Source organism: Alexandromys fortis, unplaced genomic scaffold (genome assembly GCF_014885135.2).
Source record: "Alexandromys fortis isolate MF-2015 unplaced genomic scaffold, M_Fortis_MF-2015_v1.1 scaffold_13, whole genome shotgun sequence".
Lineage (NCBI taxonomy): Eukaryota > Metazoa > Chordata > Mammalia > Rodentia > Cricetidae > Alexandromys > Alexandromys fortis.
Window position 1 is genome coordinate 4,633,349 of NW_026067908.1, and position 258,798 is coordinate 4,892,146.

Below are 258,798 nucleotides of genomic sequence, written 5' to 3' on the forward strand. Positions count from 1 at the left end.
CTCTCGGTCCCCCCCCTTCACACTTCCTCCTCCATATCCCCCTGAATAAACATTCAACCTCACCCTGCATGTCGTGTCTATCCATGTTTCTGTCTTCTGCCCGCCTGCCATGTGTCTCCCTGCCTGGGACCAGCGATTGCTCAGGGACCAGCAGCCGTCTCTGCCTGGGGCCCACTGCCTGCTGCCACATGGCCCGCCACCACTGCTCTGAGACCAGCGGCCATCTCTGCCTGGGACTGGCTGCTCCCAGGGCCCGCTGTCCGCCACCACATTGCCCTCCACCACTGCTCTGGGACCGGCAGCCATTTCTGCCTGGGACTGGCTGCGCCTAGAGCCCGCTGCCTGCCACCACATGGCCCGCCACCACCATTTGGGACCTACAGCATTTCTGCTGCCTACTGCCGCGGAGATCTTGCAGCATTTTTTTTTTTAAAAAAGAACAACAGTGAGCCTCCCGACTAAGGAAGTAACCAAATAGAGTCCAGCTGACAGCTGTTGGGCTGCTAGACCAAGGCTTACAGATGGAGTTGTAGATTCCATAGAGATGACCTCAGCTAGTCCCTCTGACTTAGGGTGGGGACAATAGCTGTGTTGTCTGTCCCGGTCCGGGCTTAGCTGGCTGCTCTTAGGAGTACCTAAGGTCAGTAAAAGGTCCCCAGGAGGGTGGGAGCCCAGAGGCCCACACCTCCCTTTCAGGCCATCTGGTTCACTCCTGAGTGCCCAGGGATTGGGGATCAAGAGATTGAAGTGATTACAAACATTAGCTTATCGAGATGGTAGGGAGCTGGCCTGACTCCCAGCCCGTTTCAACCTGCAGGAGTGGGGGAAGGAAGGCCTTGACCGCCGGGCTCTTGATGAAGAGGAGGGCCACCCAAGCACCTCACCTGGCTTCCACACCAACGTCTAGGTCGGCACTGTGAACCCCATTGCCGAAAAGATAACTGAGCATCTCCTGAGGAGTGCCTGACCCTAGGCGGTGAGTGCCCTGCTCATACAAGAGAAGGCCATTTGGGGCTGGCCTTCCTGTCTCCTCGCCTGCTCCAGCCACTCCCTGCTTCCTCTCCACTGTAACAAGGGCATCCCAGACATCGTGTCCTCGACAGTGGCCATCTCAGCCATCTTCTCTACGAACTACCCTGTGCCTCTCAGTGTGTTGAAGGTTCCCTAAGACCAGACCCTGAGTCTAGCACAGGGTGGCAGTGGAGGAGCAGAAAGTGAGGGAAACAGACTAGGTCTATAATCTTGGCACGTGGGGTCAAGGCAGGAGGATAGAGAGTTTGATACCAGCATAAACTATTTATGGGTTTTCTGGATCCCTCCCAGTGTAGGCCTCAGTCTGGCTTGCTTCTAGGTCCACAGAGCCTGACTAGACCTGAGTGTCGGTTTGCTGACGTGAGATGTTAAACGTGGGGATGCTCTGGACCAGACTGTAAGGATGGTTTGGGGTTCTGGTGACTTTGAGTATCCAATGTAGGTTCCCTGAGAACTGGTCAGCTGAGCTAACTCTGGTCCCCTAGCCAGGCTGAGGCGAGTTCCCCGGCACTGTGTGTTTTGGACGTAGAGGCTCTTGGCACTAGAACTGCAGGGACCAGCGAGGGTGTCAGCAACCATATGGAGTTGAACAACAGTTGCAGACAGCAGACAGGATCTTCAGGCTCTGCTTTCAGCCCTCTCCTTTCTAGTCATTTTTATCAATGGCTTGGCCAAGGCCGCCGACAGCATGTGAATCAGATTTGCAGACGACAACAAGCTGGAAGGAACAGCTGACGTGTTGGATGAAGGACCCCAGCAAGCTAGAATCATGGGCCAAATCTGACGCAATGAAACCGAATGCAGACAAGTCCTGGGCTGCATTTGGCTCGGAGCACCGGACAGCGGGAACCCTGAGGTGGCTGGGAAGAGAGCTGAGCTGCTGTAGTGGCATGGGGAAGGGGATGTTGGCAGTTTGCTTGCTGGTCCCCTGATGAATACCGGGGACTTGGGGCCACTAGCCTGAGGGATCGAGGCTGCCACAGACCTGTCCTGAGGTTGAGTCCCACTGGGAAAGGGACAGGGAGGATGCTGTGTCCCTCAGACAGCAGCAACTGGGGTTGACAGGCAATAAAAGAGACAAACGCTCTAGTGGAAGCAACTGGGATTCTGGGGCAAGAACCCCAGAGCCTGGAGGCCAGCAGACTGGGATTCTGGGGCTGAGAGGGAGCTATAGGTCCTCAGCTCAATGCCTGTAGCAACCTCCGTCAGAGCCGTCCCACCCTGCAGTGAACCTCTCTGGGATACTGAAATCACACAGTGGGTGCTCAGGGGTCCAGCACAACATCCAGGCATACACAGCTCCTGCTACCCGCAGACCTGAGCAACAGGAAGGAACCTGGGTCCCTGAGCTGAGTCCTGGGCTCTGACCTTAGCTGACTTCTCAGACTATAGGCAGTCTACCCTGAGGGTGAGGAGGTATGAGTGTGTGTGCAAGTAGGTAAGTATGTGTGAAGGGGTGCAGGCCATGTGTGAGGGGGTCTCCCATCAGTCTTCCTAACCATGCCCCCCAGCAGATGACAGGCACAGTCTGACAGCAAGTGCCACGTTAGCGCCTGGTTCCACTTCCCAGATGGCTCTGCCACACCCCTTCTCCCCCAGGCAATTCCATCTAGGACTCGGGGCAGGATGCTTTGATGCCAGTTCACTAAAATATGGACCATCTGGTCCCAGCACTCCCTCCAAAGTGCAGAGATCCCCGGAGCCTCTGCTTACACCACTCCGGGGTAGCAGCCACACGGACTGGTTTGTCCTTTAGGAAGTACTTTTCCCAGAGCCAGGATGAAATCTACCTTCAGAGGAGTGGATCACCTTTGGACACAGCTGCTTTTTGCAGCCACAAAGACCAGACCTCTCTGATTCCCAGGTGGGCTCCCGTAGAGCTGTCTCTCTTACGCGGCACAGAAGGCCAAGCATAGGAGGGCACAATCTCCACCATGAGTAGTGACTTCTTAGACACACCTGCCAGGTGGACCAGAATCAGGCTGTGTCTACAAGGACCACTCCCGAGAGAAGGGAAGGCCCTGTGCACTCGGGAGCACATCTCCTAACGTTCCTCCAGTTGGAGTCACAGTGTCTGTCCCCAGGCTCAGGTTGGACCTGTCTGAATGGGGCTCTGCTGGGCACAGAGAGTTTCTGCCAGAGGATGACACGAACTCTTTTGAAACCACCTATCTCCCCAGCCCTGTATATGTGTTACCACACCAACCACGGTGGGCACTTGCTCTGAGTACCTGGGGTCTCGCAAATGAATGAGGGCTTGTGGTCCTCAAGGACCTTGTTTAGTAGATAGCAAGACCCGCAGCGTAACAACACAGATCTCTGGGTCACCACTGTGACCAAGAGAGATCCAAAGCTGTTGGGAGCCCACTAGGGAGCTGGATCCACCTTCCTGGAGATCCTGCCCAAGAGATCCTGGGAAGGTGAGGAGGAAGTAAGAGTGGAAACAGCAAGACCAGGGCATCTGAGACGGACGAAGTCTTTCTGAATCTCCAGGCTGAAGGTCTGCCCTAGCACAGACCCCAGCTGGGCTGTTTCCTCTTTTGATCAGCAAGAAGCTCAGCTAATAAGACAAGAGGGCCAAGAAAGGCTCCCAGCTTCCACTGAAGGAACAGCAGCACCCTTCACAGAAAGGCTAACTTGACTTCAGGGCTGAGTCCAGAAGTTCAGGCCATACCAACTTAGACACTTTGGAGGCTGTGGCCACCTCAGGCCTGCCGTCTGTCCCGCAGAGCCCAGGGAAAGTGCTCTGCATTCTGGCTCCCAAACCAGACTTCAAGACTGCTTGGCCCAGGCCCATCTCCAAGGAGTCAGAACGTGGGTGTGAGGAGTAGCCTGCCAAAGTAGAGTGCCTCAGCCAGGGGGAGAACGGGCGGGGAGACTCCTGACCAAACATGATTTCCTGATTCTGAGAAATATCCGTTGAAAATTCTTACAAGAAACAGGAAGAGAAACGATCCATACGTGGGCATACAAATGCACCCACGCTCGCTACAGACCCACATGAAGCTCCCACACAAGCACACGCACATGACTTCTCTCCGAGGCAGAGCTGACAAAACACTCTGCCGTGCTCAGGCTCGGTGAATCACAAACACATGGCTTCGGCTTCCTTGAATGATGTCTCGTTTGAGAAACTGGAGGAGGGGAGAGGAAGATTTTGGGGAAGAAAAAAAAAAACAAGGGAAGAATTGGAGGCTCTGGCTGGATCCAGATGCTGAGCTAACCACCCCCAGTTTCTGTGCTGCTCTTGTCTGTGGACGTGTGAGAGCAAGGGACCGTTACCATCCCAAGTTTCAGCCCTAGTAGAGCCACAATGGGCCACATACACACACCCATCTGCCTTGGAAGTTTGCACATTTGCTGGGTCTGTTTTATGGCAGAGGCTAGGAATGCTGGAAACAACTTAACTTGAGGTAACTCTAGAGCCCCAGGTGCAGAAATGCCCCAGTGTGTGTCTCGGAGCACCACAGGAACCGGTGACAGGGAAAGGGCCCAGCTGCAGCCCCCAGTGGAAGAGTGGAAGAGCCCCAAGGCACAGGCACAGAGTGGAAACTCCTAGGGTGATTTGTTGAATGAAAACCAAAACAAGCAGGAGGCAGATTTGTTTTCGTGGAAGAAACAGGAAGGTATTCTCCAAGAACTTAAAGGAACAGAAAGCTGTGGGTTTTTTTTTTTCCCCCTTTTCTGTTGGTCTGTGAATTCTAAAGGAAGAGGATATTACAGCAACAAGCATCCTTATTGGGAGAAAGTGGGAAAAGATGGCGCTGGGTCCCAGGGGCGTACGTGAAAGGAACCAGGGATGGGTAGAACTGCAGAGGAGAGCTGAGAACGGCAAACTACATGACGTCCACCTGAGTACCACCCTTGGGTGAGAACCTGACGTAAGTTAAGGATCATGCTGGAGCAGATTCTGCCCACCAGACACCATTGTCATGTGATGCAGAAATTTTCAACTTTGTATGAGGTGCCAACACTCAGTAATAAAGATGGGCTTTTCAGGGGGGGGGCTCCCCTTGTTGCCTGTTTCACTTGGGGAAAAATCTCCCCAGTGGCAGATGTGAGGCAAGAAAGGGCTTGCTGCCCAGGGGAAGGGGGACCCTTCGTGGCTAATGGATGAGCTATAGACTTGTAGAAAGATGCACCATTTTGCAATAGAGGCTCAAGGACCCTCTGCAAGGAAAGACTAAAGCTCTGAACCCTGCTCCTTGTCACTGAAGTTAGTGGCAGTGTACACAAGGGAGCCTACGAAGTCAGCTGGCAGCAAAGGCTCTTGGGAGAACCGGGGAAGGGAAAGGAGACTAAGGCTCAACCGTAGGGTGCTAATCTTAGGACAAGCTGAGGAGCCTGGGAACAAGAAGAGGTGCCATGACGGAATCATGATGAGACCCGAGAGACACGGGTGTGCCACTTGGGAGGTTCAGAACAGTGTGAACGGGCTGTATCGGTGTCTGTGTGCAAAGAGAAGTTCCCAGGGGAGGTACCGTGTGTGTTGTCGGTGCTATGACCCCTGACAGCAGGAGCGGAGGTAGAGGCTTTGTAAATACCTAGGCTTTGGAGACTCTTTAATAAGTTAGCGATAAATATGCAATGCCCATCATGCGCAGGGTTGCGTCTGATCTTACGCCTTCTCCCAGCAGCCCCGTGAACAGGTGATTGTCCCATCTTGCAGATGCTGCCCAGGCTCCCACGCCCACCAGTGGCTCCTGGGGCACAGCCAGGAGCCCCGGGATGGAGGTGCAGAAGCCCTCAAGCCAAGCTCTTCAGCTAACCAGCTGAGGGCTGGACCCCAAGACTATTAGGTTTTAAAGAGAACATCAGAACACTCATGAGGCTTCAAAAGCTCACACTGCCTCTAGTCCCTTGTCAGTTCTGGCGTTTAGTTCAGGCTAAGCCTGGCATCTGACTCACTGTGCCTGCAACCACCTGAATGGTGCCCATACCTGAGTGGTGCGCAGGGCAGGAACGCCAGCTCAGGCTGATGGCTCAGGGGACAGTGGTAAATGGAGCACAGACCACAGTCTTGTGTAAGAATTAAAGAGGGCAGGCTCAGGACTAAGAGGCTTAGAAAATCAGAAAGACATTCTGGAGTTGGGGTGTGGCTCTGTGGTAACAATCTGTTTAGCATTTGTAAGACCCTGGCTTTGAGCTCTAGACCAGGAAAAAAATCAAAAAAGCAATATGTCATCCCCCCCCCCCAAACACAAAGGTTTAATTCTCTGTTGGTGGAAATGTTAGAGCATGTCCATTTCTCGGTGGCACGCTTGCTCTGCACCAGTTCTAACTCTATAATAAACAAAGGAGACATGAACACACGAGCTTTTCTCAAGTTAAGACAGTATTCCAGTCCCAGCCAGGAGGTGGGTTCTGGTCTAGTCGAGAGAGTAAGGAGCTGGAGGGCTGGACAGATAGACACCTGTTGCCGGGATCACAGACTGGGGAAGGGTGCTTACCCCAGGCCGTATGATGGAGCGCAGGACAGATAGACACCTATCCCCGGGATCAGAAATATGCATAAGGCCATGGACTTCCAAATAGGATTCTCTTGACCAAGTGACAAGGGCAGGGTGGGAAATCCAACGTGACTACAGGGTCTGCTGTGTGTGTTGTCTATGTCCTGACCAACCGTTCAGGCAACAAGGACAGTAGAGGCACACACAGCAAAGGGACCCAAAGCCACCCAGAAGGAAGCCTGTCTCATTCCCTAGCTGCTGGGGAACTGTGTTTCCCTGGCCAGCTGTACCTAAGGTCTGCAAGCAACTTGAGTTCAGAGACTAAGTTCTGGGTCTGCAGTACCCTTCAGGGCTGGGCACCCAACAGGCATGCGCAGGACTGCCTAGGGTAGAGCCGCTGAGTCATTAGACAAGTATTCTAAGATTGCAGCCCTTGGGAAGATAAAGGGACAAGCCAACAAGTGAACACACACAGAATAACAAGGAACAGTAAGTGTCCTTGGGGAGGGAGAGCAGAATGGATCTGGCAAGGATGGTGGGGAGGGTTGATTGGAGGGGGTCTATGCTTTAGAGAGACAAAGGAGGACACCAGGTGGAAGGACCAGCGTGTGTAGAGGCCCCAAGCTAGGCAAGGGTCTGGTCTGATCAGGGACCAAAGGCTCACAGGACTGGCAATGATGAGACATGAGATGAGGCTTCCTCAGACTGCTCTGGCCACTGGGTGAGGGAAGAGATGGCTGTGTGGGGACAAGCAGGGAGCCTATGGGTTCAGATGAGGAAGACAGAGCTCTGTGTTTGTATTCTACTTTCTACGGGGGAGATACTCAGCTCAAGCTGGTGTTGGGCAAGGAAAGAGTCATTGTGCTAGGCAGCTGCAGGGGCCATTTACTGACAGCAGAGAGTGGGGGGGGGGGCTCAGTGCTGTGTAAAATCTCTAGTTGGTGACCCTAACTTCAGATTCTGCGGATCATCCATGGCAGAGACATCAGGCAGTTGGTTAACAGCCTGTGGGAACACAGGAGAATCGGGGTTCTCTGTTCTCGGGGGTGCTGAGATTTAGGTGGTTACAGTTTTTTATTTGATGTGTCTCTCCACGCTCATGTATTGAAGGTTTAGTCCCAGTGCAGAGCGTTTGGGGGTGGGGATCTTTGGGAAGGAGGTCAGGAGCTCTGAGCTCACTCACTGATGGGTCCTTAGCTTACTGGGGTGTTGGAACAGGTGGTGTGCTCTTGATGACATTGGGACGCCAGCTCCTCCTCTACTCTCCCTCTGTGCCACAGGCTAAGCAGCTCTTATCTACACATGCTCCCTCCCATGATGCTCTTCTCACCTCGGGCCCAGTGACCATGGACCAAGAACTCTAAAATGGTGAGGGAAAAACCCTTCCTTCCTCAAGTCGATTTTCTTGGGAGTTTTGCTGCAGTGATGACAAAAGCTTGCATGAAAGGATGCGGCAATACTTGGTGTGGGTTGAGGAGTTGGGAAGGCTTCTGAAGAAAGAAGCAGCTGACTGGGGGACTGGCTGGAAGCATTATCTCTACCTCATAAGAACGGGCCAGCGCCCTGTGCCCTCCCTCTCCCCTCTTCCCACCTGGAGACCACCAGTCAGCGCCCTGTGCCCTCCCCTTCCCCCCTCTCACCTGGAGACCACCAGTCAGTGCCCTGTGTCCCCCTCTCCTCCTCCCACCTGGAGACCACCAGTCAGCGCCCTGTGCCCTCCCCCCTCTCACCTGGAGACCACCTGTCAGCGCCCTGTGCCCCCCCTCCCCCCTCTCACCTGGAGACCACCAGTGGCAGGATCAGCATCTTCAGCATCCTCATTAACAGTTCGCCGGGGAACTGGAGGTAACTAATCTCCTGGAAACACAACAAGATCTGGGTCAGATCAGACAGTACAGACTCCAAATTGCTTGCTTCCTCGCCATCTTCAACATATTGTCTGTCCTTTCTGCACACTCCTGTCTAGCACCTGAACATCAGGGACCAATGAGAAGAAACTGGTTTGGAGCCAAACAGCCTGGATCATGGTAAGCTCCTCCTTCATAACCAACCTGATTATGGTTGGTCTTGGCCCTCTGGGTTTCTTTGTCTCCAATAGGAAGATAATTACTTCATGGGGTCATTGGGAGGCTCAATTGAGAGATTGTGTGGGCTCTTAGCATCTCTCCTGAGCACTTAGCACCTCGCATGAGCACCTAGCATCACTGGTGCAGTTTTCCCCATTAGCACCATTTACCCACCATCCATGGTGTAAAGTCGGCTTCATCCACCAGAGAGTAAGGGGCAGGGGGGCAGGGATGCTGTCTCTGCAACCCACACTAGGCCAAGCATCGCTCTGAGGTCCCCAAAATGGATTAAGCCAGGTTCCTGCCCCAGAAAATGTCCCAGTCTAGTTAATGAGGAGATTGACAAATAAACCATGGCCTTCTCATAAGTCAGTAAGATTCCTTCTGCTAGCTTACCCCTGAGAAGTACTGACTTTGGAGACAGAGGTCCCACTCTAGGTAAAGGACCCTCGTTGGGCCGTTCATAGCCACCATCTCCCAGTGCAGATAGCTTGTAACCACCCTGGTAGAAATGAAGATATTCTAAAAAGACACACGTCTCTCCCACCAGGACACTATACCCTAGGGAACTGCAACTTCCCCAAGAGTCTCACGTTGGGAGAAAAAGGTTGAAGTCTAGCGCCAGCCAGAAAAAAAAAAAAAAAAAAAAAAACACACAACTTGTCTCCCTGGAGAGATTTCCTACAATTCTGATTACTTGTCAGACCACCTTGGGAAAGAAAAGGAGCCAAGACAACAATGGGTCAATGATGGTGGGAACACAGCCAGGACCCCTTAGCCCTGGGTACCTCTGGCCCTCTAGTTAATCTTAAATCTTCATGCTGGGACTGTGAAGATGACTCCAGAGGCCTCTGGCCTCTCTGATCCTCTTCCCAATGTGGTCACATGGATTAAACCTTCGTTTTCTGCCTTTGGCTATCACTTGTTCCTTTAATTGATCTATTCAGGGTGAGGCTGAGCCTCGCTCATTAGAGATGCTAGGGCCTGGGATTAACCCCTCCCAACCCTGGCCACAGCTGCCCCCCCCCCCCACCCCGGCAGTTCATAGCAGAGGAACCCAGCTGCAGGACTGTTGTGAACAGTTAAGTGTGCCTTCCAGATGATAGTGGAATTCTGTCCGTTGCTTGTTCTACAAAACAACTTGTGGATTGTCTGAAATTCTAACAGAACTGGAGTGCTGTTTCGACAGCTTGCCTTTGGGTCTTCTGTTTCCGGCAATTCTTAGCTGGGATTCTTATTCCAGAGAGGGAGGATGTGGGTGGCAGAGGCTGAAGGATCTCAGACAACATCCAAGTTACATTTTGGCGCCCGACCCCACCTCAAAAACTAGTGCCAAGTCAGAGTGGTGGCCAACATACCTTTAATCCCAGATTTGAGCACATAGGCAGACAGATCTCTATAAGTTCCAGGCCAAACTGTTCTATATAGTAAGTTCCAGGCCAGCTAGGACTTCATAGTGAGACCTTGTCTCAATGAAAAAAGCAAATAAAAACAAAGCCAGACGTAATGGCTTGTTAGTAGTCTGATGCCTTGAAAAGCCCCAAGGCATAGGATTGTGGTACTAGATAGATCCCATCTAACCCATCCACATCCCAGACAGGATGCAGACTGGACAGAGGAAGTGATGTCCCACCTAGTGACATGCAAGAGAGAGAGCTGGGTTTCCTAGGTCCACTATGCTACCATTTCCAATGTGCCAGAAAAATCCCACAAAAATATACTCATCATGTATCATGTCTGTGTCTTTGTGTGTATGTAGTACTGGAGATTAAACCTGGGCTCTTGCATAGCTGTTTCCTCTATTTATTTTTTTTTCATATTTTTTTTATTGAGAAAAGGAAAAAAAATTTCTGCCTCCTCCCTCCTCTATTTATTTTTGCATTGTGATTGTGTGTGTGTGTGTGTGTGTGTGTGTGTGTGTGTGTATGATGGCATGTATGTGGCAGTCAGTCAGAGGACCACTTGAAGTCACTTCTCTCCTTCCACCATGGGCTCTGGGAATAAAATTCACATGGTTCAGGTTAACACTTTTACCTGCCCAGCCAACTCATAGGCCCAACGTTAACAATATCTTTATTATCAAATGCTATTCGCCGCTGAGCCAAGTGACATCCTTGTAACCACACCTTGTTACTTATACAACTTACATTTTGTCCCTGAAATTAATAATTGACTGTTTTTTATTTGCTTTGTTTTCTTTGAGCTTCTCACTAATTTCTTCCAAATGTTTTTATCTATGAAAACATCAAAGCAAGCATTCCCTACAACAGAAGCCGATCGGCTCCCTTTTATCTCATCTGGACTTCAGGCCCACAGCTTTCCACCTTCCTGTTGTGTGTGTGTGTGTGTGTGTGTGTGTGTGTGTGGTTGGGGGAGAGTCTCATGACCCAGCCGCTGTTGTGGCCTCTTGGTTTTCCTTATGGGATTTACCCTGCAAAGGAGCCAGTGTTTCTGCCCTTATTTTGGTGGAACCATCTCTTATGGCAGCTTCCTCAGAAAAGATGCAGAGAGCAACTTCCGAGTCCTTCAGTTCAATTGCCTGGGTCCTATCCTTCCCTCTAGCAACAATCTGGTTGTATTTGAGATTTTTACTGGAAAACAATGTCCTTTTCTGGTTTTGAATTTATTTTATTAGTAGTGTGTGTGCATGTTGTGCGTGCGCGTGTGTTGTGCATGTGGGGGTACACAGGCCAGTGGACAGCTTTGAAGAGCTGGTTCTCTCTCCCTGCACCTTTATGCGGGTTCCAAGGGTAAAACTTGTTCCCAGGCAGATGCAGCAAGCATCTCTTCTTGCTGAACTGTCGGGCTCACACCTTTAATCCCAGTACTTGGGAGTCACACACCTTTAATCCGAACACTAGGGAGGCATAGACAGGAAGGGATATGGCTGGGTGGAGAGAGGAATATAACTCAGGAGGAGACAGGAGCTCAAGGCATTCAGTCCAGGGATTTGTAGAGACAGGATACTCCAGGTCTGAGGATTTCACAGAGGTAAGAACTAGTGGCCAGCTGCTCTGCTTCTCTGATCTTTCAGCTGATATTTTGATATTGATTCTTGTTTATTAAAATTTCAAATACTCATTTTTATTCTTGATTGATCCCTCTTTTTAGCACCTGTGTTGTTGGCACAAGCCAGGGTCATCTAGGAAGGAAAACCTCAGTTGAGAATGAAGGGCCCTAGGAGGCCGGAGTCTGGCACACATGGGAGCGGCCTTGCCATTCTCTCTCATTCCCTCTGCCTTGCTACAAACTGTTAGATTGCATTCCTGAAGCTAGCCCCGAAGGTCTATTTCGATTCTTGGCCACTTCCTCTTCCTGAGGCTGACCACCAAGGTCCAGCTATCAAAGTATTGAAGTCCAGCAATCAACACCCCCCCCCCTTTGGCCATCCTAATCAACCTGCCCAATCAAAATTAAACACCTCATGCCAACATGGAGGCTCCCCCTTATAAACTGAGATTTTCCCATGTGCCACATCTGTCTCCTCTCTATGCAGAAACAGTCCTTCTGTTTCTGTCCCACTCTGGGACAAACACCCCTTCCTCCCTTTCCCTTATCCCCTTCTCCTTCATCCTCTATCTCCTGTCCTTCTCTCTTATTCCCTGCCCTTTGTACCTCCAGGGCAAATAAATCTCCTTTGTGCTGAGAACTTGGTCTTGGTGTGTCCTGTGGTGACTTGGGTCCTTTCGGAGAAAATGCCTTTCAGAGATTAGCCAAGTCTATGGAGAGATTTTCTTGATGAATGATCGGTACGGGAGGGCAGAGGGCCCAGCCCTGACAGGTGTGGGTGGTGCAACCCCTGGACAGCGGTCCTGGGCTGTATAAGAAAGCTGACTGAGCAGGCCGGTGAGCTGCACTCCTCTTTGGCCTCTGCTTCAGTTCCTGCCTCCAGCTCCTGCCCTGAGCTCCTGCCCTGACTTCCCTTTGTGGTGAACTACAGCTGGGAGCTGAAACAAACCTTTGCCTCTTCAGGTTGCTCTCGGTTGTGGTGTTTATCACAGCAATAGAAACCAAACAAAGACAGCGTCCAATCTGCTGCTGCTATTGTTTGATGTGTGTGCCGCTGGGACTGTAACCTATGACTTTGTGTGCACTAAGCGCAAGCTAATACTACGCTATACTACTACCCCACATCCAGTTTTTAAAAATTGCATTTGTTCATTTACTTGTGTGTACACACGTGCTACACACAGCACGCATACAGAGGTCAAGACAACTTTCAGGGGCTGGTTCTCCCCTTCCTTTGTGTGGGTTCTGGGGATTGAACTCAAGTCCTTGGGCTTGACAGCAAGCTCTATCCCTGCTGAGCCATCTTGACAGCCCCCATTCAGTTTACTATGCTATGATAACTGTTTACTATGATAACTATGCTAGCTCTCATGTCTCCAAAGACCTTAAGAAATGAATTTTCTGAGAAAGGGCCTTACTCTAGCTCTGGCTGGCCTGGAACTTGATGTACAGACGAGGCTGGACTTGAACTCAGAGATTTGCCAGTCTCTGCTTCCCAAGCACTGGGGTAAAAGGTGTGCACCACCACGCCCAGCCCTAAGAAAGGATTTTAAGAGTCTCCAGGGACCCTTTTTCTCGTCATTTGTCTCAGGTTTGGACATGCACAGCTCACCCCACATTTCTGCTCACAGGTAAGTGTGGAGTGGGAAGCTTCTGGGCTTGCCACTCAGGGCAGAGCAATGGGTGTAACCTGCAGGGAGGAGACGAGAGCCTCTTTTCTCCAAGAATTCATGGGTCTTTTGTGAGGCTCCAACAAGAAGCCTGTGCCTAAGTCCGGCTTCTACCTGTACCAGAGTTCTGCTGGGGAGGCTGCACCTAGGATGCCGGTGTCTGTTGCTTCAAGCATGGACCTCCCCACTGCTCCTTTCTAACTTCACACAGGTGGCCTGATGTCCCCGAGGCAAGCTTCTCTGGATGCTGGGCAGGACAGAGTTAGACACAATACAGAGAAGAGTCCTCTGACCATGTGGCTTCGAAGAGCTCTGGCGCTTAAGGGCCTGCTCTCAACTCATGGCTTCATCCCTGCTCTGCCTTCCATATCAGAGCCCTTTGGAGTCTTGTGAGAGAAGTTACTCAGTCTCTGCTCCTATGAGCTAGCATGCCAGCCTCTTGGGCTCCACCCACTTCCCATACTGTCTAACCAGAGTTTTCTTTCTCAATGACTCTCTGTTCTCTTTGGTTTGGATAGTTTATGTCCTTGAAAATATCCCACCAGGACTGACGAGATGGCTCAGTGGGTAAAGGGGCTTGCTGCCAAGCCGACAGTCCTTTAAGTTCCATTCCTGGAGGTGAGAACTGACTCCTACAAGTTGTCCTCTGACTTCCACAAGTGCACTGTGGGGTGTGTGTGTGTGTTTGTGTGTGCACGTGCATGCATGCATGTGGTTGCAAATGCTTCCCTATGCATACACACATACAAACAAAATAAATGCACTTTTAAATGATTTTTAAAATTTCATCAAACTTATAGGAAGGAAAGGAAATGGATATAATTATAAACTCTCACGCCGTAAGTGGAAGTCTCAAAATGTCTCTGCTTTTTAAATGAGTTATTTGCATCCAAAAGTAAAATCACATTAATTTTGTGAGTTTCATTTCACAAATAGAAATTCTATCATTTTCCAAATTTTTTATGATTTCTGCCTCTTGCATAAGTTCAAACAGTTGGAAGGGTTTGCTCTCTGAGTCACAGGCAAAGAGACCAAACAGAAAAACCCTGGCTTTCACAGGACAGTGCTCGAGAGAAGCCACTTGCTGCCAAATAACTGTTCTCCATCCATGCCTCCTTCAGTGTCTGGCAGGTTAGTCCAGACCTGAACGCATCTGCACACCCAAGCAGATGGGGCAGCTCTGACGCAGTAGGCCCTAGAGAATCCAGCTTTTACTAGCCAGCGGTCCAATTTGTTTTCCCAGAATAATCTTCCTGCAGGACATAGATTGTTGCTGCTTCAGAACCTGAGCGCAGATTGAAAAGTGCTGGGGCCACAGGAGAGTGTCAGGGCCACGGGAGAGTGTCAGGGCCACGGGAGAGTGCTGGGGCCACGGGAGAGTGTCAGGGCCACGGGAGAGTGCTGGGGCCATGGGCGGGAGAGTTTATTTCACCACACAGGTGGAAAAGATCCAGCCACTAAGCACGCACATGAGGCAGCTGCTCATGGTGCAGGGTCGGGAAGCAGGGAGGGTGTTCAGTTAGCCTTCTCCTTTTATTTAACCTGCACCCCCACCTGTGGGATGATGCCACCCACATTCGGGGTGGGTCTTCTCTCTTCAGTTAAATGTTTCTGCCAACAGCCTCTGATGCTTCCCAGACGTGTGTTACCATGGTGATTTTAAATCAGAGTGGTCAAGATTAGCTAACCGGCACAGACGGACTTTGCCAGGGAGACAAGAGAGGGGACAAAATGGCGCTCAGTACTTACTGTCTGCCAGGCGCTGTGGATATTCACTCCTTTATATTTAGAAGATACTGATGCTCCCTTTGCCCCACAGATAAGGACAGTGAGGCCAAGAGGAGAGAGGACCTAGCCCAGCCATCGTAGGTGGAATCCACTCCCTTTATTCCATTTCTTAATCTGTTCATCTCCTCGAACACAGGATTTAGCGCCATTCCACTTCCTGGTGCCCCCTTTTCTCAGTCTTTATATTTTGTATTTTTATTTGCTCAGCTTGCTCCTTTTCATTATAAATCTTCATTAGAGTGACCACTCACAACCACACAGCAGTCTGTACTAGGCTGTTCTGAGATTTCCTCTGCCAATGGAACGAATCTACTGCTTTCCTAACCCAAAGTAACAAAGTCAAATTCCTCCAAATAAAAACAGGGTCAGGCCTATCCCAGCAATACCCTAGTCTCTGGTACCAACTGCTGTCTTAGTTAGGGGTTCTGTTGCTGTGAAGAGACACCAGGACCACGGCAACTCTTATAAGGAAGACATTTAACTGGGGCTGGTGTACAGTGCAGAGGGTCAGTCCATTATCATCCTGGTGGGAGCATGGCAGCATGCAGGCAGACAGGGTGCTGGCCACATCTTGATCAGAAGGCAACCGGAAGTGGACTGAAGCACTGGATGTGGTTTGGCATATATGAGACCTCAAAGTCCACCCCCACGGTGACACACTTCCCCCAACAAGGCTACACCTACTCCAACAAAGCCACACCTCCTTATAGTGTGCTCCCTATGAGCTTATGGGGCCAATTACATTCAAACCACAACAAACCCCGTGGCCCCCATAAGATTGTAACAACCTGTGTTTCTAGAGTCAGTACTTTTCCCTAATAGCTTCAGGTGGTGAGCAGGGTTGCTTGGATACCGGGGGTGGGGCATCTTCCCTTCAATGGAAGATGTGAGCCTGAGTCTGGAGCCTGGCTCCAGCTTCAGAGACGGTGTGAGGTATTAGGAGAATGAAGGACCCATGGGGTCTGGGATCCCCAGGAACCCACTGACAGACCTGCCTGAAGACTGACCCCTCAGAGCCCTCCTCAGTGAGCCTCCATGGTGCAGTCATAACCAAAATCTCACTAGGTGGGTCTAGACAAAACTCCTCACCCTCAAGCCCCTCAAGAGCAGATCTGATCCCTCTTTCCCTCTCCTCAGTATCTGATCCCGTGTCTGCACTGAGCAAGGGCCTCACTCCTAATGTCTCCCCTTAGTCGTTTCCTGTGCCCAGGCTGTGAACCCCGAACCCCAGCTGTCCTGTGTGGTGCTCAGGCTTGTCTCTCCGGCAGGAGGTCTGCACGCCTGTCTCCACAGTCCTGAGCTATGTCTTCCATGTTGGAACAGGCATCTGTGGTGTCTTATATAACCTCACAGTGCCGTCAGTCCACAGAAAGATCTTTCCAGATGATGCATTTACACAGTTGCCTATCGGCTTCACCTTCTGCCTCCGGCTTCCCATCGGCCACCCTTCTGAAGTCTCCTCTGCAGGAGCACGGCTCTCACACCTTCCCCTTCGGCCCAGTGTCACTTATCACTCGCTACCATTGCAGCTGCTCCCATCTGACCCGCTATCACCCCTGTTCCGCTCAGCCCAAGGATGTAGAACTGTCCCTTCTCTCTTCTCTCCATGGCTCTGCACAGCTGTCTGAAGCCCGTGTCTGGTGACGGGAACCATCCAGCTCTTGGTCCCTAACTCCAGCCCCTTGCTCTCGCTGTATGTTCCAACCCCCTCCAAAGGCTTGCTGCCTTGCTCCTGTTTCATGCACCCTTGAGCCTTATCCATTGATCCTGCTGTAGGAAACCCATCCTGGATTCCTGGTCGTGGAGGACCTATAGGGGGTGTTCTCTGAAGACCCCTGGTCTCCCCACCCTTGCTCTCAATCCCGTGCTTGCTCAGTGGTGTGTCTTTGCTCCCCCCATGTAGGGCCCTGGTCTCCCTTATTCCTGGGGTACATTGGCGGGGACAGTTTGTTATCAGTTAACTAAGCTTCCTGTGTGTTTCCGTACTATCCCTGCCCCACCTGGTGATTTAGCTACAGGCAATCTTCTCCATTGTTAACTAAGTTTCCTGTGTGTTTATTTCCCACCTCCCTGGGTGGTGAGATCTTTGTGCTGCAGTTAGGTAGAAAAGGGCTTCCCCAAGTCTAAATAAACGGCATTCGCTTGATCTCCTATCGAATGACCCTGGTCTCTGTGTCTCTGTGTTCAATCTCCAGGCCCTTGCCCGGACTCACATTCGGTACAGCTGCGCGCGAACTGTACCGAGGGTGTAACACCAAAACCGGGTGTTACACCCCCCCCCCCCATCACCTTACTATACTGGCTTTGTTGCCATTTTGCCAGCCATTTTACTGATCTCTCACACTAGTGGGTTTTTCTCACGCCCATGATATAGATGGGAACACTGGGGCCCAGAGAGGCAGCCTAGCTCACCTCCGGCACCGACACTGGGAACCCCACCCACCCAGGGGGCCTGACCTGTTGTGAGAGGCGCTGGGTCCTGAGGAAGAAGCCGAGGAGGCAGCCCACGATGACAGACAGCACAGACAGGATGAGAAGCCCGTTGCGCCTACACACCGCCCGTCCTCGAGCCAGGACAGCGCCCAGCGCCATGCTCAGCCCAGCTGGTTGGCAGCATTCCATGCGCTGTAGGATGTGGCCCAGGTCTGGGCTGGGGGCACAAGCCTCTCCGCTCACGGATGAACAGAGTCCTAAGCACCTATCACCAGCCTTGCAGCCATGGTCCGGGCAGCCACCCAGAGGGAAGCCACAATCCTATTACCAGCTGCATCATTAGGAGCCGGGAGCAGATTAGGGCTTGAGAAATTAGAGCAGGCCACATGGTCCGTGTGTCCAGTCCTCAAAGCCAAATACTCCTCTTGAAGAGGGCAGGGGACCGGACACCATGAGAGGAAGCCGAGGTGCATCAGCCCACCTCATTCCAGAAAGATGTGGAAACACAGCGGTGAGGTGCCAGTCACTGCCAACCTCAGTAAGTGTTGGATGGGCATCTGGCGGCTGCCCCAGGACCACCTTGTCGTGTGAGCATGGTGCTGCTGACGCCAGGTCCCCAGAAGCCCGGAGTGCCGTGAATGTTTCTTTGCCAGTGCACATTCAGAGGCATCTGGGGAAGGAGGGTACGCTGTGTGCCAGGCTTGCCCCAGGATGCTACTGCCAGTCATGGGGACTCAACCCCACCACCTTGGCACTGGGTTCCAGTCTCCAGGTCATTGAGAGAGGGACTGAGACTCCGAGAGCCTGAGTCTCTTGGCACTCGGCAGAAGGGAGTCAGGAGGCACGGTGAGGAATTCAGACTTGAGTTCAGTTGCCCTGTCCAGCCTGCTGTTAACAGGAAATGAATACTTTTTCTTTTGGGATGCTTCAAGCCCGGGACACCACCCCACATCTCTCAGGGACTATTATCTACTTACTTATTTATTTTTATACATATACACAATATATCTTGATCATATCTCAATGAAAAAAAATAAAAAGGAGGACATGAAGCTCCTAGGTATGGTGGAGGTGAAGATTTATTGTAAATATGAGATAGAGATCAGCCACAGGCATCTGGAGGAGTCCAGAGTGAACATGGACACAGGAGGAAGGGGAGGGAGAGCAAGAGAGGAGACACCTACCAAGAAGGGCAGCCCTGGCCGAGGGTCTGGTCAAGAGACTGGTGTAGCCAAAATGGTTGAGTTATACAGGAGCCAGAGGAGCTGGGGGAAGGGGCAGCCCAGTTTCTGGGCTGGAGAGTTCAGGGTAGGGAGTGGCACAAGCTAGTCGGAAGGACCCTGTCAGGTAGGACTGGAGGGATGCAGGGATAACCTGATGGGCAGAGTCTGCTTTGGTATGTTAATAGGCATGGCAGCCCTTTGCCCAATATTTTTGTTTGGTTGGTTGGTTTTAGAAACAGAGTTTCTCTGTAGCTTTGGAGCCTGTCCTGAAACTTGCTCTATAGACTAGACTGGCCTCGAACTCACAGAGATCTGCCTGTCTCTGCCTCCTGAGTGCTGGGATTAAAGGCATGTGCCACCACTGTTTGGCAAAATTTCCAGCCCCCTGAACCGTCTGAGACCCAACAACACCCACCCACAACAGCAGCTCCTCCTGGGCCCTCCCCAGCACACGCACCTCCCACCTCAATGTCCTTTTCTCTAATTAACCCAGAGGACAACCTACCAGCTGCCATACTCCAAGAGATTAAGGCTGACAGTGGGAATAAGCATAACGTTTTAGAAGGCAGTTAACAGCAGGCCTGTCTAGCAAAACAATAGCAGGTTCCCACTCCAACAGGGTCTATGACCTCTCCAGCCACAGGCTTTCGACAGGGTTTAAGGCACTAAGGCCTCCTATTTTTAAAGATGGCAAAGACCAAGAGATCTGCATTTGAGACCCAGGTCTGCTACTTGCCAGCTGTGTGATCCTGTGAAACCATCTCATCTCACTCAGCTTCGGTCTCCCCATTCATACAACAGAGATGGTAAGAGAGTCTGGCCAGAGGGAATATGAGCAAGGACAATGGCTGGAACCATGGGCACAGAGCAGCTCAGTGGGAGACTCCTTCCTGCTCTTGCTTGTGGTGGCCTGGCCTTTAAACCAGAGGGGACTAAGCTGCCTGTGTCATTGGGCATCTGTAATCTCATTAGAGCCAGTCAGGCGGCAGCAGGGAGCAGGCTGTGGTAGAGGTGGGGGTGTGACAGGTGTGGGGTATAGAGGGTGACTGCCTCCTCCAGACAGGTGACCAGAGAGGAGATGGCTAGGAACTGCAGGCTGAGGCAAAGGAAGCTGGTCACAGGCCCTGATGCCATGGCAATGAAGGGACAGATTCTGGTCCCTTCTGAATCAACTTGCAACCTCCCCCTCAGTCCTGCCCTTTTCAAAGAGAAGGGAATGAGCACGCATGCACAGAGAAGCCCAAAGACCCTGCTCCTGGCAGTGCCTCCATGGCAACAGAGGAGGTGAGGTGCCCAGCAGTCTGAGAGATTTCTTTCTCTTCCTCTTAAAGCCCAAAGCTCCCTAAGACACCTTCAACTCCAACAAATGTGGCTTTTCCACTTCACCGGGTGGCTAACTGTTGCTTGGAAAATCCTGGGTAGCCTTAGGGCAGGTTCAAACACCATCTATGCCCACCTTAGTTGAGCTACACGGTGGGTGAGGCTTGCTTTCCACTCTGGCTCTAAGACTTTGATTTCCAGAATGTCCCCACAATTGCTGCTGACCCCATTTCTCTACACTCTAAGCTGCCCCCCTACATTCCAGGATTCTTCAGTGCTCACACTGTCTGCAGATGCTCTTGCTATCTCAGGGTACTGAGGACAGAACAGAGCGTCAGACACAATCTGTTCTTGGAGAACCTCCAAGAAAAGGGACGACTTCCCACTGAAATGTGGACAGATAGCAAGCCTTACTACAGACAGCTTTGAATTAAATCTAAAGGCTCCTGTGTTAGAACCCTTTAATAAGATCACTTTGGCCTACAGGATCATTTGTCTTTTACAATATGGCTAAATAGGGAAAAGTGTTTACATAATTATATAAAATAAATAAGTTTAGGAAACTCTGGTAAGAAGAAGTTATTTGGGTTCTTCATTCTTGCCCAGCTTGCTGAAGTTAAAGTCCTAACTGTGGAGCAGGAGGTGTGGCTCCATTGACAGAGCGCCTGCCCAGCATGCATGAGGCCTTGAGGTCCATCCCCTGCCCTGCATAAACCAGGCAGAGTGGTGCACACCTGTAGTCCTAGTACTTAAGAAGTTGAGGCAGGAGGATTAGAAATCTAAGATCACCCCCAGCTACTTATGAAGTCAGAGACCAACCTTGGTTGCATAAGATGCTGTTGAAAAAAAGTCCTAGCTTTATTGGCAAGATTGCTGTGTGAACTTGGGTACATTTTTAACCTCTTGTAAAGTGGGGAGAAGACAATGGTCTCCTGTAGACTTGTGTCTTAGTCTGGGTTCCTATTGCTGGGAAGAGACACCATGAACATGCAGCACTTATAAAGGAAAACATGTATCTGGGGTGGCTTACAGCTCGGAGGTTTAGCCCATCATCATCATTATACATACAAGCAGATGTGGTGCTGGAGAAGGAGCTGAGCGTGGAGAAGGAGCTACATCTTCATCCTGCAGGCAACAGGAAGTGGTCTGAGATACTGGGCATGGCTTGAGCATAGGAGACCTTAAAGTCCGCCTTCACAGTGACACACTTCCTCCAATAAGACCACACCCACTCCAGCAAAGCCACACCTCCTAATAGTGCCACTCCCTATGAGTTTATGGGAGCCAGTTACATTCAAACTACCCCAGCTTGTGATGTGGGCTCCCTGCAATACTGCAGGTCTTGTACTTAGGTCATTGTGCCGCACTCAGGTACTCCTATGCAACCTTGTTTCCATCTGGGGTTCATTCCTGCTAGAGAAAGTCTCCAAAGCTGGTAGTTGGTTTGTTGTGGGGAACCTTGGAGCATTCTGACATTCTGGGGCTCGGGGCACACACATGGGAAGCTGTGGCTTCCGGAGTGGAGCTCACACGCCTCTCTCAGGACATCTGATGCCTTGGGGCTTGTCCGAGTTCACATCTACTGCTGTCCAAAAAAAAAAAAAAAAAAAAAACCATGACCACAAGTAACTTTGGGAAGGAAAGGGTTCATTTGGCTTACACCTCCATCACAGTTCGTCAAGACGGGAATTCAAGTAAGGCAAGAACCTGCGGAGGTATGAGCCCAAGCAGAGGCCGCAGCAGAGGAATCACCACTTATTGGCTCGCTCCTCTGGCGCATGCCCACTTCCTTTCTTATCCCTCTCGGACCTCCTGCTCAGAGGTGGCACCACCCACAGTGGGCTGGACTCTCCCATGTCAATCATTAATACCAAACAATCTGATGGAGGCATTTTCTCAGTTGAGGATGCAGCTTCCCCCATGACTCTAGCTGGTGTCAAGTTGACAAGAACCAAACCAAATCAGAACTAACCAGCACAGGGTCCCTCTTCCCCTTCGCTGCACACACCCTCTTCCTGCCCGGTATATGGAAGGCCTCCTTCCTCAGCCTCTCATATCTTTGCCCATGCTGCTTCCTCTGCCTAGAACGTCCATCACTGTCCCTGCAGTCCCAGGTCACATGCCACTCTTGCTGGACACCCTCTCTTCCCATCCCCAGCTCAGGCCAGTGCCGAGCCCCTGTTCCTTGACAAGTAGCTCCGATGAGGGCAACAATAACCTGCGTTATCCCAGAGTCTGGACCGCCTCCGTGGAGGAGGGAGTCTCGCAGCTACGCACTGTGTCGGCAGTGAGTATCTAGGGGGCGGTAGGCGTTAAGATGTTGAAACAGAGATCATGAGCCAGGCTGGAGCCCTAGGGCCGCACAGCTCTGCCAGGGTATGACCTTGATTGCAGAAGAGTAAAGAGGGGCACAATAGCCTTGCCAAACGGAGGTCCTGTTTGGCTGACCTCAGTAAACCAGAGACGGGTGCGAGGGAAGAGCCTGTTCTGAAACTCAGCACAGAGCTGGAGAGCCAGCAGCTCCAGGGGCTGGAGCCCGACCCCTTCCAGCAGGTGTCAAGATACATTAGCTGAGCTGACCTAACCCTAGTTGGGTTGGGGTGATGACAGCTCTGGGTTTGTTGGCATCTTTCCAGAGACATACCAGAGGCGCCTGCTTCTCCCCAGCTTACCTCTCCAGCTTGCCAGGGGCTGAGCCCTTCCGGGAAGGTTGCTGTGAGCAGCCAATCCCGCCAGCGTGAATTCCTGGTATCCTTCATCTCTGGAGACTTGGCTAACCTCTGTGGAGGGCCCTACCCCCCTCCTTGGCCTCAACAGACAGAGGAAAGTGACTTAGGGGAAGGAGCGTGTCTGCACCTGCCGTCTCCTTCCTGCCCTTCCTGTCTGTCTAGCCGTGACTTAAGGAAGTCAGGCCTGAAACCCACCCAGCAAGGGTTTCATGCTGAGCACTCTGTGCCACTGTGGGCACTCTAACTCCGTCACCTGAACCTACCAGGAAGTGCTGTGCCTCAGGGGAGCCACTGGTTTTTAGCAGAACAGTGAAAACACTGCCCAAATGCTTTTACCTTTCCATGAGACATCCTCCATAGGTGCCCGAGCCTGGCTACTGAGGAGCACGGAAGGACTGAGAGTGGCCAGTGTCCTTGCTTTCCTTTTGTACAACTGGTCACTATGGGGAAGGAACAAGGATAAAATGGACATGAGGTTCTTGGCCAAGTTCTGCAGGATGCTTCTGCCCTGGGTGAGTGCAGGGCAAACTCCCTTTGAAGGAAGCAAGGCTCCTGCAGGCTGTGCATGCCTCCTGCTTGCCCACTGGCAGACATTACATGTCAATAGAATCTTGCTGCACCCCAAGCTCCCCCAGCTCCCTTCCATGGGGCATGACGCACACCATGTGCGGATGGAAAGGCTGAGGCTATGTTGGATGTGTGTGGCAAATATCTCCTCTGCTCACAGGCAGGCTCACTGCCCATCACACACTGCTTATAGAACACAAGATCAAAGGTTAAACTAAGATGCTTTCAGAGATGAAGACAACAGAGCCGTAGCCAAATACCAGGCCCTTCTGCGAGCCGGGCCTCTGCAGCTGCACAAACCCCACAGCGGTGAAACCATTCCTGTTTAAAAGGTGGGGCAGATTGGGGATGGCAAAAGCCATGGTCAAGGTGGAGCCCAGCTCAGAGACCATCTGACCCAAGTGTTGGCTGGATGGAATGCCCTCCCTCTCCAGCCCTTTCTTCTGTGTACCAGAAAACTCATTTGTTCTGTATTTTTGTTGCTTTGGCACGGGGTCCCACTCTATGGTCCAGGCTGGCCTGGAACGTTCAGTGGGCTCAGAGGCGGCCTGTGCCATCGTATCTGGCCCGCTCATTCCTTCTTCACTCAACACCTGCACCATGGGCCGCTATGAGGAGCACAGACCGGGTTTGACTCAGGCTTCTTCATTGTAATTTCTAGAAGGACAGGAACCCTGAGCCTTCCTTCCACCGTGTGAATTCCAGGAATGGAACTCCTCAAGCCTAACAGCACACGCCTGTACTTGCTGTGGCATCTTGCCAGCTATGTATATGTTTTACAAGTTTTAAATTACATTTTAATTAGTGTGTGTGTGTGTGTGTGTGTGTGTGTGTGTGTGAATGCTTGTCTAGTGTGCAAGAACCCCTGAGTGCAATCTCTAAATAAAATCTAGGGATGCCAGCTGCAAGATGTAGGCCTTTTAGGGAGTGGTGGCCCATTTAGTAATCCGGAGGCTGAAGCAATAGGATCACTACAAACTCAAGGCCAACCTCTTGCACACAGCAAGTTCCAGGCCATCCTGGAGTACAGAGTAAGACCCTGTCTCTAAAAAGCAAAACAAGGGCTGGAGAGAAGGCTCAACCTTTAAAGGCGAGGCTCACAACCAAGAAACAAAACAAACAAAGAATGTAAGTCTTGGCCATCTTGTGTGATTATCTCAAACATTTATTTCTTCCCTTCCCAAGTAGCCAGTATCCCAAATTTTGAACATTGCTGTAAACATTTAGATACTAACTTATGTGTGCTGGTCCCTCTAGGCTATCTACAGAGTGAGGAGTTGCCAGGTCACAGGTGACACAGATGTTTGGCATTGCCTGATCATGGTAACTATTTCCAAATCACTTTGCCAATTTGACAGTTTGACGTATTTGTTCACTATGTATGGAAGATCCCATGAAGCCACACACTCACCAACATTCGGCATTAATTAATCATTGACTTTTGCTAGTCAGCACAGTTGTAAAACCATATTCCATGCTGTTCATTTGCATTTCCCTTATTATTAAATTCGAATACATTTTAATATATTACTGGGCCATCTGTGCCTCATGGATGATGAAAATGATATTGATTTCTTCAAACTTTTGTTTTTTTGAGTTTTCGAGACAGGGTTTCTCTGTGTAGCCCTGGCTGTCCTGGAACTTGCTCTGTAGATAAGGCTGGCCTCGAACTCACAGAGAACCATCAGCTTCTGTCTCCCAAGGACTGGGATTAAAGGTGTGCACCACCACAACCCAGCTCTTTTGAATACTTTTGATAATGTCACCTTGTCCTGTTGATACATAATCTGCATATTAACTATCCCTTACCTGTGTTCCTTTGCTTTAGAAGCCTTTAGTGGATATTACAACTTTTAATGAAGTGAACCCATCCAATGACTTGTCTCTTTGTGTCTTTTTTTAAAATTTTCTTTAAAGATTTATTTACTTATGTACACAGTGTTCAGCCTCCATGTATGCCTACAGGCCGGAAGAGGACGCCAGATCTCATTACAGATGGTTGTGAGCCACCATGTGGGTTGCTGGGAATTGAACTCAGGACCTCTGGAAGAGCAGTCAGTGTTCTTAACCTCTGAGCCATCTCTTCAGCCCTGTGTATTTTTTTAAAAAACAAAACAAAACAAAAAAACTCCTGTAGTTTAGTGGAAGAGCTTTGTCTGGCATGCATGAGATTTAGGGTTTGATCTTTAACCTTGAAAACCCGAGAAATAAGATGCCATCTTCCCCAAAACAACAAGGTTTCTCTGCTGGGCGCGTTTCTAAGAATTTTTGTAACTTTACATTTTTGTGTGATCTTTAACCAACCTTGCTTGCTGGGGAAAAGTCTAATACCGTTTTTCTTTGAGGTTACTTAGTTGTCCCAGTCCCACGTATCAAAAATCTATCTTTCACCTTAAACCAAAGTGGCCGCCGGGAAATAAAAACACGTGTGTGTCATTTGGATTTGTCATATTGGGTGGTCGTCTATACTATTGTTAATATTCTGTCTTGATTACTACAGGTTTATGGTCACTTTAAATACTTTATTATTTTAAGATTTATTTTTACTTTTTAATGATATGCGCTTGATGGAAGGGAATATTCTCATGAGTGCAGATCCCCAGGGAGGCCAGAAGGGAATGCTGGCTTCTCTGGAGATGGAGTTACAGGGGGTTGTAAGCCACCCAGTGTAGGTGCTGGGAACTGAACTCAGGTCCTCTGCAAAAGTAGCATGTACTCTTAACTTCGGGGGCATCTCTCTAGACCTTTAGTACTTTAATATATTTATTTTTAGGTGGTTGGAACTAGAGAGAAGGCTCAGTAATTAGAAGCACCGGCTACTCATCCAAAGGACCTAGATTCAATTCCCAGCACCCATATGGTGGCTCACAGTTGTAACTCCAGTTCCAGGAGATCTAACACCCTTTTGGGACTTCCACAGGTACTAGGTATACTTGGGTTCTTGAGATATGGTTCCGTGGTTCCAGAGAACCGGGTTTGATTCCTGGCCTCCACTTGGTGGTTCACCATTGCCTGGGGCTCCAGATTCAGAGGATCTGGTGTTCTCTTTGGTCTCCACAGAAACCAAGCTTGCATGTGATACACAGAAGTACATGTAGTTAAACTAACTATACACATAAAAATAAATAGATTTGAAAAATGCAAACACTTATATATTTTAATACTAACAACAATTTTAATTTTTTTGAGACAGGGTTTCTCTGTGTAGCCCTGGTTGTCCTGGAACTCACTCTGTAAACCATGCTGGCCTTGAACTCAGAGATCCACCTGCCTCTGCCTCCTGAGCGATAGGTTTAAAGGCACGCACCACCTTTCCCAGTTTAATAATTTTTTTAAAGATGTATTCTTCCAGGTGGTGGTGGCGCACACCTTTAATCCATCCCAGTACACAGAGGCCAGAGGCAGGTGGATATTTATGAGTTTGAGTCCAGCCTGGTTGACAGAGTGAGTTCTGGGAGAGCCAAGGCTACCCAGAGAAACTCTGACATGAAACCCCCCCCAAAAAGATGTATTTTACTTTTAATTATGTCTATGTATGCATGTGAGTGTAGTGACTTGAACAAGAGTGTGCCGTGGGATAGTTTGAACGCATGCTGACACTCCTGAGACTGACAATAGAGTTGACTTGAATCAGAGGGCAGAGCTAGCTACTAACTGACCAAAATGAGCCATAGAGGTTCTGGAGAACCGAGAACATATAGAGAGACATAGCAAGTAATAAGGGAGGGACTTGGGAGATTCTGGAAGGAGAATTAAGTTTTTTTTGTTGTTGTTGTTTTGAAAAAAAAAAAAGTTTTCCACACGTTAAGAATGGGGACCGATGTTATGATGCAGGGAGTTAGGGCTCTGTGTGGTTCCACAATGGAAGGTTTGAAAATGGAAAAATTAAACGAGAGGATAATCAACTTAGCTGGGATTGACATTTTGAAGTCTAAAATGATAGTTTGGGGTTGGTAATACAAGATAGGATACATAACAAAGTAGTTTTTCTGAATTTGCCAAATACAAATAGGCTGGACATTGTGAATATAATCCTTACTTGATAATTGTTTTTATCATATATAGTTTTACTATGCTAGAGTTAAAACTTTTCCTTTTTATTTAGACAAAAAAGAGGAAATGTTGGGGGGATATTTGATTATACTCTGAACCTCGAGTCTGCATTTTCATTTATTTAAAAAAATTAATCTTGAGTCAGGAGGCTGAGTTAGCAACTAGTCAACTCAAAGTAATCATAGAACAAAGTTTCCTCCAGCAACTGATGGGAGCAGAGCCCACAGAAAACGTTAGGCGAAGCTCAGGGAGGCACCAAATCCTGGGAGCTGGAGTTCCAGGTGGTGGCGAGCTGCCTGATGTGGGTGCTGGGAATACAGATATCTGGAAGAGCAGTAGACACTCTTAACTCCAGAGTCAATCCATCTTTGATGCTTTTTAAGGCTATTTCCTCTATTGTGTTTGTCAACTCCTCCTTTCTTTGTATCGATCTTCAGTAGAAGTTCCAAAACTTTTTAGAAAAAACAGTTGTCAAGACTGCGATTTTAATTGTAATGGCTTGCGATTTATTTATCCATTTGCACAACTGGACATCTTTCTCAGTGAAGATTTATCTCCTTTTTTATCAATTTAAAAATAGTTTTTTCATTCGGGATGACCCTTCAACATATGTGAAGATGCTTAGCTTCAATTGGAGGTGGTTACATTCCAGCACATTCTGCCTGGACTTTGTAATGAAACAAAGCCTGCTGTGTTGTTGTTAGAGAGATGCTAAGCCCTCTCTGAGCTACAATTGAACAAATTCTATAAAATTAGCAAATTATTCAGTTCTTTGGTAGAACATCCTACTTCCAGGATGATTCTAACTTTTTTGGTTTTTTGAGACAGGGTTTTACTGCCTGGACCCAGACCAGCCTTAAGCTCACAGAGATCTGCTGGCCTCTGTCTTCTGTGCCTGGCTCTTGACCTAACTATTGCAGGCGGGAACAGCACAAGCAGAAGGCTAGGCCCGAATGGAGCAGCGGATGATAGCAGAAGGAAACACCCACATTCAGGAGGAGGGAACGGCTAAATAGCTAAGCAAGAAAATGGTAGAAAAGCCTAGAACAGTGAGCCTCATATCCCCATAGACAGGAAAAGGAAGAGTCACCAGCACAGATTAACCAAGGAGAACATAGCCATAAATGTTTGTGTTACCAATGTTTACAGAAGAGACATGGAAAGTTCCAGAAGAAGGCAATAGAACTAAGTTTATTACACTAGAGAAGCATGGATCAGCGCCATGGGGAAATGCTTGTGGAAACACAAATTGCCAGCTGTCCCTTTACTGCTTCTGACTCAACAGGTGGAGGTGGATGCCTTCATGCACATTTTAGTATATTCCCAGGGGCGCGGGGCAGGCCAAGACTCTAAAGGCTGACCCCGCTGCATTTTCTCTGAGGTGATGTTGGAAATCCCAGGGGCTGGTTGTAATTTGGCCTTGGCATCAGAGGGAATTCAAAGAGACGTATAGCATCCTCCCCACTGGCCACACCCTAGTTCTGTGATCTTTCACGTCAGATCCCAGCTTCCTTGCCTGTGCAGTAGAGATGGACGCCTATCTCTTCGGGCTGCTGGGAGGCCCCAGCTCTGCGCTGACATCATACACAGCACATTCTACTTATTGCTTGGATTTGCAGGGGCTGTTGCATCAGCTGTTTTTATGCTCTCCCCCCCTTTGGTTTATTAAGCAATAGATACAAACATTTGTAAGTCACGGACTGGTGGCCAACACCCTTGTTTTGATTGGCATTCCGAGCAATTTGCAAAAAAAAAAAAAAAAAAAAAAAAAAAAAAAAAAAAAAACCTTAGCTTAGTTGCCAACATTTTAAACCGGGGATCTTACATAAAAACCTGACTTCATTGGAAACAGCTGTGTGATTGTGGGCAGTTGCATGCTTCCAGCATTTACTTCACCGTCACCTGTGTCCTCCTCGCCCCGTCTTCTGGACCCCTGGTTCAGACTTCCAGTTTGTAATCCGTCTTTCCCGGCTTCGTCTCATTTCACCCTTAGCCCTGAGATAACGGTTAACATCCATTGGGAAGACCGTGTGACCTAGGCAGCGTGAGGATAATAGCAACAGTGGTCACACGCACCAGGCTCACTCCAGGGACTTTGCAGGGTTTAATTAATTTAATCTCAAAAACAATTTTACTAGACATTTTTATTATTCCTATTTCACAGATGAGGAAATTGAGGCGCAGAGGAAGACAGTTTGAACAGCTAGAAAGCTCAAAATAAGGAGCCGGTGGAGTGCAACTTGGTGGGAGAATGTGTGTTTAGCATGCACAAGGTCAGGGGTTCAATCCTTAGCAGAAAGAGAGGGGGAGGGCTCTCACAATAGGTGCGAGTCCCGGGAGCCTTAGTCCATACTGGTCCTGCGGTTTCCCTCCCCTATTTCCCTTCTTTCTTTGGAAATGTCATGTTTGTTTTGTTTTGTGTTTGTTTGTTTTTTCAAGATAGGGTTTCTCTGTGTAACAGCTCTGGCTGTCCTGGAACTCACTCTGTAGACCAGGCTGGCCTCGAACTCAGAGATCCCACCTGCCTCTGTGGCCCAAGTGCTGGGATTAAAAGTGTGTGCTAAGGCTGCCTGCGAAATGTCACGTACTTAACAAGTTAAAGCAGTTGAGAGTGGGCAGCTCAAACCACTGCAGCTTAGCAAGAGCTGTAGACAGGAGGGCAGGGAAGGAAGCGGTTCTCAACCTGTGAGTCTTGATACCTTTGGGGGCCACGTATCAGATATTCTAAATATCCTGAAGGTCAGATATTTACGTTATGAATAGTAGTGAAATTATATTATGATGTAGCAATGAAATAATTTCATGGTCGGGGTCACCACAACATGAAGAATGGTATTAAAGGGTTACATACAGCATTAGGGAGGTTGAGAACCACTGGCTAGAGGATTTAAGGAGGTAGGATTCATCTCTGGAGATGGCTGGGAAGCCAGGACAAGCCTGTGACTGGACACTCCTAATAAATCATGCCCAGAATGCTAAAACTGTCACCTGTGTGGTGTAGTGGCCGCTCAGACCGGTCAGGACAGAGCTGGTTTGGTGCGCTGTAGTTGGCACTGTGACCATGCTCTCCTCTTGGGTTACAAACCATCCTCCAATGACGCTGGGCAATGGGTGCTGGAGAGCAGGTCAGTTTCTGGGTCAAGGTCTGTTTGTTCAGGGTCAGACAACACAGCGCTAAGATCATTTCTGTGGCTGAATGAGAGTCCATCCATCTTGATTGAGTGACCAAAGATGAGGGCTAAGGTAGCAAAGAAGTTTTTCTGGAATTCAGTTCTTGTCTAAAAACTAAAGATCCACTCTGCATATGGCCAGACAGTCCTGATTTCCAAACAAAATATGGTGTGTGGTTTAAATCTTCAATCAAAGAACTAGCCAGCCCTCACAATTGCCTTGAAGGTCAAATTCAAAAGCCCACCAGGGCCTTAGTTCTGCCTCAAGTTTTTCTCTAAACACAGCTGTATGGGTTTTTAAAAATTATTTATTTTGTTTACAGTGCTCTGCTTGCATGTATGCCTACAGGTCAGAGGAGGCCACCAGATCTCATCGCAGATGGTTGTGAGCCACCATGTGGTTCCCGAGAATTGAACTCAGGACCTCTGGGAGAGCAGCCACTGCTCTTAACCTCTGAGTCATCTCTCCAGTCCAGCTGGATGGATATTACTCAGAATTCCAGCATCCTGCAGGCTCCCATAGCACCCCTTCTACTGTGAGGACCTGGTTTTACAAACTCCACTTTAAAGAAAGGGCTTCATCTTAAGTCATAATGAGGAGGAGGCATCTCAGCTCCAGAAAAACGCTGCAATAGCAGAATTTGAATGAGTACCCAGAAAATAGCCAATTAAGGAGCTAGGGACCTGGGCCATAATGTTTACTGAGGCCCAGATGTTCCTAGGGGGCACATGTCCTTGAAGATACTTGTCAGTTATTCACGGCTCTTTATTAGTGTTTAATGCCCCGAAACTGACGAATGGTTTCAGACACTACCTTACCCTATGCCCTCCTTACCCAATCCCCAAGACGACAAAACATGAACTCCCCTGATTATGGTATTTCCACTTTAAAAGTTCTCCTCTTCCCCAGACTCGGCGCTGCGCTTCCCTCACCCACCGTGTTGGCATGCTGGAGGTGTGGCCCAAACTCAAGTGTGTATATTAAAAACCCTCTTGTGGGCTGGAGAGATGGCTCAGAGGTTAAGAGCACTGGCTGCTCTTCCAGAGGTCCTGAGTTCAATTCCCAGCAACCACATGGTGGCTCACAACCATCTGTAATGAGATCTGGCGCTCTCTTCTGACATGTGGGTATACATGGAGGCAGAATGTTGTATACATAATAAATGAATAAATATTTAAAAAAAAACCCTCTTGTGCTTTACATTGGAATCTGGTTCCATGGAATTTCTTCATGGGGATCAGTAACTTGGGCATAACACTATTTGATATTTAGCTAGATAAAAATCACTCCAGAACATGCATCTTTCAAAACATCACATCATACATGATATATATCCCAATTATATCAGGCAATTAGAAATATGAATTTGGAGCACTAATAATAAAAACCCAGAGACAGATATTGGGGTTCAACCTGAAGATCAGAAAAGCAAAGCAGCCAAGCCACTAGAGAGTTCTTAGCTCTAAGAAATCCTCAGACTGAAAGAGACCAATCCTGCCTCCACGAATCCTCAGAATGAGACTGTGTGTGAGAGCTGTTTTATAGTCTTCTCTAGTGCTGGAATTAAAGGCGTGCCCCACTACTGCCCAGCTTCTATGGCAAGCTAGTGTGACTACTGGGATTAAAGGTGTGTGTCACCACTGCCTGGTCTGTAAGGCTGACCAGTGGGGCTGTTTTACTCTCTGATCTTGATATAAGCTTCATCTATTAAAATAGAAATGAAATATCACTACATAAATTTTATCCTGGCTGGTCATATCGATCTACCTTTAAATGAATCAACTATGACTTCTGTAGTCCAGGGCCTTTGTCCTAGCTCAATGACAGAGCTGTTGCAGAGGGCCAGTGTTCCTGGAGACAGACTGTGTGGAATACAACCCCTCTTCTACTCCTTGACGGTTCTGTGGCCTCAGGAGAGTTGCATAACCCATTAGTTGTGACCCTTGTGAAGTGACAGTGACCACTCTGATACCTGTGAAGTCCCCATACGTCAGGGACAAGGGCGAGCTTCTCTAAGATGAGGAGGGTGAGGAGGCCTGCTCTGATGAGTGTCACGATGAGATACACAGGAAACTCAAGAGAGGAACAAGGACCCATTTGAAATCCCTTTAATGTTTGTAGCACGAATAATAAAAATCCAGAGTCAGATACTGGGGTTTAGCCCGAAAACCAGGAAAGCAAAGCAGCCAAGCCACTAGAGAAGTCTTACCTCTACCAAGGCTGGGCAACTGCAGACTTAGTAAACTAAGCCTTTCTCTCCTCCCATTTTATATTCCCTCTAAGACAGGCAGGTCTGTGAGCCCCCACACAGATTGGATTCTGTGTTTTGTATTATTTGTTCCGTGCGGCACTTCCTACTCCAGAGGGCAGAGCCTTAATAAACCATAAAATGGGGGCCTATTTATTATGTGGGTCTATGATGGTCTTAGTGCAATTCAAGCACAGGTGTGGTGGTTTGGATGTAACTGGCCCCCATAAGCTCATAGGGAGTGTGGCACCATTAGGAGCTGTGTCTTGGATGGAGTAAGTTGGCCTTGTTGGAGGAAGTGTGTCACTGTGGGGGTGGACTTTGAGGTCGCCTATGCTCAAGATATGCCTAGCATCTCAGTTCACTTCCTGTTGCCTGCAGGTCAAGGTGTAGGACTCCTAGCTCCTTCTCCAGCACCACGTCTGCCTGAAGGCCACCATGTAGCACCATGATGATACTGGACTGAACCTCTGAACATGTAAGCCACCCCAATTAAATGTTTTCCTTTATAAGAGCTGCCATGCTCCTGGTGTCTCTTCACAGCAAAAGAAACCCTAACTAAGACAGCAGGTAAGGAACACTAGAGGGGAAATTGGAGGCTGGAGAGAGGACCAAGGTTGGGATCCCAAAACCCATATGGTGACTCACACGTTCCTGTAATTCCAGTTCCAGAGGCTCCTACGCCCTCTTCTGGCCTCTGTGGGCACTGCATGCACATGGTGTGCAGCTACACTAACGGACAAAAACACCTAAACACATATAAATAAATAAATCTTTTTTAAAAAATCCAAGGGCTAGGGATGTAGCTCAGCTGGTAGAGTGCTCACTTATTGATGCTAAAGTCCTGGGTCTGATCCCCGGCACCACAGGAAAGGGGCTTAGTGGTGCACACCTGCTCTCCCCTCACCTGAGAAAGAGAAGCAGCAAGTCGGGGTTCAAGGGCAACCTTGGCTGTAGAGTGAGTTTGAGGCCATCCTGGGCTACTGGACGCCACGTCTCAAACAAAGCAAAACAAACCTTCAAATCCAGGATTTGTGAGTCTGTCTCACTTGCACGGAAGTCACTTTTCCTCTAAGAAATAACCAGCGGTCTTCTGTCTTTACGATGTCTATAAAGTGTAATAATGAAAAACCAATCAAGCCACCTCAGAATACTTATTATCTCGTTATTCAGTCCGTATTGCAGTTTTGACACTGGGCCACGGTACACGTTGGAGACTCTGGAAGATTTTATAGTAAGAACCCAAGACTAATTGCAATTTTCAAGGATTCCCTTCAGAAATAGTCCCGCTTTTCTAGGGCACGCTCACTGGGATCCAGCAAAGATACTGAAATTTCATGTGCCTGAGCTGGCGCAGCATGGTGGCGTGTGTCTGTGATCCCAGCACGAGGGAGACCGAGAGGGGCTCACTGTGGCCAAGGTGTCTGCGACCAGCCTGAGAAACAAAGGTGGAGCTCAAAGGAGAAAAGGAAATAAAATTTAAACAATAAAAATTTTCTCTCGCTGTTTTCTTCTTCATGCTGGAGATTAGTCAAGAATTGCTAGCTGTATTCCAGAGACAGCTGGGAATAATTAGCCTACAAAGTGTTTGTTAAATTACTATTAATTTTTATTTTCTGTGTATGAGTATTTGCCTGCATGCATGACTGTGCACCATGTGTGTGTGCCTAGTGCCTGTAGAGGTCAGAAGAGGGAGTCAGATCCCCTGGAACTGGAGTTACAGATGGTTGTGAGCCACCATCTGGATGCTAGGGATTGAACCCTGGTCCTCTTCTAGAACAGCCAGTGCTCTTAACCACTGAGAGACCTCTCTAGCCCCACATCACAAAATTTATATAGCAATAAAAAAAATCATAATAAGTTAAATATTTGACTCCTCAGAGGACAGAAATGTTACAACATATTGTTATATTTTCCTCACAAATAGTTCATTAATTCCTTCTAGCTTTTGGGCTTTTTGATTGGTTTGGTTGATGCTAGGAATTGGACCTAGGGCCTTCCTCAAGCTAAACAACTGAAATCCCTGAGCTACTTCCCAGCTGCAGCCCACAAAAAAAAAAAAAAAAGAAAGAAAAGGGCTGGAGAGATGGCTCAGTGGTTAAGAGCGGTGCCTGCTCTTCCAAAGGTCCTGAGTTCAATTCCCGGCAACCACATGGTGGCTCACAACCATCTGTAATGAGGTCTGGTGTCCTCTTCTGGCCTGCAGACATATACACAGACAGAATATTGTATACATAATAAATAAATATTAAAAAAAAAAAGAAAAGAAAAAGAAAAAGAAGAAAAAAGAAAAAAAGAAAAAGAAAAGAAAGAAAGATTAGTTTATTATGTATAAAGTGCTCTTTCTGCAAGTATGCCTGCAAGTCAGAAAAGTGTACCAAATGTCATTACAGATGGTTGTGAGCCACCATGTGGTTGCTGGATGTTGAACTCAGGACCTCTGGAAGAGCAGTCAGTGCTCTTAACCTCTGAGCCATCTCTCCAGCCCTGCTCTTAACTTCTGAGTCATCTCTCCAGCCCCAGACTATTGTTCATAATTGGCAAATAAAAGTCATACGTAGGTATACACGGATGTTTAGTCTTGTTATTATTACTGCTATTGTTAAAGATCCCCATTGCTGTTTTACATAATAAGAGATATAATATTCCATTTCAAGTAAGGACCTTGCGCTAGCTAGTTTTCTGTCATCTGAGCAGAGGGAACCTCAGTGGAAGAAATGCCGCCAGAAGATCCATCTGGATGCAGGCAAGCCTGTAAGGCCTTTTTAAAATTAGCCATTCATGTGAGAGGGCCACCCATCGGCCGTGAGGAACAAGCCAGCAAGCAGCTCTCCTCCATGGCCTCTGCATCAGCGCCTGCCTCCAGGTTCTTGTCTGATTTGAGTCCCTGCCTTGGCTTCCCATGGTGCCTGTGATTCAGGATATGTAAGTCAAATAAACCCTTTTCTCCCCAAGTTGCTTTTGGGCATGGTGTTTCATCCCAGCAATGGAAGCCCTAAGACCCACCATTTTCATATGTCTGAGTTAAAGAAGTTACACGCGCATACACAGGGAGTATATGGTGTGATAACAGCACACCTCATATTTGACAGCGAGCCGAAATCGCTATCACCTTGTGATAGTGTGCGCGGAGCCATTGGGCCCCAGCACAACACGTGACCCTCGTGTTTGTGGTGGTGCGCCCCCTGCTGGTAGTGGAGAGCTCCACCCAGCGGGGTACAGGGATTGATACCAGAGCCGTAGGTGGTTTGGTACCAGCGAACAGGTGCTGCTGTTGCCAGTTTACTTTTGCCCACAGTTCTCTACTATGTCATTATTTCAGAGTGAGCGCGCTCTACTTTCAAGACAATTGGTTGACTGTACAGCAGCATGCCACGTGAGGGCGCCAGCAGCTTCAGGCGTTCTCCTCTAGCCTCGGGTGTCTGCGGCATAGACACCCATCCTTCCAGGCCAGAGAGCTCGGGGGCATCCAGATGCTTCTGGGGCGGCCAGAAGCTGCAAGCCGCCACCATCCGGCCCTAGAGTCTTATTACTTGAAATTCTGTCTGCGCAGCTCAGAAAGCACCCTGTGATGTGATCTCGCATTCCTTAGCAACTCTTTGAAGATAATAACTTCGGAACTCACCAGACTCCTCTGTATGATGGATGTGGAGAAAATGAACTGACTCTCCCTGAGAAGCCACACCCACGTCAGAGTATGACTTCCTGCCCTGAGTCACTCTTTTATTAGACCCTGGGCCTAGATAAAAACCTCGAACCCTGCTCCGAACTGGCTCATCCTGAAATTGTTCTCTGTGGCAAAGCCAAGGCCTTGGCATTGCTTTAGTGGAAGTCTCTGGAAAGGGCGCTACAGGCTGTTTGGGAGTAGGGACAGTGTGGCGCTGTCTCTCTGACTGGTGCCCTGCCTTTGTTGACATAGGACAGTAGAACTGACCTCCAGTCCCTGCCAGCTCCACTGCAGTGGTCTGCCAAGAACAGCCAGGAGTTGGGCACTGGCTGTCAGTGCCCCCCCCCCATCTCCAACTAAAGGCCAGCTGGAGACAGCTAAAGATGTTCCCAAGCAATCACGTAAAAACAGTGTTTCTAGTCTCACAGACTCTCTCTCTCTCTCTCTCTCTCTCTCTCTCTCTCTCACACACACACACACACACACACAGAGTGAGAGAGAGATTCCTGAAGGATGCCAAGACTCAACCATGGAGTCTTTCTTCAGACTATAAAGGTTTCCTGCTCTGACTCACCTTTGAGTTTATGCCAAATATAAGCGATGGCGGGTGACTTCTTCCTTCACTCTAGCAAGTTCTGGATCCATGTGTCCTCCCTTGGGTGGCCTTCACCTATTCCCTGAGACTCCCCGCACTGCTCTGAATGCCCTAAGAGCCCTAGGCTCCCACCTCTCACCTGTACCTACCAGTTGAAGGGCAGTAACAAGGGCAGTATCCTCCACGCAGATGCTACACAAACCCCATTCCAGTTTAAGGAGAAGTGTCCTGCTACAGGTCCAAGCTCATAGGAACGAAGAAACCCAGGACTACCTTTTCACTCTATTCTAGAGCCCAGTTAACGCCAAGTTCTTCGGAATTCTCTGGAAAATGGAGTCTTCGAGGCTGGGGAGGTGGCTCCGTTGGGAAAATGCTCAAGAACATGAGTTCCATATCCAGCTGTCATGTTAAAAAAAAGAATAAAAGAAAAAGCCAGGTTGTTTGTTTCTGTAGTCACAGAGTTGTGGACGTGGAGAATCCCTAGGGCTTGCTGACCACTAGTCTAGCGTCTGTTAGCTCCCGTACAGCGAGAGATCCTGTTCCAAACACTAAGATGGAGGAGCTAGACAGATGGCTCCACTGTTAAGAGCACGGGCTGTACTTCCAGAGGACCCAGATGTGACTCCTCGTGCCTAAGGAATGCAGCTCCCCCCTCTGACCTCCTTGGGCATTGCATACATCTGATGCACAGATACACGAGCGGACAACACACTCGTGCACATAAAAATTTTAATGAAAAAAAATGGTGGAAAAGATTGAGAAAGAACCCCCCAACATCAACATCTGGACTCTACGCTCATGTCACACATGTACGCGCACGCATGCACACACACACACACACACACACACACTGGAGTTTACTAGTGATGTGGACTTTCTGACAGACACAATGTATTCTAATTTCACAAAGACCGTCATAGAAAACCAGAAACAATAGCCAGATGGAATGTAATGGTCCACCCTGTAACCATAGCACAGGGAAAATCAGGAATTTGAGGCCAGCTTGGGCTAAATGGTGAACAAGACCCTGTCGCAAACCAAGTTGTAAGTAAGCTCTTGGGGACAGCGTGAGACACGCAGGCTACGCTGAAGTTGGCTGGCTATGGACAGGGTGGGTGACCACTCCCGGCCTCTGGCTACTATAGAACTAGGAGCACACGGAAGCTTATTTTCTTACTATTTATTGCTCATAAAATTGGTTGCCAACCACCCTCATGCTCCTTGCCTGTCCCTGGATCTCCTGGTTGTTTAGATTATGGGGTAAACAGACTGTGGGTGGATACAGAAAGAGACGGAGGCATCAGAGACAGGGGAAGAGGCCCCCTCGGGAGTCCTTGGGGGGACCCCATCTTCCATCTCCTCCACTCTGTGAGGCACACACGTGCTTTTCAAGGCAGAGAGAAGCCAGTTTTCTGAGCATTGTAGAAAGTTTTCTGCATCCGCCTTTTTAAAAAAAAAATTCCAAACATCCTTTTCAAACTCTGTTTAGTCTTTTTATAGTTGTGTTTGGACAAGATGAACAAATGAAACGTAACATCCAACTTGGGACCTTTGCTTGATCACTGATGTTCTGTCTGGGTAAAATCTCAGAGCACACTTGGCGAGTATTCTGAGAGCCTCAAGATTGCCCTTTCTGTATCCCCACTCTCTCGCCTGCTGCCTCTTCTTGTTCCATCTATGGCAGACTTCTCATGTCCCCAGCCCGCTGTGCCCTTTCTGGAGCCTTCCCCATGCCTGTTGTCTGGTGCGGCCCCTCCTATTAATCCAGCTGGTGAACCCAGCAGTCCGCTAAGATTCGGGCGCACTTGCAATCCAGTATCCAGGAAGTAGGATGTCTTAGTTAGGGTTTTCTGTCAACGTGATAAACACCATGACCCAAAGCAACTTGAGGAGGAAAGGGTTTGTTTCAGCTTACACTTCCAGGTCACACTCCATCTCTGAGGGAAGTTGAGCAGGGCAGGAATGCAGGCTGAAAACTGAAGCAGAGACCGTGGAAAGGGGCTGCTTACGGGCTCGCTCCTCCTGGCTTCCTCAGCCTGCTTCCTTGTACAACCCAGGACCACCTTCCCACGGTGAGTGGGCTGCGCCCTCACCTATCAATCATTACTCATATCAACCAGGAATCAAGAAAGTGTCCCACGGGCTTGCCTGCAGATCAGTATGGTGGGGACATTTTCTCAGCTGAGGGTCTCTTTTCCCAAATAACTAGCCTGTATCAGGTTGACATAAAATTAGCCAGCGTAGGGAGGAAGGGGGGGTGAGTTGTCCAAGGTCATCCTTGGTAGCACGGCAAGTTCAAGGCCAGTCTGGAAAGCAAGAGATCTTGTCTCAACTTCCATCCCCCTGAAAAAAAATACCAACATTGCCACTTTCACTGGGTCTTCATGGACACCTCAGAGAATGAAATATCTGTCTCCTCTGCACCCACACTGCCCTTCACTCCCCACACAGGCAATCACTCTGGGCATTCACTCACTCTGTCTCCACAAAAGACTGCAACTACGTCAGAGCAGGAACCAAGGCTCAAAGTCACTCGCCTGAAGGCCACTATCTCCTGGGATGTTTACGTATTCAGAAGTAGAGACTTAATTTCCTCTGTAAAACAGGAGGAGCGCTGGCGAGAGGCTGGGCGGCTCAATGGCTCAGTGGGAAAAGCACTTGTTGAACAAGATGGAGGACCTGAGTCTGGATCCTAGAACTCGTGTGAAATCCCAATACTGTAGCTCACCTCTGTGACAGAGAGTTAGGAGGAGAGTTGGGAGGTGGACACAGAAGCTCAAAACCTGGAAGGTCAACTTTCTTGGTATATAACACCAAAGTGAACAAGTGCCCCTTTCTCAAAGTGGAGTGGACCCAAGGTAAGTGCACACACACACACACACACACACACACACACACACACCATACAAACACACATACAAAAGTAAATTACGCAGGAAATACTGCTGAGGAGATATGGAGGGATTTAGGGAACTGTGCTGTGCTGGGTGTCAGCAAACTTTCAGTTGGAGTGAACTGGTATGGAGGATTTTAACTACGTTAGAAATCTATCATGATGGTACAGTTCTGTATTCCTAGTGAATGAAATACGTGAGTAAAGAAACCACAATAGCCGCTCCATGGGCTAAAAAGTTAAAGCTGATAACCCGCTAAGGTTGTCTCTTAGGAAAGCAGAGAGAAGCAGAGTTTCCGGAATTGTGAGGGAACTGCTACCTGGGAGCAGGGGACCTGTGAACCAGGATGGAGGACTTTGAAGTGTACAGCAGGTACTTGTTGAGTAGAGACCGAGAGCCTAGAAGCTAGCATAGGCATTGTTATGCTAATAGGCACCACAGGCAAAGTTAATGTCCCTTTCACCAGAGGTGAGAAGGCATCCTTTTAGCAGGTGGAAGCTATTTTCCCAAGTCCCTCTGGAGGTGCTGACTTTTGTCTACATGCCAGGCTTTGGGAAAAGGGATTTTTTGGGACCACGTACAAAGCACTCAGAAGATTGAGGCAGGAGAATTCCAAATTCAAGGACAGCCTGAGTTACTTTGTCAGACCTCGTGGCAAAACTCAGAAGAGGAGTAGGAGGGACAGGAGGGAGAGGAAGAGGAGAAGAAAACGGGGAAGGGGAGGTGAGAAAGGAGGAAAAGAAAATGACAGAGGAGGAAGGGGAGGAGGAGGAAGAGGAGGAGAAGGAGGGTGCTCTCCACTTCTGTGTGAAAGCAGCGATGTCTAAGCACACAGAGCATGTACTTCAGAGAGTGATGTACAGAACAAGTGTCCGCCTTCCTCCCCATGCCAAGCTCTGAGGGAGAAAAGGGGAGCTCTATGCCACTGTCCTGATGGCTCCAGGGTACCGGTTCACCATCCCCTTTTGACCTTCTCCATCCTGCTCCTCACTCCAGGAAACTGACCTATGAACACACCCAGAGGCTGCTTCATCTTCTGCTTTTGGTGGGATGCAGGCCACAAGGGCAAGATTAAAACAAAGAAGAGAGAGGAAAGTGAGGGCCACCTAAGGCTGGGGTATATTCTGAACAAGGTCATGTTATGCCCAAATCCGCGAAGTCCCTGCAAAAGCAAACAAGGAGACCGAGTCCCGTATGTAAAAGCAAAGAGCCTTTATTTTAATCAAGTTTGCAAACTCGGTCTTTCTGCATGTCCCACATATTGGAATAAAGGAAGAGCCCTGAGCTCAGCTAGAGTTGAGTTTTTATAGTAGTAAAGGTGGGGGTGAGGGGCTTCTGAGGTTCAGGACCCCTGATTGGCTGACATTTGTCTAGGGATGTCCTGGTGAGGGTGTGCTGGAAGGTGGTCCTATCTACAGCGGTTGGAACATTAGGCATTTCCTTTGGATGGTCTGTTTTTGGGTGGTGCTCGGGTAATCTCAGTTTGTGGTTCTTCCTGCAACCAGATATTGCTTCAGGGTAAACTACTGAGACTCAGGCCTCTTATTAAATATATCGATGGCCAAGTTCTACTGTGGCAGGTGATAATGGTTGGAAGTAAAGAACTTCCTTTGGGTGACCTGCTCATACTTAGCTTATCATGGCTGGCCCCCACAGTCACACATGCCCTTCCCATGCAAGTAGCTGCTGCAGAGGTGGCGGCAGGCATTGGTAATGACAATGCCTGTGTTACTAGCCAGCTCAGGGACTCCCCATTCACAACTCTGACAGCTTCCCCTTTGTTCAAGGGTCCTCACATACACACTTTGAACACACACCTGTTCCCTGCCCACTCCACCCTCAGCCAAGAAGGCACACGTTAATGTCCTCCTTGAACTTGGTGGGAGGAGTTGGGGGAGGGAGGTAGCCAGAGAATTGATCCTGCTTGTTCTGAGGGGCTTTTCATGAGTTTCTGCCTTACAAGCGTGACTACGGAACTGTGAGAAGAACAGATCGGGTGGGAGATCTATTCCTGGTGGAACAGGGCCGATGGGCCGCTGAAGTCCCCCCCAGTGGCATGTGCGTGTGTGTGTGTGTGCACGCGTGTGTGCGCGTGTGCGTGTGTGTATGTGCGTGTAGTGTGTGCATGCGTGTATGCGCGCACACATGTGTGTGCGCGTGTGCGCGCGCACGTGTATGTGTGTGTGCATGTATGTGTGTGCGCGCGCGTGTATGTGTATGTGTGTGTGTTGATATGTCTAGGTGGAGAGACATGTCTCCCGCAGATGGACTGTGTCACAGCAGGACACAGCTGGATGAACCCTGGCCTGCTCTGATAGTTCATTTATATATCAGCTTGGCTGGGCCACAGTGCTCAGATACTTGATTACGTATCATTCTGGATTCTTCTGCAAAGGTGTTTGGGGTAAGGTTGACCTTTAAATAGGTGGCCTTTGGGAAAAGCAATTCGCCTTCCATAAATCAGCTTGCCTGCCTCCGCTACAGGTTTTGGACTTGCCAGTTCCTTGTGAACATCAGCCTCTCTCTACACACAAGTGCATACTCTCTCTGTTAGTTCTGTTTCTCAGGGGAATCCTGACTAATACAACAGGAGATCAATTAATGATTTGATTAATCACAGTATAGTTAATCAGCCTGTCCTCTGACCCAGGCCCAGTGTAGGGAGTGTCCAGTTAGCACTTGCTCAGCATCCTTGGAACTGTGTGCTCTTACACCCCCCTTTTACGGCAGAGGAATGGGATGCAGAGAACTGAGGACCCGGCAAGGCCACTGCTTAGAAGTGACTGGATTCAGGATTTAAACCCACGCAGTTCCATTCCACGGCCTTTGAGCTTCCTTGCTGAACAAGCAGCTGACCCAGAGTCTCTTTAGAGCAAACAGCCAAGAACAATCCCTCACACAGACAGGAGGAAAGAGCACATTGCTTAGTGTCCCTTCCCTCTGGGAGCATCTCCTGTGGAAATGCATCCGGAAGAATAGCCTTCTGCAAGCTCTTAGCATGTTTTTTGCTTTCTGCTTTAGGAAGCTTGAGGTGTCCAACCTCCCTTCGGCTGTGATGGATGGTACAGCTGCATTGTGAGCACTCAGTAGTCCCACTGCTCCTGGACTGTCTGGATGACATCAACACAAGATACTTAAAGAGAATTTAAATGCGCAAGGGCTAAATAAACTCCCACAAGCACTCACCAAGATTCTGGTGTGTATAAACAGCCGCTTGATGGGATACTGCTGGCAGTCCCTTGCCTGGGATTTCTGTTTACCAGCTAAAGTGGTGCCACCTTGTGGCCAGACTGCAAACACTCTTTGCAAAGGACTTGGCTAACCCCTTTGAAATTGCATCGTAGTTAACTTCCATTTAAAATGGGAAGAGCGATATATTTTAAGGCTGAAGACACACATCAGAATTTATTAGCATTTTATACCGCATAGTTTTCTATTTCAACAATTTAAATTTGAGTCAGTTGCCGATGCACGTGAGGGCCATGATTTGGATGGGTGCCATGCATTGGAGCTCAATGGGACGTTAGGAAGGAGGACCTAGGAGGCTCCCCAAAGGAGCGCCGTGAGATCTGGACTTGGAAATAGTTTTCTAAATGAACACCCAGAATAGGCAGCAGAAGCTGATGTGGTGTCACACACTCGTAATCTCAGCACTCGGGAGTTGAAGTTAGAGGTCATCTTCCACTACGTAAGAAATTTGAGGCCAGCAGGAGCTATGAACTCTGTCCTGAAAAAAAAATGGACAGCAGAGAAAAAGGACAGTCCAGGTTATGACACACAGAGGAAGCAGAAGGTACTTCTGGGAAAAGTGGGTATGGGGATGCCAGGCCCCGAGAGCAGAGTGGGAACGAGGAGAGTCAGGCAGGGCCAGGTCAAGGAGGGCCACTTGTGCCATAGAGAGGACCATAGAATAGAAGGTGCTGAGTGACGGAAGGGCCTGTGTCTAGGATGACTGGGAAGTATGGTATCTGACCCATGGAGAGAAGAAAACACAGGAAATAGGGACACTAGTTAGCAGACTGTTGCAGAAGCAGCTCGTTATTTTTCAGATATTGACTGAGCCCCTGCTCTATTCCAGGTACCGCTCTCGGTATTACAGTCATAGACAGTAAAGCAAAAGACCATGACTCTCAGGGAGTTCATGCTTCAGAGGATGCAGAGGGCAATGGCAACGACAAAGCAAGACCAGAGACCAGAGAACTTCCTATATGGTGATGGGGATGGTGCTGGTGAGAAGGTGAGCAAAGGCCTAAGGAAGCAAGTCCAGGGATCCCAAGTCCTGGCCGGAGGCACGCTGGGCAGAGAGAACAGCAAGGGCAGAGCCCACCTGGTGCCAGGAGGCAAGGAGGCCAGTGTGACTGAAGCAGAATGAAGTCAGGTAAGGTGTGTGTGTGTGTGTGTGTGTGTGTGTGTGTGTGTGTGTGAGAGAGAGAGAGAGAGAGAGAGAGAGAGAGAGAGAGAGAGAGAGAATAGATTGTTAACATTTAGGCTTTGTGGACTTTGTGGTCTCTTGCAATGACCATTTAACTTAGCCATTGTAGCATGAAAACAACCACAGATTATGTAAAAGAATGGGGGGAGGCTGCAGAGATGGCTCAGTGGTTAAGAGGGCTTGCTGCTCTTCTAGAGGACCATTTTCAGCACGCGGGTCAGGTGGCTCACTACCACCAGTAACTCCAGTTCCAGATGATCACACACCTCACTCTGACCTGTGTGAATGTGCACACACACATTTGCACGCACACACAAACTTATAAACACGCACATCCACACACCCATATACACACTCATCATGAAAATAAAATGATCCTCTTTTTGTTTTGGTTTTTTAAAAAAATATTTATATATTTATTATGTATACATTATTCTGTCTGTGTGTATGCCTGCAGGCCAGAAGAGGGCACCAGACCCCATTACAGATGGCTGTGAGCCACAATGTGGTTGCTGGGAATTGAACTCAGGACCTTTGGAAGAGCAGGCAATGCTCTTAACCTCTATAGCCATCTCTCCAGCCCCCCTGTTTTTGTTTTTTTGAGACAGAGTGGGTTTCTCTGCCCAGCTCTTTTCTCTTTTTAAGAGTACGCAGGATGTGCTGGGTGGTAGCACACACCTTTAATCCCAGCAGAGATCTGTGAGTTCGAGGCCAGCCTGTTCTACAGAGTAAGTTCCAGGACAGCCAGGACTGTTAGACAAAGAAACCCTGTCTCAAAAAAGCAAAAAAATAAATAAAATAAAAATTAAGAGTGGGCAGGACTACATTCCAATACAACTTCATATCCAAACAAGGCAAAGGAGCAGAGTGACCTGACAGTCGTAGCTAATCCACAGTGTCCACACCGGAGCCATCTTAAGGATTCAGTGTTGCTGTGAGTGAGCTGGGGAGCCACTGATGGCTCCAAGTAAAGAAGGGACCTGCTCTGACACTTCATTCATCACTTTGGGGGCTGGGTACGGAGAGATGGTTGGAGGGACAAGAAGGGAAGTTGGGAGTCCAGCTCCACTACTTCCTGTCTGAGTGAAGTGGGGAAGTCATTGAGCATCTCAGGGCTTCTATTTTCCTCGTTGTAAACTGAGGAAATAATAATAGCCATATCACAGAGCTGGGGTGAAGAGGAAACGAATTAATATATATAAAACACATGGAAAGGGCCTGGCATACATGATATTACATCATGTCCCCTGCCTTTGTTGATGCACTAACTTAGACAAAGCCATTGTGGTGGCTTGAAGTGGTCAAAGGGATAAAAGGTGACTTGAGGGGCTGGAGAGATGGCCCAGCACTGACTGCTCTTCCAAGGGACCTTGACTTGATTCCCAGCACCCACATGGCAGCTCACAACTGCCTGTGACTCCAGTCTCAGGGGATCCAATGCCCTCTTCTGGACTCTATGGGCACTGTATGCACATGGGGCATAGACATACATGTAGGCAAAACCCGAACACGCATAAAAATAAATAAAGTTGGTGAGAACTCCTTTTTAAAAAGAGACTTAACTCTGGGCATGTTCCCACAGAACAACAAACAGAACTTCCTAAAGTATTGTCTTTGAGATGAAAACAGAAATTCAAGACTCTAATGTTTTTACTTTTTTGCCCGAGTCACTGGAAAAATGGAGTCGCTGTTCTTGTTTTGTTTTTTAATCTGTGGGAAAATCAAGACAGCGAGGTCTTTCAGTCTGGTTCAAAGGAGCACACGCTGGGAGCTCAAGGAAGGGAGACTGAACCAGTAGAGATGACTGTCGTGACATGGCCAGCGAAGGCTGACAACCAGGTCTGTCATCTGAACAATCACTGAAAGGAGGAAGGGGAGGTGTACTCACTGGCACTGGATTTCATAGAGGAAGAACTCATTCCTGGGAGCTGGGCCCCACAAGCTGTTAATCCCAGCTACTTGGGAGGCTAACTAAGGCAGGAGAACCACAAGTGCAAAGCCTGCCTGAGCTACAGACTGAGTTCCAGGCTAACCTAGGAAACTTAGTGAGAACCAGTCTCAAAATTAAAAAAATAAGAGAGAACTTTCCTAGCATGAATTAAGTTGTTGGTTTAATCCCTTTGTACTATGTAATCGGAGCTTTTTCTCCCAATGACCTGGTCCCAAATAACCGACTAGAGACTGAATATGAATTATAAATGCTTGGCCAATAGCTCAGGCTTATTACCAACTAGCTCTTACAATTTAATCCATCCATACCCCAAGGCTCATGCCCTTTACCTTTATCTCATTTTGTATGTCTGACTCATTCTTCATCTGGCTGGTGACTCCACTCATTCTTTCTTCTTCCCATCATTCTCAGTTTGGCTTTCTTGCCTAACTTTATCCTATCCTGTTCAGCTGTTGGCCAGTCAGCCTGTTTATTAAACCAATCACAGCACAAATCTTCACATTGTACAAAGAGATTTTCCACAGTAGTACTGAAAGCAAAATTACCAATGGCTTTTAGCAACACAGAGGACGGGGGGGGGGAGGGGGGGTGCAGGTATGAAAGCTTAGTGGAATCGGGCTGTACAGAGGATGGAAGGGCTGGGGGTATAAAGTATTTGCTTAGCCTGTGTGAGGCTTTGCGCTCAATCCTTAGCACTGGGGTGGGGGAGGGAGAGGAGGTGGTGGAAGCAGAGATTGGCACACATGGAGTAGAGACTTTGAGAATGAGTGGCTGGAAGGGAAAGAGTAACAACAAAGCCACAGCTGGAACAAGGTGTGAGACCCAGAGAGAGCTGCAAGTGATAATGAAGTAAATGATTGCCAAGGGCCTGGCTAAGGCCTTTGAACCTGAGAGGAGATCAGGAGAGTCCAAGGGTGTTGCTAATGCAAAGGCCTCTGAGATTGCTAAGGTCTGTGGAGGGCCGTGTGTCCGGAGTTCCTGCTCTGTGTCACTGAGGGATGCTGGGAGCAGCACCCATTCAATGACACCCGAGGCATGCTGCTATTGCTGCAGACATCCTGCTGCTGCACAGTTGGTTTTACGTCCGCCTGGTATCTGCGGACCATGCCACCTTCCACATTCACGTCTGTGTAACTGGCACAGAGTGAGGGCTTGGGAACACCTGAGGAAGTGAAAGCAGGCGAGCTACAGGAAGGCAGCAATTCCAGTCAGCTCGACAGGACGGCCATCTTTTCCTGTGCCGCGTTACAGAGCACACCCCTCCTGTTCGCCTTTCCCTTCCAGATGGACAGATTGCTAAAACGACTTCAGAACTCAACCATGTTTGACACAGAAGCCCAGGTGGTAGTCCATCAGGATCCAGAACTCAGTGTAACAAGTCTCAAAGGCCACTAGCTGTTTCTAAGTTGCAACGCCTGGGGTCTTCTGGAGGAGGTTGTCCAGAATGGGTCACACATCCATATCTTTACATGGCTGACCCTGGGACCTTACGGAGTTTATTCAGCAGGGTCTCAAAGCTCAGTCCCACCACTCCATGGTCGGTCTACTCCAGCGCTATTCCATTTCCTGTGTTTCAATACGAGGCCAGTTGCTGAAGCACCAGAAAAACAGATTCTACATAGGGGAAAGGGACTTAATACTACTTTCTGATGAAGGAAGCATCCTGGGAGGGTTGCTGCGTTATATGATCCAGTTATATGAATATAGGTACAGTGCTTAGCAAAGCTGGACAGTTGATAGTTTTTAGTTACTTGCCTCTTAATACTGGAAATCACAAAGCGGCCAATATTAGTTGTTAGTATGAGATAGCCTAATTAGAAGGGTAGATATTTCAGTGATTCTCAAATGGTGGTGCCCATGAGTCATACGGGAATCTTGGTCATCTGTGGATTCCGCAACAGTAGATCGGGAGAGAGTGATGCCTGGGGTTTTCTATCTATTTGTGTAAGAATTGATCTTACTCTGTGGCCTTGGCTAGATAAGAACTCACTTGATTGTTTGTGACAGGGTTTCTCTCTGTACCATGTACTCCTGGCTGTCCTGGAACTCACTCTGTAGACCAGGTTGGCCTCGAACTCAGAGATCTGCCTTCCTCTGCCTCCTGAGTATTGGATTAAAGTTGTGTGTCACCACCGCCAGGTCTGGAACTCACTATTTTAACCAGACTGGCCTTGGCCTTGCTCGGACATTTCAGCCTCTACCTCTCAAGTGCTAAGATTGTGTGTGTCCCACTCCCTTCCCAGGTGAAGGTCTGCAGTTCAAGCAAGTTCCCAGGTGACTCCAATCCACCAGTAGCACTGACTACCAAAGGTATGAGTCACAGGACCCTCATATGCTGACACGCCTCCCCACCAGCTGTGAACAAGTCTGTCCTAACTGCAAATGTTCACTAGGTCTCAGAAAGGGCTGGGGATACAGGTGGGGAGGACGAGTGGAAGAGGTTCCATCTACACAGTCAACGGAAAGTCGCTATCCATTCTGGTGCAAACCTTCCAGTGCGGCTGCTTTAATGTCGCCCGTGCTCCTTCCTGTAAACACTCTGCCATGGCTCTGTCCGCAATCCTAATCAACTCATTTCCTGGGCCCCAAAGTGAACATTGGTGGAATCATACTTTGTTTCGTCTTTGGGACCATAGGAAGAGATGGTAGCCATTGTTTGTCTCCCGCTAGGAAGGGAGTTGAGCAACAACATCCTGGTTCTAGATCTACTGCTGAATTGGAATTTCCATGGTGCAGTGTGAGCATCTATGTTCGTAGGCAGCCCAGACAATTCGAGTCCTCTGAAGCTGAGAACCACTGGCCTGGGGCCCGGAATGCTTTCTAACTCTGATCTCTGGATAATTCCAATTTATTCACTAGCTGATGTTTGTTGAGCTTTTACTCCCTGTCATCAACTGACCATGGCGAGGACCAACAAGAGGCACAGCAAAGGCGGGTGGGACATGAAGCAGACATCCCAGGCACGTGTTGCCTGATGCGGGAGCCCAGGATGATTGGTCCAGAGCAGGAAGGAAAGCTGAGCACGGTGGTGTCCTAGTGATCCCAGAGCTGGGGAGGCAGGGATGGGTGGATCCCTGGATTCACCCAAGCTTTTTGCTTGGCAAGCCCCAGGCCAGTGAGAGAGCCTGCCTCAGAAACTCCACAGTGCCTGGCTTCTGAGACAGGATATCTGAGGTGAACCTCTGGCCTCCATGTGCATCCACATACATGTGCAGATACAAACAGAAAAAGAAGAGCAGGAAGGTGTCTCTGTAGGAAGTGAAGGTGGGATGGAGTTAAAGAATCTATTAGCTTAGAACACAGAATAAAAGTGACCCAATGCTCTACACACTGGGATAGTCTTGAGTTCACTCAGGGAGGAGAGCGTATTTGACAGAAGGAAATAAAAATGAGATCATGAAAGGCAGTAAACTTAGATATGGAACCTTGTTTTCCATGTTAGGGTTTTAAGAAAACTAAGTGCTGGCAGGGCATGTGATGATGCAAGCCTTTAATCTCAGTACTCAAGGCCAGCCTGGTCTACATAGCAAGTTCTAGAACATCCAGGACTACATAGAGAGATCCTGTCTCAAAAAACTAAAACAAGCCGGGCGACGGTGGCGCAAGCCTTTAATCCCAGCACTCGGGAGGCAGAGGCAGGCGGATCTCTGTGAGTTCGAGACCAGCCCTGGTCTACAGAGCTAGTGCCAGGACAGGCTCCAAAGCCACAGAGAAACCTTGTCTCGAAAAAAAAAAAAAAAAAACTAAAACAAGTTAAATGCTGACCAATAGCAAGCACAGTAAACACTAGCTAGCCCTCACATTGTCATGATTTCATTATTTTTGTTACTACTGCCAGGTTTGTAATTTAGGACTATTATACAGACAAGATACAGAATGAGCTAGAAGGGGACCCCCGCCCGTGTGTGTGTGTGTGTGTGTGTGTGTGTGTGTGTGCAAGCCATATGTGTTCAGGTACCCAAGGAAGCCAGAAGAAGGTGCACCCAGTCTCCTGAAACTGGTGGCTATGGGTCTCTTAATGTGCTTGCTGGGAATTGAACTCTGATTCTCTGGAAGAGCAGCAAGCTCTCTTAACCTTTGAGCCATCGCTCCAGGCCCTAGGATAGGATTTTGAAGGAAAGACAAGAGCTACACAAGAAAGAAGGGGACAGCAGAAGCGCTCTGGGGCATGAGACAAGTGTGCCTTAAATTACAGAAGGAAGATTAGCTGGGGTACTTCAGGGACAGCCCAGCTGGAGGAATTGAGTGAGGCTCCAAGAGTAGCTGGAGGACAGGGGCCTCCAGCCCTTTCACTATGTAAACAAACCCCAAACCACCCACATCAAGTCTGCTTTACACTTATCTGTCAACACCTCCACCACTCATCTCCAGGTGACACATGGTCGTGTCCCTCCCCCCGCCCCCAGCCATCTGCCTACTCGCTATGCCATAGTGACAACCATGGGGCTCGAGATGTGCTCACTTTTGTTTTGGAAGAGCTCAGTGTATACACAAGTTCAGGAACCCACAGCCAGAGAGTTCAAGCTCGGGCAACACCACGTGGACCTAGTATGAACGAAATATTTTGCCTACCAAATTACATTGGTGAAATAAGTATAGCTATTCGGTAAATCTAGAACCGTGGGGAATGTGTTGATCGTGTTCTTAGAAGACATAAAGGTTTGGAATGTTCTCGGTCTCTGGAGATCAAGCCTTGACCAGTTTAGGTCTGCCAGATGAGAGGTTTCAGTGTTTCTTTTGATCTGGCTCTGATTTCTTTCCACTTCTGTGAAAGGAAAGGATTGCTTCCAAGCTGCCCCATAAGAAGAAGCCAGACTCAGTGTCTAGGGCCGGCTTCCTGCTCGGGTGGGTGGTGCCCACTCGTAGGCGGGCCCACAATGTGCGTGGGCGTGACCATCTTCGCGCCGCCTCCTGTCTGTGCCCGGAAGTGCCCGTGTGGGCAGAGATGAACTAACTGGACGTTAAGTTCGCGACTCTGTGTCCCCGGCCTTGAGGGCAGCGGCCTGCTTGCTTAGGAACTCCCTCAGCCGCCGCGTTCCCGAGCCGCCGTTGCCGCCCGGGACGATGATGCCGCGCCTCCTGCTGCGCGCCTGGCCCCGCGGCCCCGCGCCTGTTCTGGGAGCCCCTAGTCGGGCCCTGAGTGCCAGCTCGGGGCCTGCCGAGTACCTGCAGCACAGCATCGTGCCCACCATGCACTACCAGGATAGCCTGCCCAGGTGAGCCCAGCCTCCTGGCACTTCCGACTTGCACTGAACTCTTCCTCCCCACCGCTTCCTCTCCCCACCCCGCCCCCGCCTCCCCGACCTCCCGCCCATAGGCTGTCATGTTCCCTGGTTTGGAAAGTCGGAGACTTTGAGAATTCCCTGGCTCAGAAGACTCAGAAACCTTAAGGTCCCTTCCGCAATTCTTCCGTCTACAAGTTTCATCTTAGATCCTACAAACTCCAAGGCCATTCATCTTTCAGACAGTTTTCCAGAGCCGCTCACACTTTACCGCCTAACAACTGTGTAGCTAATTCCTAACACTGGTCACCCTCAGGTCAGTTTCCACTATTCGCCTCTTTGCCCCTTGCTGAGACCTCTCTGCCCACTCCTCTCCCAGTACCCTGCGCTGTAAGAGCTCCATCATTGCAAGCACACCTTTATCAATTTCCACTCCCCGTCCTAACTTCTAAGGTCAGCCCTAACCTAGAAACTTTCCATCCCCACGGACCCTTCCTCAGCACCCCTTTGGGCGGTCCCCAATACCTCATCCAGACTGCCTGACCTATCAAAACAGCCCCAATAAGTGTCCCTCTCCCCCATAGTCAGTACTTCCTTAAATCATCTGGTGTCGAGTTTCTTCTTTGATCTCTCAGCTATGATCTGGGTTGTCAGATCGACTCAATAATAGGAATTGCCTTTACTCTCAGCCAAACCTAAACTGTCTTCTCTGCACTCACTGTTTATTTCCCGAACCAAGCGCCAAACCTGTCTCAAAATCGCTTCTCACTGCCCTTCTGGCCCAGCTACCAGGGGTCCTCCTGTCCAGGAGCTGGAGGTCAGGGCTTCCTGCTCCATCCAGGAAAAGACAAGCATTGCCCCACGGTATTATCCCCTGTTGTGGGGTTTGTGATCTCCCCCACACCCAGCAGGTATTTACCCGGGTGCCATCTGCCCACCGCGCTGTCTCAGCAGAGCATGCAATGTGCAACCCTGTATGACAAACTGCAGCGAGGGTATCTGAACTCAGCAGGAGGCTGGGGGGAAGAGAAAGGGTCTTTGCAGTTGTGGGCTGAGGGGTGTGACCTGGCCTCTCCTGACCAGCCTGTGTGCCGCTGCACCAGTATGTAGGGGAAAGGTGAGGACTCGGGAGGGCCAGTTTTCATTGGCTGAGTCAGATAGTTAGACTCTGAGGCTTGAGCCTCACCCAGGTTTAAGATCAGATGGATTGTTGGCAGATTGGAGTTAGAAAACTGTTAGGGATGTTCAAGATAACTTAGTTCCGCCCACAGCAAAAACATCTGTAAGGTCCTGGAAGTGTTACTAGTCAGGTGTAGTGGACAGTGCCTTTAATCCCAGCACTCAGAAGGTGGAGGCCGGCTGAGCTCAAGGCCAGCCTGATCTATGTAGAGAGTTCCAGGACAGAGAGAGATAGTGAGAACCTGTCTTAAAAAAAAAAAAAAAATTAAAAACCCACAAAACCCAAAAGAACACATTATTACTACTCCCCCTCCCTCCCCCGTGGAGCAAGCAGCCAAACTTCCTGGTGCCTCATCGAGAGTGGAGTTAGAGGAGATGCCTTCTGTGTCAGCAAATCTGGGCTAGTAAAATGCCTTCTCTTTGACTGTCACACTTGGCAAGGAACCCTGCCCTTGACCTCTGGTGGAACTTTGTTTCAGATTCCGTAACTGCCACAGTCATCTGTGAGGTGAATGGCAGGTCTTTGGGCTGTTGTTTAGAGGCCCTTGAGATGCGATGCCAGGGATGGGGGTCATTGCCACTCCCCAATCTGTTCCTCTCGTCACTGCTTCCTCTAGCCTCACTCGCCTTGGACTCTTTCTAGTAGGAGCCCTTGATTATCATTTGCTTGGTTTTTTTTCGAGTGTTGTTGGTTTTGTTGTTTCTGTATATACTAAGATGTCTGTAACTTATGGCTCAGTGGATAAGAGTGCATGCTGCTCTCCCAGAGGACCTGAGTTCGACTCCCAGCATCCACATCCAGCAGCTCCCACCTGCCTGTATTAGATCTACAGTTGATTCATAACAAATTTTGTCGCTTTTCTTTTAACCACCTCCAGTGATAGCAGGCGTTCAGCACAAGATGGGCAGAGAGGCAGGAGAGGCAGGGTTTACCTGGCCACTAGGGTAACGGGTAGAAAATAATTTGTGAGCCCCAAAGGCATGTCTTCCAGGCCAGTCTTCTTGACTTCCAGAATAACTTTACTCCTAACTGAGTCTTGAGAACACTGTCCCAGCTATAACTAGGTCCCGTATGCAGGGAAGGCCTTAGAGCTGTGTTCCTGTAGGAAGAATGCCAATGTCCCTGCTCTTGGGAGGCAGACCAGGTTTGAGAGCAGGTGACTCGGTAGCTTACCCATGAAGAAAATCTGCGTAGCATTTTCCCTTCGCCTTTATTAGGGCAAATGACTATTAGATGGGGCTGGGTGGAACAGGACAATACTAAGATAAAATTGCTGCGAGTATCTCTCCAGGCCCTGGCTTTACCTCTTCTGAGGCCTGGTGAATCACCCACAGAAGCCAAAGGAACTGCTGTGTACTGGCAGCCACTGGTGTTTCTTGAGCAGTGTGGAGGAAACCAGGGTGGTACCTAGAGACCAAAGTGTTCTCCATCTTGATCGTGTTACCGGAAGAATGGTTGGTGAACACTCTATAAAAAGAAAATTGTTATAATAAGGGTCTTTGTACATGTTGTGGAAAGTCCAGTTAAACTGGCTCAGGTAACTCGAGATCTATGAGCTCACACAGATTCAAGGATCCACACGGTGCAGTTCCGCCTTCTTGCTGACCTCTCCGTTTGTGTGACTTCATTCTCAAGCAGGTTTCCTCCTCGGGGTTGCAGAGAGGCAGCCAGCACGTGAGCCATAGCTTACACCCAAACCTCTTTCAGGAGGCCATAAATCCACACTCAGGGTGGGTCTTCCACTGCACTTAACCAGACTAAGAAAATTCCTCACAGGCGTGCCTGAAGACCAGCCCAACTCAGTTTCTCATTGAAATTACTCCCTTGTGACTCGAATGTGTCAAGTTGACAATTAAAAACAGTCATTAGGAGCTGGGTGGTGGTGGCGCACGCCTTTAATCCCAGCCCTCTGGAGGCAGGGGCAGTTGGATCACTGTGCATTCGAGGCCAGTCTGGTCTACAAAGCGAGATCCAGAACAACCAGGGATATTACACAGAGAAACCCTATATTGGAAAGAAAAAAAAATGGGTTCTGGGGCTCAAACTCATGTCCTCACGCTTGTTAAGCAAGCAGTTTCTTGACTGAGTCATCTTGCCAGCCCAGAATTCACTGTTCCAAGTATATAATTTTTGGCATATTCACAACCATCACCACTGTTGAATTCATTTCTTCCCCCTTCCCCCTCAAACTCTGCCATTAATTCGACACATCCCACCCTGCCTGACACCCACTGTGTCCCTTGATCGTCCTTCTGGAGGGTGACTTAATGTTCGAAATCGGGATTGTCGACTGTCAACATTCGTACGTTCTCCAGCATGCCATGCTATGTCTAAAGAGAATGAACACAGTTGCCAAGAGCATGCTGCTCTCAGTTTCGCTCTTATTCCTGCCTGGAGGATCTGTAAAGGCTGAAATGGTCCAGTTAGAGTAATAAACGGTTGGGATATATACAGTCCAGAGAAGACGTGAATGCTTAGGGTGAGGGGAGATGGGGGAAGAAAGATAGATGATGTCAAAACCCCTGGGATTAGGGGACAGAGGTTTTTTTTTTTTTTAATATTTATTTATTTATTTATTTATTTATTTATTTATTTACTATGTATACAATATTCTGTCTGTGTGTATGTCTGCAGGCCAGAAGAGGGCACCAGACCTCATTACAGATGGTTGTGAGCCACCATGTGGTTGCCGGGAATTGAACTCAGGACCTTTGGAAGAGCAGGCAATGCTCTTAACCACTGAGCCATCTCTCCAGCCCCATGGGGACAGAGTTTTTAACTGTATCTTCTATATGATAACAATTTCAAGCATCCATTAATGGTCTCACAGTCTGGCGAGGAGAAAAATAAGTAAGAACTGCCACTAAACTAAAAAAAATAAAACTACTTATTTGTGTGTATAAACACAAGTGCACGCCTGTGCTACATGGGCATTCCTGTGCTGTGGTGGTTGTGTGGAGGTCAGAGGACAATTGCAGGTCCCTGAGGATCAAATCCAGCTCATTAGGAGTGGCAGTAGATGCCTTTACTCACTGAGCTCTCTTGCTGGCTCCTGCCACTAAATCTGGTAGAGGTAAACCCAGGAGAGTAGGTTCCTTTTCTGGGAGGAGGCTATTCTTGAGAGACTAACTTTGTTATAATACTGTTTGAAGTGGCATGGTGGCTCACCTCTGCACTTGGGAGACTGAGGCAGGAGGGTTGTCGTGAGTTAAAACAGTGATGAAGCAGATGTGGCCTTTTGTGGACCCTGTGTTGCTACCTTCTGTCAGGCAGATGACCTTCAAGAGTCTAGTTTTCTGCCAGGTGCAGGGATGCACACCTTTAATCTCGGCACTTGGAGGTAGAGGCAGGTGGATCTCTGTGAGTTCTAGGCCGCCTAGGGCTATATGGTGAGATCCTGACTCTGAATAATAAGAAAAGTCAAGCCTTCTCAAACTCCCCAGCCTCTAGAGTGTCAGAAGTTTCTCTTTGTAAGTGACATCACATCGCCTTGTATTGCTGTAACAGCATAAAGCAGACTAAGGCTGGGTGGACTGGAAAGGGTCTTCTCTCTAAGATAGCATTACCAGGTTGGTGACTTCATACTCAAGTACACCATGCTGGCGGCTGGCCTGGCCCTGGCGAGAGTGTTTATTCAGTGCAGAAACCGGCAGATGTTCCAAGTCAGGGTCTATCCCGGGAGCACTCCTGGAGCGAGCCCAAACAAGTCTCTCTTCCTCTAATTTATTTTGCTTAGGACTTTCAGCACAGCAACAAAAAGCTCTTATATTATGCAATTAGTAAGTCAAAATAGTCATTACTCTGAAAATGTCTTTATTGCGCCAAAGAAAGTTCAGTCAGGCCAGAATTGAAAGAATTGATCATTCAGAAGTTTTTATTAAGGGTTGTTTTTAAGAAATCACTGCTGTCTCTGATTTTCCTTAAAAAGAAGGAAAAGCTTTCCTTAATACCTCTGGTGTTAAAGCCTAAGCAATATAAGTAGTACGTTTTGTAGCTATGAGCAGTTGAGGTGGTATTTGGAACTTCCTGTAAAAGTCAGTGCCTGAATGGTTACTTGGAGTATCTAAGTTCATAATGGCTATAATAATTTGTATTCGTTTTTGTTATTAAGTTGTAGGTAAACATGCATTCAAAAATAATTGAATGCAGTGTAATATATCATAAATTGAGCTATGCTTCGTGGACAATGGTTCAGTTTTCCTGAATGACTGATACAGTTCAGTATTTTATATATAAGCATAACTGTTAATCTCATCTTGGTAGAAGTAAAGTAAGCTATTATTGTGTTAATAAAACTATTGAAATGGGGGAGAAGAGGCCATGCTGTCTGCTTTTCATTTCACCATGGACCAGTATCCTCGCCATCATAGCCATGACTGGGGACTGCTAGTGAGTGAGGCAGCAGAGGGCGCCCTTGTTGCTGCTTGAGAACATGGTGATTCCTGATTGGATGCCGGTGCTGGGCATGGCGTAGTGTCAGTTTCTACCTTTCGATGTATGTAGCCTCCATACTGGACTGAGACAGGGATTCTCCGTGTTGCCCTGGCTGTCCTAGAACTCTGTATTTAGTCTAGGCTGGCCTTGAACTCAAAGATCCGCCTGCCTCTGCCTCCCAGGTGCTGGGATTAAAAGCGTGCGCCATCATGCCAGCGTCTTTTCTGTCTTTTACTTCTGTCTTGTGAAATGCACAAGAATGTTTTACAAGTAAAGCTTCTTTTCTTTGCATCCTGGGTAGGGAATGTATGTGCCATCAAAGGATAGGTTTTAGTGCTGTACACACAGTGTTAGCAGTTACTATAGCCATGACCCAGAAACAGGAATGCTTGGGAAGCCTCTTTTCCCCTTTTGCATCTGTTATTATCACTAAAATATTTTACAGTACTTAGAATACACTTGACCGTTGATGCAGCAGTAAACTCCTCAGTTCTGTTATTGCTCGTTTATTTACTGGTTGCTGGGGTCAACTTAGGACCTCATGCTTGCTAGGGAAGTGCTCGACCACTGACCCGTGTCCCAGCCCATCCATCAGTTTTGTCTTCTTACTTACTGGCTTTTCCTTTTTGGTTTTTTGTTTATTTGTTTGTTTGTTTTTAAGGGGAATGAATTTCTTAGTACCTGCTTTACTAGTTGGCTTGTATCACTTCTTGGTGTCTTCCCGTACTGTCAGCCTCACACTGACCTTGCTTTCCCCCCAGGCTGCCCATCCCCAAACTTGAAGACACCATGAGAAGATACCTCAGTGCACAGAAGCCTCTCCTGGATGAAAACCAGTTCAGGTAAACACTGAGAATCCCGGGAACCATTTCTAGCAGGCAGCATTCATGGGAGGCTAGCAAGTAGTGGTCACAGACCAAACTTCAAGGGACCTCTGTGACCTGACAAGACCTCCAGAACCTAGAACCTGGTTTATATATTTGCAAGTTCAGGAACTGGGTCTTCATTCACAAAGGCCTAAGCAAGCTGGGGTGAGAGCCCCTCTAACTAGACTCAGCAGGAGGTGGCTTATAAGATCGAATGGCATGTTTGTGATTTATCTTGGAAGGCATATCTGCCAAGCTGGCTGGTACTGATCATATCCAAAGGGGCCTGTGTGCTGGGGAGGAAGGTCCATAAAAGACTGCATGGTGGACCTGAGCCTGCTTGCTGAAGACGTTTACTGTGCCCCAAGCCTACCCTTTTAGAACCTCAGAATGTGACCTTATATGGAAATCAGTTTGTTGAAGATGTAATTAGTTTAAATGAGTTTCTTCTGGGATTGGGCAAGTCTCTAATCCAACCAGCTGATATCAGAGGTGAACCAGTGACAGCCATGAAGGACTCAAGTAGAGATTGGAGTATTGTGTCCACAAGCCAAGAACAGCAAGGATTGTTCCCAACACCAGAAGTCAAGAGAAGGGCCTGGAACAGATTCTGTTCCGTGGTCTGCAGAGAGAACACCATCTTGTTGACACCTTGGTTTTGTGCTTCCAGCCTCCAGGACTCCCAGAGAATAAAACCCTGGGGTTTTCTGTTTGTTTTTGTTGTTGTTTGATTAAGGGTCTTTGTACAGAGTCCTGGATGTCCTGAACTCACTGTGTAGACCAGGCTGGTCTTGAACTCACAGAGGTCTGCCTGCCTCTGCCTCCAGAGTGCTGGTATCAAAGGCGTGCACCAGCTCCTGTGGTAAAATCCTATTGTTAGAGTGTTCTTAGGAAGCCAGCATGGCATGGACTCTGAAGCGAACCTTAGGCATTGTTAGAATGTGGACTGCAGCAAAGCCTTGTAGCCTAGTGTGATCCGTGCTGTTTCCCACACTGGGAATTTTCTGAGATTACTGGTATGGTCTTTAGAGTCACAGAGCCCTTGACTGCACAGTGAAAGAAACAGATGAATTGTTCATAGTCTAGCCTCTGCTTTGAAATCATCGCCTACTGTTTCTCTTAATGTGGCTTCCAGTTACTGCATCATGTTTTCCTCTACCCTAAGTCCTAAGCTCTATGGCTTTTAAGTCCTCGAGATGGCATCATTATCTCTCTTTTCTGCAGGTAGAAACTGAGACCTGGAGAGATTAGGTAACGTGTCTAAAGTCTCCCAGTTTGAATGTGGTAAAGCTGGGGCTCAAACTTGGCTCCTTCTGACCCCAAAGCTTTTCCCCACGCCACACCACCTCCTCGTGGACAGGTGGCTTTGGGAGGGACATTTTGAAAGGAAACGTATCAGTTCAGGACCCCCAAGGCCAAGCAAGTTCTTACCACCAAGGAGATGTATTTGCCCCAGAAGGACAAAGGGCAGGGAATAAGAGACCAAGACAGGAGGTAGAGGATGAGGGAGAAGGGAAAGGGGACAAGGGAGAGGGGCAGAGGGACAAAGGACTGCCTCTTCATAGAGAGGAGACAGATGTGGCACACAGGAAAATGGCAGTTTATACGGGGAAAAGGGGAAACCCGTGTTAGGATGTGATGTTTAATTTTAACTGGGCATGTTGATTAGGTGAGCCAAAGGAGGCTTTTGATAACTGGACTTGAATACTTTGATAGCTGGACCTTTGTGGTCAGCCTCAGGAGAAGGAAGTGGCTAAATTAGGGAATAGACCTTGGGGTCTAGCTTTAGGAGTGTCATCTAAGGGTTCTCAGCAAGGCAGAGGGAATGAGGGAGAAGGACAAGGCCTGTCAGAGCCACGTGCTGGAGAGGGCTAGTGTTCTTCACTTTTGATCTTCCCGGTTCCCTAGGTGTGTTCACCTTAGGCTGATCTGTGTTCTCCTCAGAAACTTCCTTATCTATTCCCAGGTTCTGGGATATTCTGTTGGGGACTCAGACTGTGAATTCCTGGCCAGGAACCCAAAAATCATGTATTCCCCACTGGTTTTATCTCTTTTTTTGGACATTGCAGGAAAACAGAAGAATTTTGTAAGAGTTTTGAAAACGGCGCTGGGAAGGAACTGCATGAGCATCTGCTTGCCCAGGACAAACAGAATAAGCACACCAGCTACATCTCAGGTGGGTAGGGAGCGGGGTGCCATCGGGCCCCCCCCAGGCATCTTCTCAGCTCCTCCCCTTCCTGAAGTACGTGGAGGAAGGCCCTGTGTGAGGTTAAGATGGTGCTGGCTGGCGTCCATGCTCAAGACCAGCGGCTTGTCTTCGCTCTACAGAGGGTTGAGACAGAACTTAATTGGGTCTTTGCCCTGAAAACGATGAGAGTCAGTCCTGTTGTCGTTAGGGTCATTCTGTTCCTTCCCTGGCCTACCTGTCCCCCAAAGCCTCATCTCAGTAACTCTCTGATGCAAATCATGCTTCAGCCAACCTGCCTGCACCTGGCTCCCAGAACTCCAGCACTCTTCCGCCATGTTGTCATTACATTTTGTTACTGGCAGACACTTCCTTTGTGGTCCAGGCTAGTTTTTTAAACCAAAGTTCTCTTTGTCCTCCATTTAATGTTAGTGGTGTCCACCCCTATTCTTACACGTTTTTAAAATTTAGGTTTTTTTTTTTTAATTAAAAAATGTTTTATTGACTGAATGGTGGTAGTGCATGTCTTGTCTTTAATTCCCGCACTTGGGAGGCAGAGGCAAGTGGGTTTAAGGCGGGTCTGATCTACAGAGCTAGTTCCAGGACACACACACACACACACACACACACACAAAACCAAACCTGTCTCGAGAAAACAAAAAGGAAAAAAAGAAAAGAAAAGAAAAAGATTTTTAATGTTTTTGAGATCCAGGTTGTAATCCTTTTTGTAATCCAAGTTGGCCTCTGCTTTGAGTAGCTGTCATAATGTAGTTTCTTAAAAATTAAACATTTGTTTATTTTTGGCGAGGGTTTGTGTGCCCCAGCATGCATGTGGAGGTGAGAGGGCAAATTCCAGAAGTGAAATCTCTCCTCCTACCATGTGGGCGCCTAGGGCCATTTCGACTGCCAGGCTTGAGAGCAAGCGCTTTACCCACTGAGCCATTTTCTTGGCCCATCGTTTATAATTTATCTAGTACACACATACAGTTTGAAGAACCAAATAGGAGGCTAGAGAGATGGCTTAGCAGTTATGAGCTCTTACTGCTCTTGTACAGGAACTGGGTTTGGTTATGATTATCCATGTGAGGCAGCTCACACCTACTCGTAGCCCTAGTCCCTGGGGACCCATCCCCTTCTTCTGACCTCCTTGGGTTTCTGCACACGTATGGTGCACACATATGAATGCAGACTCATGTGTGTATACAGTTTTTTAAAAAATCAGATTGTGCTGTCAGTCTTGTTGGGATAAGCAGCAGCTGCCTGACTCCCTCTAATTTATTACTTTTCACTTGACTATTGATTTATTGATTGACACAGGATGTAGCCCAAGCTGACCTTGGATTTATGATCCCCTGCTTCTGCCTCCTGAGGACTGGACGGTCAACACATCCAGCTTTAATTCTTCAGATCCTTGTATCTCTACATTATACACTTATATCACTCCCCTTTATTTCATTTTAGGCTGTTTCTTGACATCCCATTAACAAAGGTTAGACTCCAGCAATCATTTACACACGCGGACTCCCTTACCCTCATCTGCACAATATAGTTACAAGTTTGGTCACCTCTGTATCTTTGTTCCTGCTGGCATAATCCTGTACGTGCTGTTGTTGTCTGGGTCATGCGGCCCACTAGGACTGTTTTTCCTTTGCCAACTTCTCATTTCTCTGGTTTATAATGATCTCTGTTGAAATAGGAGTGGCGGGGCTGTGTCCCCAACACCCCGGCCACTTGGCTAGCTCATGCCCGAAATAACAACACACAAACTGTATTCATTTAAGAACTGCTTGGCCCAGGAACTCTAGCCCTTACAGGCTAATTCTCACACCTGGATTAGCCCATTTCTAATAATGCGTGTAAGCACCCCAAGGTGCGCTTACCGGGAAGATTCTAGCCTCCGTCCATCCTGGGAGAGCAGAGTTGTCTGGTCTCACTTTCTTTTCCGCCCAGAATTCTATTCTGTTTCCTCCTCCCATCTATCTTTTAACCTATCAGGGCCAAGGAGTTCCTTTATTGCTTAACCAATGAAATCAACAGATTGATATATGACACTCCCACATCAGATCTCATACTTTAGTTTTCTTTCTTTCCTTTTCCTTTCTTTTTCCCCTTTTTCTTTTTCTTTTTGTTTTGGTTTTTCGAAACAGGGTTTCTCTGTGTAGCCCTAACTGTCCTGGAACTAGCTCTGTAAACCAGGCTAGCCTTGAACTCACAGAGATCTGCCTGCTTCTGCCTCCTGAGAGCTGGGATTAAAGGGTGTTTAGTTTTCTATATGCTTCATTTATCTCTTGACTCCTCCCAAGCTGTCAGACTGTCTTCTGTGTGCATGAGAGCACCCTCACTTTCTATCAACTTTAATCTTCTTATTTTTGTTTTTGTTTTTTGAGACAGGATTTCTCTATGTGTAGTGCTGGCTGTTCTGGAACTTGCTCCTGTAGACCAGGCTAGCCGCCAATTCAAAGAAAACCACCTACTTCTGCCTCCCAAATGCTGGGATTAAAGGCATGCACCAGCCACCTTTGCCCAGCTACTTTAATCTTATTGGAGTCTGTTCCTGGACTTATAGATTGTTCCATCAGATCTGTGAACTCTCGGCCTGTGGTGAAGCTGCTCTCTAAGCCTCTTTTTCATTTTTTATCTTTGTATTTTATCTTTACCATTAGCCGTGCCATCTATGCAGCCTTTTCCTGTGTTGGAACTCTGGTCTCTTGGACCTCATATTTTCCTTTCTTGATTTTTCTTTCACTGTTTTCGGGCACTTTCCTTCTGGGACCAGAACACAGAAGGCAAAGTCTTAGAGCTGCCGGAGTGCTTGACTGATGGACAAGCTTTGGCTGGGCTGGAAATGACGGAATTTTGAAAGCTGTTTTCCACTATCTTTTAGCTTCCATTGTTGCTGTTAATGAGTCTGATGCTATTCAGAGCTTGAGCTTTTGGCTGTTTTTCTTCTGTATCTCTGGAAGCTCCTAGAATTTTTTTTGTCCCCAGAGTTCTGAAATTTCACATAATGTATTTGTTGTATGTCTGTTCCTACTCATTTGTGCTGTGTCACTGACTGAAACCTATTATGGAAATTCAAGTTCTTCTACTTTGGGATAGTGTGTTGTTTTCTATATTTTATTTTTTCTCTTCTATTTAAAACCTCTTTTGTTTTTTTTTTTCTCTTTCTGTGCTGATTTGGAGGTACATGTTCTGAGCCTGGTTCTCTCCTTTTCTTATTTCGCTAATATTTTTCACCTCTTATTCTTTTGTTCTACTGTCTTACAAGTTTATTTTATCTTCCAACTTTTCTGTTGAATTTCTATTTCTTCTCTCCCCTTCACTTCTCGCCTCAGCTCCACCAATTCTTTTTGGTTAATATTTAAAAAAAAAACATTTTAATAGTTACCGTGTGTGTGTGCATGTGTGTGTGTGTGTGCGTGTGTGTGTGTGCACATCCAGATGCCATAGGAGTTGGTGCTCTCCTACAACATGGGTCCATGCAGGTCATCAGGTATGGCAGCAGGTGGTCTTACCAAGTCCTTGGTGAAGATTTCTGTTTTAAAGTTTATTTTTATATATTTTTTTAAAGTTTTCTACCCTTATAATCTCTTTCCTCCAAGTTCATTTCCCCTTTTGCTTGCCTCTTTCTTTAGATGCTGCATCACCTTTCCTTGTCTCACAGATGAGTGAGCTGTTATCTGGGGGAGGGTGGGGCTGCTCAGTTTAGACTGTACTGTTTGTGGTTCAGCTGATGTCTTGGGTGCCTCTAGTGGTCATGCCTGACTAGATTCCCCAGGGAATCTGTGAGCTCAGTTTTGTGTCTCCCAGCTTATCTGTATGGAGAGAGCAAAGTCTGTATTTTGCAAGAGTGAGGCGGGAATCACCACGTAGTTGGCAGAGATATAAGGACAGCATTTCAGCCAGGTCCTCCGGAAGGCCTGCTGTGTAAACTGGATGGTTTCTTGTCTTGCCAGTGTGAGATTGACTTTCTTACATCTGTTTGGGGCATTTCCAGATGTCTAGACATCCTTTCAGCCTGGCTTTCCTCATTCTCTTGACCTTAATGTTGGCTTGTTTGAGTTTTTGTAATACTAACTACCCAGAAGGCTGAAGAACTGCAAATTTGAGTCAGCCATGGCAAGAGTGAGACCCTGTCTAGGTCCATAAAAAAGATACACACAGAATAACAGTTGTTTTTTTGTGGGTTTTTTGTTTGTTTGTTTTGTTTTAAACAGGGTTTCTTTGTTTAACCCTGACTATCCTGGGAAACTAGCTCTGTAGACCAGGCTGGCCTTGAACTTGAAGGGATTTGAAGAGATTCACCTGCCTCTGCCTCCCCTGTGCTAGGATTAAAGGTATGTCCACCACTGCCCAGCTAACATTTGCTTTTGAGGGTGTGGGAATTGGAGCTCTTACATAGGCCCGTGGGTATTCCTCAAAAAAGCCAGGCATGGTGGCACACACCTTTAATCCTAGCACTTGGGAGGTAAAGGCAGGTGGATCTCTGTAAATTCAAGGCCAGCCTGGTCTACATAGTGAATTCCAGAACAGCTAGAGCTATGTAGAGAGACCCTATCTCAAAAAAATTAAAAGTAAAATAAAATAAGAAATTAAAAAGGCTTAGCAGAGCCTAACCTAGCTTATATATCCTTAAAAGAAATGAGAGCAGGGTGCTGAAGAGATGGCTCAGTAGCTAAGAGCACTGGTTGCTCTCCCAGAGGACCCAGGTTCCATTCCCAGCACCCACATGGCAGCTCACTACTGTCTGTTACTTCAGTTCCAGGGGATCTGATACCTTCACACCAATGCACATAAAATAAAATTAAATAAATTATTAAAAAAGAAATGAGAACATATGTCCCCACAAAACTTGATTATAAAAGTTCGTAGGAGCCGGGCGGTGGTGGCGCACGCCTTTAATCCCAGTACTCGGGAGGCAGAGGCAGGTGGATCTCTGGGAGTTCGAGGCCAGCCTGGTCTACAAGAGCTAGTTCCGGGACAGGCACCAAAGCTACAGAGAAACCCTGTCTCGAAAAACAAAACAAAACAAAACAAAAAGTTCGTAGGAATAGCATGCTTAACTACATGGTGAAAAGCATCCAGATGTCCATTAACTGATGAATGGATAAGCAAAAGATGCCATAGCCATATGATGGAGCGTTACTCAGTAGTAAAGGTGCCATAGCCATATGATGGAGCATTACTCAGTAGTAAAAGGAGAAAAACTGATGCAGCTACAGCCTGGGTGAGCCTCAGACCATTATGGAGAGTGACAGAATCCGGAAGCCTAAGACCTTGTGTTGTTCGATCCTACTAATCTTTCACACCTTATTGTGCAACCAAATGCAATCGCCTGCTTGAAGTTGGTTTGTTTCCTCTACCTGAGCTGGAATTCTTTTCTTTCTTAAATTTTACTCTTGGGGGTTGCCTTAGCCTTTTATGTTTTCTCTTTTTTCAGGCCCCTGGTTTGATATGTATTTAACTGCTCGAGACTCCGTTGTTTTAAACTTTAATCCATTTATGGCCTTCAATCCGGACCCGAAATCTGAGTATAACGACCAGCTCACCCGGGCAACCAACATGACTGTGTCCGCTGTCCGGTTTCTGAAGACACTTCGGGCTGGCCTTCTAGAGCCAGAAGTATTCCACTTGAACCCTGCCAAAAGTGACACCGATACCTTCAAAAGACTCATACGTTTTGTTCCTTCCTCTCTGTCCTGGTATGGAGCCTATCTGGTCAATGCGTATCCCTTGGATATGTCCCAGTATTTTCGGCTTTTCAATTCAACTCGTTTACCCAAACCCAGCCGTGATGAACTCTTTACTGATGCAAAGGCCAGACACCTCCTGGTCCTAAGAAAAGGAAACTTCTATGTCTTTGATGTCCTCGATCAAGATGGGAACATTGTGAGCCCCTCAGAAATTCAGGCACATCTAAAATACATTCTCTCAGACAACAGCCCTGTGCCCGAGTTCCCCCTGGCATATCTGACGAGTGAGAACCGAGATGTCTGGGCAGAGCTCAGACAGAAGCTGGTACATGGTGGCAACGAGGAAACTCTGAAGAAAGTGGACTCTGCTGTGTTCTGCCTCTGCCTAGATGACTTCCCGGTGAAGGACGTTACCCATTTGTCTCACACCATGCTGCATGGTGATGGCACAAACCGCTGGTTTGATAAGTCCTTTAACCTCATCGTAGCCAAGGATGGCACTGCCGCCATCAACTTTGAGCATGCGTGGGGGGATGGTGTAGCGGTGCTTCGGTTTTTCAACGAAGTGTTCAAAGACAGCACTCAGACCCCTGCCATCACCCCCCGGAGCCAGCCAGCCGCCACCAACTCCTCTGTGTCTGTGCAGAAACTCAGCTTTAAGCTGAGCGATGCTGTGAAGGCTGGCATCACCACCGCCAAGGAAAAGTTTGATGCCACCATGAAAACCCTCACCATTGACTCCATTCAGTTTCATAGGGGTGGCAAGGAATTCTTGAAGAAACAGAAGCTGAGCCCTGACGCGGTGGCCCAGTTGGCCTTCCAGATGGCTTTCCTGCGACAGTATGGCCAGACAGTGGCTACCTATGAGTCCTGTAGCACCGCAGCCTTCAAGCACGGCCGCACCGAGACCATCCGCCCAGCCTCCGTCTTCACAAAGAGGTGCTCCGAAGCGTTTGTCAAGCAGCCCTCCAAGCATAGTGTGGGTGAGCTTCAGCACATGGTGGCAGAGTGCTCCAAATACCACGGCCAGCTGACCAAGGAAGCAGCCATGGGTGAGGCATGGGCAGGGAGCACACTGGGTCTTGTTGCCTTCTGCGAGCCTCGCTAATATTCCACCCGCAGCTGATCGCTACCCATCACTTGGTTCAGTCCACTTCTCAGCTCCCAAAATGTGTTTGGTTTGTTTGTTTTCCTACCCTAGATAGGTCTGAACAGCCAGAGCAGCCACTAGGGATCAGAATCTGCTTCTGAGCAGCTATGGAGAACTTTCTCCCCATTTCAGGTCACTTTCAGCTGTTGTTCTCCTGCCCCTTCCTGGTCATGGATGCATTTTTGGCAATTTAGGGTTTCTAAGTCTGCCCTTTTTCTTCCCCTCAGCTGCAGTGTTGGCTCTGTAAATAGGTCATCTTAGAAGCTCATCACATTTTTTTTTTTGAAGATTTATTTATTATGTATACAACATTCTGCCTCCATGTATGCCCGCATGCCAGAAGAGGGCGCCAGATCTCATTACAGATGGTTGTGAGCCACCATGTGGTTGCTGGGAATTGAACTCAGGACCTCTGGAAGAGCAGCTGGTGCTCGTAGCCACTGAGCCACCTCTCCAGGTCCACTCATCACAGTTTTAAGGTCAAGAATTCAGGTCCTGGAGAGGATCTCATAGCCTAGTCCTGTTCTGTAGCCCTTAACAGAGCCCTGAGACTAAGAGGCACCCAAGACATCTAGTTATTCCTTCTCCGTTTTGAAGTCAGGAAGCTAAGCCATTGGCCCAGTGTTATACAAGGCTGAGATCAAAACCCCGGCTAGATGCTTTTTCCACTTTGTTCCTCCCAGTTAGTCTTTTACACGGGAACTTTGAGTTTTACCCCAGTTTTCTTCCCCCCCGACCCTGTGTACCTGTGTGCATGTGTGTTGTTGAAGAACAAACCCAGTGTGTGTGTGTGTGTGTGTGTGTGTATGTGTTTGTGTATTGTGTATGTGGGTGTGTATGTGGGTGTGTTGTGTATGTGCGTGTATATAGGTGTATTGTGTGTGTGTGTGTGTGTAGCGGACCACGCCTGTCTATGCTCTATGCTCTACCATACAGTTCGTAAACGAGGCAAGGGACTGGAGATTGAAACACACAAAGACTCACAGAGAGAGACACGTGTCATCCTCGAAACAGGAATGCCCCCTTTGTTGTGTACCAGAGCCGCTTATATAGGGATCCTTAACTGACAGCCACAGCCTAGCCAAACCCACCAGAAACCACTCTCCTGCCATCAGGAACTTCTGAGGGTCTCGTGCTCAGAGCAGCTGCAAGCATTATACATTGTTTACCAGAAATTCAGGATCTGGGGGTTCATAGCTCCCAACATGGGTGTATTTTGTGTGTGTGTGTGTGTTGTTGTTGTTGTTGAGGAATGAACCTAGGGCCTTACCCATTGAGCTTTGTTTCGGTTGTGAATTCCGTTGTTCTCTTCACGTCTCTCCTACCATCTTGACTCTGATTGGCTGATTCAGTCTTTTTATTAGATTTATTACTTTATATGTGTGAGTGTTTTACTTGAATGTATGCATGTGCACCATGCACATTCCTGATGTCTGTGGAGGTCAGAAGAGAGAGTTACAGGCAGTTAAGAGCCACCATGTGCATTCTGAGATTTGAACCTGGGTCCTCTGCAAAAACAACAAATTCTCAACTGGGACAACGCTCCAGCCCTTGTTTGTTTGTTTTTTGAGACAGGGCCTCTCTATGTAGTCCTGGCTGTCCTGGAACTTACTATGTATAACAGGCTGGCCTTGAACTCACAGAGATCTTCCTGCCTCTATCTCCTGAATGTTGGGATATTAAAGGTGCGTGTCACCATGCATGGCCTTTTGTTTGTTTTTAAAACATGGTTTTTGCATTGTTGTCCATACCACCCTTGAACTTGCAATTCTCCTACGTCAGCTTCCCAGGTTCTGGGATTCCAGGCGTGTAACAAATCAGTGTTTTAGCATCATGCTTTCACTTAGGCTCGTGTTTAGCCTGTCTATTGACAGCTGAGAATATAGTTTTTAGGCATTCTGGAGTGACCTGCCCTATGCTGAGCTAGAGGCATGTGTGCAGGGGTAGAAAAGAGCCTTGTCCCACTTTTGTGTGAAAATGGTTCCTGCCGTGGTGGGGGCTTTGCTTCTGTCCTCTTCACTGGGGAGAGTCTAAGGCTTTGGCTTTCCATTTTGTCTCCGATAGGCCAGGGCTTTGACCGACACTTGTTTGCTCTACGGTATCTGGCAACAGCCAGAGGGATCACCTTACCCGATTTGTACCTGGATCCTGCATACGGGCAGATAAACCACAACATCCTGTCCACGAGCACTCTGAACAGCCCAGCAGTGAGCATTGGTGGCTTCGCCCCTGTGGTCCCTGATGGCTTTGGCATCGCATATCTTGTTCATGATGACTGGATGGGCTGCAATGTCTCCTCTTACTCAGGACGCAATGCCCGGGAGTTCCTCCACTGTGTCCAGAAGTGCTTAGAAGACGTGTTCGACACCTTAGAAGGCAAGGCCATCAAAACTTAGCTTCTCGGTGGGTGAAAAGCCTCCATTCTTCCTCATCATGAACATGGGTGTCCATGTAGCCGGTAGGTACTATTTTGTGTCTAACAAAGTCAGTACCAAGGTGCTTAAACAGTCAGTGCTGCAGGTATGTGCTGGAAGATTCCAGCTGAAGATCATGAGAGATTATTGCCACTTAAAGCCCTTTGTTCAGGAGACAAGGTTTGGAAAACTAACTCATGTGTATTTATTGTTTAAACAGAAATAAAATTCAGTTGTTGCTTGGAGATACGATTCCATTTTTTCTCCCCTACCTTGTTTCCTAATTCCTCAAAGAACTTTGCAGCAGCATGATCAGTGGCCCGGGGACCCCAGCCTTGGGGTGGCATGGGTCCTGTTTGTCTGGAAGCTTGCTCCAGTCTCTGGGGTGCAGTCTGTTTGAACGCACTGCTTCCTAAGGCGTGGACTAACCTGCTGCTCCTGGCAGGCCAGCTGCAATAGCTCTTTGCATGACTTAGAAGACTACTTGATTTTATTCCTTTCTAGCCAAGTGAGACATTCCAGTTTTTTTTTAATTATTTTTATTTGTTTTAATTGAGTGTCTGCGTGTGGCTATGTGCACGTGAGTGTGTGCTCACAGAGGCAGAGGCGCCAGACCCCTTGAGCCTGGAGTTACAGGTGATAACGAACTGTCTGATGGGTGCTAGGAACTGAACTTGGGTCCTCTGGAAGAACAGCACGTGTTCTTAACCTCAGAGCCATCTCTTTATCCCAGGAATTCCCGTTCCAATAGGCATGTGTTTCACTGGCGGGAGCCTGTGTGCTAATTTAGGTAGCAATACATGTATATATTTTGTAGTAGAGAACCTATCCACTTAGGGGAATGAGCACTACTTTTTTCACTCCCATTTGTTAGGATGCTGCTGTACCATGAAGGGAAAATTTGCCATGTGTGTGTATGTATGTCTTTTGTCTGTATATAATCTTACTGTCTCCAGTGGCATCCTACTGAGTTCTTGGTACAGCAGATATTGGAATTCTGATGCACGTCCCTTAGGAATCACTTCTTATTCATTCCCTCATTTACTCTTCTTTCTAGTTTCCACGGTGAGATGTTCATGTCAGGATTAGCTATACCTTGGGTGAAGTTCCTGGCACGTGGGTGCTCTGCATGGTCTGCTGGGATGTTTGCCCATTCTTACCTGTTTTCTGGGGAGCTTCTGATTGCATTTGAATACCTAGTTTCCTGTAGCATTGCTGGTTAAGACTGAATCATGGAAGGCTGAAAATTATACTTAACGCTTAGGTTCAGGGGGATGGCATTGCAGCACCCCTTGGTGCATGCTGATAGCAGTGCCCAGTGTCCTTGTCACTCTCCTGAGCCTTTCTTCTTGTCTTAGACTCAGAATAAAATGGCGGCTTGGGTGATGTAGTTGTAGTTCTTGTCATTGTGATAAAAAGCAACTTGAGCAAAGATTTGTTTTGGCCCTTGGTTTGGGAGGATATGGTCCATCCTGGTGAGGGCAGCTGCTGGTGATGTGGTCGCAGGGGGATGGGCCGGAAGTTGAGACTGAGCTGTATAGGCCAGGGAAGACTGGGGTAGAGTGGGGTGGTGCTCTGATCTCTGTCAGGTAGAGCTTTCCAGCTGTGGCCAGTTAGGGGAGAAGTGCCCATTCCTGTAAATAACCCCTCACCTATGTGCTATAAGGAAGCCCAATAAACTCATTCGTTCCTCACAATGCATTTGGGTGGAATTGTGCTTCAGTTTGTCACTGGGACCTTGGGAGAAGCGGTTAGGTAGGGTGGCTTACAGTTCCCTGGGAGTGCATTTTAGCAACACTTGGCATAGTCAGCAGGATACAGCAACATGGGTGATTTGGGGAAGAGCAATGGTGTCCCTGATCTGAGGAGGAGACCAGCAGATGAAGTGGAGTTGTGTGATTGGGGTGGGATTATATGCTAGTTTGTTTAATTGGCCACCATAACTCACAGAGAATGGCACTATTGGGAGGTATGGCCTTGTTAAAGGAAGTGTGTCACTATGGGGGCAGGCTTCTAGGTCTCTTGCTTAACTTCATTCTGTGTCACAGTCCACTTCCTGTTCCCTTCCGATCAAGAACTAGTCACCATCATGTCTGCCTGCACGTTGCCATGCATGATAATAATGCCATGATGATAATGGACTGAACCTCTAAACTGTAAGCCACCACCTCAATTAAATGTTTTTATATGTAAGAGTTGCTGTGGCCATGGTGTCTCTTCACAGTAATAAAAACCCTCACTAAAACAGGGTATTTTGTGGAGGACTTTTTGACACGGTGGTATTTTCCTACAGGGCTTTGTGGGAAGAGTGGTCCAGGCATGGGCAGTGCAAAAATTAGCAAGATATGTAACTAAGGTGTGGCCAGCAGGGCAGGAGTGGTCAGTGCAGGAAATCCCAGGGTGTCAGGCTTCCTCCAGGCAGTATGGAGTGCTGTGACTGCCTGCTGGGCAGGGTCTTGGCTGGATGTATGGAGATGTTTGAGACCTGCCAAAGGTCTGCAACAAGCATTGCAAGCCCTGGGAGTAGCACACCAGGGATGGAGGTATCAGCAAGCAGTTGCTGTGGTAATAAAAGATCCATGCAAGGCAGGACCAGGACAGTCCAGAGGGAGACTGGGGATGTGGGGGCATGGTGACAGTAAGAAAGGGACATGAGTCTCATGGCTTTGGCATTAGCATTTCTGACTCAGCAGGAATATTGGATAAAACAGATAGGAAAATGGAGGCGTTGATTGAATGTTTTCTATGACTAAGGAGCCAAAAGAGGAAGAGGGCTAGTAAACAGAGCCCCTCCTGGAACCCCCAAACCTGGACCCCTGGGGGAATATGGTCACAATAAGGAGGAAGTGACCCATTAGCAACTGAAGATACTCCATAAGTCTGACCTTTGAGAAGGGAAAATCTTGTTATCGAGCATGCAGACAGGGGTCTAAACAGTGTTCTGGTGTAAAAGACCGTGATAATCAAAGGCTGTTCCACACTGGAACTGCTAGAATAGCTTTAAACAGGCAATGAAAGAATCTCCGGCAGCCTGGCTTGTGAGGCTGTGACATGGGAGCCGATGGAGATCAGTCCGAGTGCTGCAGAAGCAGAGAAACTGAGCACTAGAAGCACATGTCAGTCCTGAGACAAGCTGCATGCCTGAGGCAGTACGAGGGACTCGGTCTCCATGGATATCAAGGGCCAGAGGACAACAGAGGAAAGCCAGGCTTTATTGAGGGAACCAGGTATGAGGCAAACAGTGTATGATGCCCATTTGACCGGTGGATGTGCTGGTTTTGATGCCCCTTCCCCTCACCTCCCTAGTGTCTCTCCCCTGGTTAAATCCCTACTTTTTGCACACGTGCATCTCACAGGGTGACCTCCAGACCCTAGTGAGTGTTGTGTGGAAACCTCATTAGGCTGCTTAGCGTCCCGGTCTTTTACACACAGCACGCATTACCTAGTCTGTTCCCACTCTGTGGTTTGAATGAGAAATATCCTCCTTTAGTCTCTGGCATTTGAATATTTGGTCCCTGTCTTAGTTAGGGCTACTATTGCTGTGAAGAGATACCATGACCATGGCAATTCTTATAAAGAAAACTTTTAAATGGGGTGGCTTGCTTACAGTTTCAGAGGTTCAGTCCATTATCATCATGACAGGCGGTGTGCAGGCAGATGTGTTGCTGGAGCTGAGAGTGCTATGTCTTGACCAGAAGGCAGCAGGAAGTCTACCGATAACACTGGGTAATATCCTAAGCATATGAAACCTCAAGGCCTGCCCCCACAGTGACACACTTTCTCCAAAAGGCCATACCCACTCCAACAAAGCCACATCTAATAGTACATCTAATAATGAGATTACGGGCCCCATAATCTCATAGGGCCCATTACATTCAAACTAAAACATTCCACTCTCTGGCCCCCATAAGCTTATAACAATATCATAATGCAAAATTTATTTAGTCCAACTCCAAAAGTCCCAATAGTCTATCACAGTCTGAACATTGTTCTAAAGTTCAAAGTCACTTCTGAGATTCATGCAGTCTCTTAATTGTAATCTCCTATAAAAAGCAGATCACGCACTTCCAACATACAATAGCACAGGATTTACATTACCATTCCAAAATGTAGGGACAGGAGCATAGCAAGGAAATACTGGACCAAAAGCAAGACCAAAAACCAGCTGGGCAAACTCCGAACTGCATCCCCATGTCTGCTGTCAAAACGCTCTCCAGATCTTCAGCTCCATTCCGCTTTGTTGACTGCAGCACACGTCTTTCTCTTGTTCCGGTTCCACTCCCTGTTAGCAGCTCTCCTTGGCAGGTATCCCAGGACTCTGGCATCTCTAACATTTGGGTTCTCCAAGACAGTCCAGGCTTCAACTTCACAGCTTCACACATGGCCTCTCTACTAGACCTCCATTCAGGGACACCCCTGACACATGCCTGGCCTCAGCAGCCTTATTCCATATCTCCTTTCTTCTACCCTTAACTCTAAACCCAGAATCAAGTGGCCAAAGCTAAATTCTGCTGCTTGCTGGAATTGAAACATGCCCCCCCCCCCCCCCCCCCCCCCCCCCCCCCCCCCCCCCCCCCCCCCCCCCCCCGCATACACCTTCACCAGCTTTTTGTCTTTCACTGACTAAGCTTGGCTGTGCTTGGACTTGCTCTGTAGACCAGGCTAGCCTCAAACTCAGAGATCCACCTGCCTCTGCCTCTGAAGTGCTGGAATTAAAAGCATGTCCCTCCCCACTTGGATCTAAGTTTTTCTTTAGTTTCTTTCTACGTGTTGGAAACTTAGCTGGGTGGGATCTTGCCCTTTAATCCATTTATTAATCTGTTTATCTCCTTGGACATAGGATTTAGCTCCATTCCACTTCCTGGTGCTCTTTTTCTCCTCAAAATTTACTTTTTGTGATTACCCTGCCCAGTTTTCTTCTTTTCATTATAAATCTTCATTAGCGTTACCACTAATATCCACATGACAGAGTCTGTATACTAGGCTGTTTTGAGATTTCTTCTGCCAACAAATTAATCCAAAGCTCTCCACTTTAGCCTCAGACAAACTCTTTGGAAAAGGTCAAAGGGCAGCCACTTTCTTTACCAGAATATCACATGAATGACCTCTAGGCAACATACTCAAATTCTTTCCCTCTGAAACCTCGAGTGAGCCCTCCGTAGTTCAAGTAACTCTTAGCACTGCTGTCTTCCATGCTCCTACTAGTATGTGTACGGCTCTTTAAGTAGTGTTTAAAGCATTCCACTGCTTTCCAAACCCAAAGTACCATAGTCTAAATTCCTCCAAACAAACACGTAGGCCTATCACAGCAATACCCCAGTCCCTGGTACCAGCTGCTGTCAGCATCCAATTGGTAGCGCTGTTTGGGGACATTTAGGAGGTGTGGCCTTGCTGAGGACTGGCTTTGAGGGGAAAAGGATTTTCTCTCTTTGCTCCATGCTTCCAGTCCAAGATGTGAGTTCTCAGTATCCAATTCCTGCCACTCATTGCTATGCTTCCTGCCCGGTTGGACTCTCATCCCTCTGGAGTCGCCATAAAGTCTACTGCAAGTTGCTTTGGTCATGGTGTTTTAGCACAGCAAAGAAAAGTAACTAATAGAACTCCCTGGTCTCATCACTGTTGTACTTGATTGTGGCTGAGATCACTTCTGATTCCCAGGCATTTTGATTCACTGGAGGCCACAGATCTATCCTAAATGAAATATTGTGAATAATTCCTAACTGGCTCTAAATTTAATCCGCATCCATGGCTTTCTCCTTGTGTTAGATTTTCTTTCTGCTCCGAACCATTCTCCCTAACTGGAAGGTAGTGGGCAGAATCTGCTCTTGTCACCTTTCTTTAAGGAACACAGGCTGAGTTCCCTTTCCGCTGTTTCCCACTTTAGAGAGTAGCAAGAGGCAGCTGCTAGGAAAAAGGTTTTATCTTTACATCTGAAAACAGCCAGATTCTTCTAGCATGTCAGAAGCAGTTGGTGGCGGGCATAAGTTTATTCTTGATGCCAAGAAGGGCTGACAGGTCTGAGTCAGGCTGGCTCCATCTGGAGGCTGCAGGGCACTGACAGCTGGGGCCCTGGGCTGGTTCCAAGTGGGTATTGGGTCACTAGAGAATAGAGTAGCCTGTTTGCTTTCTTCTTCTCCTCTTCCCCTCCCCCTCTTTATTTTTATTTTTTTAGACAAGAGTTTCTCTGTGTAGCCTTGGCTGTCCTGGAACTCACTCTGTAGACTAGGCTGGCCTTGAACTCAGAGGTTCACCTGCGTGTGCCTCCTGAGTGCTGGGAATATGGGCATGAGCCCTACCGCCAGGCACTCCTGTCTGCACACTAATCATATCACTACTGTTTCCTGTTGTTTCCATGTACTGAGGCTGACCCCATGCTAAGCATGCGGTCAGCATTGGGTCCATGTTTGCAGCAGCCCCACAACACCTCCTACTGTGATGATGCAGCCCATTCCTCTGGGAATGCTTCTGCTAGACAATCTCAGGCTCTAACCTGGGAGAGGCACGTCTGGTGGGCATGCAGTGAAGCCGGGAAACTTGTGTTTTCAGTAATTTTCTCAGTGGGGAAGACTGGTTGAAGAGACACTGCAGCTAACGGCTTATGTTCCCCACCCTGCACACACACACACACACACACACACACACACACACACACGTTCCCAAATGTGTAAGCTCCGGTGTAACATCCATTCTAAGCATTAGAGAAGCCCTTGGGGAACAATGCCAAGGGGATATGTAGATGCACAAAAGGTGAAACAAACAACAATAACAACAATCCAGTGCCAAGAGCCCTGCAGCTTTCTGGAGGGCTGGACTGAAAGCCACCCACCTTCCCTCATCCCCAGGGACCCACCAGGATACCACCTGGACCCATCCTGGCTCACCCACTGGCGCCTGGCTTACTGAAGAACTCAGACTGTGTATGATGACTGCCACGGTCAGCCAAGCACAGCCCCGGGTGTTTCTCCTCACTCAGAGAAGCAGAAGAGGCTGCTGTACACAAAGCAGGCAGCCCAACACGCCACAACCTTCACACTGTCACAAAAAACCATGTTTAAAGATGGCACTTAATGAGCGGGATAATTTAAGGGCAGACTGAGCACTTTTAGCAGTGGGATGGCTCGGTAGATAAAGATGCTTGTCACTAACCTGATTTTGACTCCCAGGAGCCCACATGGTAGAAAGAAAACACATGATTACAAACATCCTTTGTCCTCTGTACATGCATCATGGTACACATGTGCCCTCCTGTACACAAACTTTAAAATGGACTAGTAAGGTGGTGGTTCCGTGGGTAACGGCACTTGTAAAGCTGATGACCTGAACTGGATCACTGGAACCCACGGTGGAACCAGAGAACCGACTCCTGCCACCTCCACAGTCTGCTCGCGCCTTCATCGCCTCAGACTTGGGAAACTGCCTTTTATTTACAGCTAGTACAGTGAGCAGGCCTGGTAACAAGTGGGACTCAGACACGCCATTTGGGCTAATCTCATCAAGTAACACACTCCACAGCAGAAACTGTCATTTTTCACATGAAGACAATAAGGTCCTGAGATGGGAGGCACTTGCCCAGGATTCGCAGTGAAGCAATGCTGAGGCCAGTGACCACTCCCCCACCCCCCTCGGCATCAGACACTATAGCTGACAAGCCTCAGGAGGAAGACCTCTGCAGGGGGAGTGAAGCAGGGCTCAGCCTCGCGTCACTGAACATTTGTCCCTGCACACACTGAGCTAACAATTAACATGTTCATTTGCAACACCATCTGCCAACTTTTTTATGTCAATGGGTCTGTTTGACCTGTTTATCGATCCATTTGGCTACCATAGAGCTAATACCATACAAGCTTAACTGCCACTGCTCTGTACACTGTGCCATGTGGGACATAAGCCTGTGAATCGGGGATTTCAGAACTGACTCAAGTTCCACTAAATAGTAACTGCAATTTCATTTAAATTTATACATATAAATTTTTTGAAAATGAGTGTCTGAACATCAAATCTTCCTGTCATCATAACTTAGGTCTTTACTGTCTTTCAGTGACGCCTAATGCTATTCTCCATTGTTATAAATTCCTTTAAGATTAAATCCTAGCGACTGTGAGGAAGGAGTGTATTTTCTTGCTGTTACATTTCTTTGTGGTACTGGAGAGTGCACCCAGGGAGTGATGCATGCTGTGCAAGTACTCTGTCCCCAAAGACAGCCTACCCTAGGCTGCTACTAGAAACGGCATCTTTTCTTAAACTATGTTTTGCTTAGTGTATTGAAATGCCTTTTATTTTTTGCATAGATCTTAAATCTAGCACCTGTCAACTCTTTTGAACTTTTTACTAAGTTCTTTGCTCTTTCATCACTCTGGTGGGGCCCAGCACGTGGAAGGGAGGCAGTGACAGGGGGAGTCCTCACTCCACCCTGACCCAAGGGGAGCACTTGAGTGTCTCATCAGTTACTGAACACAACACTTGCTCTTGGTGTTCTCCTGAGTTTTAGTTGGTTAAGAGTCTCTTTGTTGCTGTTTCTGTTAAAAGAGTATCGAATGATACCTGTTTGGCACAATCTGTTTCATTTTTCCTTTACTTCTTAATGACTACTTGGGTTCCCTCACCTTCTAGAACCAAGAGATCCCTTTAATATTTAATGTTATGAACTTAATATAGAGACGACAAACAAGAAAGGCTTTTCCCAGTCCAGGGCTACAGCTTGCTTCTAGGGTAGCCTATGACTTGGGGGAGGATGGAAGCCCTGCTCTGTCAGGGGCAGAAGTGCTCAGAAAAAGAAAACTCAGGGGCTTAGTAAATACAACATAGTTGCCAGACTTGAAAGGAAGCAGGGTCGGCCCCTCCCTACCATGCCCAGATACAGCCAGTTTTGCCAGCTCCCTTTGTTAGACCCTCTCAGCCAGCCTGGGGATGGCATGCCTTTTTCTACTCCCAGAAGTGGAAGAACATGGACTAGAGAGATGAGATGGCTTAGCAGCTAAGAGCACACACCGCTCTTGCACAAGACCCGAGTTTGGTGCCTACAACCCACATTGGGTGGGTCACAACATCCTCTTCTGGTCTCTCAAGACATCTGCACTCACACCCACACACCTACATATAAATACAAACAAGTATACAAAATTAAAAGATAAAATCTTTGTTTCTGCTCCAGTAGAATACTGGAAAAATACAGTCTGTGTAACAGGTTTTCCAAATGGTGGGTTCCCACCTATGAAAGCACAATATCCTCATGGCCTAGTACTACACTGACCAACTCTGCTGTGTGGGGAATCTTTGGTTCCAGGAGACTCAGCAGGCCATGAAGCTGTCTTCACTCCGAAGAGTTGTCTGGAAGCAAAATATACAGATATGGGCCATGGGGATAAGCCAGGACCAGCAAGAGGTGCTTCAGGGATCACAGAAGCTGATTCCACATGAGGAAGAACTTCCAGGTTGACTCTGACAGGAAGTGCTCTATCACAGCAAATGAAGAGGCTAGCCACCAGCCAGGAATGTGGAGTGGAAGGATACTTGCCTGGAGTGAGGTCTGGGGTGAAGTGAGCTGCTAACAGATGCCTGGTTTTACTGGAGAGCCATGGAGATCAGGGTGTGTTTTAGTTTGGGGCTGCTGGGCTCACATCATCATTCCATAGGCTTCTCTGCCCTTGGTGCCACTTGGCCTTCAAGCCTTTGATCTTGTAGGTGGACCTGCCTATTTCCCAAGAGCTGCCTTTATAAGCTGCGTGCTCCTGTGTATTTTGCAAACTGGCTCAGGTGCAGAGAAGGCATGAGAAAGCAGAGACCTCCAGAGTCCATTCGTATTTGTGAAGGGAGTATTGCACACACTACCTTCACACACCAGTGGGGCTTTATTGGTGGGACTCAGAACCGTGACAAACCCCAGCATGCAGACTGTGAGGGCTGGTACAGGTGCTAGGAGATTGCGATGAGAAGCCTCCGTGGGATTTGTTGCTCAGGGCCCTTTTCTCCTCTCAGTTCTTCCGGGCAAGTTTGTAGGAACATAATTCAGCACTTCACAAACTGATGGGTGACCTCAAAGATCCCCACAGACTCCTGAGCCTTCTCGTCATAGTCTGTCCAGTCCTGGGAAATAAAGCAGCATTAGCCTCTCAAGGCAGAACGGACAGTGTGGACAATGAAGACCCAGGGTTCCAAAGCCCAATGCAGGCTCTGACTCAGCAGGTCACGACCACAGGAAACCCTTGACAGAACAGACAACTCAGGCCTGAACTCCACCTTACAGTCCTATACCAGGCAAGTTTTCATGTTACTTCCTCAAACCTAAGTTCAGTCCTTGAATTATTTATTTTTTCAAGACAAGTTTTCTTGTGATACGTGGCTGTCCTGGAACTTGCTCTGCAGACCAGGCTGGCCTCAAACTCCTCTGTAGACCAGGATGGCCTCAACTCAGAGATCCACCTGCCTCTGCCTCCCAAGTGCCTGGATTAAAGGTTTGTGTTACCATCACCAGGGTTTTGAGTTCTGCCCTTTATTTAAAAAGGGAGAGAAGAGACTTGAGAGTGAATGTTGAAAGAACGAAATGGAACATGGAAACATGCTTAGCACAGAAACCAGCATGGGGCAGGGGCCACAGAATGCTACCTACTGCAGTTACAAGGAGGCATGCTAATAGAACTGGTGTCCTTCCTTCACAGCTGGGACAAAAGACTTGTCTATCTGCAGGGCTGAAACAATACTATAGGTGATTACCACAAGTGCTTCAACTACTGCTCCCAGGGAGACGGGTTAGCCTCCTATGAGCATCTGTCCCAGGTTTTCACCAACGGGTAAAGTAAATACCTCTGTCTATGTGTTTAAGAGCAGCGTATTTCCTACGTAGCTCATGGCCACCAGCACTGTAACTCAAGCCTGAATGAAGCTTATCTACTGTGCACGTTCCATGTCAGGCACGTTCAGCCTTCTCGCATGTACACACACGGGACTGCACTCCAGCACTGTACGTAGAGCCATTTAAATAGCAGGTTCACTAACAAGAAGCACCCAAATTCAGAGCCAGCTCTCCACTGAGAATCCCCGTTTACCAAAAAAATAATTCCTACCAGGTACCATATAGCACCTTGCCAGATCCCCAAGTCTCACCTTCTCTTGCAGATTGATGTCACTGAAGACTGTCCCTGACTCCACACCTTCAGCAGCAAACCCGGCCTGCAAGGGACAGGAAAGGAGAGTGAGGCTGGGGAAAGACAGCGCCTGTGAAGACTAGCCCAGGGCTGGGCTTGCTAGCCACAGCCTTCACCATGAAAGCAACTGCAGCATAAGCAGCGGCTCCTGACAAACCCGAGCTTCCCTGCCAGTGACTCGCACTCCACAGTGTATCTAAGTTACAGCCCTGGCCTATAAAACTGCCTTGGCTTCCTTCTGTTGCTGCAATACCATCATGATCCAAAGGCAGCTTGGGGAGGAAGGGTTTACTGCTGTAGCCCATGGCCCAGGGAAGCCGAGGCAGGACCCTGGAGACAGGAACCAGCAGAGGCCATCCAGGAAGACTGCTTCTGGCCCACTTGCCTACTTTCCTTTCTCTTCTCTCCCCCCCCCCCTTTCCCTTCATTCTTTCTTTTTTGAGACAGGTCTCACTATAGAGCTCTGGTTGACCTGGAACTTACTATGAAAACCAGGCTGGTTTTGAGCATCTGCCTCTACCCTGCAAGTGCTGGGACTAAAGGCGTGTGGCCTCAGCTATCTTCCTTATATATCCCGGGCTCTCCTCAATAGGCAATCAGGACAGTTCTTCAGTTGAGGCTCCCTATTCTGGTGATTCTGGTTTGTGTTAACAAAAACTAGCCCAGAACAAAGGCAAGAGTGGGGTAAATTTTCCATCACCTCTGTCTGTTAAAGGACCTGGGTACACATTCCACTCTTCTCTGACTGAACCTTCGTTTTTAGTTTTTGTTTTGTTTGATTTTTCTGAGATAGGATCTTCTCTACACAGCTCTGGCTGTCCTAGGACTCCCTATGTAGACCAGGTTGTAAGAGTCAGACAGACCTGGGTTCAGTTTACAGCCCTCTGCTTACTAACTGTAGGACCCTGGCAAACCGCACTGTGGTAGTTTGAATGTATTTGGCCCCCATAAACTCATAGGGAATGGCACTATTAGGAGGTGTGGCTTTGCTGGAATAAGTATGGTCTTGCTAGAGGAAGAGTGTCACTGTGGGGACAGACTTTGAGGTTTCTTATGCTTAGGATACCACGCAGTGTCCTCTGCCTACAAAATGTAGGGCTCTCAGCCCCTCTAGCACATCTGCCTGCAGGTCGCCATGCTCTCCGCCATGATGATAATGGACTGAACCTCTGAAACCTAAACCAGCCCCAATGAAATGTTTCCTTTATAAGAGCTGCTGTGGTCATAGTGTCTCTTCCCAGCAATAAAACCCTAACTAAGACATGCACAGTCTCTGACATCCCCTTGTATGGAATTAGGATGAATCACTCCCTAGGGTTACAGTAAGGATGAAATGAAGTAACATGTAAAGGAAACAGGCATGGAGCACAGCATACAGCAGGCATTTAATAAGTGACAATTACTATTCATAGAATTCCTGACTTGTGTTATAGCTCAGTGCTAACACTGAAGGGAAGAGCAAGATGGAGAATTCCTATTTCACAGTTTCTGTAAGAAGCAAAGTTCTGTTACTACATTCCCTCCCCCGAAAGTCCTCTTAAAAATACAAACCTGGGGCTGGAAGTCAATTGGTTCAAGGCCACGACACTCAAACTCTACTATTGTCTTGAACTTCTCATTGTCTTCAGCCTAGAAAGGAAGCATATTGAGGATGCAGGCCCAATGGGTCCCCAGGAGACCCATGCCCTCTGTCCTTTCTGCTATGTAGATCCTTACTGGACCCATGAGCCCAGAACAGGACCCAGAACAACTTAGCCCTTTTTAAAAGAAGCCTGACTTGGACACCGCTCCCAGGAGGACCTTCTGTAGGCGCAGTTTCTGTAGAAGAGTAAGGGTCCTTGGGTCGGCCTTCCTGCATGTCTACAGAGCTGAGGAAAACCTACATGTTCATTGTGAGATCTGAATCACATAGGAAGAGCCGATCACAGTTCCATGAATGGTAAATGATCAGCACCCAGAAGACAGTAAGAATGTCATGTTCCAAGGCTCCAGACCATCCGTATGGTCCCAGTAGGCATACCATGGCCTTTTGCTAACCATCTACTATGCCATGAGGACAAGGGCTGGGCGACTGAAGAGGGTGCCTCTTAGGAGGTGGGTGGCCAAGAAACCCATGCCTACTTCACCCATGGGCTCAGTGACTACCCAGGACCATGCCCAAATTTTCAATCCACTGTACTTCAGGAAAACACTGCAATACCACGCAGTGTATGGTGGGCAAAAGATGGACCGAGCCAACAAACAACTAAGTACATTAAAGAGCATGCTCCCTGCAAGAAGGCATGGTGGCAAGTGCCTGTCATCTCAGCATTCAGGAGGCTGAAACAGGAGTAGGCTGAGGTTGAGCCAAGCCTGAACTACCTAGTGAGACCTAGTCTCAAATAACAACAACATCAAAAGTGTTAAGTACATGGGACAATGTCCAGTGGTTTGGCCACTCTGATGCAGCTACTCTTGAATCCACTCCTCCTAACCACCAGTTCAGATTTAATTCGACCACCCCTGTCACTACAGCAGGGAACTTACATTGTAAGACTTGATGGTGCTGCTCAAAATTTCTGAAATACAAAAAGGAAAAGTTGACTTGACTCTATACTCACGCTCCACTCAAGGAAAAAGAGCGAGCTGCCCAGGGTTTAGCACTTCAGCCCTGTGTCTGCTTCCAGTCAGCCTGGAAGAATCTGGCCATCATTGCCTAACCTACCAATGGAGTTTTCCCGTGCACACAGTTTGCACTTCTGGACCATGGAGGCACTGCCACGGCCACCTTTCAACGCCACACTGTCCTAACAAGAAACAAACATAACCTCTAGTTACGTACCAGCTAGATGCAACGGTCCCAGAGATCGCATCCCTGTTATCCAGTGGAAGAGACCAAGACCCACAGAAGCGAGTCACTTGCTGACAGATGTCAAAGAGAGTTGGGGTAGCTCAGTGGTAGAGCATGTTTAGGATGTGCAGAGTCCTGGAGTCAATTCCTCAGCACACCTGGGGTGGGGTGGGGCAGCACCCTAAGGAGTCTTTTTGTGATTGAGAAAAAAAGGTCCCCCTTGATTTTGAACTTTGCCTCATATTCCAAAGATGCCTGTTGTTCCCAGTGCTGACCACAATGGTGCTTGCTCTCGGAAGTCACCAAACCAACCCAACCAAACAACCCCAACTCTGCCCAGGAGTATGCGCAGTAGGGACTATTACCATCAGTCGGATGTATTGCCACTTCTCTGAAATCTCACCGCAGTTGCCACATTTCATCTTGGGGCAGAAAAAGAATATTAGTTGAGCAGTTGGCGCAGTAACAAAGACACCTCAGGAAGGGCGAGTGCAGTATAGTGTGAAGCGGGCTCATAGCCTACCACAGCTTCTATCTATCTGTTTTAGCTAGGCTCTCGCTATGTAGCCCAAACTGTTTTTGACCCTGAGATCTTCCTGCCTCTGCTTTTGGAGTACTGGGATTCCGAGTGCGTGCCACTATGTCTAACGTAGCCTATTTTCTAGGCGAGTCTTAGCGCATCCTACAACCAACCCCAAGGAGGACACGAGCAGACTTATCTCCAGTCAAGGAACAAGTTGTTTCTGATGCCATCATCCCTACCCTCTTCTAAAATACCTATCATTTGGCTGGGAAATCCAAGTCACAGAGCCCCGAGCAACTGTGCCTAGCTAGGAGCTTTGCATTTAGGGTCCTAAGAGTGCTGGGGTAAAGCTTTCAGCATTTTGTTTTTTCTTTTCTGTCTTCTTTCTTATTCTATTATTCCTTCAAATCAAAGAAGTTCAATTTCCAACTGAGCCCTGGAACTCATGCTCTAAAACATTTGGAAACAGGAACTGTGGATGCAGAAGTCGAGCACTTGTCTAGTACCGAGGGGATTAAATGGTAATAAAAGGATCAGTAATGACTTCCTGAAAGGCAAGGCTTTGGATGGGTATGTGAGTCACTGGGATAGGCTAGGAAAATAAAGCAGAATCTGGAACGTGAAAAGCCTCACAGTTTGGACCTCTATAGAGCACACCGACAGGGCACCTAGTACTGTGTGAGACAAAGGGTGGTCAACTTTCACAGTAAGATGAGCCAGAAAATAAAACAAGTTGAGTTTTATTCACCTTATTAAGTAATCACAAGATCCCCTCAAATAACATTTTGTTCAGTGTCTGTTTACACATCAAGAGCTGGGGAGACTACACATTGGAAGAATGCTAACGTACGGCCCTAGATTCGGATATATGCCCAGGACTGCAGAGGGGGAAAAAGACCAAGCCCCACCGTGGGAGGAGGTCGCCCATCTGTAATCCCAGTACACGGAAGGGAAGGGCAAAATCAGTTATCCTCCGCTACTTAAAGAGCAGACTAGATTATATGAGACTAATATAATCAATAAAAATAAAATCTAAAATTCCAGCCTGAAAACCCCACTTATATGCCTGATTAACTACCTCGGGACCCAGCACAAGAGAAACGCTCCCACTTCTATACTGAGATCACGGCTTGGCCTGAGCCCTAAGACGTCCACTGCCTCCCGATGCTCCTCCCTTTCCTAGGAGGGATCCGCCTTCCGCCTCACCTTCAGATACCACCGGAAGTCCTCACCCACTGGCCGAAGGTTGGTGACGTTCTCCAGCGTGGCTTTGAGCTGCAGCGCGATTTTCTAAGGAGAGGGCGGGCCAGGCTGAATGCACAGCCGCGCGTGCATAGCCGCGTGCCCCGCCCCACCCCGCCCCGCCCCTCCCAGCTCAAGCCCGGGGGCTTCAACGCGAGTTCACTCCTTTCACCCCATCCTGGTAGAGCTCGCGACTGTCGGGTCCTCGCCGCCTTCACCCCACCTCTGGCTCGGCTACCGGACGCTCCGGTGGCGAGTCCCCTCCCCTTACCCCCATTGCTGCCTGGTCCACGTTATGCCGCTGCGGCCTCTGCTTTCCGGCCCGTCGTAAAAGGCTGGCACCGCCGCGCAGCCTCAGTGCGGGTGGGCGGGAATCGGGGCGTTGTGGAGCCGTGTAATCCGCCGGGGAGAGCTTTTCTCTGTGGGTGCGCTGGGACCCGTGGAGTCGCTAATGCCAGAGATAGTTCCTGCTTCTCAATTTGTGCCACCACCAAGCAGGCAGGGCATTCTGGCTCGAGACCTCTGCTAGACCGCTCTAGCCCCTCAGTTTTCTTTCCGCTTCCTTACTACCTTGTGGTCCTGACTCGTCTTAGGTTGCAGCCTCCCGGACTTGGCGTAGTGGCCCACCGCTAAACTGCTCACTCGGTCTACATGCCGGACCTGATGCTGCGATCTTTCCCACAGGGCTACACTGTGTCGACGTCCTTGTGGTCAGTGTCTGAAAACAGCTGGTTCACCCCTACGGTCTTACTCTATCATATCTTTTTTTTAATATTTATTTATTTATTGTGTATACAATATTCTGTGTATGCCTGCAGGCCAGAAGAGGGCACCAGACCTCATTACAGATGGTTGTGAGCCACCACGTGGTTGCTGGGAATTGAACTCAGGACCTTTGGAAGAGCAGGCAATGCTCTTAACCGCTGAGCCATCTCTCCAGCCCTCTATCATATCTTTTTACCGACACTGCAGGAGCCCGTTGGCATCAACATTCGAAAATGTCATCCACTTGAAACTTTTATAACCTCGTCTTTTTAATTTTATGTGTTTGCGTGTTTTGCCGTTTTGTGCATGTGTGCACCACATATGCATGCGGCTCCCGCCGAGACCCGAAGAAGGCACCGGATCCCCCAGTAACGGTTGACTGTGAGCCACCATATGGATGCTAGGAACTGGATTGGGGTACTCTGCAACAAGTACTCTAAATCGTCGAGCCATCTCCCCATTTGTGTCATAAAAAAAAAAAAGCTTTTTCATCTCAATAGTCTGGCATCCTGCCTTGTCAGATACAAATGATATTCCTAGCTTGAAGCAGCAGAGTGAATCATGGACTCTAAGAACGCTTTTGGGACATTGTCTAAGGTGGGGATGTCTCTAAGGATGGATGTGTATTTAGGTCCATCATGTCCCTTCTCTCCTGGTGCAATCTACCCAGCTACTGGCCTAAAGTCATGAAGTTTATGTAACAGCAAGAGAAAACTATCAATCCACATGCTGAAGTTTTCCTTCACATTGAAATACAGAATCTGTTTAAAAAAAAGAAAAAACAGAAAGCCTCACCACAATGCAGTTTCATGCCCAAGAAGCTAACACTACCCGGCTGTGAAATGTAGCCTAGTGGTGGAACACTTGCTTAGTATGTATAAAACCCAGTCTTACACGCACTATACGTAAACCCAATAGCCAATGTTTATTTCTTTAGTGGTGTCAACTTTAGATTTTATCATGACCCAGTTAGGGTCAAACATTGTATTATTTTGTCTGCTTTAGTGGAGATAAAATCCAAGACGTCATGAATGGTAAGCAGGCACTTTTCTAGTTGATTTGTCTTGTAAATATCTAGGTTCCTTTTCCCTTGGACACTGGGTGTGATGGCACCAGCCTGCAACCCCAGTACTTGGGAGGCTGATCCCAAGTTCTAAGCTATCCTGGGCAGCAAAAACGAAGGGAGGCTCTCTGTTAAAACAAAATTGTCCCGGAATGTTGAAATAAGAGCGGCGGCGGGGCTGTGTCCCCAACACCCCGGCCGCTTGGCTAGCTCATGCCCGAAATAACAACACACAAACTGTATTCATTTAAGAACTGCTTGGCCCATGAACTCTAGCCCTTACAGGCTAATTCTCGCACCTGGACTAGCCCATTTCTAATGATGTGTGTAAGCACCCCAAGGTGCGCTTACCGGGAAGAGTCTAGCCTCCGTCCATCCTGGTGTCTCTGCTTCATGCGTCTGCCTCAGAGCGCATAGCTATCGTGTCTATCCGGCAGAGCTGAGCATGGCGTCTCTCCGGGAGCAGAGCAGAGTCTGACCTCACTTCCTCTTCCGCCCAGCATCCTATTCTGTTTATTCTGCCCACCTATGTTCTAAGCTATGAGGCCAAGCAGTTGGTTTATTATTACTTAACCAATGAAATCAACAGATTGATATATGACACTCCCACATCACCGGAATCTCCTTTCAATATTGCTGAGATTCCCAACTCTTGTATTAAAAAAAAAAAATATTTAGTATATGTGTGTACACCAGCATGCGCCCGTGCCACAGCACAGGTGTAAAAATTTAGAGTCATTTCTTGCCTTCCACCTTGTTGAGGCAGGGTCCCTGTTTCTGCGGCTGGGTGCTTGCTTAGTCCAGGCTGGCTGGCCCATGCGGGTCTCAGGGATGGAGATGGTGGTTGTCATGTCAGGCTTATGCAGCTAAAGCTTCACTGCCAGAACCATCTCCCTGGCCTCATTGAATGTTTGTATTTTACATGAGAAATAATTCACACATTAGGTGTTCAGAAAAGTAACAAAAAGTAGATGTTATCACATTTATTAAAGACCATCATTTATTGTTTATAAAAATTGCCCCCATATACAGAAAAAAATTCCTAATTATGGTAACTAAAAATTCCCACCCCCTCATGTCCACAATATCCAATCTAGATTGGTTTAATCTTGAAATGTAATCCAATAAGGCTGAAGACTAAACACTTCAGGTCCTGTACAAGATAATAAAACACTCGTAAGCCTTCTGGATCCCTAAAATACAAAAGAAAATAAAGATGTTTAAGAAGCAGAGGAAAATTGGCAAATAAAATAACCCTGATTACCACAAAAATGCTCCTTATGAAGGTATTTACAGTAGTAAAACCCTGAGGAAGCACATGTCCACTAAGAAGGAAAGGGTCACTTATTAAAATGGAGTAAGTGTGCTGTTTTTACTGTGAAAAACATAAAACCAAGGAGGAAACCATGATTTCTAAAACAGATTCTGTCTTATGCTTTTTAAAAGTTGGAAATCTAGGTCAGTGGTGGAGCAAGGCTCTAACCACGTTCAATTCCCAGTACCGCAAACAAACAGCCACCCCTCCCGATTCTTTGTAACAAATAGATCCCACTCCATGTTATCATTCACACCACGGGCAACATGAATCTTAAAATTTAGATACGAGACTAAGACAGGGTAGTCTGAACAGTCAACACTGAGAAACTACATTTGTTTGGCCTTAATTTTCTCTTCTGGTTGCTACTATGCTTTCCTCAGTGTCACGGAAAAGCAGTAACTGAATGAACCACCACAAGTAAAAGAAGCAGCCTTTGAAAACACAATTGGCCTGAATCCATAAGCTATGCATTTTTGGGTTCAGCCATGAATGAAGACAGTCAGGTTCATGAAGTTCCCAACTATCATATACATGTTCAGATGGTTTTCATTGCTGTTATTTCCTAAATGATATAACAGATATTCACACAGAATTTGGTTTTATAAAGATGATTTAAAGTATATGAGAAGTACACAGGCTCTGTGAAAATATGACACTATTTTAACTAAGGGAATTGAGCATTCAAGATTCTGGTACCAAAATTCCTGGAACCAACCCTCCACGAGACTGAAAGACAAGTGTAACCTGAAGCCTATGAATGAGGAGGACCATGCTGACTTCTGTCTTGTGTCTGCACCACATCCTTCTATGCTGGCCCCATTTGACTGACATTTTCTGTCCTTCCTTTCTGTTTTTGTTTTTTGAGACAGGGTTTCTCTGTAGCTTTGGAGCCTGTCCTGGAACTAGCTCTTGTAGACCAAGCTGGTCTCGAACTCAGAGAGATCCACCTGCCTCTGCCTCCCAAGTGCTGGGATTAAGGCATGTGCCACCACTGCCCAGCTGACATTTTCTTTTTACTCTCTAACAACAGACACTACTGGATATAAATGTCATATATACTTACTTAGACTGGTTGACATCAATAAGGGAACCAATTTTTGATGTTGTAAAAGAAATGTGTTCATCGCCAATGACAATTTCAAGCTCCTAGAAACATTAAAAAACAAAACAAAAACAAAGACAGCACTGGGTCATTAATCAAGCACACAGGACAAGGCTCATTCAAACTCTGATCTTCATGCCTGCATCCACCAAGCCACCTCTCCAGCCTTTTTCTTCTTTTAAAATAATATTTACTTATTGGTGTGTATGTGATGTATGCATGTAGGTACAAATCTCGGGGCACATTCTAGAGGTCAGAGGACAGCTTATAGGAGTTTCTCCTTACACCTTTATGTGGGTTATGGAGAATGAACTCGTGCTGCCAAGTGTGGCAACAAGAGCCGTTACCCACTGGTCTATCTTGAGACTCCCTACTTTATTAAAAGAAGCACAAGTTATACCTGTATCCCACTCTATTCTTTGGCATCCCCTAAAACTGGTGTGTATTCCTGCCGCTTGCTTTTCCAGATTTAGCAGCATACTTTTAAAATAAATGGCCATACCTGATGTATGTGTGTGTGTGTGTGTATATATATATATGTATATGTATATATATATTACACGTGTTTTTTCTAGGATTTATCCATGTTGATCTACTCAACAATTTAAATGCACTGAATATGCCGTTTCCTTACTGAAGCAGACTTAAGTTCCCAAGTTTTGTTACTAGTCATGATGTGGAAAGAACGTTCTAGGTCTTGGGGCTGAGGTCACAGTAAATATCTGTGCTAGTACTGGAGTTGGGTCCCCAGCTCCACCAAAACTAAGTATTTTCCGCTCTGCCAGTTCCTATCCAAATGGTTTCCTAATATGGCCACACTGGTACTTTTTTCCTGCCATAGGTGTATGAATTCTTTCTATATTTTTGAAGACCTGGGTGAAGCTTTAGAAAACGTGATGTCCTAATTTTTACAGGTTACAAATGCACCTGTAAGTCTGTTCAATATCTGAGTTCAATGTTTGAGTCTATAGACTGTCTATTTATATCCGTTGTAACATTTTCCTCCCACGTCGGGTTATCTTTTTATTGCCTTATAGTTCTTTATATATTCTGTAGAGACACTCCTTGTTAGATATATTTTCCAAGAATCTTCATCCAGTCTGTGGCTCTTTTCAACTTATTTAGATGTCTTCGGTAAAACAAGTTTTAAGTTTATTCAAGTCAAATTTACAAATCTTTTCCTTTAAGAAGAGAAAGTTGTCTTTATTTTTTGAGATGGGTCTCACTATGTAACTTTGGCTGGTCTAGAACTCACAGAGGCCTGCCAGCCTGTTTCCCACGCGCTGAGACTAGAGACATACGCCAACATGCTCAGCACAATTTACATTGTCAAAGAACCCCCTGGCTGTAGGGTAGAAACACAGAAACCAGAAGAACGGAGTAGAGTAGTAGCAGTTGAGGTAGAATTATCTTTTATTTTTTAGTTATTAAAAAAGTAACAGCGCTGGGCAGCTGGTTAAGAGCACTAGTTGCTCTTCCAGAGGACCTGGGTTCCATTCCCAGCACCCACATGGGACTACCAGTTCTCTCTCCTGCCCCAGTGTCCCACAGAGCAGCAGTCTGCATCTCCTTTGTGAGAAGTACAATCAGTAGAGCACTCACCTGCCGGCCTACTCGGTCAGGAGGGGGCCACAGAGCATCATCTTCCTTGGTGATTTCACTGTCATCAATGATTCTCTTCAATTCCTCCATCACACTTTTATGTACATAAGCCTAAAATCAGGTTTAAAATGCGTTAACGGAACACAGAGCTTACTGAGAAATGAGTATGCCTAAATTCTGGCCATTATCTCTGACAAGCAAGAATACTTAGAACGAGCCTCAGATTTAATATCTGGGCTTTAATTTCATGTATATAAATATGGCAGACTACACAGTCCCATGGGCATTTATATTCAGGGTCTAAAGAACATACATATATGTCAGGTAGTATGCGCATGCCTTATTTCCAGGGTAGGCAGAGGCAGGCGAATATCTGAGTTTGAGGCTCGCTTGGTGTATAGAGGGAGTTCCAGGACAGTCAGGGCTACACAGAGAAATCTCTATCTAAAAACAAACAAACAAAACACCCAAAACAAAATAGTAATAAAAAAAAAAAAAACAAAAAACAAAAAAGAGAACCAGACAACAGCAAACCAAAGAGAAAAGAAAAAGAACCGAGCACGTGTTCCCACTCTTCATTTGTCATCACTACCAGAGAGCACAAACACCGCAGAACAAAAGGCTCGCGCAGTGAAGGAGAGCATCGTACCTCCTTTCTGATCATGACATCATTCTTGTAATTGCTGTTGTTGGCATATCGCAGTTTTCCTGTGGGGGCAAAAAAAAAAAAAAATGAATGCAATGTACAACAAAACATGATCAAAGAAAGCACCAGGAGCCTACTAATGATATTAACTTTGCCTACATTATACCCAAGTTCAACCCCCTTCACAGTTGTCTCTTCAGTATTCCACTGTAAACTACCAACCCACTGACGGTGCACCTGACACTCAACTAGAGTTCAGGCAAAAGCTACTAGGATGTGGCAAAAGAACACAGGCAGGCAGGCTCTTTAACTACTCTGGCAAATAGCTTTTTGCAGGTCAAGGACCTCAGCTGTAAACAGGAATTGTAATTGTTAACTTACCCGCACAGAGAACACGGTGAGGCTCAACTGGGTTGCGAAGCATTTTGAAAACTGTAGAAAGCTAGATACACAAATACACACACATACACACCCATGCGGTCTCGTGACACTGCTCAATTTCTGCATACTTTTAAACTGAGCACATATGGTTCCTAAGGCCCCTTGTGCATGTGTACAACCATCAGGCCAGTTTGGGCATGTAGTGGAGATGAAGAATATTAAAAACAACAAAATCACCCAAGCACACACCTTTAATCCCAGAACTCAGGAGGCAGAGGCTGGTGAATCTCTGTGAGTTTGAGACTAATCTGGTTTGCGTGGCAATTTTGGAACAGGCAAGGCTACACAGTAAAACCCTGTCTCCAAAAAAAAAAAAAAAAAAAAAAAGCAAAAGAACCACAATGTATTGTTGTAGAAAAAAATCAGGAAACTGGGGAGAAGAAGCATCTAGTTTAGGCTGAAGGTCTGAACAGGTTTCATGCATAAAATGACTTTGGGTGGGTGGGATATGGGAAGAATGTACAATAAGGTGTAGGTGTCGGTTAAGGGACCAAGAAAAGACAAGATGGTGTCCTGAACAGAATTCACATCAAAGAGACTGAAAATTAAAAAGTGCTTGGGATGTTGCAGGCAGAAACAAAGCAGGGTTTTGATGAGTATGTGTAGGGCTTAGGTTGGCAAGCAGGCAGGAACTCAGTGTGGCCGTATGCCACGATAAGGGCTTTGAATTTACCAGGAAGGAAGAGAGCAGCTATTGACAGTGTCCGAGACCTACAATAATCTAATTACACCGGCCTGCTGCTACATTTTCTTGTCCATCTTACAGAGAATGAAAAGGAAAAGATTTGAGTAGAATTGTCCTTGCCGCCTCACCACACTGCAACCTTCCCAAATGTTACCAATCAGATACGTTCTAATTGTCACCAACAGTATCCTAAATCTTCTCCACATCTACAGCCCTAGTTGTCCGAGTCCTGATCACCATCTCTTATGACCCGACAACCACCATCACTCTAGCCTACTCTGTGCCCAAGAGCTAGGATCCTTTTTGAAGAACAGATCACACCTTTTCTCTTAAAAGTTTCAAGTTGTTTCCTGCTGCACCTATTCATGCCATGGCCTTTAAACACCTACATAGCAAAGCTCCTACCTAACACCGTCTCCTGCTGATGCGTGAGCAATAAAAACTCATAGAGAGATATTAGGGTTCAACCTGAAGGTCAGAAAAGCAAAACAGCTAGCCACCGGCTCTTTCCTCTACCTCAAGTGATCCTGCCTCCAAGAATCTCAGAATGAGACTGAGAGCAGTCTCCGCGCCCCCATCCCCTTTTTTTTTGAGACAGGGAACCTTAGTAGCTATGGAGCCAGTCCTGGAACTCGCTCTGTAGACTGGGCTGGCCTCGAACTCACATAGATCCACCTGCCTCTGCCTCCTGAGTGCTGAGATTAAAGGCGAGCGCCACCACTGCCTGGCTTCCTCCTGTTTTATAATCCTTTCTAGGGCTGGAATTAAAGGCAAGTACCGCCCAGTTTCCACGGCCCAGTAGTGTGGCTACTGGGATTAAAGGTGCTACCACTGCCTGATCTGTAAAGCTGACCAGAGGGGCTGTTTTACTCTCTGATCTTCAGACAAGCTTTATTTATTAAAAAATGAAATGCCACTAAATTCTACTATTTCCCCTAGAATTCGCTATTATCCTTCAGTTATCACAATGGACCCCTAAAACATGCCTGGCTCTTTGCTGTCCTATGGCCTTTTCACTTGATACTCCTAGAGAATGCTTTTCTTCATGAGCGTCACGAATCGATCCCTTTCAATTATGGCTCAATTCAAATACCCACTCTTCAGAGTGCCCTCTAAAAGCGACACTATTTTTTTTCCTTTCTTTTCTCTTCTCTCTCACTTTTTCTTCCTTTCTTTTGGCTTTTCGAGACAGGGTTTCTCTATGTAACAGTCCTAACTGGAACTAGCTCTTGTAGACCAGGCTGGCCTTGAACTCACAGAGATCTGCCTGCCTCTGCCTCCCGAGTGCTGGGATTAGGCGTGTGCTACCACTGCCCAGTTCGACCCTATTTCCTGATCACTTCTCACTATAGAAAATAACTGTTTATAGTTTCTCCCAGTACTAAAGCACATTTTCCACGAAAGGGGAAATTTATCTTCGTTGCTTTATCCCCAGAGTGGAACACAGCCCGGTGTAAGATGGACATTCAATCAATGTTGGTTGAAATGTAAGCAATCCGGCTTTTTAAAAAGTTACTAAGGAGAAGCTCCAGTGTATGGACAGAAAGAACCAGTGAAGCCGAAAAAAGAATGCGCCTTTCACAACCCAACAGTACCGGTCTCAGCCCCTTCCTTCACTTCGCCACATTCGCGAGCCCGGCTTCTGCGCCCTCCCCCAGGTCCCGTCCCTCTCCCGGCAGGCGCGGGGTCGCTCTTACCATCAGGTCGGAATTCAAACTCCAGAAACTCATGACCGAACTTGCCTTTGTGACCCACGTAGTAACGCAGGTAAAAGTCACTCTCCATAGTTCACAAGGGAAATCAAAACCGAACTTTAGGAACAGATCACACTACTTTTATCGGCGCCCTGTTGGCGCTCGGAAATGACGTCAAGCCACCGCGACGCGAACAGTTTTTCGCTCTCGGGAGGCGGGAACGAGATTGCCACGCCCCCTCGTCCTGAGGCGAGATCAAGATGACCGCTTCCCCTGGCCGGAAGTCCAGTGTTCTGCTAGGGGCTGGGCTTCCGTGAGGGCGTGTTCCTTCACGAGTGTGTCAGGAGACTTTTACCTGTAGGGAGGGTTTAGACCCAACACTCCGACAAAAGTGAGTCGAACGGGGCTATTCACACTCTGAACCTCCGTAAAATGGGACAAAATGGTTCCCCCGCCATTGAGCTCGCTGCGCCCTTCCCCGCCCCCAGTGTCTAAGTCAGGAGTAGACTTTGAGGGCGAGAGTAGTAGCGAATAGCGATGGTCTAGTACTCAAAAGCTTAATTCAGAGGGGCACGAGTTTGAGACTAGGGTCTGCATACTAAGACCCTGTTTTGAAAAAGTTTTACTTTTGTTTTTGTTAATTGTCTTTTGAGACAGGGTTTCTCTCTTTTACGGCTCTGGCTGTCCTGGACCTCGCACTGTAGACCAGGCTGAACTTGAACGCACAGAGATCCACCTGCCTCTGCCTCCCACGTGCTGAGATTAAAGGCGTGCGTCACCACTGCTTGGCTTACTTAACTGTCTTTTAAGAAAACTGTTTTCAATGATTCCTTCCCCAAACCACAACGTTGCCTGCACCTAATTGCCTGCACTGCCGACGTTCCTTTCTGCCATTTATTTTACATACAGGCAGGGTACTGCTACATGGTCAGGACTGAGCTGAGACTTGTAACCCTCCTACCTTAGCTTCCAGAGTGTCACCGCTCACGCACAAGTTCACAAGTTGCCTTTCATCTCCTGTCTTCCAGGCTAACGTCTAGGATAGGTGTTGTGGGTGGATGTTAAAATGGATGTCGGATTCCTGCTCTTAGTAGCCTGACCCAGCAGTGATACTCAGCCCAGGTTGCGTACTGATGGACTCCCACATTGACGCCTCCAAAAATACCCAGGCCAGAACTAACTAGGCATGGTGGCCCACGCCTTTAGTCCCAGCACTTCAGAGGGTAGAGTGGGGCAGATCTCTGTGAGTTTAAACCCAGCCTGGTCTACACAGTAGTTCCAAGCCAGCCAGGACTACAAAGTGACACCCTCTCATAAAACAAAACAAAAAAAGTAGGTGAGTCGAACATGGGAACCACTACCCAAGAGGTCATTTTTAAGAATGAAAGTTGACCTCTGGGGCCGGGCGGTGGTGGCACACGCCTTTAATCCCAGCACTTGGGAGGCAGAGGCAGGCGGATCTCTGTGAGTTCGAGACCAGCCTGGTCTACAAGAGCTAGTTCCAGGACAGGCTCCAAAACCACAGAGAAACCCTGTCTCAAAAACCAAAAAAAAAAAAAAAGTTGACCTCTGTAAAAGTTTTCTGACAGAGAATTTTAAGGTTGAATAGGTCAGAAACAATAAAAGCTCTAATTATAGAAGATTGACACACATCTTTACCAAATAAACTATTTCACCATTCCCTCACATACCACTGTTTTAGTTTTTGAGACAGGGTCTCACGATATAGCCCTGGCTGGCCTGGAAGTCACTGTGTAGGCGAGACTGGGCTTGAGCACAGATATTCACCCACCTTTGCCTCTGAAGTATTGGTATTAGAGACAGGTGCCATTTTGGCTGTCATGTAAGCTAGACTGGAAAACTGAAAGTTGATAGGCAGTTGTTAAAGTATCCACGAGGGTAGTAATGCGATGATGACCCCCGTGCAGGTAATAACAATGCAGATTGAAAAGTGAGTGGATTTGAAGTGAAATACCATAATGCAAAGGGTAGGCAAAGGGGACTAAGTTGTGGCCAAAGCTGTAAGGAGAAAACCAGAAATAGGGCGGTGTTCACACTAAAATAAGAGCATTCCAGGAAGCATGGCCTAGTGTTAAATACTGCTCTTAGGTCAAGGAAGAAAAGGACTGGAGGTGTCTCCAAGATTTCAAATAAGGGAGGCCCTAGATGACCTTGGTAAAAGTCACCTCAATGGCAGGAGAATAAGTGGCAGCTCAGAAATATTGGGCAGCAGGTAGGGAAAAATAACAATGGCGATGTGGAGTTATCTAACCCAAACCAACGTGAGGTTGCTTCCTGGAGGAGATAAACCTGTTTTAGTACTTAATAACAAGTAGGAAATCCTAGGCAGAGACCGCTACACATGCTATTGTTCTTTAGGACTACTAAAAAGTCCTGTACGTTACCCATTTCTTTATAAAATAGGAGTGGATAATACTGAAGATATTATTTTACAGGGTTATTGCTAAGATTGGGGTGATTTGTGTAAACCATTTGGTATACATTACGTGATAGCCCACACCTCCCCCCCATTAAAGCACCACAATGAAACGAAACAGATTTTTTTTAAAAAATGAATTTAATCTCTAGAAACAATGTGTTGATTTTACAAATGTCCACATTTGGTTTTCAGTTCACCAAGATGATGTCAGTACAGCTAGTGAAATGGAGCACACCTCCTTCAGCCTCTCGGCCTCTAGAAGAAGCTAGATTGCCAAGGGTCTGCGTACAGAAGCTAACGGAACTCAGAATGACACGACAAGAGCAGAAATGGTTAGTGCGACCCAGCATTTTACATGCCCTACTATTATACCAAATGTGGCGATGTGGAGGGTTTGAGTTTGCAAACCAGTACTCTACCCTTCACGTTCACAGCTTGTATAGAACAAAATGCCATTTTAAAAGTTGGTGGTTTGTACAGTCTTCTCTTGTAGTTTTTGTAAAAAAAAAAAAAAAGTATCAAAAACCTTGTCTTTAAATATATATGTATATATAGTTATACAGGTAGCTTTTTAAAAATTAGTTTTGACAGCACAAAAGGTTTGCAAATGCAGTTCTTAAGACCGTGCACATGGTGCACAGTTTGAGTGACGCTTCCTCTAATTAACTGAAAGGCTGGAGCTTTCATTTCCTCCACCTTCTAAATTCTTCATATCCTGCAAACTCCCAAATACCCTAAAAATACCGTGTAAGGAGACTCTGACACTCTATCTTCATGCATTTATGGAGAAGAAAACTACGTCTTTAGAAGCTGCTAACTTACTGATGTTCTGTGATATGGGGAGTGTGTGGTGGGATGGGAGTGGTCTTTGCATTCCTGTGGGATTAGATCTCTTTTCTCGTGCTCCCAGGAGCGCCTCACTACTGTGACTGGGGGATATTCTTTCCAGATTCTGTATCTCTATTATCTTGTCTTCTTCCTCACAACTGAGAAAAATCTAAAATGTGCTCGACAACATGGCATGCTTCTGCTGAAAATCCCACTGTTAAGACATTAGTTTTCACTGACCATTTCAAGAATCTCCACTCAAATAAATAAAAAGCAGTCAGCATTCCCTGTGGCCACTGAGAAGCCTGAGGTGGAAAAATGTCATGCCTTCAAAGTGCTGGCAGTAAGTTTCCCATGATCCCTCGTACACAGTAAACAACGAAAGAAAGGTCTGCTTCATTAAATCAGAGTTACTTTATAAAGTGCTCATGCTGAACTTGTCTTTCCAAGCAGTTCCACTTCTCGTCACCTCTCCTTGAGCTCCGTAGTCCAGGTATAATGGACCACAAGCTGTCCCTAAAGCCCGGCTGCGGACCCCTGCCTCAGTCTCAGCTCTGTTTCTGCGACCAGAAGCAGCCTCAACACTGCTCTTTAGTTAAGACTTGGCTTTGGGCCGCTTCTGTGAAGACCTGGTTTTTCATCTTTTCAGGCAAAATGACGCATCTTTTTTGTTATGCCCTGGCAGTATTCTAAGTGAAGTCTACTTTTTTTTTTTTTTGTATCCATATGTATCTTCCACTGCAGTGAGCTCTGAAAGGGTGAAAGACATTTTAATTGACCTTTGATGTTTGCAATGCCTAGCACACACATAGCACCTAGCAGGTAGTTTAGAGAGTAAGTATGTTGTGAACACATGAGAATAACTGAAGGGCTCAACAGTATTAACTGCCATCAGTTTAAATCCCATCTCATCATTTTTACTCCTTGAAGTCAGAAGCCATTTCAGTCTCTCTGTGTGTACATACACACACATTCTGAAGAGTAAACCAAGTTTTAGTTTCTTGTTTCAGAAAGGCCATTTCTGGTAGGCCTGTCTCAATCCATTGGACAGATAGTCATGGGAGAGGGAGCAGGTTTGATAGCTTGTTTCAGGCAGCCCAGAGTTGTCTTTGGAGAAGGGAGAACAAAAGGACTGGCCTGGTTTGTTGAGTGATTCATCACTGAGCATCCTTCTGGCTGTTACTGTCTGTGGCCACAGATGCACAGTGGCAAAAGGCAACATAGAATTTGAAAAATACCTCAGAATGGGGCTCAAAGTCTTCAATGATAGGAGGAAGTGGATCTCCTCAGACTGCTGCTGATCTGCTGCTGTCCATGTACTTGTCTGTTTGTTGTAGGTTGCATCTATAGCCTCTGCTTTCAGACTGTGGTTGAAGCATATTCAGGGAAGATGGTATTTATGAGTTGTGAATTTAATCATCGTTTGGAAATCCTAGTCGGTGTGTTTCAACCTTATTTTGAAGTCAAGGGTCTGACTGAAAATTAGGAAACTATGTATTAACTACTGTTAGTTACTTCAGTTCTTTTGGAAGCAGATTTTTAAAAGAACTGCTTGTTTTATGTAAAATTTTGATGCTTTCACTTTCACCATTTTTCTTCAGTTAAAATTGACTTTCCTTTCCGTCCTTGAATGAATATAATGAGTAAGCTCCATAGGAGTTGGCCACCTGCTTGTGAGACTGTTTGCAATGGGTCCGAGGTCAGCTGCATTTATCCAATGACTGTCTCAGGACCATCAACACGTGTATACCAGAAAGATGTCGTCAGACATAACAGCCATACTTAGAACACAGCAACTTTTTTTTTTAAAGGTTAAAAAACATACAAGTGACATAAAGTAAGCTCCTAGGAACAGGATGGCAGAACTTCAGATGATCTGCCTGAAATTCAGAGGCTGTCAAGTTCGTGAGACATTCAAGCCGGAGGGTGAGAACAGGAGACATTTTAACTGTCAAGTTCCAGGCATGTCAAGGGTGGATACATATCCTCTGCTCCCACCTAAGCCATACTTCCATGTTGCACTTGCCCTGGTCATTTAGCTGGAGTGAACTGGCAGAACAGCAGAATCACGGAAAGACCATACTTTGGAAGAGAGAGCTAGTGGGGACTGAATTCCTTTTGGGATTATGGGCTTATGTTTTCAACAGTGGATCCCACAGACAGAAAATGGCATTTCTCTCCACCCCATCCCCAAGGCTCAGAAAAAGTAAAGGTGGTGTTCACAATGAAGAAAGATCTATATAAATACCCAGAGTTTTCCTTTTATTTATAAAGCAGTAAAACAAATCCTTGTGTGGACACATGCCGAATATGCTATAATATCTCCCATGGTATTTCCTCCCCCCAAATATAACTTTGGATGTGGTCACATTTTTGGACTTAGTTTTATCCATGTGAACATTTGACGGTAAGAAACATGTTTATTATTTTAAAATATTTCCCCTACTTAAGAAAATGGTAGAAAGTAAGGGGATGGAGAAATAGTGATGTAATCAAACCTATTCCAAAACCTTTGTCCTCATCCACAGCAACTCAGAGGTTCAGTGCCTGAGCCAGTTCTTACAGTCAACTTTGGAATCCTAGAAATGTCTTCACTTAGCTCTAGAGCAGTGGTTCTCAATCTTCCTAATGCTGCGACCCTTGAATACAGTTCCTCACTTAGTGGTGACCCACAGCTATAAAATTATTTTTGTTGTTACTTCATACCTGTAATTTTGCTACTGTTATGAATCGTAATGTAAATATCTGTGTTTTCCAGTAGTCTTAGGTGACCCTGTGAGAGGGCCATTTGACCCACAAAGGGGCCGTGACCCATGGGTTGAGAACTGCTGCTCTAGAGGCTCAGCCTTCAGGAGCTTCAGATGAAAGTCAGCCCGAGTCCCCACCGAGAGCTGAACTTTAAGAGGACTCGCTGAGCTCTGCTATTGTGAGCTCATGAGGGCTTCTGGCACTGTGTATCAGTGGCATCTATATCAGAAAGCCTAGGTGGGTGTCATGGCAGCCATGGACGAGCTCAAAAGCTTCTTACTGGCTCACCAAAGCCTCGGGAGTAGCCAGAGGTGAAAAGATCTACCTTTCCCGCCATATGTCTGTGTGAACTGTGGCATCTATTTTCTGAATGAAGTTTCTGACGGTGTCTCTGAAAACTAGATACCCCTCTCGTGGACTGTTTTAAAACAACTTTGTTTTATGTATCTGAACAACAGTCATAAGTGTGCCTCTTCTCTACAGATTTTTTCTTCCTCTCATACAAACATACACACATAAACACAGAGTCTGTGCAGTGGGCCAGTCATACCAAAAATAAATACTTTCACTTCTCTAAATTATTTATAGAGCTAACCTTACTTTTGAAATATGTTAATAAATAATCTAAATGAGGAAGGGAGTTGAAGTGTTCTTTTTATACTTATGTTGATGGATAGCCACAAAGCATAATTTTATTTACAAAAAAAACCCCAAGTCCCTCAAACCTAAAAAAGCCCTCAAATCAAACATCCTCTGTAAATATAGTATTCAAATGATGAGTAAAGTTTGTACCATTGGCCCCCGTTTGGTTATATACATCATGTTAGTCACTCAGCAGTAGCTGTCCCATGAATTCCTCATGGGTAGTGCAACCAGTTAAAAAGTGTATAAAACATTATACATATAAAAACTTTCACATCCTTTGGATGTCTGCAGTTCATCATAACTTTGTGGTTACCTTTTCGCAACATAAATTTAAAAAAAGTTACACGCACACATTCATACACACTCACACAGACCCATATATAGAAATAGCATTCATCCAGTCACACACCATCCATCCAAAGAGAGTAGTGCATAGGACTGAACTCCATGAGGCACGAAGTGGGTGGTCCCATCCTCAGGGCAGTCCATCATCTTCAAGACTTAATGCCACTCGCTGGGGAAATAGAGCAAGAAATCATCATTAGATCTATAAGAGGCAATCTTTACTGAATATCAACAAAAGTATCAGACACAGTATTACTTTATAGAGATTAAATCACATAATTTTCAACTGCCAATGACAAGATTTATCATACTTATTTCAGAGATGAGAAAACTGAGGCTCAATTATACCACTCTGGATCACACAGAAAATGGCTAAAGTTTGATCGCATGTCTGTGCAGCTCTAGAAGTATAGCTTTCCCCCATCATTTTGTTCTCTCCTTCCAGAAAGAAGGGCAGCAAAGATTTAAACTTAGGTTCCTTATAGTATTTTAAATTGGGTGAACTTAAGAGGGTTAACTGTCAAATGTTAAATCATGGTCAGTTAGCCACCTGTCTCCAAATTACAAATCACAATGAAGTGGGTACCATGTTGCACCCCTCTTACGTGATAAAAGAACATTGGAAAGCAATATAAGTAATGATATCTAGTTCCCAGTCCTTGTTTCCAGTTATTGGATGTTCAGTTCTCTTCTGCCTTAAATGGCTCTGACCAATGGCTCTGTTCTCTTCGGGGTTAAAATTCTTTCCTATACTGATGTAAAAGCTGTTGATTTATATCTCCTAATGATCACACAGTTCTGTATTAGTCTCAGAGTTCTGGACAGGAAAGTTCCTAAACTTATTTTTAAGTAAGTGAATCCCTTTTCTCTCTTTCTGCTTTCTTTGTAGGACACACATCTAACATTCTGTATCATGCTCACAGAGCCTTGACTGCCACTTTTCCCATTTCCTGGGCACCTCCTTGGATAGATCCCAGTTTCGTTGCTTTTCTCAAGCTATTTGGGGATTGCCTTCCTTCACTTATCTAAGCCTTAGTTTCATTAACAACTGTTAGTGAGGTTAGAATCTACTTCACAGGGTTGGTGAGAAACCAGATGAGATAACATTTTTAGGGTTTTTACATGCTACCTAGCAAGTATGACATCTGAAGTAGTCTAGTCAAACCTACCAGCGTAAAATAAGCATTTTCTATTTTTGAATATGCCACATATGAAGAAAAGAAAAAAAAAGAAACCCCATTGCCTTTCAAGTTAATTTTTGGTTCTATTTAATTTCTCCATGCATACTTGGTCATGCTTTAACTAACAGTGATATTGTCAAGCCGCCCTCTTTATTCTTGCCCACCTTATCTCTCGGCCAAAGGCAGCCCTGGTAGTGATGGCAGAGATATAGGAGAAAAGGGCAGAAGAAGACAGGTGTTGGAGAATTCTTATTTTCAGAGCTTCAAGGACATGTAACCAGTGACAGAGTGGAAAGAACATGGGCCTCTGTGCACACTGCCTGGAATTTAATCTTGGTTCTGCCACTTTCTGACCATGATCTCAGGGAAGTTATTAAAATTCTATGTTTCTCAGTTTTCTCAACTGCAAAAAAGGTAACTGAAGATTAAATGAGAAAAAGACGTGTGAAACACTGAGAGCAGTGTGTGACACATAGGAGATGCTTGCTCAATCCCACTTTGCTTACTACATTTCTCTGTTTCTTTGTGACTGGCAATTTAGTGTAGGTTGATTGTAATTTGCAAAGTGCTTTTAACTTTATAGTCTCAGGAGGCAGAGAGAGTGGCTTGTCCCTCTCATTACACTAGGAAAGGTAAGTAGACAAGACCCAGGGCTATGACACAGTGGGACTGAGAGTCATCGTCTCTGTGCCTTCTCCGAGCTCTAAAAACCTGCTTGTCTGCACTGTTCTCAGTTATGGAGCCTTAAGGTCACCTGTTAACCCTCACAGCACCGATCAACTCTGTTTCATACATCCCTCCTTTACAGTTTGCTCCAACAGCAGTTTGTCTACCACACATTCAGTACATTCCACATGCCATTTCTTCTGTCTATGGCAAGCCCATTCTTCCTCTGCCCCCATATCAAGCTTACAGCTGTAACCTTTCAAAACCAAAAAGCCTTCCAGGATTTGCTGTCTGCCTAGGTTTAAGGCCCTCACTCACCAGCCCCTCAGGCTCAGAGTGGCACTGCCCTACCTTGGACTTGACGACAGGCAGCTCGGAAAGAGGGTTCTTCGGGAGTTGGTGCAGCTGTGACCTTGGTTCCCCCGGCAAGACAAAAAGCTCCTTGAGGGCAGGGGCTGGGTCTTCCAGGTCTCTGGTCTCCCCAAGACAGGGCTCTGCCCACAGTGGGCGATCAAAGCTGCTGATTGCCTGACAGGGGGATGGACTGGATGACCTTTGAGGTCATACTCAGCCCCCTGACTCTGCTGTATAACAATGACACCTGTTCTAACCACTCCATAATCCTTGTTCCCCAACAGGCCATGCTCTTTTGTGCCTCTCAGCCTTTGTACATATTTCTGTCTGGAATGTCATTTCCATTCTTCCTTACCAAAAACTACTATTTTTAAAGATAGTTCATCTGTTGCTGTGAGTCATTATGTATCCCTGTTCCCCAGACAGAATTAGCAGCTCCCTGTCTGTGCTTCCATACCATCCATTCATTCAGTATTTGTTAAAAAGCCATCAGGGCTATGCTAAGCTCAGGAAAACAGACTGACCACATTAGACCTGCCCTCAGAGACCTCAGGGTCTAGGTTAACCACTAAGCAAAAGATAGGTGGATTGTGGATGGAGAGGCCCAGCCAGGAGAGTGTAGGAAAAAAAGCAAGCCTAGTAAGGCTTCCTAGAAGGGTAGATTTTTCAAGTTTCACTCATGACACTTAGCATCTCTAACTCTCCCACTAGCTACTTGAGAAGTAATGCAGTTCTTTATTAATTCTGAATATTTGATATCTAATGTGGTGTTTGGTATTTAGCTGGCATTCAGAGTTTGTTGGAATTCATATATGTATAGATTAAATAGCCAGTTACCCTTCTGCAGAAAGATATTTGGCATCTTAACTGCCATGAAGAGCCTCTAGGTAAATGGTGGTCCTGATATTCTCATACCCCCATCACCTGCTTTAGTATGTCTGTGTTCTCCCAGAGCCAGAATGGTGCTGATATGTGGCAGGTTCTTGATAAGGTTAAAGGAAGGAAGGCGGCAGGCAAGCAGGCAGGCAAGGAGGGAAGGATAGGGTGAGAGGACAGAAGGGAGGGAAGGAGCTCTCCTACTGAGGAATACTTACTGCAGGATAGACATGGCCAATCTGAGCAGTCCTCCCTATATGAAGCTCGTCTTCATCTTCTTCTTCTGTTGTCTTCCTGTATACTGGGTTGTCAAAGTTCATGCTCTTGGTGTTCTTCCGCTTCCAGTTTCTCCAGATCAGATACCCACTTGTACACAGCAGGGCTATCACCACTGGAAGGAAGGATACATCACATTAAACAACTGGGATCTCTGGCCCAGCATCAAAACAGATTTTGCCACCTATCCAACTTTGCTGTCCTTTGCTCCCCAGCACTGTTTCTTTATGCTCATTTTCTCCTGCTTGAAAGTCCTCTCGAGAACCAATGTTTTCCTTTATTAATTCTTCGTCTTTTGAGATCCAGCTCAAATGAAGTCTTTCCCAACTGCTCTCTGGAAAGACTCTGCTGTTCCCTTAGGTGTGTTCTTATTTTTAAACATCTGTTCTCCCAACTGGAATGAGCCTTTGAGGGCTGGGCTAACTTTAAAAAAAAACTTATTTTTAAAATCATTTTATTTCTGTGTATGTATGTGTGTCTGTGAGAGTGTATACATGTGCACACGTGTGTGCAGGTAACTGTGAAGACCAGGAAAAGACTTCTGATCTCCTGGAATTGGTGTTACAGTTGGTTGTGAGCTCTATGACATGGATGGTAGGAAATAAACTCCATTCTTTCACAAGAGCAGTAAGCACTCCTAACACGGAGCCATCTCTCCAGCCTAGGCTGTGCTTTTTTTTTTCTCTCTCTGTACCATGTCTAGCACTGAGACGGTTCTCAGTGACACATGCTAAATGGCTGAGAAATATTTGCTTACACCTGTACCCTATGCTGCTGCTTCTCTGGAACTCTTAAGAAAGTCACTCTCCCTCAAAAATTGCATGTCTTCCCAAAGCTAAGGCTCCATCAGATGAAGAGTGTCTCTAGAAGGGGATAAAGAAGGACAACATACGTTTGAGATGAAGGCTTTAGAGCTAGGTAAAAATACTAAGCACTTAGTCCTTGTTGGACAGATGGGGAAGTCAAGTCCCATCACCATAGAGAACAAAGAAAGGAAAGGGCATCGTATAGGTTCAGGGCCAAGGCCTAGGAAGGAACCCGTGCTCGATTCCAGCTTGAGGGACAGGTCCTTCTAGAACTGGAGGGAGTGCAATCAGACTTAGATCAAGATGATGGGAATGAGCAAGAACTCAATGCCATGTGGGAACTGCAGAGGTAACCCAGGGTGGCCTACAGGAAGGGAGCTTCCAAGACTGTGCCCACCAAAGTAAGTAGTGGTTCTGAGCTTATCAGTGGAAACTATTTAGGATGCTGTAGAGGAGTTTCTGTTTGAGTAAGAATACTATAATTAAAGATAGCAATGAGGAAAATTTAGAATGTTAAGAGAAGCTGGCAAAAAGACTATTAGAAATAATGTACTTCATCAAGAATCAATATTTAAAAATCAATAGTTTTCTTTTTAATAAACAGCAACACATTAGAATGCCAAGTGTGGTAGCTGACATCTATAACTCTAGCACTCAGGAGACTGAGACAGGAAAATTATCATGAATTTGAGGACAGTCTGGACTACATAGTGAGCTCAGGGAAGTTTGTCTTACAGAGTCTCTGAAACTCTATGTCAAAAAAAAAAAACCCACCCACCTACCCACACAAACAAACAAGCAAACAAAATTTCCCTAAATAAGTAACCAATTAGAAAATGTCATGGAACAGCTGTACAGTGGTGGCGCACGCCTTTAATCCCAGCACTTGGGAGGCAGGGACAGGTGGATCTTAGTGAGTTTGAGGCCAGCCTGGTCTGCAGAGTGAATTCCAGGACAGCCAGGGCTACACAGAGAAACCCTGTCTCAAACAAACAAACACACAAACAAACAAAACAAAACACAACAAAAACCAAAAAAAGTCTTGGAAATAATAAGTACATTCATAATGAATGGCCCAGTAAAAGTTGCAAAATACCTGAAATCACCTAACAAGAAGCAAGCAAATGTGATATGATCTATCAAGTTCTGCTAAAGGACATAAGCGAAGGCTTAAATAGAGATGTCAGGTCCTAGATGGGAAAATTTGATACAGAAAAAATGTAAATTATCCTTATATAAATGTATATATCCAAAGCATGTTCAATGAAAATCTATCATAAATTTTACAAAATGGCACAATTATTCTAAAGAATAATCTAGAAGAGAAGCCAGATAAAAGCATTTAAGAAGATGTTTACAAGAATCATATTTCATAATGTGTTGCTAGTCTATGGCACTAGACAGATAATAAGTGAAGGGACTACACAGGCTAGCACGTATAGGCATGAGTTTACAATAAAGATGATCACTATGTCAGAAGGAAATAATGGATCCCTAAATAGAATGGTTTTGGAGAATCTATACACATATATTAAAAAATAGTCATGAATTAGAACTGGTATATCAATTAGAAAAGAAAACAGAGTTAAATCTCTACCTCATGCCATATTCTAAAATAATAAATATCCAATCCCTGAAAAAGAATTTAAATTAGAAGAAGAAAATATTAGGAGACATTTTAAAAATTCAGAATTAAGTGGGTCTTTCTAAGCAAGACAGAAAATCCAGAACTCACAAAAGATTAACAGATCTGACATTTTAAAAATATAAAAATTTATGAATGATAAAAGATACTATGAGCTAATTTAAAATAAACTATCAGATTGGGATAAAATATTTGTTTATATATCGTTATGTTTTAATATTTATTATGTATTTCTACAAATAAAATAACAAAAATAATGAGACTGAGTGGGCAATTTAAACAGAATAAAATGTAAATAAATGGCCAGGAAGCTTATGAAAACCTTCTTGTAGAAATAATACTCATCTTTGCCCTTCAGATTAGTAAACATTTAATATTGATTCTTTCAGGAGGGTTATAGCAACCAGAAAGCACACATAGATGGCAGGAACAGGGTCACTCAAAACAAACTAGAATGTAGTCTCTCCACCATCTTCTGTATTGAACCCTAACTCTTCCATGCCTTGCCCACTCCTGGCTTTCCTCATGCTGTCTGTAGTTTGGGCTGCTCTTGATTCTTCATTTGGCCAGCCCAGCTCAAGGATTATTTCTAGTGGGAAACTTTGCCTGTCCTCTTCCCTTTGAGACCAAGAGCTTCCTTGGCATTCCCACCCAACTCAGTTAACAGCTTTACTGTTAATGATTTGTGTCCCTTGGATAAGAATGCTGCTTTTAACATAACACTTATTTATTTGGGGGTGGGGTGGGCAGTGCATGCTACAAGGGAGGGTATGTGGAGATCAGAGGACAAACTACAGGAACTGACTTTTTCCGCCATGTGACTTCCAGGGATAGAACTCGGGAAGTCAAAGCTTTGGTGGCAAGTGCTTTCCCCACTGAGTCTCCTTGCTAGATCACTGACTCACAGGGCAGGACCAAGTCCTTTCACTGCTTTGACTTTCCTTAGTAGAGTTTGCCACATCGTCGCTGTTTGATAAATGTTTATTGAAAATCAAAGAGAAAGAAAACAAGACAGGATTATTTATTCAAGAAAAATCAATGGGCTGGAGAGATGGCTCAGAGGTTAAGAGCACTGGCTGCTCTTCCAGAGGTCCTGAGTTCAATTCCCAGCAACCACATGGTGGCTCACAACCATCTGTACTGAGATCTGGCGCCCTCTTCTGGCGTGCGGGCATACATGGAGGCAGAATGTTGTATACATAATAAATAAATAAATAAATCTTTAAAAAAAAAAAAAAAGAAAAGGCAAGCAGTTTGGCTTATCAGTTAGCAGACATATAATTCCCTGTCATGTACCAGCCATTGCTAGGAGCTTGGGAGAGTGGTGAGCAAGAGACACCAGCTTGGGTCCCAGGGAGTATTCATTAGGTCTTCACACGGTGCGAGTGTGAAGGAAGGGCAGGGAGATGCACCTGGATGTTCACATAGGGCCAGAAACTGGAGAGCACTGTGTGCTGTGCAAGAACCCAAACGGAACCAGGCAGTACGCAACATTCTTTATCCCTCCACATTAGACAAGGCTTTCCCAAAGCTTGGGAAGAATCCTTTTACCGCCATTGATTGGGGCCACACTCACCTATGGGCACGATAATCCCAATGACAGCAGCAGTGACTGTTGATCCCATCTGACTGCCTTCATTCCCATCTGTAAAACACCAGCATTTAAAGAATGATGCTCTATCACTGTGAATCTCAGCCCTCACTAGCCTCAAGCTGTAAGAACCTCCAACCTCTGTTTGTTCTCACTCTAAAATGATCCCAGCTATTATGTAAGAATCCAGTCTTACTAAATTTCATCAAAATTCCTGAGGAAAATTCAACAGAGGTTATTTCTATTTTATACAATGGCAAACTAAGTTTTGATAAATGCAGAGTAGGACTTGAACTCTGGACTCACACCCCACGCCCTATACTCTTTCCATAGCATCAGGATGGTAGGAAGCTGGGAGCTGTGCGTGGCAGGTGATTGCTTAGATCTCCTTGTTGCTGACAGGATCAGCTGTCTTTTTCAAACAAAATCCAATATATTATCTCCACTCTTTTTGGTGGTCTGCCTGTTATATGGATTACCAGCTTGTTTTCCTAAGAGGTTAAAATAAGATACACTAGAATGTAGTAGAGTGTAATCAGAAGCACAGGCTTCCTGGGTGCAGATTCTATGGCTCTTACTCATTACCTGTGTAACACTGTGAAAGTTAATATAATATTAGACACATATGTGCATTATATTTCTTTATGTTAAAATACATAATACATGTGAGGATTAAATGAGATAATTTATGTAGGTACTTAGCACAATCTAGCTGGCCTTGCCTAATTCAAGAGGGTAGTGAGAGGGTAGGAGTTGTTATAAGGTATGCTAGCCAGGCATGGTGGTACATGCATATAACCCACCACCCAGGATGGTGAGGAAAGAAGACCTCAAGTTCAGACTAGCCTGGGCTACATAGTAAGACCTCCTCTCTCAGTAAAGGGTTCTTGTTGTTATTGCTGTTAAGGCATATAAAAGCACATTCTTAAACCAAAGAGTGCTTGGAAAATATACTGTATTTTAAATACATTTCCTTTGCTAACTCACGGCCATCTTCCCTGTGACATCTGTACCGCACTGGCCCTGGGATCCCAGGAGAGCCCTCTGAGATGTGAAGAGGAACATCTAGCCACATTTGCTCCACATCAGGTGTGAGTGCTTCCTGGCAATGTTTCCAAACTCATCCCCTCAATCTCTTTCTCCAAGTCACCTCTGGCAAATCTGACTGATCAGAGAGCTGTGCTGCTGGCACACTAAGTGGAGGGGCTGCACTTGATAGGTGCTTGCTATATGAGAATGAAGATCTGGATTCTGCTCCCCAGTACGTGGAAAGCCAGGCACAGCAGCGTGTGCCCACAGTGCCAGCACTGAGAAGGCAGAGACGGGAGGAAACCTGAAGCTTGCTGCCAGCCAGTTTAGCTCAGCCAGTGAGCTCCAGGTTGACTGCCTCAAGAATGAAGATGGAGAACTACTGAGAAGACTCTGGAGGTTGACCTACGGCCTCTACATGTACCACACATGCACACACGGGTGGGGTGGGAAGAAGCCCTGTGATGTGCTAGAACTTCCTGGGGCCTATGAGGACTGCTTAGAGCTCTGCCCTAGATGAGAGGAAATGGAATTCCATCTCCTCTGCAAACTCCAGGGTGAGTACTCTATTCTTAAGAATCCAGCTTCTGCTGGCAAAACATACCACAACCAGGTTGCCTGGTTTCTGGGCCAGCATGTATGGAAAAAAAAATGTGAGGGATGTTTTAGCCGTTAAAATGAACTCCCCTTAGAAATTAGGTATTTTCTGGTTAATGAGATAGAGCAGTTCCAACAGAGACAACAACTGCTTCCAATGATTTAAGGAGTGGTGAGCTTAATTATTTTATCCAGGGCTTGGAAACAGGCACAAACAGATCATAGTTATGGATGTTACTGTCTGGGCAGCTCACCACGACTACTGGGAACTCAGATTAGAGCTTTCCAAACTTGATGACTCTCACCTCAGGAACTCACAAAACTGACATACACCTAGCCAGCAGGCACTTCCATTGGTAATGCCTCTTTTGCCCCACCCCCTCTTGAGGCTGGGTCTTACCATGTTGCCTTGGCTGGCCTGCAACTCTCTATGTAGAACAGGCTGGCCTAAAACTCATAGAGATGTATCTGCCTCTGCCTCCTGTGTGCTAAAATTAAAGATACGCACTACCATACCAGGCTCCTTTGCCTTTCCTGACCATCTTGAGAAGCGAGTGGAGGGTAGCTTATTATTTGCTCCTTTTAGGGGGAGACTCTGAGGCTCAGAGATGGAATTAATAGTCTGCCTCCAGGCCCTTGAAAAGTTATGGATACCCAAGTTTCCTCAGTCCCAGAATAGCCCTTTCTCGTCATTGCTTCCTCCTAAGAGGCGGACATTACTTAGTTCTGGTAAGATCTCCCTTCCCAGCCACCCCCAATCTTCATCTTGGCTTCCATAGGACTCCCCCAAGTCATGAAAAAATGGAGAGGTGATTTCCTTACAGTGCTGGGAGTGGTTGCTGGTTGCAGGGCTTAGGGTAGATAGGCTGATGCTGGGAGCCTTGGGAACACTAACTGAGTTTGGGACAGCAGCTGTCCGGCTTGGTGTCTCCGTACTGTGGTTCTGGTAGGTAGGGTCTTGGATGGTTGTCCCAGGTGCTCTGGTAGTGGTGGGTACTGTCCTTGTCATGGCAGAGGCTAACGTTGTAGTTGAGGTAGTCTGAGGTGCTGGAGGGGAAAGACCAGGGAGATTACTTAGTCAGAGCAGTTCGTTGCTTTAGTGCCTAAATTATTGCTGCTGTGCATTACATGGAGGGACTCATCCTCTGGGTTTAGCTCAGATACCACTTCTGTGAAACTTTCCCTCATCCCCCTGAATGGGCCATGATCTTCTCTTTAGCTGAATCCTGAATCCTAGCACTTCACTTTGATTTGATGAGTCAGTGAAACAGTGCTGCAGAAGTAAGTGTGGAAGAGGCCTCTGCAAAAGACTAGAGGGAGCAGAAATCATACAACTCTACAAGTATTTTATCTAATATATAATTATATCATTAGTGTTAATTCTTCGCATTAAACAATTAAACCTGAACATTATAAATGATGCAACAGACTTAATGTTCAAGCCAAAGGCCTTGGCTGTACATGCAGATGGGAAATCAACCCTGTTTATGAGGATGAAGTGGTATCCCATCATTAGTTACAAGGGCTTCTGTGCAATGTGCTGGTCTAGCTTAGAAACAGTCAGTGGAGATGGGGAGATGGAAGGCTCTTAACTCAAGGTTTTCTTTAGTTTATATTTATGGGTATTTTGCTTGTGCACCATGTGCTTGCCTGGTGCCCTAAGAGGCCAGAAGAAGGCATCAGGATTGGATCCCCTGAAACTGGAGTTAAGGATGGACATGAGCCACCATATGGATGTTAGGAACTGAACCACGGTCCTCTGCAAGAGCAACAAGTGTTCACAACCACTGAGCCATCTCCAGCCTCATTAACTTGATGTTTTCAAGGGATTCCAGAAACTTCCTGAAAGTTGAATTTAAAATACTTTATGTATATGTGCATTTTTCTGGGAGATGGGAGAACCTTAGAAGACTCCCAGGGACTCATGCATTCAAGGAAGTTTAAAAAAGAGGAATATGCAAATGTGACAAGCAGACAGGGCAGACAGAGGAGAACCAGGAGCACACTGTGTCCTAGAAGCCAAGGGCAATGTCTGTCACTAACCTCGGTAGCATCTCTTCATGTCTGGGCCCAGCCACATTGTGTCAGGACAGGCACATGTGTACTTGGGGGAGTGGCTGGAGATCTGAGGAGCAGGAAGGCACAGGTATTCACACCCGCCGTTGGGCTGGGCGCTCAGTTCACAGGCATCTGCAGCTGATGGCAGGGGAGGGGCAGATAGACAAAATGTTGGGACACTGACAGGCCATGCCAGGTCCTCTTGTCTTCCAATAATGAGATCCCACCACTGGACTTGCTCTCTCCTTTTATATGGGCACCCACCAGCACGGTACTTGGTACTTTATTCCTACTCTCATTCAGTTCTTACAGTTCTGACAGATGAGCCCATGCTCAGAGAACAAATGTACAAATTACAACTCAAGGAATTTGGGAGGCAGACTTTAAGTTGCGGTATACTGATTCCCAAACTAAAGCCACCCCACCCTTACTGTTTTTGTCTTGATTTTTACTCCTTTAAGTTTCATGTCATATCTTTCTTCTTTAAATTCCTAGAACTAGAATCAGGCACCACAGTTATTTCCTTGCTCTTCTTTGCTGTCCTTCTCACCCCGGCAGCCAGTACCTGTTCCAGTTAGTAGTGATTGAGGAGGAGACAACCTAGCAGTAAGATGACTACATCTGTTCCCAGTGAGCCACCTGCCTTGCTGTAAGGCCTCAAGACACATTATTTTATATTGCTGAAAAATGGGTGCGAGAAGTAACAAGAAGCTATATGTCCCAACAGAAGGAACTTTGCAATTAGGTGATCTGAGTGTACATTTTTGTTCTTCTACCTGCTAACATTGTTTTATTTCTCTAAGCTTCAGTTTCTTCAATAATTGAATGAGGAAAAATAATAAGCACCTGTTATAGCATTAGCAAAACTAGGAAACTTATGTGTTCATTTCTTCCTAGCCTTGCTTCACACAGAAGCTGAAGCAAAATGAGGCAAAATGCTTTACAAGAGGAATTATTGTATTCCTGGAGAGGCTGGGTCATGGCATGAACAGGAGGAAGCAGCCTGCCAAGTGGCAGGAGAGGACACAGGCAAGGCACCCAAGGGCCAGGGAAGACTTACCTGTTGGCTGCTTCAGCTCATGGGAGATTACAATGTCATGTGGGTTATTGAGGTTCTCAGCCAGGATGGAGATTTCTAAGCCATTGAGCCGGTTTGCACTGAAAATGGCCTCATTCTCCAGATCTGTCCAGAATACCCTGTCCTGTGGAATACAGATGTAAAGGGTGGGGAGCCCAGGATCCTAACTCATGATCCCAGTCTTAGGACCTAGCCCCAAATCAGTGATGGGAAGAACTGACCTGACAGCTTCCCAGAGAGACCTACCCTGCCCACAGGTTCTCAGAGGACTCTGCCTCTGATGATTACACAAACTCACCTAGCTTCCTTCTATCTTAGAGGATATTTGACCAGAGGACCAAACCTACCTATAGCTACCTATAGCTGAGCTAGGCTTACTTCCTGGAGTCAAAAGAAAGCCAAGGTTGGATCTCTATAGCTAGTACCATTCCTGTGGCTTGGAATTAAGATCAGAAGGAATGCGTAAGTTCCTGAGGGCCAGCTGCTATTGAGCCTTCTGGGAGGATACACACAAGTTTATATGGTTAGTCCATAGACGCTTGGATATGCATCTGTAGGCAAATTCACAATTATAGGTGCAACCATGCATCTTGTCCATAGATCCAGATACACCCCACGGGTCTATCTGTCCTCACAAAGACATACTCATGAAGTTCCTCTATTGGTGTGCATACACATAAAACTACACACACAGGAACATACACTTTTACTTTGGTGTATTTATGCAGATACATGCACATACACATTCTTTATACACATGCATGTCCAGTACACTTGAACTGAAGCAGGGGCTGCATTTGGAGGAGATACTTTGCCCACGAGTTCAAGCAGTACAGAATGGAGCTGCTCGAAGAAAATACTGCCATTGCCTCCCAACTCTGCCTTCCCTCGATGGCAGGGTTAGTTTTTGGGAAGAGCTGGAAGAGTGTAAGAAATTCTGGTAGGTTCTGGCTTCCTTATTTCCCAAGAAGAAAGGAAGTCAGGGTTAGGGCAGATGGGCTTCTTGATCCTCTCTTCTTGAGAGCTTGGATAGTGTCTGATTTACTTCTATAACCCCATGATTCAGCAAAGGTCAGCACAGAAATGAGCTGACCTGCATAGATCTGTCAGGACGTGACCTATATGAAATGATTCTAAGGAAACACATATTCCTTTCCCCTTCCTCCTTTTGTTAGGAGCCTTCTTCATAGGAGATATAGTGCTAGGTGCTAAGGACGTGGAGAAGAAGCATCTGTACTGAATAATTTACCTGTGACATTCTCTGAACGAGGCTCTTGGGGAGAGAGAACACAGGAAAGACTGCCAGGCAGGGTTGGCTGCAGAGCCTCTGTGTAGGTGGCTCTCAGAATATATACAAATGTGTCAGTTGGCTTCCCTGTTCTTTTGTTTCCCTTTGGACAAATCTCAGGGAAGCATCCTATTTGAACAAGCCTTTTCTAGGTTTCATATTCCCAGCAGGGTCATACCCACCCTCTTAGGGCTCACCTCAAATACAGCTATCCCAAAAGGGTGACTCAGGAAGTCAGGGGAGAAAATCAGCATCTTTCTGTTGCCTCCATTGAAGTCAATGCTGGACAGCTGGTGCAGCTTGGAGTCCACCCAGTACAAACGCTGGCTCAGCAAGTCTTGGGGAGGAGGGATCAGGTCAGACACCAGTTACTACAGCTGCATCTCTGCCCCACTGAACTCTTCTCTACCCACATTCCCAGCCCTCACACTGAACTTAGCCTGAGGGAACAAAGACACCTGGCCTCCATGTTGGGACAGAAAGAAGACTCATGGGACCCCTATCAGTTGTCAGGATCAGTTCTAGTACAGGCTCCCAACTCAGGTAGCTAGGCAGGGCTCACCCAGGGTGATTCCATTGGGCCATTCAATATTGTCTGAAACCAGTGTTTGCCGGTATGCACCGTTGAGCCCAGATTTCTCAATCTTTGCTTGGAATCCCCAGTCAGACCAGTACATGAACCTGAAAGATAGAAGAGCCCACATTTAGCTTCTTGTTTGGGACAGTTGGGGTGGTCTGAGTCACAAAGGATAGGTGATCCACTGAAGAGTTGGGGGTTATATTTAATGGGAAACCTCCGAAATCCTTTGGAACTATCTCTGTTAGAACTAACAGGCACTTTAATCTTCATCTCGTGAGAGCCTGGGGAAGCTCGGCTCACCTCTAATCTACCCAGTCTCAGCTGCATAGCCTGTATGCCCAGCTCTGGAGCACCTGTGTGGGCAGGGTCCCTGCAAACCTCTCCTGATTTACAGAGAAGAGAGTAAACGACCATCCTAACTCAGGTCCCTGCTCTTAGACCCTTGTTCCTACTAGAGACCATAGCAGCCCACTGGTACAGATTCACCCTTTCATGAGACTGCTTTCAGTAGCTGACCTCAATTTAAGAGGGTTTCTTCTTCCTTCTTAGCAACCAAGGACAAGGACAAGGAACACTTCCACTGGGGAAGGAACAAGTATTGTTTTGCTCAGGATTCCTAAGCCCCCACCCAGGTGTGGCCAGAATAAAGCAGCCTAGGTGGTAAGGAGCCCACATATTGAGCAACAAGGGTGGGGAGAGGTGAGAAGTTAGGAACAGATCAACCCCAGTGACTTTAGTCTTAAATCACACTGATTGTGCTGAATGCATGGTTATGTAACTCTGCCATAGGGAGACAGATTCGGGATTTTTGAGGGAAAATCCCACTGTATAATGGGTAGGTGGTATCTCACAATGAAATAGACTTCATGAAGAGTAATAAGTTTTCTGTTCCTGAAGAAGGTTAAGCAGCTGCCAGATACCCACCAACAAAAGCCTGCAGGGCCTCTACCCCAGGAGCTACTCTCAAGAATCTCTAGACCTGTAGTGCTCCAGGATGTGCCATTTCAGTGAATAAGCCAAGAGTCTAGGGAGCCGTCTGGTGACTAATGGCCAATGCCTGAGCTGGAGACAAGTGGGATGAGGGCCATTTGGACTTCTTTCCCTGTGTCTCTGACAGGCTTCTTGAGCCCTTGACAGTTCTTAGACACATGAGAACAATACGTATGCTGGTGAAATGGAAAGTCTTAGTGAGGATACTCACCCTCGCAGGGGGTCAACGGCGATGGCTCGGGGCTCACTGAGTTCACGACTGAAGAGGGTGCATCGGCGGCGGCCATCAAGGGTGGCCACTGAGATGGTCTTGTTTCCTGAGTCTGTCCAGTAGATGTGCTTATGGACCCAGTCCACCGCCAAGCCCTCTGGAGAGTGCAGCTGCTCATCAATGAGGACCACCTGCTCGTCCGGGATACTGGCCTTGTCCATGGGGGCGCTTAGGAGAAAGCAGGGCTGGCCATGGGCAGATGCTCCACCCATGGGCCCATGTGGAGCTGCCTTTGCAACCCTCCCCATTTTGTCTTCTCTCTGTGCCATGCAGTGGGTTTTAGAGGAACCTGGCTAAGCTCTACTCAACACACTCTTTGAGCCACCGGGAAAGGGCACAGGCCGAACCAGCTAGTTTCTGGCCTGGTGGAGCTCAGTTAATGGGGGAAGAAGCATGCAGGCAGATGCAATGCAGTGTGGAAGCTACAGCAGTGGGGAAATGGAGACTGCATCTTCCTGCAGAGTGGGAGAAGCCTGTGGTTGAGTTCTGAAGGACTAGATTACCAGGGGCACAAAAGATGAAGCAGGACACAAAGGGACCAGTGTATACAAGTATAGAAGCAAGCATGTTCTGGAATGATGCAGTGTTTGGTGTGGTGAAGCTGGCTTATGGGATGTAAAAGTGGAAGTAAGTGCAGGCAAGAATCACATTCTCATAGCTGAGTGTACTGCTAATTAGATTTTATACTGGAGCAAGAGTGAGACAGGTAACTGAATGAGTTGAAGGACATAGCTAGGAATGTCAGCTCACTGTGGCACCTGTGGAATGGACAGGTTTGAAAGGAAAGGAATGAAGGAAGGGAAAGAGATGGGGGGGTTATGACATGCAGAGGTGAGATAAAGAGGATCTGCAGGAAGTTGTGTGGTGCAGAGAGAACTGACTGCACAAATGCACAGGGGCACCAGTAGCAGCACTTTGCTTCCCAAATGCTGTGCCTACAGGTCGTCGTTCCCTCCGTCACCCCCATCATTTCTCTCCATGTTATCACTGCCATCTGTCCACTGCCATCCATAATTCTGACATTCTCTTCAAGTCAGACCGAAAAGCACTCTTAGATGGCCCATAGACACCTTTACTCAATGCGTTCCAAACTGCTCACCCCCATTCCTGTTCCTCCTCAGACTGTCCAACCCCCAATCTCTGATCTCCTGTATGCCCCCAATAAAAGAGCAGCACAGCTGATAAAAACCCCAAGCCAGATTCCTGAGACTCCCCAGATGAGCTCGTGAGTTAGTCTGAGTAATGCCTCATTCAGCCCCAGACCCAGTCTCTCATCAAATCCTGCTTGCCAGTCACATTTGTTGGCTAGGCTCTAGCTGCTTCTCTGTGTGTAAGGCATGAACTCAGTCTGTGTATGTGTGCTGTGGGAGGCAGGAATCTAGCTGTCAGTTCGTTACACTTGGCAGTTTGTTTCTGTCTTCTCATCTACTCACCCACCCACCCATCCTATCCTTCTTCGATGACTCAGTGTCTACCCAATGCCTGGTTATTATCAGTCCTGCCAAGTAGATCTCAAAAGTTAAAAAAGGGGGCATAAATTGTCCAAAGGGGCCCAGATATGCAAAGAGATACGGAATCTGAGACAGATCTAAGAGAGAACTTTCTCAAGTGTCCAATGATTTTTCCTAAGTGCCAGAGCCCACTCCTGAAGTCACAGCCAGTGATCGGAGTACCCCAGTGACAAATGAGGTACTATCACCCAGGAAGTTTTCCCAGCTACCAAATTGGGTCAAAGGTTTTTTTTCTACTTTCGTCTCATGACTGCAAAAAGGTGGCTCGCTAGTTATATGTGGGATCCTCCCAGCAGAGATCAGATCTTAGTCATCTTGAATCCCCGGGGTCCACAATATAGATCTAAGCCAGATTTGTAGTTCTCCATGGAGAGCATTTTCCCTTTTCCTCTGTACTTCACTGTTAGGCCACCAGGGGTCAGACACAGTCTAGGATGTGGGCTCAAAGTCCTGGTACTTCTACTGCCACTGTGATTCTGTATCCCTTCTCAAGGCCAACTCTGTCTTGAGAGGCAGAGGCCATGCTTCCTCTTCTGTGTAAACAGCCCCTCCCTCAAGTCTCTTATGGCTTAGCTGCAGGGGGCATGCCACTTACCTGTAGATCTTGCGGTAGGAAAGGTCACACCAGTATATTCGATTGGTAGCTACTTCCACGTCCAGTGACACGACATTCTTGAGCATGGGGATGAGACGCGAGTAGTCCCGCTTCACCAGGTCTATTCTTCGTACCTCATGTCGGTTGGTGAAGATTAGGGATGGGCTCTTGCCAACTGCCATGCAAGGAAGCAGTGTCAATGGAGGAAGCAGGGAGTCCATAGAGACCAAGTTTCTGCCACTAGTTTGCTGGATGAGGCCTCGTTTTCCTATGAAGTAGGGATGATGGTCCTACCTCACAGGCTAGAAGGGCAGATGAAATAATGAGTACCAACACACAGCAGAAGCCCTCTTCTCCATTAGATACAAACTCCCAAGTCCATGACTCCTAATGTCCTCAGGCCTGCACAGAGGCCTTTTGCAGTATAGCCCCACAGTCTGTCTAGCTTATTAGCTTTTCTCCCATTCTAGATTCCAGCTAAACTACCCGCATTCTGCTTTTCCCCAGCCCTTTCACTGCCCCAGGCCCTTTTCAAGTCTTTCCCTTGTTCCAGAGTGTGTTTCTTTGCAGCAATCACTACTGTTTCTGCTTGGGGCTCCGCTTGTCATCCTGCAAGAATGACCCACCTGAGCAAATAAAATAAAATAAAGGTCCTAGAAAGATAGCCCAGCGGGCTGGGTTAAGTTTGTTGAGCCATCTACAGAGACAGGATATGTGGCATCTGACAAGATCACACACATGCATTGTACAGAACACATAACTGGTCATGTATATATCAAACCTATTTTTAGATTCTAGAGTTAAGACTTAGAAGATCATGTGGGACCTAGATATTCGTGACTTCCACCTGGAAGGTTGCTGTCCCAGAGGTCTTCAAGGACCTTGCACTGCCCACCTCAGCTGGTTTTGAGATGTATCAGGCAATTCTCAGGAACGGTTGTCATGTTTCCCGGTACACATTTCTGTCAGCCACCTGGTCCCTGTCCTGTGCATTTGTGCCAGGCTTATGGGGACAGGATGGGCCCAGTATAGAGCCATGTGGCTGAGGCTGTATCGTGTACACACAAATACACAGTGTGAGGATGGAAACTATTTCAAGGCGGAAGGGTACAAGGAAAGTGGTGATACAGTCGGCAGGGAAAATGGGGCTGAAAGTACAGGAAGTACCAGATGGAAAGCTAAGTTCTAGGCCTGCTCTGTCCCCAGTGAACCAGAACTTCTCTCGCTCCAAGTAACAGTCATGACTTTACCTCTCTGAAGTGACCAGCTGGGTTAGAGGGCGGCTTGTGAATTGTGATGAGAACTGTGTCAGCAATAGGGACCTGTGTGTTTATGATCTGAGCATTTTTTTAAAAATATAATTGCACCCTAGCTATTCACATGTATGGATCTGGTATGTATATCTAGTATGCTATTTCTACTGTACTTATATGGACCACATTATTCATCATGTCCCATATAGAAGACAAGACAGATTACATGTGATGTATTATGATGTGGGTGGTATATTTTAGGATTTATGGATCTGATGTCAAGGATTGTAGCTGTGTTATAATTTATGTGTTCTATTAAGTATTTATGTGAAACTCCAGACTTCTACTGAACTGTCTGCGTAATGCGTCCATGTGGAGAGCTACAGTTTCCTTACACTCCACATGTCCAATGCAGTCTACATTCTTTCCAAACCTGCCTTTCACCCTTTCTCATATGCTGAAATAGCAATTCATTTTTTGTTTTTAAGTTATTTGTCCCTGCAATCTTCTGGCTCATTTTTCTCTAACATCCCACTGTAATTTATAAGCAAATCCAGCTAGCTGGCCTTCAAAATATACACACATCTGTTCCTTTCTCAATATTCCCGCAGCAGCCATCCTGCTCCACGCCTTCCTCCTGGAGCACTGCGGTAACATGTGGCTTTTCTCTGGCCTTCTGCAGGCTGTTCTCAGCAATGAAGCCAGAGGAGTTTCCACGTTACATTTCCCTTCCACTCAGAACCCTCTGAGGGCTTCCCTCAGACTCAGGAGTCTTTACAACCATCTGGAAGGCTTTGGAGAATGCCCTGTCACCTCTGACTTTACCTTTCATGAGTCTCCTTCCAACTGCACCAGCTTCCTGGCTGCTCCTTCAATGTTCAGTCACACTCCTTCCCTCAGGCTTTGGCACTTTCTTTCCCTTCAGCCTGGAATGCCATTCCTGCAGCTAACTACTGGGCTCATCCTTTCGCCTCCTTTAGGTCCTCACGCAAATGCCCTTTTTATTTAGTGAGGGCTTCCCTGACTATTGTTTAAAACCATAATCCACCACTCTCCGAGACTTTTCCATCATTTCCTTCTTTGTTTCCCCTTAGCCCTTACTTGCCACCTGCCATACACTGTGTTTTATTTAACCATCTTATGTTTTGTCTGTCTTACTCATTAACGCGTGTTTTATGCTGACTGAATCTCTAGTGCCTACAGCGATGCTATTGCACTTAATATAAAGAATTAAATAATTACTTCAGTTGACTGAATAGATCAATATATATATATCTACACAAGTCACGCACTTCATATGAGCTGTGTATGCCAGTTGTGTGGTCCACACTTGTGCCTACACATTGTGCTGTACAAATGGAGTCCCCCAGGCTATCAATGGATGGCTCTAACCATGCCTGTGTGTGTTAGCGTTCAGTGCATTGTACGTGTGATGTTCACTTGCATTTTGAGCACTGTGGGAGTATGTGTTTAACCACTCCTCACATAGGTGGCAGGGTGCTTCATAGACCCTCCAGAGTTGTTCCCTCTTCCTTTGGAAGTCCGTACCTACAGCTTTGCAGTTCTTGGTCAGTGCATCCATCTCATAGCCAGGGTGGCATTCACACTTAAAGTAGCCCTTGTAATTCACACAGATTTGGCTGCAGGCATCTGGGTCCTGGCATTCATCAATGTCTGTGGGAAAGACCAGAAGTCAGAACCGGCAGGAGGATCTGTATCTGCTTGGGCAGATGGGGGAAGGCTCACCGCCACAAGTCTTCTTGTCCAAGAGCTGGAAGCCTGTTGGGCATGTGCACTCAAAGCCAATCTTGAGGTCAGTGCAGATATGGGAACAGCCGCCATTATTGTGCAGACACTCGTTCAGCCCTGGGGAGGGACACAAGCTGCTGAACTCTGACAGGCAGGGAAATGGCGCAGAGCAAAGCAAAGCCTTGGGGCAGCAGACTCCCACAGAACCAGGAAAACAGAAAGCTGCACGGAACCTTTACCTCTTTGGCCAGGTGACTGGGAAGGAGGAGGATCAGATGGCAGGTCTCTGACTAGACAAGACAGGGTCAGTGGAACAAGGTGCACACAGGTCTTGTCCTCCCAGGCCAGAGCTCCATCCACTGCCACACTAGAGGTAGCTAGGCCTTTCCTGGAGCTCTGGGGTCTTTCACAAACACTTTTTAAAAACAGGTCCTTCTAACCTTTAAGCTTAAAGCTTACATGTGTAATGTTCGCCCCTTGAGAGACCTTAGGGATGCTTTCTGAAGGCCTCTGCACATCCCCGCTCAGCTTAAGAGCCTGCTTCACTCCAAGGCAGGTGGTGCCCCTCTGGAATGGTGCTGCCCTTAAACCTTTTCCTCACAGGAGCTGCCTCCTGTAACTCTCTCCTCCTCCCAGCCGTGCACCGTGGGGTTGGCTGCCGTGCAGGGGTCCCTCAGATCTCTGCCAAGTGCTGGCTTCTGGTCCCCTACCATATGCATACTTTCTCAAGGCAGGGCCCAGAGTTAGTCTGCCGGCCAGGAGGAATAATGCAGAATGCCCTTACTCGCTACAGCTGAGTCTTAGGCCAGACTTTCTTTCACACGTGCCTGTGGACGAATCAGGATTCTCCTACCAGAATTTACACAATGGAGCGTTTTCAACTCCTCTTTGACCTGACCATTCATCTACCCTGCCACAAGCCTAGACCAGGATTACCACGTGCTGAAAACAGCGAAGGATGTCAAGAGGTCACCTGGATCTGGTTCCCTCATTCTCCACTCCCTCACCACCTTCTGGAGCGTTCTAGGGGTTCAAGGTTTACCAAGTTCTCACAGCATCTCCTGGGCTTAGAATCACAGAAAGTTAATTCCACAAGCCAGGGGAGAGTGCCACACCACCCTTCTGCCCACCAGGTTCATGCACTGTCATTCCAGCCAAGCGAAGCAGCGCTGAGTGGAGCCAGCTGTGGCCATGCATACAGCTGGATTGAGCTGCCCACCCCAGGCCATGCACAGCTGTGGGTGTCCCCACCTCCAGCTGGAGCCATGCTTAGGGAATGTCCCCATTACCCCTGGGCCTCCTCCTGTTTCCCTGGAATGTTGATGCAACTGAAAGAACAAGACCACAGCAATCCCATGACTTTGGGGGACTGGAAGTGGCTCTGTCAGGCCCATCCCTGGGAAGCCCCAGGCTTCTGGAGGTGTCTGAGCCACAGGAGCTTCAGAGTAGTCGCTGGGAGATCTCCTGCTGGGAATCATTCTGTCTGTCACCTGTCTTGAGCTTTCCTATTCCACGAGCTCCATCCATCCGTTTGTTCTCCCATTCACACGCTGCCTTAGTCATACACCCACCCACCCACTTCCTTCCTCTTTCTGTAGGTGGTAGCAACTCCACAGTTGTGCTTACTGGACACTTAGCCAAATGGAATGAATTTATAGGGAGGTGCTGCTCAGGAAGAGCTCGAAATGACTGTGACTTTTTGATGAAAGAAGGTACAGAGTACCCCAAGGCTAACAAAGGTTGAGAGAGGAGAAAAGCTAGGAGGCTCCAATTAGTTTATCCCTGACCACCTTCTTTAGCAGGCCTGAAGAGAGACTCTGTTCCTCTAATTCTGTGTAGCCTGTAGGTAGAGCTAGGAGAGGAAGGAAGAGGGAGAGTGTTCTAGAGGCCTGAATAGCATTTGACATCACCTTCCCTGGCACAGTACACACTTGCATGCACACACCTTCATGCATACACACACATACCCATACTAGCTTATGCAGAGGCACAGACAGGTCTGCAGGCTCCGCAGACATGGGAATGCAGGCAGAGATGCAAGAATGCAATAGTTCAGAAACGTGGGTACAGACACTGTTCTCTTCACCAGCATGGACAAAAAGAACACACAGACACAAACGAGCACATATTTCTCATGAGCATGTCATGCAGAAGAGAGTTTGGTAGGTTAGCAGTCCCTGGGTAACTGCAGCTCCAAGTGTGGGGAAGCTAAGTTCAGCTAGTTGCTCCTGTTTCCCTGTCCCCCTTTCCACAAGGCCCTTCTGGATCTTTTCCAGGCAGGGCCCGAGGGCAGTAGAGTGTGGGTCTCCTGCAAGCCCAGGTGGAGGCTCAGCAAGCTTTGCTTAGCTACTCTTCCTTGCAGTCGGCCTGGTTTCATTTGAAATTTTCAGAGCAAAGAGGCTGCTCCTGGGGAGCTCTGGGGCATGACGTTCCTCTGAGTACCCAGTAGGGGAGGTGTTGGGCAGTCTTCCTGGAGAGAGGACAAGGAGGGGCTAGACTCTGTTTTCAGGGCCTCCTTTGTCCGGTTCTCTGGAATTCGGTCCTGACATAAGCAGAGGTGACTCACATCTCTTCTGCGCTTGCTAGTCACCAGCTAGCCAGCCCTCCCTCTCCCTCCAGCTTAAACTGTACATCATCCCTTGCCCTCACCCTTGCCCAGGTTCCAGCTTCTCAGAGTTCAGAATGGTGACACTGCCTGCTGCTGGGAGGACCCTGCTCCTATCCAGGCCTGGGCTGGCAGTGATGCTGGCTGGGATATACTTCTAACGGGCTTCCTTGCTTCTTCCAACCTTTGACTCTGCAAGGCGTCCTACCAAGGGCTGGAAGAGCTCAAGGACCCAGGCCATGGCTAGATCAGCAGGGCAGGGACATGGAGGAAGAGAGAAACTTGAGAAGGCACACACTCAGTTTGTATAGTTTGTGAATGGCAGAAGCGAAGAGGTCAGTTTTAGAAGCAGTCTAACCTTTGAGCATCTAGACTTCAAGGGAAAGGCCCTTAGAGCTTTGCAGCACGAGATCCTCATGGCAAATGGCCTGATGTGAGGCGACAGGATAGACAGCACTTGGTCTAGAGGGTCAGAAGAGGTACTAGGGCCTCTATCCTGGACGCCAGGAGGGAGCACAGTGAGAGCATTAGTCCAGCTGTTAGGTGTAGAGAGGTAGCATACCACACTCTTTCTGAGGCTCATCCGACCAGTCCCGGCAGTCCCTCTGACCATCACACACTTTCCCGCCGTCCACGCACTCTCCACTCTTACACTGAAATCTGCGGGGACCCTCACAGGTTGACTCTGTCGGGCCAGACAAGAGAGTGGACAGTGCCTGTGAGACAGTGGGTGGGAGGGCAAGGCCGGGCAGGGTCAGCCAAGGCCCACAGAAAATGAACAGAGTTCAATCACCAGCCCTAACTCTCTTAGGGGACCTTAGGACAGACAGTGGAACCAGGGCCTATAAGAGGCTCTTCCCACAGGACAGACCCTCATTCACCCACACAGGGGTCTTTGTCTGTTGGAGTATTAGGCTCCTGGGAAAGACCGTGCAGCAGCTCCAGAAGGACTTAGTCTGGGCTGACCATCTCCCAGGGGGAGCATTGGCCCACATTGCCTTGCTGCCCTCTAATTATTCCCCATGGCTAGTGGGTAGGACCTCTATTTTGTCAGGACAAGTGGTGACCAGCAGAGCCACCTGAGAATGAGAGGGACTCTTTGGAGGACAGGATTCAGTGTCCGCTCAGTCTGAGAGCTAGTAAGGCAAGCCTCGGGTGCAGACAAATAGCGGGGAGGCTAGATTCCCTGCGGTAATTCTCATGTCCCCTTAGCCCTCTTTCAGCTTTTACAAAGTCCTTAATTAAAAGTTCACTTCTTGGGCTGGCGATGGCTCAGCGGTTAAGAGCACTGGCTGCTCTTCCAGGGGTCCTGAGTTCAATTCCCAGCAAACACATTGTGGCTCACAACCATCTATAGTAGGATCTGATGCCCTTTTCTGGCATAAAGGTGTATGTGACGATAGAGCACTCATATACATAATAAATCTTAAAAAAAAAAAAAGAGTCCAGTTCCTGTGCCCCAGAACCCCATGGGAAGAAATTACAGAAGATAATGGGCAAGTGACCGATGTTGAAGGGGTAAATACATCTCAGAGACCAAGGAAAGAACACCCCCATTTCGGCTCTCTCCAGGCCAGGGAGGGCCACAGGGCCTTTCCTCAGGCTGAGCTTCCATCCTCAAGAGGGTGGCAACCTTCTTGAGCAACGCACCCTGCAGGCAGCCGGCTTCATCACTCCCGTCTGGGCAGTCGTGTTCCTGGTTGCAACGCTTGATCGCGAGGACACAAGTCCCATCCCCACACTGGAACTCATTCTCATTGCAGGGTCCAGGTGGTGCTGAAACAGGGCAAGAGGAGGTCAGGACCAGGGTGGCGCTAGGAAAGCTGTCCCCACAACCTCATGCCACATCCACCCCATTAAGAATGGAACAGCGACCGAGCTCAGGAGGCCTCGGAGGACACAAAAGCTGTCCCCACAACCTCATGCCACATCCACCCCATTAAGAATGGAACAGCGACCGAGCTCAGGAGGCCTCGGAGGACACTTAGTCAAAGCATCTCTAGTGTACACATGGGGAGACTGAAGCTCAGAGAGGGGGAAGGCCTTGCCAAAGGTCACACAGCATTCCAGTTTCCTGTTTCCCTGTCCACCACCACCTCAGCACAGACGTGTGGTTTCCATTGAGTCCTGGCGCTCATGACTTAGTGATTTGGTTCACTCAGTCAACCTTTCCTGAACCTGGCACTGTGCTGGGTGTTGGTGGGGAGCCCGGAGTCTAAGAGCCCCTTTCCAGAAGCTCAGGTGCAGAGATGAGAAATGCACAGAAGAAAATGCCACAGTGTGAGTTGTGCCTGCAGGAGAGGGCAGCAGGGGTCTGCCAAAGTCCTGGAAGGGACCCACTTAGCTGGGACAGTCAGCAGAATCTGACGGGCCCAGCATGTAGGCACTCCTAGGACAGATGTCTCTGGGCAGCAACAGGTGCACATAGCAGAGACAAGAGGTGCCTGGCTTCTGGGGTCAGATCTGAGCTCCATTCCTTAGCAGCCATGTGACCTCCCGCAAGTCACTTCATTCTCCCAGTGTAAGTCTCTGTTAAAGCAGGGTATGTACTCCCGGTAGGAGGGCCATATCAGCAGGCTCTGGGTGGGACTGGGAGCGTAGAGGGGGCTTACAGCAGTCGGCCTCGTCAGACTTGTCCTTGCAGTCGCGGTCGCCATCGCAGCGCCAGCCCAGGTGTATGCACTCGCCACTGCGGCAGGTGAACTGGGCCGTGGGGGCGCAGGCTGCAGGCGTGGCTGTGGTCTCCTGGCCCGCTCGCCCGCAAAGCTCGGCAGCCTCATCCGAGCGGTCATCGCAGTCAAACTGGCCATCGCAGACCCAGCGCTCAGGGATGCAGGTACCAGCTCCTCCACATCGGAATTCGCGGGGCGGGCAGGCCGGGTCCGAGCAGCCGCGCTCATCACTGCCATCACCGCAGTCATCATCGCCATCACACACGAACACAGAGGCCAGGCAGGAACGGTTGCTGCACTGGAACTCATGCGGGGCGCACACTGCGCAGGACAGAGAGCTGGTCCAGATCCCATCCCCCATGACCCAGCCCAGCTCCTGCTACTGGCTACTGAGGTTACAGGGTGTTCTGACCCTCGCCTATAGGCTGGAGTAGGTCCTGTTGCCGACTTGAAGGGGGAGCACGGCATGAGAGACCGCCACTTGAAAGCAGGGGCCTCAGTCATGCTAACTGACCTTGAACCACACTTGCCTTCCCTGAACTTCGGCAAATATACAGAATTTCTGCCCTGTAACCAGCAGCATGGTGGGGCTGCGAGAGGCTCTAACGCAGCAGAGCCCTATTGTCCTGCAGGATAGGAAATCATCTGTAACATGACTGACACCAGATGAGAGGAGGGCAAGGGTTTGCCTACTGTGGCAGAGTTGGATACATAGCTTGCCGAGACTACAAAGTCTCCAGCCTGGCATCTACTACCCTGGTCCCTGCTCCTCACTCATGACCACACCCAACTATGGCCACCTGGATGATTTACTAGGCCGGGAGCACACAGTTCCCCTCCACGGTTTTGTTAAAGTTGCGCCATCTCCTGGGAACCCACTGCTGCCCACTGTTCCTTTTAGTTATCAGTCAGCCTTCTTCCTGTGCCCGGGTCCAAATTCCATCGTCACCCAACCCAGGCTGCTTGTTTCCTTGCTTAGGAAATCCCCTTCTGCCCCAGCCTGTCTAGTGCTGTTCACAGCCACCCCACGTCGGGGTTCCAGGTCCTTCACACCCCATTATTCTAAGGACTGGCATAGCCCCTTAGATGTGGCAGGATGTGGGTGTGGACCAAGTCATTAAAGAACAGGTCCTGCCCTATTGGGGTTCTGGGCGTCCTCTCTCTGGTAGGCTAGCCTGGAGTCCACAGGAAGGGCCTTGGGGCCCAGCCAGCCCAGGTGCTAGTTTACAGCTAAGAGAACTGAGGCTCAGAGAGGGGAGCACCTCGCTCAGGGGCGCCCAGAACTCAGGTTTGGGGCATTTTCTTCCTACTCTGACCTCTCCCAGCTTTCCTGTTGCTTGTTTTCCCTCACTTTCTGGAGTGTCAGCTGTTTTCAAGAACCCATTCCCTCCTCCTTCAAGCCTCCTCCCCTTTTTCACGTCGTCAACCTTTGGCCTCAGGACTCAGGTGGGTCAGAAATGCTGTGGCTATTACATCGTGGTGGCAGTTCCATATCTCTCCATATGGGGGCGCCCAGGGTCCGTGTTTCTATTTTTTCAGTGCCAAGATGTCAATTTTCATTTACTGAACATAAAATAAAGTGATGTCTTCGGTGTTACAATGTAGGCAGACCTTGTCATGTTCTCCTGACAGCTCTACTAAGTTTCCGACAGCTGCATTTTCCCCCTTCTGGGTTTTTGGGATGTGGGGGCATCAGAGGGAAAAGCATGTGTTCTCTGGTGCCACATTCCCCAAGATCCTGCTGCTGATATCCTCCTGCCTGTCTAGACACTTTACATACCCAGGGAGAGAAGAGTCTGTCTCCTGAGAGTCCTGACAGGAAGTGCTTCTTAACACTGGATTCTCAACAAGGTTCTGAAGCTGACCTTCACTGGAAAATCCCACTAAGGCCCAGGGACCCCACTCCCTACATTCAGAGAACTGGCGAAGGGAAGGTTCCTTTTCTGCCCAGGCCACAGAGAGCCTGATAATCCTTTCTAATACCTTCAGCTCCTGTAATTAACAGGAGATGTCCCTGTCCCAACATGTCCTGGTCAGGTACTCGCCCCCCCCCCCACTCCTTGCAATAGTGGCTGCTAGTTTTATACTGGAAGCATCATTTGATTATAAGGATGGGGGTGATGAGAGGAAAGGGTGACTGGCATGGGTGGGAAGTTCTCACAAAACTACCACAGCTGAAGCCAGTGCCAGCACTTGCCAGGACCCCTGCCCTCTCCATACATTTCTTCGGACCCCTCAGCCCTCACATTTGGAATCTCAGAAGCCTCAGGAGGAAATGGCCTTGCTCCTGGACCAGGAGGGATGGCCAGGAGAGACTGGGTGGGGTGAGGAGATGCTCTGAGAGGCAGTGGTGGACAAGTGCCTGACATGCACGCTCCTGAATTCCAGCCCAGGCCAGTCTGTAGTCCCCAGGGGAAGATTACAGGATCGCCTTATCGTCCCCTTCAGAACCTTACTCCAGACCTGGCACATAGCAGGTACCCAGGATAACCAGGACCATGCCCCCCACCCCCAAACCTTGCTGGCCTGCTCTCTGAGAAGGAGATAATCCTGTGTTTGAAGTTCAGCCACGTGGAACGGTCCCAATGACCACGTCCATCTGTCCCTGCTGAGGCTGATGGGAGTATCTTCTCTGTATGTGATATGTACCCCAGTCTGAAACTCGAGCAGCAGTCATCCTTTACACCCTAGGCATCTGTCAGCACACGCCCCATTCCCAGTGCTGCCAGTGCCCTGGCACCAGACTCCACCTTCAAACAGCCCAGCCTTTCGTTCCCCTGCTCTTGCTTGGAGATCAGTTGACTTGTAGAATGGATGAGCAGATGTCAGACATGGCAGAAAGCTGTGTGTTAGACCTGACTTTGAATCTCAGTTCCAACCCTCAGTCTTGGGCACGTTTCCTCCCTGTCTGAGCCTCAGTTTCCTCACCCATGAAATGGGGATGGTAATGGCTCTTCATGAGGTGGTTGAGAGGATGACAGAGGAACATGTCTAGGGGCCCAGCCGTTTCTAACGTTCTCATTGTTATTCTTTCCTCCCCGCCTATCAGACCCCATAGAGAAACAGGCCCCTTCCAAGAAGGGGTCCCCCACTGCTGAGGGTGCCCGACTGCTTGGCAGACAACGGGGTTCTGGACTCACAGGTAGGACAGCCAGCTTCGTCCGCTCCGCCCTCACAGTCCTTCTCTCCGTCGCAACGCCACGAGGCAGGCACACACTTGTGGCTGCTGGGTCCACAGCTCAGCTTCTCATCAGGACACTCTTCTCTGGCTGCAGAGACAGACATCCGGTGTTCATGGCTTAGTTAAGGGATACAGCACCAACCAGTCCTGCTGCTTGGTGTAAGTCCCTAGCAGTCCACTAGGGCCATCCTGCCCCGTGTCTTTTCATTGGAAGCCAATCTTCTCTAAAGGCGTCCTAAGTCCTAAATCTGACCCCCACCCCACACTGCCTCACCTAACACTCTCTCATGCTCTCCTAGCCTAAGACATTCAAGTCTTTTTTTTTTTCTTTTTACTCTTTTGGTTTTTCAGGATAGGGTTTCTCTGTGTAACAGCTCTGGCTGTCCTGGAACTCACTTTGTAGACCAGGCTGGCCTCGAACTCACAGAGATCCACCTGCCTCTGCCTCCCAAGTGCTGGGGTTAAAGGCATGCACCACCAGTGCCCAGCTTCAAGTCTTTCTTGATCCAAGGGCCCTACCCATTTTCCCTTTAAGATCTCACAATATGGAGCTGCTACACCCTTTCTGTGTTCCCACTGTGTGCCTTTGGGTAAGGTATGCCTAACAGACCTCAGTGTACCTTCCAGACCAGCAGCTCCGTGATTTGAACCCATGGGTTTGGAGGGCTCACCAAAACCCTAGCAGCAACAATCTTGTCTCTGTAAGACGGTGCCGAGCCCACAACTGAGAACAACCTCCACGTGCAGGGCCCAGCGGGACTGCACAGCTATAATTACTGCAGCTGCAATCAGAGGCTGACTCAATCAGGGGCCTAGAGCCCCAGGGTTGATTCTCAATTTGGAAGAATGAGAACCCTATTCAGGACCGGTGGGCAGCTCTTACTCTGAGCTCTCCCTGCTCCACATGACAGCTGGGGCAGATGAATCTTCGACCTTTCTGGTTGGCTCCCTGCTGCCTTCTCCAGGGCGCAGGCGTCCCAGCTTCAGGTCTCTGGATTGTGCCGGGCACAGTGCTAGACATTTCCATTTCATCTTCATAATAACCCAGCAGGGTGAGGGTTATGTTTTGGCCCCCAGCGTGAAAAGTGAGGATGTGGGCTATGAAGGCTGGCTGCCTGGGTTTGAATCATGGCTCAGTCATTCACTGGCCACGTGACCTTGGCCTAAACTATTTCTCTTTGTTTCAACCAAGTGTAGATGATGCTATGACCCACTGCATAGGATGGTTGTAATGACCAGATTAATGTCTGTAAAATGTTTAGAAGTGCATCCATCCTAGGCTCAGTCCATGTTCCCCATTATTATCATCTACACATACTGGATGAGACTCAGTCTTGTTTATCCATTCAGTGGGTAAGATTGAGCACTGCTGAGTAAGCCCTGAGTGTCTGTCTCTGTCTCTCTGTCTGTCTCCATCTCTCTCTCTCTCTCTCTCTCTCTCTCTCTCTCTCTCTCTCTCTCTCTCTCACACACACACACACACACACACACACGAGTGACATGAAGATATGGCAGCTGTGTCTGATATCAGCGCTGGAAACTGTTCTGTACGTTCAGAAGAATGGTAACTCATGTCTCACTCTGATCTGTTTCCTCTCATCTCATTTCTGTGGCTGGTGGTGAGAGGCCACAGAGATGAATAAAAGTGGGCCAAGAAAAGGCGCAGGAAAGTGGGTTGGGGCAGGTGTCTAAATCAAGGTCCCCAGATGATACATACTATGTATTGGGGAAGAGCGCCTTCAGTCCCATGTGGACCACAAATGTGGGCAGGTTTGGAATACTTGCCATGAATAAGGCAGTCCAATGGGAACATGGAATTCATATATTCACTCTACATGAAATAACTGTCAGGTAGGGCTTTGGAAAGCACCAACATTCAGTGAGCTCTTAAAATTCCACTTGACGGTGGGGGAGTGGGGGCTGGAGAGATGGCTCAGTGGTTAAAAACACTGGCTGCTCCTCCAGAGGTCCTGAGTTCAATTCCCAGCAACCACATGGTGGCTCACAACCATCTATAGTGGGATCTGATGCCCTCTTCCGGCCTGCAGAAATGCAGACTGAGGACTCATACCTAAAAGAATACATACATACATACATACATACATACATACATACATACATACATGAAATGGCCACTTTTGCTGGGTGGTGGAGCACACACCTTCATTCCCGGCACTTGGGAGGCAGAGGTAGGCGGCTCTGTGAGTTGGAGGTCAGCTTGGTCTACAGAGTCAGTTCTAGCACAGCCAGGACTACCCAGAGAAAAACCCTGTCTCCAACCCCCTGCCCCAAAAGGCCACTTTGGGTTATCATCTGGAGTGACAAAGGGGGATGGGCATCTGGAGATGGCTCTTCTGTCACCAACACTGGAGAACCCTGAGCGCTTCTTGATACTTTAGACCATGAAGCAGCTGGAGCTGACCAGCTGTCTCCCAGAACGTACTCTAACCAAGAGGCCTCGAGTCATATTGGCTGATCTAGATGTCGAAAGCCAAGGAATTTGCATTTTTAAATTTTTTAATATTTAATTTTTAAATTTTTTATATATTTCTTCGTGTGAATGTGTGTCTGCTACGTGTGTGGAGGTGCTGGTGGGAGGAGGACCCAAACTCAGGCCTTCTGGAAAAGTAGAACACACTCTTAATGGCTGAGCCATGCTCTAGGACCTGGAACCTGCATTTAGTAAGTTCTCTTAACCCAAGCACTTCTAGGTAAGAGCCCGAGCTAAAAATCTTCACATGGAGGATATGGCACACCTCATCTCTTTGTAATACCATGGCATCCTAGCAGTGATATAGGTGTCCAAATGTTTGCAAACCCCTGAGAGAGCAGCGGAGTGGAAGGATGAGGCAACCACTAAGCACTAACCCAGAGCAAGTGCTCAGAGAACTAGGCCTCACAGAGTTGAAAGGGCCACAGTTACAAGCACCTAAGTGGGTCAGACTATGCCAGGCCGAGGAGTTGGTTCCCCACTCCACTTCACCTTTAGGAGACAATTAAGTCATGTGCCCTCACCAGTGGGGTGAGTGCCCTCTTATAGAAATGGATACAAACAAAATGTGGTATATATACACAATGGGATTTTTTTTTCAGCCATAAAGAACAAAGTTACGCCATTTGTAGGAAAGGGAATGCAATTGGAGATAATCACATTAAGCAAATTAAGCTAGACTCAGAAAGACAAATATTGCATGTCTTCTCATTTGTGGTTCTAATTTTATATGAATATATAAAATTAAGTGTGTGTATATGACATTAAAATAGAAGCAAAATTATCTAGAGGAATGAAGGAGCTAACAGGAGAGGGGAGGGAGGAAGAATATGCTTAACACGGTATTTGTATGACACTGTCCTTATGGAACACAGTACCATGTACATGAACATATACAATGAAAATTATATATAACATAAATGCTCGAGGTAGCCTCCATGCCCTCTGTTGCGAAGGTCTGGGTGAGAAGGCAGCTCTGTGAGGAGTGGACCTCACTAGACCCTGTACATGTAATGGAACTGTAAGCACTAGGTTTCTGTTATGTACAGCTTAGCCAGGCCAGTCTGTGGCATTTAGCCAGAACCAACCAAGATGCCCAGCATGCCCCTCACCCTAATCCTGGAAGGAAGAAGGCTGTGAGCAGTCCTAAAGTTCAGAGACATCAAGTAGCTCACCCAAAGTGTACAGCACATTAAAGACAGAATCTGGGTTCCTCTGACAAAAGCCCTGTCCTTCCATCAAACCATGCATGGCAGAGACACAGCCCCAAATTCTCTTTCCCCATGCCTAGGTGACTGAAACAGCCTTTGGCCAGATGCGCCACCTTCGGAGGCCTGGTCCTGCAGCAGGCAGCCGATTGAACTTTTAATGAATATTTATACAGTTAACAGCATAACCTTTCAACAAGGACAATGATTAAACAATCTGTCTGCTTCCTTTCTTTATAATTAATAAGGCATTTGCTGTATCCCTAAATAGACAGTTCTAATTACAGGCTCTCAAGGACCCAGCAGTGCCTACTACTGGTTCCTTCACCCCTAGAGTGCCAAGGCTCTTTGGAATGCCAGGACAAGAGGCCAAGAAGACCAAGTTGACAAGTGTCTCCTGGAGTGGTATTCCAGGGCCCAGAGAGAGGTAGGTGTGTCAAATGCCTGTCTCTCCTGAAACCACACTGCCTGTGCCTCTCTTGTGGTACAGCTCTTCCCCAAAGCTGGGGCTCCAGGCTCCAGGTCAGGCCTCTCCACTGCGCAGCTGCAGGGACTGTTGATGGGCATCTCCCAGGCAGAGAGGAAAGCCTGGAGAGTGTAAGTTGCAGGCTGAGAAACTTATGGAGAGAGACGAGCTGGACCTCCATCCCAGGTCCATGCTGTACAGCCACTGCACAGGAGGACACCGCTGCTTTCCCAGCATGGCTGGAGAGATCAGTGAGATGCTCAGCTAGCCTTTCCTTGCTCAGCTAGGCTGAGCGACATGGCCATCTGATGGCTACTCCTAGGATCCTTGAAGCCAAGACCATAGGCAAGTTGGTATAGGTGAAGGAACCTTAGTTTTAGAGTCAATAAAGCTAGGTCCAAATCTCATTTACTAACACTAGAGTTCTTAGGCAAGGCATTTAACTTCTATGCTCCCTGGGTCTCCTCTGCTGCAATTGGGGTTTGTATGAGGCAGTGTGGAAGTGCCTGTTCTCAAAAGCCTGGAATACACTGGAGCTCAGGACACAATTGCTCTTATCTTATTTCATGCGATGAAAATGTAAATGACCTGTGGGGAGGCTGGTATCACCCCACGGGAGTGCACAGGAGTTCCCACCCCCGTACAGCCTTTCTCTCTGGGACAGATGCTCCCAAGGGGCACTTTTGGCTTGCTGTGCAAGTGTCCCAGGCAGAAGCAATAATCATCACTGCACTGCCCCCTCACAACACTGGTGAGGGGCTTAAAACTCCACCCTGAAGCAACTGAAGGCATTTATTAATTTCCTGAGAATCCTGTCCCAGAAATCCAAATCCACAGGTACTTTTGCCAACTCACAAGCTAATACATAAAGAAACAAGGAAAATGTTTGTTGATAGTACGTAGTGGCTACTCACTGGTCTGTAGTTTTAGAGACTTGAGTTTTAGGGACAAATGGGGATTACCTGCTCCAAGTGGACCATAGCAACCACCAGTGTCACTTGACTGGGCCCCTGCATTAGGAAGCACCCTGTCATCCTGAAGGAGCAGAGTTACACTAGGCTCCTTCACACAGCATCAGGCAAAATGGGTGATCTCAGATCTCCAGGCCTGTACTCCCTCATCTATAAGAAGCAGGTGAGCAGTAAGGGCCCCTTCTAGCTGCTAAGATGCAAGGGGAAAATTCACATGCAGCATGCAACACCCAGATCTGTAGCTCATTCCCCTGAACCACTCTCTCCTCTCCCTGCCTGCCTGCACCCTCCCCACAGATGCCTGAAGGTGGGTCAGAGACTGCTCCAATCAAGAGAGCTATAATTAGAGCCCAAATGATACTTTCATTAGGCAAATGTTCTGGGCTTTCCCATTGTGACTCTGGCTGTATCTGATGAGTACCGATCCCAGGTCCCTCTGCTTCTCACATCCCCAGCCCATAGTATTTTAATAGCACAAAGTTAGTGTCCTGATATCCTAATAAACTGTAATGTTGGGGGCAGAGATGCTGCAGTCCATGAACAATAAAAAACAACACTGGCACTTACTCCAATTCTTGTATTTTCTCAGCGGAGTCATACACCCATTATAAGGTAAATATCACCATATCATTTTACAAAAGGAGAAACTGAGGCTCAGGAAGACTGGACAACTTATATGAGGTTTCAAGGCAAAGACCTGACCCAGCTGATTCAGATCTCAAACCTACTACACTCTTCTATCTATAATCTTTCTGTTAGGGGTGAGGAGTAAGGCTCTATCCTGGGAGCTGGCATAGTCCCAGAAACCTGGTAGGCTATGGAGGTTGCTATGGCAACACCAATTAAATGGACAACGGGTTGGCTGCTGGGTTTTCATTCAGTTGGGAAGCTGTGAGTAAGCCTGCTACCAGTCCTGCCGCCCCAAATTCTGCCTGGTCTTCAAGGTCTTCTCTGGCTGACTCTTCCAGGCAGCCCTCCCTAGTGGCAGAACCTGTGGCCATTGCTTCTGACCAATGCAGTGCTTCAGGGAATAGGGATCCTAGACTTTGCACCCCCCTGGACAAGGGCAGAAAGTGGGTCTTGGACTACTAAGAATTTAGGAATCTTAAAAAAGGGAACATCTATGGGATTCTAGATTGGGACCCATACTGGAGGGCATGCAGCAGAGACAGGTTCTCACAGCAATTGCCTGGGTAATCCGCAGAGAGCTGGGCCTCTTCAATCCCGGCTGCTGCTCCCATGAATCTCAGAAAGCCTGAAAATCCTGTCTTTTGTCACTGGAGAGGTGCTTGCCACAAATAGGCTATTTGTGTGTCTGTGAGGTGGGTCTATCAAGTTTTCGGGCTCTAGCTGTTCAGCTGTTAAATATAAGGAGGCCTAGGAATCAAGATAAGTGGGCAGTGTGGGTCCAGCACAGACCACGAGGTAGGAAGGCAGTGAGCACTGGCGTTTTGGGGAAGACAGAAATAGGCAGGATGGGAGAGAGAGTAGCAGGAGGGAGGCTGGAGGCAGGAAGCATGAGCAGGAAGGGAGGGAGCCCAGGAGAGGGAGGGGGATAGGTGAGTAGGCCCCAAGAGGGCAAGGAGGAAGCAATATCACGAGACGGAGATGTGGAGAGAAGGGGAGCAAGACAGCCCTCCTCCCCAATAATGTCCGCAAAGCCCCTACCCACGCCCGGGGCGAGGCAAAACAGGCTGACCGTTAGGGTAGGAGCTGCAAACCACCCCTAGAAACTCTCTAAGAGACACAGGACTCTGTCCCTTCTCAGCTGAGCAGCCATGGCCAACTGGCCACACCCGGTCCGGTCTGGGGAATCCACCACCCTCTCTCTAGGCTGGCATGAGGATGACAGTCACAGGCAAGTGTGGTAAGGCTTTGTTCCTTGGCAGGGTGGGAGAAAGCACTGGGCTTCCCTCTGCCCGCACGCCTCCAGGACAGCATGGAGTGGCATTTGGTATGGTAAGGAAAGGATGGGGCCTGCAGTAAAACTGGGGAGGGCTTGGCAGCTGCCTAGGAAATGAGGGGCCCTTTGTCTGGGGTTGGGGGTCTCTCTTGCTCTCCCTTTCTCTTTCTGTCTTGGAAACTGGTAGCTCTGTTGCTAGGAGACAAGGAAACCCAGCTATCATTAGCGGCAGCCTTAGATAGGACTCTGGCCTCCATTGTCCCTGTCTTTACCTCTGGGGCAAATGTTAGCCCCAGAGAGGGGCTCCTGGATCCCCCACCCCCTAGTCCCACCATCTCCACGTGCTTCCCCCAGCCTTTTGTCTCAGGCTCGCGCTACAGAAGCTCTGCCTCTGGACCGCTAGGTCCGCCCCCTCCCCCTTCTCATCTCCTTTTTAATTTAACAAATGTCAGGGAATGACCTGCCAGGTCTAAGTTTGCTTTGAGGATTAGAGCCTAGAAAAGAAATCCCGAGAGACAAAGCAGTCCTGGAGCCCTGCTTCCTTCTGCCACCATCTAGCTAACCATGAAGAACAGGCCTCCTGTACTCAGCTCACCCAACACAGAGGGAAGAGCTGGGCCCTGAAGTCCTGGCTGGGTGGCCATGGACAAATCACGCCAACTCTCTGAGCTTCAGCATGCCCCTTTTGAAAATGCAGAAAGTAGTAGTTCCTGCCTCTAGAGGCTGCTCAGAAGATAAAAGGACGGCGGCGTACAAAGGGCTTAGCGAGGTGTGGCACACAGTAAATGATTAACAAGCACCAGCTGCCCTTAGTGCCACTGGAATTACAATTGAGATCCTCAAGAATGAGAGCAGGCGGCCCGGAAGATGAGCCAGGGCTGCTTCGGAGCAGCATTTGGGGCTGATTCTAACTCCTGGTGCCGCAGGAATAGTCAAACCTACGAGGGTGCTAGAAGAGAGGCGGGGCACAGGCGACGGGGAGCAGCTAAACACTTGCCTGCTTACCAGGAGCCTCCACTCCCCAGAGGGCCCGGCACAGAGTATCCTCTGACCGTCTCCCGTGAGCCCAACAACTTGCCAGCATGAAAATGCTGGTGAGGAAACTGAGGTCCAGGGCAGGACTCACCACAAGTGGCCTTGGATTCATCAGACCCATCAGGACACTCCTCTTCCCCATCGCACTTCCAGCGCTCCGGGATGCAGTGGCCGTTGTCACAGGTAAAGTCGCTGTCTGCACAGGTCCTCTTGGCTGTGGGACGAAGATACGAAAGAGCATAAGGGTCTGCTGAGCATATAGAATGCTTCTCTAAGACAGAATCAGGTGGCAAATGGGTAGCTGGCTGTGCTCAGCCTAAAAGGTACACCCCAAACCCCCCACAGGGTCCGTAAGTAGGGAGCTCAAGTCCAGCAAGGCTGGCACCACCGCTTCCCGCCACCCCACTTCTCAACTCCTCCCTGTAGGCAGTTCACCTGCCTAGCCCACCACATAACCAGGCCCCTTGGAAAAGCACCAGGGAGCCCATGATCATGAACTCTAAAAGTCAGAGACTTTTGTCTTCACCTGCCTATACCACCACATAACCAGGCCCCTTGGAAAAGCGCCAGGGAGCTCATGATCATGAACCCTAAAAGTCAGACTTGTCAACATCGCCTGCTTTCAGCTTCTAGGCTTGGGTTGGGGGTCCAGGAGTGGTGTCAGGAAAGGAGCGCTCTGCACAGGGGCCAGCAGGCCTGAGTTTGTGTCTTGGCTATTCTGCTTTGCCATGTACTCTCAAGTCAGATACTTTCCCTTCTCTGCCTTTGGCTTCTTTGTAAGGAAAGGGAAGGGGATTCCATAAGACACAATCTTTATTTATTTTTTTTACTTTTACACGCAATAGTGTTTTGTTTGCATGTCTGTGTGAGGGTGTCAGATACCCTGGAACTGGAGTTACAGACAGTTGTGAACTGCCATGTGGGCGCTGGGAATTGTACTTGGGTCCTCTGGAAGAGCAGCCATTGCTCTTAGCTGCTGAGCCATCTCTCCAGCCTTCAAGATACAATCTTTTGCACATAGTAGGTAGTCACAGGTCAAGAGGTCCTAGAACTGGCAGGGATAGTGTCCTTATGGAGCCTGGGAGTCCTCTTCCTGAATGACAGTGGCACTAAATATGATGTTAGGGCCATCTAGACACTGCCCCTTTCTAGGGGCTAAGTTTTCCTCCTTTTTCTTCCCTCTCCAACTTCTCAGTCGGCCCCACCCTGATTACTGCTGGTCCCTACACAATATTAATACCACGCACTCTGCTCAGGCTGTCATTTGAAAACCTTCTCTCTAAGTGGTCCTCTATAGCTTGCTAAGCTTGGTGCAGATAGTAGTTGTTTGGGGCTCTTGGCTGCACAGGCTCAGTCCTGCACCTCAGTTTTGCTATTGTGAGCAGAGCCCCGGCAGAAAGAGGTGGGTGAACAGGGCTGTGTTTCCATACAATTTTGTTTTCAAAGTCCAGCCACAGGCTGCTTTTGGCCTGTGCCCTTAAATCTGATGCCCTCTGCTCTGTGTCCTCGCTGATTCTGTGGTCTGGTGTGGCTTGCTTTTCTCCTGCCCCTCCACAACAGGTACCATGTCAGATTCCACATAGGACCCAACTCAGGGTAGACCCCAGGAGGACACCAAGCCCATGTCTGGCCTCTCTACTGTTACACATCCAGGGCAGGGCTCCTTCCCCTTGGGATGCACTTTCCATGACCTAAGTATTTTTTGTTTTGGTTTGGTTTTGGTTTGGTTTTCCCATCTTGTGATCCTCCAGTTGCCTAGCAGGGTTTTGGGGGAAGTGACTGGTTTCTTTGGCTCCACACTCCATGTCTGCTTTGCTTTTCCATGGCATCCCTTATGGTGCATCTGTATTCTGAAGAATTTTCTTCATGTCTTCTTAAGATAGATGCCTCTTTTTTATTTTTCCAGTTCTCTCAGTCTCTGCTGGATGTTTTACTCAGGACACCCTAGGACAAACAGCCTGATATTTCCCCACTTGACATAAGCAGAGTCCCAAGGAAAGCTATTAAGTTATATGCCCGAGATCACATGCTAAGTGAGAGCAGATCTGAACCTGTCAAGTCAAAAACCTGCTCTTTAAACCAGCAGAATCCCTAAACGGTGGTGCAGTGTGTCAGAAAAGCCCCCAAATAAGTTGAGGAGACAGTGACAGACCCAGTATCCAATAAGCCTCTGCCCTGGGAATACAGAGAACAGGACAGCAAGTCCAAGATGCTCAAATAAGGGGGCAAGCCTGGGACTTTGCCTGCCAAGGAGTGAGACAACTCGCACGAGGTGATGCAGGGACTCAGCCAGCCAGATAACATCCCAGCATTCTTTCTGGACATTCTGGGAACGTAGGGGAGAGCTTGGTCTCTCCCTGTATGCTAAGACGTGACAGACATTGGGCATGGAAGCCATAGCAGTCAAGTGTTAGAAATGACAGTTTCAGGGCCGGCCGGCCCATGGCAGACTTAGGGACAGACTGTTCCAGTATCCTGGTCATTTTCACCCCAAGTCCTAGGAACCCCTCACAGCTATCCTGGCGGCTGCGATTAATCCTTTCACAGAGGAAACTGAGGCTCAGAGGAGAGTGGGTAGGCGGCGGAAGAAGGGCTGCAGGGGTCTGTGTGGCGGCTGCCAAAGGCAAGTAAATCCCTTTCCACTTTTTCCTGAGACAGATGCCCCTCAAGCCTCGGGGACCTTGTGGCAAGGCAACCAAGCAGCACAGAGGCTCTTTCCCCACAGGTACATATACCCTTGCCATGTGCCCAAAAGTGTACAGCAGAAACCTGGCCTACGGTGACCTAGGCTTGGGTAATGGACTACCCTGGAGAAACTGAGGCGGCATGATCACTTTCAGGTTTGAGACTAGACTAAACCACCTTTGAAGGCGCTGTTTTAGACCTCTGAAATCACATAGAAGGATCTGGCACAGGAGCTTAAGATGAATCCTGGCATGTCCACCTCTTCACTAGGGGACTGGGAGCAAGTTCCTTCTGTCTCTAAGTCAGTAGGGAGGTGGCTATCTTGTGTAGCACTGCCCCAGGACAAAAGGCAAAAAGAGCTCAGAGAATAAGCTCAGCATCCTCAGGTCTCTCCAGTGTAACCAGGCTAGTCCAGCCCTGCCACAGAAGAGGCCAAGCAGTCGGTCAGGACCATCATTGCAGGCCATGCCAGATCCTACTCTCCTGGCCTTGGCTTTGGTTCCCAGGGCAATTCCCCAGCTGGGCTCCAGGCTGTGGTTCGCTGTTTCCAGGGATTTATGTCCCTCTGTGCCAGTCTGCCCCTTGTACAATGCCCACCTCTGTGAGCCCCTGTACTCCACACTGCAGGAGTGATACATAGTCATCCAGGGTCTGCGACATCATAATCTGGTGCCATGGCAACAGATGGACTGCTACAAAGGACTTGGGATTCCACAGGGTGGCGAGGAGGGGCCTACCCCAGGGAAGAACAGAGGACAGTGGGAAATTCAGGACAAAGGAAGTGGGAGCCACTGCTATTTATAATAACACGAGCAAAGGAAAGCATCAGACAGTTCATGGTCAAAGGGACTCTTCTGCCATCTGTGGCTGTGTGACCTTATTCAAGATATACTACTTCTCTGAGCCCCACAAAACACAGGGTTGCTATGAGGGACAAATGGGTTGGGGTGGCGCTAGGGATCTGAGCACTGAGACACAAAGGGAGACATGGTTGAGGAGGGTAAAGTCACAGCCCCGGCCCCAGCTAAATGGTCTGTGATGCTGGGTTGTCAGTCAACACATATGGGTGTGCTCCTCCTCAGGAGATGGAGGCGTGGTGCTGATTGGTCCTTCAGCAGCTCTCAGCTCCTGGATGATCTTGGCAATTATAATGATCCCTCATCACTCCCACTTACCACCCCCAGAGGCATCCTTCCCCAGACAATGCATAGCCTCAAACTGAGGATCCCACCCACGCACTCCTGCGCAGAGATGTAACTTCCGATACTCCAGCTGCTCATCACGGCCAAGGGAATGTCCCACCAAGCCAGAGTTCCCAGAGGAGTGACAGCTCAGGATCACAGCATGTAGCTGTGGGAGGCTACACTGGAGCCCAGGTATTGATATCCGGGCCAACTGTGCAGCCAGGAAGCCTGAGAGACCTTCCTAGGCCACTGGAGGAAGACTGTGCCCAAGGAAGGAGGTGCCTATTGAGGATGGGGGTGGTGGTGAAGGGTGTTCTGGGAAGAGCTAACAGGCCTGGACTGGAGGAAACAGCACAGTCTGTAAGGGACTGGGGTGAGAGCGTGGGGTGGGGGGCAGCAAGTATCACGGAGCCTGTGAGTTCTACCAGGCTAGCAGCCAACTTGCTCTGCCTGGCATCAAAACTGCCCTTTGGAGGCTCAGTTTGACCTTGCTTGAGCTCACCCAGGGACCCACTCAGTGCCTGGCTAAGCACAGAACTGCTTATCCAGCAGCCAGGGAGACCCATGGCTCTGTTTGCTTTGCGATTCTGTAAGGCTATGCAGCATGGACCAATGGCCCCTAGCAGAGGAAGAGAGTCAGGACACAGGCAAAGAGCCTGGCGGCCATCTGCTCATGCCTTCCCCACGGAGAAGCCCCCACAAAAGTCTGCAGCAGACACCTGATGGGCTGTTTCTTCCAGTACCTCCCATTTGGTTTAATGAAGAGATTTCCCCCTTCTGGATGCTATGTCTATTAATGTGGCAAGAAAAGAAAGTCCAGTGAGCCATATCTGGGAAACGCTATGTGATCCGAGCTCTTGATCTCCGCACCAAGAGAGAACAGGACTCAGTCATCTCACTGCGGGCCTCTCCTACTAGACCATGGATAATAGACGTTCAAAGAGCAGCCCAGGTGAGCTCAAGGGTTCTCACTGGGGAAACGTAAGTGCTCAAATCAGGGACTGAGTCCAGCCACCTGGGCCAGGGAGGTGGGAGACATCAGAGCTGCTGATTCTGTCTTCCCTCTGAGCTTCAGAGAGAGGCAGAGCAGAGCCCAATAAGAAAGGTGGAGTCTAGCTCAACACTGCCGTGGAGTGACCTGGATGGGTCCCTACCCATGGAAGGAAGAAGAAGCCTAAGACTTAGGGCTTCCACCTCAGAACCTGCCTCGGGGACTCAGCTGCTTCCACTTCCTCTCTCAGGCCTAGGCCAGCACCGGGTGGCCTGGCTCTGCCTGCAGCCAGCCCTAAGGCAGCTGGGCCACTTGTACCCTGTTCGGAGAGATGAAAGGGCTGCTCCCCACACAGTTACCCTTCTGCAGAGCTTGCCAGGCCCTGGGGTTGCCAAGGCGACTGCTGCCAGCAGAATGAAGATCCGGGGTGGGGGCAGGGGGCGTGCCAGCCCGCCCCTGGCCTACTAACCTGGCAGGCAGATTTAAATGACAGCCCAGGAAGCTACTATTAAACTGTCACCCCAGTCAACAGGACGACAGACCAAGAGTGTTCTCTGGATGGAGCAACAACACAGCAGGAGCGAGAGGGGGAGGAGACAGTGGCCCGGAGCAGCCTGCACCCCCTTCCAGGAGGCCCTGGCCTGCAGGCTTGTCCACTCACTGCCAGAAACAACCTCTCAGGCTACGGTGGGTCCTGGCATGGAGCTGCCACACAGTGCAAGCCCTGGCAAATGTTATTCTTCACACTTAAGCAGAAAAACCCTTTTCCCAAGTGAAACTCCAACACAGAAAATTGATGAAAATGGAGCTGCCATGTGGAAACAGGGCAAGAAGTGAGGAATCCCACCTGCTGTCTCCACAACAGTCCTACAGAAACCTCAGGAAACTCTGGGCTGGGGAGCTACTTTGTGGTCCAGCAGCCCTGTGTTCAGACCCTTACCCCTCCTCAGGCATGTGATGTTCCCATAAGCCCTGAGTCTAAAGATCCCATGAGTCTGACATTTAAAACAGCTTCCCTGTGTCTCAGGCACTAACTCTCTAAAGATTCCTGGTCTTCATGCTTCATACCCTAAGCTCCTAGGACCAACAGTCACTGCCCGTCAGAGACATCAGAAAACAGAGGATGGCATCACCTACATCCCTGTTTCCCTGGATCCAGGCAGCCACGTTCTGACAACCTACAACTTCAGGCTCTCTGTGGTACTGCAGACTTCCAGAGTCCTGACACGCATCAAGCGTGGCATGTAGGCTCAAGCCCTTGGCTCTATGCTGCCTAGCTGGCTGCAAGACTTAAAACACTACTGTCCATCAGCAGGTGACATTCAAGACATCTGAGCCCTTTCTCCTCCCACCTGGGGAGAATGAGGAAGACCCCAGAGTTGCTGAGGAGGCCAGAGACAAGTACAGAGATCCTCTCATGGTGGGGATCACTTATGTGAAGTCCTCTTTGCTGTTAAGTTGGTAAAAGTGTCCCTGAAGTTTTCCCAGTTGTCTCCTCTCCTGCCCCGTCCACTACAGGTTACACATTCTACCCGGAGTCAGACACAATGCCCCCAAACACCGAGGCAATAAAATGAGGTAGGGTGGGGCCAGGGGATCAGAGGGAGAGATCATGTGGGAGATACCTGCAGAGATACTCTCATGGAGGTCGTGGAACCAGGCCTGGAATGTCAGGATCACCTGGTGATCCATGGCTGTGGCAGACATTAATGTTACTATGTGAGCATCTGGTACCACTGTCTCCTAATGAAGAAATAGATCTTCCTGCCGTCTTCTGCTGGGGACCTTAGAGGAAGGAACCATCTATCACAGGAGATGGGAGAGAGTTCCAGAGAAAGACTTGAACAAAACATCACAGCAGGGTTGAGTCAAGACATGAGCCCGTACCTCTCTCCCTGATACAGGCTCTCTCCTTAGTATCCTCAGCCTAGAAACTCCCTCAGAGAGACTCTAGCCCCACATCCCTAACTAGCAAGGTGGCTCTTCCACTCTGGGTCTTAGTGTCCTCATCTGGATCAGCCTTTCAGGGCTCTGTCCAGCTGATGTTCTGATGAGTGACTTCAAGACACATAGAGGTTATGATCTTTGGTGTGCTCCAAGGCCCTCCAAAGGGTCACTCAGGGCTTCCCACAGCCAGCTCCTCTTTTCAGATCCATCACATCCCTGTTGCTCTCAGACACTTGGCCTGGCTGTCACCAAGGGAGGTCCAAGCTCCCTCTGGAGTATGTGGGACTCCCAGTCGCCACAGGAAAGATGAGCAGCGCTGAGGGATAGATAACAAAGGCATCTTCCTGTCTCAGTGATTTGTAGAAGCGGGCAGCATTGGGCCAGTGACAGCTGGGGGTGGGGGAAGGGTTCGCAGGAGAGAAGTGGATAGGATGGGATCAGCAGGGGTCTTGGGCTGGTGCCTGCCAAGGACCCAAACCCAATGTCTGCATCCTGCTTGGAGGCACAGGTGTACACCTCAGGAACACCATCTCCTAAGGAGCAGATCAGCCGCATCCTGGAATGTGGACTTGGCACTAGGATTCTAGGTCCCAGAGAAACAGAGGAAAACTCAAGGCATCCTCAAAGTAGAAGCTTCCAGAGAGCAGGCAAGGTTGGGAAATCCTTTTAGACCAGGGATTCCAGCCCAGGGTCTTGTCTGGCTCCAACTTCACCATCCCCACTGGGGCAGAGGATACCTGACTTGTCTCAGCCTCTTCTGGCCAGGAACCTTCCTACCTAAGCCCAGATAAGTCACCTGAAGCCTCTAAGAGGTCTGTGGTTGTGTCTGCACACACACACACACACACACACACACACACACACACACACACGGTCCCTCACATTTGGATACCTGTTCTTCCTGCCATAAGCCTCCTAGTAGGAGAAGGGGTAGCTCTTCTGTAGTTCAAAGGTTCTAGATTGCATTCTAGCCTTACTCTGACAATCTGACAATCTGCTGAGGGACCCTGAGCAGGCTTCTTTAGTGTCTAGGCCCTACCAGTTGCCAAGGGAAAGCCCAGAGTTCCCAGAGCAGAACTCGGCAGCCAGTGCCAAGGAAGCCAGGCTACAGGCGCCCAAGGATCCCCAATGCAAAGGAGTGAGGGATGGAGTGACTCACCTCTTCCACAGGAGGTCATCCCTAGGCAGTGGCTGCTGCCGCCCTGGAAGAGGCTCTGGCTGAGCAGAAGAATACCATTAGGCCATTAGGCCGGTAGGTGGAAGCATTCCTGGGAGCCCAGAGGACCATTCAACAGCAACACGTGTTCCTGGGGAATCTGCTTCCTCGAGCTGGGCCTGCTGCCTCCGTGAGTGTACCTCTATGCGGGGCTCTCATTCTAGTTAGAAAGCATGGGAGAGACAGGATCCAGGAGCCTGTCACCCCCAGATCACACTAGCCATGTAAGGAACCTCTGTTCATCTGTGCGTCCAGTTTATGGTACGGCTCTGAGAAATTGTTGGGCCCTGTGGCAGGGATGCCTGCTGGCTTTGTGTGTGTGTGTGTGTGTGTGTGTGTGTGTGTGCACGTCACCAGGCGTGTATGGAGATCTGAGGACAACTTGCATGAGTCCATTCTTTCCATGGGTCCTGGGGATTGAACTCAGATCATTAGACTAGATGGCAAAGTACTCTTGCTGAGTCTTCTTGCTGGTTCTACTGGCTTATATTCTACTGAGGATAGGGTTAAATTAACCCTGGGTATCTCTAGTCCCAGCCTGCAGGATGCTGGCTGTGCTCTGGAGCCTTTGCTGTCTTCGTGCCTTGATCTCCCCATCAGTGGTGTGATGCACTGGACAAAACGAGCTTCATGCTCCTTAACATTTAGATGTGTTCCCCACTGCCAGGCCCAGGGCAAGGCAGGCAGAGAGAAGAAACCGTGGCTTGGTACCCAGGGCCTCACTGTCTACACTGCTTTGGCTCAAGATATCAGGAGGCAGGTAGAAACCAAGGCCAAGGTTCCTCCTAATCAGAAAGACTTTCTTCCCCTGTCCTGCCGACTCTTATCTTCCTCAGAGGATGGTCAAGGGACTGTTCAGGGGCTGAAGGCTCAGATGGACAGACACATATGTAGCTCAGGTCCCACGAGGTGCTAGATGGAGACCAGGCCACATGAGACGCTTTAGTGGAACTTGGGCCTTGGAGGCTACCTGGCTCAATCCTCAGCTTTGTGAACATGAAAATGATGCCAGAGACACTGGGGACAACCTGAGGTGACACTCAGGTGACACCCCCAGCACAAACTTAGCAAAGCAATTTCTCTTTCACAAGCCCCGACAGGACAGAACTAACTGCGGCTGAAGAGAGAGGGGCGAGTGTGGGAGAGGGCCCAGCTGATACAGGACCTGACTTTGTACCCCTTGCACCCATATTTAAAACAGAGTCAGAACTCTTGGAGAGGGTGAGGTAGAATCCCGGAGCTCACTGGCCAGCCAGTCTAGCCAAATAGTGAACTCTGGGTTCAGTGCCATCGGGTGAGAGACGCTTTGCACTGCACCTGCGCACTCCCTCTCTGTCTTTCTCTCTGTCTCTGTCTCTCTGTCTCTCTCTCTCTGTCTCTCTCTGTCTCTCTCTCTCTCTGTCTCTCTCTCTCTCTCTCTCACACACACACACACACACACACACACACACACACACACNTCTCTCTCTCTCTCTCTCTCACACACACACACACACACACACACACACACACACACACACACGAGCCACATAGCCACAGATCTAGCTCTCCATATCCCAAGGCACAAAAGTACTACAAAACACACAAAATTACACTACTCGGCCCACTGAGCCAGAATATGGGTACTGGCCACAGAAAGTTTCCAGTGTGGCCATCGGAGACACTCACTGGCAAACTGCAAAACCCCAGAACCCCTTGTCATGGGATCTAACACAGGTGCCAGGAGCAGCAGGCATAGCCGCCCCTCCCCCACCACAGGCACAGGAATCCCCCCACTGACATATGGCCAATCTGTGCAGGCCAGAGGCTGAATGCTGTCCCTCCTGAACAGGGAGGGACTAAGTTCTCAACAGGAGACCCCTACTTTGTACAAATGGATTCTTCACCCTCCTTGTTCTTTGGCTCTGGTCAGAAAGATTCTCAGGGAAGTGGCAAGGAGCCAAGAGCTGCCATGAAATGACTTTAACCAGCAGACAGGCCGGTAATAGGTTTCGGTGGGAAAAAGGCAGGAGCGGGCGATTCATTCCAACTTGCTATGCGATAAAGAAAATTAAGGCATAATACTGAGGAGGCAGCGGCTCTGTTAACCTGTGTGGAATACCAATTACTTCAAGCGACTCAAATTTGTTAGAAATAAAAGAAAACCCTGAACGAATGTGGTTGTGGCCTAAGGCTCATCTGGATTAGGCTGTTTGTTTGCCCTGGAACCCTAATGATGGGAATGAGGGAAAATTCCCCGTTACCTGGGAGACCGCTATGCCAAAACAGGGTAGGGGGGAAGGCAGGCCCATGCGCAGCCACTGGTCTGCTTTGACAAGTGGTAATGATAGGAGGAATCCCCAGGTTCCCTCCAGGAGAGCTGGGTGCAGAGACTGCCATGGCCTCCCTTTGTCCTGTCCTCTATGGTACTCACTTTCCCGGGTGAAGCATCCGGGACGACCAGCTTCATTCAAATCCTGTGTCAACAGAAGAGTCTCAGATCTCTACTGCTGGAAGTCAAAGAATCAGGACGGAGGGAACGAGGGACACTTGCTATGAGCCAGACATCGGCCAGGTACTGATGAACCCCACAGTTAGGGAAGACTTTGAGGGGGGCGCCTGTCCAGCCAGAGGGCAAGCAGCAGAGGTAAAGTTAGTGACCAGGGGCTGCTACAGCACAGGGCTCAGCAAGTGCTGAGCAAGACACAGGCTCGGTCGGAATAGAGCCAGATGCCCAGCACAGTCTCCCTACTCACAGACCTTTGGCCCACACATCGGCTCTGCTACCCATTCTTAGTGATCCTTATGCAAGGTTAAGATACCAACTGCCTCGGGCCAGCATGTTCCCCAGGAAAATAGCCCATTGTGGCTCGCATGGAAGTGAAGCAGCCTACTCTGCAAGCATTGCCTGCTTCAGAACAAGTTCATTCCCCTTGGTCTTACTCTTCAGTTCCTCCTGGCACAGAAGTCTGAGAGTCTAGTCTATTGCCTGCGGTGGTTAACCTCCTGCTAGGAGCAAGTTAAAGGACCCAGGGCTTAAATCCTGTCTCTGTCCCTTACTGGCTGTGTGACCTCATGCAGGTATATATGAATTAGATGAGGAACATGGGCTGAGACTTGGTCCTGACAATGGAGTGGTGACCACCTCATTGCTCCTTAAGGTGTACAGAGCCTATTACATATAGTTCCTCACTTAGTTTGGTGCTGAGAATTGAACCTAAGGCCTCTTGCATGCTAGGTAAGTACTCTACCACTAAGTGACAACTTTCTTCTTTTTTTTCTTTCTTTCTTTTTTTGAGACAGGGTAGCAGGTCACTTTGTTGCTCAGACTGGCCTTAACTTAACCTCTACAACCATGATGGGCTTATGCAGTGCTGGGGATTGAACCGGGGGCCTGTGTGCGCTAGGCAAACACTCTTCTGACTGGGCCACCTCTCCAGGCCTTACTTAATTCTTACAACTATCACACAGCGAATGAGTGGGCCTACTAGATCCGGTGTTGTCCAGCAGTTCAAAGTGCCTCCTTTATGGAATAAGAACACAGGAGCTGCAGTGGGCGTTCTGAACATGACCCTGGTCAGTTCTGAGAAGTAGAGCGGTACTCTTTCAGGAACCTCTCCAAGCCATCATGAAAATCTGACAGGATAAAAGATGCCTAAGGCACACATTTCTGGCCAGGGCAATAGCCTATTAGAGCGGAAAAAGCACCACACAGGGAGCCCAGGGCAGTCCTGTCCCTCCGTCCTGGCTCTGTGCACGGACAGGCCTGACTTGCCCCATCTGTCAAACAAAGCACAAGAAGGATTCCTGCCCCCTTCCCGATGCCAGTGTATACCTGCCAACCCTATCTCCATCCTGCCTTCTGCCCAAACAGTCTGTGACCACCACCTCTGCCAGGAAGACCCAAGCGGCCCACTGGGCAAACAGCCTGGCCTGTTTCACTCTGTCCACAAGCCAGGCCTGAGGCTAGACCACACACAGGGAGGTATGTTAAAAATGGATATGCAGGTCCTCAGGCATGGCACACAGCACACAAACATGCATGTACAGAGATAACTCAGCTACATGTGTATTCATATGTGCCCCAAATACCAAACACACTGAGACGCACATGCCACACTGGGCACATGCTGCAGCACACGCCACATACCCACACACACACACACAGGTGGCTTCCTGTGATGCTCACACACTGCAGAAAATACGCCGAGATTTGCCTGCCTCTCCTGTGACAGCCAGATGGTAGGATTCTCCCACTGGGCTACCATTTAATGCTCTAATTAATTAAAAAAAAAATCTAGGTACCCAAGGCCTGGATTTGTTCCAAATGTCTCAGGCATGGTCCAGCCAGAGGCCAAGGAAGATAGCAGGACTTAGGGGGAGGGGGCACACTGTACCTAGCAGAGGCCCCACCCCTCACCTTGCTAACAAGAGGGCAGGGGCCGCCTGCCCCTGCAACTCAGGACAGGGAAGGACTCCATTGTGGTTTCCCCGTACATGACATTCCTGTTTTTGCAGGAGTAGGCGCAGGGGGCGGGGGAGCAGGACCCTCAGACTGCACTAGAATGTGAAGGTGTTTGCCGACACTGAGGTGAACTGGAAGCTCATAGGCAGATCCAAAGCTGTCTTTGCTGAGTCCTCTTGTGTAGAAGACACTGACGGGAATGTGTTTGCTCCTCAGTAGTCTGCTGTGGACAGGGCTGAGGCTGAGCTGAGGGACCCCTAAGCCCCCTGCCCTGAGCTGCTATACTCCAGTGTAGCAGTAGGCTGGAAGCAGTCTGCTAGCCTAGATCTTCCAGGGGGCCAACCCCTCACCCTCTACCCCTACCACTGCCCAGGCCATGAGGATGGGGGCGGGTGCACACAAGGGAGACCTGAGCATCCTTCGCCCTCCAGGCCTTTCCCAATATGGTCTTTGCTTCTGAGCGTTTGGGAAACGCTTAGTAAATTTACCGCCTCACTTATGAGTAATCTGCCGTCACGAGCTCCGCATAAGCGTGGGGCTGAATTAACAAGCCTTAATTAACGTTAATGTTGTGACACATCTCAACCTGAGTGGGGAAACCCCCCATATCCTGTACCCAAGCCCCTGCCTGCATGCTCCTGTTCATGTGGGAGGTGAGAGACTCAGTAGGGGCTCTTGGGGATCCTGAGGGACAAAATGGGGACTATTGCTAACACAGGATTAGGGAGGGGGATAGGTTGGGGTCTTGAAGAGGGGGGCGTTAGGATGCCAGAAGCCTCAAATATCCATTTCCAATAGAGGCTCACACTGCCCTCTGAGAGCTCAGAATCCCCTAACTCATCATGTCATGTGCCGTGGTAAGTTTCCCCACCTTTTTTTTTTTTTTTTTTTTTTTTTTTTTTTTTTTTTTTTTTTTTTTTTTTTTTTTTGCCTCACAGAGTAAGGCCACTAAGTAACCACGGCCCACTGTGCCCACCAGTTCTCTGAAGTGGGGACCACCAAGCCCCTACTGTGCAGACAGAACACCTTGACACTACGAGGGAAGGTGACCCGCCCAGCTCTCACGCTCCGTGACTGTAGTAGCGTGGGTCACAGTGTGGTGGAGGGAGGGATCCCTGCCGTCCATTACACTCACTGAAAAGAGCCCCTTGAGGAATCCAAAGAGCTGAATATTAAGGGGAAACGTTAGGCACTAGAGCTACCCTGGGTTACCCCGGGCCTGGCCACAGTGTCTGTGGAGTGACTGAAAATGACATGCGAAGGGAGAAGGAGCTCTTGACAGTGAGTGGGGGTATCCAACCAGAGTGGGCCAGGATCCTGTCTTCCAGCCACTGAGGCTTAACTAGGCTGTCTCACCACCCCAGGTACCCAACCAGAGTCAGGCTCTGGGGAAGGGACCGCAGTGGTGGGAATCCCTTGCTCAAGACTGACATCATCTTCCATTCCTTCTGGCTGTCCTCAGGACACCAGCAGAGACCTGGCATGAGGGAGACACACTGTAATTTATCATTAATGACTCATTATTAATATTAATGAGAAGATGCCCATGCCCACGAAAGAGGCCCAGGGCCTTAGCACTGTACACATCTTGGGTTACCTGTAGTTTAAGGGCCTTGTACTCCATCCCAAGTTGGATCCCACTTTGGCTCCAGAGACAGGAGGAGTCCTGGTCTTCGGTCAGCCAGAACTTGATGCCAAACACCTGCCTGGGAACGGGCTGGGGCTTGAACAGACTCTACCTCCACAAGAGCACCGGGAGGCCATCGGCCCTCAACAAGCCCCAGCGTACCTCACCCTGCTGGGGAGCGACCCCCCCCATGCACACCCTAGGAAGCCACTCATCACTTCTCACCTCCCGCATCTCCTCTGTGAAGAAGGAGTAAAGGCAGAGCGAGCTCCACAAGACACGCGCGAGGACGGAACGCAGGGTGAGGGCGCAGTAGAGACCTCTGCCAGCAACTGGGGACCCAACCCTGCCAGGGGTCACTAAGAAACTGGGCGGGCTCGAGGGAGTCTTTAGATTCACGGAAATGCTCTAAGTAAGCAAGATCAGCAAAGGCCCCTGTGGACCCTGTGAAAAGCTGGGACCCCTGAGGCCTCAGGACAAACAGGAGGAACTTTGAGAGCTGAGAACTGCATTATCATCTCAGGAGCTATGCAGGCCAAGAATCCATCCATCTATCCATCCACCCACCCACCTACACATCCAACCAGTATGTGTACACTGGACCCTTTGTGGCCACTGGGGGTTGGGAGAGAGGGGAGAGCCATTCTTGCCTGGTGAAACCAACCTAAAGAAACAAGATACCCCAAAGGGATCAGATCAATCCTAGGTCAGGACTGTCCACTCTTTGCGGAGCCTACAAGAAATGCAAGGGGCCTCCAGCCATGAAGGCAGCTCAAGGAAACCCACCACAGTGCACACCAGTGTTAAGCTCTGGCCCAGAAGGCACCCTGCTTGAGCCCCCAATGCTCTCTGTGATCCCCAAGTCCTTCCTTAACCAGAGCTCAGTCCCTGTCCCCAAGAGTCCCTGCCCATCCCCAACACCCAGTGAAAGGGAGCAGCATCTGTCCTTGGTGTGCAGGGGCCAGGGCACAGCCAGCCAGGCAGGTGGCAGGCTCACCCCTTGCCCGCTCTCCTGTCCCACAACATCCATGTGGAACCCACCCCCAAGTTCCTGGGGAACAGGCTCCGAGGAGGCCAGGCAGCCAGACCACCAGCTGCTTCCCTCCCTACACAAACCATGGACACAAAGCACCCTCCCCCAGCTCTGCCCGCCTGCGGTGACAGCCTCTTGGCACCAACTCTCCCCTCCCTCCATCTGTCAGGAATCAGTGCAGACAAACTGTGAGAACCAAAGAGGAAGTAGCAACGCTGCATGGACCCCCTCCCCTCGCCCTGCCTTCCTAGCACTCCCGTCCCCTCTCCACCCCTCCCATGTGTCCCCCCTCCTCCTCCATCTGTCCCCATGGTCCCTACAGTTGAGGACACTGACAGTGGGCATACAGAGAGGACGAGGACTGGTTACCCAGCAACACCTCTTACAGCCACCATGACGTCTTCCTTTCTCCCCAACCATCAAAGGATGATGGGATTGAGAACTCAGTGTTCCCATCTGTGTGATGGGTATAGTAATTTCTTTCCAGACCACCTCCCAAGGGCTACCATGAGCTTCAAGACCACATGGAAAGCCTTGGTCCGCCGTGAAGCCTCACAAGAGACAGATAGCCAGTGTCTTTAACATTTTCTAGGGTTTCAGTGCCTTCCTCAGAGAGTTATGAGGTCACAGCAGGACTTAGATGGATAAATGTCCTGCAGAGTACCATAGCAACAGGATCACAGAGGAGCCATAATTGTGACAGGTGAGCAGGGCAAGGGTGGGAAACCAAAAAGCCATCATATACTGTGCTGGAGGCAGATTCGTGGCCAGTGTCCTGTACTCAGAGCACTCCGGATGCTTTGCTGGAGGCAGATCCATGGCCAGCGTCCTGTGCTCCTTAGAGCACCCAGGATGCTGTGCTGGAGGCAGATCCGTGGCCAGTGTCCTGTACTCAGAGCACCCGGGATGCTGTGCTGGAGGCAGATCCGTGGCCAGTGTCCTGTGCTCAGAGCACCTGGGATGCTCAGCCCTGGCTCTGGTTCTCTCTGCATCCTCCGAAATGTGGAGTAGACACCAGCATTTTTGTTTCCAAGGGAAGCCATGCCCTGCTGGCTCCCCAAGTATCTGGGGAAGTCCTGCTGCAGGGACTTCCATAAGGGGTGGGGGAGCAGCAGTCTGGGCTTGTGGGGTGCTGGTTCAGCGTCCAGGGAACTGAGGGCTTCCTGAGATGTGAGACTTTTATTTTTAATCCTGGGACGGCTCTGAATGGACCAGAACAAGTGAGTCATCCTCATGCGGGGTGGCACTTGGCAGTGACAGGCAATAAGCAAACAGAACTGTCACTGGAAAAGCAAGCCCCCTGCTGGTCCCACCTGTGAAAGTCCCTGTGGAGGGGAAGCTCTGGTTTGACCCCAGCCACTACAGGTGGAATGTCATGCCCCCCCCCCTTCATAGTGGCAGAAGCTAAGGCTCACTGAAAACACAGAAATGGGCCAGTGATCCCGGGGTAGGGCCCAAGGCACATAACCAACCTAGGGGGTCATTGGAGGGAGGAAACCAGTCTCCTCCATGCTCCCCTGGGACTCTCAGAAATCCTACGCCCAACCGCAGGCGCCAAGGGAGCTGGCATGCTGCGAGAGGTAGAAGGCACACCAGGCCCAGGGTCACCCTCCAGTTCCTACCTTTCCCTGAGAATGTGCAGCCTGTGGTCCCCACACTGAGGTCAGAGACAGAGACCCCCAAGGAGGATGGGCCTCCCTGTACTGGGGCCACGGCAGGGCAGAGGAAGGAATGCAGAGCAGCCCGGAGTGAGGCTGGAACAGCCTCTGTAGCAGAGGTTTCTAAACCAGCTGGAACCAGAAGGCAGGCCAGCTGGACCTCCTGAGGAGGTGTCATAAAAAACTCTGTCTTGACACAGTGGGCAGTCAGGAGTCCCCTGTCCCCGGTGTTAGACGCTGGATGCTGAGAGATCCCTATACATGTCGCCCAGAGGCTGCTTCACTACCCAAGGGCAGCTTGCTCATGCAGTGCCTAGGGACTTTCATGGGACATCTCTATAAGGCCAGACACAGAGGTCTCCAGTGGTGCACAGAAGGGAACAATTTAAGCCTCTCCCTTCAGCCTTCCCCATCCCCAAAGGTAGAATGGTGGGGCACGGCAGGGGACAGAGGATGGAGCTGAGGCAGCCCTTCAGCCCTATCTGTCACAGGACTGTGTCCTCTCTAAAGGGCCCAGTGTCCTTCCCTTCCTGGGCACATCTAGGGGCAGGACCAGATATGTAATGTCCTCTGCACACCACACCACCGGTCCCTGAGGCTCTGCGCTCATTTCTTGACAAGGTTCCTGGAAGGACTCTAATTAAACTGGGCCAGTAAGTTCCAGCCCGGGGCCACAGGATGAGGAGCACTAAAGAATCGTTCTGGGGGCTCCCTGACTCCTCCCACCCCATTAGACAGTCAGGGACAGGATGAAGACAGGGTTAGAGGATGTTAAGGATCGTTCCTGTCCCTACTGCTTCTGTAAAACCCCACTGTCACCTGGAGGTAGCTTGTGATGGCTCAGTACACAGAGAGGTCAGGTAACCTGCCCAGAGTTGCTCAGCTCCAAAGTGCTGAGGGTTGGACTTGGACTCGCTGGTCACATCTGGGCTCCCAACTAGCCATGAGCTAAGCAGAGATGGCTAGGCAGGCCTGGGAAGGAGCTGAGGCTGAAGTTCAAATGCTGCCCACAGTGGCTCAAATACTGCTCTATAAAACCCTCCCCAGGGTAAAGCCACAGCTTTACCCAGGTCCTGCAAAGTCACAACAAAGTGTAGCTTTCTGGGGGGAGGGGGAGGTAGCAAGAAAGAGAGCATGCTCAGCACAGAACTGTGGGGGCAGGAAAGACCCCAGGCCAGGGAAAGGGAAGGAAAGGCAAGCCCTGCACTGACGGTATAGAAATAAGACTGACTTACAGTACACACTGTTTCTGGTGCGTTCCATGAGATAGGAATTACTTAATCCTATTACTGGGCAGTCTGGGGTTCACGTTGAAGGGACTTACCCCAGGCTGAGGCTGGGACTCGCTGACCCTGTACAAGGGACGATGGCATTAGTACCAGTTTGCACAGTCACTACCAGTGGAGAACGCAGGCGAGGCAGGCGGCAGGAGGAGACACACGGCCTTTCACAGGCGGCCAATATAAAGTCTGCTCTGGCTAGCTCACAAGCACTAAAAAGCCACCCACGGCAACTCAGCAAAAGTAAACAGGCATAAAAAGCTCCAAGTATGATGGAGGAGATGGCTCAGTAGGTAAGACCATTTCCTGTGCAAGCATGAAGACCTGGTTGAAACCCAACGCCCTTGTAAAAGCTGGCCATGGCAGCACATTCCTTTTAACCCCAGCCTCAGGGGCAGAGACAGACAGATCCAGGAGCTAGCCAGCCAGCCTAACTGAAACAGTGAATGTCATGTTCACTGAGAGAACCAGGCTCAAGGCAAGAAGAGCAACAGAGGAAGACAACCAATATCCACCTTTGGCCTCTGCATGAACACCCCCTCACCTCCACTCCCACCTGTCACACACACACAACATATACTCACACACCACACATACACACATGCACACACACACCACACACACGCTACACTTTTGAACATGATTTCCTCTTTTTGTGTATAGTTCAGACCATGTCCCTTGGGGTTAGGGCCCATACTGTTGGCCCTCATTGCTCCTGCTTCAGCCTCTGGACCTGGGCCTTCCGAAGCTCCTTGGAGCCCTCACACGCAGGACCTAACCACGATGAACTCCAGCTTCTATGAACACCCTGAATTTCGGGGGGGGCGGGGGGAGGATAACAGAATCCTAGAGAATTCGGGCTGAGAAGAGCCTAGAGGTCCCCACTTCCAAAGAATAGAGATACCCCTCCTGCAAAAGGTTCAATGACCTGCCAAATGGCCACTTGGCAAGATGGGCCTGCAGCCTGGCCCCCAGCTATTGATAACTGCCTCGGTCCTCAGGGAGAGCCAGATAGCGCATCGCAGGCTGGGAATAGAGGCTGCTGGCACCTCTCCAGTGACAAACAAATCCCAGCCACAACAGCCTGGAGAGGCTTTCTTGGCTGAGGTAGGAAGAAGAGTATCGCCTTGGTTTGTCCGGAACGGTCACGTCCCTCTGGATTACTCCTGCCCTCAGGCACACACTGTAGGCCATGGCCAAAAGAAGGGACTTTTTTTAAACTAATTTTTTAATACATTATATTTTGATCCTATTCTTTCCCCTCCCCCAAATCCTCCCAGATCCTCTCCGTCTCCCTACTTACCCAACTTCATGTTCTCTCTCTCTCTCTCTCTCTCTCTCTCTCTCTCTCTCTCTCTCTCTCTCTCGGAAACAGACAAACAACAAAAAACTGGGCTTTAAGGGCAATGGGCAGCAGATGGCAGATCAAGGTCTAGGAAGGGGATGGAGGAGGGCTGGCTCGAATGCCTTTGGATTCAGGCCATCAGGAAAGCCCACGCTGCCTCCAGCTATTCAGCCAGGCGGCTTAACCTGGGCCTGGTGGGACCTTCCTGCCTCTCATCAGCTGCCGTGTCCCTCATGTCACCCTGGACCCACTGGGAACCAAGGTTCCTGGTGAGCCAGCTCCTGGGGCCACCTAGAAGCAGCTGCCCTGGGCCCCACTGCAGTCAGGATGGGGAGTCCAGGCAAAGGACCTCCGCCTCTTCTGCAGCTCTCCCAGCAGCGCCCTCTTGCTGTGCCCTTGGCGGAGGACAGTCCTGATAGTGAGTTCCCTGGGAATCAGGCTTAGGAAGGGGCTGGGAATGTTCACCCGCTGGTCTTCGCACCTCCATGCTGTGGCTGCTTCAGGACGGTTTGAGGGGCTGCTAAGCCTCATCGGTTTTTTTTTCCCTCCACCACCGTACTTCATCCAACCCAACCAGGATCTTATGCAGGAGGGAACACGATCTAAGGAGCCTGGACCTTTGGGCTGAGTTTCGGATCCTCTGCTCGGATACTCTCTCTACAGGCTTAGGCCAAAATATAGTTCAGGGTAGTCTCCCATCCCCCAGGATAGCTCCAGTCCTGAGCCCAGACCCAGGCAGGAGCTTGATGCTCAGAGGATCCAGCAGTGCAAATAAAGCAAGAACCAGTGAGTGAGGAGGGAAAAGAAGTTCAAACAGGGAAGCTGCCCGCCTAAGTCGCACAGTCAGAATTTGGGACAGGCAGAATAATCACCGCAATGCTAATGCATCAAGAAAAAATGAAGCGATAGTTTGGTTCCATTGTGGGTTTTTGATGGGTAAGTGTCCTTGGGCCAGAGCATAGTTGTCCTTTATTTCTGCTCTGCGTAGCCTAGATATGGCTACTTTGTCTGTGTCACAAAGCTGGGACACGGTGGCTCTGCGCTTAGGATATAGAGAGGTCCTTTGGGCTGGACTCTGGGCCATTAGGGCACGCATGGGTGTTGCTAAGATGGGAAGGTACATGATAAAAAACACTCCCGCTAGCCAAGTCCTTCCCAAGACTTCATCTTCTTTGTTTGTTTCAGTTTTACGTATCTTGTTTTGCTTTTTTGTTTTTTAGCTAGAGTCTAGCTGTAAAGACCAGACTGACCTGAAAATCAAGATATTCTTGCCTCAGCCTCCCAAGTGCTGGAGTTACAGACAGCTCTATCTACAGAAGAACAGGTCACCACATTAAGGACCACCCTCACAATACAATCCAGTCCATTAAAACAATGTGCATTTACGCTATACTACTGGCATGGAAGGCTATATGTTATGAGGAGAAAACAACCTGAAAAATAAGACCTCATTTTTGTTTTAAAAAATACTTTCATATAATCAGAAAAAAGCTATTTCCATGAGGAAAGATAAATATATAAATATAACCAACTTAAGTGTTACTTCTAGAATTTACAGTAACAGACCAAGTCCTGTGGAGCTCCTGTGTTTGAAATCCCTGCCATCGTCTGCCTCCCAGGTGCACATCTGTGGGGCCACACTGGGTGTGACGAGCCGGTGGCAGGGGGCCGACACAGCATTGGGGATGGAGGCCAGTACCCCGTGTAGGGTGGTGCTACAGGGTCACTCCTGTGGACTTCGCAGGTGCACTGTCCCAGGAAGGCTTTGGCCTGTTTGTCCTGCTATGTTCTAGAAGGCAGTGTTTGGGGCTACAGACATGGCTCAGCAGTTAAGAGCGTGTGTTATTCTTGCAAAGGACCCAGGTTTGATTCCCAGCAGCCACATGATGGCTCACAACCATCCATAACTCCAATTCCAAGGGATATGACGCCCTCTTCTGACTCCCACAGGTACCAGGCACACACGTGGTACACACACACACACACACACACACACACACACACACACACACACAGAGGCAACAAGCCATACATGTAAAATAAATAAATCCAGAAGGTTATAGGTAAAGGCAGTTGGGTCATGGAAACTGGGTGAATGGTGCTGGGTGACTAAGTCATCAGAACATTCAAGAAGCCTGATGGGACCCCAGAGTCCCTACTCCCAAGGTGCCTGGGCCCAGATCTCCCAGCTGTGGGTCCTGGACTGGCCCCCAATGAACAGAGACCAGACCAGCATGGTGGTGAGAAGCATGGAGTTGGTGCTTAGCAGGTTTCCCCTGAAGCCCTCAAATGTCTTGGGCCATTCCAGTCCCAGAGTGGGTGCCATAGCAGCTTGTACCAGGAGGGAGAGCTTAGGGGCTGGTGATTAGAACAGGTGCTACCAGGGGGCCTAGCTAACGGCCAAGGGCATCCCAGGGCTAGTATTGCTCTGGAGGGAGCCAGCAGAGACTATGACAGTGACTGGCAGAGATGTCTAAAATGCTCAGAAAGGGAGGCTATGGCACACCGGTAAGTCAGACACACTGTGTGACTGATGTGTGTGAAAAGATCTCTCTTCCTTTCAGCTGCAACAGACCCTGCAGCCAGGAGCAAGTCATACCCCTGACCAGTCAGGTGGCTTAGGGCATGCGACTTTGGCTCTTGGCTTTTTCTTTCTTCCTTTCTTTCTTCCTTTCTTTCTTCCTTCCTTTCTTTCTTTCTTTTGTTTTGTTTTATTTTTTGAGACAGGGTTCAACTGTAGCTTTGGAGCCTGTCCTGGAACTAGCTCTTGTAGACCAGGCTGGCCTCGAACTTACAGAGATCCGCCTGCCTCTGCCTCCGGAGTGCTGGGATTAAAGGCCTGCGCCACCACCACCCGGCTTTGGCTTTCTCTTCTATGACACACAATCATCACACTGCCAGGACTTGGCTAGAAGTCTTGAGTAAGAACCCGCAGAGAGAGCACTCAGAAAACCATGCACACAGAACGATCACTTTACTACGCTTGCCAGACGTCCTGAGAGGCCTGGCAGGGCCCAGCCAGGGCAGCATATCCCTGCAGTCTCCTGTACCAGAACCCAAAGCTCTGAGGTATAGCAGCCATGTGTCTGCCCCTCAGCCTTTCCCCAGCTCAGCAAGGACAGAAAGGTGCGGCAGGTGGGTGTTTAAGAGTGGGAGGGGGGCATGTGCTGTGCTTCCCCTGGTCCCACTCCAGAGCTGAGCACCGTATTTCTAGGAATGGACCCCTAATGACACCGGGGTCTGGAAGCCAGGAGTGTAGGTAAAGCAGTGACAGTGGGCTGATGCTCCCTTTGGTCACCATCAACAGAGCACTCAGGTCCTCCTTTCTCAATGGCACAGCTAACAGAAGCCCATGAGGCTGGGGGAGGGGCCTGTGCTGTGACTCCATGGGGTCTCCAGAGAAGGTTCCTCCCAGTCTCACTTCCCAGAACAAAAACTTGTATCCTAGGGAGACACTACTGGGAAATGTACCCTTCGACCCCATCAGGGTGGACAGAGCGGAGGCAGAGGCTGGTTTGCACTTGTAGTCACAGCGCCCAGAAAGTTGAGGCAGGAGGATTACTGTGAGTTCCAAAGCAGCCTGGTCTACAGAGTGAGACCGTGTCTCAAGGGAGAAAGATATAAAAAGGAGGACTAGAAGGGGAGGGAGGGCGAGCGGAGGATGAGGAGGAGCCAAGGCGGTAGCTTTTAGATGGCAGAGCTCCAATCCAGAAGCATCAGGCCCTGCAGCACACAGGCCACGCCATTTCTCTCTTGAGTCTCGTGTACTTTTAAAATGGGGGTAGGAAGAAAACAGACCACAAGAGCTGAAGAAAACAAGCTGCTCAACACGGTCTCGAGCCTGGAGCTATTAGCCCGTCTCTGTTGTCGGAGCTCTCCAAAGGGAAGTGTCTATTCTGGAGTCCCTGGGGCCCAACAAGACCCTGGCGGAGCAAGGCAGAACCTGAGACTAAAGGGGGTTCTGGGTAAAGAAAGGTCCCTGGGAAAAGTGAGGGCCTAGCCTGACTTTCTGAAACACTGAGGGCCTTAGGGACAGGACCATTCGCCCTGGGCCAGGAGAGTGCACCCGACAACACCTTGCAGGATGGTTGTTTCATTCTGGGTCTCTCTTCCTCAGTCCCAGGGGTTCCATGGCTTCACCTGCGATCTCATTCCCCAAGGAGGAGAGCTTTCAAGTCAGCCGCCTGTAGGCAGTGAGGGAGTAAGAAGCCACCAGCCATGGGCCAGCTGCAGCCTCAGGAACTGAGGGGACTCTAAACCAGGTGGACCCATCGAAGGCCCAAGGGAGAGCCTTCAGCAGCACTCCCAAGGCCTACTGGGATAGTCCAGTGGCCCAGACCTGGGCATACAGCAGGGCAGGCTTGGGGCCTGCTGGCAGTTCCAGCAGTGGTAGCGGACACAGTTAGGAGGGAGAGAGACAGGAGGCTGGTCACGCAGGACTGCCCTTCCCAGTCCCAGACTACTTTCAGAGAGCAGCCGGGTCTCTCTAGATGCTTTCTGCCACCTCCAGGTCATCTTGGAGCCACCTCCCCTGTGGTTGGACATCTCCTGCCTGAAGTCACACCCACTGCTGGAAGCCATACCCTCTGCTGTAGCCTTCGGAACTTTGTGCCCTGGAGCAGGGCTTGGATGGCCTGCTGTGAGCAGGCTTGGGGGTTCTCTGCAGTTTCTCCCACCATGCTGCCCACTGCTTCTCAACCACCTCCTGCTCACCAAGCACATTATTCTCACCGAACCCCACCTCTCTGGAAAGGAGGGACTATTGTCACCAGGGCCATTCAACCAGTAGGGGACAGCTGGGGTTAAGGCTATATGATCCAGGGCGACACAGAGTTGGGATTTCAGCTTTTTTTTCCCCTCAAAGTCCCTTATCTCAGCCTGAGTGACTGGCAGAGAAAGCTTCTTCAAGGAGGTGACCCTTTCCCTGAACTCTCTAAGATAACAAAAAGCACAGGGCATGTGAGGGAACAGGGTCCTGGAAGGCAAATAGCACACACAGAGGCCTGGAGGTGAGAAGCAGAAGGAAGGTGACTGAGCTGCGACGGTGGCCAGGTTCAGAGGAAGAGGCAGGAAGAGGCTGGAGGGCAGTGGGCACAGGGCCTGACAAGGAAGGCCAACAAAGAGGCCACTGTGCTAGCTTCATCCTCAGGGTGCTGAGTGGGAGAACAGCTTGGTCAGACGAGGAAACCAAGGTTCAGATAAGAACAGATCTCTGTCAATAAGATGGTCCATCCAAAGGGGGGGATGAAGTGGGGCCTGGTGTCTCACCTCGGCTGCACCCTGCAGGCCCTATGTGGGCTTCATGACAGGCCAAGACCTGTAGCCAAGCTCTCATTGTTCCTGAGACCACCGCCAAGCAAGCTCTGGGATTCCTGTAGCCTGGCCCGGACCAATGAGTGGGCTGAAGCCTGGCAGGCTGGGCTGTACCTGCTCTTCACTGACTAGGATGGGTGGATGGATGATGGCAGCTAGCTAGGACAAGGGGAAGGCAGGTGGGTATGGAAAGGGTGCATCCCAATCTCCCACAAAGCCTTCCAGGAGCCCGGACAGTCAGGATGAGAAACGGAGGCCTGGCGAGGCCGTGCAGGCTGGGTGGGCTCCATGGTTGCATGCCTAAACGTACGGCAAAGCAATTTCACCTAAACACAAGCATTCCTTACCCCTCCGAGCGTCTACAAGGTAGGGATGACTCAGAAGCCTCCCAGGGTCAAGCATCTCACAGACTGGAGGAGCACCAGAAGATGCACACAGCCTCGGTGGCAAATTCTTGGCAAGTACGAATAGGTGTTGTGTTTGAAGGTCTGGGAGCAAAGGCCTGGCCAGAGATCAGAATCTCCACCTCTGCTCCCAGACACCAGGAAGCAACAGGAAACCTAGACCTACGTGAGTCCGCAGTTGCGAGTCCCACCCAACTTCCCCTGGCTGGAGCCCTAGGGCGGCAGACCTTTCCTCTGCTTTGATGGCACTTTGGGAACTGAAGCCCCAGCAAGCTTCCCTTCCCTGGCCCACCAGCTGTGGGCCAAGAGCCTGCCCTGCAGATAAGCATCAAGACTAAGAAGACCTCAGTGTGAGTTCCAGAGCCAAGGACAAGCTGCATGTCTTAAGAGTCAGGTCACCTCTTTAAGCACAGGTGACGTCTATAGCATGCATGGGATCTGTGCCACCTTTTATGTGTGTTTGTTTGTGGAGACTGGATCTCACTATGTAGACCAGGCTGGTCTTGAACCCAGAAATCCGCCTGCCTCTGCCTCCCAAGTGCTGGGACTAAAAGCACGAACCACCATGACCAGCCAGCCCTGGGCCACTTATTTTAAGATGACAAGTCCTTCTTGTAGAGCTGAGCTCAGAAGTAGCCTTCTAAAGGAAGCTGTCTCTGCTCCCTCCTTCCCTCTGCCCCTGGTACTATGAGCTATACCAGAAGTTTGGATTCATTGTGCCTACACTGCCCATGTTTACAAATGATAACCACTGCCCTCACCCTATTTTGAAGCCTAGAAGGGTACAGGAGGCTGAGCAACTAGAGTCCTTGTGGATAGAGAGGGCAGAGAGGGAGGTATCAAGGATGGAGTGAGTCTGGGCCAGTATCCTGGAATAGGGTATCCTCAGTGTGTGTGTGTGTGTGTGTGTGTGTGTGTGTGTGTGTGTGTGTATGGTGTGCGTGTGTGAGTCCTGGAGCTGGAGTTGGTGTGTGTGTGTGTGCCCTGGAGCTGGAGTTGTTGAGACACAGGTGTAGATGCTAGGAACGAACTCTGGTCCTCTGCGAGATCACTAAGTATCTTACTATTAGACGGTTTCTCCAGCTCTGTGGGGAAGAATTTCTAAATACCTTCCTCTCCCCTTCTTGCCAGCCCCATGAGACTCCCCATGTTCTAACGCAGGACGGAGAGACAGGTTTCCTGGTGGGCACACGAGAAAGCAAGCTCGGTAAAGTCAAGCTGTGTGCCACCAATATCTGCTGCTACTAGAAGCCATCACACTTTCCAGTCCACACCACTGGCGTCAGGGACTTCTGCCCGCTGACTGCCTAGGACTCCACCTCACCCATCTCAAACCAAAGCAGCTTCCAGCCAGCGTCAGCGCTCTCTTGTCCTGTCTCAGATTACCAGCCGCCCCTGTTCATCATTGCCCACATCCTTATGAGAAGTAACAGACCCTACTGTCCACATCACACTCTCCACCACAGCAACTCAGGCCCCGAGCCAACAGGCTGGGCAGGCAGAGCTCTTGATCAAATTCTGCCACACTATGCTGTGTGACCTTGGGCAAATCACTCCGTCTCTCTGAGCCAGTACCTCTGTCTATAAAATGAGATGACAAGGAAAGCTCCACAAGTCTAGTGATTTAAAGAGCCAAGGGGACAAGATACAAGGTTTCCATTTCTGTGCCCTGTCCTCTGTGCGCCCTGCTAAGAGAACCAGAACAACTCCCAGGCATGACAGTCCCTCTAACATTTTTAGGCTAAGACTCTGGTAAAAGATGCTTAAATTCAGGGTTCTGCTTGGCAACTCAGTAGCCATGGAGCAGGTAACTCAACCCCAGGAACCTGTTTTCATCTATAACATAAACCACTATGAAGTATTAGCACCCCACGGGCTGCAGCACTTGGGGGTCTCATTGATGTCAGCGGCATTGCTAGTACTAGTCCTCAAAACGGTCCTAAGACATTGCTAAGGCAGCAGTTACAGGTCATATGAGAAACTGAGGCAGCCAGGCTCCATACGCCCAAGTCATAGGCTAGTCCAGAGCGGGCTGTCAGGCTGACTGGCGATCAAAAGAACTCCAAGAGGGGCCAGTGATAAAAATATGACTAGGCAGGTGAAGGCATTCACTGGCAGCCTGAGGAGGTTGAATTTGAGGGAGGGAACCCACAAAGTAGGAGAGCATCGACTCCCACAAACTGTACTCTTATCTTCACATACATGCTTTTTTTGCATGCAACCCATCCCCCCAAAAATGTTAAATAAGAAAACACCTCAAGGCCTCAATAGACTGCTTCCAAGTGGGAGTGTCGGTCAGCATAGCTTTCCGGAGTGCTGGGCGTGTGCCACCTGGTGCCGTCCCAGCTCTGACACTGTGTGTGCTCCTACGGTATGTGTGTGGGGGGGGGGCTGACCTGATCCCGTGTGCCCAACACAGGCAGACACACAGCAGGTCTCAGTAATGTCAACTGAAAGGCCTCTTAGGTATATGTGGCTAGAAGAGTCTGGTCTCGGTACCAGGAACTCCATTCCTTTACCGCAGCAAATGCCTGCTAATTCGGTTGCGGCCCCACAGCCACCTGAATACACGCCCACGCAAGAAGGAACTTCCATCAGTTGCTCTGGGTGTGCACTGGCCACGCTCAGCAAAAGCAGCGGGGCTCGCGCAGGGCCAGCCTACCCTGCCATTGCTCAGGTCGCTTCCAGGAAACACACTCTTCCTCCTGGGCCCCTCCTTGCTGGTGGCCCCATGACTCACAGCCAGCCTGGGCTGGCAGGAGAACGCTGTCTGAAGGGTGACTCGACAGAAAGGCAACGGTTGTGACCAGGACCGGAGCCTACCACGAGGAGGATGCGCGCGCGGGGGTGCGGCCAGGGCAGGGCCTAGAGCCGAGCCCCGTACAGCACACCGCCGTCCCCACGATTGGCCGTTCCGGCCACAGGCCTATGGGGTGGTCCTTGCGCAGCCAATCAGGGGCCCCGGGGAGCCCATTCATTCATAAAACCGAGCAGGGAAGGAACCCCTCGCGGCCCGAACTGCGTGGAACTTTGAAATGAGCGCGCCCAGTTGGACCCAGGTTGAGGTTCCGATCCTTGTAGGTTAGCGGTGTGCAGGGGCTGCGCTGCCGCGTCCCCGCCCACAGTACCGGGCCCGTAACCCCAGCACACGGCGCTGAGCTCCACCCTAAGCAGGACACGCCTGCCACCAGGCTCCTGCCGACAGCTAAGAACCATCCGGCCCACAACAAGGCCGTGAGGCTGGGGCAGGTGGCCCCGTGACGGATGCAGCCACGTGCGCAGCGGAGCATGGCGGCCCCCACGGTTCCCCTCCCCCGATCGCCGTCACTCACGGCAGTCGTCCTCGTCGCTGTTGTCTGAACAGTCGTTGTCTTCATCGCATCTCCACACCGAGGGGATGCAGCGCTCATTCCGACACCTAAACTGGTCCTCTTCGCACTCCTTGACCGGCCCTGTGGGGGAGGGGGTTGTGAGCCAGATCATCCACTCCCCACCGCGCAGCCCCGGTCCAGCAGGTATAGGAAACGGAGATATCGGTGAACTCCGAGGCTCCAAGCACCTTAATCCGGAGGGAGGACAGGATGCCACGGGTTCCTCCACTGTAGGGCCGACCGATGGCACAGCGAGACTCGACCCATGCTTACAGCCCGTGGATATACTCTGCATTCAGACACACTCATCCTCACACATAGCGCAAGTCAGATCCATGCAGACCCAGCTTATGAGGAGCCCCGCACACCGGCGACACACGCACCGGGCGCACGGGATCAGTCCCCTAGCAACCTGTCACTCTCCTCGGCCCGCAGGGGTCCCTGGAAACGCTTTGTAAGGAAAGGCTGTGTGGTTGCTTCGCTCATCATCGTGGCGGAGCGCGCGTGTCAAATGAACCAAACCGCTTACCCGAGACGCTGAACGACTACCCCCCGCAAAGTTCACGGGCGAGGGGGACCCCAGGGCCCATCCCCCAAGAGGATGCTCGGAACGGGGGCAGAGCTTCCGTACCCAGAGCGGCGAGATGAGGTCCAGGGCAAATCCAGGGAGCTGGAGCCCCCGGAGCCTCTCTCGCCGGGCCTCGCCGCACAGCGCCCCCTCCCCCTGGCCGCGCTTTGTTGCCGGCTCAGAGCCGGCCGGGAAGAGCCGTACGCACCTTGGCCGCCGGGCAGCGGATCCGCTGCGGAGAGATGCTGGAGCTGCAACAGCAGCAGCAGCAACAGCCACAGCGCCAGCGGCCGGAGCGCGCCCAGCTCTGGGCGGCCCATGGCGGGCCCGGGGCTCCGGCCGCCGTGCCCCGCGATCCCCGCGCCGCCGCCGCTCCTCAGCCCGCCAAGTGCTTGCCGCGGCGCCGGAGCTGCCGCTGTCTTCGCCGCCACCACCACCGCTGCCGCCCGCCCCGGCTCCCCGGCTGCATTTCAAGCAGGTTCGGTGACGCTTGGCGGCGGGGCGGGCTCAGGCTGGGCGCGCGGCCCCGGCCCTGGGCGGCCGCCGCCGGCGCGCGCGCTCCCTCCCGCCGTCTTCTCCGCCCCACGCTCCGCCTGCTGCCGCCTCTTCTCCTCCCCCGCCTGTCCTTGGTCCCCCGTCCCCCTCCCCTCCAGGCGAGAGCCCCACGACCCTGCTCTAGGTGCGCTCCTGTTGCGGGCGCTGCAGATACAAGGACGGGCCAGGCTAGGCCCTTGGCCCCCTGGTTTCCCCGCGGAGGTGGCAAGCGGGTGATAGAAGTAGGGATGTGAAGGAGAGCTGGGGCTCCAGGGAAGGTGATGTTCCAGACGCACAGGCCAGTGGAGTGAACCCACGGAGCGGGGGTGGGGGGAGGAGAGACTGAAAGCATTGGCAGGGAGAAGCTAGGGGTGCCAGGCAGGACCTGTCATGGCTTCAGATCTGACGAGCGGTTGCTTTCCCTGGCCGTGTGCATCCGTGACTGTAACACACTGTGTGATCCTGGGCGGAAGTCTTGGGTCTGACGCCCAGACTGTTATCCACAATCAGCCTTCTCCACGGGCCCAGGCAGAGAAGCAGGTCAGGGGCCTTGCTGGCAAGGCGAGGTAACCCTGTGGAGCCCCAGAGGCTGTGTCATCCCTGCCACCAGAGGCCGCACAACATCTAGATCCTCTGTTTGGGCCCCACTAGCCTCTGCACAAAGAAGGTTCTACAGCCCCACCTCCCCTACAGAGCAGCGCTTAGACTAGATTTCAGCCACCTGCTGGCGAGCCTGGCCCAACCTTCAGAGAGTAAGATTCTTTGAGGGTGTCAAGGCCCAGTGTTAAATCGGCCCCCTCTCTTTTGAAGAAAAGGGTAGAAGCTGCGATGACTGGACCAGGAAGGCACGGAGTCAGCAGACTTCTTAGTTTTATGTCTTCCCAGCCCATGACAATGGCTATAGCCACTCCACCAGAAAAGAACAGAGACCTTGGGAGACCATAAGGTGCTCCTGCCATCGTCCCTTGATCATGTTCAGCCCCCATTCTGGATCTGGAAATTCCGGCCACAGTAAGGTTCCTTCTGTTGACTTCATCAACAGAAGATAAGAAAATGTAACAACTGTAAGTTTGAGGCCAACCTGGTCTGCAGAGTGAGTTCCAGGGGACAGGCTCCAAAGCAATACAGGGAAACCCTGTCTCAAAAAAAAAAAAAACCGACAAAAAAGAAAAGAAAAGAAAAAAGAAAGAAGAGAGAGAGAGAGAGAGAGAGAGAGAGAGAGAGAGAGAGAATGTAACAAAACTTATGTAGCATGTACAGTGTGTCAGGCTCTGGCCAAGGCTCAAGGCTGCAGAATGGTCCTTCCCCACCCTCCCCACCCTCCTCACCCTCCCTACCCTCCTGATGCTTACATATTAATCAGAAGAGAGAAATGCAGAGGCAAAAAATGGATTATTTCGGATCATCACAATTGCTATGAAATTATAAGCAGTGAGAACACGGAGGTAATTTCGAGAAGGCAATCACTTGAGAGGAGGTGACATTTCCCTGACAGCAAGGAGCCTGACCACACGAAGGCCAAGCAAAGGCCATTCCTGGCAGAGAGAAGAGCAAAGGAGCAACGTCACGCTAAGCTGGCACCTAGTGACGGAGGGGCAAGTGCAGCAGGAGAGGCTGTGGGGGAGGCAGCAAGGCCCAGTCACAGGGTGGCTTTGGCCGAGTTTGGATTTTGTCCCAAGCACAATACTACCATCTGTTAGGATGGAGCCCCTCCTGCAGCCCCAGATCCACCCACCCAGCCTTACCTCCCTTTTACCCTGCCCTTGGGAAAGTCAGTCCCATCACTGGGCTCAGTCTCCCGGGTGAGAGGACAGGAAGCTGCTGAGATTGTTGCGTGCGATAAAGGTCAGAGGCAGCAGGTAAATAGGCTGAGAGTGCTGTCCTTGGGTCTGACTGCCGGGCCTGAGCCTGCCCCTTTTCTCCCTGACCCTCTCTGACCATATGAACTTAGGCTCCTCCATGTCTGTGGTTCAGACTCCACACGTACAAGATGGGGCAGGGGCAGTACCCACCGCACAGGGTGCTGTGAGATTTCCATTAGATGCGGTTGTGCAAGAGCCGGGTACAGAACACAGCAGATGCCAAATGCACTTTAGTCAATATTACGATTATTCAAACGCCTTCCTCAAAAACCTCTGATTGCTCCCCAAGCCTCGAAGAATATAAATGGCCCAGCCTGGAGCTATAGCTCAGTTGGTAGGGGCCTATAATTTGAGCCACTTGGGAGGCTGAGGCAGAAGAAACTCAAGTTCAAGGCCTATCTGGGTACAGAGTTCAGGGTCAGTCCTGGAGGCCTCCACAGCAGGCCTCCTGAGTAGCCAGAGGCCGGATTCCTGCTCTACACACCTTCCTATTCTTCCCTCTGCCCCCGAGAGCTCAGCTTCAGGCCTTTTCCACTTTGTACCCTCTGCCTGGAACATTCACCTGTGCTGGTACTGTCCGTCCTCAGGCCTCTGCTCTCTTAGCCTCCTCTGGGGAAAGCTTTTGTTCTCTCTACAGATATCCTCTGCTCCCCTTGTGCAGAGACCTCAGATCAGCAGGGGTTCCCAGTGCCTGCTTTGCCAGCCCTGGTGGCTTGCTCAAGGGGTGGTGTGGCCCCAGACATCTGCCTCAGGACCAGAAAGCATGCTGCACACAAAGTAACAGGCTTCCCTCTGGTATTTTCCCACATGCTTATTTTTGGTCGATCCTGCCCACCCTCTGCTGGTCTCCCCGTCTCCGTGGTCTGGGCCCCACTTGTACCTTTTCAACTCCAGCAACCCCCCTTTCACTTTCATATCATATATTCTGATATTTCTTCACCCACTCCCTTAACCTCCCCTCTTCCCCTTCACTGGCCCCTTTCCAGGTCCTGACCTGAACCCAAATTCACATGTGCATAGGTACTCATATATTCAAATCAGAAGCCAGGATCCACGTGTGAGAACGCAGGAGGTGTTCGTCTTTCTGGGGTACCCCACTTAATGCCTCCCAGCCTCATTCTTCTCCCAGAAAAAAAAAGCATAATTTTATTTTCCTTGTGTGTGTGTGTGTGTGTGTATGCACACGCACATGTGTGCAGATGCATGTGGAGGCCAGAGGACTCCTCCCACAGACGTTCTTCAGATGCCATGTACATTGACATAGGTCTCTTCCCAGCTAGGAACTTGCTAATCAGGCCGACTAGCCAGCGAGCCCTAGAGAGCCTCCATTTCAGCTGATTCAAGCATTTGGGAATACAAGCCCCTGACACCATACCTGACTGCTTGTGTATGGGTTCTGGGATCAAACTCGGGCCTTGTGTTTGCAAGGCAAGCACTTTATCAGCTGAACTAGTTGCTCAGACCCATAATTTCACTTTTCTATGCAGCTGAATAAAATTCCATGTGTATATCTGTCATATTTTCAAACTATCAATCAACAAATGAGCCACTGAACTGAACAGATAGTTTTCAAAGGAAGAAGTATAAATATTCAATCAATATTTTAAGGCACATTCAACATTTTGAGCCACCAGGGAAATGTGAACTAAAACTACTTTGAGATTCTCACCGTCGTCAGAGTGGCCGTCATCAAGAAAACAAATGGCAGCCAAGCTGATGAGGGTCTGGGGAAAAGGAGCTCTTACTCACTGCTGGTGAGAATGAAAATCTGTGTGCAGCGTCCTCAAAGAACTAGAAGACTAGATCTATCCTGGCTTAACTTTATCACGCTCGTGAACATAACACGACTCTGCCCACGGCAGAGATGCCTGCACAGATGAGTGGGAGACATAACTGTGCTCACAAACACGGTGTCTTTTCTGACCTCAGTGTGGATGCCACACCATCACTGCTGGGACACACAGGTCAGCCTATTCATGTGGGAGGGAACACAGGCATTTGACCACCAGGAGGCAAAGAGCCCAGGGAATGTCCTTCAGGCAGGCTCCTAGGGTTTGTGGGCTCAGGTTAACATACCTGAAGCTCTTCAGAGGACGTCAGCACACGCACACAGGGCGTGAGTGATTGCTCTCATTACTGCTGTGGTCACGCTCCTGCCACACACAGAGTAAGCAACTGGGAAGGACCCTGAGCAACCACCATTTACGTAATCGCCGTTGACTGCAGGACCTCTGGAGAAGGCAAGACTCTCGGCAGCTGAGAGATGACCGTGGTTCAAGAGTTGCCGAAGAGGAGGACAAACCTAGCTTCCATTTTTTGCTCCTCAGCCAAGCGCTGTCAGGAGACAGCTGGGGACACCACTCCTCCACCATTGCCTTCTGTCAATACTGGGGAGATCCCCCTCTTTCTCCAGATTTGCAGTCCCTGGCCCTAGCCCCTGGCAGTTGGATTAGGTGAGCGTTTCCTCTGTCTTCTGTCATACCCTTCCCAATTAAATGAAATTTCCCTTTTCCAGGAGTCTCTTCAACTATCCTCCTCCTACGTCATCTCTCGGGATCTGAGGTATGTTGCTCCAGAAACACTCTTTCCAGGAGTACCAAAATCAATGTATAGCCAGGCAAAGTGGCACGATCCCAGAACTTGGGAAGCTGGGCCAAAGAAGAGCGAGTTCTAGGCCAGCCCGGAGTACACACAGAGAACCTGTCTCAAAAGGAGAAAAGACAACCATGTGAAATGACTCCATATTTACATATAACCTAAGTACATCTTCAGCACTCGGCTAGGCCACCTACAGCATGTTTAGAACACCCAACACAGTGTGAACGCTCCGTAGGTGTTCTGTTGTATTGTTCAGGAGCACCAACAAGGGGAATATCTGTATGTGTTCAGTAGATACACTGTTTTTATACAGTGTCTTGCTGTCTATGGTCGATTGACTCCAAGGACTGAAACTCATGCATACAAAGCACTACTGTATCTTCCTTAAATCCTCTCACTTAGTAAACTTGGCTGGTAACTAAACTCAGGTTCTCTGAAAGAGCAGCCAAAGCTCAAAACCTCTGAGCCATCTCTCCAGCCCTTAATCCAAGTTGTATTTGCATGCAGTCACTGGGTTCCCACTTCCTTTTCCTATTGGCTACTGTTATATTAACTTTGGGCTGAATCGCTCAGTAGGTCTCTACATCGTTAAGTAGCACAACTCTTTCTGTTGCTTTTATTTTCAATTCAATTATTTATTTTGCGTGTGTGTGTATGTGTGTGTGTGTGTGCGTGCACATGTGTGCCAAGGTGTGCATGTGGATGCCATAGGACCCCTTGTGGGAGCTGATTTTCTCCTCCCACCATGTGGGTCTCAGAAATCAAGCTCACGGTGTCAGGCTTGGCAGCAAACACCCTTACCAAGGTCATCTCACTGGCGAGGAAGCAGGCAGCCTGGGCACGTTCATTTTTCTCAGTCTTGATTGTGGATCGAGGCTTTGATTGCCCACAATGGCGACTGTTACATGGAATTTTAAGTTCCCTTCTCTCCTCTGAGTCACTTTGGGTGCTTAGAGCTGTGGTTCCAGATCTTTCTAATGCTACAACCCTTTAGTACAGTTCCTTATTTGGTGGGGACCCTCACCCATAAGATTATTTTCATTGCTACTACATAACTGTAATTTTGATAAATGTGAACATCTGTGTTTTCCAATGGTCTTAGCTGACCCCTGTGAAAGCTCAGCCTGTAGGTTGAGAACCGCTGGGGTAGATAGTTTTATCACAGCAACAGAAATGAAACTAGAACAACAGCCTTAAATGTGCTCACAAGGTTGTGAAACCATCACCGTCACCCACACCCATCAAACAGTAGCTCCCATCCCATCCCCACCCCAACTCCTGGCAATCATCACCCCATTTCCTGTTTCAGTCAGTTCTGCTATTCAAGGAAGTAGAACGCACACGTTATTCTTCATTTGGGGCCCGGCCGTTTCACTTACCTTGTGTCTTCAAGGTTCATCCGTGTCACAGCGTGTTCCAGGATTCCTGATATTCCATGTATGTTCCGCATTCATCCAGCCATGTGGCCTTGCACTGGTTCTGTGTGTCCACCGTAAGCGACGCTACAGTGCACACATGCACACGTACCTGCTTTCGGTGCTTTGGAATATGTGCAGACACGGGCTGCTGAACCTGTGATTGTGTGATTGCTGTGACTGTGGTTATTTCTGAGGAGCCACTGTGCTGTTTCCACGGCAGCCCTTCCGCTTCCCGTTCCCGTCCTCAGTGTACGTGGCTTTCCAGCTTTCCCATCTCAGCCAAAAGTTGCCAGTTTATGGATTTTTGTTATTTGTTTTGTTGAGTTTTGATGTACTAGCTATCCTAATGAGCATGAAGTTATTCTTTTAATTGTAGCTGGAATTTGCATTGCTAATGATCAGTGATAATGAGCATCTTTTCATGTGCTTATTGCCCATTTGTTTATCTTGTTTACATAAATTCAAGTCATTTGCCCAATTTTAAATCAAGATGGGGTGGTTTTAGTGGTTGCTACTACGGTGGGAATTCCTGGATTTCTTCGTTTTTCCTTAAATATTGATTTTATAGTTATTTGTGTATGGTGTGTCTGTGTCTGTGTCTGTGTAGGGATAGATGCATGTGAGTGCAGGTGCCCTTGGAATCCATAAGAGGGCGTTGGAGCTACCGGAACTAGAGTTACAGGCAGTTCTGGGTTGCCCAACATAAGTGCCCAGAATGAAACTCAGGTTCTCTGCTCCTGTAGTAAGCACACGCTCTTACCCGCCGAACCATCTCTCCAGCCCTGATTTCTGTATTTCTTCTGTCAGCCCCTCGTCAGTTCTGCAGTTGCAAATGCTGTCTCCCTTCTGTAGATCGCCTTTGTCCCTCTGCTGATGGTCCTTTGCTAAACATTATTTTTAAATTTTGTTGTGACCCAATTTATTTACTTTTTCTTTTGTTGTCTATGCTTTCGTTGTTTCATTTTGCAAAGCCTTTTATGTGATCATAAACAAATAAATAACATGCATGGTGCACCATGATTAATATTTTTCTCACACAGCTTGTGTTTAACTTGGAATTAGTAATTGATACTTTTGCTTTAGTATTTTATTTCTTGCTCAGTTTTGTGTTCAACCCTTACCCCTCTCCATTTTCCCTCATTTGTATAAATCTCCATACAGTCACACACAGTAAGTATCCCAGAAGCTTACTCCCCTGCATGAAGTTCCTGCTGGACACAAGTGTTCCTTCCTGGGTTGGTCTTGGGGTTGTACTCTCATGTCCCATGGGAGTTTCCCTTCAAGGTCATCTGGGGGCTTTTCTGATTTCTCTTCTGGGTGTGATCCCTCATTTCCTCCTTCCCAAGTCTTCTCTTGTGTAGTTCTACCTTTCTTGGGGGGTCACACCCCTCAATCTTCCAGAGGGAAATGGCCTGTGTCCTCTTATAAAACTCATGAGTGGAGATCACACGTGTACCCCTTTACATCTGGACAACATCTTCATCTTTCTCCTCCTTCCTTTAAATGTACATGAGTGTGTGCCACGCATGTTCAGGTGCCCCGGAGGCTATAAGGTGTCAGATGCCCTGGGAGCTGGAGTTATAGGTATGTGAACCATCAACATGGGTGCTAGGAACTAGACTTGGGTCCTCTCAAAGGGCAGCAAGTGCTCTCTGCTGATGAGCCATTCCTCCAGCTCCAAACATTCTTTTTTCTCTTTAAGATTTATTGACTTGTTATGTATACAGTGTTCTGCCTGCAGGCCTGAAGAGGGCACCAGCTCTCATTATAGATGGCTGTGAGCCACCATGTGGTTGCTGGGAATTAAGCTCAGAACCTCTGAAAGAGCAACCAGTGCTCTTAACCTCGGAGCCATCTCTCCAGCCCCCTCCAAACATTCTTACATACTCTTAATGCAATGTTAGCTGCTACAACTACTTTGGAATATTGTGATTTCATTACTAACTGCAAGGCTTAGAGGGAAAAGAAGAGCAGTTTATTAGTCCATGGTTAAAATTCTGCTAAGGTAACCACCCTGAAACCCCAGGGCAGTGATGAGAAAGGTTTGCTTTTGGCTTGCACAAATAAAGTGCAGGTCAATGCGTCTCCTGAGCACGTCAACGCATATTGCAATTTCCTTCTCTTCCTGGAGGGCAGGGGACAGGGTCAGGGGCTTCTACAGCCCAAGCTGGCGCTGAACCAGCAGTGGAGCTACCTCAGCTTCCCATGATGCCCAGTGTAAGTTCCTTCCATTTTATAAGACCGCTGTCTTTGACTAACAGTCATGTGGGAGGCAGGGACGTGTCACTCTAGAGGGAGTGGAGAAGGTTGAACCTGGGACATCGGGCGTCACTTCCTTTTACGCACCGCCATCAGAGCCAGCTGCATGATGTCCTAGTCCATTTTCTGACCCTGTAACAGAACGTCTGAGGCTGGGTAGTTTATAAAGAAAGGAGGTTTGCTCGTCACAGTGCTGGAGGCTGAGAAGCCCAAGATTTCGTGGCTGAAACTGGGAATGTTGTTGTGACATGCATCGCAGAGGGTGACGTGTGAGTGAGAGAGGTAAGTGGGTGTGTGGGAAAAAAAGGGGGCACAAAAGAGTTGACCCAATTTATAACAACCGGCTTTTGTGAGCACTAATCCATCCTTGCGGGAACTAATCCAAGCCTGCAAAGAAAATATTAACCCCCCTTAAAGGTCTGCCTCCCAACACAACTACCTCAGCAACTGGGTCACCAGGCAATTCCTTTCATCTCTCTGGACCTCCATTTTCCCACCCTTAAAATGGGTGGAATGATCCCTGCTTGTCAGAGGGACCCCAAGAGGGTCCCATGCGATAATGAGCCTGAAGAGGGGTGACTGTGGACTCTGGGTCCAGGCCATCAGGTCTGTGAGCAGAGGCCCTTGGGCTCCTGCTAGTGAAAGCAGGTCTCCTTAGCTAAGAGCAAAGATGATAGACACACAGCCTGGGTCAGGAACTGGGTAAGAGGGGATCTTGAGCAAGGGGAGAGACGAAATCACTACAGGATACCCTCCTTCTCTGGAAGATCCTAACATAACGAGTGTCATGTGTCTTTTCTTCAGAGGGAGGGAGCAGCCTGGCTTCCTAGGCCCTGCTCTCCCGGCCTTCTGTAAGAAAAGCAGGAATCCTTCTTAAAGGTCTCCTTCTACCTCCTCCGCAACCAAACTTCAGTGTGAGTTTTGGTGGGAGCAACAACTAGAAGGAAGTCTTGTCCTGGGGAGGTGGAAGGCCTGACACACAGGGACCACTGCAGAAAAGATCCTGAAGATGGAAAGGCACATTACAGACACATCATACATGTCCCCAAATGAGGCCCGGCCGCGTGGGAGGTGAGAGGAGAGGGCAGATGTGGCTATGGCTCCTGTGAGGCCCCAGGAAGTAAGAAGGAAGCTCTGGGCTCTAGCAGGGATGGAGAGTAGAAGGCAGACAGGACCCCCAGCATGTCCTGGTCCAGCTCAGCCTCCTGTTTCTAAGGAGACAGATGGCCCAGCTCCTGTGCTGTCCTGCTGCCGACTCTTTCTCAGAGGTCACAACCTGAGTGCCTAGCCAGACCCAAGCAGACACGAGGTTGGAGATGGAGGAGGGATTTTCTGGGAAGCCACCTGGGACAGGAATCCCCATGCCGGGCATCTTCATGGCTCATCTGCTCCCTGCATGATACCGCTGGGGCATTGCACTGTGGGGCTTAGGGTTCAGCACATCTGTGCTGTGCCCCTGGGGCAGTAGGTTGAGCAAGGACTCAGGATCCAGGATTGGATTGAATTAAACTCTATCACACAGATGTTCGAGACCTCAGGCAAGACCCCTCACCTCTCTGTAACTCGTTTTCCCAACTCCTAACAGGGTCCAAAAACAGTGGCACCGGCGCCTGCTGATAGTGTTGATTAAGTGAGCTAATATGTTCAAGATGCTTAGGTCAGCACTTGGTACAGTAACTGTGAGAGCATCTGCTACTGGTTTGTTATTTATTATCTAATTATATTCTCACAACCGCCGCATGTGGCTCACTTAATGCATTCATTTCAAGAGCACAGGCTTTGGGCTCACCCATACCTGGATCTACAGCCTGAGTCTGAATACACACACACACACACACACACACACACACACACTCACGCTGTGTGGCCTGGGGAGAATTCCTGTCCCTTGCTGAGTTTGATCTCAGGTCTGAGAAATGAAGGTGTCAGGAATGGACGGAATTTGTGGAAAGGCCCTCGGCCCCATTCCTTGTGCCCAATGGAGAGTACCCATGAGTCACAACAGCACAGCAGAGGCTCGGTCAGGGTCTCAGAGCCAACTAATGGGTCCGTCAGCTGTCTGTCCCCACCCTGGCTTCCCCACCTGTAGAGCCCTGAACTGGCAAGGTTGCTGAGTAGGCCCCCAGGACAGAGGACATAAGCAAGCGGCCCGCAGAATGACAGAGGCATGCAAATTGGAGTGACATTTCCATGACCAAGTCTGGTCAGGGATTCTCCCTGGAGCCAGTCCCTTCTCTGAGTCCTCCCTGAAGTTTCCCCAGTGTGGCACGTGTTTGCGCTCTGCTCAGTGTCTATGACCCTAGGCCTGTCTCTCAGTCCCTCTCAGATGACCCCGGTGTCATCTGACCACCAGGTGAGCTCAGCTGGTGGGAGCACCTGCCAGGGCTATGACCTCGCACCCACTGCTGAGTGACTGCTGTGTGAGGCTCTTCCGCACTTTCCCTAGTTAAGTCAACCACCTCCTCAGCCACGTAAAGATGGAGAAAGGTCCCTAGGGACAAATGAGACAATGGAAAGATCAGGGCCAGCCACCTGTTAAATACTACATAAGCCTTTGCAGTGCGTTCACAAAGCACCAAGACCCCTCATGGTCCTTGCACTAACTCTTATTATTATTTTTTTTAATATTTATTTATTTATTATATTATGTGAATAGCATTCCTTCTACGTGTGCCTGTAAGCCAGAAGGGGGCGCCAGGTCTCATTATAAATGGCTGCAAGCCACCATGTGGTTGCTGGGAATTGAACTCAGGACCTCTGGAAGAGCAGTCAGTGCTCTTAACCTCTGAGCCATCTCTCCAGCCCCAACTCTTATTATTTTTACCATAACCATCCATCTGCTTGTCAGCCCAGGCCCCGTCAATGACCAAAGACCCTGAAGCAGGAGGCTGGGGCTCTTAGCTTGACTGTGGGTAAGGAACCCACTGGGTGCCAGGGGCTACCCAGCCTGCATGGTGAATGTTCCCCTGGCAGGAATGGAAAACAATGAAATTAGATCTAGTTTTTTAAAAAAAAAGTTGGCGGTCTGGATTTTTGTATGAAATCTGACCAGTTCTTCCTTTGGTTGGTCTGCAGCCAATGCGATTCAAACAACCTGACTCTTGTGCTGGTCTCATCCTGGCTCAAGCTGGTCAGTGGCACCCAAGAACGGCACGAGACCCAAGAGCTGGCACATTGACTGTCTGTGGGGTTGGGATTGCTTCCTTAGGCACACAGACTCAAAGGCGTCACAAAGCTCTGCAGTGGTGCTAGGATTCAGGAAGCTGGTCCTCACTCTGCTCCAGCAGCCTCATAAACGAGGTGCCCCGCCCACACTTCCTGCTCGCACACCTGGGCTGACTTTCCTAGGGCAGGATGAGGACAGCCTTGGGGAACTGCAGGAATTCTTGCTTTCCTGTGCAGCGCTGATCACCGGGTGTCTGCTCAGCACCGGCCTGATGATTTCGCTACCAGGGCAGGGCTGGTCTGTTTCTCTGAACCTCAGCTTTTCCAACTGTGTTTCAGGGCTGATGGTCACCCACCTGTTACCCCAACCTTCAAGAGTAAAGTGGCAGCCTGTGTTTCTGCAAGGGCAGGCTTAGACACAAACCTAGGTTCTGCTCCTAGAAACAGTCTGGGCCAAGTGTGCTCCAAGTCTGTCCCTCAGCTAGGACCTTCCTGCAAAACGAGACAGGGAAGACGTCCAGGTTTGGAATGGCCAATGCAAAGGCCTGTGTCTGCAACAGCCCCCACAGCCTCCAGCCCCGCCTCGGAGGCTGATCCCCAGAATCTCCCTACTTCGATGCCCCAGCCCTGTCACCTGAGATAGGTTTTGGTGACTTGAGGCCTTGTTGAAAACAGCTGTGGCTCTCCCCAGAGATACCCACCCTTTGTGTTAGAACGGCAATTCTCAACCTATGGGCTGGGACCCCTATGAGGTTTCCCATCAGCTACTCTGCCTATCAGATATTTACATCATGATTCATAACAGTAGCAAAACTACAGTTATGAAGTAGCAACAAAATAATTTTATGGTTGGGGGTCACCACAGCACGAGGAACTGTATTAAGGGGTCACGGCATCAGGAAGGGTGAGGACCGCTGCCTTAGAGCCTTTTTGCACTGTCTGGTGCTGGACCCAGCAGGGGTGCACAGGAGACTGAGAAGGTTTGCGCGGACAAGCATCTTATCTTCATGGTGATATATTCATTTTAAGATGAATTTATTAGCACACCAAACCTGGTATTACTGCCAAGGACTCTTGGGGGAAAGGCTTTGTTTACTTCAATTCGAAATTGAACGGGCTCACACTCACAGGCGATGTCAGTAATTGGAGAAGGCTGTCAGCTCCTCTATATAATCAAGACACTTAGAGCATAACATGGTTGGAGACATAAAATTGTCCAGTGTGGGGGGAAGGAAGGGCCTCATGCAAGTTGGTAAGCACCGTGCTGCCGGGCCATGCCATACTCCTGTCTTTAAAAACAGCCCCTCCTTTGTTCTCTTCGTGGAAACAGAGCACAGCAGCTGGAAGCGCACACTTTGGAGCCCTCTACTTTGCTCTAGCTCCTGCCTGTGGCTTTGAACCACTTCCTCAACATGCCTTATGTCTACCTCTGAACAGAAGACAATGGCAGAACTCACTACCTCACCTGCCAGAGGCTGCGATGGGCAGGAAGTGTTGGAATGACAGCTGCCCTGGCAGAAGTTGAGCGCACGATAGCTGTACTAGGGGTTGGTGTCTTCTTAGAAATCTGTCAGGGTCACAGGGCAGCAGCAGGTGGCCATCCATGGTGAAGGGGTCCATCTCTTGGCTCCCCTTTTAAATATTTTGTTATCATTATTACTATTGTGTACGGTGTATGTGTACCTATATCAGTGTGTGCTCATATGTGTTTGTATGTGTTCACATGTAACATATTCATGTGCATATAGAGGCCATCAGTGGATGGGTTCCTTTATCGACCTCCACCTTATTTTTTGAGACAGGGTCTCTTGTTGAATCAGGTGCTCATGGATTTGGCAAGATCAGTTGGGTAGTGAATTCCAGGGACCCTCCTGTCTCTACATCCTCGTTACAATGTGTGTAGCTTGTTGTTGTTTGAGATAGGGTCTAACTAAGTACCTTGGCTGGCCTGGAACTCACTGTAGACCAGGCTGGCCTTGAACCCACAGAGATCTATCTGTCTCTGCCTCCCCAGTGCTGGGATTAAAGGTGTGTGCCACCACACTTGGCTCTATGCCCAGCTTTTTAACATAGGTGCTGATTATCTGAACTTAGGTCCTCATGCCTGCACGGTAAGCATTTTAGCTACTGAGCATGTGCTAGACCCCTCCACTCCGCTTTGCCTATGCACATATATTTATGTGGTCACCATACACACACACACACACACATACACACACACGCACACACGCACATACACACACAAGCACACAAACCTATTCTGTGCTGACCACATTATGGTAAATCAGATTTATCACTCCTGGTATTGAGCTGTTAACTTTTTATTTCAGTGTAAAACATTTAATATCATCACTTTGTTTTCCATGTTCATTTTTAAGATTAAAGTCTATTTGAGGTGAGTCATGATGGCTTCCCAAGTGTAGAAATAACGAGCCATCTTTTTAGAATAAAATTGAGGAAGCAAGTCTAAATGGGAAGGAGTGAGGGGGGTGAATATGGCCAAAATATATCCTATGAAATTCTCAAAGACAATAAAATATCGTATTAGGCAGAAGCAAGTTCTTCTCTGAATTATCATATTGCTGTAAACCTCAGACAATTCTAAAGTAGAAAGTTTATTTTAAAAATGCAGGCCCAGGGTTTTTTTTTTTTTTTTTTTTTTTAAGGAGCTTTTATAAAATAGCAAGTTGACTAAAGGAAAGTATTACACAAAAGTCAGCTCTGGAGATGAGCCCAGCAGGCAGATGGGTGGGAATTCCGTGTTGCTGGGTCAGCTTCTTCCCAGTGCTGACCAGGGATTCAGAGAACACCTCAGCAGGCTGGAGGGGAGGAGGGATTGTAGGTATCAGGCCCACAGCTCTTTGCAGCCTCCTCTAACCTCCACAGCCTCTCCCAGCCTCCCTGGCCTCCTCCTCCCCATCCCCAGCCTCCCTGGCCTCCTCCAGCCCCCTTCACAGCCTCTCCAGCCTAGGCTTCCCAGTACCTAGCCTTCTATAACCTTCACAGCCTCCCCTAACCATCTGTACATACTCCTCTAGCCCCACAGGCCCCAGCCCCACTTCTCCAGCCTCCAGTAGCCTCACATCCCTCCTAAGGGCAGGTGTGTCTGCAGGGGAAACGAAAGGGGGCCCAGGCTGGGCGGCTGGTTGCTGTAGAAGCTCAGCAGATTGGTGCAAAGAACCTGGAAGCCAGAGGCTCTTGCACAAAAATACACAACCATGTGCCTCCCCAACCCCACCCCACCCCCACAGTGCCTACCTCTCCTCCTGAGTCTCCGTTTCCCCATCTGTCCTCTGCCTCCATTCAGTGCAGAGAATCGAAAGAGATCAAGCAGGGCACCTAGCTTTCTGGTCAAACCTCTCTTCTACCCTTTCTAAGAGAGGGCAAAGCCATTCCCACCTCCTACTGCCTGGGGTGGGTACCTAGCTCTGCTGCCCTGACTCAGCCACTACGAGGGTAGTGATGACCCCAGCACCCTTTTGGCCTTGTCACAACTTGTTTTCTGAAAGCAGTTATCCTGTCTGGTGTGCTGGGCCCCTTAGGCCTGCCATTCTGTCCCACCTCTGTCAGAAGAAATGGACAGGAGCCTGGGGTCTGGGGAGCAACTAGTCGGAGGCCACGCCACTTAGTGGCTGGTCAGTGGCCATGATGGAGGGGGGCCTAATTGGCCAGGACATGGAGCAGGAGGCCTTTTCTCTGGAAACGGCCTGTTTTTCCAGGCCCGAGGAGCCTCCTGGGAGGCGGGAGAATCGTGGTCAAGGCCTCTGCTTGTCTAATTTTCTAGCCTAATTAAACACCTGCAAATCTATTTGCTACCTAAGCTACAGGAGGAGCCCTAAGGGAGCACCGGAGGGGAAAAAATAACCCAATCATTCAGATCCAAGAAATAAACAGCCCTGCATGAATGCTGGCCAATCATTTCAACGTCCTGTAATTTCAGCTTCCATTCACCTCTTCCCCGCCCATTCTTGCTGTTTGACAGATAGTTGATGCCTCTTGTTCTCAAAGACAGAGACTACAAAAGCCCCTTCAGACCCTCCTGCCTCCCAAGGCTTCCCTCAGCCCGAGAGTAAATGCCTGATGCCAACTCTAATCTATGCTGGCCGGCTGTGTGGCCTTGGGTGCCTGCCTAGCCTCTCTGTGTCAGGCCTTTCTCTCCTAAGTAAAGGAACACGGACCTCCGCTCCTCATCCCACCAGTGCAGAAATGACAGAGCACCCTCCCCGGCAGGCTCCAGCCACATGGAGCTTCCTGTCGCACCCTGATTGTAGCTTTTGCTGTATGATAAAGGCAGTTGGTTTAAGACAATAAGCATTGACAAGCCAGCAGGCATTCTGATCTCACTGGGTCTGTTGCAGCTGAGTCAAGACTTCCCTTCGGTGACAGATGGATTACAAAACTGGCTCCAGCCCCCACCCCCAGCCTGCCCCTTGCAATGTGGCTCCCCAGCCCCCCTCCTCAGGAGGGGGCCGTTTCTACCCGTTCATCTGGGCTGACCATGCAGAATGAGGCCCCACTTCAGAGGCCTTGCATGCAGCTGCTTGCAGTCTGGGGCACTGTGCGGCGGCTGGGAATGACCTGGGCCAGGCTGTTGGAGGCTGGAAACCCTGTGGCGAGAAGCCCAGCTGTCCTTGATGGCCGAGGCAGCCAGCTCTGCACCTGCCCACGAGGGAAGGCTTTCCTGGGACACTAACTAAGACAGTCCCTGGTAGACCACGATGGTTGATCTCTCTGCAACGGCTTTACCAGCTGTCTCAGGTGCAGGAGCAAACCCCACCGAGGTCAGAACTGCCTTTCCTTCTGTCCTACACAACACGGCTTGGAACTGTGTAGGACAGAAGGCTGCCCAAACTCTCAGAGGCATGTGGTTAAGTATCACTGCTCTCTGCAGCCTGCCGCGACTCCCCTGGATCTAATTTGTTGGTGGAAAGGAGTCTTTTGTACCAAGAAGCACACGAGCTCTGGCCTGGCCTGTTCCAAGGTCCCACCATATGCATTTTGGGCAAGTCACTGTTTTCTCTTGGACATTCACAGTGATGCTATCTGCCATTCTCTGAGGCTGTGAGGAGAGAGTAGCTGGTCAGGGCCAGGAAACGGTCACCACACGAAAGCTGCACAAGTATTCTCCATGCTTGCTGTCCTCCTTCCTGCATCCCTACCCCAGGCCGAGTCCTCCCTTGCATACACCCCACTGTGCTCTGGGACCCCACTCCTGTATCCCCTATGCCTCACTGGGTCCTCCCTCCCTTTCCTGAACCCCCCTTATACCTCCCTCCCCCTGCTGCAGCCGCCTGCCCACTGGTCTCCTGTCCTAGGGCTTCTCTGAAACCTGTGTAAATGCAGAGCATGTGTATCAGCCAGTTGTGTCCCAGCACTCGGAAGGTAGGGACAGGAGATCCTTCATCAAGCTGACTAGCTAGACTAACCAACTCAGGGAGCTCTGAGTTCAAGGGAGAGACCCTGGCAAATATATAAGGTGGAGACTGGTGTCAATCTCTGGCCTCCACATGTATGTGAACACACATACATCCTTATACCCATATATTCACACTCATGCAAGCAGGCAGATCTCTGTGAGGCCAGCCTGGTCTACAAAGCAAGTTCCAGGATAGGCTCTACAGCTACACAGAGAAACCCTGTCTCAAAAAACCCAACATCCCTCGTCACTCCTCAGATATAATTTGTAGGATCTTTCTCATTGTTATTTGGGTTTGGAGGCAAGGCATCCTCTTGTAGCCCGGGCTAGTCTCGAACACATGGTCCTCCCACCTCAGCTTCCCCAGTGCTGGAATCACAGATGCACACAACAACTCGATAATCTGTAGCTGCTTGAGCACCTTTCTAGGGACAGACAGTGTATGAACGCGCAAGCGCTCTTGTGAAGCTCTGCCCTGTTTCATTCCATTACTTTTTACTGACCCCATAAATGGTCGACCTATTTACTGGGCTCAGTGTGACATTCCAACACACCCTGGCTTTTTTGCAACTGGAAGCACGTTTTGGATTTTGTGCTTAATATCTTTTGGCAATCATTTGAAATAAGTAACAATTCTAGTCTTCTCAGCACATACTCTGCCCTAAGCTAAACGCTTGAAGAGTGTTTGTTGCTTATTTAATCCTCAGTCTTGGTGCTGGAGAGGTGGCTTAGCAGTTAAGAGCACTGGCTGCTCTCCCAGAGGTCCATTCTCAGTACCCACGTGGCTGTCCACAACCCTCTGGAACTCCAATTCCAGGGGCTCTGATGTCCTCTTCTGGTCTCCTCAGGCACTGCACACACGTGGCATATATACACGAAGGCAAAACATCCATTAACATAAAACAAAACAAAGCAAAACCAAACCTCTAGGCTGGGTGGTTGTGGGGTGGTACATGGCTTTAATTCCAGCACTCAGGAGGCAGAGGTAGGTGAATCTCTGTGAGTTCAAGGCCAGCCTGGTCTACATGTCGAGTTCTAGGACAGGCAAGGCTCTGTAAAGAGACCCAGTCTAAAGAAGGAGGAGGAGGAGGAGGAGGAGGAGGAGGAGGAGGAGGAGGGGAGGAAGAGGAGGAAGAGAAGGAGGAGGAGGGGAGGAGGAGTTAGTCCTCAGTCAGTCTCGAGGCTGGTGGCATTACTATAACTATTGCTGTTGCTTTTGCTGTTATTACAATTACAATATAATTAGGGAGATGTGACAATGGAAGAAATTAAGCCAAGGACCACCACAAAGGCCACAGTCAGCACAGGACTCGGGTATCTGACTCCGGAGTGTTCTAAGAGTTCTCAGGGATCCCACTGAACCACTTGGGTGCACTTCCGGCAATCTCGAGGAATCCCATTATTCTTAGATGGGACCATTCATTTAACCAGCTTCCTCTTGACAGCCATTATCTGCCACCTCGAGCAAGGCTATGCTGGGTACCTCTGTCGTTTGTCTTTCTGGACATGTGTAAGTGTATCTGTTGAATTAATTCGTAGAAACTGAATGCCTGGGTCACAGGGTGGGGGCAATTTTATATTTGATAGATACGGCTGGATTGTCTTCCAAGAGTCCATCAATTTATATTCCCATCAACAAGGCAGGAGAGAGAGCATTCTGCCTTGCCTGGCACGGGAGATGACCAAGTGCTGAGATCAAAGCCATCTAATCAGAGGACAGTAACGTGTTCTTGTTGGCCTTTCTCTTTCTGCAATTGAGCATGGACATCTTTCTGTGTGTTTACAAGCCATTTGCATGTATTTTCTGTAAGCCATCTGTCCACATCCTGGGCCCACTCTTCCTTTGGGTTACTAATCTTGAAAAAAAAAAGCCATGTCTTTGTACATATTAATTTGTTCCCTTTCCTTTATTAATTCAGCCCCCACCCCCTCAGCACATGACATGTGGTTGATTTTAGTGTACATATATTCTTCTTTTGTGGCTCCTGGTTTGAACCATTTTTAAAATGATTATGTGTATGTACAGTGTGAGGGAGCGTGCACACGCCATAGCATTCACGTGTGAGGGAGCGTGCACACGCCATAGCATTCACGTGTGAGGGAGCGTGCACACGCCATAGCATTCACGTGTGAGGGAGCGTGCACACGCCATGGCATTCACGTGTGAGGGAGCGTGCACACGCCATGGCATTCATGTGAAGGCCAGAGGATAACTTTACCAAGTTGCTTCTCTTTTTACACTCTTACTTGGGTCCTGGAATGGCATTTAGGTTGGCAGCCATCTTGCCAGCTGGGTTTAAATTATTTTGAGGAAGGCCTTTCTGTCCCAAATTTAGAACAGCAAAATTAATTATCCACACTTGTCTCAGCACCGGAGGGACTTCATTTAGCATTTTAAATTCTTGGTCTGCCCAAAATTAATGTTGGTGCAAAAAGTGCCATCCATGTGCCTGTGTGTACAAATGTATACTTGCTTGTGATAGGGTGTGTCAGTGTGTGTGAAGCTACAGGACAACTTTGTGGAATTGGTTCTCTCCTTCCACCTTTCCGTGAGATTTTGGGATCGACTCAGGTCGTCAAATTGGCACTGGCTGAAGCCAGGCACCTTTACCCACTAAGCCAACTCACCGATCCTCAATTTGCCTTTGCCAGTCATCTCAATATCGTTATTAAATAGCCCACTAAGTTACTCATTCGCAATAAAAATCATTGTCATCTGTGTTTCTGTCTAATTCCGAATTCATAATTTTAGACATCATTCCAGGTATTCTTTTTCTATTTATTTTTATTTATTTATATTAATGTATATACTAAATGCATATATTTCTAAGTGTTCGGTGCAGTAAGTTGGGCAATTGTATGTTCCTGAAGCTGCTAAACGCAGCACACAGAACCTTTTCATCACTCCTCCCCAGCCGTCTCTAACTCTACCATATCACAGCAGCGGCCTTGAGGGTTTTTCCCCTCACATACTTGTTTTTGCTCTTCTAATAAAGCTCTGCCCAGGTCATTATGTGTATCAAGAGTTTATTCTTGTCGACGACTGTGAGTTCAACCGTAAGAACAGTCCGCAATTTGCCTAGCCCATCTTCTGTCTGTAGACACTCTGTTTCTGTTTAGCAATGAATAAAACAGTTATCAGCATTCATATACAAATCCTCCCACAGATGTTCGTTTCTTCTTTTCTCAAGGGTGAAATTGCTAGTCTAGGGGTCAGAGGACGTCAGTTGGATAAGAGATTATCAGAACTGGGGATATGGAACAGTGGCAGAGCACCTGCCTAATGTATCCTAAGGCCCCGAGTCCAATTCCATGCGCCAGAGACAGACAAAATCAAGAGTATTAGACTATAAAAAAAAACAAAAACAATAGCCAGGCATGGTGGCACACACCTTTAACCCAGCACTAGGGAGGCAGAGGTGGATCTCTCTGAGTCTGAGGCCAGCCTGATTCACAAATCAAGTTCCAGGACAGCCAGGGCTACACAGAGAGACCCTGTCTCAAAAACGAAACAAAACAAAACCAGAAAACAGTTATATGGATTTCTAGTCCTCTAAAGTTTTTGTAAGAAATTCAGTTGCACGTATGCCTTCCTAATATTTGGTACTTTCTTTTTCTTTTCTAAAGACGGGGTCTCTCTACAGTGTTTCTGGCTGTCCTGGAACTCACTATGTAGGCCAGGCTCAACCTCAAGAGATCCTCCTGCCCTGGCCACCCAAGCACTGAGATAAAGGCATATGCCACCACACCCAGGCTATATTTGGCATTTTCAGTCCTGTCAGTTCTAATTGTTCTCATAGATGTGGCTTCATGATGATGAGATGGTGGCCTAACAGGTGTGGGGACCTACTCTATGGCTCTTTGGGTGTCTGTACACTTCCTCAGGCGAGTGTCTGTTCAAAACTGTGACCTGTTTTAAGTTAGATGATCTTTCTAGAAAATGACAGGATTGCAGGCGTTCTTATGTTCTCAGATACTATTTACATGATTTGCAAGTATTTCCTACTAATCTGGAGTCTGCCTATTAATTTTCTCAATGAGGTATTAAAAAAAACATAACTCTCATTTGTATAATGCCAATAAAAATAATAGATAGCGCTATCAAGTGCTTCTCCTACACGAGCAGTCACTGCTGCGGTCTTCTGCTCCTTTGCCCCGGCAGCTTTTCTTGGAAGAGGTGCGAATGTTAGCCAGGCACACCGCACACTCCTGTAACCCAGCACTGGGGACGTAGAGGAGGAAGGATGAGTAGTTCATTGTCATCCTGAGCTACATAGACACTGCTAGGCCAACCTGGGCCACATGAGACTATGTTTTTAAAAAAGGAAGAAGGTGAAGCATTTTTTAAAAGGTGTGTCTTCTGTATTCTTTGACAATTTCACACACACACACACAAATAAATTAGTATCTGAGTAAACGTTGGGAATGTCTGTGATGGTCCATTGTGCAGTCATTTGGAAAACCACACTTGTTTTATCCTTTCATTATTCTGCTCCTGCCACAGACCCACTAAACCCCCCAAACAAAACTTGGTTCCTCTGTTACTAGAGTCTATAATTTTTGGATAATTCAAACAAGTTCCCCCAGACATCTCTTCTATCTGATCAGCAATCTGGGTAGGCTTCATCACATGGCTTTCTGTATCTTCGGGGGGGGAGGGGGCAGGCCAGGAACTCACAAGATGCCTGAAAGAATTTAGGAGTTGAAGCGGAAGCAAGCTGAAAACTATCAAAGCCATTACCCTGGCCATTTCTGCTCTGAGCAGGAGGCTGAACTCAATAAACTCCAAAGTGCCTTCAATTTCTCAGACCAAACTTTACGTCTGGCTTGGGAAGGTTGTTTGGTGTGTGAATAGCTGTTTAAATTGGTGTGTCTCTGGGGAGCCAACCCATCACCAGAGGACCTCAGCCGACAGCCTTCTCTTTCACGCTTATTTCACGTGCAAAAGAGCCTTACCTCCGAGTCCCCAAAATGTTGTGTTGGACGTGACTATCCCAAGTCAAGCAGTGAGCGTCTTGGGGGTTCAGCTGTACCCCTTGTAAAGATAATCCTGTCTGTTTACATCCCCCCACAGGAGATTGGAATGGGTCACAAGGTCCTCACCTGAATTTCCAGACAGTCCCTAGCACTGTCCAGCTCTGCCTTAACCGCACACAGTCTGGGGCAGGGACAGGGAGCTAGAATATATAAGCCAAGGAAGGCTAGAGGGAGATATGATCTGTGTATGCAAGCATCACGGAATAGCTCTCACGACTGCTGTGAAGACTTCTGGTGTGGCCATTTTGGGGGAGGAACACCCACAGCCCTGTGAGTAACCCCTTCCCTGTGCTCTGGCAGTAAATCCAGTGGTCTCACTGCTCCCCAGAGAGAACTCACGTAGATTTGTGCCTCGGCTTGTCATTGGGACCTTAGATGGAGGGTAGACATTTTTTTATGCCCATCCTTAGGAAAAGAGTTGTTTGTTTGTTTTGTTTTTGTTTTATTTTGTTTTTCGAGACAGATTTTCTCTGTAGCTTTAGAGCCTATCCTGGACCTCACTCTCTAGACCAGGCTGGCCTCGAACTCACAGAGATCCACCTGCCTCTGCCTCCTGAGTGCTGGGATTAAAGGCGTGAACCACTACTGCTCAATGGGAAGAGTTTTAACCACATATTTTTTTATAAACACTTTATGATTGTAGATTTTCATTTAGGTTCATAATCTCTACCAATTCAACGTCTATGTGGAATGAGGTAAGGGCTAGTTAGCTAATAGTTTCAAAGTGTATGTCTAAAATGATCACGCCCAATGAGAGGTCTTGGGAATTCATTTAGTCGTGTGTGGGTTTTCTGGTTAGAATCTGTTCTTCGCCTTTGTTTGTTACACTTTCCTAGATACCACATTGTCTAGCCCGTCAGTGGCAGTTCCCCAAGCTTGTTCTTCAAGAAGATGGTTTTAGCTACCACATACTCTCAAGTTCCCATAAATCATAGAGGTTTTATTTTCATTTTTATTTTTGTCTTTGAGACAGTCTCCTCATGTAGCCCAGGCTGGTCTTGAACTCAGTCCTCCTACCTCTTGTCTGAATCTTCAGAAAAGCCTACTGGGATTGATTTCTTGTAAATTTACATTTATTTATTTATTTAGTGTGTACGTATGGAGGGACACGCACCAAGGCATGGGTGTCGACATCAGAAGTCAACCTGAGGATATGAGTTCTTTCCTTCCACCACGGGGGGGGGGGGGGGGGGGGATTCCAGTGATCAAATGCAGGTGCTCAGGCTTGGCTGGGGCTGTGTTGGAGCTGCTCTAGGCCGTTTGAGAGGCACAGAAGTCCTGACGGTACCATCTTTCAACACGCTGTGCATGGCTACATTGCATAGATCGTTAACTTCCCGCTAGCCATATTTTGTAGTTTTTAGATATACATGAACCATCTTAGATGTATTTAGGTGTTCCATGTTTTCTGATAACCGTGATATTTTAAATTTGCATTTTCAAATTTGTTTTTCTAGCACAGCAAAGCACAATGGGCTTTTATGAACTCACCCCATACTGTGTAACTAAATTTACTCACTAATTCCAGTAAATACTTTGTAGATTCTGCAGAGCTCTCTACACAAACAGGATATCATTGGTAAATTTCAGAATTTTAACTTGTTTTTCTCTGTGTTTATATGATCTCTCTTGCTTTCTGATATTGCACTAGAACTTCTGTTTCAATATACAGAAGAAACGGCGAGAGCAGGCATCCTCGCCTGGCTGTTGGACTGTGTAGAACGACGTTGGCTACAGGCCGTTTGCAGATGTCCGCTACTACTCTGAGAAAGGAGCCATCTACACTTAGTTTTCATGACAGTTTTATCATGAATGTATTTTTAATTTTCTCAGATGATTTTTTCTGCATCTATGAAAGCAATTGTAGGTTTTCTTCTTGGTTTATAGTAGGGAATTACATTAGTTACTGAATGTGAAGCAAACCGTGTGCTTCTGAAGCAATCTCAGTTGACTCTGATGTGCTGTGTTGTCACAGACTGGCCCGAGGATCCCCAAACTCCGGGATTGCCGACGGGTCAGTGTGCCCACCAGGCATGTACATGGGTAGTAGGATCTGACCTTATGTTCTTGCGTTACCCACTGAGGCATCTCCCCAGCCCTCCCCTGGATAGAGAGTGTTTTCCATCAGAACGAAAGAACCTGTTGGTTTTCTCACGACAGAAAGAGTGCTTCAGCTCCTTGCCTTTGATTTGCAGCATACAGATTGGCCACACTCCCCAGGCTGCCTTAGTCATATGAGAGGATTCTAGCCAAGGGAAGGTGGGTGGAAGAGATGTGTTTTGCTTCTAGGTGCAAAGATGCTTAGACCTCAACTAATGGGAGGCACAACTTAGCCTCTACCATGCTCTGGTTTAAAACCTTTCATGCTACATTTGTTTGTGTGAGTACATATGAGTGTGTAGAGGTCAGGGGTCCTCTTTCAGGAGTTGTTTCTGTTCTTCGGCCATGTGAATGGCGGGGATCAAACACAGGTTGTCAGGCTTGGCAGCATGTGCCTTTAACCGATGAGTCATCTTACAAACCCCGGCTGTAGTTTAAAAAAGAAGTCTAGAGTTTATAGCTGTTCCTCCTCCTCTTCTTGGCATATGGTTTGTTTGCTTGTGTGTGCCATGCTGCCGATGTGGAGGCCAGAGGAAGTGGTTTGATGTCTTCCTCCACAGTCCTGTGCCTTGATCCCTTCACACGGGGGTTCTCACTGAACACTGAGGGGAGTTTCTCCTGCCTCTTCCTACCTTCTGCCCTCGGCAGAGTTGTGGTTACAGGCACATGAATGCGTGCATCCACGCATGTAGAGCCGTGCCACACGTTCACAGGTGTGCTGGGTGATTCAGGTGAGTGTTGGGATCTGAACTCAAATCATCCAGCTTACACATTAACTGCTCTTTTCTTTTTTTTTTTTTTTAATATTTGTTTATTTATTTTGTATACAATATTCTGTCTGCATGTATGCCTGCAGGCCAGAAGAGGGCACCAGACCTCATTACAGATGGTTGTGAGCCACCATGTGGTTGCTGGGAATTGAACTCAGGATCTTTGGAAGAGCAGGCGATGCTCTTAACCACTGAGCCATCTCTCCAGCCCCTTAACTGCTCTTTCCACTGGATCACTGCTCTCTCTCTCTCTCTCTCTCTCTCTCTCTCTCTCTCTCTCTCTCTCTCCTCTCTCTCTTCCTCCCTCCTTCCCTCTCTCCCTCTGACTCTCCTGCCTCTACTTCCCAAGAGCTAGACCTATAGATACGCACCATCATGCCAGCTCTAATTAGCCTATTACATTGATTGTGTGTATGTGGACATTCATACACACACCGTGGTGCATGTATGCAGGTTAGAAGATAACTCTGGGGAGTAGATGCTCTCCTTTCTATCATGTGACTCCCAGGTATTGAACTCAGTGACGGGGCTCGGTGCGAGCACTTTTACTTTGGGAGGCATCTCACTACCAGCCTTCTAATCTGTTCTAAACAGGACTCCTGTGATTTTTGTTTTGCTCTGAGTCCTCCTGCAAATCATGCAGGACTTGTCCACGGTGAGGTGGTCACACACAAGTGCTGGGGAGCCAGCATCCCACGGGACAGGCTTAGGGAGCCAGGTTTATCTTGGCACAGTGTAGCCCTAGGTGGGTCCCTTCTCCCTCAAAGGGCGTGTTTTCACTTTGATCAGTGGAGGGGCAGTTAGGTGGAATGGGGGGGTCGATTCTTTGTTCCCCTTCCTCCCTCCTCAGATTTCTGACCTTCCCTGGAGCTGACCTAGTAGAATCCCATGATAAGTGTGGCCAGTATGGTCAGGCTGCCTCTGCACATGCCTGTCCATGTTGTCCTGAGCCTGCATCCTGCTGAGGACCTGCTCGGTGCCTTACCCTGCACAGATTTCCCACAGAAAGGAAGCGCTTTAAAGGCTCTAGGCCGGTGGTTCTCAACCTTCCTAATGCTGCGACCCCCAAACCATACCATCATTTCATTGCTCCTTCATGACTGTAATTTTGCTGCTGTTATGAATCACAATGTAAATATCTGATAGACACAACCCACAGGTTGAGAACTACTTATCTAAGCTCTAGGTCAGTCCCAACACCACCAGAGGGCTTTAGGGCTGTTAGCAAGTGACTGCTTCCTGAAGTAGACCCTCAAGAATTCTTAGCAGTCATACAGACCCTCTCCTCTGCTTGGGATCGCCTCACCAAGGGAAACTCCACCCATCTGGCTCTGGAGCCAGAAATCTGGTTTACAGCTAGGATTGGCCTTTGGGAAGGAAAACACTGGGGGGGGGGGTATTGGCTGCCTAGTGCCTTCCCCACTGGGATGTGGGGTGATTGGTCCTTCTGAGTGGGTCCAGGGCTTGACTTATCCCCGTCTCTAGGACTAGGGATGGTGACAGTTACGGCTAGCCTGAGAGCCTCACAGCCAGATTGTCTGTTGGCTTTCCTCGGCCTGTCAGGTGTGTGTAAGCACTTCTTTTGTCCTTCTCCTCCATGTCAACATTGGCCACACCACCAGCCCTTTCAATGCAACCTCCAAAGTAGCGCCCTGCCCTGACTCCCTGTTTGTTACAGGACACTGAAGTCTCTCACCTGGTTTTCTGGTTTCCCAGCTCGTATCTTTCCCACAGCTACAGAGCTGCCTTTAAATGCAGATCTTCAGGGCATCATGAATATTTAAAACAGTTCAACACAAAAGCAATACTTGCTTATTGTGCAAAATGTCAAAAGCTGTAAAGGGAAAAGTGGAAATCACTGTCTTCCTCGCTCCCATCTTAGAGCCGTGTGGGTGATGGCTTCTGTGGGTCCTGCCACACGCCTTCTGTGCATGCGTGTGGATTCGAGTGTATGTCCCAGCCATATCAAGAAGTCCATCAGTGCTTCGGACCCTTCTTTCAGAAGCTCAGCTGTCCATATTTTTATAGCCTTGTCTCTCATTCTGTTTGTGTTTTTCGAGACAGGGTTTCTCTGTGTAGCTCTGACTATTCAACTCACTATGTAGACCAGGCTGGCCTTGAACTCACAGAGATTTGTCTGTCTCTGCTTCCCAAGTGCTGGGGTTAAAGGCGTATACCACCACTGCCCAGCTTGTCTCCCATCCTAATTAGCATATATCGTTGTTACGGAATAATGGAGTCTGTGATGGCCTTTTCATATCCACACACAATGTGCTTCAATCACATTTGTTCTCCTGTGCGCCCTCATATGCTCTTCCCCTTGCCCACTGGTTTCTTTCTCCCCCAAATAATTCGCCTTATACTTCACACCTTTTAAAAAACAAGCTCTAAATTTTGCATCTAAAAAAATATGTGAGCCGGGTAGTGATGGCGGCACCTCATGCCTTTAGTCCCAGCACTTGGGATTGGGATGCAGAGGCAGGCCTGGTCTACAGAGCAAGTTCCAGGACAGCCAGGGTTACATAGAGAAACCCTATCTTGAAACACACACACATAAACATGCACACACACACACACACACACACACACACACACACACACACACACACTGGGGGCACAGGTGTAACATTTTCTTTATCTGTTCATCCACTGGTGGGCCCCTAGGCTGGTCCCATGACTTTGACACTGGAGAGTGCCGCGCTAACCACAGATGAGCAGGCATCTCTAAGTTATGCTAAGTTGACGTCCCTCAGATTTAGTCCCAGGAGTGGGATGACTCCTTAGCTCTTTGTGATGTGAATCTGCTACCGTTTTCTACCCCACTGTCCTACCAACAGCAATGCTTGGTCAATTCACACTTCTGGTGACGTCTCACGGGGTCACCAAAGGCTTCCTGGCTGGGGTGTCCCTGAAGCCTTGAGTGGAAACTTCTGCAGGAGTGCCTTGCTGGGTCAAAGGACACATGCATTTAACATCTGACAGATGGGTCAGATTGTTCCTCTCTATATGGTTCCGCATCTCCACCAGAGGAAACAAGGTTGTCTGTCCCTGCTTATTGGCACTGGGTTTTAGAAAACAAGACCCGTCCTGCATATTTCTGTTCGAAGAGTGTCCACATTGTGTCCTGTCCTCAAGTGCCCACTGCTTGATGGGTGAGATGCGAGAGAGTGTGACCTCAGAGAAGCTCCACACATGCCATCCCAACCACTGGATCAAGATCAGTGACAGGGCACCCTTGATACAAAAAGGGTGGCAACCACTGAAAGCCATAAGTGACTTCTGCCTGGTGGTGGTGGCACACACATTTAGCCCCAGCACTCAGGCGGCAGAGGCCAGAGAATCTCTATGAGTTTGAGGCCAGCCTGGTCTAAAGTGTGAAATTTAGGCCAGCTGGGACTACACAGCTAGGCCCTGTCTAAAAATAAATAATAATAGTAAAAATAATTTTTAAAAAAAAATCTCTTTGCGTCTGTGGTCTCCTTCCTGACATGGCTCGTGAGACAGCAAGGAACTTCCCAGTGAACGAACATTCAACAGACACAGTGGTGGGGGGGGGGTGTCTCTCACCTATCAAGGTCACCCAAGATGATCCAGAGGTTGTCACAACCAGAGAGCCGCCTAAGGTAAGGCTGTGGCTCCACAGAGCGTAGCATCCCTGACTGAATACCAGAGGAAGGGCATCAGGCTACAAACTAACACAGTCTGAATAAAGCATTGACTTCAGTCAATAATGTGTCAACACTGGTTCAGTAGTTGTAGCAAATGTCCCCATGCCAAGGTCAGATGGAGAAGGGAAGCCGGAGGGTGAGGGCGGGACACAGACTTCCTGAGCTGTTCCATCAGTTTGTCCCACTTTACAGTGGGGTGAGAGAAATACAGCTGATAGAAGTCCTGCATCGTGCAATGTTGCCTTTGGAGACAGGAGTGTAACCCCTGCTAATGCTGTGTCCCACTATCAGCCCAGAGACGATGAAGGGGAAACTCCTGGTGCCGTGTGATGGGCAGTGGGGCCAGCACTTTTTGGGTATTATGTTTTAGCATCTGCTCGCATCCACAAACACCCACTTGGGTCCCCTGTGTCTGTCCAGTATGGTATTCATCTGCAGCCTGGTATTTCCTAAGTTACAAGAGCTGCTCAGTGCCTACCATAACACAGACGTCTTAGGAGATTTGGCACGAGCAGTTCTCTGTATATTGATGACTTTATCAAGGCATGGCCCTATTTTAAGTTGAAAACCATCTCCACTACCTTCTTGAATTTTCTGGAAATTTAAAACAGCTCTGAGGTATAAGGCAAACAAACAAACCAAACAACTACAACAAAAACAGAAACAGCAGTCAAACAAATGAGAGACCAACCGTCTTTCCAAGGAAGGTAGGGTTTCTAGGTTCTGGAGACCTGGACATGGACGTGAGGTTTTGGTGAAACCATCCAACCCCCATAGCGCTCAATTCACCTGGCTGGCAAGGTCCTCCACGCTCGCCGTCCAGGCTGTTGCTTTCTGTGGGCTGAGCCTTGTCATCTTTGGGGTGGGACCAGAGTATTGACGGCAGGGTGATCTGTTCATGTGGACCATCTTGGGGGGGCTGTGTGGCTGGAATGTCAGGGGGCCTGCCCCAGGTGGGGCTGTCTGGAGCAGACTTTGGATGGAGAGTCCGTATGAAAGATCCTGCCTGGGGGGAAGATGGGAGGTGGGGAGGAAGCAGAATGAGCAGAGGGAAGCTGGGAAACAGCAGGTCTGGCAGCTTGTCTGTTATCCCATGTTGGATAAAGCAGCTTGGACCTTTACTCCAGGCTGTGATCAGCCTCTTGGGAGCTGGGATAAGAATACTTCTGCTCCTAGGTCAGTGGGTTCCACGCGAAGCCTTGGGCCATCCGCACAGCCCCATTAGCCAGCATGGGTTATCTTCACTTCACAGGACAGGTGGGGAGACTGGCGTTTAGATCGGCACACAGCTTCCCAGGTCCATCTGCTACAGATGGCAGAGACAGGACTTAAACTCAGGTGTGCTAAATGCCAGTGTGTGTCCTTGATAAGCTGGTCTTGGCTCACACCCAGCTCCAAGCATTGCCCTAGGCCCTCCCTGTTCACCTGCCTCCCAGCCCCTCCCCTTATCAGTTCCCTTTAGGACCCCAACAGGGCCGCCTGGCCTCCCTTATCCCCCACCATGCTCCAGGCTCTGGGAATTGTTCCCAATTCTCCAAACACTGTTTTATCCATACCTGCCCCATGTCCAGGTGTTCCCAAGCCTGGAATGCCTTGCCTTGTTATTTATTAATAATAACTAGATTAGACATGTGTCTAAAATTGTTGTGTTGGCTAGTTCTATGTGAGCTTGACACGAGTCAGAATCATTTGGGAAGAGGTATCCACGGTTGAGAAAATGTTGCCACCAACTGTCCTGTGGGCAAGCCTGTGGTACATTTTCTTGACTGATGATTGATGGAGGAGGGCCCAGCTCACTGTAGGTGGTGCTACCCCTGGGCTGGTGATCCTGGGGTGCATAAGAAAACAGTCTGGCCAGCAGGTGGTGGCACATGTCCTTAATTCCAACACTGAGGAGGCAGAGGCAGATGACTCTCTGTGAGTTAGAGGCCAGCCTGGTCTACAGAGCAAGTTACAGGACAGCCAGAGAAATTATGTCTCTAAAAAAAAGTTTAAAAAAAAAAGAAAAGAAAAGAAAATATTCTGAGCAAGTCAGCAGGAGCAAGCAAGTAAGCAGCACTCCTCCATGGCCTCTGCATCAGCTCCTGCCTCCAGGTTCCTGCCCTCACTTCCCTCAGCGATAGACTGCTCTATGGAACTGTAAGCAAAAGTAAACCCTTTCCTCCCCAAGACACTTTTGGTCAGTGTTTATTACAGCACTAGAAACCCTGACTCAGACACTGGCATAGCGCTTCATTCATATGGGGCCCCTATACACAGTCACCTGCATACTTTAACTCACTTGTAGGTTATCACTCAGCCAGCACAAGGCAATGTAAACAATTGTTATATGGAGTAGTGGTGAAGGGGAAATCTATATATGTTCAGTAGATGTATTTTTTTTTTCTTTTCCTGAATGTTTTGGTGTCACAGACTGCGGGCTAACACTCTTTTCTTCCCAGGCGCTTTTTGTTCTCAGTTTCTCTTCTATAAATGAACTAGCATAGCCATTCCACAAAGCAGACGGCATGAGAATTAAATGAGCCTGACGTCTCTGGGCCCCGCTCAGCACAGGTTTGTGGGTTCATTGCTCCCTTCTTCTGGTCTTTCAGTGGGAAGCCAGGGGGTTCCCACCAAGGGCTCCCCATGCAGCTGCAGGCACCATCCTTCCCCTTTCTGATGCTCACAGGCTTCTGGGGAAATGGAGGCCAGGTAGGTGGTGCAGACTTGCCTTGCCTGGGGACAGAGGCTGCCACCGCCACTCAGTCTGTTCAGAATCCAAACCTGTGCCCAGTGGCCTCTCTTCCTCCTTCCAATGTCCCCCACACAGCCTTGTCCTGGAGTTCGGCTTATCCTAACCTGTTTTGTGATATAGAGCAAAGCTCCCCAGTCCAGGAAACCTGGGAACCTCCAGTCTCTGCAACCTTGGTTAGAACTCCCAGCAATGGATCTAAAAGGTGACCAGGTCAGCTCTGATCTCCTGAAGCCTTGGAAAACAACCCCTACTCTGATACAAGAGAAGCTGCAGAGTTCTGAATGCAAAATAAAACCTTATCCCAGTCAGTCACAGTGGGCTGAGCCTACATCCTCATCTCTTCCCTGGGACATTACCTGCCCCCACAGGCTGGCACATGGACTAAATGAGACCCTGGTACCCCATAAGTGTTAGTCATGTCCCATGGGGTGGGGAGGTGCAGAGCAGGGCCTCTGATCATCACTGGCAGTGGGACAACTAAGGAGTAGGCAAAAGAGTTTCTGGAGACAGAATGTGCCCCCCAGCTTCACGCCTGGCTCCTTTATGTCCTCAGCTTGCTCGATACCCAATACTAGGACTCTCTCCCTTAAGACCTGTGGGTCCCATGCTCACTTCCTATCTAGCCAGGTGACAGCTCCCAGGCTGTGGTGAGGTGGACACAGCCTCACTGTTGGCAGATGCTTTATGTTAGACCTCCATATTAGGAGGGGTGACAGCCCCAATAGGGCTGGCGCCCATCCGGGCCACGTGACTGTTACCCAGAAACCAGACCTTTACCTGTTTGGCTTAGGCCATTTGCTCTGCGTCATCTCCCAAATATTCACATTTGAAGGAGGCATAGAGCCCGCCAAATTAGGTACCCACTTGTTTTGGGCAGAAATATAAGGCTCAGGTGCCCATTCCCGGGCTAACAATCCTTCCTCCCACTACCATTCCTGTCCAAGGTCACTGGGCCCTGCCCACCCTCCCAGTTGATGACTATTCTGTTACTTAACACAGGGACACAAAAGGAGCCTTGGTGGCAGAGAATGTTGCAGCTGCTGGTGATTGCGGAGGCAGGAACACAATCTTGCAAACAGGGCCGTGTTCTCCTGTGAGGGAAATGGCCCTCAGTAGCGTTTACTGGGTGGGGACTGAGGTTATTGAACCTCAGATGGGCGTGCCAAGGTTCCTGCCTTTCCAGGGACCTGAGGACCCACGTGGCCTCAGAGCCATGGGTCGTGCTATGACCAGGGTTTGCCGAAAGCAGGGCTGGCAGGAGCTGGTGCGAACTCACTGGCCCTTAGAGACACCTCACCTCCACCTCCGCTGCCACACAGAAGTCCCCTGGCCCCCAGAACACACAGCTTTTCCCTTCCTGTGCCCTTAGTGTTTCTTCAGGAAGCAGCAACACCCTTCCCATGGTCTTTCATTCTGTACAGAGGTGCCCCAACTCTCCACCAGCCCAACCTCCCCCCCCATAGGGGCCCCTGCCCTGATGTTTAGGAAAGTGATTATTGGCTAAGCTTAATAGGTTCCTGGGGGTGGGGTCCCTGCTGTTCACTATGGCCCTGCCTGGCCTCCCTGAGTGAGATCTTCAAGCCCTGGCAGTGGACACGGGCCATGTCACCTGGTGAAACTCATACAGATCTGCCTCCACATCCTGCTGAGGCCTGTGGGGAAGAGATTGGGAGGGGACACCTCGGCAGGTGCAGAAACCCCAGCTCCCCCTCCTCCCACCATGGCTATTAGCCTGGGGTTTCATCTTGGCCTCCCAGTAAGCCACTTCAATAATTTATATGGATGTTATCACAAACCCACTTCTGGCATGATGGGAAGTGTGAGGGAGAAGGAGCCACGACCAGAATGCCAAGTAGGGTGGGCAGCCTCACCTGACTGGGGAGGGGGTGGGCTGGGCCTCCAGGCCCTCGCCTGTCAGTCTCTTATGCTGTGGCTCACTTATAAAACTGGCAAAGGATTCCTGCCCTGGCACCCAGGCCCAGGCATGGTAGCAGCAGGATCTGTACTCTTAGATGCAGCCCAAGTTCTGCCCAGGGCTGGCATAGAGAGCCTGCCAGGTCTATTTCAGGTCCCTCCTCCCTTCCTCCCTCCTGCCCTCCCTCCCTCCCCTCCTCCCTCCCTTCTTCCCTTCCTCCCTTTCTTCCATCCTCCCTTCCCTTCATAATTCGGGGCATGTGTGCCACATTTCGGGTCTAGCAGGGAGGCAAACGGCCCTGCCCTCACAGGGTTTGTAGTTTTGAATGGATCATCAATAATAACTTAGGAAGTAATAGGATTTATTGAGAAACTCAAAGAGGGGAGTTGACATAGAATGAGCTGAGATGGGGCTGCCACCTCAGCTGAGGGCCAGAAGAGAAGGGATATTTAGGGATGGAAGGAGGAGGGGTCAAAGAGGCAGGTGGTGGCAGAATACTTCGTGTGATTCCTATATACTGTGGTGGCAGATCATTTGGAAGGTCTGAGTGGAAAGGTGGCCGCCATCTTCACGTGTTGAGGAAGGGAATCTGGGACAGTATGCATGAATGGGCCCGACACGAGGATAGACAGCTGCCGTTGTCACACTGTGACGAGCGCCGTTGGGCTAAATCTTTGCCTAGCCTCCTCTACTATTTTCACAGCGTATGCTCCCCCGGAAGTGGTGATGATTAAGAGTCTTAGGATTTTCTGCAGCTCATAGTGTCGCAGAGACAGCGGGAGAGGGCAGGGGCAGCACGTTCTTCAGCCAGAAAGCCGTGGTGCCCAGGGTGAGAGAAGGCGCCCTTCAGGCAGACACGTGAGTCTGCGTCCCTGCTCGGGGCAGAACCTTTTTTCCAAAAGTCTTAGCGTGTGTTTGTGCGTATATACGTGCCTGTGGACATAATCACAGTGCACACGCAGAGGTCAGAAGACCGCTTTCGAGAGCTGCCGTTTGACCAGCACTGTGGGTTTCAGGGGCTGAACCGAGGCCTTCGATGTCGCGCCCCAAACATCCTTATCTGCAGAGTCACCTTGACAGCACAGGGGTCTTCATTCTTCCCTGGGGCCTGGGAATGGGCTGCTCTAGAGGGTCTCATTTTGGGATGACAGCCCTGTATTGATGTCCCTGAGGGATTGGGCTCCTTTTTCATCACCCTTGGCCCTATACCATCCCTTAGTCATGCCCACTCTTCATTCCCATTTTTCCTCCAAACTCTTGTCAGTCAGGACCTGGAACCCTAGACAGGCGAGGGACTAGATACCAGCTTGGGGTGAGGTGGTCCTCTTCCACTAGAAACAGTCTTTCCCCCTCAGGCAAAGGGCAAGGCAGATGCGCTTGCCCCAGGAGGCTCTTCTTCCTACTCCCTTCCCTGTGTCTGAAGCCAGGCAGGGAGTGGGTTCTGAGACTTGGGACGAGAGAAGGCTGCACGGGTGCAGAGTCCTAGCAGCCTCAGAGCTGGGCCAGGGCATGTTATCCACATCCAGACCTAGGTCCAGAATGAATGGCCAAGGACTGTAGTCGGGCTCTTGGCTCCTTAGTTAAGTCTGCGAGTCTGTTTGCCCAGCTCTAAAATGGGAATAACGGTCAGACCTCCCTCGCAGAACTGAGATAAGAATAGCTAACTAATAACAGCACACAGTTATTACAAACAGCTAACAGTTTAAATCGCATGTCCTGGGTACTAGGAGTAATCTCTACAAAATGCACAGCACAGCGCTGGTATTCAGAAGGGGCTTAATAAAGTCAGGTGTATAAATGAACACAAATGAGGACAAGTGGCCCAGGCCTTGGGCTCCCATGGCAGTATGTGCCGAGGCCTGTCGGATGCGGAATATCAAGGGTACCGCCTGGGGCTGCTGTAATATGTATCATTGCTGTTTCAACCTGTCCCCCGTAGTGATTTGCTTACCACAGACAACTGACCACAGCTTCTGAAGGTAGTCAGGCCTCAAGCTTGCCGCCCGGGTGCAGCCAAGAGGGAAGGCCGCTCACTGACAGCCCTGCACACACTCTGATCAAATATTTAGGTCCTCAGGGTCTGCCTGCAATATTAATGAAGTGGTCCGGGTTGGAGTCAGTTGAGTGCTGGGGCCTCAATAATGAACAAGAACCTCACCTACCGGAGAAACACGGGGTATTCTAGCCATGAGCAGGACAAAGGCACCACAGAAAAAAATAGAGAAGTCCCCAGCAGCCCCTATTCTTTAATCTAACATATGTTCACCTCGGAGTCACAGTATGGAGTTGGTGACAGGCATCAGGAGAGTTTACTTTTTCTTGATTAGTTTATTCTGACACAGGGACCGTGTAACCCAGGCTAGCCTGGAACTCACTACCTAGCCATGAATGGCCTTGAACTCCTGATCCTTTTGGTTTCTTTTTCTTGAGTGCTTAAATTACAGGCTTTGCAAGTAGTGATGCTATACCCAGCTGTATTATTAGATAAACCTTTGATTTTTTTTTTTTTTTGTGGTCCTGGTCAGTGATCCCTGGGCCTGAGTATGCCGGGCAAGCCCCTTTCAATGAGCTACATTCCAAGCCCTTAGGAGACATGTTTTAAAAATCCACATGACTGCATCCCTGGGATATTCATTTCTAGAAATGTGGATGAAGGAAATAATCAGAACATGGGGAGAAAATCTTGTATTTAAGAGTATTAATTATTCATAGTAATAAGCTGGAAATATCCCAAGTTCTAAACAGTAAGAGATTGGTTCGGGAAATAATAGTATATCATCTTGGCAAATGTTACATAGTCATTAAAAATGCTGTTTACAGACAGGTATATGGTATTATAACACGAGCAAATGAAAAGAACCCAACAAAAGGTCATGTCCAGTACCAGACCATTATTAAAATCATTGTTTATATTTCATTTCTCAGGCTTTAGTCTCCTTGTCTGAAAAATAACCACCTTTTGTCAGTTATGAAAAGGAGTGAGGGGAGCGTGGGAGAGCTGGCTCGGATGTTGAGAGTTAGTAAATGGGTGTTGGGCTCAGAGAGGAGACAGCTACTGGGGTCAGGCCGGGGTTTAGGTTTTACCCCAGTGAGCTGACAGTCATGCAGAGTCCTGAGCCTAAATGTTTTTTGTTTTTATTTTTGTTTGATTTTAGAGACAGGGTCATTTGTAGCTCTGTTTGCCTTGGAACTTAATATGTAGACCAGGCTGGCCTTGAACTTGTGGCCATCTCCCGCCTCTGCTTCTGGAGTGCTGGGATTATAGGTGTTGCCACCAGGCTCATTTTTGGGTTTTTAATTTTGTTTTGTATATATCCAAGGTTTGAGCAGGTTCATTGCAGCTGCTCAGCTGAGAAGAAGCAGGTTGGGGATGGGGAACAAGGAGGAGGAAGAGAGGCTCAGGCCTGGCTGGGAGATGGGTAAGATACTGAAGATTTGATGGACGGATGTGATGGGAGAGAAAGATCCAAGGCTTCAGGTCTCAGCAACTGGAAAAAAAAAACCTGTCCCTGCTGATGGACTAGGAGATGAGGAAGGAAATGAGTCTATTTAAAAATAAAACAGGCTTAGGGAGAGAGACTCGTTTGATCTTCAAGGCTCCAGAGGCAACAGGAGCCTGTAGAGGAGTGGTCCAGAGAGAGGCGGGGAGGCGGGGAGTGGGGAGGGAGGGTAGCTGGTCTGGTGAATAATGGAGGAGGCTGAGCTTTGATGGTGAGCAAGTGGAGCTGGGCTGGGCCACCCAGGATCCCCCAGGGATGACCACCCCTTACCCCAACGCCCTTTACCCTTAACGGCATCCTCTCTCAGCAGGAGTGAGCGGTGACAGTGGAGACCCAGGGCCTCTCCTACAGGGATCCAGCCAGGCAAGACTTCTCACCCGGCTTTCCTCCCAGGTGGCCCTGGGTTTCCGCCCTCACACATTTGGAGACAGAAAGAACACACTAGACAGGAAGAAGGGAGCCCTACCATGGTGGATTAGCCTTATTCTTGTCCATGTTACCACTCCCCATTGTTGCTTGGGACCCAGGATTCCCAAGGCTCCAGGGAGATTTCGAAAGGTCTCCTTCGCCTGTCACGGAGGCCCAGGGAAACCAGGCCAGGAAACAGCTGAGCGAGGCACGGGCTTCTGTCTTTGCTTTTCGATGCTAACTCTCCAATCTCATTCACACTCCATCCCCCTCCCACCTGTCCACCTGTCTGTGGAAGACCCACATCACTGTTTGTCTGCTCACGCGTATTCTACCCCCACCTCACTGGGCACTGGCCAGAACCTGGGCACTGGCTACCTCTTAGCCTTGGTTCTGGTTTGTACTTCTTGCCTGCTGCACAGCTCAGCTCCTTCTGCAAAATGGAGGTGTGTGAGCAGACCTACCTCACAGTGGGTGTCATGAGCCCTGTAGGCCTTCAGCAGCCCATACCAGACTCTGACACTTTCCTGACTGCCTCTAGACCAGGAGAGTCTGCATTCTCTGCAGCATCCTGTACCTCTCCCTGCCTGTCACTAAACTTGCCCCCCCTGCTGTGCTGGCTCTGGAGCTTACACTTCACTGCCCTTCTGGAAGGGAGGGGAGTAGTCCCCGTGAGGAGAAAGGAACAATGAACACAGGCTCCTGGTGGACACTGAGGTGCAGTTCCCAGACAAGGGAGGTGGCGGGAATCTCTATTAAGGCCTGTTCTTGGGAGGGGAAAGGCTTTGTTAGCTGTAGAGCTCCCTGTTGGGGCAAGCTTTGCTTCCATTGTTAAGGACTGTTTATTTAATCCTAGGGTCTGCACCACCAGGTGGGAGATGCCACCATGGTTTCTTTTAGAGAACAGGAAACCAATGTTGCAACTAGCAATGGGTGGCTGGCACCTGGCTCCTTCAAGGCCCCTTCCCAGCCCCCTTCTGTAACTCTGATGTCATCTCTCCCCTCTGAGGCTTGGGTTTCTGTGGTTCCATGCTGCTGTGGTACCTCAGAACCTCTCCCGCCCCTGCCAAGATTGCACCTCTCAGACACCAGACAGCACCAATCTAAAGGCAACAACTCCCTGTGAACTGCCTGGACTCATGAAAAGCAATTTAGCGTGTGTCAAATGGCTGCAGGAGAAGGAGGAAAGCTGCCCCCTACGCTGCCGTGGGAAGCTGACTGAGATGCCCCATGGCCAAACACAGTAACTGGCAACCTTAGATAAAAGCTTTCCTTTGCCAAGTGCCCATGTTCCCGGTGCCCATGGCTCAGCTGAGCTAAGGGTTCACAACCCTGAACACTCTGCCTGTGTGAGTGGACCCAGAAGCTTCTCGTCACTGGTGCAGACCAAGTATTCTTCTCCCATGTGCCTTTGCTGTCACGGCCCAGCCTGGTAGGGCTTCTGACTTTCCCAGGCGATACAACCCCAGTGCCACACCTTGCTGTACCCAACTGAAAGCCTAGCATGGTAACCTTGAGTTCCAAAGTAAAGGTTTCAGCCCGGACATGGGAGAAAGAAAGCAGGGTACAGAGCTAGGTAAAGCCAACTGGGAAATCTAAACAGTTTAGGAAAGGACTTTACAGAGGCTTTCTAATGCATTTGGGTAGTGGGTTACATAAGAAAGCAGGATTGCTACTTTTCAGGTTGGTATTACGGAGGTCAAATTTGGCCGTGTCTGAGTCCATGCTGTGATGTTTCTGGTTCCAGAAATAGAACCCATTCAAACATCTCTGTGCCTCTCTGAATACCTACCCTCCATCGTCCATTAAAATAGTCTACCTGTCTGCCTCAGGTAGGTTTCTGTTGCTGTGACAGACACCATGACTGCAGCAACTTGGGGACAAAAGGGTTTGTCTGGTTTTCTTACGACTCTCACATCACACTCTATCACTGAGGGAAGTCAGGGCAGGGCCTGGAGGCAGGAACTGAAGCCCAAGTCCCAGAGGAACACTGCTTACTGGCTTGCTCCCCGTGGCTTGCTTAACTTGTTTTCTTATATGGCTCAGGACCACCTGCCAGTGAACTGGGTCCTCCCACATCGGTCATGAATCAAGAAGATGAGCTGTAGACTTGCCTACAGGCCATCGGGTAGAAACATTTTCTCAACTGAGGTTCCTCTTCCCAGATAACTATCTGTGTCAAGTTGACAAAAAACTCAACCAGTTCACCATCTACATCTACTCACTCATACATCCATCCATTCACCTGCCCATAACCCATCCATCCATCCATCCATCCGTCCATCCGTCCATCCATCCATCTGTCCATCCGTCTGTCCATCCATCCATCCATCCATCCATCCATCCATCCATCCATCCATCCACCCATCCATCCATGTATACGTCACCTACTCACTCAGAATCCTACCATTCAATACATTGATTTTATACTTTGTACACTGTCCATCTGGGAACTGTGTGAACTTGGCTTAACGGTAAGTTAAAACCCCAGGTAACTTAAACAGACCCCAGGAGACAAGCTCATTATCATAGTTCCAGATACAAACCTTGTCAATGACATTCGTAGTGAAAACATCATCTGGGTACCATGAGCTATGCACATCCCATGAGAGCCCCGTGAAGTAGGTTTCATAAGCACAGGAGGGTGCCAAGGGGGACAGCAGTTAAATTTCTCATCCGGATTCCCAACCACACTCATAAGTATGGGGTTAGGCTTCAAATCCAAATTCATGTGACTCCAAAGCCTCTGTCTAACTCCTAAGGGCTCACATGTGGATGGGCTTATGAGAGACAGCGTGGGTATGGATACGAGTGTTTGTCCTTCATATATGAGCCACATGTCCAGTGTCCTCGTGCCTTACTGTGGTTCACACAGTAAGGTCATAGGGTAGAGCCCTGGGCTACCCTTGTCTGCAAGCACCCATGGCAACAAGGCATGCTTTTGGAAAGGTTTTTGGCATGTCGCAGTGTGAAGTAGCTCCTTGGGCAGCTGGATTTAGTGGGGTTGGAGCCAGCAGGCACAGAGAACTGGAGACAGTGGTAGCAGTGGGGTTGGAGCGAGGCAGGCATGGGGTACTAGAGACAGCAGTGAACAGAGTAAATCACCAGGCACAAATGCATAGGTTTATCTACTACACCCATAATTCTTACTCTGCTCTGGTATGATCAGAAATGAAATACATCCAAGCTGGACCTGTTCCCACGTGTGGGCCTGGCATCTTCCGGCTTATTTATCCTTCCTAATCCTCTGGGCAATTTATGAAGCCTGCCAAAAAGCCACATGCCACAAGCCTTATGGATCTCTCCAGCAGAGGGCTGTCTCTCCTCCCCTGCCATCAGCAAGAGTTGATTTGTTGGTGGTGCCCAGAGACAGGCTGGAGCTGCACACAATCGTCTCTGAATTGACTCCGCTGAGCCCAACAGCAATGAATAGGGAGGTAAGTCACCAGATGCTCTTCAGCACCCCTGCGCTCCCCAGCCAGGTTGGGACTGGCACACACCCCAGCTGCAGCTGCATCTCATGCCCATGCTTCCTAAACTGCAGATTCAATCAACCGGCGATGGGGAGAAAATTGCATTTGTATTAAACATATACAGATATATTTTGATTACCTAAACAGTACATTGTGACAGTCATTTACATAGTATTTACATCACATTAAGTACTGTAAGTTACCTAAAGACATGTTCAAGCATGCAGGAGGTTGTGTGTAGGTTATAGGCAAATATTGCATCATTCCGCATAGGGGACTCAAGCATCTGCAGATTTTGGCATCTGGAAACCAAGAAGCGGACAAACTGACATCGATTCAAAGGTTCCCAGGGAAAGATAAGACACCTGTGTGATTCTTAATGTCTGCCATGGTCATGTCAAGGGAGGAGAGACAATAATACAGCGTGTATTTGTCACCTGTGACAGAGGTCTCTGAGCCCCCCCCCCCCCCGTGGCCTTTGTGTGCCCCGTCTGTGTAATAAGGTGATGCTGTTCCACTATTTTTGGACTTGGGGGTTAGATCAGGACAGAGACTTCCTCTGTGCTCCTGGCACAGCTTGTGCCACTGTTTAGGCTGGGGGTATTTTAAGGACTGGCACCTGACTTATCGCTGGGTTCCTGGCAGCCCCCACAGGCCTTGGTACAGAGTGAATATTTGTGAATGAATGGTAGCTATGTGGGAAATGAATTAATGAAAAAAAATTTCAGCCTCATGAGGTGTCGGGGAAAATCAACTCACCGTTTTCAGAGGTCCTGGGAATGGGGACGGGAAGTGGAACGTGAACAATAAGATATCCAGTGTTGGGGCGCTGGGCAGAGGGGTGAGGACGCAGCCGGGATGCGGAGGGAGTGTTTACCTTATCTGGGAGATAAAGGAGGTCAGGCCTCCAGAGAAGGCCACTAGCCAGCCAGTAGAGACAGCCTCCTGACCTGCGTCTCAGGGCACTGAGAGCAGGACTTAGGCCTGGTAGTTTGGGTTTTGTTTGACAAAACATGACTGCCCTGTTTCTTCCTCTGAGAGTGGGTGTCACATGTCCTCCTGCCACAGCTCGCATTCGGAACCACAGCCGGCAGAGAGAGGGAAATGCTAGGGAGATCCGAACAGCTTCCCCAACAGCTTCCGTGCTCAGTACATGAGCACATGCATCTACATTAATACATGCAACGCTGCAAAAATGAGACTCTGCACAGCACGCTGTGCCCTGAGTTTGTTACTCAGCGGTGTGTTGAAATGTATTCATCCGTGTCATTGTTTTAAATGTGACGAAACTTCAGCTCAGACACGTTGGGTCATTTGCCCACCCATCCACCCCTCCTAGACTCTCTCCCTCCCTTCCCTACTTTTTCCTTCTCAGAGGACAGGACTCACTGGAAACACAGGAACAAAGAACTGAAAACCTTGCCATAGGGCATGCATATGGATGACTTTCTGTGTGGTTTTTGCTGGACTCCGCACGAAAAGAACTGTCTGCGTGAACCAGGTAGTGCTGTATGCTGATCCGCACAGGTCTGCGGCCCTTTCTTCTGACAAGCCCAAGCCTTAATTGAAAGTGCAGCAGTGCGTTCCTGTGAGCTGGAAGCTGGCGGGTGTGAAGCAGAGGGGCTGTTGACGGAGAAAGACTACGTCCCAGCTGGCCGTCCCAGCACACCCACAGACTTTGAGAAACAGGGGTCTACTGTTTGCACCCCAAGGTACCCAGTTCTGTGCCAGTGACTGACTGATATACCAGTGTGCATTGCTAAGCCACTCAGCCTCCCTGGGCCTCAGTTTCCTCATCTGGAAAGTAGAAACAATAACAACTTGCCTTTGCTGGATGGTGGTGGCGTGTGCCTTTAATCCCAGCACTCAGGAGGCGGAGACAGGTGGATCTCTGTGAGTTTGAGGCCAACCTGGTCTACAGAGAGAACTCCAGGACAGCTAGGGCTACACAGAAGAATCCTGTCTTGGGGGGAAAGGGGCAAAACAAAACAAGCAAAAACCCTGCCGACAGGGCTCTTGCACGTATCCAGAGGTGGGGAGAGCTGAGAGCAGGATTCAGATTAGCTTCCTAATGCACAGCCTTCAATGAACTGACATTTTCCACACTGCATGACCCACCAACGGGCCTTGAAATTGACTTCGTATGTCACCATTAGCATTTCATTTTGATAGACTAGGCTAAGGGAGAAACTTACTGCCATATGTCACAACTGGGAAGGGTAAATAATGCTTTATAGCACTGTTCTCTCAGTGTGTGTGTGTGTGTGTGTGTGTGTGTGTGTGTGTGTGTGTAAAACATATTTTCTAGTGTCACAGACAAAAAAATATGTGAAGGCATCTGACCCAAGTGTAGCAGCTGCCAAACTCTTACTGAGTACCCATGTATGTGCATAACAGACAGTAAGCACTCAAGAAATAGAGTCATGGTTAATACCACTGTGTTGTGATGTCTCTAGCAGTTCCTAGTTTTCACTTCATTTATGTAGTAGGGAGAGGGCGCTTGTTTGTTTCCCGGCCGCCCAGACCCCAGAAATAATTACACAGAAACTATTAATTAAATCACTGCTTGGCGCATTAGCTCTAGCTTCTTATTGGCTAACTCTTACATATTAATTTATTCCATTTCTATTAATTTGTGTATCACCATGTAGCTGTGGCTTACCAGCTAAAGTTCCAGCATCTGTCTCAGCAGGGCTACACGGCTTCTCTCTGACTCTGCCTTTCTTTCTCCCAGCATTCAGTTTAGTTTTCCCTGCCTACCTAAGTTCTGCTCTGCTATAGGTCCAAAGCACTTTCTTTATTTGTTAATGGTAATCACAGCACACAGAGGGAAATCCCACATCACATTTACTCATTCATTTCCTTATTCAACTACTTAGTAGACATTTGTTGAGTATGGAAGGATAGGAACATGAAGGCCACCAGAGTGTAGACCATCTCTTTGCAGAGTTGTTAGTTATATAGTACTGGAGACTGAGCCCAAGGCCTTCTGTATGCTAGGCTGTTTTCTCAGCCCTCTAAAAAGTTTTCATTTTGACACAGGATCCCCCTAAGTAACCCAGTCTGGCTGTGACCTCACTGTGTATCCTAGCCTGACCTAAACTTGCCATGCAGGTCAGGTAGGCCTTGAACATGTGATCCTCCTGCCCCAGCTGCTGTAGCTGGGTTTACAGGTCTGCACCACCCTACCCTGCTTTGAGGATAGTTTCTGACTCCATAAGAATGTCCTAGTGAGGGGTTAAGAGTTCACATCTGGGCCTGGTAGCCTGAGTCTGAATCTCCTGTTTGCCAGCTGTGTGACCTTGGACCAGTTACTTACCAGTGTATGCTTCCTCCATAAAGCAGGGGTAGGGGTCACACAGAGTATCCGGGAGGCAGAATTTTACAACAGGGAGGTGCATGAACTGTTCCCACTTGCTTTCAAAATTCAAATGTGTGACCGAAGGGAACCTGGGAGACTTGTAGATGGCAGGGGAGAGGGGACACTTTGTGCTGAGCTTGTTGAATAGACTGACTCTTGGCCAGTAAATAAAGCCTTGAATACTTAGGAATGGTAGCCAAGACAGAAGGAGTAGTTTCTCTGTCCTTTGTCCTGTGGTTTCACAAAGAGGGAACCAGGTTCTAGGGTGACCAGGGACTTGGACTTCTGACTTTCCTACTGCGCCGGGGAGACATGAGGAACCAGGCAGCATTTTGGGGGGAGATGGGCGTGCCTCTCCCCTTAGTGCTTGCTCTATGGAGGTCAGTAGCCTGCACCATGCCTAACTGGGCTTGGGAACACTTGAGGCAAGGCATTCGCTTGACTGGCACTTTTTGGAATGACGAATGTGCTTGTTTAGATTTGAATGAGGCCGAATCAGCAGATACAGCGTCTCACTGGAAACTGAAGGGGTGGAAAACTCGCCTTTTCTTCCTTGGAAAAAAAAGCATGATTTTTTTTCCAATTGCAATTAAATAGCCCTTTGGGCTGATTTTGCTTCTCTCCTGCTGACATTGAACAATGCCAGACGAAAACAGCAGCTCTGTCTGCTCTCCTTGAGATGGGCCTGCAGGGCTGGGGAAGCCGCCACCGCCACTGCAGTCTCTCAGGAAGACAGCTGACTGATGCCACAACTCAGGCCGTGAAGGCTGCTGACACCAGCTTGGGCTGTGGCTTCCCAGACTCTGTGGACAAGGCTCTCAGGCAATTGAGAACTCCTGCTTAAAGACCCCATGAACCATCCCTACCCATGGAACCTCGAAATAGCTCTACCCTCTTAGATCCTCACTGGGGGCTTTAAGGTTTTGAGAACAGATTGTGGCAAACAACCTTTATGGGGTCCTTCGAGCCTAGTGGGGGTCAACTGACATGAGAGCTTGCTTTGCACCTTAATCCTCGCCCATCAGTTCCAGAGTGAGACAGGAGGCCAGGCCTCCCACTTTGGAAACAAATTAAATGATCGCCTCTCTCTTCCTCTTCTTCCTCCTTCCTCCTCCTCCTTCTTCTTCTCTTCCTCCCTCCCTCCCTCCCTCCCTCCCTCCCTCCCTCCCTCCCTCCCTCCCTCCCTCCCTCCCTCCTTCTTTCACTTTTGAAGCAGGGTTTCTCTGTGTAACCCTGGCTGACTGGAACTTACTGTACAGACCAGGCTGGCCTTTAACTCATCGATCCACCTGTATCTGCCTCCCAAGTGCCAGAATTAAAAATGTGTGCCACCACACCGGACTCTCTCTGCTTGATCTCAGGGACATGGGTTCAGCCCAGAACTACACTGGTTAGAATGCAGGCTCGGAATGATCCAGTCAGAGGTGGTGGGTGGGGGTTCCTGGATCTTCTGTCTACTGGCTGTTAGTCTTGCCTTTCCCAGCCTCCGTTTCTTTGTCTAGAAAGAGAGTTAGTTTAGGAAAGTATTTAGCAATGCCTGGATGAGACAAGGCTCGATGAGGCTGAGCTGTTATTAATATTTTCGATGGAGATGACCACAGGGTCCTGCAGATGGAGGAGGACGGAGGAGGTGGAATGCTGAGTGCCAGGCAGGGGCATCATACGCAGACTGATGAACAGTGTGGCTGATCCTCACTGGCCTGGCCAGCCTTGGCTCAAACTGCTCTCCTTACCGTAAGCCTTCTTATGCTTCAGTTCATTAAATCTGTTTTTGTTACTGCTCACCAAGGCGCTGACCCATACAAGCTGGAATCAATCCACAGAATGGCTTAGAGGAAGCTTGAGAATTGAGCTGTGTCGTCAGGGCTGCCGTGGATTAAGACCGCAATATCCGCTATCTGCCCGATCCTCCCCGTTCCGCCCCCAGAAGGCACAGAGCACCCTCTGTCTCCCACGGGCTCAGTGAGGACTGGTGAGTGGCAGGTCACTAGCACAGCAGAACGGTACAAACCCCGACTCCATCGCTTCCCTTGCACAAAGCATCTCCTACGCTCTCGTCTCCGGATCATCACTGGGAGAGTTGGAAGACTAACACCCAGAGAATTCCCTAAGGGAATTCTGCACATACCACACTGATGGTGTTGGTTGGTAGTACAATGGCAGAGCTCACTGAAGAATTGTATGGGTCTTTTGGGGTAGAAAAAGGGCTCTGGGCTTAGGGGGTTGGTGTGGGTGTGGGAGCAGCGGATACCTGTGATGGGGAGGGGGCTCCACTCGACTCCCTTCAGAATAGAAAGGTCACACCTGGATGGCTCAGGGGTCAGTCATGTCCAGGACTGGCATTGTCCTTGGTGCTCAGCAATTCTTGGGCTGTCCCAGCCCCCTTGATCCCTTGGTTTTCTTGTACACAGAAGGGTAGAAGGGCATTTATTAGTTCAAGAAGTCAAAGAAGAGCTGATATCTACAAGAAGTGGGCAATTGGAACCCCAGCAATGACACTGACTTGTTGTGTGGCCTTGGCCATAACAATTCTCTGTCTGTTCCTCATGGGGCTTCTGTGAGGAGTAAGCATTTAGCACCGAGTTTTAATAAACAATAGCAACTAGCATTATGCCATGGCTCAGTTTGCCTTCGAGCCTCTCCTAGCTGGCATCCTTCGCCTTCTCCCGCAGTTGCCACAGCACCCGTGGGAAGGAAGTCCTTCTAGAGCAGGGGTCAAGCAATAGCCCTGCACTGGGCTCAGTGAGAGGCTTCAGCATCCACAGCAAGACACAACCTGAGGCCCAAGGACGTCCTGGTGCCCAGACAATGGGCTCCTAAAGTGGGAAGACGGTTAATATTTTGGCATAGCGCCTCATTCAGAAAGTGGATGAGTTTAATTATAGGAAAATGTAGAATAATGTGTTCCTTTCATCCCCAAGACTGTGGCTTCCAGACACCTGCTCCATTCAGGAAAAAAAAAAAGGTTTAAATTGAAAAAAACACGTTTTCTATAGTCCTTAATCACCGCCTCATTGAAGCTTACAGTACAGAATGTCTCCCGTGAGGAAGTGCATCAGGGTGGCAGGCATGGTCTGAGGCGGGAGGTGGAGCTCCTGGGGTGACAAGGACCCCTCTCTGACTGGGTTGGACTGTGGATTGTCCAGACATAAGAAAAGGTCAATGAAACTTGGGTCACGGTCTTGAAAATAGCCACAACACTTACAGCGACGTGAGAAATGCTTGTGTTAACCTGCTGAGAGAGGCTGGTGAGAGGCTTGGTGGGTTGTCGGAATCTATCCAAGCAGCTACAAAGACACACTGGAGACTAACTGAGAAATAAAACACATTTATTGCCTATAGTCCTGAACGCTGGGATGTCCAGGATCGAGGCACCAGCAGAATTTGAAGGGCCTTCTCGAGGCTTGCTCTTGTTTTGTCCTCCCTGGAAGAAGGGGTCAAAGGGCACTAGCCCCTTGCGTGAGGGTGGCACTCTCATGGCTTTGCATACCTTTTCCATGTCACCACCCTGAGAATTGGTTCTGAGCTATGATTGAGGGAGATGCCAGTATTAGACATGGCAGGAGACAAAGAAGGACAATTAGGAATGAACAGGAAGCAGTTCCTGAAAGTCCTGAATGGCAAAGACTGAAGGAGAAGGAAGCCTGGGCTTGGGGACAAAGCGTCAGAACCACCAGGAGGTCAGAGCCCAGTGCTCCCCTCCCCCAAGGCAGAGGGCACAAAGAGCAGATGCGTGCAAAGACACCTGCTTCCAGTTTGCAAATGTGTGTTTTCACGCCTGGTGTCCTGGCTTCTGTCCAGCGGCCACTGGCAGTGTGTCTGAAGGTCGGAGAGACCCAGACTGGAGCAGACAGTGTGGAGGTTAGCAGAGGGAGCGTCAGGGAAGCCCCCGGAGCAGAGACACCGCTGAAGAGATGGAGAGAGAGCAGACAGAGGGCTCAGGCTGGGGCCCGGTGCTGAGCGGGCACCTTTAGCAAAGGCTTTAAAAGGAAAGGGAAGTAGAGCCACCTGTTTCCCTGCCAGCTCCTTGCTGGCTGTGACTTGAGACGGCATAAGGCAGAGAAAGGAGTGGGGGAGGATGCTAGCCCCCCAAACTGGAGAAGACAGGCCTCACAGAGGTGCCAGACAAAGGAGCCGGTTCTAAGTGCCCAGCAGCCTGGTCTCCTAATGGCCCAATCTGCTTTTTGTTTTTGTTTTTGAGACTTGGATCAAGCTCCCATCTAAGTCCGCCAGCCTTCCTGTATTCCCCTTTCTCCTTCACTCACACTGCAGCTTGGGGAGGTGGCGTCTGAGGATGTCCTAGGACTGAGAGAGCCACGGTCCTTGCCCTTACAATGTTGACCAGCTGCTGGTCACTGTGCTCATAAGTGACTACCAGTGACTGTAGTGGGGTTCTCTGGAACAGCCCAAACCCCTTGGTTTTCAGTCCTCAGGCTTTCTTCCCACTCCACATGACTGGGCCTGGGCTCCAGATTCTCCCCTCCTGTGTCCAGCCGTGTCTCCATTCGTAAGGCTGCTGGATACGCCTTCCACTGACCACCCGCCACCTCCTCAGGCCAAGGGCCTTGGGTCCCATGCACACAGCAGTTCATGGGTGCTTCTCAGCCTCTGCCTCTGAGAGCAGTGTCCTGGTGCCTTGGTGCTGTACTCTGCACCCTTCTGTCTTCCTCTCTCACAGATCCAGTCCATCAGGGATCCCACTGAGGGCGTGTGCTAAACTCTTCTCAGAGCTGCCCGATACTTGTCCAACCTCAGGTCCTCTGAAAGGTTTCATTAGAGACGAGAGATTTTTAGCTGTAGGCGGCAAGCCTAATGCAAATTAGGCCAGTGGTACTCCCACTTCCTAGTGCTGTGACCCTTTAAAACTGTCCCCCATGTCGTGGTGACACCAGTATAAAATTATTTCCATTCCTGCTTCATAACTGTAATTTTACTACTGCTATGAATTGTAATGTAAATATCTCTGTTTTCCGATGGTCTTAGGTGACCCCTGTAAAAGGGTCATTTGATTCCCCACAAGGGGTTGTGACCCACAGGTTGAGAACAGCTGAAACAGGCTGAAGAAAAAGATTGAGTATATATGCTCATATGACTAAAGGGTTCAGGGTTCAACTGTCGTGGCTGGACCCAGGAGACGGAACCCTGTCGAGAGGGCTCAGGCCCCTGCTTTTCTGTCTGTTGGCAGTCAGTACAGTGGGCTTCAAGTTTTTCACATCAAGGCCAGCAGGAAGCTCAGTCTGTCTCCCCTGCCAGTGAAGCCAGTGCCATGGACTGTGACTGGCATGCGTGGCTGTCCCTAGTCACCAAGGCACAGATGTGTGTGTGGTTCCAGCCGGAGGTCTGGATGAAGCAAGCATGTGCCCCACTGCTTAGCATCACCTTGACCACATGACCTGTGGGCAGGGACAGAGGTTCCCTCCAGGACATCTCTGCCTCTTTCCAAGTGGGCAAGCTGTCCCAGGCTGATGCCAGAAGAAATGGCCAAACTTGCCTGGGACAAGAAAGAACTAGAAATGGACAGGAAGCCGCTGTGGAATATTAATTAATTACGTAAGGATGCGTTGCATTTGTTTAACTATGGAAAGATGCTGTGTTACGTGGTCTGCCTGAGGCACCTGATTGGTCTAATAAAAGAATAAATGGCCAATAGTGAGGGAGGAGAGTAAGGAGGAGGAGGAATTTAGGCTCGAGGAGAAAGAAAAGTACAGGACAGGAAGATGCTAGGGGCCAGGCAGCCAGACACGGAGGAAGCAGCAAAGTAGAACACACAGAATGAAAGAAAGATAAAGAGCCCCAATGCAAAACGTAGACGAATACAAACAGGTCTAAGTTAAAGGTTCTCATGTTTCACATCCGCTCCCACGCAGACCCCTGAGAGTGAGGGCTCTCCTGAGAGAATGGATTGGACAAATCCACCCTGGTGGATGATTAAAGGGGTTACCCGGAAAGCCCTTTGAATCAACACCCCCTCACCTCAACCCCAAGGGCCTCTGATAGATTCTTTGATAAGTGGATTGATTACTTGTTTATCTTGCCAAAATTCTATTCTGCTAGGGACTTTCAATGCTGTTTCTGAAGGGTCAGGCCTGCTCAAGGGTATCAGGTGGAGAAACGCTTGTCCAAACGCGACGTGTGGAAAACATCTGGCCATCTAGTCTTTAAGGAGAGGAGGAAGATCAGGACGCGGGGTTGAAGGTATGTGTGGAGGACTCAATTCCTGGGTGATACCCCTGGTGGAGGCCTGGGAAGTTACTGTCCTGGAGTGCCCCCTGCTGGCCTCAGTGACAAAAAGCATCTCCGGGGCTCAGGCCTCTGCTGGGTGGACAGAGCCTGAGGGGGCTTTGCTCTGCAGCCCTTTGGTCTTCCAGGTCTGCCAAGCTATCATCCTGGGCACAGGCAGGTGGCATCCCCGAAGAGAGACCAGGCTCTACAGCCTCTGCTCACAGAAGTTTGTAAAATGATGTTTTTTTTTTTTTCCTTTGTCAGCAGGCAGTGTGGAGAGGATGTGCCAAGCCTTGGCCTACCGGGAAATGCCTGGACCTCTCTGGACGTATCCTCGCCTTTTCCCCAGATTTTATTTGCCTGCCTGTAAGACGGGCTGAATCTGCCAACATCACGGCACCGCCTAAGTGTGCTCCTCCAGTTGGATGTCGTCTGCAGCACATGTGATTTTGTTCCTCGAGTGCTCACAAGTGTCCTGTCTCAGCTGTACACAGACTAACCAGGAGTGTGGCTCGGTGACAGACGACATGCTTAGCGTTCACCAATTCCCGAGTTCCTGTGGGCACTCTGTCCCGTGGCTCAGACAGAAAGGTTACTTGAACACTGGGGAGGAAGGGAAAGGGTCAGACATGACATGCTCTCCTAGCTGAGCCCTGGCTGTGGGGGTGGGGGATTCAAAGCTAGTAATTGTGTGGCCCAGTGGCAGCAATCCCTGAGGTGCTCCAGACTTTTCTCTCTGACACACTCTGGGCTTTCGAAGTAGATTTCTGGAGGGGTTTTTCTGTCCCCAAATCCTGAGGACCACTACAAGCCAGTAGCCCTCCTCAACTACTTCTCTGCCCCCTACTTCCCATGAGCACAACCCCTTGACCTCTAATTTTGCAGAAGCTGGCTGCAGAGAAACCCAGTCCTGATCATGGCTGGCTGCAGAGAAACCCAGTCCTGATCACCGCTGCTGCAGAGAAACCCACTCCCGGTCACAGCTGGCTCTGCCTTGCCCCTCTTTGGAGACCTTCAGCCCTCCCTTGTCATTACCTGAGTTGGGCCCAGGACCCCCACACGTACCGTGTCCCCGACTGCTCCTCTGGCTGCCATGGCTCACACTCCATCTTGTGGAGTAGCAAAAAATAATGCGACGTAAATGTGAGGCGACGTATGTGCCTCGCACGTCTATTAATAGTAGCCTTGTTTTTATTTTATATTCTGAGACAGTCTCAGACTCCCAGGCTGAAATTATCCTCTCAACTTCACTATCCGAATAGCTGGGACCATGGGCACACGCCACAGCATCTGTCTTTATATTTTAAAGTCCAGTGAAATTAATTCGATACCATTTTATATTTTGCCCGGCGTTTTCAAAATGCTGCCAGTTCAGCATGCACTCCCTCAGAACCAGAATTATCAAGCTACCCTAACAACCTAACATTCTTTTGCTACGGCAAGGCTGTGGAATCCCCGGCGTGTACAGTACATTTTCTTCAGACTGGCCGCATTCTGCGTGATCACAGCACACGTTAGTGGCCATCTTGTCAGGCAGCAGAGCTCTAGAACCTTCTTCAGCTGCTTCAGCTACTCTAGTTCCCCTCCCACTGAGAGGCTTAGGGTGCTGGCTGCTTGCTGTGTGTGTTTCTGAGAAATCCATGAAGGCAGATGCAGTCCCCTGCCCATCTGAGGACCTGGGCCTGGCCTGGGAAAGTCGTCTCAGGTGCGTGATGAGTTTTGTAAAGCTACATTGATTTGGTTTGTTTGTTTGGCTTTTATTTTTCGACAGGCTCTCACAATGTATCCCTGGCTGGACTGGAACTCGCTATGTAGAACAGGGTAGCCCTGAACTCGGAGATTCTTCTGCTTCCCCAGTGCTGGGCACATGGATTTGATTTTAAGGTATTAACACCCATCAGCAGCCCCACCCCCTCTCTTGCTTTTGACATGATGGTGACAGAAAAGAGTGGTTGCTTTTTAAGGCAAAATTAGAAGGTGGCAGCCCTATGCACTCGAGATGCAAAAATATGAGCCAACCTGACATATGAAACTCCAGGGCCCTAGTGCCCACCATCAAGGTTCTTCTTAAATGAAAATCGGGTGGCTTGGAGATGCTCTCTGCCTTGGGAGAGTCCAAACCCACATCCCGTGAGCTGTGAAGACCCAAGGGGACCCTTACTTAGCCACTGTCACAGACATTTCTCTCTAAGAAGAGCAAACCACATGTCCTTCCTGCTGCCCTTAAATTCTTCCCTAAAGCCCAGCTGTCTTCTGCCTCTTATTTCCAGCATTCCTGACCTGTCACCGGCAGATGCTCCACCCTTTCTCAACTCAGCAGGAAGGTCACCTCTGGCAGGAAGCCTCTCTGACTTCTGTCAGGGCTCTGTAGTCTTTGATTCCACCCCATCCTTTCTGAGGTGTGTGCAGTTGGCTCTGCCCGTCCCACCTACCGTGAACCCCTCCAGTGAAAGGTTCTGTCCCCACTGTCTCACCAGGGCTTGGCACCAGAAAGGGATCGTGGGAGCTAGGGTAGAGGAAGCCAATAGGCCTCAGGTACCCTGTCTGGAGGGTGTCTGCAGGGCAGCCTGACATTCGTGTCCTCTGTGGGGGCAGAACCAGGCAGAGCAGTGCCAAGTTCTGGGCCTCCCTACGGACTCTACAGGGACCCTGACAATATAACCATTAAGTCAGGGAGTGAGATTCAGACACACAGAGCGTGTGACTATCATTCCTCTTTCCCCACAGTGATTTCTAAGCAGCTATACTGAGGCATAGCTCACACACAAGAAAACTGATCTCTTCAGTGCGGTTTGAGAAGCACAACAGGGTCACCTCCCACCCCACAAAACGTATAGCGTTTCCACCACCCGCAATCCCCCCCCCCAGGGCCTTCTATACTCAGTCCCGTTCCCACTTTGGCTCTGACCATGTTGGTCTCTCTGCCTTGCAGTTTCCCGCTTTCCACCATGGGGGTTGGTGGTTTCTTTCCTGAGCCCTTACAGTTGGGATGGTCCTTCTCTGATCAGGTCGCTGTCTCTGTGTGCCAAAAGTGCTGTGGAGGAAATTTTTCCTGGCCAGATTCCCAGATCTGAGCAGGCACCTTTCCCACCCATAGTCTCCTGAAGGGTGCATTCATTGGCTGTCCCTTGTAGACCTGTCCCCTAGGGCATGTGGTACCTACTTCTGGGCCAGGGATGACTCAGTGGGTCAGAGCTCATGCTGTGCAACCATCAGGACCTGAGTGCGGATCTCCAGTTCCCACGTGTGCTGTAACCCCGGTGCTGCAGGAGCAGAGACAGGAAGGTTTCTGGAGCTTTCTGGCCACAGCCTCACTTAAAAACATCAAGTTCCAGTCAGGTTCAGTGACTCCCGTCTCAAGGAAATGAGATGGAGAGTGACAGAGGATACCCAGAGTCCTCCTCTGGCTCTGCATGTTTGAGCACGGGTTCATGCACCTCACACACGTACAGAAAACACATATGCGTGCACATGCATGAGCTTCATGGGTTCCCTGAGCTAGGCCTGCTCATCTTGTGGGCCAGTGGACAAAGTAAGCAGGCTGTCAGCTGGGCCTCTGCACCAGGGGCTCCTGCTTGCCCAGACGGGAGGGAGACCTATGAGATGACAACAGGACAAAGATGATGGTGATGGGGGCCTGTCTCACCGCGCACCTGGCCACCGGTGGGCTCCAGAGTGAACTGGAGCTTTCTGCAAAACATTGCATGTCAGAGCTGCACTGTCTCTGGGGGCTCCTCACCCCACTGTGCCTGCACCACCTCTGGGGGCTTCTCACCCCTCTGTGCCTGCACAGCCTCTGGGGTTCCTCACCCCCTGTGCCTGCCTGTGGAATGGTTTGTCTTCAAGAAGGAAGTGAGGCCTCTGTGATCAAAGGAACCCTGTTCTGTGTTCTAAAAGTTAAACACTCAAGGGACAAAAGACGGTCCTGAATGCTTTGCCCCCCTCAGAGGCTCTCTGCTTTTGTCCTGGGTCAACACTCAGGCTTCCTTCCTTCTCAGATGTATTTCTGAATTTCCTTTTAAATGCCCTTCAGGTAATAGTATGTTTATTTTCAAGATAGGAATTCCGTGTGTTTTTCTTTCTTTTTTGATTTAACTATGGAATGTTTCCCATGTCTGTCTGCTGTCCTCTGCCGAGGCCATGCTAATCTCTGTATTGTTCTGACTTGGTGTGTGTGCAGCCAAGGCTTCCAGTACAGCTTTTCACATGGGTAAAGCCCATTTGCTTGGAGTAAAGGCCTCCCTCCCTTGGGAATCCCAAAGCAGTCTCTGCAAAGCTGGTGAGAGTGGGCTCCTGGGTGAGACCCTGTTAAATGGATGTGCTGAAGATGGGAGCAGAGAGCTCTCCGTGCCCGTGAATGCCACGGCTGTGCCTGTGCACAGGAGTCTTTCATCTCAGGATCCCTGTGTCTGGGGACTCTGTGGCAGGCCGGGGGCCAGCAGGTAGGAGAGAGAATCTTTCTTCGTTGGCACTGTCTGGGAATGCCTTTCAGGTGTTTATTTCCTCTCGCCCTGCGTCACGTCACTTCACACAAGACGAGCCCAAAGCTGGAACACAAGCCATCCTGAGAAACAGATAAGACTGAGATGGAAGGGCTTGGGAGAACCTTGGGCTCCAGAATCCTTGATCACTGCGGGAACCCACGTGGGAATGAACGGTGGTATTGTAAGACCCAGTGTTAACCTGTAAGCCCCGCCCAGGCGTCTTCCTGGACTGCTGGGAGTTGCAGTTCTCGGAGAATAACAGCTAAGCCCCAACACCTGTCTGGGGCCACTCTGTCCCACTGGCTGGGAATTCCAGGAAGTGGACTTGGCCAGAGTCCATCTACCTGAGCGGTATTTAATATTTGATAACAGCTTGCTTCAACTGGGAATGGTGGCGCATGCCTATAATCCCAGCACTTGGGAGGCAGAGGCAGATGAATCTCTGAGTTCGAGGCCAGCTTGGTCTACAGAGTGAGTTCCAGAACAAGCCAGGGCTGTTGTATAGAGAAACCCTATCTTGAAAACAAAACAAAACAAAACGCAAACAAACAAAAAGCTTGCTTCAAATTTGGCTCATATGATGGAACCGGTTTTTCTCCAGCAAACCTCAAGACTACCAGCGTCTCACCATTTGGCCTTATAGTGTCCACTTGATGCTTTTATACCATGGTTAATTTTCTTTTTCTTTTTTTTTTTAAATATGATCATCTTTACACTTTTTTTTAAATTTATTATGTATACAATTTCTGTCTACATGTATGCCTACAGGCCAGAAGAGGGCACCAGACCTCATTACAGATGGTTGTGAGCCACCATGTGGTTGCTGGGAATTGAACTCAGGACCTTTGGAAGAGCAGACAGTGCTCTTAACCGCTGAGCCATCTCTCCAGCCCCATGGTTAATTTTCTTAATCATGTTAGTGGGTTCTAATCCAGAAACTTTTCTATATGGTGTCTGTGTGCACGCGCACACAACGCACACGCGTACACACACAAGTGCTTTGATGGTAAGCATCATTTGAGAATCAACAGCTACCATCAAGAGAGTAATTCCCAAATCTTCCTCCTACCCCTTGTTAATTGCTCTTGTGGCCATGTGGCATTGCCTCCTCCAGGGCACCAGAGCTTTCTGTCACTATAGACGAGCACTGTTGTTGCCAAAGTCCAGGGAGACTGGTTTCTTATAACACCGAGGGAAGAGTGAAAACCAGGCAAGATGGCCATCCACAAGCCTAGGAGAGAGGCCTCTGGGGAAGCCACCCTGCCCTGAGGCTGTGAGGAAATGTATTTGCTGCTCAAGAAGCCTCCTGGGATATTGTATTTGCTATGGCCACCCATGCCCCAGTGTCCCCAGGCCTGCAGGGGAAGGTCATCTACAACCTCTGGCCTTCCTCTTTGGACTGACCTCACGCTGTCGCTGTCGTAGGCTGCCTCAGGACTGACAGCAGCAGGCATGTACGTACACACTGGGCTTAGGGTTCCTCCAGCACTGACAGGCCAGAGTTCTGAGTAGAACTCTTCACCCAAGAGACACTGTCTGAGGGACCCCTGAATGTGCCGCTCTGTTGGGCTACCTTTCTGCCCTCAGTCCCGGGTGCTGCCATCCAGGTCCCTCTGTGGCTCCCTAGGCTCAGTGTGGGACATGCCTGGGTGCCCACCTGAGATGCAGTGTAAGCTGGGTCTGCACCGAGGCTGTAACATTGGGTGCTGATCTGCCGCTCCCATTCCTGGTCGATGGCTTCTGTGCTTCAACTCTGCCATGAGGAGAGCTCACCTTCCAGGGCTGCCTGCTGCTGCTGCTGCTGCTGCTGCTGCGTGAGGCTATACATTCAAGGGCCGGGCAGAGCAGAGACAGTCAGCTTTCTTCTCTTCCCTGTTTTACCACATAAAACTAAACCTCAGAGACAGCGCAGGATCTGCCCCAGGTCACCCAGCTGTACAGAAGTCAGAATGAATCCAGAGCGTGAGGTTTCTGGGGCAGGGCAAATCCTGAGCTTGTCCCGACAGATACTTTGTGAGTTCTACAGCCAGTGAAGTCCCTGGCTTTTCTGCCTAAGAGCTGGAAGAACATTTGGAGCAGTCTGTGGTTCTTTTTGTTTTCCCCAAAGTCACAAGTACTTCAGTAGCTTATTTATGAGAGCAAAATCTAGTTCACATCATTGTTATTAAAACTGTGATTTAACAAAAAGCTTTTATTACAGAAATAAATTTCACTAATAACCGCTCAGCCAGACGCTCGCCAATTAAAAATAACTCTGTGTGGTGAAGAGAACGCCATTTCACGCCGCACTCTGTCGTTCTTGCTCCTCCTCCCGCCCGTGCTCAACAGTATTGTCACGGGATTTCATTGGCATTGGCATTAGTCTCTTTAATCCTGATCTGGGTTTCAAATAATTGGCCAATTCCATATTTTTAGCTCAGGACCAGTTCTGTCAGGTAGATGTGTGTCTTTCAGTCCTCAACAATCACCTCGGCCAGGATCCGGCCACTCGGATGCGTCTGCTCAATGCAGTTGGTGTATTTGATCTTGTCACTGTTTAAGATGAAAGCGCACAGCGAGAGAACCTCATCGAGGGTACTAGCCATGGCAGGCCGCCATGACCAAACACCACAAAGACGGAGTCGCCGAACAATAGACCTGTGTCTTCGCACTGTTCTGAAGGCTGGATGCCCAGGACCAGCGTGGTTGGGCTCTGGTAAGGGACCTGGTGAGGGACCTCTCTTAGGCTGTCGATGGCTGACTCCTCAATATATCCTTACTGGCAGAGAGGGGGAGGAAATGGGGGGAGAAAAAAAGAGAGAGACAGAGACAGAGAGAGACAGAGAGAGGAAACTGAGACTCTTTAGTTGGTTGCTTTTGGTTTTTTGAGACAGATTCTCATTAGGTAGCCCAGACTAGAACTCCCAATCTTCCTGCCTCAGCCTCTGAAGCACCAGATGACAGCTGTGCACCATCACTTTCTTCTTAGAAGAGGGAACCTCGCAGTTCCAGCCCTCACGGCTTCATCTAAGTACCCCCAGAAGCCCCATCTCCCAACACCTTCAGATTGGAGTTAGCGCTTCAGCAGTGGGTCGGGAGACAGTTCAAGCCCCTCAGTACCCGCAGCCTAAACTTTCTGCCTGGCTATTCGCCTAGTGCTTGAGTATAAACTTGCAATTGGGGCCGTATTCATAGGGCCTGTTTATTCTTTTGGGTCTACTATGGAAAAGGAAGGAGCTGTTTTCAAGTCCCATTAGTGAACAATGCATGGAATAGCTGTTGTCAAAGCTCTTTGTAGCTACAGGGGACCCTATAGTGGCAGTAGGAGCTCCCTGGGGCCTCTGAAATTGCCCCTCATTATTGCCGTATTAGTTCCTCCTTGCAGCTCCCAGGTGAAAGAGCTTTTTAAAAAGTGAAGAAATTAGTCAAATGCCTTTGGTTGTAAGTGTGGATAATACACGCCCCACAGACTCTTTTGTGGGATTTTTCTATACATATTGACACAGCTAATCTTCGCTTCTCTGGCATGCACATAAATATTACGCAAGATGACTGGCATATGGTACTGTTATGTGTCTTTTAAAAAAAATATCCAGCCAAATCCAGTATTTCCCATGTGGCACCTGATACGCTGTGGGCGTGAGGTATTCATAGAGCGATAATAATATTTGGAATCTGTAATGTCTAAGGCTCCGTCTTTCCTGCAGATTTCATCGAGAAGGCTGCATTTTGCAGACCTAAGCTCTTGCCAGCCAGGCTGTAGTCTGGGTTCCTAAGTGCTATCAGCTTCCCAAAATGGCTGTGCTAAGTTTTACTGCCTCCGAGCCCTGTAGAGGGAAAGCCACCTTTCTCAGTCAGTGGGAATCTCCCTTCGGCGAGGACTCCTGCATCACCTGGCTGTCTAACCTTGGTCTTTTGCCCTGAAATAGAATTAGGATTTTAATGTGTGTTTTTTTTTTTCCTTAACGGTCTTGGGAGACCTGCAGGCTCTCTGTGGTAATTCAGTCTCACTGTAGAGCAGCAGTCTTAGGGAGTTTCCTGAACCAGGAATGAACTTAGTTTCCATTTTGAACAAACCCTTCACCCTCCATGTGCTGGATAAGCTTTATGTCAGCTTGACACAAGCTCGGGTTATCTGATAGGAGGAAGCCTCAATAGAGAAAATGTCTCCATAAGATCTTAATTGGTGATTAATGTGGGCTGCTGGACTTGAACAAGCCACGGTGAGCAAGCCAGTAAACAGCCCCCCTTCATAGCCTCTGCATCAGCTCCTGCCTCCTGGTTCCTGCCCTGTTTGAGATCCTGTCCTGACTTCCTTCAGTGATGTGGACATGCAAGCTGAATAAACCCTTTCCTCCCCAGCCTGTTTTGGGGGTCATGGAGTTTTATCATAGCAATAGAAACCTTAACTAAGACACTCCACACACAATCTTTTTTTTATTTATTTTTATTTTTATTTTTTTTGCCAGCGAGGATAGGGGAGGAACTGGGAACTTGGGGATTTTCTGTGTCCACTGCAGTGCATGGTCTGCTCTTGGTTTATTTCTGTAGCGAGTGCAATAGCTGATCTTCTTGGATTCAGTCCTATCCTGTTTCAATTAGTTCATGCCACCAAGAGGCCCTCTGTATATAGCTCCATGTTCAAAGGTCTACTCTGCACAGTTTTTATCAGACTCCCAGAAGGTGGCCACAATCACTCTATTTTACACACAGGGAACCAAGGGCCTAGCAAGGTCTGTTGTCTTATCCAAAGACCCATAACATCTAAGTGATCAAGTCAGGGTTAGAACCTGCAGCCATCTGACCCTGTATCCCAGGCTCCTGCCCTCAGCACTGGCGAGGAGAAGACGGAAGTAGAGACTAGTTCTTCCATACAAGCAGGAAGTGCCCTTCTGAGGCTGGGCTGGAATATGGAATATGGGCAGGTACACATTGCAGCCCTCTTTGATCATGTGCCAAACCTGGGACCAAATGGTCTTGGGAGAACATTCTGGCTGTGCAGATATGTGGGCAAATAGCAGCACCATGTGATGCCAACTGGGCAGAAGGGCAACGAGAGGCTGTAATCTCAACTCTAGAGACGGAGCGTAGCTGCTCCCTGGGGAGGGGAGGAGGCACAGGAGCTGGAAGCACAGAAGATGGAGAAGCTTTGGGCAGCTGGGAGGCAGCCAGGGCTTCCAGGCTGAGAGATCCTCATGTTTAGGAGAGGGCTCAAGGAAGCCCGGTGGCCAGTGTGGGATGGCAGACCGCAAAGCTCATGGAGGTACAGCTAAAGTCTGGGTAGAGCCGGCCTAGGAAACTAGGGAATCCTGAGGGGAGTCTGGTCCAAGACTGAGAACCAGTTCAAGGTAGAGGAAAGCCCTGGGGAGGAGGCCCAGTAAGGCCACATGTTTATAGGGGCTGGTGCAGGAATCTTGTCTGCCAGCGCCTGTGGTCTGATCAAGGATGGTTCAACCATGGGGACAAAAGAGAACAGGAAGCCTTGGAGGGAGGGAGAGGAAGATGACAAGCCAGATCAGGAGGGTGGCAAGGCTGGAGGTACAGGGCCTGGACCCTGTGGTCCCATCTGCCTGGAAGGATGGATGATGAGGATGTGGCTGCAGCTGATCTAAAGGACGTGGGGCGGAGGGCAGGTATATGGGTCAGTCTCATCAAATTGGGGTTAAAGTCCCAGGGCTTTGCAGAGAGCAATGGGGGTAAAGGGAGGCCAGGGGAGCATGGGGGAGGGGTCCAACAGTGGTGTGGACTCAATAGGGCTAAGAGGTGGGCAAAGGCTGTTGCCCTGTCCTGTCCTGCACTGAGCTGGTAGATATTTGAGGAGGTGGGGGTGGGGGACAGATGTGCTCAGCAGCCTGGTCTGGATGAGGAAAGTGGGTGGAACACATTCGCAGGCCATGAACTCAGGCAGGGCTTAAGAAGGTCACACGTGCGGCTCGTGATCGTCCAGTCCCCTAACAGTTACTCAGCAACCTATCCCCAAGCTTCCTGGCCTTCTCAGCTACCAGGCAGCCCCAAGTGACCTGCTTTTAAAGGACGAACCCCCGTGGGAGCCTGTTCTCTGTGTGTTTGCCAGGCGCAAGGCCGCCCGAGCATTTTCTCAGCGAGGCGGCTGTGCTGGTGGCATCAGGAGGAGACCTGGGATGACAGGGTTCCCAGACGCCCACACCGGCACTCGTGCAGGTTGGTGGCAGTGGGGAGGGAGGGGACGAGTGCTGGCCCTGGAGTCTGGGAATGTCATCCACAGCCCTAGGCTTCGCTTTGTTTTGTCTTCAACTTGACCTAAGTTAGAGCCCTCTGGTAAGAGGGAACATCAATTGACTACCTCCATTAGACTGCCCTTCGGGCAAGCCTGTGGGGCATTTTCTTGATTGGGGGCGGGGACCCAGGCCATTGTGGGCAGTGCCAACCCCAGGCAGGTGGTCCTGAGTTGTATAAGGAAACAGGCTGAGCAAGCCATGGGAAGCAAGCCAGTAAGCAGCGTTCCTCCATGCTTTCTGTTTCAGTTCTTGCCTCCAGGGTCCTGCCTTGAGTTCCTGCCCTGGCTTCCCTCCATGGTGGACTAAGATAATGTAAGTCAAGCAAACCCTCTCCTCCCGCAAGCTGCTTTTGGTCATGCTGTTTAGCACAGCGGCAGAGAGTAAGGTAAGGTAAGGTAGGACCCCATCTGTGGTCACAGGCCGCACATAGTCCCTTCTTTGACATCACCAGAGTCACTCGGAAAGGGACATCACCAAGGAGAGGTCCTAAGAGAAGGTCCCTCAAGGGTGGGTGGGTTCAGCATCTCGCCAGTCAAGTAGAGTCTATACATAAGCGTCATGAGTCTGGAGTTCACGGAATGAAGTGGGAAAGTCTTCCTCCTTGGGGGGGTCTCTGGATCCGATCTTCACTAGTCTCCCAAATGCCCCATGGCCTTTTAGATATAGTCACAAAGAGAACCCAGGTGCTGGTGTGAGCCATTCCTGCATTTAAAGTAAGCACTGTGGGGCTGGCCAGACGGCTCCTTGAGTAAAGGCAGGAAACCTGATGATCTCCAGGAACCACGCGATGGAAGGAGAGAACTGACTCCCACAAGTTACCTGCTGACCTCTGTGTGTGTGCTGTGGCATACTCACACACACATGATAAATAAGTAAAATGTAGCCAGGCATTGGCGGCGCACACCTTTGATCCCAGCACTCGGGAGAGAGAGGCAGGAGGATCTCTGAGTTCGAGGCCAGCCTGGTCTACAAAAGCTAGTTCTAGGACAGTCACCAAAGCTACAGAGAGAAACCCTGTCTCAAAACAAACAAAACAAAACAAAAATAAGTAAAATGTAATTTAAAAATATTTTAGTGCTGGAGAGATGCCTCATCAGCATCTTGCAGAGGACCTGAGTTCAGTTCACAGTACCCATGCTGGGGGACACACCACCCCCTGTAACTCCAGCTCCAGGAGATCAATGCCTCTGGGTATTGAAGAACCAGCCTGTCTCCATCTTAGGCTTAAAAGCCATCTTATAGTAAAGACAAACTAGTCTCATTCGTGCTTATGTTTCTCTGTTTCTCAAGGCCTGGGCTGTGCCCCACCTGTAACCGTAACTACAAATGATGCTGCTCTGCCTGTTCCAGGAACAGCAATCATGTCTTTGTTTCTAAGAGTTGTTTAGGGGGCTGGAGAGATGGCTTCAGTGGTTAAGGGTACTGGCTGCTCTTCCAGAGGACCCGGGTTCAATTCTCCGCACCTGGTGGCAGCTCACAACTGTCTGTAACTCCAATTCCAAAGGATCCAACACCTTCACACAGGCATACATGCCATGTGCACAGGCAAAACACCAATGCAAGTAAAATAAAAATAGTGTTGGAAAATTTTGAAAAGTTGTTCATAACCATCTTTCAACTCTTCCTTTGTTTCAAAGGTTGTTATGACTACATTATTACCACCTTGTAATCACGTCTTTGTTTAAGGAGGTCGTTAGGACCAACTTACTATGCTTATGTTTTGTTCCTGCAGCCCCAAGTATCCCTCCCATTCGGAAGTCGCCTACCCCTGAGCTATGAAAATCCTGTCTTTCTCAAGTCCAGTGCTGACCTCTTGAACCCCACCTTAGGGGGAGGCAACCCATGTACACAAATACAAAAGCTTGCTTTAACTAATTTGGCTATGATGATTTGGGTGGGTGGTTTCTCTCCCCTCAAATCTTTGGAATTAACATTACATTAATGTTATGTGTGCACTCATAGGCACACATCCACACATGTATACTTAATCTTAAAATGAAGTAGATTTTAACCTTTTTTAAAAAGTGAATGTCATCATCCCACCCTACCAGGAGGACAGAAGCCTGAAGGGACAGGAAAGCCTTCCCTGAAGGCTGGCCTGAAATCTGAATCTGAAACAGTCTGGCCCTGGATCCATGGCGCCAAGCAGGGAGCCCTGGATCCTTCAAAAAACCCCAGCCAGACACAAAACTACCCCTACTGCTACTATTGGGGGGTGTGGAGGTTCAGTGGATACACTAGTTGCAGAATTAGGCTCTGCCATAAAGCATGTTAGGTGTTCTTGTGATTGAACTTACCTACTCTGAAAGGATTTGCTGTATGAGATGCACCCCTGCTTCTCAGGCAGGAACTGAGAGGTTTTCAGAGACCTGAACTCATGGGGTATAGACCCTAGAAAGGTGTGCCCCCCCCCAAACAGCACAGGTCCAGCATTTTAGCTGCTAATAGACTCTTCCTTCCTTCCCGCAGTAAAGAAACAGTCCCGATAGGAGCCCAGCTTCGGGCAGCATCTCTCTCCCGGGAGTCCTGGTGGAGGGAGCCCTCATGTCTGGGAGGAAAGGCAGACTTCACAGTGGGGTTGCCTCCCCTCTGCCCGCCAGCCTGTGCAGCGGGCATTCGTGGCCATCTGTGTCAGTGGCTTCGCCTCTCTCCTAATCCAGCCTGGCAGGTGCTTTGGCTGAGGGGCAGCAGGACACAGGTCGGGAGGAAATGCCAGTCGCTTTCTGTGGCGGGAGATGTTTGCATGTGATGTATGTGACCTGGCAGGCAGGCTGCAGGAAAGGACCAAGCTGCTGGGGACGGATTCAGTCACTCTAACTTAGGAAAAGGTGTTTTGAGGTTTGGATTCAGTCGCTCTGACTTAGGAAAAGGTGTTTTGAGGTTTTCTGTTCCTTTTTACATCACTCCTGAAGTCTTAAGACTTCTCATTCCAAACAGGTTTATTTTCAAAACATTGCCCATGGCTGTTGTGATTCTCATTCAGAGTTGAGTTTTGAGGGTTTGCCAGGTACTGCCTGGGAGACTTTAGTCTGCCGGAGAAGTAACACGCCCCATACCGGGCATTGTGTCTTTAGAAGGATGAGTTCAATTCACAGCTATGCCTGCTGCAATTATGGATAATTATCATGGCATGCTGAGAAATTTCCATGGGGTCTGAGCTAAGCAGAAGACAGCTAGCATACTTGGTTCCCTCCTGCTTCGGAGACTCCCAATCTAAATCGGCTCGCTTAGATTTCAGAGGTGGGTGGGACAGGAAGAATTTGCTCATGCTGTGCGTGCGTGCGTGCGTGCGTGTGTGTGTGTGTGTGTGCGCGCGCGTGCTTGTATGCACTTCACTAAAACTAATTTGAAATGAAAAAAACCACTTTGCAACAGGGTAAATAGAAACGTGTACCCAGGAATTCCGAAGGAGGTGAGGAGTAGAGCGAACGGTTTTAAAAGGGACCTCAATTTAGGTTTCGTTATACTATGTTCACATAAACAACGCTGCCCTTGCCGGGGAGAAGGGCCATCTCTGGATCCTACTCTTTAGTTTGGCAAGTATTGATTATGTTCCCATGTATTAAGTTCCAGACATACCTGTCTTCATCTTAAAATTGTTAGTACATTTATTTATTGTATGTGTCAGTCACAGAGAAACCTGGGGAGGTTGGGTTTTTCCTCCTACCATGTGGGTCCCGGGGATCTCAAGTCCTCACACTCAGTGGAGACACCTTTACCCCCTGAGCCAACTCCTCAGTGTCCCACCCCCACCTTTCTTTAATTTTTAAATATTTCTTTTATGTATATGGCTTTTCTTCCTGTATGTATATATGTCCACCATGTTCATACCTCATGCTCACATAGGTCAGGAGAAGGCACTGGATTCACAGATGGTTGTGAGCTACCTTGTGGCTGCTGGGACTCGAACCCAGACCCTCTGCAAGAGCAGTAAGTGCTCTAAACCAGGGACCATGACAAAGACAGCACTTAACATATAGGTAGGGAACTTTTCATGTGCATGTTCTTGGTGAATGGCTGATGTGGGAGGGGCATTCTCTGTGGGCAGTGTGACCCCTGGGCCGGTGGTCCAGGGCTATGTGAGAAAACAAGCTGGGCAAGCCAGTGAGCAGCGCTCACCTGTGGCTTCTGCTTCTGTCCTTGCCTCTGGGTTTGCCTTAGTGTCCCTGGATGATGGACAGTCAGCTGTAAGATGAAACCAACCATTTTCCTTCCCAATCGGCTTCCATCAGTGTTTTATCCTGGCAACCGGAACCAAACTACTAGGATATTGTCTGTGTGTTTCCATGTGAGCCGCCTACTTCGGAAGACAGGGTAAAATCAGGGAGGGCCTGCAGAAACAGAACGAGAGGAGTTGACAGGGAATAGGAGCCGCCAGGAACACGCTTGGGGCAAGGCCCATGGCTCAGGAATCAAACCCAAGTAGGCGCCTGACAAGGGAAGAGGTTCCAGGTAGGCGCACAGACGCAGTGACTGGAGGTGAGAACTGTTGATGGGAGGTGAGATCTCCATGCAGCGCCCAGCACTCTGCAGGCACCGGCCTCGCTCCTGTGTGAGCCTCCCTAGTGAAGTTTGACTCTTCCTAGCTGTGTGACCTCAGCTTTGCTGCTCAGTTTTCTTTGTGGCTCCGTTTCTGATGTATAGCCTTGCTGTGATAAGTCAAGCCATGAGATGAGGGGCTTCCAGGCTTGCTGAGAGGACTTGAGTTGACTCACTGAAGCGCCTGGCACGGCACTTGGTGTTGGGGTCCTGTCTTGCGGCACAGTGGGTACTTTCTAGCTCAAATCTCATCCACCTTTGTCGGTCACAGTGGGAGACAAGGCAGAAAGGAGGCTTGTGATTTAAACCCTGGGAATGAGACCTGGGCTGAGCTCACCTCTAGAGCTGACTCCAAAGCTGCCGGCCTACCTCACCAGGACCAAGTGTCTGAGCCGAGCTCGGGCTTGGGGCCTCCAGACTGTCCCTGTGGTGACTTCCCATAACTCATTGCGTCTCCTCCTTGAATCCCACTCACCCTGTAAATTCCGTTCCTCCTGCATTCACCAATGCCTCACTGCTGGGTGAGAGCTGATCCGCACAGAACCAGGCTTTGATGCTCTTGTCAAAGTCCGTTGTCCCGATAGACCAAAGAAAGAGGAAACACTCAGGTCTGCCATAAGACAGAGGAGAACCTCAGAGCTGCCCAGAAAGATTCCCTAAAAGGGGCCATGTCTCCCAACCAGAAGCATGGGGTAGATTCCTGGAGGGCAAGACCTGAAGAAGCCATGTACAAGGTAGCTTTGAACCGGGAGATGGCAGGGGCAGTGAGGCGAGGGGCAGGGAAGGTGAACAAACATTTACCCAGAAACTTCAGTCTTAATCCGTTTTCTGCCAAGCGCTTGCCTTGTAGCGGGATGTGTTTATTAGCTTGTTGCAAATTACATGGTAAACAGTGATCTCCCCCGGTTGAGGAAGTTACCGAGTCCCTTTGTTAGATTAATAAGATTACAAAATCTGGGCAGACTTTCAAGTGTTTATCTTCAGAGAGGGTAGGAGCAGCAAGAGGCCCCACGGGATTCCTGATCTCTCTTCTCTTTAGCGTGCACAAGAAAGAAAAGGAATTCCGATCCCTGGCCTCAGACAGATTCCAGTCGTGATTCGTGTCCCTGGCTTCCTAATCAATCTTATGTTTATGGTTGCAGCCACGTGGTCTTCTCAACCTTGTGCCAGATTATAAATGATTTTGACAGCTACCTTCGCTACGGCTGGCTTCCTGCGCGACTCCGCAGCGTGTGGCCGAATGTCTGTCCTTTGGCTTGGACCTGGAGTCACTTCATTCAGACTTACCGAATGACATCCTGTAACCCAAAACACATCTTCTTGTTGGCTCAGTTATGTTATGTTTTAAACAGTGTCTCCCTGGCAAATACAAGCCACTTTCATGTTGTCCTGGCAAGATAGCGTGGCCCCAGGTGCCGCTGAACCGGCTCTACTCACAACTGGGGGAGGGGTGGTAGCAGCAGGCTGGACTAGGGACCTGGGACCTAAGGGACAGTGTGAGGTGTGGGAAAAGATTGGGAAGTGACCAAAGCCATTGGTCAGGAGGGCCCAGAGCAGGGCTCATGTTCTAAGGTTAAGGCACTTGGTTTTGTCTGAGTGGTTCCCATGTGGTTGGGGGTGGACACTGTCGCGCCTTAGGGTACTCTGGATCAGTGGAGGAAGAAGCTGGAAGCAAGTTGACTGGTCACAAGTTACGATAGTTATCTGGTCAAGCCATAGGTGATTGAACATGAGTCATGAGTCATAGAATAGAAATCTTTTTTTGGTTTTGTTTTGTTTGTTTTTGACACAGGGTTTCTCCTAGAACTTGCTTTGTAGACCAGGCTGGCCTTGAACTCATGAGATTCTCTTGCCTCTGCCTCCTGAGTGATGGGATTAAAGGTGTGCAACACAACACCCTGCTTGGAAGAGAAATCTTAAAAGAAACTCCCTAGTTGTATACAAATACCACAGCCTCTCTCCCAGGGCTGGAATAGCTCTGTACACATTTCTACACCATTTTGCCAAACTTCCAAGTGGTATTAGCCTCGTTCCTCACAGGCTGCTGGACAGTGTGCTGTTTCTGGGCGTCCTTCTTTCTGTGTCTACCCAAACAGGAGTTCCCTGGAACTACCTTTCAAACAAACGCTTGGCATGGATCTTGTTCTGCCTCATCTTGTTCTGCCTCTGGAGCAACTGAGACTAACTCAAAACTGTGACCCTGTGTCTTTCTTCATGGCTTTTTAATGTCACAAATATGATATAATAGCTTGTACCTCAGCAACACTTTAATGCTTCTTACATATGACCCTTCAATTTTTATTTGTTTTATAAATAGAAAAAATCTAATATGCACAATACATTGTGTGTGCCTGTGTGCACGTGTCCCTAAGTAACCCAGCACCAGCTCCAATGAGAATAAAACATATAGAAACATGAAAAAAAAAAGAAAGAAACTCCCTGCCCTCTATTTTTAGGCCAAAGAAATTTCTCAACTGGAAGAACTTCTCAGCCTTGGCTGCTCAGGCCCCCAGTCCTTCTTGCTCATTGTCTCCTCCGTCTCCTAGGCTCCTTTCCACACACCTACCCACCTATCGGGATTACATCTGCCCAGTTTCCAAACCTTTGCGAGCATCCAAGCATCTCTCCAGGGCTGCCAGTGTGGTAGACTGCCCGGCCACACCTGTGCGCGCCTTCCACTACAGCAGCAGCAGCGCCAGGCTGTGCATCTGCCTCTTCTGGTAGACACTGAACTCCTAGATAACTGAGAATATTTTCATCTTTGTGTTCCTGCGCCGAAGGCAATCCCCAACACACAGCAAGCTGGAAGTCAAGTGAATGAATGCACACATGAATAAATGCATGCACGGACCAACGAAGGCACGCATGAATGAGTGCGTGAACAAATGTCCTTGTGAAGATGCTCGTTCCCTCTTTTCCAGCCACCGAGGGCATGGCAGCTTTATACTCGTTATCCTGGCTTTCAGATTGTGAACGCTGTCCTGAGAATGCTTTTAAAGGAAGCTTCGTTTTTGGAAAATTAATGAGCATCTCATTTGGCAAGGTGGCAAGTTTGAAACACCCCAAATGAGCAAAAAAATATTTGAGAGTAAGGGAAAGGAAAGAATAGGAAAAGGCATGTGGTCTGGGGCTTGCAGCGGCTGGTCTCTTGAGTATAATTGTGGACAAAAATAATTCCAAGCCTGGGAGACCAGGGGCCCTGTCACAAATGACCTTGGAATACATTTTTATTTCACCTCCTCTCGTGAGAGGAGCCAATGGGGAAAGGCTTTGGAATTGGTAAGGAACAGCAGGAAAGAGACATACTATTATTCTGCCTGGATGATAAAATATTGCCTTGAGAATTCAGAGCTAGCTCCACCTGCGCTATTCTAATATGACGTGTGTTCCTTTCACGAAGTAAGGACTACATTAATTAGGAAACATTTTCCGAAATGCAAAATTAAGTCTCTGAGTAAGCACAATTCTTTGCAGGAAGTGGGAAGCACATGAGTCAAGCAGCCCCTACCCTCAGATGTGAAGCCATCTGTGATTTCAGAACAAGCGGTTTTGCTAGCTGGAGGTGGCACGCTGTTGTGAAATGCTAAATTAAATACCACGACACATTATTATGGCTTCAAAAAGTAGTTACAGGCTTCAATAAGCACACTTTTATCACAAGAACACACAACCTAAAGCCAAAATAGTTCAGTTTAGCTTGCCAAAAACCTGCTCACCCCATACATTGTTAGAAAGAGCAGTAGGGAAAGGCATCCGGAATTTGCTGCCATTTCACTCGATGGTAGCCAACATCCCCTATCTTCTTTGGCAAGGAGGCCATTTTTTCTATGCTGTATTTTGCACACAGAAATCTGCATACAGCGATTTGCATACCAAAACCACATTTGTAAAAGAAACGGTTTGCAGGAAGCCAGAGGGAGATGGGGTTGCCACCATTGACTTCTGTGCCCAGTAACCCCGGGTAGCTTGCTTTTCATTCTCTTCTAGGCTGAATCCCTACAAAGGGTTATGTACTTTATGAGGCATTAGAAATCAAGGCAAAAGTATCCTGTGTATTTCCGCACACCTCCCTTACAGTAACAACGCAGGGGAACTGTCCCTGCCAGCAGTCTGACCATTGCTTACTTGTGTGCTTATTTGTGGTAGCTCTAAGCACCACAATACATTGAGATTTTATCATATGTTATATTTTAGTCTGCCTTCAGGACAGCTGTTGTAGTATCCTGTTTTACATAGGGGTAGACTGAGGCATTGTGAAATAAGGTACCTTGCCAAAGCCATACACGCCAGGAATAGTACAGCCAGGTTTGGAGGTCTGGTCTGAGTGCTCAGGCCCTTGTGGCCACACTTATCTCCGCTGTCAACCGTTGCTCCCCAGCCGCACTTTAGCTGGTTCTACCAGTCTGAAGTGGGGTTCCATGCTGGGAGAAGGGTGCCGCTTTGCTTTCCCAGCAGGGTTTTTTTTTTTTTTTTTCTGATCAGAGCCTGAAATTATAATTCCCAGACCCCAAGGCTCAGTGAGGGTGGCTCCTAAGTGAACGCAGGGACACACTGGGGTAAATGGACCAGTGACTTAGGATGCTGACAACAGTGTCAAGGGGCCGGGATTGCTGACTGCGCAGAGGCCGCACTTGGCCCTTGAGATGTCATGGAGGTCTTCTGTGCCGTGCATGTGCATGTGCTCCGTGCCAGCCCAGCTGTGTACTTGGAAACATAGTGTGGTCTGTGCATGCTTCATTAAAATGCTCCTTACAGAGACCGTGTCGGTAGCAAGTCAGACGCTCTGTGCTCTTCGTAAGGGACAGTGTCAGCAGTGGCCCTTTAAACTGGCTGGAATGAAAAGGCCATGGATGCCTAAAAAAAAAAAAAACAAAACAGGATTATAAACTTTTGCTTTTAAAAAGATGTCCTTTTGCTCTTGTGCTTTTTTTCTCTCAGTCTCCATTTTCAGGCATAAAACTGAAGTATTCCTTCCATCGTATCCATGTTTAATCAGGTCAGCACTGTCGGAGGGCTGCTGGTGCCGAGACCTTCCAACGTACTAGCTGCGGTTAGAGATCCGTCTTCCTGATGCCTTCGGCGTTAAAAGTTCCATCCGATGTACTCTGGAACGGTGCAGTCTGTTGGCAAGTTCCAGCCTGGACAAGGTAGCAAAGCGGTCCCCTCAGGAGAAGCTTGGGCGTGACTTCGCAACGTGACCTTGGTTAATCTCGTGACCTCAGTTCCCTCCTCTGTCAAGTAAGGTAGCGTCACAGCTGACTCTGGTTGCCTGCCCAGTGACCATTTCTCTCTCGTTCCTTGTTAAGAACGATGATAAACAGAATCCTAGTGTTGTTCAGGTTGGCAGATGGGTGTCACACTGAGCTAGGGACTGACTCCTACAGGTGGTGGTGACGCTACAGGAAGTCATATGACAATGGTTTCTTATTGTTCATAGTACAAAAAAAATCCAGTCCTAATTTAGATGGACACCAACCTCACGTGATGATGGTTAAACTATACTAAAGAACTGGTCAAAAAAATGTCTAGCATAGCAAATAGCTGCAATAAATATCTGTAACGACATTCATCAGACATAGGCAGTGATTTAAAAAGAAATTTCAAAACAGAACATGGGACCTAGTTTTAACTAGACTAATGGGACCTAGTTTTAATGACACGAAAGCTTTCTATTCTTAGTGGAGGGGAAAGACACTGTGGCAGAGACCGTTACTACAGAGACATATCCTCCTTTGTGGGAAGACGTAAAACTGCAGCCAGGACACAAGGTGCCAAAGACGAGAAGACTATAGTCCTCTGCCATGTTTACACCCACACTCTCGCCAGTCACATGACCACCATCAACAGCCTCCCACCCACCTCTCATCCTTCACACGACCACCACCAACAGCCTCTCACCCACCAACAGCCTCCACCCTCTCACCCTTCACATGACCACCCTGATTTATAGTTTGACAATCACCTGTGTGTACTATCAGCCTGCTGAGGTGCAGAGTCGGCCACCCAGAAATTAAGACTATAGGAACAGGGTTGTGATTGATAGCTCATGCCTTCAATCCCAGAACCCAGGAAACTGAGGCAGAAGGATTTCTGTGAGTTTGAAGTCAACCTTGGCTACACAGTAAGTTTCAGAGCAGCCTGGTAATTCACAAGACTCTGGATACATATGAAACACTGATGTTTTGTTTTCAAGGCAGTGTTTCTCTGTGTAACTCCTTCTGTAGACCAGGATGGCCTCAAACTCACAGAGATCCACCTGCCTCTGCTTCCCGAGTGCAGGGATTAAAGGCGTGCGCCACTACTGCCCATCAAAACTCTGAGTTTTTACAACAGTCCACTCAGACACAAAGCAGAACACTGTAAGGTATCATGAGCTTTGCACTGCAGGGACAATGCCATAGAGTCAGTACTTCAGCCGCTCTCTGCAGCTGTGATGAAAGACCATGGCCAACAGCAACCCGTGGGAAAAGGGTTTCTGTTGCCCTTGGGTTCCAGAGGGAGAGTCCATAGTGGCAGAGGAGGCATGGCAGCTGGAAGCTGAGACCACAAACATTGAACAGAAGGGAACCAGAAGTGGGGCAAGGCTGTAACCCTCAAAGCCCACCCCCAGTGACATACTTTCTCCCACAAGATTGCATCTCCTGAATTTTGTAATCCCCCAAACATGTTCCAAATGGAGATTAGATGTTCAAATGCTTGAGTATATGGGAGACATTCCTTATTTACACTTCCACAGCAGATTCTCAACAAATCATCTTAATGTAAACCGGACTTTTGTCTTCACTTTAGTGATGAGGCCAGTGACAAACCACTCTGAGTGCCAAGCGCATGAGCACACTCAATGTCTATGTCCACTCACGTCTAGGGGCAGACAGATTAGGGTTAGGGTTAGCACATTCTGCTGCAGGAAAGCCTTGCATCTCCATGGCTACAGGTCTATATGCTGAGCACTGGCTCTTGTGATAGCCTTGGGCCTTACCTATCTCTGAGTTAAGAGCCATAGTTAGCACATCTATTATTTAAAAAGAAGCGATACAAATGAACCAAGCACTGTGATAACAAACAAGGAGAACTTCTGGCTACCTTGTAGTCAACTGAGCACACCACCAACTCTTAACACTTGGGTTAACTCATATCTTTCTGTATTCTATCAGCACTCCTGCTTTGTTTCAAATCCATCTGCTTCTCTTTCCTCTTTTACAAAAAAGGGCGAAATTAGTGGCAGCTTAAATTCCCACTGTGAAGTGATCCTCCAAACTGACGATCTCTGCACAGTAGAGACATGACACCCTTCCTTCCCGAGAGACAATTCCCACCCCTTACTGCATGTGCATTTTAAAGCTGATTGTGTGGCATTTGGTGCCACTCCGTCGCAGTCAGCAGTTAGCTTTGTGCAGCTGTGGGCTTAACTTGATTGAGGAACAGAGGTGAGAGTTGCAGTAGATTTCGCTACACCCACAACAGTTTGCATCATCAATTCCAGAACACTCTCATCCTCCCACCCCAAGAAACCCTGTGCCTACTGGCTGTCACCCTCTGTCCCTTCCTCCCTGCCTCCATTCCTCCCTCCCTCCTTCCCTCCGTCCCTCCCTCCCTCCCACTCCTACCCCTCACGCCTGCTTCCCGAGCCATGTATTTTCCGTCTCCATGGCTTTCCCTGGTCACATTTGCCTTAAAAGGAATCCAGCAACATTCACTGAGTCTAGCTTCCTTACTTGGCATAATGATTTTCAGGTCCACCCATGGGCTGGTAGGTGTTTTATTTATTTATATTTAAGAAGATAATGTTTTGTTTCTTCAACACTCCACTGTTTAATGGATTAGTTGGTAGGTGTGTAGGTGTTCTTTGGGGATACTGTGAGCAAAGTGTCTTGTGGTATCTTAAGATGGTCATATTGAAGCAGACAAGTAAGGACACTGTATTCACAATGTCCTTCAAAGTACTGTCTTCTACATTTGTCTCAGTCACTGTTCTGTTGCTGTAAAGGGACACCATGACCATGGCAAATCTTACAAAGGAAAATATTTAATTGGGGCTGTCTTATACTTCAGAGGCAGGAATCATGATGGCATGCAGGCAGGTATGGTACTGGAGCAGTAGCTGAGAGTTCTATATTCAGCTCAACAGGCAACAGGAAGAGAGGGACACTGAGCCTGGCTTAAACTTTTGAAGCCCCAGAGCCCACCCCCAGTAACACACTTCCTCCAACAAGGCCACACCCACTCCAACAAGGCCACACCCACTCCAACAAGGCCACACCCACTCCAACAAGGCCACGCCTCCTACTCCTGTCAAGTATCACCACTCCCTAATGACCAAGTGTTCAAATAGATGAGCCTATGGGGGTGGGCATTCCTAGCCAATCCACCGCAACTTCCAAAGGTTAAAAAAAAATCACCTTGGCTATGGTGGCATATTCCTTCAATCCAAGTGCTCAGGGGGCAGAGGCAGACAGATATCTGATTTCTTAGTCAATCTGGTCTATATAGTGAGTCCAGGACAGCCAGGGCTACATAGAGAGATCCTGTCACATAAATAAATAAAATCTTTGGAATAATATCCCACGTACATTAAACAATCTATCTCGGTGCCCCCAATCCCTGTTGCCTTTCTGGGTTTGCCGATTTCTTTATTCATCTCGTAGAAATAGTTATACAATGTATAAGCTGGGCCTGGTGATGCAGACCTATAATCCAAGCTATGTGGGAGGCTAGGGCAGGAAGGTCACAAGTTCAAGACCTTCCAGGACGACTTAGTACTGACTATCTCAAAATAGAAAGTAGACAGCGGGCTGGGGGATGTGGCTCCGCCTAGTTCCCAGGCCTAGTTCCCAGGCCTAGTTCCCAGATTGGCAAGGGGGCGGGGCGTGACCTCTTTGACCGTTAGCATCTGGCTTCTCTTTTCTACAGGATGTTTCTTAGGTTCATCCACGTCATGGTTTCAGTACATGGTTCCCTTTTATACCTGAACATCCCACTGTGTGTCTACTTCACGCTTAGTTTGCATGTTGATGGACAGGCAGCTTGGTTCTGTGTTTTGTTTCCTTGAAACTTTTTTTTTTTTTTTTCGAGACAGGATTTCTCTGTAGTTTTTGGTGCCTGTCCTGGAACTAGCTCTTGTAGACCAGGCTGGCCTCGAACTCACAAAGCTCCGCCTGCCTCTGCCTCCCGAGTGCTGGGATTAAAGGTGTGGGTCATTACTACCTGGTTCACAGCCACTTTTTCATCTGTTGTTTTGCTTTTGAACAGGGCCTCGCTCTGCAGCTCACTCTGGTCCGAAACGCACTGTGTGCCCGGGGCAGCCTTAGCAGCACAGTCGTCCTTCCTCAGCCTCTCGAGTGCTGGACTGACAGGCATGTGCTGCCATGCTAGTGTCTTCTGACAGTGACCTGAAAGTCTGTGAGCTTCTGTATTTACAGCCCTTGAAGCCCCCAAAGAAGACCATCAGCCACGTATGCAATAACAAGAGTGCTTTACTAATTCCAACTCTGGGTGGCACTTGGCGACCCCCACAGAAGGCCACAAGCTCCTTTTAAGAGGAGTTAGGGAGATTCCAGAGAGGAGGGGTTAATCTGGGGTTGAAAGATTAGTCTGTGAGCTGATGGGTGAGAACTAACTGGTGGGTGGCCTAGTGGTTAGGTACTTTCCTGTGGCAGGGTAGGGGAAGCTATTTTTAGCTTGTGGAAGTCTAGGGATGTCTACTGAGCCAGCAGAGGGGTTTTGGGGGGCATCTTCTGAGCCAGTAGAAGAGCTTTGGGGGCCTGCTGAGCCAGCAGAAGGGCTTGTGGGGGTGCTTGCTGATGGTCACCCATAAGTTGTGGTTTTCTTGAGACTCCTTTCTCTGCTCTGTTCCATTTTAGTGAACTGAAACTAAGGCTTAGATTTTTGTCAGGATACTAGGAGAGCTGGTCTGCTCCCTGCCCCCTCAGATCTCTCACCCGTTAGCGATGTTTCCCCCCTTAGTTCTAAGAGTATTCTGAAAAGTCTTAGGAAAAAAAAAAACCAAAACACCAAGACACCAAGCCTGGGACTCCTCCTGGGTACATTTCCCATCAATTTCCCATCATCCTCTCTGTGGTGGATCGGCTCAACCACAGTGAACCACCTTGGCTCCTGGGGATTCTTGGGTTGTTTACTCTCCCTTTAGGGCAGGTATACCAGCTACGGCCACTGTCACATCATCTTTGACAGTGGCATGCCTGTTCTTCTCTGTCTCGTTGTAAGCATCACACGGGACTGCAATCTTACAACACTTTACTTCTTTGCAGCACAGTGCACAGCGTGCACATTGCAATGTTTTCCCATATTCTATAAGAGCAAGGTCATGCATTATGTGCCTCACAACCTTTAATCTAACCAATGCTTGGTGTATAGATATTGGTCAGTGGTGTTGTAGATAGGATATGGGTATAACTACCAAAAAGATCCTAAAAATTTAAGGCTGTAAAAGTTCTTGAGATATGGTAACCAAAGCAGTCATAAACACACACACGCAATACACACATGTACACACACGCACACACATGCACACACACGCACACACACACCTATACTCACATTGTTACCAACCTCCCTACGTACCCACCCACCACCCATATCACAGGAGTCAGGAAAAGTGAGTCTTCTAAAATGCTATTACAGTTTGAATCTCCATCACACAGTTCTTTGCTTATAATGTAAAAAGGAACTGATCTTTAAGACCACAAAAAAAAAAAAAAACCCAAGCAAGTTGTAATCGAATGGCGGCGTGCAAAACATGGTCTTGACTGCGGTGAATATTCTTGGCTTTGAAAAAACTCCAAAGAAATGCTTTCTGAAGAGCCTCTTGTGCAAAGGAAAGATCCCCACAACACGAACACTTTGATCCATCCCAATTTTTACCATGTGGTATTAGATATAAATATGGACTTTGTTTTTGAGATTTTGCCTCCTCCTTTTATGTACTTCTCAAAGGATAGATCAGGGGGTGAGATTACAGCTTTCTATCATGAAATTAATTTTGTACACTTGAGAAAGAGACTTTAATCACCACCTGGGGGAAAGATAAATAGCCGAAGCCAGCTTCCCTAGATGTAAGAACCAAAGCCTAGCGGAGGAAAAAAAGAGAATGTGACAGAATAAAGCCTCTTGTGAAACTGTGCACACACACACACATGCACATACACACACACATGCACACACACATACACGCACACACGCACACAGGCACTAAAAGTACTGTGCTTATTATCAGTCCCTTCAAAGTTAGGATTCAGGTACCAAACAGGCATGAAAATAAATATTACATCAAGTAGCTTGCAGTTTGATTACATGTGTGTGAATGTGTGTGGTATGTGTGTGCACATGCACACATTTGAGTACGCTAGGCAAGCACTCTACCCCTAAGCCTCCTCCCTCGCCCTCTTTCTATTTTTTGGCAGGATTTCATTACATCGCCCAGGCTGGCTTGAAATTCACTCTGGAGCCTACGCAGCATTCACATTTGCAGTCTTCTTGCCTCCGCCTCCTAAGCAGCGCGGTTCCTCAGTGCGACCACTTCCATGTCGTTTCTCTGTAGGCTTTCCAAACTTGGAGCATCTTCCAGTTGGTACAAGATAAGGGAAGTCCCACACTGTACACAAATAGAAATCATTTTGAGACTGGTATCTTATTTTCATTTGGGGTTGTGATAAATGTTCGGATGCAGGGAGAATGGGGTTATCTCTGTGTTTCGTTTACTCTCTTCTTCTGTAGCCCAGGACCCCAACCCAGGGATGATGCTGTTCGCTTTGAGGCTGGGTTCCCCACAGTGATTGACAGGATCAAGATGATCCCTATAGTCACCCTCAAGCTAGGCCATCGCTCACTGTGAATCTCTTCTCCAGGGATTCTCAACTGTGCCAAGTGGACAGCGGAAACTGAGGAGAGGGCTCAGTGGGTGACGTGCTCACCATGTGTGCACGAAGAACCGGGTTTAGATCCCGTGAGCCAGTATAAAAAGTCAGATGTGGGGACGTGTGCTTAGAAACCCCATGTTGGGGAAGTAGAGACAGGAGGGTTGCTGGGGTATGCTGGCCATGCAGTCTAACCAAAATAGCAAGTCCAGGTTCATTGGCAGCTCTGTCTCTAAAAAAATAGAGGTTGAAATCCGGGCAGTGGTGCAAGCCATTAATCCCAGCACTTGGGAGGCAGAGGCAGGTGCATCTGAGTTCAAGGCCAGCCTGGTCTACAGAGTGACTTTCAGGTCAGCTAGGGCTACACAGTGAAACCCTGTCTCGAAAAATAAAACAAAACAAAAATGAGGTTGAAAGTAGTAGAGGAAGACACCCAACATAGAAGCACTTGCACAAACATGTGTTTGTATAGAAACATATACACATACACAAGTAAGTAATTTTGGGTATGATAAAAATAAATTATGTAAAGTATGTCATTGGTTATAATAATGTGTTACACTAGAGTACTGAAGACAATGTGGACTTTCACTTAGACTGTGCCACCAAAAGCTACCTAGTCTTAGTTGTGTGCGAGTGTGTGTGTGCAAGGACTACTGTGAGAGTAGTTGTGTTTACATGAGGAAATAAATATCAACTGGTACCAAAACCATATGTATACTATGGCTGCTATAATCCAGTAATACACAACTTCTCAGAAAGTGCAGTTACCGGAATAGAAGAACAATTCCCTAGGTTTTTACTTGCGTATCTATCATAGAAAAAGCAGGTTAAAATAAGCTGGGTCTGGTAGCACAGCCCTGTAATCCCAGCTACACTGGAGGCTGAAGCAGAAAGCTTACACACTCAAGGCCTTCCTGGCTACAGGATGAGCGCCAAGTCAGCCTGGGCACTTGAGAGAGATCTTACCTCAAGATGAAAAGTACACAAAGATCTGGAGATAGCTCAACGGTGGGACACTGAGTCGGTCCCCAGTGCTGGGGAAAGAGTGATTATTAACACATACATTCCAGGAGCTGGAGAGATGGCTCAGCTGCTAAGAGCCCTGGCTGCTCTTCCAGAGGTCCTGAGTTCAATTCCCAGCAACTGCATGGCAGCACACACCTGTCTATAACTCCAGTTCCAGGGGAGCTGATGTAATTCCAGGGGAGCTGATGCTCCCACACAGACATGCATGCAGGCAGAACACCAATGCATATAAAATAAAAATAAATAAATAAATATCATTTGTAAAAACATATATTTCACATATGCGCAGGGGTTGAGAAAAGCCCAGACGCCAAGGCTTCCCTCACATCTTCAACAAAGAATTACAGATTTTTGGAGAACATTTAGGAATCTGAATCTTTTAGGAGACACCCTAGTAGAGAACGGCTACAGGTACTTCTGTCACCATCTCTAGGTCGGCAGGTGTAAATGCCTCTCTTGGTAACGCCTCCCTCCAGCGGAAGGAGAAGCAAGGTCTTTTGTCTCAGTTAATATATACTTTGCCTTTCACAGACAGAGGAGGCGGGGACCATGCCTAGATTTTCTGCTTGGTTACGTTTAGTGCAACAATCTTCATATTTTGGGATGTCATATTCTAGTTTGCCACGCAGGTAAAACATTGATGGGAAACTTAAATTGTTCCCAAGGAACACATCTTCATAATCTGAGCTCCTGTTGTCTTTAAACTCTGTTCTTCATTGCCAGCTGTCCAGGCCCTGTCTCAACAGGCATTGCAAAGCACCAACTAAAACTGAGCAACTAGAACGTCATGAGCTCAGTATGAAAACCCCCGACCCAAACCAGAAAGCCGTCCTGTTGGCCACCTTCAGAACAGCTAGAATCGCACCATACAGCTCTTCTTTGGTGACATGCCTGCAGACATACACCATGCATGGAACAGCAATGAGCACCCCCCTCCGCTACCTAAAGAACAATCACGGAACCCCACAACTCACAAGTGTTGCAAACCATACATTTTAGAGCTATCTCTCAAATCATATTACTGGTAGAGATGTCCTTTAATAATAAATATTGACCAAATAAGCTTCATGCAAACACTTTATTAGACAACACCGGACACCGTGTACATTGCGTTCCTGCAAAGTTGAGTGTGCGTGGTTAATCTTCACTACTATTGTTTGTTACCGACTTGTCCACTAGCCCCCTAGGAAACGCTACCGTGCCTTACCAACAGACTGGGGGCCTCCTTAGCACATACAACAGAAGCTCTAACTCGCAAAAAACGTCTGTGTTGCCCACTTTTCCTCCCAGGTTCTGTGCTGTCCAAACAGCACAGACAAATTGAGATGCCTTTTTGGGTGTGGTTCCGGCATGGTGACCCTATACATGCTGGCACACACTCTAGTCAACCGAGCTACGAACCCAGCCTACACGGCTAACTTCTTTCAACCATGAGTTTACTATTGTAAAGTTAAAACATTAACACAGTCAGAGTCTGTATTCTAATACAAGCTCGCAACAACCATGTAACATTGTGGTTATTAAGTAGAATAAAATGTCAGGTTGGCGTTTATTCCTTATTCACACGTCCAAACATCTCTAATTCAAACACTTGTTGATTTTACAATTTTCTCTTCCAGAGCCGTGAAGGTTACAAAGAACCGGAAGTGTCTGGTAACTTCAATACATCTAATAAATCTCGACCATGAGATCTCCAAGACCTCTATCAAATTAATAGTACTACATTAAAAATAATGGCTTCCTTCCAAGTCACCCGAACCATTCTTCAATATTTAACAACAACAACAAAAAATTGTTGACATTTTTATTTAAGATGTCGGTGGTATGCCCGCCGCCTTTGGACGCCTGACTGCTGAAAGCTGTGGCCCACAGAGGAGTCCCTGGAGAGCAGAGGCTTTGCTCTACATAGTTATTCCCAGAGCTCGCCCCTCATCTCCTTTGTGCTTTCCAGATTGATCCAATTTGGGAGCTTCCTGGAGGGTGCTGGATTCTAATCAGCACCATCAGGAAGAGTCGGAACAAAGCGAGATGAGAAAACGCAGAGCCCCTGGTGCCCCCGGAGCAGCGAGTGCAACCCGCTAGCCTAGCGGACAAAGACACTCCAGCCATCCATCCGTAATCTTTCCCTAGGCAGAAGCAAACAAGAAACAGTGGGCGCGTCCTTCATCTACTCCACAGGTACAGCTTCTGAGAGGACGCAGTACCGGAACCCCACTTTGTTCCCGTTCCCGGCACTAGAGCTGACCTCCACACCTCATTTGTGACTGACCCCTGGGTAAGCTACAGAAAGGACAGCACAGACGACGCTAGGTTTCCTAACCTTGCCTTCCTCTTAAGGTTCCCCACCCCTCCCTTTTATGAACAGGTTAAAGGTTTATTCCTCTCCCAAAATTCAGCCCCCAAAATGAAACACTTGTACCTCTTGGACAGCCAAAAAAAAGCCAGTGTTTATTTCTTCATCATTATTATTATTTTTACTTTTTTTTGGAGAATTTCATACATGAATACTGTATGTATATAATTTCCACTCCCTCTCTCCTCGCTCTTTCTCCTCCTGCATCCCCCATACTCTCTCCCAAGAGCACTCACAACTGCCTACAAACACATTATTATTGGAGGCGTTGGCAGACAATCCCCCACTTAACGGAAATCCAGAATGGCGTGGCAGGCAGCAGGAGTCCACACATCCACCCCTACTTCTGCTTCTTCAGAAACCTGGGCACTTGAGCAACTGCAGAGCGAGGCAGCTTGAAATATATACACAGTGACTGAGTAGATGGGTCACTGCAGGGCTCTTGGGATGCCGTTCCAGAGGATGAAGGTCTTTCCACAGGCCCGCCAGCCAGAAGTGACCAGGTACAGGGCACGGAAGCCAGGCACGGGTGGAGGCAGCCTGGCCTAGGCCAGTCCTGCCCTTGTTGGTGCAAAGCATGTTCTGAAGACCCTGCAAAAGCCAAACATGAAGTGTACGGGCATTGTCCACCTGTAGACAACCCGCAGCAACCATCTGACCAGGTCTGTCCCTGCCCCTGGGCGTGGCCACTCTGTTAGGGCACACAGTGTCTTCCTGACAAAGCCTTGAACTACTTGCCCTCAGGAGCCTGCCACAGCGGGGTGGGGTGGGGTTTTGCAGTGAGTCTATCAGGTTTACATTGGCCAGCATCATCCTGCTCTTCCACTCAGGATGGCCTCCTTCCAGCCAGGCCTGCCTCGGTCCCTTCACAAGCCCTCGTTATCCTTCCTTGACCAGTATTAGTTGGGTCTTAGATCTCACCATGGGCAATCAGTAGGGCTTTCTGTACCCAAAGAGGCTTTTGTCCAGCTGGCTGCCTAATCTTCTATGAAGATGGTAATAAAACAAACCAACAGATACAAACATGAGTAGACGCAGAAGTAGGCGAGCAGATAGAGGAGGAAGTGGATGACTGGGTGGAGCGACTCCATGCACAGCCTTCCTGAGGGGTCGTTTCGGAAGCTTCGACCAACTCTGCCCCATAGAGTAATGTCATCTCTATAGCAACAGTGTTCTATCAACAGAAGGGTCAGAGAGCTGGGGAATGAGGCCTTGGCAGCCCAGGGCTGTGCTTCTAGGTCCCTTCTTATCTGCAGGGAGGGTGTGGGACTCCTGGAAGGTGTACGGGAGGGTGTTCTCCCTCCGTTGGGATGGGTGGGACTGCTGGCTGGTGTCACCCACTGGATATGTTCACTGACTGGCGTCCCTGTCACATAGATGTAGAAAAGCCGTCCTTTTTCGTGGAGCTTCCAATCTCACCGGCCTAGACCATAAGAGCTCAGGGACTCGGGAGACCATAGAATTCCTTCGTTCACTGTGCCAGGCCCTGCGCAAAGAACCAGGCACATTCCTGCTTGCATCCTAACAAGATTGACTGGCTATGATCCTGGGCATTGAACCCAGGGCCTTCCCAGTGTTAGGCAAGACTCCTCAGCTGAGTTGTATCCTCAGCCATAAATAAGGATGGTCCCCCTGCAAGTGTTAATATTATAGTGATGTAGCAATCTGATTGGTGTTCTAGATGAACAGGGGGTAACTAGCTCCGTCTGATGATGTCAACACACTTCCAAAGAGGTGACAATGTGGCTAGTGGCCCTGGAGTTGGAGGCGTCAGTCACATGAGGAAGAAGGAAAAGTAACTCTAGGTGAAGGAAAATGTACGGGCACCGCCTGCTGATTGCTGGCGAGTCATTCCATGAGCTGCAAACGGTTTGAGTCTGGGAAGATAAAATGGGTCGAATTCAGGAGGGACTTTAATGCCTTCTTCAGGACTTGGGCATTTTTCTCCTATTGGTGAACATACCCACCTACTTCAGAATCACCTGGAAAGTTTATTAAAAATCCCAGGTTACAGCCATGTTGGGTAGCGTACAGTTATAATCCTGGCACTCAGGAGGCAGAGGCAGGCAGATCTCTTGAGTTTGAGGTTAGCCTGGTCTACATCATGAGTTCCAGGCTAGCCAGGATTACATAGCAAGACCCTGTCTCAAAAAGCTAAAAATAAATAAATAAATAAATAAATAAATAAATAAATAAATAAATAAAAAATGTAAAATCCCAGGGCATACTCCACACCTCTGACTGAGAATTTCTGGAGGGCAGATCTGAGACTTCAAAGCCCTTTGTGGTGGATCCGTCATTAAACGTCAGAGTTTGGAAACTGAGGTCTGTGTCGGGCGGCGGGAGATGAAGGAGTCTTTGAAGGCTCTGGGAGGAGGAACTCACTGCTCAGCTAAGGTTTTACTGAGAGGCATAAATATGGAAAGCAGAGTGGTTTGTGTGTGTGCTCGGCACCAGCGTTGACAAGTGACAAGCCTGTAGGCAGGAGTGCGGTTTGTTGTCTCATTCACATGACGTTCCCTCTGAACCATTCACATGCTATGTGCCTGCCTGTTTCCGGCTGTTACTGAGGTGGGGTAGTTATAGTGAATGGAAGGTCTTTTGACCAGGTTTCTGGACGCCCATGAGCCTGGTTCTTCCATCTGACAAGGTCCTGCTTCCTGTGTCCCCACAGCAGAAGACAGGGAACAAAGAACAGAAGCAGCGGATGGGGAGGGGGCAGATTTACTTGTGCAGCGTTTGGCACGTAGCACGACCCCACCCTGCAGTCACAACCTTAACGCTCATGACCTGTCACACTGTCCTCTGCTCTTACAGACACAAGGTGACCAGTTAAGCAGGCCTCGTCTCCCAACAAAGCTAGACTGTCTTTCTCCCCCACCCCCCACCTTGGTTTTTCGAGACAGGGTTTCTCTGTGCAGCCTGGAGCTCACTCTATACACCAGGCTGTCCTTGAACTGTGTAGATCTGCCTGCCTCTGCCTCCAGAGTTCTGAGACTAAAGGTGTGCACCACCACACCTGGCTAAGCCAAATTTTCACTTAAAGGAAGAGAAGGGAATGTATTTGTTCATTTACTCAGTAAGTTTTCATTAATGCAGTGAACTTAAGTGGCAATTTAATTCTCCACTGTGACGACCTATGTTACCAAAATTAAGGTAAAACTTTATATATATATATATATATATATATATATATATATATATGAAAGACATTGAACTTAATGATTTTAAGCTCTTAGGAACTTACCGAGGAGGGAACTCTGTACATTGGTACTGGGGTCTATTTCTACTTACTTTTCTTTTCATACATCTTTTTGTTAAATTTACTTATTTTTTATGCACATGTATGTACAGGCACACATGCATACATGAGGGGGGAGAGAGAGGGAGAGGAAGAGAGAGGTGCCTGGGAGCAGGGCCATGGTGCATAGGAGTAGTGTGTAGGTCTCAGGGATCAAATCAGGTCATCAACTCTTGGCAGCAAACACATCTACTCGCTGAACCATCTTTCTGGGAGCAAATGTGTACCGTTTAAGACTAAGAATCCTGCGGGCTTTGTTCCAACACCAATGTATTAGTTGCTTTTCTCATTTTCTGAACAAAACTATTTGATAGAAACAGCTTAGGGGAAGAGGGATATTTTTGGACTCACGGTTTGAGAAGGATGCTGTCTGGCATGGCAGGAGGCAAGGTGGCAGGAGCGTGAGGTGACCGGTCACATTGCATCTATAGTGAAGCAGAGAGAAATGGAGGCTGCTGGCTACAGTTATTTTAGACTTGGCAGTAGTTTACGTGTAAGGAAGGGTATTTTGCCTGAGTGTATGTCTGTGCACTGCCTGCATGCAGTATCCTCTGCGGCCAGAAGAGGGCAGCAATCCTCCGGAACTGAAGCTATCAGGTCCTCCAGCAGAGCAGTCAGTGCTGAACAGGCTCTCGAGTCACGTGATGTTTACTTCCGTCATCTTGACAGTCTAGATCAGGGTGGCCTCTGGGTATGTTGGGGGTGTCTTGATCACATTAATTTGATGCGGGAAGACTCATCCACTGTGGGCGGCACCATTCCCTGCGTTTGAGTCCTGCAGGCAAGCTTTCGTTCTCCCTACTTCGAACTGGATTTAACCAGCCTGCTTCAGGTTCCTGCAACGACGCACTGCAGCTTGGAATTGTAAGCCAAATAGACCATTTTTCCTTTATAGTTACCTTTGTTGGAGTGTTTTTATCACTGTAACAGAAACTAAACTACACAGCGACTTCATTTTTCCCCCCAGACAGGGCTGCTCTGTGTGTACCTCTGACTGTCCTGGAACTTACTCTGTAGACCAGGCTGTCCTCGAACTCAGAAATCTGCCTGCCTCTGCCTCTGGAGCACTGGCAATAAACACTTGGGGCCACCACTGCCTAGCTGGGTTACTAGATTTTTTTAAATGAAGGTGTGTGTGTGTGTGTGTGTGTGTGTGTGTGTGTTGCTGTTTTTGTCTTTTGGGTGGGATTATGCTGCAAAGTTTGGTGCTTCCCTTCTCTGAGAATGAATGAACTTCAATCCATTCTTTGTCACAAGCCCAGCAAACTGTCAAACTGTGGCTCCTCATAATATCTGTAGTTTCTGGGTATAGATGCCATCTGGGAGGTGCCAGCCACCCCACGCTAGGTCTGCACACACTTTGCTGTGTGCCCCACCCTGGATCAGCAGATGTCTCAGGAGGGAAGAATCTTTTTTTTGGGGGGGGGGTTGGGTTTTTGGTTTTCCAAGATAAGGTTTCTCTGTGTAGCCATGGCTGTGCTAGAACTCACTCTGTAGTCCAGGCTGGCTGCAAACTCACAGAGATCTGCCTCAGTGTTCCAAGTGCTGCTGACTTCAGGAAGACTCTTGAAGATGTTTATTATTACTGCCTTCTTTCCTGAAAGAAGCATGCATGCTCCATCAATGTTGTATTTGCAGTGACTTCATTTTACCCCCCTTTTAAAATTCATCCTGAGACCACAAACCAAGGGATATGTCACCTATATTCAGGGAGTCCTCCGTCAATTAAACCTCTGTGGAAACTCAAAGAAACTTCCATAACTGTGTTTCCTGGTGATTTCAAGACTAGTTTAGTGGGCAATGATGATGCTAGGAACGGATCTAAAAACTCTTACCCCAACATCACATCCAATATTTTAAAATACTGTTTAAGATTTATCTTTATGTATATACGTGTTTTTCCTGCATGCACATATGTGAACCACAGCTGATATGCCTGCGGATGCCCAAACCTGCATCCTCTGACTAGTTCCTAATGGGTGAGCTGCCTCTCCAGCCTCGAGACACTCAATGTGTTAATCCTACTTGACACTAGTTACTTGGGGTCATTATTAGACCCTATAGGTTAAAGGCTTTTTCCTAAAAAGTTTTCTAAGACTGTACCCATTTCAGCCACCAGCCACTAGGGCCAGGCCTCTTAATACTTCTGGCCTACTGATTATGTCAGGGCTTTTCACGACCCCCTTCTCACTTGGGATTAAGGCCAAATATAGTGAAAGATGCTCCTATCATCATATCCCTCAAAAAAAAAAAAAAAACCAGCGTTCTGGGCTGGGGAGATGTCTCCATGGTCAATAGTACATTCTGCTCTTGCAGAGAACCTGAGTTTGGTTTCTGGCACCCATGCCGGGTGGCTTAGAGCTATCTTATAGTTCCAGCTATAGGGGGAATCTGCTGCCTCCCCTGTGGGCATCTGCACTCACAAGTGTAGAGCCACAACGTGTATGCAATGAAAATTAAGGAAATCTTTAAAAAATGGGGGGCTTTAGAGACCCTGTTCGAGGAGCCAGGAAGGAGGTCGGATGTGTATCACTTCAGAATGTCGCAGCCAGACACTATGATATAGTGGAAAAAGTCACACGGCTTCGGACAGAAATTGACTCCCGCATTTTTGTTTTTCTATCTGTGTGGCCATAGACATGTTGTTTAGCGTCTTTCTGGGTTTGTTTATCTTTTTTCTTCTTTAGACCTGTAATTTGTGTTCACAATCGCTACCTTTTAGAGCTGTTACAGGGAGGGAGTGTGTGCAGGCGTGCGAGACGCTCCGCGCCCCGCGCATTAGCAAGCACTCTGCGAGCTTCGGCTTGGCTGCCTCTGCTGCCTCTTCCTCATCTTTCTTCCGGAGAAAGCCTGCGTTCCCGTGATGCTCCAGGCTCTGCTCTTCCACTAGAGTGAGAAGTCCGGTTAGCTAAATTCCTAGTGACTGACATTCTGGGGCAGGAACTGAGGAATTCATACTGGAGGGGTGTCAACTTCTCTGACAACGCCCCAGGATGTGTCAAGGCATAAGACGGGGGGGGGGGGGGCAGCGATGGCTTTCTCGGACGGCTGCCTGGAAACAGAGGACAGGGCAGATAGGGGGACGTCCTCTTATTCCTCAACAAGAACATTCCACCCCGATGCTTTGTTCAGCTGGGGTCCAGCAACAGTTATCCGCTCTCCAGTTTACTCCAAAGGTGCCCAGGGTCCCCCAAACCCTCTTGGTCCAGGCAAATCGGGACAGTTGGACACCATATGTTTGGGGGTCTTTGCCCTGGGTTTCTGACTACTGGCAGCTTGCTTCAGTAAATGCCATCCCCGCTCCCATTGCAGCTGCCAGGATAGCTCAGTTGGGAGAGCGTGAGGCTGAAGAAGCCCATTCCTAGGTCTGAACCCTGGGTGGCTCATGGGAAAAGATTATCTAACTGTCTTAAACCTGGTTTTCTTCATCTGTGAAAACACATCGTATTCTTCCCTGAATTCGTAACGAGCATCATTTTTATTAGATTAAAAATGTGCACACGATGCCGGCAGTGTTGCAGGATGTCAGTGAGCATCTGTTGTTTCTCCCAGACTTTCCTTGGGGTACTGTGTCTCTAAGCACCCTGGAACTTCGGTTCGGTGAAGGAAGGTGGCTCATGGACAGTAGGGGGCGCTGTCGCCATTGTTTTGGGGAAGGAAAGTGGTTCATGGACAGTAGGGGGCGCTGTCGCCATCGTTTTGGGGAAGGAAAATGGTTCGTGGGCAGTAGGGGGCGCGGTCGCCATCGTTTTTGGGGAAGGAAAGTGGTTCATGAGCAGTAGGGGGCGCTGTCGCCATTGTTTTGGGGAAGGAAAGTGGTTCATGGGCAGTAGGGGGCGCTGTCGCCACCAGTCCGGTCCTCTTACCTGCTTCCCTGCATCCCACACTGCTCTTCACATCAAAGCGATAAAGCATTAGTAAGCCATGGCAAACCCTAAGCCCGCCTCTCTGGCTTATCTAATGTGTCCCATATACCCCTCAGGATGTTAACTGTATCTGGGCCATTCTCAGTCCTGGACACTTCATTTATAATCCTTCTCACTCCAGGGGGTTCCTAAGGTACCAGGGGCCCAAATGTTTATTCTTGGAATTATTCAGCCCCAATCAACTAATTACTCTGATGAACTGTATACATCTCTACCCCCATTTGCTTAACGAGATTGGAAACAATGATAGACATTCATCTTGGATTTATTTGTAACGGCTCAGACAGATTGAGAATTACAGAGTTCCTTAAACTGTGTCTTAGAATAAATATTTCTGATTTAACCAGTGAGTTAAAGAGGAAAAAGCAATGCACCCCCCCCAACTGATCAACTAATTTGGGGGCATGTTTAGAGAAAACGGTGAGGGAGATCATAGCTGCTATGTGCTCTGAAGAAAACTGTTCCTAGCACATCTTCCTGCCGTCTGTGGAAGGGATTGTTTGTGAAGAGAAGTTTGAGTGTTCCTGGTGGGAGTCACTGTTTACCTGCAATGGGTTCAGGGAGAAAGAGCACATTCGTCAAAGAATTCTGAAATTAAATTTCCAGAGTTCTTAACGGTGTCAAATGTCCCAGAGACTCCATTTATTAAACAGCATGGACAGAGTGACCTCATGCCTCCCGGTGGGGCTCCTGGGCCAGCCCGCTGGGTTGTGTATCACAGGCATGCTATAACTCAGTATATAATGATAGCCTTATCTCTTTTTTGGTGTACACAGTTTTTATTGGCCTTTTATACTTAATAAAATAAATATGAAAATCATCCAGTAAAATAGCATCATTGTGTATGAGGTTTCAAAAGGCAAATGATTCTCATAGTTGGCATGTTCTAATAGGTAAATATTTCTTGTTCGAGGGCATGAGACAGTGTATTGATCCCATTTAAAAGGCCTGGGGGCTGGGGAGGTGGCACAGTCAGGAAAGAGCCTGCCACGTAAGCATGAGGACCTGAGTTCAAATCCCAGAGCCCATGTGCCTGCAGTCTCTGTAGGAAAGCAGAGACAGGAGGATCCCTGGAGCTTTCTGTCCAGCCTCCAGCCAGTCCAGTGGATGGGTGGGTTCCCGGTTCAGTGAGACTGATTCAAAAATAATATGGAGACGGATAAAGATAGGCACCCAAGGTCAATCTCTGTTCTCTATATACAGGTGCACACATACACATGTAGACAAAAAAAAAAATTAAACCCTAAATAGCCAAGACAGAGGGGCGTGTGACAGTGCTCTGTGCCACACCAAGGTGACCCAGTCACACAACAGGGTGTGTGGCAGTCTGTGCTCCGCACCAGGGTGACCCAGCCATGGGATGGAGGGGTGTGTGGCAGTGCTCTGTGCCACACCAAGGTGACTCAGTCACACAACAGAGGGGTGTGTAGCAGTCTGTGCTCCACATAAAGGTTCTGGAACAACTTGGATCTGAACTGCTGTTGAAATCTGGTCTTTGGTGGCAGAGGTCTGAACAGACAGGAACAGCTCTGCTCAGTGGAAGAATGCAGGAGGCACATGTAATTTCAGGTTCTCTGGCAGCCACACGAAAACAGTGAAGAGCCACAACAAAAGGTGACTTAACGATTTCAATATGTATTCTATGCAAAATTTTGGAGCTATCTGCATTCTTCTCTTTTTCATACAGTGTCTGTGAAATCTGGTATGTATTTTATATTTTCAGCACATCTCAGTTTAAACTATGAGCCCATGCAGAGCTCATAGGTCCCAAGGGGGGATAGGGACACAGATGGCAACTTGGCAGAATCCTGATGGCCCCTGGAAAACCAGTGTGGCCCGTTGCAGTCCTGGGACTGGAGGTGAGAGCAATGACTTCCTCCTCACCTCCCTTCCCTCGACCCCCTCTCTATGATACCATGCAAGGGATGCTGACCCCACACCAGGTGCCAGATACCATGGTGGGCATTCCAAAGGCATTATCTCTGCATTGTAAGAACCACGGACCTCAGCTCATAGTCCATGCAAATGAAATGAATAAATGGGACGATAGAGAACAGGCTTGGAGGTGACTCACACCGCTCCTGTAAACCTTGGGGAGGATTGTCTTAGTGATTGCTCCAGTGCTCATTGTCAAATGGACAAGAAGAGGCGCTTCCCATAAAGATACAGTATATGGTGTACACAGAACCATCCATGCAAAGAGACAAGCACTCATTAACATTCATGTCACTGTGGGATAAATGTGGAGCAGTGTAGGAGTTGTATACATTACGCAAGACTATGACTGCGGCTCAGAGAGGTTAAGTGACTTGGCCTAGGCAGCACAGTTCACGCCCACCGATGGGGTCTCGCCTCAAGCCATTGTCTTTAACACTTCTTTCTGTTTGTTTTCTTTGACAATCCAGAGTTAACTCTGTGACATAAAAGGAAACGGACGCTTGAGAGGTAAATTCTTTTCAAAACTTTAAAAATTATATAGTTACTGTTTTTGTTTGTGTGTGTGCAAGCTTGGGCAAGTGTGTGAATATGCGTGACGGCAAGGGGCTGTGCCACAGCTCACCGGTGGATGCCAAATGACCCTGTGGAGCTGCTTTCTCCTCCCACCTTTACATGGGTTCTGGGGACCAAAGACAAGCTGTCTTGAGAGAAAAGCTCTTTTTTTTCCAAGATTTATCTTATTTATAAGATTATGGGTATGTGTGTATCTGTGTATGGGTATGATACATAGGTGCAGGTGTTCACAGAGGCCAAAGATGTTGTTGCATGTCCTGCTGCTGGAGTTACAGACAGCTGGGAGTGAACTCATGTGGCTCTCTTACGAGAGCAGTGTGTGCTCTTAACTGCTGAGCCATCTCTCCAGACACGTGTGTGCATGCAGGTGTGTGCTATGTGTGTGTACATGTGTGTGTTTGCAGTGCCATTACTATTACTAAATTTTTTTTAATATTTATTTATTTATTTATTATGTATACAATATTCTATTTGTGTGTATGACTACAGGCCAGAAGAGGGCACCAGATCCCATTTCAGATGGTTGCGAGCCACCATGTGGTTGCTGGGAATTGAACTCAGGACCTTTGGAAGAGCAGGCAATGCTCTTAACCTCTGAGCCATCTCTCCAGCCC

The 258,798-nt window shown here is 48.7% G+C and overlaps 5 protein-coding genes and 3 long non-coding RNA genes across 20 annotated transcripts in view; 4 read left to right on the forward strand and 4 right to left on the reverse strand.

Moving 5' to 3' along the window:
• Slc1a7 (solute carrier family 1 member 7) overlaps positions 1-17,607 on the reverse strand; it is a 41,446-nt gene extending 23,839 nt beyond the window's left edge. Inside the window, exons 1-2 of the mRNA XM_050136399.1 lie at positions 17,473-17,607; positions 8,260-8,339 (exon numbers count right to left, since the gene is read on the reverse strand). Coding sequence (XP_049992356.1) covers positions 8,260-8,339; positions 17,473-17,607 — 215 coding nt within the window. The remainder of the gene's footprint in view (positions 1-8,259; positions 8,340-17,472) is intronic.
• LOC126498053 (uncharacterized) lies at positions 7,754-17,287 on the forward strand. Its single transcript, XR_007590758.1, has 3 exons — positions 7,754-7,850; positions 8,449-8,509; positions 17,211-17,287. It is a non-coding gene; the product is annotated as an uncharacterized lncRNA (long non-coding RNA).
• Positions 17,608-51,211: 33,604 nt separating the features above from the next.
• Cpt2 (carnitine palmitoyltransferase 2) lies at positions 51,212-69,687 on the forward strand. The gene is made up of 5 exons (XM_050136308.1): positions 51,212-51,514; positions 57,896-57,976; positions 60,070-60,176; positions 65,626-66,930; positions 69,093-69,687. Exons 1-5 carry the CDS (start codon positions 51,363-51,365, stop codon positions 69,422-69,424), a joined length of 1,977 nt encoding a protein of 658 aa, XP_049992265.1. The 5' UTR covers positions 51,212-51,362; the 3' UTR covers positions 69,425-69,687.
• Positions 69,688-78,562: 8,875 nt separating this feature from the next.
• On the reverse strand, positions 78,563-85,609 carry Czib (CXXC motif containing zinc binding protein). Its single transcript, XM_050136337.1, has 8 exons — positions 85,450-85,609; positions 85,143-85,226; positions 83,779-83,835; positions 83,288-83,369; positions 83,110-83,141; positions 82,135-82,212; positions 80,543-80,608; positions 78,563-79,525 (listed from the first exon to the last, which is right to left on the reverse strand). The coding sequence occupies exons 1-8, from the start codon at positions 85,453-85,455 to the stop codon at positions 79,448-79,450; spliced, it is 483 nt and encodes a 160-aa protein (XP_049992294.1). The 5' UTR covers positions 85,456-85,609; the 3' UTR covers positions 78,563-79,447.
• Positions 85,610-85,694: 85 nt separating this feature from the next.
• LOC126498014 (uncharacterized) lies at positions 85,695-86,731 on the forward strand. The gene is made up of 2 exons (XR_007590744.1): positions 85,695-85,888; positions 85,997-86,731. It is a non-coding gene; the product is annotated as an uncharacterized lncRNA (long non-coding RNA).
• Positions 86,732-87,954: 1,223 nt separating this feature from the next.
• Positions 87,955-94,685, reverse strand: Magoh (mago homolog, exon junction complex subunit). 2 transcript variants are annotated; one of them, XM_050136403.1, is made up of 5 exons: positions 94,498-94,685; positions 91,678-91,736; positions 91,029-91,139; positions 89,388-89,470; positions 87,955-88,199 (listed from the first exon to the last, which is right to left on the reverse strand). In XM_050136403.1, the coding sequence occupies exons 1-5, from the start codon at positions 94,583-94,585 to the stop codon at positions 88,100-88,102; spliced, it is 441 nt and encodes a 146-aa protein (XP_049992360.1). In that variant the 5' UTR covers positions 94,586-94,685; the 3' UTR covers positions 87,955-88,099. The 2 variants fall into 2 exon arrangements, with proteins under 2 accessions (XP_049992360.1, XP_049992361.1); XM_050136404.1 differs by lacking the exon at positions 94,498-94,685 and adding an exon at positions 92,056-92,326.
• A 94-nt stretch (positions 94,686-94,779) lies between these two features.
• On the forward strand, positions 94,780-97,401 carry LOC126497998 (uncharacterized). The gene is made up of 2 exons (XR_007590741.1): positions 94,780-94,885; positions 97,127-97,401. It is a non-coding gene; the product is annotated as an uncharacterized lncRNA (long non-coding RNA).
• A 2,602-nt stretch (positions 97,402-100,003) lies between these two features.
• Lrp8 (LDL receptor related protein 8) lies at positions 100,004-168,026 on the reverse strand. Of its 12 annotated transcripts, none has more exons than XM_050136310.1 (20): positions 167,701-168,026; positions 166,886-167,005; positions 138,518-138,640; positions 130,312-130,440; positions 127,112-127,492; positions 126,150-126,275; positions 123,184-123,222; positions 121,892-122,011; positions 121,694-121,819; positions 118,893-119,067; positions 116,727-116,954; positions 115,508-115,626; positions 115,143-115,282; positions 113,640-113,781; positions 112,565-112,717; positions 111,344-111,568; positions 108,881-108,949; positions 104,796-104,968; positions 103,699-103,875; positions 100,004-101,669 (listed from the first exon to the last, which is right to left on the reverse strand). In XM_050136310.1, the coding sequence occupies exons 1-20, from the start codon at positions 167,810-167,812 to the stop codon at positions 101,631-101,633; spliced, it is 2,916 nt and encodes a 971-aa protein (XP_049992267.1). In that variant the 5' UTR covers positions 167,813-168,026; the 3' UTR covers positions 100,004-101,630. The 12 variants fall into 12 exon arrangements, with proteins under 12 accessions (XP_049992267.1, XP_049992276.1, XP_049992277.1 ...); XM_050136319.1 differs by lacking the exon at positions 123,184-123,222 and adding an exon at positions 125,062-125,184; XM_050136320.1 differs by lacking the exons at positions 123,184-123,222; positions 127,112-127,492 and adding an exon at positions 125,062-125,184.
• Between the last annotated feature and the right edge of the window lie 90,772 nt (positions 168,027-258,798).

Coding starts and splice junctions, on each gene's coding strand:
- Cpt2 (XM_050136308.1), top strand. CDS start 51,363: ATGATGCCGCGCCTCCTGCTGCGCGCCTGGCCCCGCGGCCCCGCGCCT. Junction 60,177..65,625: donor GCACACCAGCTACATCTCAG/GTGGGTAGGGAG, acceptor CTCTTTTTTCAG/GCCCCTGGTTTGATATGTAT. Junction 66,931..69,092: donor GACCAAGGAAGCAGCCATGG/GTGAGGCATGGG, acceptor TGTCTCCGATAG/GCCAGGGCTTTGACCGACAC.
- Czib (XM_050136337.1), bottom strand. Junction 83,370..83,778: donor GGCAATACATCCGACTGATG/GTAATAGTCCCT, acceptor GTTTCTTGTTAG/GACAGTGTGGCGTTGAAAGG. Junction 82,213..83,109: donor GCACCATCAAGTCTTACAAT/GTAAGTTCCCTG, acceptor CTTCCTTTCTAG/GCTGAAGACAATGAGAAGTT.
- Magoh (XM_050136403.1), bottom strand. CDS start 94,585: ATGGAGAGTGACTTTTACCTGCGTTACTACGTGGGTCACAAAGGCAAG. Junction 91,140..91,677: donor ATGTCATGATCAGAAAGGAG/GTACGATGCTCT, acceptor ACCTGATTTTAG/GCTTATGTACATAAAAGTGT. Junction 88,200..89,387: donor ATTGATGTCAACCAGTCTAA/GTAAGTATATAT, acceptor TTTGTATTTTAG/GGATCCAGAAGGCTTACGAG.
- Lrp8 (XM_050136319.1), bottom strand. CDS start 167,812: ATGGGCCGCCCAGAGCTGGGCGCGCTCCGGCCGCTGGCGCTGTGGCTG. Junction 130,441..138,517: donor TGAATCCAAGGCCACTTGTG/GTGAGTCCTGCC, acceptor CTGTCTCTGCAG/CCAGAGAAGAGTGTCCTGAT. Junction 127,493..130,311: donor CGAAGCTGGCTGTCCTACCT/GTGAGTCCAGAA, acceptor TGTCCTGCGCAG/TGTGCGCCCCGCATGAGTTC.